A 288,358-nucleotide genomic window follows, 5' to 3' on the forward strand; every position below is an offset into this window, starting at 1 on the left:
TTTAGAGTTATGAACGAGAGAGGATGCAATACTTGATCTCCTATTAGGAAACCAGACAGGTCAGGTGACAGAAATATGAGTAGGCGAACATTTTGGGTCCAGTGACCATAATGTCCTTAGTTTCAGGTTAATTTGGATAAGGATAGGTCTGGTCTTCGAGCTGAGGTTCTAAATTGGAGAAATGCCAATTTTGTGGAAATGAGAAAGGATCTAGGAAGAGATCCCATTGGCAAGGATGTGTTCAGTAAGTGGGAGGCCTTCAAAGGTGAAATTTTGAGAGTGCAGAGTTTGCATGTTCCTGCCAGGATTAAAGGCAAAGTTAACAGGCAGAGGGAACCTTGGTTTTCAAGGGATATAGGCAATCTGGTAAAGAAAAAGGGAGAGGTGTATAGTAGGTACAGGCAAAAAGGAACAAATGAGGTACTTGAAGAGTATGGAAAATGAAAGAAAATACTAAAGAAGGAAATCAGGAAGGCAAAAAAAAGACATGAGGTTGCTTTGGCAGATAATGTGAAGGTAAACCCGAAGGGTTTCTATAAGTATATTAAGAGCAAAAGGATAGTAAGGGACAAAATTGGTCCCCTAGAAGATCAGAGTGGCCGTCTATGTGTGGAGCCTCACGAGATGGAGGAGTTCTTAAACAGTTTTTTTGCATCAGTATTTACTCAGGAAACAGGCATAGCGTATATGGAAAGAAGGGAAACAAGCAGTAGTGTCATGGAACATATAGAGATTAAAGAGGAGGAGGTGCTTGCTGCCTTACAGCGAATAAAGGTAGATACATCCCCCGGACCTGACATGATATTTCCTCTGACCTTAAGAGAGACTATTGTAGAAATTGAAGGGGTCCTGGCAGAAATATTTAAGATGTGCTTAGCCATGGATGCGGTGCCGGAGGATTGGAGGGTAGCTTATGTTGTTCCGTTGTTTAAAAAAGGCTTCAAAAGTAAACTAGGTAATTACAGACAGGTGAGCCTGACATCAGTAGTAGGTAAATTATTGGAAGGTGTTCTGAGAGATCAGATATACAAGTTTCTGGACAGCCAAGGGCTGATTAAGGATAGTCAGCATGGCTTTGTGCGTGGCAGATCATGTTTAATGAATCTTGTAGAGTTTTTCTAGGAGGTTACCAAGAAAGTAGAGGAAGGAAAGTCTGTGGATGTTGTCTACATGGACTTTAGTAAGGCCTTTGACAAGGTCCCACATGGGAGGTTAGTTCAGAAAGTTCAGACACTAGGTATCATGGAAAGATTGTAAACTGCATTTGAAATTGGTTGTGTGGGAGAAGACAGAGTGGTAGTGGATGATTGCTTCTCAGAATGGAGGCCTGTGACTAGTGGTGTGCCTCAGGGATCTGTGCTGGGACCATTGTTGCTTGTTGTCTATATCAATAATCTAGATGATAATGTGGTAAATTGCATCAGCAAGTTTGTGGATGACACTAAGATTGGAGATATTGTTTTCAGTGAGGATGTCTTTCAAAGCTTGCAGAGGGATCTGGACCAACTGGAAAATGGGCCAGAAAATGGCAGATGAAATTTAATGCAGACAAGTGTGAGGTGTTGCATTTTGGAAAGACAAATCAAGGTAGGACATGCATAGTAAATGGTAGGGCACTGAGGAGTGCGGAGGAACAAAGGGATCTCGGAGTTCAGATACATAATTCTCTGAAAGTGGCGTCACAGGTAGACAGGGTTATTAAGAAGGTTTTTGGCATCCTGGCATTCATAAATGAAAGTATTGAGTATAGGAGTTGGGATGTTATGGTGAGGTTGTATAAGACATTAATGAGGCCAAATTTGGAGTATTGTTTACAGTTCTGGTCACCTGATTATAGGAAGGATATCTGTAAGATTGAAAGAGTGCAGAGAAGATTTACTAAGATGTTGCCGGGTCTTCAGGAGTTGAGTTACAGGGAAAGATTGAACTGGTTAGGACTTTATTCCTTGGAGCATAGAAGAATGAGGAGGGATTTGATAGAGGTTTACAAAATTATGAGGGGTATAGACAGAGTAAATGCGAATAGTTTCTTTCCACTTAAATTAGGAAGATAAATACAAGAGGAAATGGCTTTAGGGTGAAAGGGGAAATGTTTAGGGGGAATTTCTTCACTCAGAGTGGTGGGAGTGTGGAATGAGCTGCCATCTGACGTGGTAAGTGCAGGCTCACTCTTAAGTTTTAAGAATAAATTGGATGGATGCATGGATGGGAGAGGTCTGGAGGGTTATGGTCTGTGTGTGGGTCAATGGGACTAGCGGAATAAAGTTTCAGCACAGACTCGAACGGCCAAATGGCCTGTTTTCTGTGCTGTAATGTTCTATGGTTCTATTTGGTCATTGTAAATGGTTCCATGATAAGACTAAGATTAAATCCGGGGATTGTTGGTCAGTGTGGCTCAAAGGTCCTAAAGGGGCCTATTCCATACTGTATCCCATTAAAAGAAAAGTTAATTCCAGCATCATGACAATGCGTACTATTGTACAAATATAATTTCACTTTCAAAAATATCTCAAAACATATAAATGGATCATTTCAAATTAAAGCAATTTATTGTACAACAAGGCTTGTTTTTCACTCCTTGAAGAGCCATGTGGACAAATCCATGAAATTTGTAAAAATCAACTCAGAACAAATGAGCAACCCCAACGGTAGTTTTAGCTAATGGATATGATTATCTGAATGAGATAATTCAGGTTGAATACCGTATATTGTCACGACGCGCAGCTGCCAGGAATCAAGCTTGTCAGCAGTCTCGATGTATTATGTGTATAGAGAGAAAACCTTGCTACCAACTCAGCAAGCGATTGTACTCACACATTGAGTTGCCGAATGGAGGCCGGTTCAATGAGTCAGTGCAATGTTTGAGACCAGCATTTACAGAAATGCAATTATTGAGGAAGCCAGTCAGTAGACTGAATTTGTAATAACAACGAACACATGTGGAGAGAGCTCAGACACTTGCTGAAAAGATGCCACTATATCATACATATATTTATAACCATGTGCTTTGCTGTTGGTCCTAGTATTTTAGTTATTATAGTAATTAAAACTTAATAGCATTGTTCACAGCCCAATTTCAAACAAAGGGGTGGCAATGTATGTACTCATCAGAATCCTACATGACCTGGAGGGGATTTTTGAGGCAGTCATATTTCCTTGTGAATCAATGCCCCGACCTATGGAAGCATTGCTTAGTACGAGGTTGATTACACTCATAAACGCTCGGTGCTGTGGTGTCTCTGGACCTGGGTATCTAGAAACCATCTTCTTTATAGCTGTTTGACAGGTTGTGATGGAAAAAGGACTGGCTTCTGGAAATCTGCAAGGGAAAGAAAAAAAAACTGGAAATTTGCAACGTATCAGTCAGAACTCGCAAAGATGAGTCTTTGAGTGAAAAACTTTATCCAGAGTTCAGATTCTGGGCTTTTTTTTTTATAGAACTAAAAATGAACAAACTTCCCCCAAGAGATTAGTCAACAGAAAATGTAAAAATGTAGCTTAGTGATTCTTTGGAATAAAAACAGAAAAGGCATAAAACTCAATAGATCTGACAAAAGGCCTTTAGCCTGAAACAGAAACTTTGTTTCTCTTTCCACAACCGGACCTTCTGTGTGTATCCAACATTCTTTGTTTTTTATTTCAAATTTTTAGTCATTATCAGATAAAGGGTATTAATGGTTATGCTACAGAATATTCCATCTAAATATTAGAGTAGGTTAAAGGGGCAAAAAATTCTTCACTCAAGAACTGTCTTTCCTCTTTCCAATGACTCAATGTCAACAAGACAAAGGAGCTGATTATTGACTTCAGTTGAACCAGCCCTCTCTACACTGATGGCACACCAGTAGAAACTGGGAGCACTTTCAAACTCCTGGGAGAGCATCTCACACAACCTCCCATGGTCCCAGAACACATCTTACACAATCAGGAAAGCTCACCAGTGCCTCTACTTTCTAAGGAGGCTGAAGAGAGCTGGGCTACGCACGTCTATAGTACATCACAGCATCACTGCACGGTAGGGCAACTGCACTGCGGCGGGGCGGAAGTTATTACAACGGGTAGTCAAAACTGCCCAGCACATCACTGGCACCAGCTTACCTGCCATCATGTACCTGTATACAGAAAGGAGCTTAAAAAGCACCAGAAACATCATGAAGGATCCCACCCACCCTGCCCATGGACTGTTTGTCCCACTCCCACCAAGGGAGGAGGCTACGCAGCATCCACACCAGGATCACTAGACTCAAAAACAGTTACTTTCCCCAAGCAGTAATGCTGATCAAAACCTCTACTCACTATCCCACCCCTCCACGACCGCAACCTCCATTACTTTAACATTTCCTGTCAGGCACCTTATATACCTCGCATCACTTTATGGACATACAATCAATCTATGCATATAAGTTATATATTTACAGTATATTTATATTTTATGTAATTATTCCAGCATATTGTTTCCTTTGTACTGCATTGGAGCCAGAGTGACAATTATTTCATACTTGTGTGCTGGTACTTACTACCTGTTACATCGTTGGCGTTTAGGGCAGTAATGAAGATCCTCCATCTCTGCCGGTGTCCAGGGCTTCCTTCATCATGCCGGTAGCTTCTTGGTTTTCACTACCGTCAGTCAAGCGAGTCCTGGGTGGAGAGTCAGGAATACCGTTGCACTCAGATGTAGAAGGATTCTTCATTGCTGTTTCTGTAACCAGTCAAGCTTGTTAGCCCTGAGCTGAATCGCAGACCTGGAGGGCCAGTGAACCACTGTTGACCTATTTAGCATGAACAACCCTACCAAGAGCCAAAGCATAGAGCCCCGACTCCAGCCAGCATTGCTCTCTGGATCATTGAGTCACCCAAGCCTCCAAACCATGACATGTTGTGATCCTCCTAGAGGACTTGTGTACATTAAACAATTTTGAATCTACTGAAGAGCTGGTTACATACATCTAGAATTTGTGGCTGAGAAGTTTTAACCCTTATAGAAATATGTGCTAAAATCTGTGTGTAACCCATTCCTTGCAGTGTTGCAAAGAAGCAATTTTCTCAAGAGCAGGATGTGTATGGGGGCATGGACTTCACAAAGTCAACAGAGGGATCTTCTGGCATGGGGAGAGTTCTTACAGATGCTCAAACCACCAGGAGTGGATCAGAGAAAAGAGCAGCTGCACTCCAAGCCTGAATGGTGGTGAGAAAGAACGCCTTCCCTGAAAGATTTATAGTCCATCATAGCAGGTTTCATGATTCACACTCCTCAGCTGTGGCTCAGATAATGTATGTCCCTTTAATTTATGATCAGTCAGGCCATCATGTCTTCAGCAAACATACCCGTTCCAATCCATCAGCACTGGGGTCAATATGATAGACAATATTAGTCTGCACCCATCAACTTCCACAGGGAAGCACACCATGTCCAGGAAGTCCAGCGTTCAATTTCACATTGCCCACTTTGACAGATTTTCCGCTTCTAATCAGTCACAGGGCACATAAAAGAAAATACTGGGTGATTGAATTTCTCTTCCAGAACTTTTTATTCCATCCAGTTGGTACAAGGTTATAATTTGACCATGGTTCAAGAGACTTCAGGACAGAAAAAAATAATAAGTCAATTTTGCCACGAATCCTTTGACCAGTATTCATCTTTGTAAAGTAAGTCTGATATAAGACCGCAGCTAAGAAATAGCTGGATTCTGCAGTAATTTTTTTTTGAGGTTGGAATTGCACTGAATCATTTCCTGTGTCACGTGTCTTTTCCACTGTCCCAGCAGTGAGCAGGCCAAACAAATCTATTTTATGGCACTGCTTATTTCCCAGATGTTTTTGGAGCTAGTTATGGCACAGACGAGTTCAAGCAACAGTGGAACATACAGGCAAATCGTGAGGAGCCAAAAGAATTCCAATTTACTACAAGCATCTGATTTTAACAAGGCTAGCAGTGCAGGTGAGTTATGTTTATGTTATTTACTGTTGCAAGCTGTTAGTTGATAGTATGCATCACTAACTTTAAAGTAGAGTTTGTGGTTGGGCGGGTTGGCTGTTGCTGTGGGACAAGCAAGGCAGATTGAAAAAGCAAACAAAAGCTGTTCATAGACATCTCACGATGTTTCCATCTGTCAGGTTAACACAGTTCAGATGTTTAAGTATGAATTTATTAAATACTGTAACCTAAGACCCTTATTTTGAGTCTGTTTATTTTAAAACATAACTCCTAATATATACGTTGAATGATTCATATTTCAGTCACTATTTCAGTTACAGCTTAAGACTAAATGTGTTCAACTCTGAAGTTTTCAACAGTTTACAACCAAAGTCCCAGTTGTGAAAGAACAATGTTTGAAAGTGAAAGTTCTTAAGGGATAAGAATGAAATTAAACAGATACGCAAAAGACTTCATTGTTTGTTGAAAATTGAATTAAGAATTGTAGTTACTGATTCTCACATAATTCCACCCTTGTCAAGCTTCGCTCACCTATATCATCATCCACAACCTCACACCGCTACCTGGTCTCAATGCACTCTCTTTCTGCAGTCTTCCCAGCCACATGGATTTAAAGGATTTTACAGTATTTGACCCTTTGTGCCTGTAAAAACTCTTGAGCCTCTTATCTATGTTCAGTGTCAGTGGCTGTCTTATTACTGAATCCACAGGACTCCAGCCGTCAAAGACAGTTCTCATTCAGACATCACATGCCCCGCATTCTGGGGCAGCCTCCCTTTTTCTTGTCACTTTCTTTTCTGCTTTCATCAGCAACTTAAAAGAAATCTCTTCAAGCTTGGCAGCTTCCGTACCCCTTTTCCCTCATGGCTTTACTATTCATCATCCTGTCTATAACTCTCTGATGTCTCCATGCAGATAATGAGGACCACAGAAAGGTAAGTGTTAAATGCTGAGCTCAAAGACTAATTTTGCTTAAGGACTCCACCTAAAGTGTTAACTTTTCTCTTTAAGTTAGCTGACCTCTGGTTGGAAGTTACAGTGGAAGTAAAAGTGAGACTAATGACACTTGCCATTATTTATGAAAGCTCAGGCAAGTGAGCCTTTGCAGTTTGGTTAAAGGCAACTTTCCAAAATGTGTTGTGTGAGGTGCTTTGCACTGCCATTATGTTTAGGAAAATAACATCTTACTATCTGCACTGATGAGCATTGAACGTGATGAATTTTACTGTGTTTGTGTGATGGGTATTTTAGCCACATTTGATAAACAAGTTATAAATAATAGGGGCTAGTAGTTACTGTATGGATCATTTCTGACAACACAATTACAGGTAACTGTCAATCTTATTTCCATCAAGATTTACTTGTTGGTGTCTTGTTTCATTAAATGGCTTTTTAAAGATATTAGATTTAAAATTTAATTGTTTATAACTTAATGCGTGCACAATAGGCTCACCATAGGGTAATTTCCTGGAACGCTAGTGATTATTTTGCAGGACTTCTGATGCTGACAGCAATGTGGTCCTTGGGTGCTGCCTTTTTTTTCCGTTATTCTTCCCTTTGCATCCCAGGGAGGAGGTGAAATCCCAGGGAGGCCTGGGCCTGGGTCTGGATATGAGTCTAGGCCTGGGCCTGGGACTGGATCTGAGTCTAGGCCTGGGTCTGGGCCTGGATCTGAGTCTAGGCCTGGGTCTGGGCCTGGATCTGAGTCTAGGGCTAGGCCTGGGTCTGGGCCTGGGGCTAGGCCTGGAAGTTTGGGGATGACAGTGGATTCTGCTGGCCAGCTGGATATCTCTGCATCATGGAGTGAAAAAAGTGATTTGGAGAGTTTGGGACATTGGCATTCAGGCTGAGTATGGGAGTCAGGTATTTCACAGCATCGGAGTGAGAGGAACGTTGGGGGCTGAGGTCTGGGCTGATCAGGGTGGTAGAGAGTATGGATTTGCGAGCAGTCCAACTAAGGACTCATATAGAGTGGGGACATAAAGTGCTGATAACAGATGTTGAGCAAGGACTGGAGGTCCGGGATGATTGGGAGTCTGCAGTAGCTGGTCCTCTGGGAATTTGGGCATTAATTTGACGCTACTGAGAACAGTCTGAAAGAAGTGGAGAGAAATGTTGGGACATAACTTTTTTCTGAGTCACGTACATTTGTTTCTTCAGCAAAGGAACTTGGTTGAATTTCTGGAATGATATTACAAAAATCAGAAGGAAATGAAGGATCAATATCAACTAACATGAAATACCAGGTCACAACAAATTCTGACCCTTATAGCATTTTTTTGTTTTATTCTAGATTAGCAGAGTTTTAAAAAATCTTTTGCCTTTTATTACCTAATGGTGAAAACTCTTCCAAGGCCACTAGATGTCATCAAGTTATAGAATTTATCCAGATAGTGAGGTAATAGGCATCATTGCAATACGAAGATCATACACCACATCAATGTGTCTGTTTCAGCAGCAGAATGAAACACCTCACGGGTTTGAATTCAATAGAATATCAAATCACAGATGGGAGTGTGCTTGCATTTTGTATCCACAAGATCTACATCAGTGACAGCTCCCTTTGGGCCACAGTCTCCGACTGAGCTGGATGTGGTGTGTGGTCTTGTATCTGCTCCAAAAAGACCATACCCTTGCTATCTCTCACTGTACTGTTTCAACTTTGTTTTGAACTTTTTGTTTTTGCCTCTACAACTTCTTACTTAAGAACTTCAGCACTCTCCAAACTAACTTACAAACCTCCATCAAACATAAAGCTTTGCTAGGTGTTTCATTCAGCTGTTGCCATGTCCTTCCTGACTTAACCGTTGAGCACTATATTTGCAATTTAAAATCCTAATCCGTTTTTTTCAGAAGCCGTATGGCCTTATTCATCTAACTCTGCAACTATGTCAGTTCTTTATTTCCCATTCTGGCCTTTGTACATGCTTTTCCTTTTGTCACAGGCAGTGAGTTCCTGGACATTAAAATTATCTTTCTACAGAATATCATTTACCTACCTATCTCTCCCTCATTCTTTCAAAACTTACTCAAAACCCACTTTCTTAACTAAGTTTCAAGCAATAGCCCAAAGCCCTTGCTTCCTGAAGCAACAAGCAATCTGCTGAAAAACCACAGTGAGTCAAGCAGCGTTTGTGGCAGGAAAGCAACTGTTGATATTTCGAGTTGAACCTTACATCAGCATACAGGTCTAGACCAAATACATCGACAATCCCTTTCCTCCCACAGAAGCTGCTTGACTCACTGAGTTCTTCCAACAGATTACTTGTTGTTTCAGATTCCACCATCTGCAATCTCTTTGTCTCTCCCTTATTTCCTGACTGAACATCCAAGCTGTCCATTAGATCTTGAGATATTTATTACCTTCAAATGTAATTATTACTGTATTTATCTTCCATGTAATTGTACACTATGCTACTTCTATGTGTAATGTCAAACAAAACTCTGTTTGGCATCTCAGTTGGAAGAGAAATAAACCCTTGTAGTTATTTTGAAGGAGAGCCTCAACATTGGGTTGGGGTGGGGGGGGGGAATCAATTTCCCCCAAAATTGATCATTCAATTAACAACAGTAGAATAAGACCATTGCTGTATTATTCTCTTTGTGGGGCATTACACAAATTTCCTTCCACATTTCCCATGTATTACAAAGAGTGACTGCGGTACTAAACATTGATGTGAGTGAACAGAAAATGTTAGAAACACTCATCACATCAGGCAGCATATGTGAAAAGAGAAACATAGCTTGTATTTCAAGTCTAAGATCCTTCATCAGAGTTGGGAGAGACAGAAAACAAATTAGTTTTAAGTTGCAAGGAGAGTGGGAGAACAATGGATAATACAAATGGAGCGTTGAGTTGCCATGGTAACGCACTGTTGATGAAGTCATCTGATTGATAGATTAATGAGGATAGATAGCGAGAAAACAAAGATACAAGTTGCAAAATGTTGCTCAAAATGTTGAACTAATGGACATCTAGATGAGGTGTAGGAAATGCCTGAAGGTATCAGAGTGAAAAGTTCTAAAGAGAATCATAGACTGGAGCAGTGAAACAGGCTCTGTAACCTATCACATCCATGACCATGGTGTCCATCTATATTAGTTGTATTTACCCCAATTAGCTCCACGGCTTTAAATGCCTTGGCCATTCAAGTGCCTGTGCAGATGTGTGTGAATTGTTGAGCGAGAGTTTGTGAGACTATGCTCGTATTCCTGTCGGGATCCTTGTTTTGGATGGTTGACTGCATGAAGGAAAGATTTGATTACTCCTACATAAATGTTGATGTGCAAGTGACAAGGCATTGCCAATTTATTTTTCTGTCATCGTCCCATCTGCTCAATTTGGGATGTGCAGTGGTTTAAAAACATGTGACACATGTGAGGTTAAAACTTCTACAGTGCTGTGAGCTCAGGTGCCAATATTAGATTCCTTTGTGCGGTCATCCACACCACAAAGCCTCTGCTAGAAGAAGTAATTTAGCAAACTATGCAATTTAGTGCTGAAATGTGCTTCTCCTGCCATATCATTTCAAAACCATTTCCTGCCCGACTATTTTGTATGCATTTCTAAAACAGTTACAGATGTTGAAGTGAATGCCAGATCTTTCAGTCTTGTGATGAGAAATGTATATGCTTGGAAAGAGAAGAGCACTCCCCGGGAAAGTGTTCATAATATTCACTGGCAAATGTTCAAAACATACTCACTGTGAAAATTACTTCTCCGAACATGCCCCTTCCTACCTCTGAAAAACATCAATTTTACAGTCTACCATTTAGACAATAGTACATATGATTAAAGTAATTTCTGTGATCAAAATAACTGCTGTTTATTTAAGGTAAATTATTCTTTGGCCAGGAGCTTAACCTTTAATTGCAACACAATGGATCTTGTCCACCTTACATTTCACATGAATTTCAGTTGCTACATGAACCGAGGGTGGAATCATAGGGGAACAGGGATTTCCTCTGACCACCTTGTGCGACAATATTTTAAATGTGTTCACAAAAGTACTGCTTGTGAAGTAATTGGGAGGAACCAGAGCAGTTATCCCCATAGATCTGTAGATTGTTGAGCTGGATCTAAGGTCTGATTTTTCAACCAAATCTTAGCAGATACTTTGATGGAAAAGTATTTGCAAATTATGCGAACTGACCTATTCTAAACTTCGACGTATGACTGAGTAGAGATTGAATTGACTAGGGCTCACTGCCTACCCAGCACCGCCATCAAAACTTATATTTCCATGGAACCAGTGATGTAAAATATCACAGGAACTTTATCAAGCAAAATTTAGCCTATCATATTTAGGGATAATAGGATAGAGAGCCAAAAGGTTTGTTCCAGCTTTTGACTTTAAGCAGTGGCTTAAAGGAAGGAAAGAATTAGCAAGAGAGTAATTTACTTATGGCTGTGGCTGCTGGAAGCACAGGCGGAAGTAATACTGTGAGGCAAGAGGTTACATTTAGAGAGTTTCAGATATCCTGGAACATTACAGAGCTGTAGATAATAGGGATAGGGAGGAATAAGGTCATAACTATAATAAGCCTGAAGAGGCAGATTTGGCACAGGTTGTCAAACTCGGAATGATGAAGAAGCCAGGACTTGGAATGAGTTATAATTCAAACAACAGGCTTTTGGATGATCTCAAGATTATATGGGATGAAAAGGATAGACCAGCCAAGAGTGCATGGAAATAAAATCTAAAGTTCGTAAGAGCATATAACAATCCAGACACTGATAAATCGAGGCAGAGTGAAGCAAAACATGTTGGCAATTGAGTCCACACACAGGCAGACTCAAACACACCACCAGCTTTGTCAGTTGTCTGATTCAGAATAAGACAATTTCCAAGGAGACAAATTTGTTGGCAAGGAACAGGGGACAAGTGATAATGCAATGGTTAAGTCACTTGACCGGAAATTCAGGTCTTTGGACTAACATGCCTGAACATGGCAGCTGTGGAATTTAATTTTGTTTACTGATATGCAATATTAAAATGATCAGTTAATTGTCGAAACCTCTTCAGTTCAATACTGCTCTCAAGAGAAGAAAATTTGTAGTCCTTATTAAGTCTGGAGTATATGAGCTTCAGACCCACCCACATGCTTGAGGCCAAGTTAGTTGTCACCATAATTTTCACAAAGAGCTGTGAGAGATGGGTAATAACTACGGCTTTATCAATGAATAAATAAATAAGTCAGTGTCTGTGTGTGATGGAGTTCTGATGAAGGGCCTCAGCCCAAAATATCAACTATTCACTCCTTTCCATCCAAGCTGCTTGAAGCAGACAGGGGAGGGTCTGTGGGGACAGAGGGGAGGGGATAGTGCAGAAATTAAGAGGAATATTCAGTTCGAGCTGAGTGATGTCAGTACATACATGGAACTTAACATATATTGAGCTGATTCAGTTTATACAAACCTTGGAAGAAATTCAATTCAATCTGAAACTAGGATATTAAATCTGAGTAAAACAAACTATGAAGGCAACTATGTAAGGTATACTTTGAGGCAAAAAACAAATGCAGAAATGGTCAATCAATGACTATCAAGAAAAGTTACTGTTAGATCAAAGGAAAAGGCTTATGACATAACAAACCAAAGCAGAAAACCCAAGGACTGGGAACATCTCATAATTCAACGAGTGAGGACAAAGGCACGGAGAACAAAAAGGAAAGTAGATTCAAGAGAGGGCAGATGAGAACATAAAAAGCTGATTGCAAAAGCTTCTATAGATATATAAAAAGGAAAAGATTATGTGGGTCCCTTACAAATTGAGAGAGGAGAAATCCTTTTGGTGAATGAAGAAGTGGCAAGGAAGTTAATCTCATGTGTACTGACTTATCAAAGGTGCTCTGGAAGTACTGGCTTTTTACTGACATTAATTCTTTTCAAATCCTCAGTTAGTCTGGATTTGCAGCCTTCCACTATTTTCAGGAGTTTTCTTGTCTGAAGCAACGTGAATTTATGAAAGGGAAATGAGAAATCCAAAGGAATGGATGTGTCTAGACTTTAGAAAGATTAGAGACCTGATATGTTGCTGAATGCCAGATTACTGAACAAATTAGAGCACACAATATTGAGGATAATATATCAACATGGCAAAGAAAACAGAATTTAGAAATAATTAGGTCATTTTCAAGTTGGTAGGCTTGTTCCTTCTGACCTCAGTCTTAATTAGCTAAGTCTTTATTCTTAGACAGTAACCCTTAGTGCTAGACCTACCACCATCAAGAACATCCATTCTGCATCTATCCGCTCAGTCCATTCAGGGTTTTATAAGGTTCAGATTGTTTCCCTGTCATTTGTTAAAGCTACTTTGCAGATCAAAAATAATACCCCTATCTCACTTCACACTACAGTCCTGTCATCCTAGGATACAGAATGGAAGAAAGGATTGTATAATATATGAAACTCCGCATATTGCTAGGTTCCTGGTGGCAGTGTAGGCTGTAAAGGCGAGGGATAGAGGCTTCAGGGAGGTAAAGACAGGCTAGGTGAATCAGCAATCTCCTGGTAGAGAGGATATAATGCAGAAAAATGTAAGGCCATGCGCCTTAGTAAAAAGCAAGCATAAAAGCAGTGTATTTTGGAACAGAAAGAGATTAGAAGAGATACAAGAGAGAAATTCCATGCAATGCGCAAAATGTTGGAAGAACTCAACGGGTCAGGCAACATCAAAGGTGGGAAATGGACAGTGGCTGTTTTGGGGAGAGACTTTTCCTCAGGACTGGAAAGAAAGAATGATATGTTGTATCATCCTCTGCATCCTCCTTGCAACATATTATCCTCTGCAACCTCTGCCATCTCCAATGGGATCTGACCACAAGGATCATCTTCCACTCCCCTTCCCCTCTTCGATTTATGTAAGGATTGCTCTCTCCACGACTCCATTGTCAATCTGTCCTTCCCCACTGATCTCTCTCCATGCACTTTGTCCATCTGTCCTTCCCCACTGATCTCTCTCAGTGACTCCTTTGTCCATCTGTCCTTCCCCACTGATCTCTCTCCGTGACTCCTTTGTCCATCTGTCCTTCCCCACTGATCTCTCTCCGTGCACTTTGTCCATCTGTCCTTCCCCACTGATCTCCCTCCATGTACTTTGTCCATCTGCCCTTCCCCACTGATCTCTCTCTGTGCACTTTGTCCATCTGTCCTTCCCCACTGATCTCTCTCTATTTACTTTGTTCATCTGTCCTTCCCCACTGATCACTCTCCGTGACTCCTTTGTCCATCTGTCCTTCCCCACTGATCTCTCTCCGTGCACTTTGTCCATCTGTCATTCCCCACTGATCTCTCTCCGTGCACTTTGTCCATCTGTCCTTCCCCACTGATCTCCCTCCATGTACTTTGTCCATCTGTCCTTCCCCACTGATCTCTCTCCATGACTCCTTTGTCTATCTGTCCTTTCCCACTGATTTCTCTCCGTGACTCCTTTGTCCATCTGTCCTTCCCCACTGATCTCCCTCCATGTACTTTGACTACCTGTCCTTCCCCACTGATCTCTCTCCGTGCACTTTGTCCTTCTGTCCTTCCCCACTGATCTCCCTCCATGACTCCTTTGTCCATCTGTCCTTCCCCAGTGATCTCTCTCCATGACTCCTTTGTCCATCTGTCCTTCCCCTCTGATCTCTCTCCATGACTCCTTTGTCCATCTGTCCTTCCACACTGATCACTCTCCATGACGCCTTTGTCCATCTCTCCTTCCCCACTGATCTCTCTCCGTGCACTTTGTCCATCTGTCCTTCCCCACTGATCTCTCTCAGTGACTCCATTGTCCATCTGTCCTTCACCACTGATTTCTCTACGTGACTCCTTTGTCCATCTGTCCTTCCCCACTGATCTCTCTCCGTGACGCCATTGTCCATCGGTCCTTCCCCATTGATCTCCCTCCGTGCACTTTGTCCATCTATCCTTCCCCACTGACCTCTCTCCGTGACTCCTTCGTACATCTGTCCTTCCCCACTGATCTCTCTCCGGGACTCCTTTGTCCATCTGTCCTTCCCCACTGATCTCTCTCCATGACTCCTTTGTCCATCTGTCCTTCCTCACTGATCTCTCTCCATGACTCCTTTGTCCATCTGTCCTTCCCCACTGATCTCTCTCCATGACTCCTTTGTCCATCTGTCCTTCCCCACTGATCTCTCTCCGGGACTCCTTTGTCCATCTGTCCTTCCCCACTGATCTCTCTCCATGACTCCTTTGTCCATCTGTCCTTCCCCACTGATCTCTCTCCATGACTCCTTTGTCCATCTGTCCTTCCCCTCTGATCTCTCTCCATGACTCCTTTGTCCATCTGTCCTTCCCCACTGATCTCCCTCCAGGACTCCTTTGTCCATCTGTCCTTCCCCACTGATCTCTCTCCATGACTCCTTTGTACATCTGTCCTTCCCCACTGATCTCTCTCCGGGACTCCTTTGTCCATCTGTCCTTCCCCACTGATCTCTCTCCATGACTCCTTTGTCCATCTGTCCTTCCCCACTGATCTCTCTCCGTGCACTTTGTCCATATGTCCTTCCCCACTGATCTCTCTCAGTGACTCCTTTGTCCATCTGTCTTTCCCCACTGATTTCTCTCCGTGACTCCTTTGTCCATCTGTCCTTCCCCACTGATCTCTCTCCATGACTCCTTTGTCCATCTGTCCTTCCCCTCTGATCTCTCTCCATGACTCCTTTGTCCATCTGTCCTTCCCCACTGATCTCTCTCCATGACTCCTTTGTCCATCTGTCCTTCCCCACTGATCTCTCTCCATGACTCCTTTGTCCATCTGTCCTTCCCCACTGATCTCTCTCCGTGCACTTTGTCCATCTGTCCTTCCCCACTGATCTCTCTCAGTGACCCCTTTGTCCATCTGTCCTTCTCCACTGATTTCTCTCCGTGACTCCTTTGTCCATCTGTCCTTCCCCACCGATCTCTCTCCGTGACGCTTTAGTCCATCTGTCCTTCCCCACTGATCTCCCTCCATGAATCCTTTATCCATCTGTCCTTCCCCACTGATCTCTCTCCGTGACTCCTTTATCCATCTGTCCTTCCCCACTGATCTCTCTCCATGACTCCTTTGTCCATCTGTCCTTCCCCACTGATCTCTCTCCGTGCACTTTGTCCATATGTCCTTCCCCACTGATCTCTCTCAGTGACTCCTTTGTCCATCTGTCTTTCCCCACTGATTTCTCTCCGTGACTCCTTTGTCCATCTGTCCTTCCCCACCGATCTCTCTCCGTGACGCCTTAGTCCATCTGTCCTTCCCCACTGATCTCCCTCCATGAATCCTTTATCCATCTGTCCTTCCCCACTGATCTCTCTCCGTGACTCCTTTATCCATCTGTCCTTCCCCACTGATCTCTCTCCATGACTCCATTGTCCATCTGACCTTCCCCACTGATCTCTCTCAGTGACTCCTTTGTCCTTCTGTCCTTCGCCACTGATCTCCCTCCATGACTCCTTTGTCCATCTGTCCTTCCCCAGTGATCTCTCTCCATGACTCCTTTGTCCATCTGTCCTTCCCCTCTGATCTCTCTCCATGACTCCTTTGTCCATCTGTCCTTCCCCACTGATCTCTCTCCATGACTCCTTTGTCCATCTCTCCTTCCCCACTGATCTCTCTCCGTGCACTTTGTCCATCTGTCCTTCCCCACTGATCTCTCTCAGTGACTCCTTTGTCCATCTGTCTTTCCCCACTGATTTCTCTCCGTGACTCCTTTGTCCATCTGTCCTTCCCCACTGATCTCCCTCCATGTACTTTGACTATCTGTCCTTCCCCACTGATCTCTCTCCGTGCACTTTGTCCTTCTGTCCTTCCCCACTGATCTCCCTCCATGACTCCTTTGTCCATCTGTCCTTCCCCAGTGATCTCTCTCCATGACTCCTTTGTCCATCTGTCTTTCCCCTCTGATCACTCTCCATGACTCCTTTGTCCATCTGTCCTTCCCCACTGATCACTCTCCATGACGCCTTTGTCCATCTCTCCTTCCCCACTGATCTCTCTCCGTGCACTTTGTCCATCTGTCCTTCCCCACTGATCTCTCTCAGTGACTCCATTGTCCATCTGTCCTTCCCCACTGATTTCTCTACGTGACTCCTTTGTCCATCTGTCCTTCCCCACTGATCTCTCTCCGTGACGCCTTTGTCCATCTGTCCTTCCCCATTGATCTCCCTCCGTGCACTTTGTCCATCTATCCTTCCCCACTGATCTCTCTCCGTGACTCCTTCGTACATCTGTCCTTCCCCACTGATCTCTTTCCATGACTCCTTTGTCCATCTGTCCTTCCCCACTAATCTGTCTCCGTGACCTCTTTGTCCATCTGTCCTTCCCCACTGATCTCCCTCCATGAATCCTTTATCCATCTGTCCTTCCCCACTGATCTCTCTCCGTGACTCCTTTATCCATCTGTCCTTCCCCACTGATCTCTCTCCATGACTCCATTGTCAATCTGTCCTTCCCCACTGATCTCTCTCAGTGACTCCTTTGTCCTTCTGTCCTTCCCCACTGATCTCTCTCCGGGACTCCTTTGTCCATCTGTCCTTCCCCACTGATCTCTCTCCATGACTCCTTTGTCCATCTGTCCTTCCCCACTGATCTCTCTCCATGACTCCTTTGTCCATCTGTCCTTCCCCACTGATCTCTCTCCATGACTCCTTTGTCCATCTGTCCTTCCCCACTGATCTCTCTCCGGGACTCCTTTGTCCATCTGTCCTTCCCCACTGATCTCTCTCCATGACTCCTTTGTCCATCTGTCCTTCCCCACTGATCTCCCTCCAGGACTCCTTTGTCCATCTGTCCTTCCCCACTGATCTCTCTCCATGACTCCTTTGTAGATCTGTCCTTCCCCACTGATCTCTCTCCGGGACTCCTTTGTCCATCTGTCCTTCCCCACTGATCTCTCTCCATGACTCCTTTGTCCATCTCTCCTTCCCCACTGATCTCTCTCCGTGCACTTTGTCCATATGTCCTTCCCCACTGATCTCTCTCAGTGACTCCTTTGTCCATCTGTCTTTCCCCACTGATTTCTCTCCGTGACTCCTTTGTCCATCTGTCCTTCCCCACTGATCTCTCTCCATGACTCCTTTGTCCATCTCTCCTTCCCCACTGATCTCTCTCCGTGCACTTTGTCCATCTGTCCTTCCCCACTGATCTCTCTCAGTGACTCCTTTGTCCATCTGTCCTTCCCCACTGATTTCTCTCCGTGACTCCTTTGTCCATCTGTCCTTCCCCACTGATCTCTCTCCGTGACGCCTTTGTCCATCTCTCCTTCCCCACTGATCTCTCTCCGTGCACTTTGTCCATCTGTCCTTCCCCACTGATCTCTCTCAGTGACTCCTTTGTCCATCTGTCTTTCCCCACTGATTTCTCTCCGTGACTCCTTTGTCCATCTGTCCTTCCCCACTGATCTCCCTCCATGTACTTTGACTATCTGTCCTTCCCCACTGATCTCTCTCCGTGCACTTTGTCCTTCTGTCCTTCCCCACTGATCTCCCTCCATGACTCCTTTGTCCATCTGTCCTTCCCCAGTGATCTCTCTCCATGACTCCTTTGTCCATCTGTCTTTCCCCTCTGATCTCTCTCCATGACTCCTTTGTCCATCTGTCCTTCCCCACTGATCACTCTCCATGACGCCTTTGTCCATCTCTCCTTCCCCACTGATCTCTCTCCGTGCACTTTGTCCATCTGTCCTTCCCCACTGATCTCTCTCAGTGACTCCATTGTCCATCTGTCCTTCCCCACTGATTTCTCTACGTGACTCCTTTGTCCATCTGTCCTTCCCCACTGATCTCTCTCCGTGACGCCTTTGTCCATCTGTCCTTCCCCATTGATCTCCCTCCGTGCACTTTGTCCATCTATCCTTCCCCACTGATCTCTCTCCGTGACTCCTTCGTACATCTGTCCTTCCCCACTGATCTCTTTCCATGACTCCCTTGTCCATCTGTCCTTACCCACTAATCTGTCTCCGTGACCTCTTTGTCCATCTGTCCTTCCCCACTGATCTCCCTCCATGAATCCTTTATCCATCTGTCCTTCCCCACTGATCTCTCTCCGTGACTCCTTTATCCATCTGTCCTTCCCCACTGATCTCTCTCCATGACTCCATTGTCAATCTGTCCTTCCCCACTGATCTCTCTCAGTGACTCCTTTGTCCTTCTGTCCTTCCCCACTGATCTCTCTCCGGGACTCCTTTGTCCATCTGTCCTTCCCCACTGATCTCTCTCCATGACTCCTTTGTCCATCTGTCCTTCCCCACTGATCTCTCTCCATGACTCCTTTGTCCATCTGTCCTTCCCCACTGATCTCTCTCCATGACTCCTTTGTCCATCTGTCCTTCCCCACTGATCTCTCTCCGGGACTCCTTTGTCCATCTGTCCTTCCCCACTGATCTCTCTCCATGACTCCTTTGTCCATCTGTCCTTCCCCACTGATCTCCCTCCAGGACTCCTTTGTCCATCTGTCCTTCCCCACTGATCTCTCTCCATGACTCCTTTGTACATCTGTCCTTCCCCACTGATCTCTCTCCGGGACTCCTTTGTCCATCTGTCCTTCCCCACTGATCTCTCTCCATGACTCCTTTGTCCATCTGTCCTTCCCCACTGATCTCTCTCCGTGCACTTTGTCCATATGTCCTTCCCCACTGATCTCTCTCAGTGACTCCTTTGTCCATCTGTCTTTCCCCACTGATTTCTCTCCGTGACTCCTTTGTCCATCTGTCCTTCCCCAGTGATCTCTCTCCATGACTCCTTTGTCCATCTGTCCTTCCCCACTGATCTCTCCCCATGACTCCTTTGTCCATCTGTCCTTCCCCACTGATCTCTCTCCATGACTCCTTTGTCCATCTGTCCTTCCCCACTGATCTCTCTCCGTGCACTTTGTCCATCTGTCCTTCCCCACTGATCTCTCTCAGTGACCCCTTTGTCCATCTGTCCTTCTCCACTGATTTCTCTCCGTGACTCCTTTGTCCATCTGTCCTTCCCCACCGATCTCTCTCCATGACTCCTTTGTCCATCTGTCCTTCCCCACTGATCTCTCTCCGTGCACTTTGTCCATATGTCCTTCCCCACTGATCTCTCTCAGTGACTCCTTTGTCCATCTGTCTTTCCCCACTGATTTCTCTCCGTGACTCCTTTGTCCATCTGTCCTTCCCCAGTGATCTCTCTCCATGACTCCTTTGTCCATCTGTCCTTCCCCACTGATCTCTCCCCATGACTCCTTTGTCCATCTGTCCTTCCCCACTGATCTCTCTCCATGACTCCTTTGTCCATCTGTCCTTCCCCACTGATCTCTCTCCGTGCACTTTGTCCATCTGTCCTTCCCCACTGATCTCTCTCAGTGACCCCTTTGTCCATCTGTCCTTCTCCACTGATTTCTCTCCGTGACTCCTTTGTCCATCTGTCCTTCCCCACCGATCTCTCTCCGTGACGCCTTAGTCCATCTGTCCTTCCCCACTGATCTCCCTCCATGAATCCTTTATCCATCTGTCCTTCCCCACTAATCTGTCTCCGTGACCTCTTTGTCCATCTGTCCTTCCCCACTGATCTCCCTCCATGAATCCTTTATCCATCTGTCCTTCCCCACTGATCTCTCTCCGTGACTCCTTTATCCATCTGTCCTTCCCCACTGATCTCTCTCCATGACTCCATTGTCAATCTGTCCTTCCCCACTGATCTCTCTCAGTGACTCCTTTGTCCTTCTGTCCTTCCCCACTGATCTCTCTCCGGGACTCCTTTGTCCATCTGTCCTTCCCCACTGATCTCTCTCCATGACTCCTTTGTCCATCTGTCCTTCCCCACTGATCTCTCTCCATGACTCCTTTGTCCATCTGTCCTTCCCCACTGATCTCTCTCCATGACTCCTTTGTCCATCTGTCCTTCCCCACTGATCTCTCTCCGGGACTCCTTTGTCCATCTGTCCTTCCCCACTGATCTCTCTCCATGACTCCTTTGTCCATCTGTCCTTCCCCACTGATCTCCCTCCAGGACTCCTTTGTCCATCTGTCCTTCCCCACTGATCTCTCTCCATGACTCCTTTGTAGATCTGTCCTTCCCCACTGATCTCTCTCCGGGACTCCTTTGTCCATCTGTCCTTCCCCACTGATCTCTCTCCATGACTCCTTTGTCCATCTGTCCTTCCCCACTGATCTCTCTCCGTGCACTTTGTCCATATGTCCTTCCCCACTGATCTCTCTCAGTGACTCCTTTGTCCATCTGTCTTTCCCCACTGATTTCTCTCAGTGACTCCTTTGTCCATCTGTCCTTCCCCACTGATCTCTCTCCATGACTCCTTTGTCCATCTCTCCTTCCCCACTGATCTCTCTCCGTGCACTTTGTCCATCTGTCCTTCCCCACTGATCTCTCTCAGTGACTCCTTTGTCCATCTGTCCTTCCCCACTGATTTCTCTCCGTGACTCCTTTGTCCATCTGTCCTTCCCCACTGATCTCTCTCCGTGACGCCTTTGTCCATCTCTCCTTCCCCACTGATCTCTCTCCGTGCACTTTGTCCATCTGTCCTTCCCCACTGATCTCTCTCAGTGACTCCTTTGTCCATCTGTCTTTCCCCACTGATTTCTCTCCGTGACTCCTTTGTCCATCTGTCCTTCCCCACTGATCTCCCTCCATGTACTTTGACTATCTGTCCTTCCCCACTGATCTCTCTCCGTGCACTTTGTCCTTCTGTCCTTCCCCACTGATCTCCCTCCATGACTCCTTTGTCCATCTGTCCTTCCCCAGTGATCTCTCTCCATGACTCCTTTGTCCATCTGTCTTTCCCCTCTGATCTCTCTCCATGACTCCTTTGTCCATCTGCCCTTCCCCACTGATCACTCTCCATGACGCCTTTGTCCATCTCTCCTTCCCCACTGATCTCTCTCCGTGCACTTTGTCCATCTGTCCTTCCCCACTGATCTCTCTCAGTGACTCCATTGTCCATCTGTCCTTCCCCACTGATTTCTCTACGTGACTCCTTTGTCCATCTGTCCTTCCCCACTGATCTCTCTCCGTGACGCCTTTGTCCATCTGTCCTTCCCCATTGATCTCCCTCCGTGCACTTTGTCCATCTATCCTTCCCCACTGATCTCTCTCCGTGACTCCTTCGTACATCTGTCCTTCCCCACTGATCTCTTTCCATGACTCCTTTGTCCATCTGTCCTTACCCACTAATCTGTCTCCGTGACCTCTTTGTCCATCTGTCCTTCCCCACTGATCTCCCTCCATGAATCCTTTATCCATCTGTCCTTCCCCACTGATCTCTCTCCGTGACTCCTTTATCCATCTGTCCTTCCCCACTGATCTCTCTCCATGACTCCATTGTCAATCTGTCCTTCCCCACTGATCTCTCTCAGTGACTCCTTTGTCCTTCTGTCCTTCCCCACTGATCTCTCTCCGGGACTCCTTTGTCCATCTGTCCTTCCCCACTGATCTCTCTCCATGACTCCTTTGTCCATCTGTCCTTCCCCACTGATCTCTCTCCATGACTCCTTTGTCCATCTGTCCTTCCCCACTGATCTCTCTCCATGACTCCTTTGTCCATCTGTCCTTCCCCACTGATCTCTCTCCATGACTCCTTTGTCCATCTGTCCTTCCCCACTGATCTCTCTCCGTGCACTTTGTCCATCTGTCCTTCCCCACTGATCTCTCTCAGTGACCCCTTTGTCCATCTGTCCTTCTCCACTGATTTCTCTCCGTGACTCCTTTGTCCATCTGTCCTTCCCCACCGATCTCTCTCCGTGACGCTTTAGTCCATCTGTCCTTCCCCACTGATCTCCCTCCATGAATCCTTTATCCATCTGTCCTTCCCCACTGATCTCTCTCCGTGACTCCTTTATCCATCTGTCCTTCCCCACTGATCTCTCTCCATGACTCCTTTGTCCATCTGTCCTTCCCCACTGATCTCTCTCCGTGCACTTTGTCCATATGTCCTTCCCACTGATCTCTCTCAGTGACTCCTTTGTCCATCTGTCTTTCCCCACTGATTTCTCTCCGTGACTCTTTGTCCATCTGTCCTTCCCCACCGATCTCTCTCCGTGACGCTTAGTCCATCTGTCCTTCCCCACTGATCTCCCTCCATGAATCCTTTATCCATCTGTCCTTCCCCACTGATCTCTCTCCGTGACTCCTTTATCCATCTGTCCTTCCCCACTGATCTCTCTCCATGACTCCATTGTCCATCTGACCTTCCCCACTGATCTCTCTCAGTGACTCCTTTGTCCTTCTGTCCTTCGCCACTGATCTCCCTCCATGACTCCTTTGTCCATCTGTCCTTCCCCAGTGATCTCTCTCCATGACTCCTTTGTCCATCTGTCCTTCCCCTCTGATCTCTCTCCATGACTCCTTTGTCCATCTGTCCTTCCCCACTGATCTCTCTCCATGACTCCTTTGTCCATCTCTCCTTCCCCACTGATCTCTCTCCGTGCACTTTGTCCATCTGTCCTTCCCCACTGATCTCTCTCAGTGACTCCTTTGTCCATCTGTCCTTCCCCACTGATTTCTCTCCGTGACTCCTTTGTCCATCTGTCCTTCCCCACTGATCTCTCTCCGTGACGCCTTTGTCCATCTGTCCTTCCCCACTGATCTCTCTCCGTGCACTTTGTCCATCTGTTCTTCCCCACTGATCTCTCTCAGTGACTCCTTTGTCCATCTGTCTTTCCCCACTGATTTCTCTCCGTGACTCCTTTGTCCATCTGTCCTTCCCCACTGATCTCCCTCCATGTACTTTGACTATCTGTCCTTCCCCACTGATCTCTCTCCGTGCACTTTGTCCTTCTGTCCTTCCCCACTGATCTCCCTCCATGACTCCTTTGTCCATCTGTCCTTCCCCAGTGATCTCTCTCCATGACTCCTTTGTCCATCTGTCTTTCCCCTCTGATCACTCTCCATGACTCCTTTGTCCATCTGTCCTTCCCCACTGATCACTCTCCATGACGCCTTTGTCCATCTCTCCTTCCCCACTGATCTCTCTCCGTGCACTTTGTCCATCTGTCCTTCCCACTGATCTCTCTCAGTGACTCCATTGTCCATCTGTCCTTCCCCACTGATTTCTCTACGTGACTCCTTTGTCCATCTGTCCTTCCCACTGATCTCTCTCCGTGACGCCTTTGTCCATCTGTCCTTCCCCATTGATCTCCCTCCGTGCACTTTGTCCATCTATCCTTCCCACTGATCTCTCTCCGTGACTCCTTCGTACATCTGTCCTTCCCACTGATCTCTTTCCATGACTCCTTTGTCCATCTGTCATCTGTCCTTCCCCACTAATCTGTCTCCGTGACCTCTTTGTCCATCTGTCCTTCCCCACTGATCTCCCTCCATGAATCCTTTATCCATCTGTCCTTCCCCACTGATCTCTCTCCGTGACTCCTTTATCCATCTGTCCTTCCCCACTGATCTCTCTCCATGACTCCATTGTCAATCTGTCCTTCCCCACTGATCTCTCTCAGTGACTCCTTTGTCCTTCTGTCCTTCCCCACTGATCTCTCTCCGGGACTCCTTTGTCCATCTGTCCTTCCCCACTGATCTCTCTCCATGACTCCTTTGTCCATCTGTCCTTCCCACTGATCTCTCTCCATGACTCCTTTGTCCATCTGTCCTTCCCCACTGATCTCTCTCCATGACTCCTTTGTCCATCTGTCCTTCCCCACTGATCTCTCTCCGGGACTCCTTTGTCCATCTGTCCTTCCCCACTGATCTCTCTCCATGACTCCTTTGTCCATCTGTCCTTCCCCACTGATCTCCCTCCAGGACTCCTTTGTCCATCTGTCCTTCCCCCACTGATCTCTCTCCATGACTCCTTTGTAGATCTGTCCTTCCCCACTGATCTCTCTCCGGGACTCCTTTGTCCATCTGTCCTTCCCCACTGATCTCTCTCCATGACTCCTTTGTCCATCTCTCCTTCCCCACTGATCTCTCTCCGTGCACTTTGTCCATATGTCCTTCCCCACTGATCTCTCTCAGTGACTCCTTTGTCCATCTGTCTTTCCCCACTGATTTCTCTCCGTGACTCCTTTGTCCATCTGTCCTTCCCCACTGATCTCTCTCCATGACTCCTTTGTCCATCTCTCCTTCCCCACTGATCTCTCTCCGTGCACTTTGTCCATCTGTCCTTCCCCACTGATCTCTCTCAGTGACTCCTTTGTCCATCTGTCCTTCCCCACTGATTTCTCTCCGTGACTCCTTTGTCCATCTGTCCTTCCCCACTGATCTCTCTCCGTGACGCCTTTGTCCATCTCTCCTTCCCCACTGATCTCTCTCCGTGCACTTTGTCCATCTGTCCTTCCCCACTGATCTCTCTCAGTGACTCCTTTGTCCATCTGTCTTTCCCCACTGATTTCTCTCCGTGACTCCTTTGTCCATCTGTCCTTCCCCACTGATCTCCCTCCATGTACTTTGACTATCTGTCCTTCCCCACTGATCTCTCTCCGTGCACTTTGTCCTTCTGTCCTTCCCCACTGATCTCCCTCCATGACTCCTTTGTCCATCTGTCCTTCCCCAGTGATCTCTCTCCATGACTCCTTTGTCCATCTGTCTTTCCCCTCTGATCTCTCTCCATGACTCCTTTGTCCATCTGTCCTTCCCCACTGATCACTCTCCATGACGCCTTTGTCCATCTCTCCTTCCCCACTGATCTCTCTCCGTGCACTTTGTCCATCTGTCCTTCCCCACTGATCTCTCTCAGTGACTCCATTGTCCATCTGTCCTTCCCCACTGATTTCTCTACGTGACTCCTTTGTCCATCTGTCCTTCCCCACTGATCTCTCTCCGTGACGCCTTTGTCCATCTGTCCTTCCCCATTGATCTCCCTCCGTGCACTTTGTCCATCTATCCTTCCCCACTGATCTCTCTCCGTGACTCCTTCGTACATCTGTCCTTCCCCACTGATCTCTTTCCATGACTCCCTTGTCCATCTGTCCTTACCCACTAATCTGTCTCCGTGACCTCTTTGTCCATCTGTCCTTCCCCACTGATCTCCCTCCATGAATCCTTTATCCATCTGTCCTTCCCCACTGATCTCTCTCCGTGACTCCTTTATCCATCTGTCCTTCCCCACTGATCTCTCTCCATGACTCCATTGTCAATCTGTCCTTCCCCACTGATCTCTCTCAGTGACTCCTTTGTCCTTCTGTCCTTCCCCACTGATCTCTCTCCGGGACTCCTTTGTCCATCTGTCCTTCCCCACTGATCTCTCTCCATGACTCCTTTGTCCATCTGTCCTTCCCCACTGATCTCTCTCCATGACTCCTTTGTCCATCTGTCCTTCCCCACTGATCTCTCTCCATGACTCCTTTGTCCATCTGTCCTTCCCCACTGATCTCTCTCCGGGACTCCTTTGTCCATCTGTCCTTCCCCACTGATCTCTCTCCATGACTCCTTTGTCCATCTGTCCTTCCCCACTGATCTCCCTCCAGGACTCCTTTGTCCATCTGTCCTTCCCCACTGATCTCTCTCCATGACTCCTTTGTACATCTGTCCTTCCCCACTGATCTCTCTCCGGGACTCCTTTGTCCATCTGTCCTTCCCCACTGATCTCTCTCCATGACTCCTTTGTCCATCTGTCCTTCCCCACTGATCTCTCTCCGTGCACTTTGTCCATATGTCCTTCCCCACTGATCTCTCTCAGTGACTCCTTTGTCCATCTGTCTTTCCCCACTGATTTCTCTCCGTGACTCCTTTGTCCATCTGTCCTTCCCCACTGATCTCTCTCCATGACTCCTTTGTCCATCTGTCCTTCCCCTCTGATCTCTCTCCATGACTCCTTTGTCCATCTGTCCTTCCCCACTGATCTCTCTCCATGACTCCTTTGTCCATCTGTCCTTCCCCACTGATCTCTCTCCATGACTCCTTTGTCCATCTGTCCTTCCCCACTGATCTCTCTCCGTGCACTTTGTCCATCTGTCCTTCCCCACTGATCTCTCTCAGTGACCCCTTTGTCCATCTGTCCTTCTCCACTGATTTCTCTCCGTGACTCCTTTGTCCATCTGTCCTTCCCCACCGATCTCTCTCCGTGACGCCTTAGTCCATCTGTCCTTCCCCACTGATCTCCCTCCATGAATCCTTTATCCATCTGTCCCCCACTAATCTGTCTCCGTGACCTCTTTGTCCATCTGTCCTTCCCCACTGATCTCCCTCCATGAATCCTTTATCCATCTGTCCTTCCCCACTGATCTCTCTCCGTGACTCCTTTATCCATCTGTCCTTCCCCACTGATCTCTCTCCATGACTCCATTGTCAATCTGTCCTTCCCCACTGATCTCTCTCAGTGACTCCTTTGTCCTTCTGTCCTTCCCCACTGATCTCTCTCCGGGACTCCTTTGTCCATCTGTCCTTCCCCACTGATCTCTCTCCATGACTCCTTTGTCCATCTGTCCTTCCCCACTGATCTCTCTCCATGACTCCTTTGTCCATCTGTCCTTCCCCACTGATCTCTCTCCATGACTCCTTTGTCCATCTGTCCTTCCCCACTGATCTCTCTCCGGACTCCTTTGTCCATCTGTCCTTCCCCACTGATCTCTCTCCATGACTCCTTTGTCCATCTGTCCTTCCCCACTGATCTCCCTCCAGGACTCCTTTGTCCATCTGTCCTTCCCCACTGATCTCTCTCCATGACTCCTTTGTAGATCTGTCCTTCCCCACTGATCTCTCTCCGGGACTCCTTTGTCCATCTGTCCTTCCCCACTGATCTCTCTCCATGACTCCTTTGTCCATCTGTCCTTCCCCACTGATCTCTCTCCGTGCACTTTGTCCATATGTCCTTCCCCACTGATCTCTCTCAGTGACTCCTTTGTCCATCTGTCTTTCCCCACTGATTTCTCTCAGTGACTCCTTTGTCCATCTGTCCTTCCCCACTGATCTCTCTCCATGACTCCTTTGTCCATCTCTCCTTCCCCACTGATCTCTCTCCGTGCACTTTGTCCATCTGTCCTTCCCACTGATCTCTCTCAGTGACTCCTTTGTCCATCTGTCCTTCCCCACTGATTTCTCTCCGTGACTCCTTTGTCCATCTGTCCTTCCCCACTGATCTCTCTCCGTGACGCCTTTGTCCATCTCTCCTTCCCCACTGATCTCTCTCCGTGCACTTTGTCCATCTGTCCTTCCCCACTGATCTCTCTCAGTGACTCCTTTGTCCATCTGTCTTTCCCCACTGATTTCTCTCCGTGACTCCTTTGTCCATCTGTCCTTCCCCACTGATCTCCCTCCATGTACTTTGACTATCTGTCCTTCCCCACTGATCTCTCTCCGTGCACTTTGTCCTTCTGTCCTTCCCCACTGATCTCCCTCCATGACTCCTTTGTCCATCTGTCCTTCCCCAGTGATCTCTCTCCATGACTCCTTTGTCCATCTGTCTTTCCCCTCTGATCTCTCTCCATGACTCCTTTGTCCATCTGCCCTTCCCCACTGATCACTCTCCATGACGCCTTTGTCCATCTCTCCTTCCCCACTGATCTCTCTCCGTGCACTTTGTCCATCTGTCCTTCCCCACTGATCTCTCTCAGTGACTCCATTGTCCATCTGTCCTTCCCCACTGATTTCTCTACGTGACTCCTTTGTCCATCTGTCCTTCCCCACTGATCTCTCTCCGTGACGCCTTTGTCCATCTGTCCTTCCCCATTGATCTCCCTCCGTGCACTTTGTCCATCTATCCTTCCCCACTGATCTCTCTCCGTGACTCCTTCGTACATCTGTCCTTCCCCACTGATCTCTTTCCATGACTCCTTTGTCCATCTGTCCTTACCCACTAATCTGTCTCCGTGACCTCTTTGTCCATCTGTCCTTCCCCACTGATCTCCCTCCATGAATCCTTTATCCATCTGTCCTTCCCCACTGATCTCTCTCCGTGACTCCTTTATCCATCTGTCCTTCCCCACTGATCTCTCTCCATGACTCCATTGTCAATCTGTCCTTCCCCACTGATCTCTCTCAGTGACTCCTTTGTCCTTCTGTCCTTCCCCACTGATCTCTCTCCGGGACTCCTTTGTCCATCTGTCCTTCCCCACTGATCTCTCTCCATGACTCCTTTGTCCATCTGTCCTTCCCACTGATCTCTCTCCATGACTCCTTTGTCCATCTGTCCTTCCCCACTGATCTCTCTCCATGACTCCTTTGTCCATCTGTCCTTCCCCACTGATCTCTCTCCGGACTCCTTTGTCCATCTGTCCTTCCCCACTGATCTCTCTCCATGACTCCTTTGTCCATCTGTCCTTCCCCACTGATCTCCCTCCAGGACTCCTTTGTCCATCTGTCCTTCCCCACTGATCTCTCTCCATGACTCCTTTGTACATCTGTCCTTCCCCCACTGATCTCTCTCCGGGACTCCTTTGTCCATCTGTCCTTCCCCACTGATCTCTCTCCATGACTCCTTTGTCCATCTGTCCTTCCCCACTGATCTCTCTCCGTGCACTTTGTCCATATGTCCTTCCCCACTGATCTCTCTCAGTGACTCCTTTGTCCATCTGTCTTTCCCCACTGATTTCTCTCCGTGACTCCTTTGTCCATCTGTCCTTCCGCACTGATCTCTCTCCATGACTCCTTTGTCCATCTGTCCTTCCCCTCTGATCTCTCTCCATGACTCCTTTGTCCATCTGTCCTTCCCCACTGATCTCTCTCCATGACTCCTTTGTCCATCTGTCCTTCCCCACTGATCTCTCTCCATGACTCCTTTGTCCATCTGTCCTTCCCCACTGATCTCTCTCCGTGCACTTTGTCCATCTGTCCTTCCCCACTGATCTCTCTCAGTGACCCCTTTGTCCATCTGTCCTTCTCCACTGATTTCTCTCCGTGACTCCTTTGTCCATCTGTCCTTCCCCACCGATCTCTCTCCGTGACGCCTTAGTCCATCTGTCCTTCCCCACTGATCTCCCTCCATGAATCCTTTATCCATCTGTCCTTCCCCACTGATCTCTCTCCGTGACTCCTTTATCCATCTGTCCTTCCCCACTGATCTCTCTCCATGACTCCATTGTCCATCTGACCTTCCCCACTGATCTCTCTCAGTGACTCCTTTGTCCTTCTGTCCTTCCCCACTGATCTCCCTCCATGACTCCTTTGTCCATCTGTCCTTCCCCAGTGATCTCTCTCCATGACTCCTTTGTCCATCTGTCCTTCCCCTCTGATCTCTCTCCATGACTCCTTTGTCCATCTGTCCTTCCCCACTGATCTCTCTCCATGACACCTTTGTCCATCTCTCCTTCCCCACTGATCTCTCTCCGTGCACTTTGTCCATCTGTCCTTCCCCACTGATCTCTCTCAGTGACTCCTTTGTCCATCTCTCCTTCCCCACTGATCTCTCTCCGTGCACTTTGTCCATCTGTCCTTCCCCACTGATCTCTCTCCATGACTCCTTTGTCCATCTGTCCTTCCCCTCTGATCTCTCTCCATGACTCCTTTGTCCATTTGTCATTCCCCACTGATCTCTCTCCATGACGCCTTTGTCCATTTCTCCTTCCCCACTGATCTCTCTCCGTGCACTTTGTCCATCTGTCCTTCCCCACTGATCTCTCTCAGTGACTCCTTTGTCCATCTGTCCTTCCCCACAGATTTCTCTCCGTGACTCCTTTGTCCATCTGTCCTTCCCCACTGATCTCTCTCCGTGACGCCTTTGTCCATCTGTCCTTCCCTACTGATCTCCCTCCATGACTCCTTTGTCCATCTGTCCTTCCCCACTGATCTCCCTCCGTGCACTTTGTCCATCTGTCCTTCCCCACTGATCTCTCTCCGTGACTCCTTTGTCCATCTGTCCTTCCCCACTGATCTCTCTCCGTGACTCCTTTGTCCATCTGTCCTACCCCACTAATCTGTCTCCTTGACCTCTTTGTCCATCTGTCCTTCCGCACTGATCTCCCTCCATGAATCCTTTATCCATCTGTCCTCCCCCACTGATCTCTCTCCGTGACTCCTTTATCCATCTGTCCTCCCCCACTGATCTCTCTCCGTGACTCCTTTATCCATCTGTCCTTCCCCACTGATCTCTCTCCATGACTCCATTGTCCATCTGACCTTCCCCACTGATCTCTCTCAGTGACTCCTTTGTCCATCTGTCCTTCCCCACTGATCTCTCTCCATGACTCTTTTGTCCATCTGTCCTTCCCCACTGATCTCTCTCCGTGACGCCTTTGTCCATGTGTCCTTCCCTACTGATCTCCCTCCATGACTCCTTTGTCCATCTGTCCTTCCCCACTGATCTCCCTCCGTGCACTTTGTCCATCTGTCCTTCCCCACTGATCTCTCTCCGTGACTCCTTTGTCCATCTGTCCTTCCCCACTGATCTCTCTCCGTGACTCCTTTGTCCATCTGTCCTACCCCACTAATCTGTCTCCGTAACCTCTTTGTCCATCTGTCCTTCCCCACTGATCTCCCTCCATGAATCCTTTATCCATCTGTGCTCCCCCACTGATCTCTCTCCGTGACTCCTTTATCCATCTGTGCTCCCCCACTGATCTCTCTCCGTGACTCCTTTATCCATCTGTCCTTCCCCTCTGATCTCTCTCCATGACTCCATTGTCCATCTGACCTTCCCCACTGATCTCTCTCAGTGACTCCTTTGTCCATCTGTCCTTCCCCACTGATCTCTCTTCATGACTCCTTTGTCCATCTGTCCTTCCCCACTGATCTCTCTCCGTGCACTTTGTCCATCTGTCATTCCCCACTGATCTCTCTAAGTGACTCCTTTGTCCATCTGTCCTTCCCCACTGATCTCTCTCAGTGACTCCTTTGTCCTTCTGTCCTTCCCCACTGATCTCCCTCCATGACTCCTTTGTCCATCTGTCCTTCCCCACTGATCTCTCTCCATGACTCCTTTGTCCATCTGTCCTTCCCCGCTGATCTCCCTCCAGGACTCCTTTGTCCATCTGTCCTTCCCCACTGATCTCACTCCATGACTCCTTTGTCCATCTGTCCTTCCCCACTGATCTCTCTCCGGGACTCCTTTGTCCATCTGTCCTTCCCCACTGATCTCTCTCCATGACTCCTTTGTCCATCTGTCCTTCCCCACTCTCTCTCCGTGCACTTTGTCCATCTGTCCTTCCCCACTGATCTCTCTCAGTGACTCCTTTGTCCATCTGTCCTTCCCCACTGATTTCTCTCCGTGACTCCTTTGTCCATCTGTTTTTCCCCACTGATCTCTCTCCATGACTCCTTTGTCCATCTGTCCTTCCCCTCTGATCTCTCTCCATGACTCCATTGTCCATCTGACCTTCCCCACTGATCTCTCTCAGTGACTCCTTTGTCCATCTGTCCTTCCCCACTGATCTCTCTCCATGACTCCTTTGTCCATCTGTCCTTCCCCACTGATCTCTCTCCGTGCACTTTGTCCATCTGTCCTTCCCCGCTGATCTCTCTAAGTGACTCCTTTGTCCATCGGTCCTTCCCCACTGATTTCTCTCCGTGACTCCTTTGTCCATCTGTCCTTCCCCACTGATCTCTCTCCGTGACGCCTTTGTCCATCTGTCCTTCCCTACTGATCTCCCTCCATGACTCCTTTGTCCATCTGTCCTTCCCCACTGATCTCCCTCCGTGCACTTTGTCCATCTGTCCTTCCCCACTGATCTCTCTCCGTGACTCCTTTGTCCATCTGTCCTTCCCCACTGATCTCTCTCCATGACTCCTTTGTCCATCTGTCCTACCCCACTAATCTGTCTCCGTAACCTCTTTGTCCATCTGTCCTTCCCCACTGATCTCCCTCCATGAATCCTTTATCCATCTGTGCTCCCCCACTGATCTCTCTCCGTGACTCCTTTATCCATCTGTCCTCCCCCACTGATCTCTCTCCGTGACTCCTTTATCCATCTGTCCTTCCCCACTGATCTCTCTCCATGACTCCTTTGTCTATCTGTCCTTCCCCACTGATCTCTCTCCATGACTCCTTTGTCCATCTGTCCTTCCCCACTGATCTCTCTCCGTGCACTTTGTCCATCTGTCCTTCCCCGCAGATCTCTCTAAGTGACTCCTTTGTCCATCTGTCCTTCCCCACTGATCTCTCTCCATGACTCCATTGTCCATCTGTCCTTCCCCACTGATCTCTCTCAGTGACTCCTTTGTCCTTCTGTCCTTCCCCACTGATCTCCCTCCATGACTCCTTTGTCCATCTGTCCTTCCCCACTGATCTCTCTCCATGACTCCTTTGTCCATCTGTCCTTCCCCGCTGATCTCCCTGCAGGACTCCTTTGTCCATCTGTCCTTCCCCACTGATCTCTCTCCATGACTCCTTTGTCCATCTGTCCTTCCCCACTGATCTCTCTCCGGGACTCCTTTGTCCATCTGTCCTTCCCCACTGATCTCTCTCCATGACTCCTTTGTCCATCTGTCTTTCCCCACTGATCTCTCTCCGTGCACTTTGTCCATCTGTCCTTCCCCACTGATCTCTCTCAGTGACTCCTTTGTCCATCTGTCCTTCCCCACTGATTTCTCTCCGTGACTCCTTTGTCCATCTGTTTTTCCCCACTGATCTCTCTCCATGAATCCTTTGTCCATCTGTCCTTCCCCTCTGATCTCTCTCCATGACTCCTTTGTCCATCTGTCATACACCACTGATCTCTCTCCATGACTACTTTGTCCATCTGTCCTTCCCCACTGATCTCACTCCATGACTCCTTTGTCCATCTGTCCTTCCCCACTGATCTCTCTCAGTGACTCCTTTGTTCACCGGTCCTTCCCCACTGATCTCTCTCCGTGACTCCTTTGTCCATCTGTCCTTCCCCACTGATCTCTCTCTGTGCACTTTGTCCATCTGTCTTTCCCCACTGATCTCTCTCCGTGACTCCTTTGTCCATCTGTCCTTCCCCACTGATCTCTCTCCGTGACTCCTTTGTCCATCTGTCCTTCCCCACTGATCTCTCTCCGTGACTCCTTTGTCCATCTGTCCTTTCCCACTGATCTCTCTCCGTGACTCCTTTGTCCATCTGTCCTTGCCCACTGATCTCTCTCCGTGACTCCTTTGTCCATCTGTTCTTCCCCACTGATCTCTCTCCGTGACTCCTTTGTCCATCTGTCCTTCCCCACTGATCTCCATCCGTAACTCCTTTGTCTATCTGTCCTTCCCCACTGATCTATCTCCATGACTCCTTTGTCCATCTATCCTTACCCACTGATCTCCCTCCATGTACTTGGTCCATCTGTCCTTCTCCACTGATCTCTCTCCGTGTACTTTGTTCATCTGTCCTTCCCCACTGATCTCTCTCCGTGCACTTTGTCCATCTGTCCTTCCCCACTGATCTCTATCCATGCACTTTGTCCATCTGTCCTTCCCCACTGATCTCCCTCCATGTACTTTGTCCATCTGTCCTTCCCCACTGATCTCCCTCCATGACTCCTTTGTCCATCTGTCCTTCCCCGCTGATCTCTATAAGTGACTCCTTTGTCCATCTGTCCTTACCCTCTGATTTCTCTCCGTGACTCCTTTGTCCATCTGTCCTTCCCCACTGATCTCTCTCCGTGACGCCTTTGTCCATCTGTCCTTCCCTACTGATCTCCCTCCATGACTCCTTTGTCCATCTGTCCTTCCCCACTGATCTCCCTCCGTGCACTTTGTCCATCTGTCCTTCCCCACTGATCTCTCTCCGTGACTCCTTTGTCCATCTGTCCTTCCCCACTGATCTCTCTCCGTGACTCCTTTGTCCATCTGTCCTTCCCCACTGATCTCTCTCAGTGACTCCTTTGTCCTTCCCCACTGATCTCCCTCCATGACTCCTTTGTCCATCTGTCCTTCCCCACTGATCTCTCTCCATGACTCCTTTGTCCATCTGTCCTTCCCCGCTGATCTCCCTCCAGGACTCCTTTGTCCATCTGTCCTTCCCCACTGATCTCTCTCCATGACTCCTTTGTCCATCTGTCCTTCCCCACTGATCTCTCTCCGGGACTCCTTTGTCCATCTGTCCTTCCCCACTGATCTCTCTCCATGACTCCTTGGTCCATCTGTCCTTCCCCACTGATCTCTCTCCGTGCACTTTGTCCATCTGTCCTTCCCCACGATCTCTCTCCATGACTCCATTGTCCATCTGACCTTCCCCACTGATCTCTCTCAGTGACTCCTTTGTCCATCTGTCCTTCCCCACTGATCTCTCTCCATGACTCCTTTGTCCATCTGTCCTTCCCCACTGATCTCTCTCCGTGCACTTTGTCCATCTGTCCTTCCCCGCTGATCTCTCTAAGTGACTCCTTTGTCCATCTGTCCTTCCCCACTGATTTCTCTCCGTGACTACTTTGTCCATCTGTCCTTCCCCACTGATCTCTCTCCGTGACGCCTTTGTCCATCTGTCCTTTCCTACTGATATCCCTCCATGACTCCTTTGTCCATCTGTCCTTCCCCACTGATCTCCCTCCGTGCACTTTGTCTATCTGTCCTTCCCCACTGATCTCTCTCCATGACTCCTTTGTCCATCTGTCCTTCCCCACTGATCTCTCTCCGTGACTCCTTTGTCCATCTGTCCTACCCCACTAATCTGTCTCCTTGACCTCTTTGTCCATCTGTCCTTCCGCACTGATCTCCCTCCATGAATCCTTTATCCATCTGTCCTCCCCCACTGATCTCTCTCCGTGACTCCTTTATCCATCTGTCCTCCCCCACTGATCTCTCTCCGTGACTCCTTTATCCATCTGTCCTTCCCCACTGATCTCTCTCCATGACTCCATTGTCCATCTGACCTTCCCCACTGATCTCTCTCAGTGACTCCTTTGTCCATCTGTCCTTCCCCACTGATCTCTCTCCATGACTCTTTTGTCCATCTGTCCTTCCCCACTGATCTCTCTCCGTGACGCCTTTGTCCATGTGTCCTTCCCTACTGATCTCCCTCCATGACTCCTTTGTCCATCTGTCCTTCCCCACTGATCTCCCTCCGTGCACTTTGTCCATCTGTCCTTCCCCACTGATCTCTCTCCGTGACTCCTTTGTCCATCTGTCCTTCCCCACTGATCTCTCTCCGTGACTCCTTTGTCCATCTGTCCTACCCCACTAATCTGTCTCCGTAACCTCTTTGTCCATCTGTCCTTCCCCACTGATCTCCCTCCATGAATCCTTTATCCATCTGTGCTCCCCCACTGATCTCTCTCCGTGACTCCTTTATCCATCTGTGCTCCCCCACTGATCTCTCTCCGTGACTCCTTTATCCATCTGTCCTTCCCCTCTGATCTCTCTCCATGACTCCATTGTCCATCTGACCTTCCCCACTGATCTCTCTCAGTGACTCCTTTGTCCATCTGTCCTTCCCCACTGATCTCTCTTCATGACTCCTTTGTCCATCTGTCCTTCCCCACTGATCTCTCTCCGTGCACTTTGTCCATCTGTCATTCCCCACTGATCTCTCTAAGTGACTCCTTTGTCCATCTGTCCTTCCCCACTGATCTCTCTCAGTGACTCCTTTGTCCTTCTGTCCTTCCCCACTGATCTCCCTCCATGACTCCTTTGTCCATCTGTCCTTCCCCACTGATCTCTCTCCATGACTCCTTTGTCCATCTGTCCTTCCCCGCTGATCTCCCTCCAGGACTCCTTTGTCCATCTGTCCTTCCCCACTGATCTCACTCCATGACTCCTTTGTCCATCTGTCCTTCCCCACTGATCTCTCTCCGGGACTCCTTTGTCCATCTGTCCTTCCCCACTGATCTCTCTCCATGACTCCTTTGTCCATCTGTCCTTCCCCACTCTCTCTCCGTGCACTTTGTCCATCTGTCCTTCCCCACTGATCTCTCTCAGTGACTCCTTTGTCCATCTGTCCTTCCCCACTGATTTCTCTCCGTGACTCCTTTGTCCATCTGTTTTTCCCCACTGATCTCTCTCCATGACTCCTTTGTCCATCTGTCCTTCCCCTCTGATCTCTCTCCATGACTCCATTGTCCATCTGACCTTCCCCACTGATCTCTCTCAGTGACTCCTTTGTCCATCTGTCCTTCCCCACTGATCTCTCTCCATGACTCCTTTGTCCATCTGTCCTTCCCCACTGATCTCTCTCCGTGCACTTTGTCCATCTGTCCTTCCCCGCTGATCTCTCTAAGTGACTCCTTTGTCCATCGGTCCTTCCCCACTGATTTCTCTCCGTGACTCCTTTGTCCATCTGTCCTTCCCCACTGATCTCTCTCCGTGACGCCTTTGTCCATCTGTCCTTCCCTACTGATCTCCCTCCATGACTCCTTTGTCCATCTGTCCTTCCCCACTGATCTCCCTCCGTGCACTTTGTCCATCTGTCCTTCCCCACTGATCTCTCTCCGTGACTCCTTTGTCCATCTGTCCTTCCCCACTGATCTCTCTCCATGACTCCTTTGTCCATCTGTCCTACCCCACTAATCTGTCTCCGTAACCTCTTTGTCCATCTGTCCTTCCCCACTGATCTCCCTCCATGAATCCTTTATCCATCTGTGCTCCCCCACTGATCTCTCTCCGTGACTCCTTTATCCATCTGTCCTCCCCCACTGATCTCTCTCCGTGACTCCTTTATCCATCTGTCCTTCCCCACTGATCTCTCTCCATGACTCCTTTGTCTATCTGTCCTTCCCCACTGATCTCTCTCCATGACTCCTTTGTCCATCTGTCCTTCCCCACTGATCTCTCTCCGTGCACTTTGTCCATCTGTCCTTCCCCGCAGATCTCTCTAAGTGACTCCTTTGTCCATCTGTCCTTCCCCACTGATCTCTCTCCATGACTCCATTGTCCATCTGTCCTTCCCCACTGATCTCTCTCAGTGACTCCTTTGTCCTTCTGTCCTTCCCCACTGATCTCCCTCCATGACTCCTTTGTCCATCTGTCCTTCCCCACTGATCTCTCTCCATGACTCCTTTGTCCATCTGTCCTTCCCCGCTGATCTCCCTGCAGGACTCCTTTGTCCATCTGTCCTTCCCCACTGATCTCTCTCCATGACTCCTTTGTCCATCTGTCCTTCCCCACTGATCTCTCTCCGGGACTCCTTTGTCCATCTGTCCTTCCCCACTGATCTCTCTCCATGACTCCTTTGTCCATCTGTCTTTCCCCACTGATCTCTCTCCGTGCACTTTGTCCATCTGTCCTTCCCCACTGATCTCTCTCAGTGACTCCTTTGTCCATCTGTCCTTCCCCACTGATTTCTCTCCGTGACTCCTTTGTCCATCTGTTTTTCCCCACTGATCTCTCTCCATGAATCCTTTGTCCATCTGTCCTTCCCCTCTGATCTCTCTCCATGACTCCTTTGTCCATCTGTCATACACCACTGATCTCTCTCCATGACTACTTTGTCCATCTGTCCTTCCCCACTGATCTCACTCCATGACTCCTTTGTCCATCTGTCCTTCCCCACTGATCTCTCTCAGTGACTCCTTTGTTCACCGGTCCTTCCCCACTGATCTCTCTCCGTGACTCCTTTGTCCATCTGTCCTTCCCCACTGATCTCTCTCTGTGCACTTTGTCCATCTGTCTTTCCCCACTGATCTCTCTCCGTGACTCCTTTGTCCATCTGTCCTTCCCCACTGATCTCTCTCCGTGACTCCTTTGTCCATCTGTCCTTCCCCACTGATCTCTCTCCGTGACTCCTTTGTCCATCTGTCCTTTCCCACTGATCTCTCTCCGTGACTCCTTTGTCCATCTGTCCTTGCCCACTGATCTCTCTCCGTGACTCCTTTGTCCATCTGTTCTTCCCCACTGATCTCTCTCCGTGACTCCTTTGTCCATCTGTCCTTCCCCACTGATCTCCATCCGTAACTCCTTTGTCTATCTGTCCTTCCCCACTGATCTATCTCCATGACTCCTTTGTCCATCTATCCTTACCCACTGATCTCCCTCCATGTACTTGGTCCATCTGTCCTTCTCCACTGATCTCTCTCCGTGTACTTTGTTCATCTGTCCTTCCCCACTGATCTCTCTCCGTGCACTTTGTCCATCTGTCCTTCCCCACTGATCTCTATCCATGCACTTTGTCCATCTGTCCTTCCCCACTGATCTCCCTCCATGTACTTTGTCCATCTGTCCTTCCCCACTGATCTCCCTCCATGACTCCTTTGTCCATCTGTCCTTCCCCGCTGATCTCTATAAGTGACTCCTTTGTCCATCTGTCCTTACCCTCTGATTTCTCTCCGTGACTCCTTTGTCCATCTGTCCTTCCCCACTGATCTCTCTCCGTGACGCCTTTGTCCATCTGTCCTTCCCTACTGATCTCCCTCCATGACTCCTTTGTCCATCTGTCCTTCCCCACTGATCTCCCTCCGTGCACTTTGTCCATCTGTCCTTCCCCACTGATCTCTCTCCGTGACTCCTTTGTCCATCTGTCCTTCCCCACTGATCTCTCTCCGTGACTCCTTTGTCCATCTGTCCTTCCCCACTGATCTCTCTCAGTGACTCCTTTGTCCTTCCCCACTGATCTCCCTCCATGACTCCTTTGTCCATCTGTCCTTCCCCACTGATCTCTCTCCATGACTCCTTTGTCCATCTGTCCTTCCCCGCTGATCTCCCTCCAGGACTCCTTTGTCCATCTGTCCTTCCCCACTGATCTCTCTCCATGACTCCTTTGTCCATCTGTCCTTCCCCACTGATCTCTCTCCGGGACTCCTTTGTCCATCTGTCCTTCCCCACTGATCTCTCTCCATGACTCCTTGGTCCATCTGTCCTTCCCCACTGATCTCTCTCCGTGCACTTTGTCCATCTGTCCTTCCCCACTGATCTCTCTCCATGACTCCTTTGTCCATCTGTCCTTCCCCTCTGATCTCTCTCCATGACTCCATTGTCCATCTGACCTTCCCCACTGATCTCTCTCAGTGACTCCTTTGTCCATCTGTCCTTCCCCACTGATCTCTCTCCATGACTCCTTTGTCCATCTGTCCTTCCCCACTGATCTCTCTCCGTGCACTTTGTCCATCTGTCCTTCCCCGCTGATCTCTCTAAGTGACTCCTTTGTCCATCTGTCCTTCCCCACTGATTTCTCTCCGTGACTACTTTGTCCATCTGTCCTTCCCCACTGATCTCTCTCCGTGACGCCTTTGTCCATCTGTCCTTTCCTACTGATATCCCTCCATGACTCCTTTGTCCATCTGTCCTTCCCCACTGATCTCCCTCCGTGCACTTTGTCTATCTGTCCTTCCCCACTGATCTCTCTCCGTGACTCCTTTGTCCATCTGTCCTACCCCACTAATCTGTCTGCGTAACCTCTTTGTCCATCTGTTCTTCCCCACTGATCTCCCTCCATGTATCCTTTATCCATCTGTGCTCCCCCACTGATCTCTCTCCGTGACTCCTTTATCCATCTGTCCTCCCCCACTGATCTCTCTCCGTGACTCCTTTATCCATCTGTCCTTCCCCACTGATCTCTCTCCATGACTCCATTGTCCATCTGTCCTTCCCCACTGATATCTCTCAGTGACTCCTTTCTACTTCTGTCCTTCCCCACTGATCTCCCTCCAGGACTACTTTGTCCATCTGTCCTTCCCGACTGATCTCTCTCCATGACTCCTTTGTCCATCTGTCCTTCCCCACTGTTCTCTCTCCGTGCACTTTGTACATCTGTCCTTCCCCACTGATCTCTCTCAGTGACTCCTTTGTCCATCTGTCCTTCCCCACTGATTTCTCTCCGTGACTCCGTTGTCCATCTGTCCTTCCCCACTGATCTCTCTCCATGACTCCTTCGTCCATCTGTCCTTCCCCACTGATCTCCCTCCGTGCACTTTGTCCATCTGTCCTCCCCCACTGATCACTCTCCGTGACTCCTTTATCCATCTGTCCTTCCCCACTAATCTCTCTCCATGACTCCATTGTCCATCTGACCTTCCCCACAGATCTCTCTCAGTGACTACTTTGTCCATCTGTTCTTCCACACTGATCTCCCTCCGTGCACTTTGTCCATCTGTCCTTCCCCACTGATCTCCCTCCATGACTCCTTTGTCCATCTGTCCTTCCCCACTGATCTCCCTCCGTGCACTTTGTCCATCTGTCCTTCCCCTCTGATCTCTCTCCGTGACTCCTTTGTCCATCTGTCCTTCCCCACTGATCTCTCTCCGTGCCTCCTTTGTCCATCTGTCCTACCCTGCTAATCTGTCTCCGTGACCTCTTTGTCCATCTGTCCTTCCCCACTGATCTCCCTCCATGAATCCTTTATCCATCTGTCCTCCCCCACTGATCTCTCTCCGTGACTCCTTTATCCATCTGTCCTTCCCCACTGATCTCTCTCCATGACTCCATTGTCCATCTGACCTTCCCCACTGATCTCTCTCAGTGACTCCTTTGTCCTTCTGTCCTTCCCCACTGATCTCCCTCCAGGACTCCTTTGTCCATTTGTCCTTCCCCACTGATCTCTCTCCATGACTCCTTTGTCCATCTGTCCTTCCCCACTGATCTCTCTCCGTGCACTTTGTCCATCTGTCCTTCCCCACTGATCTCTCTCAGTGACCCCTTTGTCCATCTGTCCTTCCCCACTGATTTCTCTCCGTGACTCCTTTGTCCATCTGTCCTTCCCCACTGATCTCTCTCCATGACTCCTTTGTCCATCTGTCCTTCCCCACTGATCTCCCTCCGTGCACTTTGTCCATCTGTCCTTCCCCACTGATCTCTCTCAGTGACTCCTTTGTTCACCTGTCCTTCCCCACTGATCTCTCTCTGTGACTCCTTTGTCCATCTGTCCTTCCCCACTGATCTCTCTCTGTGCACTTTGTCCATCTGTCCTTCCCCACTGATCTCTCTCCGTGACTCCTTTGTCCATCTGTCCTTCCCCACTGATCTCTCTCCGTGACTCCTTTGTCCATCTGTCCTTCCCCACTGATCTCTCTCCATGACTACTTTGTCCATCTGTCCTTCCCCACTGATCTCTCTCCATGACTCCTTTGTCCATCTGTCCTTCCCCACTGATCTCTCTCAGTGACTCCTTTGTCCTTCTGTCCTTCCCCACTGATCTCCCTCCAGGACTCCTTTGTCCATCTGTCCTTCCCCACTGATCTCTCTCCATGACTCCTTTGTCCATCTGTCCTTCCCCACTGATCTCTCTCCATGACTCCTTTGTCCATCTGTCCTTCCCCACTAATCTCTCTCCGGGACACCTTTGTCCATCTGTCCTTCCCCACTGATCTCTCTCCGGGACTCCTTTCTCCATCTGTGCTTCCCCACTGATCTCTCTCCATGACTCCTTTGTCCATCTGTCTTTCCCCACTGATTTCTCTCCGTGACTCCTTTGTCCATCTGTCCTTCCCCACTGATCTCTCTCCATGTCTCCTTTGTCCATCTGTCCTTCCCCTCTGATCTCTCTCCATGACTCCTTTGTCCATCTGTCCTTCCCCACTGATCTCTCTCCATGACGCCTTTGTCCATTTCTCCTTCCCCACTGATCTCTCTCCGTGCACTTTGTCCATCTGTCCTTCCCCACTGATCTCTCTCAGTGACTCCTTTGTCCATCTGTCCTTCCCCACAGATTTCTCTCCGTGACTCCTTTGTCCATCTGTCCTTCCCCACTGATCTCTATGTGACGCCTTTGTCCATCTGTCCTTCCTTACTGATCTCCCTCCATGACTCCTTTGTCCATCTGTCCTTCCCCACTGATCTCCCTCCGTGCACTTTGTCCATCTGTCCTTCCCCACTGATCTCTCTCCGTGACTCCTTTGTCCATCTGTCCTTCCCCACTGATCTCTCTCAGTGACTCCTTTGTCCATCTGTCCTACCCCACTAATCTGTCTCCTTGAACTCTTTGTCCATCTGTCCTTCCCCACTGATCTCCCTCCATGAATCCTTTATCCATCTGTCATCCCCCACTGATCTCTCTCCGTGACTCCTTTATCCATCTGTCCTCCCCCACTGATCTCTCTCCGTGACTCCTTTATCCATCTGTCCTTCCCCACGGATCTCTCTCCATGACTCCATTGTCCATCTGACCTTCCCCACTGATCTCTCTCAGTGACTCCTTTGTCCATCTGTCCTTCCCCACTGATCTCTCTCCATGACTCCTTTGTCCATCTGTCCTTCCCCACTGATCTCTCTCCGTGCACTTTGTCCATCTGTCCTTCCCCGCTGATCTCTCTAAGTGACTCCTTTGTCCATCTGTCCTTCCCCACTGATTTCTCTCCGTGACTCCTTTGTCCATCTGTCCTTCCCCACTGATCTCTCTCCGTGACGCCTTTGTCCATCTGTCCTTCCCTACTGATCTCCCTCCATGACTCCTTTGTCCATCTGTCCTTCCCCACTGATCTCCCTCCGTGCACTTTGTCCATCTGTCCTTCCCCACTGATCTCCCTCCGTGACTCCTTTGTCCATCTGTCCTTCCCCACTGATCTCTCTCCGTGACTCCTTTGTCCATCTGTCCTACCCCACTAATCTGTCTCCGTATCCTCTTTGTCCATCTGTCCTTCCCCACTGATCTCCCTCCATGAATCCTTTATCCATCTGTGCTCCTCCACTGATCTCTCTCTGTGACTCCTTTATCCATCTGTCCTCCCCCACTGATCTCTCTCCGTGACTCCTTTATCCATCTGTCCTTCCCCACTGATCTCTCTCCATGACTCCATTGTCCATCTGACCTTCCCCACTGATCTCTCTCAGTGACTCCTTTGTCCATCTGTCCTTCCCCACTGATCTCTCTCCATGACTCCTTTGTTCACCGGTCCTTCCCCACTGATCTCTCTCCGTGACTCCTTTGTCCATCTGTCCTTCCCCACTGATCTCTCTCTGTGCACTTTGTCCATCTGTCCTTCCCCACTGATCTCTCTCCGTGACTCCTTTGTCCATCTGTCCTTCCCCACTGATCTCTCTCCGTGACTCCTTTGTCCATCTGTCCTTCCCCACTGATCTCTCTCCGTGACTCCTTTGTCCATCTGTCCTTTCCCACTGATCTCTCTCCGTGACTCCTTTGTCCATCTGTCCTTGCCCACTGATCTCTCTCCGTGACTCCTTTGTCCATCTGTTCTTCCCCACTGATCTCTCTCCGTGACTCTTTTGTCCATCTGTCCTTCCGCACAGATCTCCATCCGTGACTCCTTTGTCTATCTGTCCTTCCCCACTGATCTATCTCCATGACTCCTTTGTCCATCTATCCTTACCCACTGATCTCCCTCCATGTACTTTGTCCATCTGTCCTTCTCCACTGATCTCTCTCCGTGTACTTTGTTCATCTGTCCTTCCCTACTGATCTCTCTCCGTGCACTTTGTCCATCTGTCCTTCCCCACTGATCTCTATCCATGCACTTTGTCCATCTGTCCTTCCCCACTGATCTCTCTCAGTGACTCCTTTGTCCATCTGTCCTTCCCCACTGATCTCCCTCCATGACTCCTTTGTCCATCTGTCCTTCCCCACTGATCTCTCTGCATGACTCCTTTGTCCATCTGTCCTTCCCCACTGATCTGTCTCCATGAATACTTTATCCATCTGTCCTTCCCCACTGATCTCTCTCCATTACTCCTTTGTCCATTTATTCTTCCCCACTGATCTGCTTCCATGACCTCTTTGTCCATCTGTCCTTCCCCACTGATCTCCCTCCATGAATCCTTTATCCATCTGTCCTTCCCCACTGATCTCTCTCAGTGACTCCTTTGTACTTCTGTCCTTCCCCACTGATCTCCCTCCAGGACTACTTTGTCCATCTGTACTTCCCGACTGATCTCTCTCCATGACTCCTTTGTCCATCTGTCCTTCCCCACTGATCTCTCTCCATGACTACTTTGTCCATCTGTCCTTCCCCACTGATCTCTCTCCATGACGCCTTTGTCCATTTCTCCTTCCCCACTGATCTCTCTCCGTGCACTTTGTCCATCTGTCCTTCCCCACTGATCTCTCTCAGTGACTCCTTTGTCCATCTGTCCTTCCCCACTGATTTCTCTCCGTGACTCCGTTGTCCATCTGTCCTTCCCCACTGATCTCTCTCCATGACTCCTTTGTCCATCTGTCCTTCCCCACTGATCTCCCTCCGTGCACTTTGTCCATCTGTCCTCCCCCACTGATCTCTCTCCGTGACTCCTTTATCCATCTGTCCTTCCCCACTGATCTCTCTCCATGACTCCATTGTCCATCTGACCTTCCCCACTGATCTCTCTCAGTGACTCCTTTGTCTATCTGTCCTTCCCCACTGATCTCCCTCCGTGCACTTTGTCCATCTGTCCTTCCCCACTGATCTCCTTCCATGACTCCTTTGTCCATCTGTCCTTCCCCACTGATCTCCCTCCGTGCACTTTGTCCATCTGTCCTTCCCCTCTGATCTCTCTCCGTGACTCCTTTGTCCATCTGTCCTTCCCCACTGATCTCTCTCCGTGACTCCTTTGTCCATCTGTCCTACCCTACTAATCTGTCTCCGTGACCTCTTTGTCCATCTGTCCTTCCCCACTGATCTCCCTCCATGAATCCTTTATCCATCTGTCCTCCCCCACTGATCTCTCTCCGTGACTCCTTTATCCATCTGTCCTTCCACACTGATCTCTCTCCATGACTCAATTGTCCACCTGACCTTCCCCACTGATCTCTCTCAGTGACTCCTTTGTCCTTCTGTCCTTCCCCACTGATCTCCCTCCAGGACTCCTGTGTCCATTTGTCCTTCCCCACTGATCTCTCTCCATGACTCCTTTGTCCATCTGTCCTTCCCCACTGATCTCTCTCCGTGCACTTTGTCCATCTGTCCTTCCCCACTGATCTCTCTCAGTGACCCCTTTGTCAATCTGTCCTTCCCCACTGATTTCTCTCCGTGACTCCTTTGTCCATCTGTCCTTCCCCACTGATCTCTCTCCGTGACGCCTTTGTCCATCTGTCCTTCCCCACTGATCTCTCTCCATGACTCCTTTGTCCATCTGTCCTTCCCCACTGATCTCCCTCCGTGCACTTTGTCCATCTGTCCTTCCCCACTGATCTCTCTCAGTGACTCCTTTGTTCACCTGTCCTTCCCCACTGATCTGTCTCTGTGACTCCTTTGTCCATCTGTCCTTCCCCACTGATCTCTCTCTGTGCACTTTGTCCATCTGTCCTTCCCCACTGATCTCTCTCCGTGACTCCTTTGTCCATCTGTCCTTCCCCACTGATCCCTCTCCGTGACTCCTTTGTCCATCTGTCCTTCCCCACTGATCTCCCTGCATGACTCCTTTGTCCATCTGTCCTTCCCCACTGATCTCTCTCCATGACTCCTTTGTCCATCCGTCCTTCCCCACTGATCTCTCTCAGTGACTCCTTTGTCCTTCTGTCCTTCCCCACTGATCTCCCTCCAGGACTCCTTTGTCCATCTGTCCTTCCCCACTGATCTCCCTCCAGGACTCCTTTGTCCATCTGTCCTTCCCTACAGATCTCCCTCCATGACTCCTTTGTCCATCTGTCCTTCCCCACTGATCTCCCTCCGTGCACTTTGTCCATCTGTCCTTCCCCACTGATCTCTCTCCGTGACTCCTTTGTCCATCTGTCCTTCCCCACTGATCTCTCTCCGTGACTCCTTTGTCCATCTGTCCTACCCCACTAATCTGTCTCCTTGACCTCTTTGTCCATCTGTCCTTCCCCACTGATCTCCCTCCATGAATCCTTTATCCATCTGTCCTCCCCCACTGATCTCTCTCCGTGACTCCTTTATCCATCTGTCCTCCCCCACTGATCTCTCTCCTTGACTCCTTTATCCATCTGTCCTTCCCCACTGATCTCTCTCCATGACTCCATTGTCCATCTGACCTTCCCCACTGATCTCTCTCAGTGACTCCTTTGTCCATCTGTCCTTCCCCACTGATCTCTCTCCATGACTCCTTTGTCCATCTGTCCTTCCCCACTGATCTCTCTCCGTGCACTTTGTCCATCTGTCCTTCCCCGCTGATCTCTCTAAGTGACTCCTTTGTCCATCTGTCCTTCCCCACTGATTTCTCTGCGTGACTCCTTTGTCCATCTGTCCTTCCCCACTGATCTCTCTCCGTGACGCCTTTGTCCATCTGTCCTTCCCTACTGATCTCCCTCCATGACTCCTTTGTCCATCTGTCCTTCCCCACTGATCTCCCCCCGTGCACTTTGTCCATCTGTCCTACCCCACTAATCTGTCTCCGTAACCTCTTTGTCCATCTGTCCTTCCCCACTGATCTCCCTCCATGAATCCTTTATCCATCTGTGCTCCCCCACTGATCTCTCTCCGTGACTCGTTTATCCATCTGTCCTCCCCCACTGATCTCTCTCCGTGACTCCTTTATCCATCTGTCCTTCCCCACTGATCTCTCTCCATGACTCCATTGTCCATCTGACCTTCCCCACTGATCTCTCTCAGTGACTCCTTTGTCCATCTGTCCTTCCCCACTGATCTCTCTCCATGACTCCTTTGTTCACCGGTACTTCCCCACTGATCTCTCTCCGTGACTCCTTTGTCCATCTGTCCTTCCCCACTGATCTCTCTCTGTGCACTTTGTCCATCTGTCCTTCCCCACTGATCTCTCTCCGTGACTCCTTTGTCCATCTGTCCTTCCCCACTGATCTCTCTCCGTGACTCCTTTGTCCATCTGTCCTTCCCCACTGATCTCTCTCCGTGACTCCTTTGTCCATCTGTCCTTGCCCACTGATCTCTCTCCGTGACTCCTTTGTCCATCTGTTCTTCCCCACTGATCTCTCTCCGTGACTCCTTTGTCCATCTGTCTTTCCGCACTGATCTCCATCCGTGACTCCTTTGTCTATCTGTCCTTCCCCACTGATCTATCTCCATGACTCCTTTGTCCATCTATCCTTACCCACTGATCTCCCTCCATGTACTTTGTCCATCTGTCCTTCTCCACTGATCTCTCTCCGTGTACTTTGTTCATCTGTCCTTCCCCACTGATCTCTCTCCGTGCACTTTGTCCATCTGTCCTTCCCCACTGATCTCTATCCATGCACTTTGTCCATCTGTCCTTCCCCACTGATCTCTCTCAGTGACTCCTTTGTCCTTCTGTCCTTCCCCACTGATCTCCCTCCATGACTCCTTTGTCCATCTGTCCTTCCGCACTGATCTCTCTGCATGACTCCTTTGTCCATCTGTTCTTCCCCACTGATCTGTTTCCATGACCTCTTTGTCCATCTGTCCTTCCCCACTGATCTCCCTCCATGAATCCTTTATCCATCTGTCCTTCCCCACTGATCTCTCTCTGTGACTCCTTTATCCATCTGTCCTTCCCCACTGATCTCTCTCCATGACTCCATTGTCCATCTGTCCTTCCCCACTGATCTCTCTCAGTGACTCCTTTCTACTTCTGTCCTTCCCCACTGATCTCCCTCCAGGACTACTTTGTCCATCTGTACTTCCCGACTGATCTCTCTCCATGACTCCTTTGTCCATCTGTCCTTCCCCACTGATCTCTCTCCGTGCACTTTGTACATCTGTCCTTCCCCACTGATCTCTCTCAGTGACTCCTTTGTCCATCTGTCCTTCCCCACTGATTTCTCTCCGTGACTCCGTTGTCCATCTGTCCTTCCCCACTGATCTCTCTCCATGACTCCTTTGTCCATCTGTCCTTCCCCACTGATCTCCCTCCGTGCACTTTGTCCATCTGTCCTCCCCCACAGATCTCTCTCCGTGACTCCTTTATCCATCTGTCCTTCCCCACTGATCTCTCTCCATGACTCCATTGTCCATCTGACCTTCCCCACTGATCTCTCTCAGTGACTCCTTTGTCCATCTGTCCTTCCCCACTGATCTCTCTCCATGACTCCATTGTCCATCTGTCCTTCCCCACTGATCACTCTCAGTGACTCCTTTGTCCTTCTGTCCATCCCCACTGATCTCCCTCCATGACTCCTTTGTCCATCTGTCCTTCCCCACTGATCTCTCTCCATGACTCCTTTGTCCATCTGTCCTTCCCCGCTGATCTCACTCCATGACTCCTTTGTCCATCTGTCCTTCCCCACTGATCTCCCTCCGTGCACTTTGTCCATCTGTCCTTCCCCACTGATCTCTCTCAGTGACTCCTTTGTTCACCTGTCCTTCCCCACTGATCTCTCTCCGTGACTCCTTTGTCCATTTGTCCTTCCCCACTGATCTCTCTCTGTGCACTTTGTCCATCTGTCCTTCCCCACTGATCTCTCTCCGTGACTCCTTTGTCCATCTGTCCTTCCCCACTGATCTCTCTCCGTGACTCCTTTGTCTATCTGTACTTCCCCACTGATCTCTCTCCGTGACTCCTTTGTCCATCTGTCCATCCGCACTGATCTCTCTCCGTGACTCCTTTGTCCATCTGTCCTTCCCCACTGATCTCCATCCGTGACTCCTTGGTCCATCTGTCCTTCCTCACTGATCTCGCTCCGTGACTCCTTTGTCCATCTGTCCTTCCCCACTGATCTCTCTCCATGACTCCTTTGTCCATCTATCCTCACCCACTGATTTCCCTCCATGTACTTTGTCCATCTGTCCTTCCCCACTGATCTCCCTCCATGTACTTTATCCATCTGTCCTTCCCCACTGATCTCCCTCCATGTACTTTGTCCATTTTCCTTCCCCACTGATCTCCCTCCATGTACTTTGTCCATTTGTCCTTCCTCACTGATCTCTCTCCGTGCACTTTGTCCATCTGTCCTTCCCCACTGATCTCTCTCCGTGCACTTTGTCCATCTGTCCGTCCCCACTAATCTGTCTCCGTGACCTCTTTGTCCATCTGTCCTTCCCAACTGATCTCCCTCCATGTATCCTTTATCTATCTGTCCTTCCCCACTGATCTCTCTCCGTGACTCCTTTATCCATCTGTCCTTCCCCACTGATCTCTCTCCATGACTCCATTGTCCATATGTCCTTCCCCACTGATCTCTCTCAGTGACTCCTTTGTCCTTCTGTCCTTCCCCACTGATCTCTCTCCGTGACTCCTTTATCCATCTGTCCTTCCCCACTGATCTCTCTCCATGACTCCATTGTCCATCTGTCCTTCCCCACTGATCTCTCTCAGTGACTCCTTTGTCCTTCTGTCCTTCCCCACTGAACTCTCTCCGTGACTCCTTTGTCCATCTGTCCTTCCCCACTGATCTCCCTCCGTGTATCCTTTATCCATCTGTCCTTCCCCACTGATCTCTCTCCATGACTCCTTTGTCCATCTGTCCTTCCCCACAGATCTCCCTCCGTGCACTTTGTCCATCTGTCCTTCCCCACTGATCTCTCTCAGTGACTCCTTTGTTCACCTGTCCTTCCCCACTGATCTCTCTCCGTGACTCCTTTGTCCATCTGTCCTTCCCCACTGATCTCTCTCTGTGCACTTTGTCCATCTGTCCTTCCCCACTGATCTCTCTCAGTGCCTCATTTGTCCATCTGTCCTTCCCCACTGATCTCTCTCCATGACTCCTTTGTCCATCTGTCCTTCCCAACAGATCTCTCTCCATGACTCCTTTGTCCATCTGTCCTTCCCCACTGATCTCTCTCCATGACTCCTTTGTCCATCTGTCCTTCCCCACTGATCTCTCTCCGTGACTCTTTTGTCCATCTGTCCTTCCCCTCTGATCTCTCTCCATGACTCCTTAGTCCATGTGTCCTACCCCACTGATCTCTCTCCATGACTCCTTTGTCCATCTGCCCTTCCCCACTGATCTCTCTCCGTGCACTTTGTCCATCTGTCCTTCCACACTGATCTCTGTCCATGACTCCTTTGTCCATCTGTCCTTCCCCACTGATCTCTCTCTGTGACTCCTTTGTCCATCTATCCTTCCCCACTGATCTCTCTCCGTGACTCCTTTGTCCAGCTGTCCTTCCCCACAGATCTCTCTCCGTGCACTTTGTCCATCTGTCCTTCCCCACTAATCTGTCTCCGTGACCTCGTTGTCCATCTGTCCTTCCCCACTGATCTCCCTCCATGAATCCTTTATCTATCTGTCCTTCCCCACTGATCTCTCTCCATGACTCCTTTGTCCATCTGTCCTTCCCCACTGATCTCTCTCCATGACTCCTTTGTCCATCTGTCCTTCCCCACTGATCTCTCTCCATGACTCCTTTGGACATCTGTCCTTCCCCACTGATCTCTCTCCGTGCACTTTGTCCATCTGTCCTTCCCCACTGATCTCTCTCCGTGCACTTTGTCCATCTGTCCTTCCCCACTGATCTCTCTCAGTGACTCCTTTGTTCACCTGTCCTTCCCCACTGATCTCTCTCCGTGACTCCTTTGTCCATTTGTCCTTCCCCACTGATCTCTCTCTGTGCACTTTGTCCATCTGTCTTTCCCCACTGATCTCTCTCCGTGACTCCTTTGTCCATCTGTCCTTCCCCACTGATCTGTCTCCGTGACTCCTTTGTCTATCTGTACTTCCCCACTGATCTCTCTCCGTGACTCCTTTGTCCATCTGTCCTTCCGCACTGATCTGTCTCCGTGACTCCTTTGTCCATCTGTCCTTCCCCACTGATCTCCATCCGTGACTCCTTGGTCCATCTGTCCTTCCTCACTGATCTCTCTCCGTGACTCCTTTGTCCATCTGTCCTTCCCCACTGATCTCTCTCCATGACTCCTTTGTCCATCTATCCTTACCCACTGATCTCCCTCCATGTACTTTGTCCATCTGTCCTTCCCCACTGATCTCCCTCCATGTACTTTGTCCATCTGTCCTTCCCCACTGATCTCCCTCCATGTACTTTGTCCATCTGTCCTTCCCCACTGATCTCCCTCCATGTACTTTGTCCATCTGTCCTTCCTCACTGATCTCTCTCCGTGACTCCTTTATCCATCTGTCCTTCCCCACTGATCTCTCTCCATGACTCCATTGTCCATCTGACCTTCCCCACTGATCTCTCTCATTGACTCCTTTGTCCATCTGTCCTTCCCCACTGATCTCTCTCCATGACTCCATTGTCCATCTGTCCTTCCCCACTGATCACTCTCAGTGACTCGTTTGTCCTTCTGTCCATCCCCACTGATCTCCCTCCATGACTCCTTTGTCCATCTGTCCTTCCCCACTGATCTCTCTCCATGACTCCTTTGTCCATCTGTCCTTCCCCGCTGATCTCACTCCATGACTCCTTTGTCCATCTGTCCTTCCCCACTGATCTCCCTCCGTGCACTTTGTCCATCTGTCCTTCCCCACTGATCTCTCTCAGTGACTCCTTTGTTCACCTGTCCTTCCCCACTGATCTCTCTCCGTGACTCCTTTGTCCATTTGTCCTTCCCCACTGATCTCTCTCTGTGCACTTTGTCCATCTGTCCTTCCCCACTGATCTCTCTCCGTGACTCCTTTGTCCATCTGTCCTTCCCCACTGATCTCTCTCCGTGACTCCTTTGTCTATCTGTACTTCCCCACTGATCTCTCTCCGTGACTCCTTTGTCCATCTGTCCATCCGCACTGATCTCTCTCCGTGACTCCTTTGTCCATCTGTCCTTCCCCACTGATCTCCATCCGTGACTCCTTGGTCCATCTGTCCTTCCTCACTGATCTCGCTCCGTGACTCCTTTGTCCATCTGTCCTTCCCCACTGATCTCTCTCCATGACTCCTTTGTCCATCTATCCTTACCCACTGATCTCCCTCCATGTACTTTGTCCATCTGTCCTTCCCCACTGATCTCCCTCCATGTACTTTATCCATCTGTCCTTCCCCACTGATCTCCCTCCATGTACTTTGTCCATCTGTCCTTCCCCACTGATCTCCCTCCATGTACTTTGTCCATTTGTCCTTCCTCACTGATCTCTCTCCGTGCACTTTGTCCATCTGTCCTTCCCCACTGATCTCTCTCCGTGCACTTTGTCCATCTGTCCGTCCCCACTAATCTGTCTCCGTGACCTCTTTGTCCATCTGTCCTTCCCAACTGATCTCCCTCCATGTATCCTTTATCTATCTGTCCTTCCCCACTGATCTCTCTCCGTGACTCCTTTATCCATCTGTCCTTCCCCACTGATCTCTCTCCATGACTCCATTGTCCATCTGTCCTTCCCCACTGATCTCTCTCAGTGACTCCTTTGTCCTTCTGTCCTTCCCCACTGATCTCTCTCCGTGACTCCTTTGTCCATCTGTCCTTCCCCACTGATCTCCCTCCGTGTATCCTTTATCCATCTGTCCTTCCCCACTGATCTCTCTCCATGACTCCTTTGTCCATCTGTCCTTCCCCACAGATCTCCCTCCGTGCACTTTGTCCATCTGTCCTTCCCCACTGATCTCTCTCAGTGACTCCTTTGTTCACCTGTCCTTCCCCACTGATCTCTCTCCGTGACTCCTTTGTCCATCTGTCCTTCCCCACTGATCTCTCTCTGTGCACTTTGTCCATCTGTCCTTCCCCACTGATCTCTCTCAGTGACTCCTTTGTCCATCTGTCCTTCCCCACTGATCTCTCTCCATGACTCCTTTGTCCATCTGTCCTTCCCAACAGATCTCTCTCCATGACTCCTTTGTCCATCTGTCCTTCCCCACTGATCTCTCTCCATGACTCCTTTGTCCATCTGTCCTTCCCCACTGATCTCTCTCCGTGACTCTTTTGTCCATCTGTCCTTCCCCTCTGATCTCTCTCCATGACTCCTTAGTCCATGTGTCCTACCCCACTGATCTCTCTCCATGACTCCTTTGTCCATCTGCCCTTCCCCACTGATCTCTCTCCGTGCACTTTGTCCATCTGTCCTTCCACACTGATCTCTGTCCATGACTCCTTTGTCCATCTGTCCTTCCCCACTGATCTCTCTCTGTGACTCCTTTGTCCATCTATCCTTCCCCACTGATCTCTCTCCGTGACTCCTTTGTCCAGCTGTCCTTCCCCACTGATCTCTCTCCGTGCACTTTGTCCATCTATCCTTCCCCACTAATCTGTCTCCGTGACCTCGTTGTCCATCTGTCCTTCCCCACTGATCTTCCTCCATGAATCCTTTATCTATCTGTCCTTCCCCACTGATCTCTCTCCATGACTCCTTTGTCCATCTGTCCTTCCCCACTGAACTCTCTCCATGACTCCTTTGTCCATCTGTCCTTCCCCACTGATCTCTCTCCATGACTCCTTTGGACATCTGTCCTTCCCCACTGATCTCTCTCCGTGCACTTTGTCCATCTGTCCTTCCCCACTGATCTCTCTCCGTGCACTTTGTCCATCTGTCCTTCCCCACTGATCTCTCTCAGTGACTCCTTTGTTCACCTGTCCTTCCCCACTGATCTCTCTCCGTGACTCCTTTGTCCATTTGTCCTTCCCCACTGATCTCTCTCTGTGCACTTTGTCCATCTGTCTTTCCCCACTGATCTCTCTCCGTGACTCCTTTGTCCATCTGTCCTTCCCCACTGATCTCTCTCCGTGACTCCTTTGTCTATCTGTACTTCCCCACTGATCTCTCTCCGTGACTCCTTTGTCCATCTGTCCTTCTGCACTGATCTGTCTCCGTGACTCCTTTGTCCATCTGTCCTTCCCCACTGATCTCCATCCGTGACTCCTTGGTCCATCTGTCCTTCCTCACTGATCTCTCTCCGTGACTCCTTTGTCCATCTGTCCTTCCCCACTGATCTCTCTCCATGACTCCTTTGTCCATCTATCCTTACCCACTGATCTCCCTCCATGTACTTTGTCCATCTGTCCTTCCCCACTGATCTCCCTCCATGTACTTTGTCCATCTGTCCTTCCCCACTGATCTCCCTCCATGTACTTTGTCCATCTGTCCTTCCCCACTGATCTCCCTCCATGTACTTTGTCCATCTCTCCTTCCCAACTGATCTCCCTCCATGTATCCTTTATCCATCTGTCCTTCCCCACTGATCTCTCTCCGTGACTCCTTTATCCATCTGTCCTTCCCCACTGATCTCTCTCAGTGACTCCTTTGTCCATCTTTCCTTCCCCACTGATCTCTCTCCATGACTCCTTTGTCCATCTGTCCTTCCCCACAGATCTCTCTCCATGACTCCTTTGTCCATCTGTCCTTCCACACTGATCTCTCTCCATGTACTCCTTTGTCCATCTGTCCTTCCCCACTGATCTCTCTCCGTGCACTTTGTCCATCTGTCCTTCCCCACTGATCTCTCTCAGTGACCCCTTTGTCCATCTGTCCTTCCCCACTGATTTCTCTCCGTGACTCCTTTGTCCATCTGTCCTTCCCCACTGATCTCTCTCCGTGACGCCTTTGTCCATCTGTCCTTCCCCACTGATCTCTCTCCATGACTCCTTTGTCCATTTGTCCTTCCCCACTGATCTCCCTCCGTGCACTTTGTCCATCTGTCCTTCCCCACTGATCTCTCTCAGTGACTCCTTTGTTCACCTGTCCTTCCCCACTGATCTCTCTCCGTGACTCCTTTGTCCATCTGTCCTTCCCCACTGATCTCTCTCTGTGCACTTTGTCCATCTGTCCTTCCCCACTGATCTCTCTCCGTGCCTCCTTTGTCCATCTGTCCATCCCCACTGATCTCTCTCCGTGACTCCTTTGTCCATCTGTCCTTCCCCACTGATCTCTCTCCGTGACTCCTTTGTCCATCTGTCCTTCCCCACTGATCTCTCTCCGTGACTCCTTTGTCCATCTGTCCTTCCCCACTGATCTCTCTCCGTGACTCCTTTGTCCATCTGTCCTTCCCCACTGATCTCTCTCCGTGACTCCTTTGTCCATCTGTCCTTCCCCACTGATCTCCATCCGTGACTCCTATGTCCATCTATCCTTACCCACTGATCTCCCTCCATGTACTTTGTCCATCTGTCCTTCCCCACTGATCTCTCTCCGTGTACTTTGTCCATCTGTCCTTCCCCACTGATCTCTCTCCGTGCACTTTGTCCATCTGTCCTTCCCCACTGATCTCTCTCCGTGCACTTTGTCCATCTGTCCTTCCCCACTGATCTCTCTCCGTGACTCCTTTGTCCATCTGTCCTTCCCCGCTGATCTCTCTCCGTGACTCCTTTGTCCATCTGTCCTTCCCCACTGATCTCCATCCGTGACTCCTTTGTCTATCTGTCCGTCCCCACTGATCTCTCTCCATGACTCCTTTGTCCATCTATCCTTACCCACTGATCTCCCTCCATGTACTTTGTCCATCTGTCCTTCCCCACTGATCTCTCTCCGTGTACTTTGTTCATCTGTCCTTCCCCACTGATCTCTCTCCTTGCACTTTGTCCATCTGTCCTTCCCCACTGATCTCTCTCCGTGCACTTTGTCCATCTGTCCTTCCGCACTAATCTGTCTCCGTGACCTCTTTTTCCATCTGTCCTTCCCCACTGATCTCCCTCCATGAATCCTTTATCCATCTGTCCTTCCCCACTGATCTCTCTCAGTGACTCCTTTGTCCTTCTGTCCTTCCCCACTGATCTCTCTCAGTGACTCCTTTGTTCACCTGTCCTTCCCCACTGATCTCCATCCGTGACTCCTTTGTCTATCTGTCCTTCCCTACTGATCTCTCTCCATGACTCCTTTGTCCATCTGTCCTTCCCCACTGATCTCTCTCAGTGACTCCTTTGTCCTTCTGTCCTTACCCACAGATCTTCCTCCGTGTACTTTGTTCATCTGTCCTTCCCCACTGATCTCTCTTCGTGCACTTTATCCATCTGTTCTTCCCCACTGATCTCTCTCCGTGCACTTTGTCCATCTGTCCTTCCCCACTAATCTGTCTCCGTGACCTCTTTGTCCATCTGTCCTTCCCCACTGATCTCCCTCCATGAATCCTTTATCCATCTGTCCTTCCCCACTGATCTCTCTCCATGACTCCATTGTCCATCTGTCCTTCCCCACTGATCTCTCTCAGTGACTCCTTTGTCCTTCTGTCCTACCCCACTGATCTCCCTCCATGACTCCTTTGTCCATCTGTCCTTCCCCACTGATCTCTCTCCATGACTCCTTTGTCCATCTGTCCTTCCCCACTGATCTCCCTCCATGAATCCTTTATCCATCTGTCCTTCCCCACTGATCTCTCTCCGTGACTCCTTTATCCATCTGTCCTTCCCCACTGATCTCTCTCCATGACTCCATTGTCCATCTGTCCTTCCCCACTGATCTCTCTCAGTGACTCCTTTGTCCTTCTGTCCATCCCCACTGATCTCCCTCCAGGACTCCTTTGCCCATCTGTCCTTCCCCACTGATCTCTCTCCATGACTCCTTTGTCCATCTGTCCTTCCCCACTGATCTCTCTCCGTGACTCCTTTGTCCATCTGTCCTTCCCCACTGATCTCTCTCCATGACTCCTTTGTCCATCTGTCCTTCCCCACTGATCTCTCTCCGTGCACTTTGTCCATCTGTCCTTCCCCACTGATCTCTCTCAGTGACTCCTTTGTCCATCTGTCCTTCCCCACTGATCTCTCTCAGTGACTCCTTTGTTCACCTGTCCTTCCCCACTGATCACTCTCCGTGACTCCTTTGTCCATCTGTCCTTCCACACTGATCTCTCTCTGTGCACTATGTCCATCTGTCCTTCCCCACTGATCTCTCTCCGTGACTCCTTTGTCCATCTGTGCTTCCCCACTGATCTCTCTCCATGACTCCTTTGTCCATCTGTCCTTCCCCACTGATCTCTCTCCATGACTCCTTTGTCCATCTGTCCTTCCCCACTGATCTCTCTCCGTGACTCCTTTGTCCATCTGTCCTTCCCCTCTGATCTCTCTCCATGACTCCTTTGTCCATGTGTCCTTCCCCACTGATCTCTCTCCATGACTCCTTTGTCCATCTGTCCTTCCCCACTGACCTCTCTCCGTGCACTTTGTCCATCTGTCCTTCCACACTGATCAATCTCCATGACTCCTTCATCCATCTGTCCTTCCCCACTGATCTCCCTCCATGACTCCTTTGTCCATCTGTCCTTCCCCACTGATCTCTCTACGTGACTCCTTTGTCCATCTGTCCTTCCCCACTGATCTCTCTCAGTGACTCCTTTGTCCATCTGTCCTACCCCACTGATCTCTCTCAGTGACTCCTTTGTTCACCTGTCCTTCCCCACTGATCGCTCTCCGTGACTCCTTTGTCCATCTGTCCTTCCCCACTGATCTCTCTCTGTGCACTTTGTCCATCTGTCCTTCCCCACTGATCTCTCTCCGTGACTCCTTTGTCCATCTGTCCTTCCCCACTGATCTCTCTCCGTGACTCCTTTGTCTATCTGTCCTTCCCCACTGATCTCTCTCCGTGACTCCTTTGTCCATCTGTCCTTCCCCACTGATCTCTCTCCGTGACTCCTTTGTCCATCTGTCCTTCCCCACTGATCTCTCTACGTGACTCCTTTGTCCATCTGTCCTTCCCCACTGATCTCCATCCGTGACTCCTTTGTCCATCTGTCCTTCCCCACTGATCTCTCTCCATGACTACTTTGTCCATCTGTCCTTCCCCACTGATCTCTCTCCATGACTCCTTTGTCCATCTATCCTTCCACACTGATCTCTCTCAGTGACTCCTTTGTCCATCTGTCCTTCCACACTGATCTCTCTCCGTGACGCCTTTGTCCATCTGTCCTTCCCCACTGATCTCTCTCCATGACTCCTTTGTCCATCTATCCTTACCCACTGATCTCCCTCCATGTACTTTGTCCATCTGTCCTTCCCCACTGATCTCTCTCCGTGTACTTTGTTCATCTGTCCTTCCCCACTGATCTCTCTCCATGCACTTTGTCCATCTGTCCTTCCCCACTGATCTCTCTCCGTGCACTTTGTCCATCTGTCCTTCCCCACTAATCTGTCTCCGTGACCTCTTTGTCCATCTGTCCTTCCCCACTGATCTCCCTCCATGTATCCTTTATCCATCTGTCCTTCCCCATTGATCTCTCTCCGTGACTCCTTTATCCAGCTGTCTTTCCCCACTGATCTCTCTCCATGACTCCATTGTCCATCTGTCCTTCCCCACTGATCTCTCTCAGTGACTCCTTTGTCCTTGTGTCCTTCCCCACTGATCTCCCTCCATGACTCCTTTGTCCATCTGTCCTTCCCCACTGATCTCTCTACGTGACTCCTTTGTCCATCTGTTCTTCCCCACTGATCTCTCTCCGTGACTCCTTTGTCCATCTGTCCTTCCCCACTGATCTCTCTCTGTGCACTTTGTCCATCTGTCCTTCCCCACTGATCTCTCTCAGTGACTCCATTGTCCATCTATCCTTCCCCACTGATCTCTCCCCTTGACTCCTTTGTCCATCTGTCCTTCCCCACTGATCTCTCTCTGTGCACTTTGTCCATCTGTCCTTCCCCACTGATCTCTCTCCGTGACTCCTTTGTCCATCTGTCCTTCCCCACTGATCTCTCTCCGTGACTCCTTTGTCTATCTGTCCTTCCCCACTGATCTCTCTCCGTGACTCCTTTGTCCATCTGTCCTTCCCCACTGATCTCTCTCCGTGGCTCCTTTGTCCATCTGTCCTTCCCCACTGATCTCTCTACGTGACTCCTTTGTCCATTTGTCCTTCCCCACTGATCACCATCCGTGACTCCTTGGTCCATCTGTCCTTCCCCACTGATCTCTCTCCGTGACTCCTTTGTCCATCTGTCCTTCCCCACTGATCTCTCTCCATGACTCCTTTGTCCATCTATCCTTGCCCACTGATCTCCCTCCATGTATTTTGTCCATGTGTCCTTCCCCACTGATCTCTCTCCGTGTACTTTGTTCATCTGTCCTTCCCCACTGATCTCTCTCCGTGCACTTTGTCCATCTGTCCTTCCCCACTCATCTGTCTCCGTGACCTCTTTGTCCATCTGTCCTTCCCCACTGATCTCCCTCCATGACTCCTTTGTCCATCTGTCCTTCCCCACTGATCTCCCTCCATGAATCCTTTATCCATCTGTCCTTCCCCACTGATCTCTCTCCGTGACTCCTTTATCCATCTGTCCTTCCCCACTGATCTCTCTCCATGACTCCATTGTCCATCTGTCCTTCCCCACTGATCTCTCTCAGTGACTCCTTTGTCCTTCTGTCCATCCCCACTGATCTCCCTCCAGGACTCCTTTGTCCATCTGTCCTTCCCCACTGATCTCTCTCCATGACTCCTTTGTCCATCTGTCCTTCCCCACTGATCTCTCTCCGTGACTCCTTTGTCCATCTGTCCTTCCCCACTGATCTCTCTCCATGACTCCTTTGTCCATCTGTCCTTCCCCACTGATCTCTCTCCGTGCACTTTGTCCATCTGTCCTTCCCCACTGATCTCTCTCAGTGACTCCTTTGTCCATCTGTCCTTCCCCACTGATCTCTCTCAGTGACTCCTTTGTTCACCTGTCCTTCCCCACTGATCTCTCTCCGTGACTCCTTTGTCCATCTGTCCTTCCACACTGATCTCTCTCTGTGCACTTTGTGCATCTGTCCTTCCCCACTGATCTCTCTCCGTGACTCCTTTGTCCATCTGTCCTTCCCCACTGATCTCTCTCCATGACTCCTTTGTCCATCTGTCCTTCCCCACTGATCTCTCTCCGTGACTCCTTTGTCCATCTGTCCTTCCCCTCTGATCTCTCTCCATGACTCCTTTGTCCATGTGTCCTTCCCCACTGATCTCTCTCCATGACTCCTTTGTCCATCTGTCCTTCCCCACTGACCTCTCTCCGTGCACTTTGTCCATCTGTCCTTCCACACTGATCAATCTCCATGACTCCTTCATCCATCTGTCCTTCCCCACTGATCTCCCTCCATGACTCCTTTGTCCATCTGTCCTTCCCCACTGATCTCTCTCAGTGACTCCTTTGTCCATCTGTCCTTCCCCACTGATCTCTCTCAGTGACTCCTTTGTTCACCTGTCCTTCCCCACTGATCGCTCTCCGTGACTCCTTTGTCCATCTGTCCTTCCCCACTGATCTCTCTCTGTGCACTTTGTCCATCTGTCCTTCCCCACTGATCTCTCTCCGTGACTCCTTTGTCCATCTGTCCTTCCCCACTGATCTCTCTCCGTGACTCCTTTGTCTATCTGTCCTTCCCCACTGATCTCTCTCCGTGACTCCTTTGTCCATCTGTCCTTCCCCACTGATCTCTCTCCGTGACTCCTTTGTCCATCTGTCCTTCCCCACTGATCTCTCTACGTGACTCCTTTGTCCATCTGTCCTTCCCCACTGATCTCCATCCGTGACTCCTTTGTCCATCTGTCCTTCCCCACTGATCTCTCTCCATGACTACTTTGTCCATCTGTCCTTCCCCACTGATCTCTCTCCATGACTCCTTTGTCCATCTATCCTTCCACACTGATCTCTCTCAGTGACTCCTTTGTCCATCTGTCCTTCCACACTGATCTCTCTCCGTGACGCCTTTGTCCATCTGTCCGTCCCCACTGATCTCTCTCCATGACTCCTTTGTCCATCTATCCTTACCCACTGATCTCCCTCCATGTACTTTGTCCATCTGTCCCTCCCCACTGATCTCTCTCCGTGTACTTTGTTCATCTGCCCTTCCCCACTGATCTCTCTCCATGCACTTTGTCCATCTGTCCTTCCCCACTGATCTCTCTCCGTGCACTTTGTCCATCTGTCCTTCCCCACTAATCTGTCTCCGTGACCTCTTTGTCCATCTGTCCTTCCCCACTGATCTCCCTCCATGTATCCTTTATCCATCTGTCCTTCCCCATTGATCTCTCTCCGCGACTCCTTTATCCATCTGTCTTTCCCCACTGATCTCTCTCCATGACTCCATTGTCCATCTGTCCTTCCCCACTGATCTCTCTCAGTGACTCCTTTGTCCTTGTGTCCTTCCCCACTGATCTCCCTCCATGACTCCTTTGTACATCTGTCCTTCCCCACTGATCTCTCTACGTGACTCCTTTGTCCATCTGTCCTTCCCCACTGATCTCTCTCCGTGACTCCTTTGTCCATCTGTCCTTCCCCACTGATCTCTCTCTGTGCACTTTGTCCATCTGTCCTTCCCCACTGATCTCTCTCAGTGACTCCATTGTCCATCTGTCCTTCCCCACTGATCTCTCTCCTTGACTCCTTTGTCCATCTGTCCTTCCCCACTGATCTCTCTCTGTGCACTTTGTCCATCTGTCCTTCCCCACTGATCTCTCTCCGTGACTCCTTTGTCCATCTGTCCTTCCCCACTGATCTCTCTCCGTGACTCCTTTGTCTATCTGTCCTTCCCCACTGATCTCTCTCCGTGACTCCTTTGTCCATCTGTCCTTCCCCACTGATCTCACTCCGTGGCTCCTTTGTCCATCTGTCCTTCCCCACTGATCTCTCTACGTGACTCCTTTGTCCATCTGTCCTTCCCCACTGATCTCCATCCGTGACTCCTTGGTCCATCTGTCCTTCCCCACTGATCTCTCTCCGTGACTCCTTTGTCCATCTGTCCTTCCCCACTGATCTCTCTCCATGACTCCTTTGTCCATCTATCCTTGCCCACTGATCTCCCTCCATGTATTTTGTCCATGTGTCCTTCCCCACTGATCTCTCTCCGTGTACTTTGTTCATCTGTCCTTCCCCACTGATCTCTCTCCGTGCACTTTGTCCATCTGTCCTTCCCCACTAATCTGTCTCCGTGACCTCTTTGTCCATCTGTCCTTCCCCACTGATCTCCCTCCGTGACTCCTTTATCCATCTGTCCTTCCCCACTGATCACTCTCAGTGACTCCTTTGTCCTTCTGTCCTTCCCCACTGATCTCCCTCCATGACTCCTTTGTCCATCTGTCCTTCCCCACTGATCTCTCTCCGTGACTCCTTTGTCCATCTGTCCTTCCCCACCGATTTCTCTCCGTGCACTTTGTCCATCTTTCCTTCCCCACTGATCTCTCTCAGTGAATCCTTTGTCCATCTGTCCTTCCCCACTGATTTCTCTCCGTGACTCCTTTGTCCATCTGTCCTTCCCCACTGATCTCTCTCCGTGCACTTTGTCCATCTGTCCTTCCCCACTGATCTCTCTCAGTGACTCCTTTGTCCATCTGTCCTTCCCCACTGATCTCTCTCCATGACTCCTTTGTCCATCTGTCCTTCCCCACTGATCTCTCTCCGTGCACTTTGTCCATCTGTCCTTCCCCACTGATCTCTCTCAGTGACTCCTTTGTCCATCTGTCCTTCCCCACTGATCTCTCTCCGTGACTCCTTTGTCCATCTGTCCTTCCCCACTGATCTCTCTCTGTGCACTTTGTCCATCTGTCCTTCCCCACTGATCTCTCTCCGTGACTCCTTTGTCCTTCTGTCCTTCCCGACTGATCTCTCTCCGTGACTCCTTTGTCCTTCTGTCCTTCCCCACTGATCTCTCTCCGTGACTCCTTTGTCCATCTGTCCTTCCCCTCTGATCTCTCTCCGTGTACTTATCCCTTTAACCATGTTACACTTGTCCTTATGCCTTCTACCTCACCACCATTCAGTGCCCTGGGCTGTTCTTCCGAGTGAGGCAGTCCTTCACTTGTGGAGCCATGAGTGTCCTTTATTGCACCTTGATGCCGACTGTGTTGCCTTTGTGAGACTTGACTCATACTGGGTGATTTCTTTACCAAGCACCTTCTACTGTAATAACCAGGATCTCCTGATGACCAGCCATTTGAATTTCACTTCCCAATGCCACACTTACATGTCTGTCAATGCCCCTTCTACTGCCCAGTTGAGGCCAGCTTCAGATAATGGGAACAGCACATCATTCTGCTTTCCAAGTATCCAACCTGATGACTTGACAACTATTTCTCTAACTTCTGGTAACACTTCCCTCTGATCCCTCTCCCTTTGTTTACCTTGATCCCACTGGCCCTATACCACCTCTTTATCCTCTGTGCTGTGCTGTCCTTTGATCTGCCCATCACTCTCAGTTTCCACCCTCCTCACCTTTGCTTTATTTCATGATCTATTGTCCTGCTTATCATTTTCTTCAGTCCTTTGCCACTTCCACCTCTCACCTACCACATTCTTACATCATCCTCCCTCTTCACCTCCCCCACCATACAGGTCTGTCCTACCCAACTAAGGAAGGGGACAGTTGCAGCCAAATTATTCACCTGGAGGGTGGTGAGTCTTTGAAATTCCAAACCCGGAATAGCTGTGAAGACTCGGTTTATATTTATATTTGTGAGATGGATCTAATCAATATTTAGATATTAAAGGATGCAATAGGAGTGGGTTCAATGCTGGAAAGTGGCAGTCAGGTATCCAAGTAGCATTGATCTTGGACCAGCTCCAAGCTGATTGCTATTCTATGCTTAAATTTCCTGTGTTCTTATATTCATTGTAATGGAAGAGAAAATCATCAGTAGCCTGAGTTTATAAAGGTTAGAGTGGCTTGTTGAGGATTGTATAACTCTGCATTTCAGGCAACAAGGTTGCTATGAAGTATTTTTTAGCATTATCAGAATATTAGAAAATGTTAACTTTAGTTTGGAAGGTTGAGGGCAGTGCTCTGCCATGCACTCTTGGGTCTGCTTGTTTGAATAAAGGGTAACACAAAATCGAACAAGTGGCTCTTTAGCCAAATAACAGGATGCTGGACAGACCCAGTGGGTCAAGCAGCATTTGTGGTGACAGAAGTTTTAGGCTGGTTTTATAGATTGACACTGTGTCATGATCTTGATTGTGAGTCCTGATGCCAAAGTGTTGACATACACCATTTGCCTCCTGAGATGTTGCTTGACCCACTGAGTTCTTCCATTCCATTTGTTTTTATTTTATTTTTTATTCTATATTCTAGAAACTGCAGTCTCTTTTGTCTGTGGTACCTGTCTCAAGCTGTTATCTTTTAATCAATGCTGGCTAACTTGACACTCACAAGTCGAGGGCCCAAGGGGACCTTGGCTCTCGTTGTCAGTAGTCATTGATCATTTGAGTTGAGTATGATGTTCTCCTAGGGGTTGTCTACTGGTGGGTCTTCAGGTGGTTGTGGAGGCTGATCCAAGATGCACATACAGTATTCTGATGCAGTATGGGGCAGAGTAGGTTTCAACGGGTACATTTAATGTCAGAGAAATGTGTACAATATACATCCTGAAATGCTTTTTCTTTGCGTTCATTAATGGTTGTGTCTCCTGGCTGTTCAGCCACCATTTGTTCTCTGAGGCACAGCACAGGTCGTTCTCAGCCCCTCCTGAACAAATTGCCCCCTGGTGTATCCACTGAGTGCAATGTCTTCCCAGTTTTTAGACGTCAGGTTGAATTTCTTCTGACTGATTTTGATGTACGCTTTGAAGCGTTTCCTCGGCCCACCAGGGTCTCGCTGACCTTCGTCCAGCTGGGAGTAAAGGATCTGTTTGAGGAGATGTGAGTTGCCTATCTAGATGACTGACCGATCCATTGGACTGGGTATTGTGTGATCATGGTGGAGATGCTGTTCATTTTGGTCTCCTCTAGTACGCTGTTAGTGCGACTGTCCTTCCAGCTGATCCTCCAAATCTTTGGTGATGTTGTTCCAGGGCTCTCAGGTGCCTACTGTAGGTGGTCCATGGTTCAGCTCCACACAGTGTTGTCCATTACTCTAGATTGAACCTGTAGGTCACGGTCTTTTCCTTGTGTTGTCAGTACTGCATGATTGCCAACAAATTTTATGTGTAGCATGCACTAGATTTGCACTGGCACAGGAGGTTGACGGAGAGTTCGGTGAAGATATAGAATAACTAGCAGAAGGTGGCTGGGACTGTGTTATAACTATCAGAATAGATAATGATGGACCCTACTCTTAGTGTTAACCAGTTTCCCTTGCTAAACATTTCCTTGTGATCTTCCAAGTAATGACAGTTCCTGGACCTAACTGGGGGGCAAAGTCAGTGATGGCAAGTTTTTTTCAGGTCATTTTACAGGTTTTCACTTATTAAGTCCAGAATGGCTTGGATGGAAAGTGAGTAATACGATCATTTGTGCCTCTGAGACATTTCAAATCTGGCCCACACAGAATGAGGTTTTCACTCCCCACTGACTATGACAATGCTACTTAAATGCTACTTTTTCAATTCAGTTCCTATTTTCCTTCAGACCATAGCATAATTCTATGATCTCACTTGGAAAGAAATAAGAAAAAGGTAGGCTTCACCCTGGTGCTGTAGAAATGATTGCATAATAGTTTATGATTAACGCAGATCATGGAGGTCATGATTACAGAGTCCAAGAGTCATAGAATAATACTCTATTGTTCAACAGTACTATTCTTCCCTTTGACAATTTTCATACACTGAAAATATCAAACTAGTAAATGAAACTTCCTTTCCCTTACGATTTTTCCCTTAACAATGCTAAGAGTTATCAGTAATTTTAAAATAAGCAAAAATACCCAAGACATGAGTAATCAAAAAAGCAGGAATTTCTAAAATAAATTAATGTAATTACAGAAATAAAAATGGAAAATGCTAGAAATAGTCAGTGTATGCTGCAGGTAAATTCAACTTTGCATGAGGTAACACTGAAAAAATACAGTGATTCCACAATACTATTTCTGGGTGACTGTTGAAAACTTGTAACTCCGCATCTTTTGGGTGACATCCTGCCTGTGTCACATGAATATAAAAGATCACACCTAATGTCAGTGTTAGAGCTTGCGGTGGCAAAAATGAAGTCAAATCAAATGGGGTGTCTTCTTCCTCCTCAGTCTGTGGGAGTTCTCCTAGCCGGTTTTGATCTGGTTGAAATTTCTCAGAAAGAAGAAAAGCATACGAATGTGCAGAGGGAAGGGTGAATTAAGGGGAGCATGCTTACAATATCTGCATCTTGCAGACTGTGCCATGAACATTTAAAAGAATGTGAGAAAATGGCCCATTGGCTGCTGCTGGATATCTATAATAACTACAAGAGATTTTAAAGGCTTGCTGTAGAGTACTACACTAATGAAAGATTAAGTGAGCTTGGAATCTTCTGTCGTTGCCGATGATTATGTGCTGCCAACACACACAAAATGCTGGTGGAACACAGCAGGCCAGGCAGCATCTATAGGGAGAAGCACTGTCGACGTTTCGGGCCGAGACCCTTCGTCAGGACTAACCGAAAGGAAAGATAGTAAGAGATTTGAAAGTAGTGGGGGGAGGGGGAAATGTGAAATGATAGGAGAAGACCGGAGGGGGTGGGATGAAGCTAAAAGTTGGAAAGGTGATTGGCAAAAGTGATACAGAGCTGGAGAAGGGAAAGGATTATGGGATGGGAGGCCTGGGGAGAATGAAAGGGGGGGGGGGAGCACCAGAGGGAGATGGAGAATAGGCAAACAACTAAATATGTCAGGGATGGGGTAAGAAGGGGAGGAGGGGCATTAACGGAAGTTAGAGAAGTCAATGTTCATGCCATCAGGTTGGAGGCTACCCAGCCAGTATATAAGGTGTTGTTCCTCTAACCTGAGTTTGGATTCATTTTGACAGTAGAGGAGGCCATGGATAGACATATCAGAATGGGAATGGGACATGGAATTAAAATGTGTGGCCATTGGGAGATCCTGCTTTTTCTAGTGGACCGAGTGTAGGTGTTCAGCAAAATGGTCTCCCAGTCTGCGTCGGGTCTCACCAATATATAAAAGGCCACACCGGGAGCACCGGACACAGTATACCACATCAGCCGACTCACAGGTGAAGTGTCGCCTCACCTGGAAGGACTGTCTGGGGCCCTGAATGGTGGTGAGGGAGGAAGTGGAAGGGCAGGTGTAGCACTTGTTCCGTTTACAAGGATAAGTGTCAGGAGGGAGATCGGTGGGAAGGGATGGGGGGGACGAGTGGACAAGGGAGTCGCGTAGGGAGCGATCCCTGCGGAAAGCAGAACGGGGTGGGGGGGCGAAAATGTGTTTGGTAGTGGGATCCCGTTGGAGGTGGCAGAAGTTACGGAGAATTATACGTTGGACCTGGAGGCTGGTGGGGTGGTAGGTAAGAACAAGGGGAACCCTATCCCGAGTGGGGTGGCGGGTGGATGGGGTGAGGGCAGATGTGTGGGAAATGGGAGAGATGCATTTGCTGTTTCCTTTGTTTTTGTGTGTTTGAGAGAGAGAGAGAGAGAGAGCAAGAGAGAGGTGTTAAGGAATATATTGTAATATATTTGGGTGAATTTGTTTGAGAAAAATTAGATGGAACAGCTGATGTTAAATGTGTGAGGAAGGAGAGTGGGGTTATCAGCCCACCATTGCTGAATCTCATCATTTTATTGTTAGATTTGATTCTGGTAATCATAATCAGTCATATTGTTGTAAAAGCCCATGTGGTTGACTAATATCCTTCAAACCTGGAGGAGGGCCAGCTTATATGTGACACCAGTCTGCAGTTATGTGTTTTTCTTTATGTTCCTTGAGGTGGCCTAGCAAGTAATAGCACATAGAACAGTAGAGTACAGTACAGCACAGGAACAGGCCCTTTAGCCCATAACATTGTGCTGGACCAATTAAATTAGTAATCAAATGGCTAAATAAAATAATCTCTTCTGCCTACACAATGTCCATATCCTTTCACTTTCCTCACATTCATGTGCCTATCTAAATATCTGTTAAAAATCTCTAATGTTTCTGCCTCTAACACTCTCTGAGGCAGCACATTCCAGGCATCCACTACTCTTTGTGTAAAAAAAGAACTTGCCCCTCACATCTCTTTTGAAATTACCCCTCTCACCTCGAATGCACGTCCTCTGTTATCAGACATTTCAACCCTTGGAAAAAGATATCGTCTATCCACTCTGTCTCTGCCTCTCATCATCATATAGAATTCCATCAGGTCTCCCCTCAGCTTCCGGTGCCCCAGAGAAAACAACCCAAGTTTGTCCAGCTCTCTGATCCAGGGAACATTATGGTAAACCTCATCTGCACCCACTCCAAAGCAATGGGGTGTCCAGAACTGTGTGCAATACTCTAGATGTGGCCAGACTAGGTTTTATACAGCTGCAACATAACTTCCTGACTTTGGAACTCAATGATAAATGCAAGCATGCCATATGCCTTCTTAAACACCCTGTCAACCTACGTAACCACATTCAGGGAGCTGTGAACAAGATCCCTCTGCTCACCAGCACTATTAAGGATCTTACTTTAACAGCGTACTGTCTCTTTGCATTTGCCCTGCTAAAGTGCAGAGCGACACTACTCATCTGCCATTTCTCTGCCCACATCAACAACCGATCTATATTATAGACAATCGACAATAGGTGCAGAAGTAAATCATTCGGCCCTTTGAGCCTGCACCGCCATTTTGAGATCATGGCTGATCATCTACTATCAATACCCGGTTCCTGCCTTGTCCCCATATCCTTTGATTCCCCTATCCATAAGATACCTATCTAGCTTCTTCTTGAAAGCATCCAGAGAATTGGCCTCCACTACCTTCCAAGGCAGTGCATTCCAGACCCCCACAACTCTCTGGGAGAAGAAGATTTTCCTTAACTCTGTCCTAAATGACCTACCCCTTATTCTCAAACCATGCCCTCTGGTACTGGACTCTCCCAGCATCTGGAACATATTTCCTGCCTCTATCTTGTCCAATCCCTTAATAATCTTATATGTTGCAATCAGATCCCCTCTCAATCTCCTTAATTCCAGTGTGTACAAGCCCAGTCTCTCTAACCTCTCTGCGTAAGGCAGTCCGGACATCCCAGGAATTAACGTTGTGAATCTACGCTGCACTTCCTATACAGCCAGGATGTCCTTCCTTAACCCTGGAGACCAAAACTGTACACAATACTCCAGGTGTGGTCTCACCAGGGCTCTGTACAAATGCAAGAGGATTTCCTTGCTCTTGTACTCAATTCCCTTTGTAATAAAGGCCAACATTCCATTAGCCTTCTTCACTGCCTGCTGCACTTGCTCATTCACCTTCAGTGACTGATGAACAAGGACTCCGAGATCTCTTTGTATTTCTCCCTTACCTAACTCTACACCGTTCAGATAATAATCTGCCTTCCTGTTCTTACTCCCAAAGTGGATACCCTCACACTTATTCACATTAAACGTCATCTTCCAAGTATCTGCCCACTCACCCAGCCTATCCAAGTCACTCTGAATTCTCCTTTCATCCTCAGCACATGTCACACTGCCACCCAGCTTAGTATCATCAGCAAATTTGCTGATGTTATTCTCAATGCCTTCATCTAAATCGTTGACGTAAATTGTAAACAGCTGTGGTCCCAATACTGAGCCCTGTGGCACCCCACTAGTCATCACCTGCCATTCCGAGAAACACCCATTCACCGTTACCCTTTGCTTTCTATCTGCCAGTATTCTTTGTATTCTTTGCCAGTCTTCTGTGCTATCCCACAACACTGCCAATCTTTGCAACATCCGCAAATTTACTAATCCACACATCTACATTTTCATCCAGGTCATTTATATACATCACAAGGAGCAAAGGTCCCAGTGCACATCCCTGCAGAACAGCACCAATGACAAACTTCCTGGATGCACCTAACAAATTCTGTCACATCTAAACCTCTTGTACTCAGGAGATCCCCATTTATATAAAAATGTTGTCCACCATGACAACAACCCTATAGTTTTTACACCTTTCCTTAATCTGCCTGCTGATCTGTTCCTCAATGTTCCGATTGCTTCTCGGGGTCTGAAATACAATGCCATCAGAGTGGTTGCACCCTTTCCATTTGTTGAGTTCTACCAAACTAGCCTCAGAGGATGAGCCCCCATTACGTCCCCTCTAAGTGCAGCTGTGATATTACCCCTGATTAGTAGTGTAACTCCCCTACCTGTTTTACCTCCCTCTCAATTTTTAAGTATCTGGTTAATTTCTCTTTCCTTTCTTATTGGTTCATTCCTCATCTGTTAGGGCAGAGTAGTTTAGCGAGAGTGGCTCCAGGGGCAGTGTTTTGTGTGGGATGTGGGAAGTCTGAGAGACCCCCAGGCACCCAGGTGCACCAGATACACTGAGCTGCAGCTCCTGAGAGAACGTGTTCAGGAACTGGAGCTGTAGCTCGATTGCCTTCGACTCACACGGGAGAATCAGGAGCTGATAGACAGGGGTTACAGGGAGGTAGTCACCCCTAGATTGCAGAAGATGGATAACTGGGTGACTGTCAGGAGAAGGAAGGGAAACAGGAAGCCAATGCAGAGTACACCTGTAGCCGTTTACAGCTTTGGATACTGTGCAGGGGGATGACCTACCGGGGGGGGGGGGGGCGGGGGACAGCCGCAGTGACCGCGTCTCTGGCACGGAATCTGATGCTGTGACTCAGAAGAGCAGAGAGGCCATGAGAATGCAGTGCTGATAGGAGATTCCATAGTCAAAGAAAGGCTTGGTTTGATGTCGCTAAATCTGAGCCACCGCTACAATCTACAACCTGGTCATCTCTGAGGCTGAGGTATGTAGGTGTTTTCAAAGTGGACAGTCGCAAGGCTGCGGGACCGGACGGCATCCCGGGATGGGTACTCAGGATGTACAGCACAACTGGCAGGTGTGTTTACAGACATTTATAATCTCTCCATCTCCCAGTATAGCGTGCCCTCCTGCTTCAAAACATCAACCATTGTTCCTGTACCGAAAAAAAAACCAAGGTTACATGCCTGAATGATTGGCGACCTGTCACACTCACCTCAATAATAAGCAAATGCTTTGAGAGACTGGTCAAGGATTACATCTGCAGCTTGTTACCACCCACACTGGACCCCCTACAAATCACCTACTGACACAACTGATCAACAGATGATGCATCAGCCACAGCTCTACTCACTGTCCTTACACATCTGGAGAAGAAGGATGCTAATGTGAGAATGCTGTTCTTGGACTACAGTTCAGCATTCAAAACCATAATTCCATCCAGGCTCGATAGGAAGCTCAGAGACCTCAGCCTTCACCCTGCCTTGTGTAGCTGGATCCTGGACTTCCTGTCAGATCACCGGCAGGTGGTAAGAGTGGGCTCCCTCACCTCCAACACTCTGACTCTCAATACTGGGGTGCTCAGGGCTGTGTACTTAGTCCCCTCCTTTACTCTCTGAATACCCATGACTATATCGCCACCCACAGCTCTAATCTGCTAATTAAATTTGCCAACAACATTACATTGATTGGCCTTATCTCAAACAATAATGAGGTGACCTACGGGGAAGAAATCATCTCTCTGACACAATGGTATCAAGAAAACAATCTCCCCCTCAATGTCACAAAGACAAAGGAGCTGGTTGTGGACTACAGGAGGAATGGAGATGGGCTAACTCCTTTTTACATCAATGGATCTGGGGTTGACAGGGTGAACAGCTTCAAGTTCCTGGGCATCCACATCACGAGGACCTCATGTGGTCTGTACACATCAGTATGTTGTGAAAAAGACACAACTGTACCTCCCTCAATCGCAGGACTCTGCAGAGAGTGGTATGGACAGCCCAGCGCAACTGTAGTTGTGAACTTCACATGATTCAGGATATTTACAAAGGCAGGTGTGTATAAAGGGTCATTAGGGACCCAAGTTACCCGAACCACAATCTGGGAAATGGTACGGCAGCATAAAAGCCAGGACCAACAGACTCCAGGGCAGCTTCTCCCACCAGGCCATCGGTCTGATTAACTCAAGCTGATTTGAGTGTTACATTGACTGTTCTATTTATTATAAATTACTATGATAGCGCGTTTAGATGGAGACGTAACATAAAGATTTTTACTCCTCATGTATGTGAAATAAAGTTAATTCATTCACTTAGAGACGAGATTCTTTGGATGTGAAGGAGACGCCCGGATGGTGTGTCGCCCGGATGGCATGTCGCCCAGATGGCGTGTTGCCTTCCTGGTGCCAGGATCAGGGATGTCTCGATCAGGTCCGTTGCATTCTCAAGGACGAGGGCGAGTAGCCGGAAGTCTTGGTACATATTGGCAGCAGTGCCGTAGGTAGACAAGGAGAGGAGGTCCTGAAGAGAGATTTTAGGGAGCGAGGTAGAAAGCTGAGAAACAGGACCCCTGGGGCAGTAATCTCTGGATTACTCCCTGTGACACATGTCAGTGAGGGTAAGAATAGGATGATTTGGCAGGTCAACGCATGGCTGAGGAACTTGTACAGGGACAGGGGTTCAGATTAATGGATCATTGAGATCTCCTCTGGGGAAGGTATGATCTGGGAGGCACACACTCAGTGATTCAGGAACAGCTTCTTCCCCTCTGTCATCTAATTTCTAAATGGACATTGAACCCATGGAAACTACCTCACTATGTTTTTATTTCTTTCTTTGCACTACTTATTTTAACTTAATTATTTAATAGACACATATAGATAATGTAACAGTTTTTTCACTATATTTATTTATCATATGTTACATAGTACTGTTGCTGTAAAGTTAACTAATTTCCTGACATATGCCAGTGATACTAAATTTGATTCTGATTCTGAACTTGTAGCACAGTTAGGGATTAGCATGTCTAATGTTGTGGAGTTCACTGAATCATAGCTAAAAGACGATTACAGTCGGGAGCTTAACGTCCAAGGATGCACATTGTGTTGAAAGGACAGGCAAGAAGGCAGAGTGGTCAGCATTGCTCTGTTGGTAAAAAATGAAGTCAAATCATTAAAAAGGGTGACATAGGGTCAGAAGATGTTGAATCATTGTGTAACAGAGCTAAGGAATCACAAGGGTAAAATACCTTGATGGGAATTTTATACAGATCTCCAAATAGTGGTAAGGATGTGGCCTACAAATTACAAATGGGAGATAGAAAACGGATGCCAAAAGAGCAATTTTACAATAGTTATGGGGGACTTCAATATGCAGGCAGATTGGGAAAGTCTGATTGGTGCTGGATCCCCAAAGGGAGAATTTATAAAATGCCAGTGAGATGGCTTTTTAGAGCAGCTCATGGTTGAGCCCATGAGGGGATCAGCTGTTCTGGACTGGGTGTTGTGCAATGAACCAGAATTGATTAGAGAGCTTAAGGTAAAAGAACCCTTAAGGACAAGTGGTCATATTATGATTGAATTCGCCCTGAAATTTGAGAAGAAGCTTAAAGTCAGATGTATCAGAGTTACAATGGAGTAAATGGAATTACAGAGAGGAGTTGGCCAGAATTGATTGGAAAAGAACACTGGCAGGGATGATGGCAGAGCAGCAATGGTTGGAATTTCTGGAGGCAATTCGGAAGGTCCGGGATATGTATATCCCAAAGAGGAAGAAGTATTTTAAAGGCAAGATGATACAACTGTGGCTAACAAAAGAAGTTAAAACCAATATAGAAGCCAAAGAGAGGGCATATAATTGAGCAAAAATTAGTGGGAAGTTAGAGGATTGGAAAGCTTTTTAAAGAAAAAACACCAGGAGGTGACTAAAAAGTCATTAAGAAGGTAAGGATAGAATACAAAAGTAAGCTGGCCAATAATTTTAAAAAGGATACCAAACGTTTCTTCAGTATTTTGCATTAGTCTTCACTATGGAAGACACTAGCAGTATGGTGGAAGTTCCAGGTGTCAGGGGTCATGAAGTGTTTGAAGTTCCCATTACAAGGGAAAAGATTCTTGGGAAACTGAAAGGTCTGATAGTAGATAAATCACCTGGACCAGATGGTGTACACCCCAGGGTTCTGAAAGAGCTGTCGGAAGAGATGGTGGAGGCATTAGTAATGATCTTTCAAGAATCACTAGATTTTGGAATGGTTCCAGAAGACTGGAAAATTGCAAATGTCATTTCACTCTTCAAGAAGGGAGAGAAGCAAAAGAAAGAACATTCTAGGCCAGTTAATCTGACCTTGGTGGTTGGGGAAACAGTGAAGTCTTTTGTTAAGCATGTGGTTTCAGGGTACTTGGAGACATAGGATAAAATAGTTTGTAGTCAGCATGGGTTCCTCAAGAGAAAACCTTGCCTGACAAATCTGTTGGAATTCTTCAAATAAATAACAAACAGGATAGACAACGGAGAGTCAGTGGATGTTGTGTACTTGGATCTTCAAAAGGCCTTTGACAAGGTGTCACATATGAGGCTGCTTAACAAGCTACAGGCCCATGGTATTACAGGGAAGATTCTAGCATGGATATAGCAGTGGCTGATTGGCAGGAGGCAAAGAGTGGGAATAAAGGGAGCCTCTTCTGTTTGGCTGCCAGTGACTGGCAGAGTTCACAGGACTCAGTGTTGAGACCAGTTCCTTTTACATTCCATGCTAATCATTTGGATGACAGAATTGATAGCTTTGTTCCAAAGTTTCAGATGATACAAAGATCGATGGAGGGGCAGGTAGTTTTGAGGAAGTAGAGAGGCTACAGAAGATTTGTGACAGATTAGGAGAATGGGAAAATAAGTGGTAGATGGAATACTGTGTCTGGAAATATATGGTCATGCACTTTGGCAGAAGAAAAGAAAGGGTTGACTATATTCTAAGTGGAGAGATAATACAAAAAAACTAAGGCACAAAAGGACAGGGGAGTCCTTGTGGACTAAAGGTTAATTTGCAGGTTGAGTCTATGGTGAAATATGCAAATAAAATGTTAGCATTCATTTCAAGAGGACTAGAATACACCAGCCAGGATGTAATGTTGAGACTTTCTAAAGCACTGGTGAAGCCTCACTTGGTGTATTGTGAGCAGTTTCGGGCACCTTATCTTAAAATGAGTGTCCTGAAACTGGAGAGGGTTCAAAGGAGGTTCATGGAAACGTTCCAGGATTGTCATATGAAGAGAGTTCGGTGGCTCTGGCTCTGTGTTCACTAGATTTCAGAAGAATGAGTGGTGACTCTACTGAAGCCTATCGAATGGTGAAAAGCCTTGATAGAACAGATGTCAAGAGGATGTTTCCTGTGGTGGGAGAGTCTAGGACGAAAGAACACAGCCTCAGAATAGAGAAACATCCTTTTAGAATGGAGATGAGGAGGACTTTCTTTCACTGGAGAATAGTGAATCTGTAGAATTTGTTGCCACAGGCAGCTGTGGAGGCCAAGTCTTTATGTATATTTAAGGCAGAGGTGGATAGATTCTTGATTGGCCAGAGCATGAAGGGATATGGGGAGAAGGCAGGAGATTGGAGCTGAGAAGAAAATTGGATCAGCCATGATGAAATGGTGGGGCAGACTCGATGGGCCAAATGGCCTAATTCTGTTCCTGCATCTTCTAGTCTTATGGTCTTCTCTAAAACATCAAAACCCCAGGACATTAAGCACCCATTCTTGAACTTCCCTCAACCAAGTTTCTATAATGGCCACAACATCATAGTTCCATGTACTAATCCAAGCTCTATGTTCATTACCTTTATCCATAATACTCCTAACTCATAATAAATATCCATAATATTAAAATAGACACACTCCTAACTATCCATCCTATCATATCTATTACTTTGCTCCTGCCACTAGTGCTACTTCATCTGCATCATTCCACTTTCTGACCTAATGCTTTGGTTTCCATCCTCCTGCCAAACTAGTTTAAACTCACCCAAGTAGCACCAGTGAATCTCTTCGGCAGGATTTTGGTTTCCCTCCAGTTTTGGCGCAACACCTCCCTCCTTACAGATCACCCCTGCTTCAAAAAGGTTTCTAATTATTCAAGAGTCTGAAACCCTGCCCCCTGTAGTAGTTCCTCAGTCACTCATTCATCCTATTCCTGCCCTGACTAACACATAGCACAGGTAGTAATCCAGAGATTACTACCTCCAAGGACCTTCCATTCAGCCTCTTTCCTACCTCCCTAAACTCACCCATCCGGACCTCTACCTCCTTCTATCTACTGTACGCCATTGGTGCCAATGTGCACCATGACCTCTGGCTACTCACCCTCCATCTTGAGGATATCCTGCAGCCTCTCTGAGACATCCTGGACCCTAGTGGGATTGGGAGGCTTTGGCAGGGATTTCATTTAGCTGGAAGTCTTTTGACATTGGATCAAACACAAATGCCTTCTGCTATCACTTCCTGTTGTTGCTAGACTGAATCAGTTTTGTTTGTATTGAACAAGAGTTGAAAGAAGAACTGACAGCAGAAAAGGCACAGAATTGACTTTGACTGAAGACACTTCAATATCCACCACAGTAGTTCAGTAGCACTACCACTGAAACAGCTGTCCTAAAGCTTGTGGCTCCTAGATCTGTATTAGTTTGAGTGTCACCAGCATCCATCTGTCCATCACAGTGTTGGTAGGAGTGATCAAAATACATTCCTCATGTTACTATGTGGCACCACGGTTGTGCTAAATGGCATGGATTTCGCACAAATCTCGAAGCTCAGAAGTGGGATGAACCATCAACAGCAGTAGACAATAGACAATAGATGCAGAAGTAAACCATTCGGCCCTTTGAGCCTGCACCGCCATTCTGAGATCGTGGCTGATCATCTACTATCAATACCCGGTTCCTGCCTTGTCCCCATATCCCTTGATTCCCCAATCCAAAGATACCTATCTAGCTCCTTCTTGAAAGCATCTAGAGAATTGGCCTCCACTGCCTTCCTTCTGCCTTCCATGCCCTCTGGTACTGGACTCTCCCAGCATCTGGAACATATTTCCTGCCTCTATCTTGTCCAATCCCTTAATAATCCTATATGTTGCAATCAGATCCCCTCTCAATCTCCTTAATTCCAGCATGTACAAGCCCAGTCTCTCTAACCTCTCTACGTAAGGCAGTCCGGACATCCCAGGAATTAACGTTGTGAATCTATGCTGCACTTCCTATACAGCCAGGATGTCCTTCCTTAACCCTGGAGACCAAAACTGTACACAATACTCCAGGTGTGGTCTCACCAGGGCTCTGTACAAATGCAAGAGGATTTCCTTGCTCTTGTACTCAATTCCCTTTGTAATAAAGGCTAACATTTCATTAGCCTTCTTCACTGCCTGCTGCACTTGCTCATTCACCTTCAGTGACTGATGAACAAGGACTCCGAGATCTCTTTGTATTTCTCCCTTACCTAACTCTACAGCGTTCAGATAATAATCTGCCTTCCTGTTCTTACTCCCAAAGTGGATTACCTCACACTTATTCACATTAAATGTCATCTGCCAAATATCTGCCCACTCACTCAGCCTATCCAAGTCACTCTGAATTCTCCTAACATCCTCATCACATGTCACACTGCCACCCAGTTTAGTATCATCAGCAAACTTGCTGATGTTATTCTCAATGCCTTCATCTAAATCATTGATGTAAGTCGTAAACAGCTGTGGTCCCAATACCAAGCCCTGTGGCACCCCACTAGTCACCACCTGCCCTTCCGAGAAACACCCATTCACCACTACCCTTTGCTTTCTATCTGTCAACCAGTTTTCTAGCCATGTCAATATCTTCCCCCCAGTGCCATGAGCTCTGATTTTACCCACCAATCTCCTATGTGGGACCTTATCAAATGCCTTCTGAAAATCGAGGTGCACTACATCCACTGGATCTCCCTTGTCTAACTTCTTGGTTACATCCTCGAAAAACTCCAATAGATTAGTCAAGCATGATTTGCCCTGGTAAATCCATGCTGGCTTGGCCCAATCCTATCACTGCTATCTAGATATGACACTATTTCATTTTTAATAATGGACTCTAGCATCTTCCCCACTACTGCTGTTAGTCAGAGACAGAGACAGTTCTCTGTTTTCTCCCTCCCTCCTTTCTTAAAAAGTGGGATAACATTAGCCATTCTCCAATCCTCAGGAACTGATCCTGAATCTAAGGAACATTGGAAAATGATTACCAATGCATCCGCAATTTCCAGAGCCACCTCCTTTAGTACCCTAGGATACAGACCATCTGGACCTGGGGATTTGTTAGCCTTCAGTCCCATCAGTCTACTCATCACCGTTTCCTTCCTAATGTCAATCTGTTTCATTACCTCTGTTATCCTATGTCCTTGGCCCATCCATACATCTGGGAGATTGCTTGTGTCTTCCCTAGTGAAGACAGATCTAAAGTACTTATTAAATTCTTCTGCCATTTCTCTGATTCCCATAACAATTTCACCCAATTCATTCTTCAAGGGCCAAACATTGTTCTTTCTATCTTCTTTCTCTTCACATACCTAAAAAAGCTTTTGCTATCCTCCTTTATATTCCTGGCTAGCTTGCATTCGTACCTCATTTTTTCTCCCCATATTGCCTTTTTAGTTAAGTTCGGTTGTTCCTTAAAAATTTCCCAATCATCTGTCTTCCCACTCACCTTAGCTCTGTCATACTTCTTTTTTTTTAATGCTATGCAATCTCTGACCGCCTTTGTCAACCACTGTGGCCGCTTTCTCCCCTTTGAATCCTTCCTTCTCCGGGGGATGAACTGATTTTGCACCTTGTGCTTTATTCCCAAGAATACCTTCCTTTGCTGTTCCACTGTCTTTTCTGCTAGGATATCCGTCCAGTTAACTTTGGCCAGCTCCTCCCTCATGGCTCCATAGTCTCCTTTGTTCAACTGCAACACTGACACCTCTGAACTGCCCTTATCCTTCTCAAATTGCAGATAAAAACTTATCATATTATGATCACTACCTCCTAATGGCTCCTTTACTTCAAGATCGCTTATCAAATCCTGTTCATTACATAACACTAAATCCAGAATAGTCTTGTCCCTGGTCGACTCTCGTACAAGCTGTTCCAAGAATGCATCCTATAGGCACTCTACAAACTCCCTATCCTAGCAGTAGTATTGTGTTTCACGATGTTTGATGGTAGCATGGTCTGCCACATCAAGTCAGAGCATTAACTGTGGTTCAGTGATGAACGTAGGAGAGCTGGATAAAGAAGTCAGGAGATATACACATGAAGTGCCAAACAACACACAACTTTAAATAGTAAGAAAAGCCAGCAGTAGAAAGAGATAAATCATCCCAGAGTTAATGGATTGGTTCACGTCTGCCATATCCAGTGGTGAATGGTTGTGGACAATTAAGCGCATGAATGGTAAAGGGGAATCCATTAACTTTCCTACTTTTAACATATCGTACCAGTCTTAAAGACTGAAACATTCACAACCCTGTTTACTCGGAAGTGTTGAGTTGATGATCCAGTTTGTCTCAGTGATGAGGACTCAAAACCCAGTTTTCAGCCAATATGATTCACTGAATCTGATGTGAAAACAATCATTAGCCCAGGATACAGCAAAAGCTCTGGGCAAGCAAGATCTTGGCTGCAGTGCTAAAGACACATACCAGAAATAGCTGCACCTCCAGCCAGACATGAAAATATGCAACAGAATGAAAAAGAAACAACATAAAACAGAAATTCAGTAGTTCAGAGTTTCTACACTGACAACTGCTTGGCAATGTTCAAAATGCACATACAGGCAGGCCACTTCATCAGGTACACTTGTACACCTGCTTGATATCTAATCAGCCAATCATGTAGCAGCAACTCAATGCATCAAAGCATGCAAACATGACAAAGAGGTTCAGTTGTTTTTCAGACCAAACAACAGAATGGGGAAGAAATGTGGAATGATTTGATTGTGGAATGATTGTTGGCGCCAGATGGGGTGGTTTGAGTATCTCAGAAACTGCTGATCTCCTGGGATTTTCACACACAAGTCTATACGGTTACAGAGAATCGTGTGAAAAACAAAAAACATCCAGGTTGAGTGGCAATTCTATGGGTGAAAACGCCTTGTTAATGAGAGAGATCAGAGGAGAATGGCCACCTGATTCAAACTGACGGGAAGGTGACAGTAAGCACACCTTATAACAATGGTGTGCTGAAGGGTATCTCTGAATGCATAACGTTAAACATTGAAGTGGACGGGCTACTGCAAAGAAGACCACAAACATATACTCAGAGACCACTTTATTAGGTACAGGAGCTACCAAACTGATCCTGGCTTTAATGCTGAGGTACCGTTTGCCAGACAGAAGCAGCTGAAGCAGTTTGTGGTTGGGGTGTCCCCGATGATCTTCCAGGCCTTCTTTATGCACCTGCTGTTGGAAATGTCCTCAGTGGAATAAAGTGGCCACTGTGTGTATGTCTTATGTACAAAATCCAGCGAATGTCCATTGAACTAAACTGCTATCACTGTGGTCAAATAATGGAAAATGTCATCCAGTGTGCTCTCAAACAGTATTTAAAGCATGAAAGCATTTGATAGATTATTGCCTGAAGGAGCCCTGATATTCCTGGAATGAATGGCCAAAACCAGAATTAATTGTGGCTTTTGAAGGCCAATTATCCCAGCTTGAGACATTATTGCAGGGTTATAACATTCTAGTTCCTATCATTGTCCGCTGCCGATTTGATGACTTTCCTTCCAGTATAAAGTCAGGAGTAAAAATGTTCTCTGAACTCTTTACCCTAGTGCTCTTCCATCAGCCTTTGAGGAACAGGATAGCACTCCCTTTCATGACTTGCCTTTACTGTGACTAATGAATCTATGAAATGACTTCCGCACCACTTGCAGCCACAAAGCACCCTTGCTTTAAGGACGTTACAGCCACAGCAGCACAATTAGAACTGCATGATTGCTCCAGTTATGATGATCATAATGCATATGAACACAAGTTTCCCGTGTGGCCCCCACCAGGTCAGCTGTGCAAGGGCTAATTACAAATGAGAGTCCCATGACCTTTTTCTAATGCCATTGAATTTCTCTCTGATGTTATCTGTTTGATTATTATAAACAGTCAAATATTTCCACTTTTTTAATGCCTGTTAAAGAATTCAGGCTTTTCTCAAATTGCCTTTCAGGATTAAACAAAAAGCTAGCTAACTGGAATGCATTAGACTACGGATCAACTGAAGTTTATGCATCACAGCTAAGATGATCTACAATAGATATTGAGATTATGATCAAATCCCTAGAGGAAGGTGAATTAGTATAGAGAAAAGCAGTCATTTGATTACTGAAATGATCAGGTCAGAAGTGCATTGAGTTCATGGCTCTATAATTGCTTATATATTGCACTGTAACTTTGACATGGCTTTTTCCAAGAAGGACAAATCAAGAGAGGACTTATTTTCTTCAAAAATACGTTCTGAAGTTTTGCTATAAAACTTCTCCTGAGAATGTTTTCACTCTCCCTTTGTAAATTTCATTTTTGTGATTATAGCAACAATGTAAAACAGACTAATTGTCACCATAGTTACTGCATCAGTTTAACATAAGCAAACACAGTCATGGAATGCTAGTATAGTGCCCATTTTATTACCAAGAATGATCTCGGTGCATTTTCCCCCAACTCCCACATCTCTTGTCCTCTTCTCATTTGAAACCACATCGGAAATGACTCCAACTTTACCTGGTACCCTGGACCTCCACAAGTAGCTGCTGTGCTTTGAGAGGTTGGTCATGGCTAGAATCAACTCCTGCCTAAGCAAGGACCCAGACCCACTGCAATTTGCTTATGACCACAAAAGGATACAGTCCCACTGGCTCTTCACTTGGCCTTGAATCACCTGGACAATAGTCAGGCTGCTGGTTACTGACCGTAGCTCAGTGTTCAACACAATCATACCCTCACTTCTAATTAAAAAACTCTAAAACCTGGGCATCTGTACCACCATCTGCAACTGGATCCTTGACTTTTTCACTTGGAAACCACAGTCTGTACGGATGTGAAGTGACATTTCCTCCTCGCTTATGATCAACACTGGTGTACTTCAAGGATGTGTGCTTAGCCAGCTGCTCTACTCCCTCTACACCTGGGACTGCGTGGCTAGGCACAGTTCAAACGTTTTCTGTAAAGTTGTTGATGACACAACTAGTGTTGGTAGAATTTCTGATGGTGATGAGGTACAGGAGCGAGAGAGATCAGCTGGTTGACTGGTGTTGCAACAACGACCTGGCACTCAATGTCAGTAAAACCAAGGAATTGATTCTGAACTTCAGGAATGGTAAGTTGAGGAAACACACACCAGCCCGCATCGAAGGATCAGCGGTGGAAAGGGTGAGCAGTTTCAGGTTCCTGGGTGTCAGCACCTCTGAGGATCTAACCTGGTCTCAACATACTGAAGCAAGTACAAAGAAGGCACGACAGTGCTTATATTTCATTACAATTGATATGTCGCCAAAGTCACCAGCAAATTTTTATAGATGTACCATGGAGAGTATTCGAACTGGTTGCATCACCATCTAGTATGGAGGGGCCACAGCACAGGACTGGAAAAAGCTGCTGAAAGTTGTAAACTTAGCAACTCCATCGTGGGCACTTTCAAAAGGTGATGCCTCAAAAAGACAGCAACAATCATTAAGGACCTTCATCACCCAGGACATGCCTTCTTCTCATTAGTACAATCAAGGAGGAGGTACAGGAGCCTGAAGACAAACTCTCAATATTTTAGGAACAGTTTATCCCTTCTGTTATCAGATCTCTGAATGGACAATGAACCCATGAACATTATTTCAGTAGTTTTATTTCCTTCTCTTTTTGCACTATTTATTGGATTTAATTTTTTATATACATATATTACTAAATTTATAGTTTTTATTACTCTTCATTGCAATGAATTGCTGCTGCATAACAACAAATTTTATGATATATGCCGGTGATATTAAACCTGATTCTGATTTTGCCGTTCATTTCTACACCTGGATAGTGGGAGTTTTATGTTTATTTGAGAATAGTGCCCTATCATTACCAGAGAATGGAATTTTTGTGGGATTTATGATTCCTTCCCACTATACCATCACTGGGAGATTGATGGAATATTGAAAGAAAAAGCAGAGATGATTCTTTACACTTTGATCTGTTAGCATTGTACCACAAACCTGCACTTTCTGGTTATAATCTGTAGGTGGCAATAAAGAGCTGTTAAACTGGACCCATTGATGTGGATCATTTTGATAGGCTGGGTTCCCATTCTTTCTCATTTAGGAATGCTTTAGTAATGAGATAACTTCTGGGTTAACCCCATCTCCTATTAACCCATAATTATTATCCAAAAGTTCATGAATAGCAGCAACCTGAAGTGCCCATTTATTAAAAAAACTGGTGTGCACCAGGAGGCCAGTCAAAGCTGATCTACCTGGATAAGATTACCAGTAAAACTAACCAAATGATGGTGATGGAAAGATAAGTAACAGAATATGTCCTGATTACAAAATAAAATGATTACCCTCAGGTCCAACAGTAAATCCAATTTTCTATTACAACAATGGGTGCACGCTATAATGTAATTAATGCAGTCCCTAAAACCTGGATGTCATCATCCAGGATCAGCCATGATGGAATGGCGGAGCAAACTTGATGGGCTGAATGGCCAAATTTTGCTCCTATGTCTTATGGTCTTATCATTGTTGCATTCCATGTCTTTACTTTTAGGTTTTGGCTGTGGTTCCCTGTTACCACATCAGTCCTTGCTATTCTTTCCCCTACAATGCAAGTTTTGTTTTAAAGCTTTACTTGTCCAGGCATCTAATTCCTTCTTATCATTGGGCAATCTAGAATTACCCTCTTTCACCTATTCCCTATTTCTTCTGCCTCAAGATTCTTAAATTTCCCAGCACTGTTTCTTCCAGTAATGATTATCTGGCCCACTCTTACTCTCCAGTCTACAGCAATGACCAACAATAATGATAACTGAAACTTATTATTCACTTTTACTCTTCGTGTGTAGCCTCACACTGTCTCAGGATAATTCAGAGAAACCCATTTCTGTAATGGGAATGAAAAAGATCAGTTTAGACTAATTGTAAACATAGGTAGAATATATACAAGTTTGAGAACATGTTGCATAAATCTCACAAGCAGGTGGACTAAAATTCAGAGCAAATGCAGAGAGATGTCCTGAATATAATAGAAGTTAAAAAGACTTTAAGTCCATGCTAAATGTTTCTAATGTTTTAAGGTAGTGATGGAGGAGAATTCTGCAATTAATTAAAGACTGATTTAAAGACGAATGGGCAGATTTCTATTCAATATTGATAATTACAACACATTGCTTCATGAGACGACTGCACTCCTAATATTATCAGCTGTATGATCCACTAACCAGGAGTACCGTCCCACTCTGTACATAGTCAGGAGAAGTGCTGAGGGCATCAGAAGAGATGAGGTGCGCTCAAAGTGACAGGGAAATCAAGCTGCTGATAATTATACCAGACTGCGCCTGGTAACTGACAGTGTGGATCAGGGAATGGTTTTGAGTACTTGAGGCTAGAATATTTTACTGAGCTCCGTGCTCAGTAAAGTGGAAGATGATGAGAAGCACATGACCTGCTCTCTGTTCCCGTCAGAATCACTTACCCTATCTCTGATTTGCCCTATCGGAGGAACATCGAGGTGCAGCAGTTTCAGGAACTGCTGTTGCTCTACAACCATCGGGCTCCTGGACGGCTTCATTCGCCTCGCCTCAGTGCGGAACTGACCCCGCAGCCCGCGGACTCACTTTCTGCAGTTCATACTCCCTGTATTATCGTTTTTTTAGCTTTTTTATTATTTGCATGGTTTGTCCCCTTTTGCACATCGGATGTTTGCCAGTCTTTGTTATGTATGGTGTATCGTGGATTCTATCGTATTTATTTTCCCGTGGTGCCTGCAAGAAAATAAATCACAAGGTTGTATATTGTCTACATACAGTACTTGGATTAAAAACTTACTTTGAACTTCGAAGGGGCAGATGTTAACCAAATCAATGGCACATGATGAGATGGAGTTAGAAGCAAAGCCACTGAGCAGCCATGGGAGCGTGCAGGGATAAAGAAAACAGGCTCTGTGTAAGTCAGTAGCCTGTCAGGGCACAGCAGCGGCTCTGAGGCTCCACTGGGAGGGGTAAAGTTAGGCCAAGCAGTCGTGATAGGAGACTCTGTAGTTAGGAGGACAGACAGGGTGGTGTGTTGCCTCTCAGGTGCTGGGGTCCAGGATGTCTCAGAGCAGCTGCTGATTCTCAAGAGGGAGGGTAAGCAGCCAGAGGTTGTGGTCCTGCGATGTGAGTAAAGGGAGTTGGAGAAAAGGCTGAAGAATAGGACCTCCAAGGTAGTAATCTCTGGATTACTCCCGGTGCCATGTGCTAGTCAGGACAGGAATGGGATGGTTGAACAGATGAATGAGTGGCTGAGGATCTGGTGCAGGGGGCAGGGTTTCAGATTTCTGGATCACTGAGAACTCTTCTGGGGAAGGTATGACCTGTACAAAAAGGGCAGGTTACACCTGAACCTGAGGGGGACCGATATCCTTGTAGGCACATTTGTTAGAGCTGTTGGAGAGTGTTTAAATTAAGTTGGCCGGGGATGGAAACTAGAATGGCAGGGCTGAAGACTGGGCAGTTTTTATACAAATCGGTGTAGTGTGTAGTAGGACTTTGAGGATGATAGGGCTGTTTCAGTCTGTGGGATAAGGTGAAGTGTACAATGGGGCAAAATCAGAAATGGTGATAAAGATGGGATTGAATGTGTAATATTTGAATGCACACACTACATGGGATAAGGTAGATGATCTTGTAGTGCATTTGAGATTGACAGGTATGATGTTGTGCGCATCACTGAGACATGGCTGAAAGAATTTCATAGTTGGGACCTTAGCATTCAAGGATATGTATTGTATCAGAAGGACAGGCAGAGGGTGTGGGGTGCTTCGTTGGTAAAAAGTGAAATCAAATCCTTAGAAAGAGGTGACATGGGATCTGAAGGTGTAGAATCCTTGTGGGTAGAGTTAAGAAACTGCAAGGGTAGAAAGCCCCTGACAGGAGATACATTGAGACCTCAGAACAGTAGCCAGGTTGTGGGATATAAATTTCAATGGGAAATAGAAAAGGCATGTAGTAAGGACAATGTTATGATGGTTATGGGATATTTCAATATGCAGGTAGATTGGGAAAATCAGGCTGGTGCTGGGTCCCAAGACAAGGAATTCATAGAATGCCTACAAGATGACTTTTTAGAGCAGCTTGTGTTTGAGTCCATGAGCAAAAAGGCAATTCTGGATTGGGTGTTGTGTAATGAACCAGATTTGATTAAGGAGCTTAAGGTAAAGGATCTGTTGGGATGCTGTGATAATTCAACCTGTGGTTTGAGAGGGAAAAGATAAAGTCAGATGTATCAGTATTACTGTACAATAAAGGGAATTACAGAGACATGAGAGTTGATTGGAAGAGGACACCAGCAGAGATGACAGGAGAATAGTAGTGGCTGGAGTTTCTGGGGACAATTTGGAAGGCAGAGGATAGATACACCCCAATGATGAGGATGTATTATAAAGGGAGGATGAGACAAATGTGTCTGACAAGGGAAGTCATAGACAGCATAAAAGCAAAAGAGAGGGCACATAATATTGCGAAAATTAATGGAAAGTTATAAGATTGGGAAGCTTTTAATAAACAACAGAAGGCAAGTAAAAAGCCACTTGGGGAGAAAAGATGAAATATGAAAGTAAGTAAAATATCAAAGAGGATACCAATTTTTTTCAGATATATGAAGAGTGAAAAGCAAGGTGAGAGTAGATATTGGGCCACTGGGAAATGATACTTAGTAATGCAGCACAAAGAAATGGTGGATGAACTAAATATGTATTTTGCATCAGCCCTCACTGCAGAAGAATTAGCACTATACCAGAAATTAGAGAGTGTCGGGGCAGAAGTGAGTGTAGTTTCTATTACTAGGGAGAAGGTGTTTGGGAAACTGAAAGGTCTGTAAGTAGATAACTCACTTGAATCAGATGGACTACACCCCAGGGTTCTGAAAGAGTAGCTGAAGCGATTGTGGTAATCATTTTTCAAGAATTACTAGATTCTGGAAAGGTTCTGGAGGAGTGAAAAACTATAAACGTAACTCCACATTTGGAAGGGAAGGAGGCAGAAGAAAGGCCAGTTATCCTGACTTCAGTGGTTAGGAAGACATTGGATTCCATCATTAAGGATGAGGTTTTGGGGTACTTGGAGGCATTTGATAAACTAGGACAAAACTAGTCAGCATGGACTGCTTGGAGGAAATCTTGTCTGACAAATCCTTTGGAATTATTTGAAGAAATAACAAGCAGGAAGAACAAAGGAGAATCGATGGACATTATTGTACATGGATTTTCAGAAGTCCTTAGACAAGGTACCACACACGACTCTGCGCAACAAGAGCCCATGGCGTTACATGAAAGATGCTAGATTGGATAGTAGCTTGGCTGTTTGGCAGGAGGCAATGAGTCAAAATAAAGAGAGTCTATTCTGGTTGGCTGCCGGTGACAAGTGGTGTTCTGTAGGGGTCTGTATTGGGACTGCTCACGTGATATGGGTGCTGGAATTGATGGCTTTGTGACCAAGTTTGCAGGTAATACAAATATAGGTGGAGGGGCAGGTACTGCTCAGGAAGCAGGGAGTCTGTTAAAAGATTTTGACAGGTTGGGAGAATGGGCAAAGAAGTGGCAGGTGAAATATAGTGTAGGGAATTGTACAGTCATGCACTTGGGTAGAAGGAATAAAGGAGCAGCCTATTTTGTAAATGGAGAAAATTAAAAAATCAGATTTGGGAGTCCTAGTGTAGGATTCCTTAAAGGTTAACTTGCAGGTTGAGTTGGTGGTATGGGAGGCAAAAACAATGTTAGTGGTCATTTCAAGTGGACTAGAATATAAGAGCAGGGTTATAATGCAGCAGCTTTATAAGGCATTGGTCAGACTACACATGGAGCATTGTGAGCAGTTTTGGGCCCCATATCTAAGAAAAGATGTGCTGACATTGGAGAAGCTCCAGAGGATGGTCTTGAGAATGATTCCGGGAATGGAAGAGTTAATGCATGAGGAGCATTTGCAGTTCTCATTGAAGCCAATCGAACATTGAAAGGCTAGACAAAGTGGATATGGAGAGTATGTTTCCTATAGTGGGTGAGTCTAGGATTAAAGGGCACAGCCTCAGAATTGAAGGACATCCATTTAGAATAGTGATCAGACGGAATTTCTTTAGCCAGAGGGTAGTGAATCTGTGGAATTAATTTGCATGGATGGCTGTGGAGGCCAAGTCATTGAGCATATTTAAAGCAGAGGTTGATAGGTTCTTGGTTAGGGCATCAAAGGTTACAGGGAGAAGGCAGGAAACTAGTGTTGAGAGGGATAATACTTCAGTCATGTTGGAATGGCCAAGCAGATATGGGCAGAATGGCCTAATTCTGCTCCTACGCCTTATGTACCGTAGGAAATGGGTGCATATTTCTGGACCTTTCTAATATTCATCGATGATCTGTGTAGTGTTCTCGCACAGGTGTAAAAGAACTCTGAACTAAACACCAAGCATAAACCAATCAATGAGGCAGTCCCAGTAAGATGAACTGTTTACTGTTCACACTTCCACATTAATGTATGGTGAAAACTGTTGATAAAACAATACAAAATATATACAGTATTTGTTTCTTTCTTGACATCACATTTACATCATAAATACTTGCAAAAGTAAAACTACAACAACTATATTACATTAAAGTGCAACATACAATCAGAATCTACCTACGCCATCGACTGGCTTTAAATACACTTCAACACAAACTATCCGCAACTCTCAAAAAACATAATCTTTATCAACCATCATTACTTTTAACAGAATCAGCGTTAACATTTTTAATTCAACATATTGATTATCTCATGAACTTATGGTATTGCTTCAATAACGTTTCTAGTGCGTAGAAAGAAAACTTTTCTCGTGCTGATCCTGCACACATAAGCCCCCCTCCTTCCCGTTTCTCCAAACCAGTATTTTCCCACAAGACGCGGCGAAACCGGGTGTGACGTCATCGCATACCGCGATATATCACAGACAACGGATTTACTTTAAACAATCTTAATTTTAACTAGAAAATGCTAATAAACAAATTACTAAAGCGAAAATATTATAAACTAAACAAATGCCATAAAGGCAACACACTCCCTGCCTGACCTTCGTAAGGTCACAATGAACATAATACAAAACTTCAGTCTCTAAATCAGTCCTTAGGTAGAAGTAGAATAACTTCTGCAACTGGCCTTTGGTAAAATTTCACATCACCTTGGTCAGAAGTTCTCAACTCAACCTTCCTGACGTGTCCATCCCTACTAGGGAATGTGGCAGAGATTCTGGCCATTGGCCAGCAGTTGCGGGCGATTTGCTTGTCCCTGAGCAGGACTAAATCTCCAACCTGAAGATTCCTTCGGGGTTCTGTCCACTTTTGTCTGTGTTGTGACAAAGGTAGATATTCAAGTCTCAAGTGAGACCAGAACCGATTTGCCAGAGCCTGAACCTGTCTCCATTGCTTTGTGTACAAATCCTTATCACAGAAGTCCCCTGGTGGAGGGGGAGCTCCTGCCTTCTGTGTGCGGAGCATTGATGGCGAGAGTATGAAGAGGTTTTCCGGGTCAGAAAACACAGGTAGGAGTGGTCGTGCATTTATAATGGCTGTGACCTCTGCCATTAGTGTGCACAGTACCTCGTGGGTCAGTCGGGTACGTGGCTGCAGAAACATTGAATCAAGAATTCTTCTGGCGATACCAATCATCCTCTCCCATGCGCCTCCCATGTGAGAGGTGTGTGGTGTGTTGAACTCCCAGTTGCATCCCTGCTCACTGAGGTACTTTTGCACCGCTTTGTCTATCCCCAGCTCCTTTGAAGCTCCAACAAACTTCGTGCTGCAATCAGACCTTAACTGTTTTGCAGGGCCTCTTAGCGCAAAGAAGTGCCTGAGAGCATTAATGCAGCTGGATGTATCCAAAGATTCGATGTCCTCAATGTGCACCGCTCTTGAACTCATGCAGCTGAACATGATGGCCCACCGTTTGCTCTCTGCTTGTCCTCCTCTGGTGCGTCTCGTAGTGATAGTCCAGGAACCAAATACGTTGAGCCCGACATATGTAAAAGGAGGGGAGGCTTCGAGGCATTCTGGTGGGAGGTCCCCCATATGTTGAGCTTCCAGCTTCCCTCACAGTTTCCTGCAGGTTACACATTTATGATGTACTGAATTGATCAGTGTTTTACCTCCCAAGATCCACAGTCCTGCTGCCCTGATTGCTCCTTCCATCAGGTGACGGCCCTGTTGCCTTACCTGTTCATGGTGATGGCGAGTGAGCAGTAAGGTTACATGGCTGCCTTTGGGCAGGATTACTGGACTCTTTTCTGCAGCTGGAAGTTGGGAGTGTATTAACCGGCCTCCAATGCAGATGATATCGTTCTTCAGGATCGGGTTGAATTTCCTCAAAGGGCTGTCCTTTGGTATTGGTTTATTAGCTTGGAGAGCCAAAAACTCCCTTGCAAAAGCTGCTCTTTGAGTTGCTTTAAAGATAACGTCCTTTGCCTGGGCCCATTCGTCCACAGTGCGAGGTAAGTTACATTTGTGCCATAAGAAATGGAGGAAATTGCGATGGTCCTCCTGTACTAAGAAGCAATGGAACATCTGCTGGATGTCCGCTAATTTGCGACCTTCTCCTTCCAGAAGCACAGCAGGACCCCGAGAAGGGTATTGTTGAGGTCAGGGCCTGTAAGGAGCACGTCATTAAGGCACCCTGCCACCCTGGCAGCTTCTGCTTCTCGGTGTAGCGTCAGCACTTCTAACTCTGACTCTACCTTTACCTTTTCCATTTGGTTTTCGGCTTCTCTGGCAGCAGCTTCCTTTTTCAATTTTGCTTCTTGTTCAGTGTACAACGCTCGCACCTTGACGGCTTCTGCCTTAGCTCTTGCATGGGCAGCCTTACTTGATGATGCCCTACTGCCCCTGTCGCTGGATGGCAACAACTTGATGCTGGATCGTGTTGTCATTGCAGCATTTGAAACACCTGGTAATGCCGCCTTTTCACTGTAGTGTTCTCGCACAGGTTTAAAAGAACTCTGAACTAAACATCAAGCATAAACCAATCAATGAGGCGGTGCCAGTAAGATTAACCGTTTACTGTTCACTCTTCCACATTAACGTATGGTGAAAACTGTTGATAAAACAATACAAAATATATACAGTATTTGTTTCTTTTTTGACATCACATTTACATCATAAATACTTGCAAAAGTAAAACTACAACAACTATATTACATTAAAGTGCAACATACAGTCAGAATCTACCTACGCCATCGACCGGCTTTAAATACACTTCAACACAAACTATCCGCAACTCTTTAAATAACAAAAAACATAAACTTTATCAACCGTCATTACTTTTAACAGAATCAGCGTTAACATTTTAAATTCAACATATCGATTATCTCATGAACTTATGGCGTTGCTTCACTAACGTTTCTAGTGTGTAGAAAGAAAACTTTTCTCGTGCTGATCCTGCACACATAAGTCCCCCTCCTTCCCGTTTCTCGAAACCGGTATTTTCCCACTAGACGCGGCGAAACCGGGTGTGACGTCATTGCATGCTGCGATATATCCCAGACAACGAATTTACTTTAAACAATGTTAACTTTAACTAGAAAATGATAACAAACGAATTACTGAAGTGAAAATATAATAAACTAAACAAATGCCTTAAAGGCAACAGAGTCTGGTCAATGGAATAAAGAACAAAGATTTAAAGAAAGCATTGAAGACTTTCTTTTAAAACAAAAGATTTAGAGCCATGGAATGGACATATTCTGTCTATGTTTGTGTGTTTTGTAGCGTTTGGAGAAGTTGCTGTCATTTAATGTTTGTAGCATGCTCAGGAGGGCAGCCAGTTTGACTGAGGCTTCAGCCAAAATCTCAAATGGCATTATCTGCCCACGATGAAGGCCTCAATAAGAGGAGAATTAATGGCGAGAAGTCCAGTTAAGGTCTCCGGGGAAAGCCAGTGATATGCCAGATGGGACCAGGACTGTGAAGTAGTATTGCTTGAGAAAGTTCCTCTTGGAAGCTGAAGACACGAAAGGCAGAAAGTCAGGCCACTGTATGAAGTTTTGTTAGTTTTGCTGGGCTGGATCAAAGCAAATGAAGTCTGGTGTTTCATACACCAAGCTTAAAGCAAAATCTCAATAATTACTGTCGTGTAATACAGCAACCATCTCATGGCATGCAGAATTGTTAATTAGGAGTCTGGATTGATGCTGACCATGGAATTTCTAGCAGAGGACATTTAATTGCAAAAAGGACAGAACAAGACGGAAGAAGAATGCATAGCACTCTGACAGTAATACCGGAAACCAGAACAGCAGATAATTCACCCTCGGGAGATTGGAGGGTCACTGGGAAGTCACAGTAGTAGCTGCATAATGGAGGGTCACCCCAAGTATGGCAGAAACAGGTCTGAGACACTTTGCGTCAGGATGTAACGGTAAATCTAACGAAGATGAGATAAATAAGATCCAGGAATATCCTTAGACAATCATCTCTGAATATCAGGAGGAAAATAAGAATTAAATTAAGACACTGGGCTAAGTGAGAGGCTATGGAAAGCCTCATAATTATGAAGTCTGAAAATTGGATTGAGGTTTTTTGTATTAATTGGATTAAGATTAATATTTTGTATATAATTTCTTGGATGTAATTTGCTTTAAACTTTATGATTGACATGTGTTACAAACCTGTAAAAATAAACAACGTTGTACAGATAATGAAGGCTTTCACATTTCAAACTTATGCAAATGGCTGTGAATTGTAACTTCATGTGAAGCGTTCACCTAACTGAACAGTGCCAGAGGCAATGTTCCCTCTAATTCGTAATGACCAGTGTGCATAAATATCTTGTGCTGTGCAATCTTAAGCCCAGAACGTGCGCGCTGAATTTTATATATCAAGGTATTAATTTTAACCGCAAAAAACACTCTGTCAATGAGAACTTTGATCCCCTCTGGGCTTGATCATTTTCACTCTCGTTCATCTGCACTCTCACAAAACATACGTAGCAGGCCTGCAGCAGGTAATGAAAGATTTCCTCGCTGGACCTTTTGCTCACTGTCCATATGTGATTTGCTTGCTAAATGACACTTCGAAAGAAAAGTTTTTAAGTATTACTCCACTCCTTCCCACTTGCAAATTCTCCAGCAAATTTTGCATTACAACACCACACACGTAGCACCAATTTCTGTATTGTGCATAAATATTTCTCATAGCTGCACATTCCTGACCTCATGAGCTTTCAGTGTAGCAGTTTCTACTGTTTCATTAAGCCATTCCGCTTTAAATGAACTTGCAGTTCTTTTGTGCTGCATGTCCTCTGCTTCTTTGTAATTCAACATAGTGCGTCAATAATTACTTCAATAAAAACTGTATAAATAAGCCAGTTCTAAAATCTGTAGACAAATCATCGCAAACTCTATGTTGTCAACATTGTCCACATCAGAAACCAGAAAAGGAAATGTAGCTGTGTAATATACTTAAGACGTCAGCGAAGTAGAGGGGGATGACCTTTTGTGAGTAGTTTAAATTCCTTTGTGCACTAGTAGCAAAAGATGATTGCGCACACATGCACAAACCTTAGAGGGAACATTGGTCAGAGGAAATCAAAAGGTCTGGCAGCATCAATGGAGAGGAATAAACAGTTGACTTTTCATGCTAATACCCTGCATCAGGACTGGAAAGGAAGCGAGAAAATGCCAGAATAAGACAATGGGGAGAGTGGGGAAGGAGTACAAGTTGGCAGGTGATCGGAGATGCAAGAAGCTGACGGGTGATAGGTGGAAAAGAGCTGATGAAGAAGGAATCTGGTTGGAGAAGTCAGATGAAAGGGAAGAAAGGGAAGGAGGAACGTCATCAGAGGGAGGTGATAGGGAAGTCAGGAGAAGAGAAAAGGGTGAGAGTGGAACTCGAATGGAGAATGGAACAAAGGGGAGGGGAGAAATTACTGGAAGTTAGAAAAATTGATGTTCATGCCATTATGTTGGAGGCTACCCAGATGGAATATGAGATGTTGCTCGCCCAACCTGAGTGTGGCCTCATCTTTGCAGTAGAGGAGGCCATGGGCTGTCATGTCAGAAAGGGAATAGGAAATCAAATTGAAATGGGTGTTCACCATGACATCCCACCTTTGTGGCAGACAGAACGAAGGGTTAGCACTTGGCCCAAAACATTGACTGTTTGCTTCTCTCCATAAATGGTACCTGATGACCTGTTTAATTCCTCCAGCTTTTTGTGTGTGTTGTTCAACATTTCCAGCATCATCAGAATCTCTTGTCTTTACTTTCTTCTTAAGCAAGTTCTTATTTTTTTTTAAAAGGGGAAAGGATGTTGCCTGGTTTGTGCCCTGTGTATATTGTACGTGTATAATGAAAGTATTAACTTAATGTTGCTATTACTTCAAGAAACTGCACCACCTGGTTAACCTAGTAACATTGTCATTATCATACTTCAGTTCATTTTATAGAGTTGATGAATATAATGTTCAAGTGATGCTTAAGTCAAAATCAGTTAATGTTATGTTCAGCATTCATAGAACATAAAAATCTATGGCACAGTACAGGCCCTTCGGCCCACAACATTGTGCTGACCATGTAAACTACTCTGGAAACTGCCTAGAATTACCCTACTGCATACTCTCTATATTTCAAAGCTCCATGTACCTATCTAAGCGGCTTTTAAAAGACCCTATTGTATCTGCCTCTATCACCATTCCACACATCCACCACTCTGTGTGAAAAACTTACCTTTGACATCCTCTTGTACCTACTTCCAAGCACCTTACAACTATGCCCCCTCATGTTAGCCATTTCAGCCCTAAGAAAAAAGCCTCTGGCTACCCACACAATCAATGTCTCTCATCATCTTATTCACCTCTATCAGGTCACCTCTCATCCTACTTTGCTCCAAGTAGAAAAGGCCAAGTTCATTCAAACTATTCTCATAAGGCATGCTCCCCAATCCAGGCAACATCCTTGTAAATCTCCTCTGCACCCTTTCTAGAGTTTCCACATCCTTCCTGTAGTGAGGTGACCAGAACTGAGCACAGTACTCCAGGTGGGGTCTGATCAAGGTAACATTACCTCACCTATAGCTGTAACATTAGTTCACAGCTCTTGAACTGAATCCAACAGTTGATGAAGGCCAACACACCATACACCTTATCAACACTGTCAACCTGTGCAGCAGCTTTGAGTGTCCTATGGACACAAACACCATGATCTCTCTGATCCTCCACACGTTCAAATGTCTGTACCAACCAGTGGACCGCAGCCTGTGAGACAGTTCTCCACTAATTCTCAGAGGTCAGTGACGAGGGCTCTGCCAGGTTGGTCCGGTTGGTTCATGATCTTTGTTTTCACATTCTCTAGTTGCAATCTTCACGGCTTCCAACTGAATGGCTTGCCTGGGGAGTTAGGTTACAACTGGTCTTGATAAGGTAGATAGATAGAATAACATATTTATTTCCCTGAACTACACTACTGAAACAGATGGCATATTGAAGAGATGACAGCTTGTTAATTTAATGATTAAAAAAATGTATTCAAACTCACAGACTCCCAAGATGGAATTTGAACTCATGTCGTTAGATTATTAGCATTGGCCTAACGACAGATGTACAGCTATTTATATCATTTTCTGGTCCCATTTATAATTATGGTTTGTGTTATTATCATGATACAATTGTGACAAAGTCACATACTGGTCGTATTCTAATGAGCCTTTTTGGACCCTAAAACTGCTGGGAACTCACAGGAAAATAAAGAGCTTTTACCCGACTGTAAACTCTTTGTTTTTGTTGATACTGCAATAAGGAGGTTGCATTAGGAAGATGCGACACACACAATTGCTGGGGGAACTCAGTAGGTCAGGCAACATCTATGGAAATGAATAAACTACCAAAGTTTCGGGTCAAGACTCTTCAGGACTTAGTAAGTTGTTGATTTTTAGTAAACAAATAAAATTTAAATGACCTTAGAGCATTCTAGGAGGAATATTTTAGGGTACCTCTTTCTGGAAATGGGGGAATCTCAGTGTACCCCTGGAAGCTGTTCAAACAATGAAATCTGTGCCATCTGATTCAAAGAATAATCCAGATGTAGCTAAAATTCAGTGAAACAAATAGTTAATTCTTGGGCATCTGGCCAATAAAAAAAAATCAAAGAATATTTTTCTTTATGTATGAGAGGTCCAAATTGAAATATAGAGATTTGTGTTTCTTAGGATAAGAAGACAGAATGGTTATTCCCTTTCCAGTCTATTAATCTGACAGCTACAAAGACGGGGGAATTTAGAAAGGCAGATATTCTTGGGGTTCATCTAACAGTGGCAAGTGATGTTAAAAACATAAGGAAAGGAGCTGGAGTAGGAAGTATGACCTCTCGAACATGCTCACTCAATCATAAGCATCAAGGCTGATCATCGTCCCTAATCTCCATATCCTTTGACCTTCAGGATTTAGAATAATAGACTATTCTAGGACTGCATCAATATAGGCAAGAGAAATGAGAAGCTGAGTGCAAGTGATCTGCAAACTATAGGTGACATCCAGAGTTAAACTTTCAAACTTACTTCGGGCAATTTTTGACACAGCAGCCTCATTTTAACTTTGCTGTAATTTGAATAGAATCCTGAAAACTGGTCGGCTGCAGCACCACAAAATAACTTTACAGAGATCTGCTGTAAAGATTAACTCTTGTAGAACTCGGCTATATTTTGCCAAAATAAATAGAGCAAACAGGAAAATATCATTAAACATGCTTCGAAGTTAATGCTCTTAAAACCTACCAAGCGGGCCAAGATTTTCCATTGCACTCAATGTACTCTGCACACAGGATCAGCAGCTGTTTTTCGAAAGGTCTCTGAAAATGCGAGTGCTATGAAACTCCAACAATTATTCAATTACAGGTCAGTGAATTCTACTAACTAATTACGGTTGCTATTGTAGTAGGGTAGCTACTAGATGCGAAACAGGAGAAAGCAAAAACATTATTGAATGATTAAGGAACTATTGAACTATCTCAGAACGGAGCTAAATTGGAGTAAAATTCCTCAAACACATTCCTTAACTTTTCATGGGCCTGTATCAAAATTTCTAAAGGCAAGCCTGTGTGGCTCAGCTCCTGATTACAAAGTTTTATTCATCATGTTCTATGGACAAAGTGTGACTTAGAAAATTTGGGGGGAAATTATACTAAGCAAATGATTTTAACTATTGTTAGGTTCAATATTAAAATGTACTTTGTCAGCTGTAAGATGTTTGGGCTTTGTTGAACCCTAATGGCAACTTTATATAAAAACAAACCCTTTTTAAAAGAGCTTTATTTTGGTGGGACCTTTCTTCTTGCTGGCAATGTTGTCAAGTTAATCACAACGGGAAGAGTAGTTCAAATCAGTCTGATTTTACATTTTTATTGTGAATTCCTCAGTGGTAGATTTAAAAAATGCACTGAAAACAATACAATTAATGTAATAAAACATAGAAAAGCAGATTGGAGTTACATTGTTTTATATTAAAACAGAAGATACTTACCTCGAGTGCCCAACTAGAATCAGTGGAGGACATTGAATCATTGCAATGCTTCATAACCTCAGGAAAACCCTGCAATTAACTCTTTTGAAAATGATGCAAAAATTCTCCATGTTGAACCAATATTTGAAAAGTTGAGGAGAATATAATGTGAATTAATTCATTATGACTGATACATTGAGATTTTGACTATTTGGTGCCATATGTGTTTCTGGACTTTTACATAAAGGAAATCTGGGATAAGTAATTTTGCCCTGCCATACCAAAGTTACAATTCCACAACAGAGAAAAAAATATCAGTAGAAAGGCTTCAGCATTTCTTATTTAAGAAGTGAAGAAAAGAATTGATTTTTATGCAGGAAGAGCAGAATTAGAAAAATCATAATGGGCCTACAAACTATTTCATCTCTTGATCATAGAATAGTTAGTAGACACATTGTCTGCATGCAGTTGATTGGAATTTGTACTCAACAAAATCCCGCAGCACTACGAAGTCAATGTTTCTGATGTCAAGTCAACATTGTAACGAAGGGATCATAGCAGCAAAGGGTGAACAACAAGATCTCACACTTAATAATGTGATTTTGGTTTTGGGAGCATTGTGAAGCTTCAAAGTGCTTTAGATTTTTAATTAGCTCTATCATATCACTTGAAGCTTATACTAAGAAATTCACGAAGTACATCATCACCTGAGCAGTAAGGGTTTCTTCACGATCTAAAGTTATCACTGTACACGGGAGCACCAGGACTAGGACTGCCTGACCAGGTAACACAGCTTTCTCTCTCAGGCTGTAAGACTATTGAAAGGTCTCGTCGCTGAGACGGTGAACTGCTTACTGTTTGCTGTTTACCCACGCTGCACACTACCTGCTTTCAGAATGATATTTTATTAACTTATTTTGTTTTGTGGGACGTGTGTGATGTATGTTCTGTGGGTGCACCATGGTCCGGAGGGACCTTGTTTCATTTGGTTGTATATATGTGTAGTCAGATGACAATAAACTTGAACTAGAACTTGTTTTTCTGGTCAGATATGTATTGGCTTAAACATTCATCGACCCATAAGAGCATACGGTGGACTTGCACAATGGGGGTACCTTCGTTCAAAGCCAGAAACAAGCAGAACGCTAAAAGAGTTGTACATGTTAATATCAGAAATGCCAGGCCTGCAAATATACTCATGCAAAAACATGATAAACCTTATTATCATCCCACGATGGAAAGAGGTTCACTGTGGGTGGAGACCAATGGCTGGGAAAGATCCTGTGGGAGGGGTGGTGAGCGGCTGAAGCTAAGGTTCTGGAAAACCAGGGGGCTCACTGGGAGAGGCTGTCAAAGTGCAGGGGATGGTTCTGGAGTAACAATGGAGGGAACGGTAAGGGTTGGGAGCTTTAAGAGTTAAATGATGCGTGGTAGACTGAGGACAGGTTTCCTAGAAATTCCAGATTGGGAGAAAAATATCATGGAAGAGTCAGGCAGCAAGATGGACATAAGTGTAATGATGGGATGGGCAAGTGTCTTGTTTTACCAAAGGAAATTTCTGATGCTGGTGTGAACTGGTCACCAGCATAGTTCACTAGCAAAGCCTAGAATCATTGCTAGACCCCTTGGCAGTGAGCCAACTAGGTTTGGGTCTTTTAAGAACACAGCAACAGGGCTTACCCCTCTGGTTAAGGCCTGTGCTATTCACATGCAGCAAGTCTGTAAAACACTGTTGCAGAAACAACATGGGTTGCATGTCAATTGCTCATGCCAGCAGCCTCTGTGAGTGTTATATGCATGGAGGACTGAGACAGTATTCCCAAATATTTTTTTATGCACTATCACATTTTATGCCACAGACTTATAGGAGCCAGTGGTTTATATGTCCACTAGGATGTTTAACTACTGAGAAAATTAAAATCTAATGCATTGGACCACATCGTACACAATGTGATTATGTTTGCTTTGAGTGAGGCAATTGGAACTTGCTCATCTATTACCTTTTTGCTGTGTTATCGTAAGCTGTTGCTTATTGCCATGAATGAGGACAAAGAGTGATTAAATGAAACATTTATGACAGCCCAGGGTATAATTGCAGCAGTGGCACAAGTGACTCTTTCACTCATGACCCAGCAGGGGTGAAAATTACAGGGAACACTTAATCACTTCTCCTGAGGGAACATAGATCTGTGTGAACTTTCTTTTTCACACTTCTAAAGTAATCAACCAAAACTTCACAAAGTCAGTTTAACAGTGCAGACTGTATTTTCCAACTCTGACTAGCTACATTCACAGAGAAATTTTACATCACTGTGTTCCTAAGAGTATTTTTAAAATTTATACTGCTTATTATGGTTCTATCCTTAATCAAATATTTTCTCAATTTTCTTCTAAAGGAATTAAATGCACTTAGAGGCAGTACATCCCATATATACACAGATTTTTAAAACTCTCATTTCAGCCAGATTTCCACTCTTTTTTTTTTCAATTCAGCTTCCATGAATCTTTTGAATTCTAGAGCTGCTTTTGAAAGCTCCCCCATCAGCAAATGTTACACCATTATGATCTACAATTTCATGCATTTTCCACTGAGTAACAAAGTACCGTGTCACGGCTAATAGTGCCTCTGTCTCACTGCTCCGGTGACCCAGGCTCATTGTTGACCTCATTGCTGTCTCTGTGGAGTTTACATGTCCTTCCGGCGAGCGGTGGTGTTTTTTTCTGAGTGTTCTGGCTTCCCCTCACATCCCAAAGCCGCACAGGTCAGTGGGTTAACCGGCTGGTGCGGTGTTGAAGTGCCGTCTGAGTCTATAATGACAGAAAGTGGGGCATTGCTGGGATATTTGTTTATTTGCAGAATTCACCAGGAAATATTTCCAATTAAATAATTCTGATTTTAAGCATCATGTTACAATTGTCATGCATATAAAATACTGACATGACCACACTTTTATGCTTGGGGTCTTGTTAAAAATATGTCATGTACAATTTCAAATGTTTTACAAGTGGGACCAAAATACAGATACAAATACAAATACTTTATTGTCACCAAACAATTGATACTGGAGCGTACAATCATCACAGTGATATTTGTTTCTGTGCTTCGCGCTCCCTGAAGTACAAATCAAAGTAGATATAATAAAAATTTAAATTATAAATCATAATTTGAAAATAGAAAAGGGAAAGTACGGTAGTGCAAGTCAGGTCCAGATATTTGTAAGGTACGGCCCAGATCCGGGTCAGGATCTGTTCAGTAGTCTTATCACAGTTGGAAAGAAACTGTTCCCAAATCTGGCCGTACGTATCTTCAAGCTCCTGAACCTTCTCCCGGAGGGAAGAGGGACAAAAAGTTTGTTGGCTGGGTGGGTCTTGTCCTTGATTATCCTGGCAGCACTGCTCCAACAGCGTGCGGTGTAAAGCGAGTCCAAGGATGGAAGATTGGTTTGTGTGATGTGCTGGGCTGTGTTCACGATCTTCTGCAGCTTCTTCCGGTCTTGGACAGGATAACTTCCATACCAGGTTGTGATGCACCCTAGAAGAATGCTTTCTACGGTGCATCTATAAAAATTAGTGAGGGTTTTAGGGGGCAGGCCAAATTTCTTCAGCTTTCTCTAAAGGCGCTGGTAGACCTTCTTGGCAGTGGACTCTGCTTGGTTAGACCAAGTCAGGTCAGTTGTGATATTCACCCGGAGGAACTTAAAGCTTTTGACCTGTTCCACCTGTGCACCACCGATGTAGATGGGATCGTGTGGTCTGCTACTCCTTCTGAAGTCAACGACCAATTCCTTCGTCTTGCTGACGTTGAGGGATAGGTTATTGTCTTCGCACCATGCCACCAGGTTCTTAATTTCCTCTCTGTACTCCGACTCATCATTACCCAAGATACGGCCTACAATTGTGATGTCATCAGCAAACTTATGTATTGAGTTCGATGGAAACTTGGCTACACAATCATGGGTGTACAGTGAGTACAGCAGGGGGCTGAGTACACAGCCTTGTGGGGCACTGGTGCTCAGAGTGATTGTAGAGGAGAGTTTGTCCCCTATTTTTACAGCCTGGGTCCTGTCTGTAAGGAAGTTGAAGATCCAGCTGCAGATCTGAGTTCTAAGACCCAGGTAGCGGAGTTTAGGAATCAGTATATCTGGAATTATGGTATTAAAGGCAGAGCTGTAGTCGATGAAAAGGAGCCTTACATATGCGTCTTTATTCTCCAGGTGTTCGAAGGAGGAATGTAGTGCCAGAGAGTGGCATCTGCTGTTGACCTGTTGCTCCGGTAGGCAAATTGCAAAGCGTCGAGGTTGACCGGTAGGTTATGGTTGTTGTGTGTCATAACCAATTGCTCGAAGCACTTCATAGCAATTGCTGTCAGAGCCATAGGTCGATATTCATTCAGGCATGCCACCTTGCTTTTCTTCGGCACCAGGATTATCGCTGCCTTCTTAAAACACGAGGGGATCTTAGACTGAAGCAGGGAGCAGTTGAAGATGTCAGTAAACACTCCAGCTAGCTCGCTTGCACAGGCCCGGAGAATCCGTCCTGGGACGCCATCTGGGCCCGTCACCTTCCTTGGATTTATCTTCAGGAAGGCTCTTCTAGCGTCTTCCTCGGTGACGATGAATCTTGATGCCACCAGGTCGGGTTCATCCAGAGGGGGCGGGATGCTCCTCTTCTGTTCGAATCTTGCCTAGAATACATTAAGTTCATCAGGAAGAGAAGCGCTAGAGTTATTGATATTCCCAGCCTTTTCTTTGCGCTCATTTAGACCCTGCCATAGTCTACTGGCATCCCTCTGGTCGGCCTGGGCTTCCAACCTGGCTCGATATCGCCTCTTGGCGCCCATAATGGCTTTCCGGAGTTCACCCCTGGATTCCATGTAGTGACTGGTATCCCCGGACCTAAAAGCCGCAGCTCCAGCCTTCAAAAGGGACTGGACCTCATAAAATCAAATTAATTGAACTGCTTTGAATAAATGGCTCGGTGACAGAAAACAAAATTCCACACCACAAAGAAGTATACTGCTTTTTCTGAGAAGTAAATACTAGTTTTAAAATTGATTGTCATTTATTAAAATAATAATTTTTCCTTTTTGTAGAAAAGCAAGGCAATTTGGTGACAGTTTTGTGAGGAGGCAACTAAACAAGACTCCAAGTTATGGGAAAGCTACTGGCATGGACCAAAGATAGGTTGACTGGCAGAACGCAGAGGATAGTGATGGCTGCAAGTGATTAGTTGTCTTCTGTAGATGTCAGATTGAGAATACAACTTCTCAATTTATGTGTTAATGATCTGGATGAAAGAAATGATGGCATTGTGGTCAGGTTTGTAGATGATACAAAGACTGGTGGAGAGACAGAGGCAGGGATTCTGTAGGACTTGGAGCTTAGGAGAGTGGGCAAAGGGGTCACAGAAGGGTTGCAGTTTTGCTTGCACTGTGATATTGTTCCCACACCTATGTATATATCGCAAGACTACTTACTTTTTCCTCCATAAACTTAACCAACAGCTTCCCTGCATCAACCAACTGCTGAAAATCTCACTCATGCCTTGGTTAATTCTAAACATGACTGTTCCTATCTTTCCTTTAACTCATTGAAATCACTGTTGTCTGTTGGTAGCCAGCATCTAAACTTTAAAAAAATGTTCACCCTTATTTACAAATCCTCTGTTGACTCACTTTACCAACGCCCTCCTTACTGGAAGATATTAAGTGACCGTTTTGCTCTAGGTTTATGCATCTGGATTCCCAACAGGGTTTCTGCTTTACAGCAGAATTCTAATATTGTTCACATTAAAGTGATGGAACTGAGCCTGCAGACTAAAGGTGAAGTTGAGAAGAATGCACTTATTCTGCTCACTCTTGTGAAGAAACTAACGTAGTGTTAGCTTGAGTTGTTTCAGATGGTGCACGTACAGAATCTCATGTCCTGATTCATAACTGAAGCCCAGTTTCCAGCTATCAGAACCTAAAACTAGATTTCAAAAAGCATGTCTTTTTCTATAGTTCAGAATTATGCATTCATAACAATATTGATTTAAGAAAGACCCTCACTTCTTCTCTGGAAGGTCAAAATCAAGATTCATTTCAGCATAAGCATTCAACTAAATCCAAGTTAATTTAGCTGAGATTTGGAATTGACTGAGTTCTAATATTCCATATACTCTGCATTTATACCATTTCTATTTGTATCATGATTCCTATCCCACCCAGAAAATACAGTCTGCCTGTATAACAATTGAGAGTGTTTTTTAAAGATGCTTTCATGAAAATAATACTGTACATTGAGATCATTTTCAAGCTCAGAAATTTGACATTTATTTCCCTGCAGAAGAAAATAGTTCAGACATAATTAAATTCAGAGTTGACATTTGACAGGTAAAGTGTTTGGCATTCATTCCTGTTGAAGAAAGTCATACCAACGTGCCATCTTATATTAAAAAATCAGCATTCAGAATGATATTGGAGGCAAGTATCTAATAATCACAAATGTTTGATTTTAACTCTACAGTGGAAGAGTATGTTGTGATTTTGAAAATAAAAATATATTAATATAAGAAAATAGCATAATATTCAATATATTATACATATATATGTTGTTGGACAAAGATTGCATTTATGCATAAATTATGATATGTCCTTTGTTGGGGGCAGAGGTGAGCGTAGTTGTTATTGCTAAGGAGAAGGTGTTGGGAAGCTGAAAGGTCTGAAGGAAGGTAAATCACCTGGACTGGATTGACTGTACCCCAGAGTTTTAAAAGAAGTAGCTGAAGAGATTGTCAGTAATGATCATTAGGTTCTGAAATGGTTCCAGAGGATTGGAAAATTGCAAATGTCACTCCACTCTCTCAGAAGGGAGGGAGGAAAAAGGACAAGTAAATATAGGCCAGTATTCCAGACTTCAATTGTTGGGAAGGTGTTAGATCCGTTACTAAGGATGAGGTCTCAGGGTACTTGGAGACACATGATAAAATAGGCTGAAGTCAACATGGTTTCCTTAAGGGAAAATCTTGCCTGACAAATCTGTTGGAATTCTTTAAGGAAATAACAAGCAGGACAGACAAGCAGGAGAGTCAATGGAGCCTGTTTAGTTGGATTTTCAGAAGGCATTTGACAAGGGCAACACGTGAGGCTGCTAAACAAAATAGAAGCCCATAGTACTGCAGCAAAGAATCTAGCACAGATTGAAGATGGGCTGACAGGCAGGAGGCAAAGAGTGGAAATGAAAAGGGGTGACTAGTGGCGTTCTGTAGGGTATGGTCTTGAGTACACTACTTTTCACGTTAAATGTCAAGGATCTGCATGACAGAATTGATAGCTTTGTACCCAAGTTTGTGGATGACACCAAGATCAGATGGCAAGGCTGGTAGCATTGAGAAAGCAGGAAGTCTGCAGAAGGATTTGGACGAGTAAGGCAAGGGCTATTTTCTAAATGGAGAGTGAATTCAGAAGTCAGAGGTGCAAAGGATATTGGAATCCTAGTGGAGGATTCCCTAATAGTTAACTTGCAGGTTGAGTCAATAGTAAGGAAGGCAAATGCAATGGTAGCATTAATTTCAGGAGAATCAGAATATAAGAGCAAGGATGTAATGCTGAGGATTTATAAGGCATTGGCCAGACTGCATTGTGAGCAGACTTAGTCCTCATTTCAGAGAAAGAATAGGCTGGCATTGGAGTGCATCCAGAGGAAGTTCATGTTAATGATTATGGCAGTGAAAGGGTAAGTCTATGAAGAGTGTCTGGTGGCTCTGGATCTATACTTACTGGAGTGTAAAAGAATAGGGAGGGGGGTCTCATTCAAATCTATTGGATATTGAAGGGCCTAGATAGAGTAGATTTGGAGAGGATGTTTCCAATAGTGGGAGGGCATAGGACCAGAGGGCTCAGCCTTAGAATAGGAGAACATCTCCTTAGAACAAGATGAGGAGGTGTTTCTTTAGCCAGAGGGTGGGAAATCCATGGAATTCATTGCCATCGATGGCTGTGGGGGCCAGTCATTAGGTATATTTGAAGCAGGGGTTGATATATTTTTGATCAGTAAAGGCCTCAAAGGTTATGTGGAGAAGGCTGGAGGATGGGATTAAGAGGGGAAGTAAATCAGCTATAATGAAATGGCAGAGAAGGGTCAAAGGTCAAATGGCCTCATCCCCTTCCTAGTCCTTATGGCCTATGCTCTTATGGAATTGGAATTAATGTTTGCTTTTGTGTTGCCAGTTAGGAGGCACTGTGACATTGTTTATCACCTTGGTTGCTCTGGTAACAGCAAGGGCTCAGGCATTCACTGACACTCTTTTATAATGCTCCTGGAAATTCAGGTGAAGTTCAAGTTCAACTGTCACTCATCCAAGCACAATTATACGGCCAAATGAGGCAGTGGACTTACTAATCAACAGTGCTAAATGCTTTGCATAACAATGTAAGCCCATTATACTGTGTTGCTGTAAACAACTCCACTGTTTTCCACTAACTCCTAGACAACATCATCAATTAAACATCTATTATTGAAAGAAATAAACACCAGTTCTGGGATGATCTTTAAGAAGAGTGAGAGGTGATGTTAATGAAATGTGGAAGTCTGAGGGAAGTTGTTAGGATGGACGCTGGAAAGATGTTTTCCCTGTGGAGGTATTTAAAAGTAGGAGATATAATTTCAGAATCAGGAATTCTTCCATATCTCCATCTTAAATTGATCACCTCTTGTTCAAAAAATTATGCTCCCCCTTCTTACTAGCTCCACCACGGAAAACATTTTCTCAGCATCCATACTGATCATTTCCACCAGAATCTTGCATGGGAATCTTTGAAATTCTCTACCCATAGGGATCTGTGGAGAGTGTCACTGAATTTACTCAAAACAAAGACTGACAAACATTAAATCTAAAGGGAGTGAGGGGGCTGTAGGGAGAGAATAGGAAAGAGGTGTTCAGACCAGGTTCAGTTCAGCTATAAACCTTCTGAAGTGGTGAAGCAGGATCAAGGAGCAAACTAATTTCTGATTATGATTCTTATTTATTATTTAAGCTAATCTGTATGCTAATTAAAACCAATGCAATAACATAGTTAAGCAAATAAAGAATTCTGTGATTACTTAAATTTCTGTGTTCTTCATCCAGTATATCGTAATATATAGTGGCTCCTTTTGGTAATGATATCAGAGCACTAAGTAGTTTACCACCTAATAACACAGAAAATGCTGGCGGAACTCAGGCAGCATCTATGGAAAAGAGTTGGTTTCAAGCCGACACCCTTCAGAAAGAGATGCAGGGCTGGAGAAGGGGGAGTCTGATAGATGAGGACAGAAGGCCATGGAAGAAAGAAAAAGGGGGGAGGAGCACCAGAGGGAGGCGATGGGCGGGCAAGGAGATAAGATGAGGGAGGGAAAAGGCAATGTGGAATGGTGAAAGAGCAGCGTTGGGGGGGTGGGTGGGGGCATTACCAGAAGTTCAAGAAATCGATGTTCATGCCATCTGGTAGGAGGCTACCCAGGTGGAAAATAAGGTGTTATTCCTCCAACCTGAGTGTGGCCTCATCATGACAGTGGAGGAGGCCATGGATAGACATATTGGAATAGGAATGGGAAATGGAATTAAAATGAGTGGCCACAGCGTACCCCCCCCCCCCCACGTCTTCACCATTCCCCATGCCCTTTTCCCTCTCTCTCCTTATCTCCTTGCCCACCCATCACCTTCCTCTGGTGCTCCTCCCTTTTTTCTTTCTTCTATGGTCTTCTGCCCTCTTCTATCAGACTCCCCCTTCTTCAGCTCTGTATCCCTTTCTCAAATCAACTTCCCAGCTCTTTACTTCATCCCTTCCCCTTCAAGTTTCACCTATCACCGTGTGTTTCTCTCACCCTTTTAAATCTACTCCACAGCTTTTTCCTTCCAGTCCCACTGAAGGGTCTCAGCCGGAAACGTCGACTGTACTTTTTTCCATAGATGCTGCCTGGCCTGCTGTCTTTCCACCAGCATTTTGTGTGTGCGCTGCTTGGATTTTCAGATTATCTCTCGTTTGTGATTGGGTTACCACCTAACAATATACTATTCAGATAATAGCTGGTTCTGAGCGGGGCCTCAGAAAGTCAGTGTCCAGTATTACGGACCTCCATCACCCAGGACATGCCCTCTTCTCCTTGTTACCATCAAGAAGGAGGGAGGGCACACACTCAGCGATTCAGGAACAGCTTCTTCCCCCCTGCCATCTGACTTCTAAATGGACATTGAACCCCTGAACACTGCCTCACCTTTTATTTCTGTTTTTGCACTATTTTAAATTTAACTATTTAATATACGTATATATACAGATAATAATTGATTTACTGATTTATTTATTCTTCATTTATTATGTATTGTATTGTACAGCTGCCGCTTAGTTAACAAATTTCACGACATTTGCCGATGATATTAAACTTGATCTATAAGGCTCGTGAGGAATCTAATTAACCACATGGGAATTTTAACCAACTGAGGGATAAGGTTTGTCTTGGCCAATCGTATTTGGAGCTTATCGTGAATTGCTTCCCTGTTTTAATCTCCACATTAAGTTCTTTTCCATGGTTCCCATGGAAATAGCTGCCTGCTGTGTCAGATTACAATCAAAGAAAACCAAAGGAAACTGCAGATACTGGAAATCTGAAATAAAAACAGAAAAAGCCGGGAATAGTCAGTAGGCCAGACAATACTTGTAGAGTTAAATTTTGTTCTGAAGACCCTTCACCAGAACTGGAGAAGTGAGAAGTTGCAGAAGGAGAGAGATCTCTCCTCTGTTTGATCCTTCCCGTCTCACCAATTTTAAGCTAATTAGTTTTCACTTTTCCCATGTGAAAAAACGTTAATTTTATCTTCTCTTTGCAGACCCTGGATATTTCCAGTATCTCTGTTTTTATTGTCTGTTCACGGTCATATGTCTCGGTGCCACCACCCGGGTTGAACTTTGCACTGTTACTGTCATAAAGTAGAACCACAGAAATGGCTCCCACCTTGTTCACATCAACCATATTGGCCATCTATGCTAATCCCACCTGTCTGCATTAGGCCTGCATCCCTCTTTGCCTTTCCTATGCAGGTACCTGTCCAAAGGTCTTTTAGCAGTTGTGATGTTGTAGTTGGATCTGTCTACTTCTCCTCCTTGGGCTGTCTCTAGTATTTGTTTTTAATATTCTTAGCAATATTTACATTGGCAAAGATTGTTGTCCTTCTCCTCAGTGTTTGCTTACCATTAAGATGTGACTTGGGATTCTAATGGTGATAAGAGGCTCTCTGTTTCTGCAAATGAGTGGACGTGCATGTTTTTGCAGTACAAACTTAATTTTAGCAAAAGTGATTAACGAAGATATTAAATTTACTTTGTATTATTCTCTTGCAGTCAGCAGCAAAGCTCCCATGGTCAGCGTGGGCTTATAGGTAAAGTCAGCTCATGCTTTGCAACAATTTCCTCCCCCAGGGCTATCCACTTCTTGGTGGTAAGCTTTGTGCAGCCATCATTTGGGAGTAATAGGTAGGTGGGTTGCTAGGGGTACAAAACAAGCCCTGTTCTGAAAGCACAAACAAGAGAAAATCTGCAGATGCTGGAAATCCAAAGAAACACACACAAAATGCTGGAGTGACTCAGCAGGCCAGGCAGCATCTATGGAGAAAAGTACAGTCGACATTTCGGGCCGAGGCACTTTTTTTCCATAGATGCTGCCTGGCTTGCTGAGTCACTCCAGCATTTTGTGTGTGTTGCCCTGCTCTGAAGGGGTAGGAAAGGAAATTCAGAATGCTTTAAATGAAATCAAATGAGATAGTGTAGATTGGTCCAATGTGCAATGATTATGAGTCTTCAGATCCATCTTTCACAGAGTGTGACAAAAACAGCTCCTAAATCCATAGGGGGAAACATCGCACACCAGTCTGATGGGCAGAGGTGGAACGTAATGGGTGAGCAGTTCATCTGATGTTATTAGTCTCTTTGTTTCTGTGACTGCTCTTTCACATCTTTCCAACCATTCCCTCTTTGCTAATGTTTGGGAGAAACCAGTGGTAGTAGTTTACAAGGCTCAAGTATGACCTGAGTTGTGACACATTTTCCAGTTTGGGTGCCTGTAACACCACTTCAGTCTTCTCTTGTGACTCATGTAAGCCAAACTTGTCAATGACATGTCCGCAATATGAGATTTCATTCTTAAAAAACTCTCATTTCTCTCTTTTTGCATGCAGACCATACTCACTCAGCCTGGTAAGCATTTCACCAAAGTTCTGGAGGTGCTCGTTGTTTATCATCCTTGCCAGTCACAATGATGTCATCAAGGTAACATTGTGTTCCTGGGATATCTTGTACCACTTGTTCCATTGCTCTTTGCCAATTTGGTGGGGCTGATGCGACAACAAAGACGAGATGATTATAGACCCTTGTGAGTGTTGATTGTGAAGAACTTCCTGCTTGACTCCTCCATCTCCATTTGCAGATAGGTTTGTGGCAATTCAGTTTTTGAGAACCTCTCCTCTTCACCCCCCCCCAGCCAAAGATGCAAAAATGTCTTCTATTTGTGGCAGGGATACTGCATAGTACAGCACCGGGTTGATGCTCACCTTGACACCTTGAAATCCCCACATTTGCAGATGGCTCTGACCTTCCCTTTCTTGATTACTAGGACACTGGGCATGACACAATTACCCCACTCAACCCTGGAGAGAATTCTAGATGCCTCCAAGCTCTGAATTTCAGCATCCACTTTAAGATGTAGTGCATAAGGCACTGGATGCACTGCATGGAATCTTAGTGTTGCTGTTTAATCCTGTTCAATTCTGGCCTTCATGCCTTTGAGTTTATCAATACCCTTCTAAGCTAGATGGATTTTTCATGTCATGTCCAAAAAATGCTGGCCATCACTTTTCAACACCTAAAACTCTAACTGCCGTGTTTGACCTCCATAGATCACTTTCACTTCCATTTTGCCTTTGGGAATCACTTTGTTGCCTGTGTAGGTCTTTAGCATCATTGAGGTCTTCTCTAATGGTACCTTAGAAAACAGCCTGTTGTCATCAAACTTTGAAATCATAGACAAATCTGACCCTGTTTCCAGCTCCATTTTTAGTTTTACATCAGACACATATATTGTGATCCAGATGATTTTGTGATTTGCTTCAGTAATACTATGCAGTTGTAGGTATAACAGCTCACTTTAGTCAGACTCTGTGTTGTCTGATTCCATTTCACATTCAGGCACTTTATGCATTTGCTTAGTTTTGTATTTGAAACTTTTCACTGGGTATGTTTTTTGTCTTTGTGTTTTTTGTCGATGTGACTTTGTCTGTGACACTTTCTGCAAAGTTTTTCTTTGAACCAACAGTCAATGGAAGGATTTGCCACATTAATAATGTTTTTGGCTTTTTGCACCATTCAGGAACATTTAGTATGTTTCAATTCTAAACTCTTTTTCTATAGTTTTGCTGTATCATTTGCTGCAGTTTCTAATGATAATGCAATGATTATTGCCTGTTCTAAGGTTAGGTCTCTTTCTGATGGTAGCCTCTTTTGAGTGCTTTGATTATGAATGCCACGTACGAGCCTGTCCCTTAATGCATCAGAAAGTCCATCTCTAAAGTCACAGTACTGAGAAAGTTTGTGCAATTCTGCAGTGTATGCGGAAATGCTTTCATCCTTTGACTTGTTCCTCTCATGAAATCTAAATCTCTCAGCAATTGCCAGTGGTTTAGTGATTTTGTAAAATTGCAACAATTTCATTGAACATCTTGTTTACTGGCTTTTCAGGAGTTACTATGTTGTGCAAGAGTCTGTATGTTTTAGTATCCATTAAGCTAAGTACCGTGGATACTTTCTTTTCCTCATCTACGTCATTTGCCTTACAATACAGTTCAACCCTCTCAATATATGACTCCCAACTTTCTTTAGTACTATCAAGTTCATCAATTTTCCTGACTGAAGCTAGCTCCATGGTATTTTCACTTTAATTTTGCTAGTTGTGCATCTTTCACTGTGTCCTATGGAATTACTCACTCGTCCCCTTGTTAGTGTCTGTGATGGCCTTCTCCGTACTGTTCAATTCTTTCCTCTCACTGTCTCGTCCCGTAATCGTACTGCACTGTCGGTGCAGTTGGTGATATTCCCTAATGTTCAGGTTTGTACTTGTCACCAATTTGTTGTGTCTGTGCAACTCTGTGTCAATTAAAATAAAACCACACATGTGGGAGATGGCTTTAACTGGTGCATTCACATTGCAGCAACAGAGAGGTCAATAAGCACGTGTAGACACCAGATCAATAGAACTTAGAACATAGAATCATAGAAATCAACAGCACATTGCAGGCCCTTCGGCCCACAATGTTGTGCTGACCATGTAACCTATTCTAGAAACTACCTACAATTACCCTACTGCATAGTCTTCTATTTTTCAGAGCTCCTATCTAAGAGTCTCTTAAAAGACCCTATTGTATCTGCCTCCACCACCATCACTGGCAGTGCATTCCATGCACCCACCACCCTCTGTGTGGAAAAACATGTACCCCTGACATCCCCCTCTGTACCTACTTCCAAGCACCTTAAAAGTATGCCCCCTTGTATTAGCCATGTCAGCCCTGGGAAAAAGCCACTGTCTATGCACACGATCAATGCCTCTCATCATCAGGTCACCCCTCATCTTCTGTTGCTCGGAGGAGAAAAGGCCGAGTTCATGCAACCTATTCTCATAAGGCACACTCTTCAATCCAGGCAACTTTCTTGTAAATCTCCTCTGCACTCTCTCTATAGTATCTCTATACTCTCTCTATAGTATCTCTATACTCTCTCTATAGTATCTCTATACTCTCTCTATAGTATCCACATCCTTCCTGTACTGAGGTGACCAGAACGGAACACAGTACTCCAAGTGGGGTCTGAACAAGATCTTACATAGCTGTAACATGACCTCACATCCTCTCTCTATACTCTCTCTATAGTATCCACATCCTTCCTGTATTGAGATGACCAGAACGGAACACAGTACTCTGTGGGGTCTGACCAAAGTTTTATACAGCTGTAACATTACCTCACTGCTGTTGAACTCAGTCCCATGGTTGATGAAGGCCAATACACCATACGCCTTCTTAACAACGTTGTCAACCTGAGCAGCAGCTTTGAGTGTCCTATGGACACAGACCCCAAGATCTCTCTGATCCTCCACACTGCCAAAAGTCTTACTATTAATACAATATTCTGCCATCATATTTGACCTACCAAAATGAACCACTTCACACTTACCTGGGTTGAACTCCATCTGTCGCTTCTCAGCCCAGTTCGGCATCTTATCAGTGTCCCGCTGTAAACTCTGACAGCCCTCCATACTATCCATAACATCTCCAACTTTTGTGTCATTAGCAAATTTACTAACCCACCCTTCTACTCCCTCATCCAGGTCATTTATAAAAATCACCAAGAGGAAGGGTCCCAGAACAGATCCCTGCAGAACACCACTGGTCACCGTTCTCTATGCAGAATGCGAACCATCTACAATCACCCTTTGCTTTCTGCGGGCAAGCCAATTCTGGATCTACAAAGCAAGGTTTCCTTGGATCCCATGCCTCCTTACTTTCTGAATGAGCTTTGCATGGGGAACCTTATCAAATGCCTTATAGAAATCCATATACAGTACATCCACTGCTCTACTTTCATCAATGTGTTTTGCTTCATCCTCAAAGAATTCAATCAGGCTCGTAAGGCTTGACCTGCCCTTGACAAAGCCATGCTGACTATCCCTAATCAGATTATGTCTCTCCAAAAGCTCATAATTCCTGCCTCTCAGGATCTCCTCTGACAACTTGCCCACTACTGAAGTAAGACTCACTGGTCTATAATTTCCCGGGTTATCTCTACTCCCTTTCTTGAACAAGGGAACAACATTTGCAACCTTCCAATCCTCTGGTACTTCTCCTGTCCCTATTGATGATGCAAAGATCGTCACCAGAGGCTCAGCAATCTCCTCCCTCGCTTCCCTCAGTAGGCTGATGTATATGTCATCTGAACCTGGCAACCTATCTAACTTTTCAAAAGCTCCAGCACATCTTCTTTCTTAATGTCTGTTATGATCAAGTGTTTCAGTCCGCTGTAAGTCATACCCACAATCGCCAATGTCCTTTTCCCTGGTGAATACTGAAGCAAAGCATTCATTAAGTACCTCAGCTACCTCATCCATCTCCAAGCACACATTTCCACTCTCGTACCTGATCAGTCCTATTCTCACACGGCTCATCCTGTTGCTCTTCACATACTTGTAGAATGCCTTGGGGTTTTCCTTAATCCTGCTCACCAAGACCTTCTCATGGCCCCTTCTGGCTCTCCTAATTTCCTTCTTAAGCTCCTTCCTGGCACTCTTGTCATTTTCTAGTGCTTTAACAGTACCTAGTTTCTTAAACCTTTCGTAAGAATTGTTTTTCTTCTTAACTAGATTTTCTACATCCATTGTACACATGGTTCTTTTACCCTACCGTCCTTTCCCTGCCTCAATGGAACATAGCTATGCAGAATGCCATGCATATGTTCCCTGAACATTTGCCACATTTGTGCTGTGCATTTCCCTGAGAACATCTGTTCCCAAGTTTCTGCCTAATAGCATCAAATTTCCCCCTACCCCAATTAAATTATTTCCCATGTCTGTTCCAGTTCTATGGTAAAGGAGTTAGCGGTGATCTCCCATATTATCTATGTGCATGGGTAAGTTATCAGTCCATATGTAATGCTAAGGGGAGTCTTTGCTCTAAAAGAAATTGATCCATACATTACTGTATTTACTTTGAATGCCTGAAAAAAGTGAATCTCAGGATGGTATATGGTGAACATTTACTTTGAACATTGAAATTGGGTCCTTATTGGATATACTGTATAGCTTATACAGTAAATCTGCATAATGAAGTAAATAATAGAAGCAAATAGGTTCATGTTCTCCATTTAACAATAATCTGTTTGTAACCTGATTCTGTGATAATACTAAATAGAATTTTATCTGTACGTTCAAATTTTCTGTCATATTTCATTAATGTATGGCTGCCAGAAATATTTAAAAATAAATTAAACTTAATTGTTTAGTTTTGAAACAATTAAATCCCTTCATGTTTAGAAAAGTCACAGACTGTAGCCAATTGGTCAGAAGAGATTTTGAGATATTAGCAGCCCTGCATTGAAGAACTTGCCAAAATAATGGGGAGTTGGAGGGGGTGGGGACATTAAAGGAGTTTTAAAATTTCTGCTCAGATAGTTTTACAAGTAATTTGCTGCTTTTGTAATGGGGATGATTTGATTAAAGTGAGTTCTGATGTTTGGTAGTAATGCAACTTGGCCTCTGTCAGTGATAGAGAAGTTGGGAACAACATCCTTGCATGCATACCGGGAGGAAAGAAAATAGGAAACCTTATGAGCCAGCTGGCTGTGGAGTGTAGTTTGGCTGAATGAGGGAAGATTCATCCCTTTAGGCCGAGACTGAGTGGTGACAAGAAGCTGACTGGGAAATTTAACTGGGACCTTGTGTTGTACACTTTCATTCATCTTATTCTCAAAGGAGCTTATAACATTAATTGATTGAGGTAAAATTTTAATATAGCTGTCATTGTGCTTGTTCGCTTACTAAGGAGCTAGATAGGTATCTTATGGATAGGGGAATCAAGGTTTATGGGGACAAGGCAGGAACCGGGTATTGATGGTAATTGATCAGCCGTGATCTCAAAATGGCGGTGCAGGCTCGAAGGGCCGAATGGTCTACTTCTTCACCTATTGTTTATTGTCTATTATCTAAATATACAATAAAGCAATATAATAATTTGTACCTGGTATTTCCACTGTATTCAGTTCTCAGATAGAAAGAAAATCCTAATGTCTGACGATCAATGTAATGAGAGCTGGTTCAAACAAAGGAATGACATGTCCTTTCACTCTGGAAGTTCAGTTTAATTTCAGCTGATGCTAATTAAGCTGGAATTCTCTGTCCCTTCCCATCTGCTCATGCTCGATACTGATGGGCAGAGGAGGGAAACAGATTGTAATCCTTCATCTCATGTGTCTCATTGCCCTGGGATACACCTCGGGAATGATTAAGCCGTCACTTCTGAAAGAACTTGAAAGCTTGGAATTGTGAATCTGGTTCAGCTAGTTTGCCTCCTCAATTACTCCCCCTCCCAATATACTTAGTTCATAAAATTTTTAAATGTAAAAAATGGGGCATTTGTAGAAAACCAAAGGGACTGGCAATGATGGAATCAGGAACTAAGCACAGAAAACTGAAAGAACTCAGCAAAGCCAAGCTGTCTCTAAGGAGGGAAAAGGTATACATTGAAGTTTACCATTGAAACCCGAAACCTAACGCAGAATATTGACTTGAAATGCTGCCTCACACCTTCTGCCTCCACAGATGCTGCCTGACCTACCGAGTTCCTCTGTTATTCTGTTTTGTTCCAGACTCTTGCAATCTATTTTGCTTTTAATGAATGCCATGTGTTGTTCATTTTCTAATTCTATGCATGAATTGTATTTTTAAGAGAAAAACAATAGAAACATAAGTGGAAACAAACTGGTTGATTCACGCAAACATTCACTTTTCTTCATTCACTGTTCCTAGTCTCTGTTTGCATCTACTTGGAAGATGTACATAATGTCAATGTGGCATCGATATTTCTTTTGCTAGCAATGAATTTAAGAGATCTTTACACATGTCCTAGATGAATTTGAGAGGCCTTTGCACTGGTCACTATGTGTGTAAAACCTCTCAAATTCATTGCCAATGCAATGTTAGGTGGTGGGAGGTCTGTAAATTGTGTCCTTTTCCCAATGACCTCTTACAGAGGTTGTACTGAGCTTCAGCAAAGAATCCTGCACATTGGATTGTGCCGGAATGCAACATCCAGTTCTAGAGTGTTCTTTTTATCTGATGACATGCAAATTTCAGACAACCATCAAGTTGATAATTGTCCAGCAGCAGTTCGTGTTTGTCTCAGTTGTATCCATGGAAACTGCTTGTAGAGCTTGGAGCCCTGTCCCGTCCAGCTGGATGGATTGAACGCTGATAAAGACACGGCATTCTTTCTCAGACCTTCTCAACTAAAGTGCATTCCAGAGGGAGATGGTTGGCAGTTTTATTCCCACAGCGTGTGGTGGTGTTCAGATTCTGGCTGTGTATGAAGGATCTAACAGGGAGGGTCTCTCCTGACAGTTCAAATAAGATCTTGACGTGTGTGATGGGTGATAAGATGCTCCAGAAAATGACTTCAGCTGCTCAGTGTAAGATCTGCCCTTTTCTTTTACCTGAAGACCATAAAGTCATTTCGTCCACAGCACTGCCTAACTGCTTTGTGATTAGCAGTGGATTTCTGTATAAGCTTTTCTGTGAGAGATAGGTGGTACCACACAGTCCAGCTAAATGAACCATTCTGTGGAAATAAAGCCATGCCCATCCTTTACAGCACAACGCTTTATTTATCATTGCGTTGACATCCAACACACCCACAAACGTGCTGGGGGCAGCTGGCAAGTGCTACCACACATTCTGGTGTCAACCTAGCACGTCCTCAGTGTTCAGCAGAACAACACAATTAGCAACAACAACAGCAAAACAAAGCCCCTTTGCCACCCTCCTACCCATTCACAAACAGGCCACCAACCTCGGGCCACCACCTTCAGGTCTCCAGTCTCTCTGACTCACAGACATTGGGCCTCCAACCTCCAAGCCCTGGCCCAGACTCACAGGTCCTCAGACATTAAGCTTTTAACCTCTGATCTTTGGGTCTCTAACTACGGACATAGGTCTGCGTCCTTTGGGCCTCTACCATCGGCATTGCCAAGGCCTGGACTTCAAACTTCAGCTTTGCCCTTAGGGTGATGCCAGCCTCTGGGTGTTGAACCCAGGGTTCTCAGATCATGGGGTTTGACCTTCAGGCCTCGACTCTGGACTCACACAGATCTCTGACCCTAGTGACATTGGGTGGGTGGACACCAGACCCACTGTCCCTACCTGTAAGAAGCTCTGACCTGGGGATTACTGGTCTCAGAGCTTGCTGCCCATCCCCAGCCCATAAAGCACTCCAAATGCCGGCTCCTTCCCCTGACCTTCCCGTACTGCCCCAGACCTCTAACTTTCTCTCATCCCTGTCCCGAAACCCTAACCTGACACCTAACTCACTGTGCTATCCTCAAACCCAAAAAGAAGCAGGTCTGAGCTACGGGGTTAACAGACATCACAGCTCGGTGCCATCTCGTCTGGAAGACCAGCTTGAGCAGCAAGGACACTAAAGAGCTAGCATACCCAGGGTCAATGCAAAGTCTGGTGCAGCTACTCACAAAGGTAGTTAATAGGTTGATTCCTGGCCCCCCATACTTTTGCCCCCTTTCTGTGGAGATTAATACAACACATCCCTGTGGACATGATCCATTTTGAGTCTCCATCAAATGAAAGATGACATAGGTGACTACTGTACCTCAGAAATGGGAAGTGGACCATATCTGTGCCACCTGCAATAACACCAAGACAAGCTCACACTTCAAAGCTAAAGTAAATTCATTGTCAAAGTACATACATGTCACCATATGCTACCCTGAGATTCATTTTCTTGCAGGCATTTACAGGAGGACAAAGAAATACAATAGAATCGATGAAAAACTACACATAAACAAAGACTGACAAGGAACCAATGTGCAAAGACAAACTGTGTAAATAAAAATAAATAATACCGAGAATATGTGGTATAATAGAGTCCTTGAAAGTGAGATTGTAGATTGTGGGGTTTGTTCAGCATTGTGGTGAGTCAAGTTATCCGCTGATGGTGGTAGGGTAATAACTGTTCCTGAACCTGGTGCTGTTCAAGGTTCACAGTAAATTTATTATCAAAGTACATATATGTCACCATATCCTACCCTGAGATTCATTCACAGGAAATAAAAACAATAGAATCTATGAAAAAATGCACAAGATGGCCAAACAACCAATGTGCGAAGGACAACAAACTTTGCAAATACAAAGGGAGAAAAATAATAATAATAATAGAGGGAATTAACAGAAAGAAAAATAGAGGGTTATAGGGTAGTGTGGGTTTAGTACTATTTTTTAAAAGATTATTCGGGTTGGCACACCATGGAGGGCTGAAGGGCCTGTACTGTGCTGTGGTGTTCTATGGTTCTATGTTGTGGGAACAGTTCGGTGTTTGGGTGAGTTAAGCTGTGGTTCAAGAGCCTGATGGTTGAGGGGTAATAACTGTTCCTGAACCTGTTGGTGAGGGACCTGAGGCTCCTGTACCTCCTTCCTGATGGCAGCAGCGAGAAGAGAGCATGTCCTGGATGGTGGGATCCTTGATAATGGATGTTCTTTCCTGTGACAGTGCTCCATGTAGATGTGTTCAATGGTGGAGTGGGCTTTACACGTGATGAACTGAGCTGTAAACACTACTCTTTGTAGGCTTTTCCATTCAAGGGCATTGGTGTTTCTATACTAGGCCGTGATGCAACCAGTTAATGTACTCTCCACCACACATCTATAGAAGTTTGTCGAAGTTTTAGGTGACGTGCCAAATCTTTACCAGCTGTTATTTATCTGTCTATGTATTTATTCATCTATCAATCTATCAATCACTTATTTATGTATGCATTTATTCATTTATCTATCTATCTATCCATCAATCAATTGTTTATATGTGCATTTATTTATCTATCGATCTATCTATCTATCAACCAATTGTTTATGTGTGCATTTATTCATCTATCAATCTATCTATCAATCAATTAATTATGTGTGCATTTATTCATCTATCAATCAATTGTTTATGCGTGCATTTATTCATCTATCAATCTATCTATCAATTAATTATTTATGTATGCATTTATTCATCTATCAATCTATCTATCAACCAATTGTTTATGTGTGCATTTATTCATATATCAATCTATCTATTAATCAATTGTTTATGTATACATTTATTCATCTGTCAATCTATCAATCAATTATTTATGTGTGCATTTATTCATCTATCAATCTATCAATCAATTGTTTATGTATACATTTATTCATCTATCAATCAATCTATCAATCAATTGTTTATGCGTGCATTTATTCATCTATCAATCTATCTATCTATTTAAAGACACAGCCCAGAATAAGCCTTTTTGGCCGTCAAGCACACTGCCCAGCAACACCGAATTAACCCTAACCTAACCTACAATGACCAGTGAAGCTGGACTGTGGGAGGAAACTGGAGGACCTGGGGAAAACCCATGTATTCCACGTGGTGGACATACCTCTAACCTGCAATAGCATTGTACGAACCCCGTCACTACTGTGACACCCCAGCTTCTATGCCGCCGTGCCTTCTCTGTGACAGCCCCTGAATGCTGGTCCCAGATCAGATCCTCTGATATACTAACACCAAGGAATTTGAAGTTACTGACCCTCTGCACCCCAGATCCCCTGATGAGAACTGGCTCGTGGGCCTCCGGTTTCCTTTCCTTGTAGTCAATAATTGGCTTGTTGGTTTGGCTGATCTTCAGAGAACGGTTGTTATTCTGGCAGCAGTCAAGCAGATTTTCAATCTCTCTCATACAGTATATGCCAATTCGTCTTCACTTTTGGCCAATAGCAGTGGTGTTGTGAACTTAAATGTGGCACTGGAGCTGCATAGTGATAGGTATAAAGCGAGTAGAGCAGGGGGTTAAGCACACAGCCTTGTGCTGTGCCTGTGCTGAGGAGGTGTTGTGGCCAATCTTTACTGACTGGGATCTGTTAGGTGAGGAAATCAAGGATCTAGTTCCATAAGGAGGTGCCACGTCCCGGGTCTAGGAGCTTAGTGATGTGCTTTGAGGGGATAACAGTGCTGAATGCCGAGCTGTAGTCAATGAAGAACATCCTGATGTTTGCATCTTCACTGTCCATGGTGTTGCAGAGCTGAGTGAAGGGCCAACGTAATGGCGTCTGCATTTGACACTTGATGACCTGGGTCACGAGGTGGTGCTATCTTTACAGTCAGGCAGCATGGCCCAGGTCCTCTGAGCCACATTCGCAGTGCCTCGAGATCGGTGCTGAAGGAAATAAAGGGTTAATCCGGCATCTTGTTTTCCCTTTAACTTTGTTTGTGCTACTGATGTCAATGTACTCAACTACAAACCCTACTTTGGAGAAGATGTCCATTCTGTTAACTCTCTGTGTTCAGTGGGAGTGGAAATATTAAGGACTTCCAAGCTGCTGCCGAGCCTTTTCTCCCCCAGGATCCCTTCCTCAGGCTTCAACATACGGCCAGTCCGGGCTTTGTTCGCAGGAGCGTAAATCTCTGCCACGGTGGAATGAGTCAATAAACACGTTGGGCGTAGTCACGTACATCTAGGTTTGTATGAGCCAGATGCTTCTTTTCCTTTACTTGCCCATGGCCTTTCCGAGACTTGATAGAGAGAACAAGAATTCCTCTATGGTTTACTCTGATGCTCTGTGAAAACTTGTGTCGTCACCAAGGTGGTTTTCTGAGCATACATTGTGCTTACGCTTCATCTGATCACTGACAGCACTCTTGTTACCGAGCACATTACATATTACACATCATTTGCACAGCAAAATTGTACGCTGCCAAAGGTAACTTTAAAAGTACTCACTATTTTTGTTAGATTGCAAATGCAATGAGAACTTGTTGGAGCAAAGAGACAACATGTCCTTTCACTCTTAAAGCTCAGTTTAATTTCAGCTGAGATTAATAAGTCTCCATTCATTTACCATCTGCAGTTGGGTAGTATCATGGGCAGAAGGGAGAAGCAGGTAACATGGCCCTCCCATGGCCTCCTCGTTGCATATTGTCATTGCTGACACTTTGCATCAATTTTTGGGTTGGTGATTGAGTGAGCACATCACCTGACTTTAGGATTTTGCCAGCTCAATGCTGCAGTTTTGTTAAACGTCATTACCTCTATGACCTGGATTGATCTTTCACCTTGCAACTAGCGGTTGCAGCAGTTTACATTTTACCCCATGGCTCGCGGATATCCTAATGGTAAAGGTGGCCTGGCAGCACCGCGGTTAGCACTCTCACTTTTCCACCAGTGATCATCGACTTGCCCACCGCCTGTCAGGAGTTGCTACGTCCTCCTCATGACCGTGTGGGTTTCCTCCAGGTGCTCCAGTTTCCTCCCACGCTCCAAAGACTTACGAGTTAGGCTTAGCAAGTTTGGGCATGCGGTGAAGGCACAGGAAGCTTGGCAACTCCCTTGTTGCAAGCTGAACTCTCTTTTTGTGTTCTCCCTGCACTCACTGCTAATTTTATTGCCTAGGTGACAGCTACAAGCAGGAAATGTGTTCCCATTTTGGATCATGGGCTATCTCTGTTTAGTATTTCAAACATTTTTAATAACAGCTCTTGCCTCAATGTTTTTACTTCTGACCATCAGGCATTATTATACTTGTCTGATATTGTCGGGGTTCCTCACTTCCACATTCAGGGAAAGCTCAGGTTACAAAAATGGTATCTATTTCTTTCCTAATCATCTCCTGCTATATTTTAGCTTAGAAGTGTGATCAGGGTCCTGATGTTCAAAGTCTATTCTCAACTGTATGTAGAGTGACCATTTTCTGCATCAGTCCAGAATTTCCTGGCATGAGTCCTGCTTGTTTGCAGCACTAGATAGGAATCAAATGAGTAAAGTGATATTCCTGGAAATTGAGCTGCCTTGAATCTAGTGAGCGCATGGTGGAGCATTGCTGGAGAAATTATTACAGTCTGTCTTGGAGGAAATCATTATTGGTCACTCATGAATATACCACTTTACAATATGGCACCAGACAGACTCCCACCAGATTGACCGACATGACTGAGAAGGTCATTAGCATCATGTACGATGACCACCCAGCACAGTTATTATAGGTTCCTGGCCACCTTGTCATCGTAACTGGTGTTGTAAAGAGCTCCTTTCCACTTCTATAGGAATCTCTCTGCTGCACCATCTGCTTTCAGTCAAAACATCGAAACCTTCTCCTGGGCTTCTCAAGTAACCAGACAAGGCCAGGGTTCGAAGTTTTGACTGAAAGTAGGTTCACTACTGTTGTAGAGTTTCCCCCCTGTTTTTAACAAACCAAGGTACCCTGAAATCTTTTGGCCCCCTCTCACCCTCAACCAGGGACTCTATTTTTATGAAGCAGAGTTCTCATTTCTAGCTAACAATTATCCTCTAACCAACACTATTAAGACACATTTCTTCATCTTATCAGGCAGGTGGGCCTTTCCTATTTCCTGTACTACAACAATGGCTGAACTGGAGTGGCACCACAGTGTTTAGGGGAGCACAGAGATCATATGAGCTGTTCTGTTAATCCATATATTTCAGCATCTCCTACATTATCCCATTTGCTTAGTCTTTTTCAATAATCATAAATGTTTGTCTACAATTTTGAAGTTCTAAAACTTAGTATCAATCAACTCATGACAAATACATAATTAACTTTTTTTAAAGTAGTCAATAAAATACTTAAATTTCTAAGTTCAAAGGAAATGTTTATCAAAGTACAGATATGTCGCCAAATGCAGCTCTGAGATTCACTTTCATGCGTGAAGTAGGCCTTTCTGGCCCTTTAAGTTGTGGCACCCAGCAACCTGATTTAATCCCAGCCTAATCACGGGACAATTTACAATAACCAATTAACCCTCCAACTGGTTCACCTTTGGACTGTGGATGGAAACCAGAGCACCGTGAAGAAACACACGCGGTCACAGGGAGAAGTCCTTACCGACAGTGGTGGGGACTGTACCACCCCAAATCCAATAACCACCATAGAGTCAACGGTAGACTAAACAACAGGGCAGACAACCAGTGCTGCAAAAGACAACAAACTGTTCAAATGCAACAAGGAAGAGAAAAAAAATAATAAGCAATAAATATTGAGATTGTGAGATGAAGAGTCCTTGAAAGTAAGTCCATAGGTTGTGGGAACAGTTCAGTGATGGGCCAGTGAAGTTGAGTGAAGTTATCCCCTTTGCTTCAAACCCTGATGGTTGTGTGTTAATAACTGTCACTGAACCTGGTGGTGTGAGTCCTGAGGCTCCTGTACCTACTTCCTGATGGTTGAGGGGGTGATAACTGTCACTGAACCTGGTGGTGTGAGTCCTGAGGCTCCTGTATCTACTTCCTGATGATCGAGGGGTAATAACTGTCACTGAACCTGGTGGTGTGAGTCCTGAGGCTCCTGTACCTACTTCCTGATGGCAACAGCGAGAAGAGAGCTTGACCTGGGTAGCGGGGTGTGGTCCCTGATGATGGATGCTGCTTTCCTGCAACAACGTCCATGTAGATGTGCTCAATGGTGGGGAGGGCTTTACCTGTGATGGACTGGGCCGTATCCAATGCCTTTCGTAGGATTTTCCATTACTATTTTCATACCAGACTGTGGTGCAGCCACTCAATATACTCTCCACTGCCGATCTGTAGAAGTTTGTTGAAGTTTTGGATGTCATGCCGAATCTTTGTAAACCCTTAAGGAAATAGAGTCACTGCCATGCTTTCTTCATAATTATACTTACCTGCTGGGCCCAGAAGTGATCCTCCGAAATGATAACACTGAGGAATTTAAAGTTGCCATTGCTCACCAACTCTGATTCTCTGATGATCACTGGCTCATAGATCTCTGGTTTCCTCCTCCTGAAGTCAACAATCAGCTTCTTCGTTTTACTAACAGTGAGTACAGGGTAGATTTTCAATGTCCATTCTACAGATATGCTGACTTATTACCATCTTTGATTTGGCCTATGGCAGTGGTATCATCAGCAAAAGATATGGCATTGGATCTGTGTCTAGCCGCACATAATCATAAACGTAAAGGGGGCTGAGCACGTGACCATCTGCGTCACCTGTGCTGATGGAAATTGTGGAGGAGATGTTGGTGCCAATTCGATCTGGCTTGGGTCTGAAAATTGAGGATCCAATTGCAAAAGCATCTATCGAGGCCAAGGATTGGGATATCATTGATCTGTTTCGAGGGGATGATAGCATTAAATGCTGAGCTACAGTGGATGAAGAGCATCCAGATGTACACACCTTTGCTGTCCAGATGTTCCATGGTTTTGTGTCGAGCCAGTGAAATGGCATCTGCAGTGGACCTGTTGTGCTGGTAGTCAAGTGCTTCTCAGGCAAGGGTTGATATGTTTCATCACCAACCTGTCAAAGCACTTAGTCACTGTGGATGTAAGTGCTACCGGATGATAGTCATTGAGGAAGTTTTCATGTTCTTCTTTGGCACCGATATAGCTGAAGCTTGCTTGAAACGGGTGGGTACCTCAGACTGATGAAGGGAGAGGGTAAGGATCGCAGTGGATCAGCACAGTACTCGGCAGGTACCCCATCATGTTTTATGTGGGTTCACCACCCTGAAGGATGCTTGCACCGAGGACTCAGAGACTGAAATCACAGGATCACCAAAGGCTGCGGGGCTTGGAGAAATACCGGGGAGATGTCCTTCTAACTTCATCCCATATACTTAATTACTATTTGGAACCTAATCCTCTGATTGCTCTTTTCAGCACCTTGGGAGAGGTCGACACGCATCTGAGTCCGACTAAACATTGTGCATTGTCTCTTGCCTCTCCTTTGGCCAGATGTGCAGTCCTTCTTAGAGATGTTGCTCCACCCACTCATGCTCAGTGGCTCAGAGATATTATGTCCTGTTTAGACCTCGAAAAGATTCATTATTCACTCCTTAATTCGGACATAAAGTTCCAAAGGGAGTGGGGACCTTTCTTTGAATATTTTCTTAATTCCCGCTTAGGTTAAATGTCCATCCCTTTTTTTTTGTGTATATAAATCCCTTATTCCCAGCTTCTTTCAGTTAAGATTTACGGTTTTTGATGTGTGAACATATTATAGTCCAGGTAGTAGGCAATATACCTTCTTTTTATAAACTCAGCTCAAAATTTCTGTTTAACTTTTCTATATATTGTAAGGTTGCTCTTGGAGTTGGGCAATGGGAGGGAGGGGTAGTAACTAACTATATACGATTCTACCATGGAGGCTCTTTTTTAACTGTTATGAACTGTATATTCCACACCTTTGTTTTACACTGTACAAACCTCCTCTTTAGTGTTTTTATATTGAAAAATTAATTTTAAAAAACGGCCATGGGAGTTCGTGATAGTTCCTCCATGCTTTGATGGTCAAATTGAACACAGAAAGCTTTGAGCTCAGCTGGAATTGAAGCCCTGTTGTCACCCATTTCACTTGATAAGAGGTGATAGGATTCACTCCCTGCCACATTGATTCAAGTTACTCCTTATGTTAACAATTTAGCTCCTGTACATTAAACATCAAAATAAGCAATTACCAAAATACTTCAGGAGTGTTTTACCAACGTAGCAGTTAAGCAACTTTGTCATAAGATTACACATATCTTGCACAGCAAAACATAATCTTTCAATTTAATGTTACGGCAGATTAATTAAATTATCAGGCTATTTTGAAATGCCTCCTGGATATAAAGACCATGTAGATAAATGTATTACAGCTGATGTTAATCAGTGCAATAGCACAACAGATCAAACCATTAGTTCTGCTGTAAGTGCTAATGTGTAGCATTATGGCAGTTAGCAGCAACTGGACTGGGAACCGCAATGGGCAAACCAGTGGAATCAATCTCTGTCATTTTATAGGAGCATTGTTTTAGGTAAGTAAGATTTTAATTTAGTATTGAATCAGAATTCAAGGCTAAAATTAATTGCAAACCACAATAATTTTATTATTTATCTTCTACATGAAAGCTAAATGTAAATCACTGCATGCAATTCATTACATTCCCAGTCATTTAGGGTGGAGCTGGGTGTGATTGGAGGTTAGAAGGTTTCCTTTAAAAATGGATGGGCTGGAGGAAGGGACTATTGCATATTCCGAGGTTAAAGTGGGTAATTTTTAAAGTAGAAGATGACTTAGGGGTTTAAAACAAAGAAAGACTTCTATTTAATGGGTGTGAGACCCCATGAGACTAGTTTTGAATCACTTTGGAGCCAAAGCTAGCACCACTTCCCTCACTGTTATTAATTTTTATGGTTTTTCATAATTTTAGACATTTTTTACATACCCACAAAATAATAGTCCTTAAAATTTATTTTTCCCCAAGTAATGGTGCATTTGTACTATGTACCAACAACCACTGAGCATGTGCTCATTAGATTTGCCTCAGGGAAAAAATAGGGAGAGAGAAGGCTTCTATTGAATCAACAATGATAAACATAGGAACGTGGACTGCAGTAACTTTGCACGAGTGTTGGGCCTCTTCAAAGTGTTGCTCCATGACCATTATTATTTACTTTATATCTGTGGCTTTGTTCATACAACAAAAATACTGAGGGAAATTATGTGTTTTCTGAATAGTTCTCTCCAGTCCAGTCACCCCGTTACATGATAGTGGTGCTTAAGGAGCTTTTAGACAGGGAAGTGCATACGCAGGGAATGGATCATGTTCAGACAGAAGGGGTTTAGTGTAGTTTGGCATCATGGGCTGAGGGCCTGTTCCTGTACTGTATGCTCTATGTTCTATGTTTAATGCACGAATTCATTAGTGAATATACATGTAGTATTGGACACCACTCACTAATATCCATGTGCAAATCATTGAGAAGGAATAGCATTGGAATCCTGGTAATATTCCTCTCTCTGACCCAGATACAAACACTAATTATTAATTTCAGACAACATAACGTAGAGTGGGGATCGTCCTGATCTGCGTGGAAACTGTCCCCGACATTCAGAGATAGGGTTCAATTCACTATCTTTCTTTGCCAGCATAGGGCACTTTGGGAACTCGGCATGCCAGGAACACAGAGCAGCGTCTTGTAATTGTAATTGCAGCAGATCGGTACAACAGCCAGCCGGTAGATTCTATAACCTCCTGCCAATCTCGTCAGCTTTCTTCTATATAAGAAGTTCAAAGAAACAAAGTTCAAAAGGCTAGAGAAAGTGGTGGATGCAGCCCAGTCCATTACAGGCAAAGCCCTCCTCAGCACTGAGTACATTTACAAGGAATACTGCCTTGCGAAAACAGTGTCCGCTATCCAGGCCATGCTCTCTTCACCCTGTACAGGATCCTGAACCAGGCCTTCAAACATCAGGCTCTTCAATTAGCATGGATAGCTGCACTCGGCTCTGATTTCAAAACCTACAGAATCCCTGAGGATACTATACAACTCACATTCTCTGTATTATTTATTTTTTTAATTTTCACAGTTTGCCTTATTCTGTTTTGTTTTTTTTTGTTGGATTTGTTTATGTATAGTTTTTCATAAATTCTGTTGTATTTCTTTATTTTGCTGTAAATGCTTGCAAGAAAATGAATCTCAGGGTAGTATATGGTGACATATATGTACTTGGATAGTAATGTACTTTGGCTTTGATTTTCTGAGACATGAGTTACAAACAGCCAGATGTCACCAATGCTGTCTTACCAAAGCCTTCCTCATCTATTGGAGGGATAAGTAAAGCAATGTCAGTGCCTGACACCTTCTGCATCGAGTTCCTAATTCTGCTCGGTGGGCTGTGTTGGGAAGGCCATGCTGTTCATACACCCAACACAAGGCCTGCAAAACACATTCTCTATTCTATCACGGCAAGGTAATACCAGGTGGTTGAGAGGAAACAATTTAAGGCTTTTAAAGATGCCTTAAAAAAAGGTAACATTCCCATTGGTTTTTGGGGATCCCTTTCTCAATGAAGGAACAGCTGGAGGAACACCTGGGTTACCTTTGAGAACACAGTGTAAACAGCAGGAGATAGACTCATTATCTCTGATATTACCCACCCACTCTTGCTAACACCATCTCCTGCAGGAGGCAGAGAAGGCAAACTGCTAATTAAATTTGCTGACCACACTACACTGATTGGCTTATTCTCAAATAATAATGAGGCAGCCTACAGAGAGGAGGTCATCACCCTGAAACAGTGGTGTCAAAAAAACAACCTCTCCCTCCACTTCGCAAAAACAAAGGAGCTGGTGGTGGATTACAGGAGGAATGGAGACGGGCAAACCCCTATTGACATCCATGGTTCTGGGGTTGAGAGAGTGAACAGCTTTAAGTTCCTCAGCATAAACATCACCGAGAATCTCACGTGATCTGTACACACCAGCTGTGTAGTGAAAAAGGCACAACAGCACCTCTTTCACATCAGACGGTTGAGGAAGTTTGGTATGGGCCCTCATATTCTAAGAACTTTTTATAGGGGCAAGATTGGGAGCTTCCTGACTTGCTGCATCACTGCCTGGTATGGGAACTGTATCCCCCTTACTCACAGGACTCTGCAGAGAGTGGTGCGGACGGCCCAGCGCATCTGTAGACGTGAACTTCCCACTATTCAGGACGTTTACAAAGACAGGTGTGTTAACAGGGCCCGAAGGATCATTGGGGACCCGAGTCACCCCCAACCACAAACTGTTCCAGCTGATACCATTAGGGAAATGGTACCGCAGCATAAAAGCCCGAACCAACAGGCTCCGGGACAGCTTCTTCCACCAGGCCATCAGACTGATTAATTCATGCTGACACAACAGTATTTCTATGTTATATTGACTGTCCTGTTGTACGTAATACTTATTATAAATTACTATAATTGCATATTTGAATGGAGACGTAATGTAAAGATTTTTACTCCTCATGTATGTGAAGGATGTAAGAATTAAAGTCAATTCAATTCAATTCACACATTAGCCATGTTGGAATACAGATCTTCCCACTCTGAGAAACTGCCCAATCAAGGGTGAAAAACTCAGCCAACAACCGAAGGACCAGCTAGAAACCCCAGAGTGGTCAGCAGTAAGTTATCTGGAGAATCATCCTTTTTCTGACTTCTGTTAATCAGTGCTTTGGTGAAGGATAGAAGCAGGTTGTTTTGATATACATTTGAGCAAATGATAGGCTCCTAGTATGTACTTTTTGTGGTGATAAATGCCTGTTCTCCACTCAAGCCCCTTGCCCTCGTGTATGGCAACTAAACGATAAAGTTCTGCTTTCTAACTGCCTTTGATATAGTGCCGGAAGTGAGGGCCTTGCCCAGCACATTGTGGTGCTCAGGGGGCATGGCCACTTGCTAGCCTCAGCATTCCTAGTGGCCAGCGCTATCAATTGTTCTTGTTTTAAAACGTGTTTGTGGGATTATGGTGAGATGTTAAAGTTCATTTATTGTTACATTTTAGCTCGGGTTATATAGTTGTTCACCTGTGTGTTTGTGGGTCACCAGGCCTGTAACCGGGGCACGTAATAATAACCAGTCCTGTCTGTATGTGACTGCGTTGGTTCTCACTGAGCTACCACGCTCTGACTGTCACAATAAAAATGTCAGCTTCCCGCAACTTCCTGTCGTCTATCACACAGGTCTCAGACGACAGCAAGCGGGAGAGTCTGGAGCAGCCACTGACCCTGGGTGAGCTGACTGGCTCCGTCCGTTCCTTTGGATCAAGTAGGACTCCCGGAGGTGATGGCTTACCGTCGAGTTGTATTCGGCTCTGTGGAACCGGGTGGGCCCCGACCTGCTGGAAGTGTACAACGCTACGCTGCTGGCCAGCAGCGTGTCAGAATCCATGAGGAAGGGCATCATCACCCTCATCCACAAGCAGAAGGGGGAGAGGGAGGACATTAGAAATTGGAGGCCCATCTCTCTCCTGAATATAGACTATAATGTGCTGTACCGGGCAGGAAGATCTCAGACAGCCTGGCGCTGCTGAGGGACACCATCGCCTACGTGCAGGACAGGGGGTGGACGCCTGCCTGGTCAGCTTGGACCAGGAGAAAGCCTTCAACAGGATATCACACATATGGCGGATGTACTCTCCAAAATGGGATTTGGGGAGGGAATCTGGAATTGGATCAAACTGCTCTACACGGACATCTGTAGCGCAGTCCAGGTCAACGGGTGGGAAACAGACAGCTTCCCCATCAGGTCTGGAGTCAGGCAGGGCTGCCCTCTCTCCCCTGTCTTGTTCGGGTGCCGCATAGAACCCTTTGCCAAAGCCATCAGGAAGGATGAGGGCATAAGAGGGGTGACGCTGCCAGGCAGTGGAGGGACCCAAGTCAAAACCTCCCTGTACATGGACGATGTCACCATCTTCTGCTCTGATCCGAGGTCGGTTCGCAGATTTACTGACATCTGCGAACAGTTCGAGCAGGCGTCGGGGGCCAGGGTCAACTGCACGAAGAGCGAAGCCATGCTCTTTGGCAACTGGCCCGACCGATCCAGCGTCCATGACCATCAGGTCTGATCACGTGAAGGTGTTGGGGATCTGGTTCAGAGGGACCGAGGCATGCAGGAAGAATTGGCGGGAGTGGACTACCAAGGCGAAACAGAAACTGGGGCTGTGGGGAGGGCGCTCCCTATTGATAGCGGGCAAGAACCGGGTCATCAGATGTGAGGTGCTCTCAGGTCTGTTGTACTTGGCGCAGGTGTGGCCAGTCCCCCACTCCTGCAGCTTGGAAATCACCAGAGCCATCTTCAGATTTGTCTGGGGATCGAGAATGGGCCGTCATGACAATGGAGGCAAGAACGTCCCTAATGTCACCCTCACCCTGATGATCAGCTTCGTGTGTGGCTGCATCAGGTTGTGTGTGGATCCCAGGTACGTGGGCACCAAGTACCACTACGTGCCCAGGTTCTACCTGTCACCCTGGCTATGAAGGATGGGTCTGGCCCCTTTCCCACGCAACACCCCTGTCAGCTGGTCATTGCCGCCATACCTGTCCTTCATAGAGAAGTTCTTTCAGGTCAACGCCTTTGACCACAGGGCCATCAGGCAGTGGTCAGCACGTAAGGTCCTGCAGGCACTGCAGGGGAAGGATGTGATGGACAGAGTGGGGTGGTTCCCTGAGCAGACCGTCCAGTTCATCTGGCAAAATGCCTCATCGCCAGACCTCACCAACAGGCACCAGACCTCGCCTGGCTGGTGGTGAGAGGGGCCCTCCCAGTCCGATACCTCCTGTACGCCTGGAATGTCGTCCCCACATCCCGCTGTCCACGGGAGGACTGCAGTGAGGAGTCGGTGATCCACCTCTTTGCACACTGTGGGTTTGCAGAGAAGGTGTGGAGGAGGATGGAAGGAATGGAGTCGAGATTCATGCCCAGCAGCTGCGTAACTGAGAACTCCCTGATTTACAGGCTGTTCCCGGGGATAAACATGGAGACAAACATCCGGTGCTGCTGGCAGATCATCATCTCGGTGAAAGACGCTCTTTGGTCAGCCCGAAACTTGATGGTCTACCAGCACACGGAGATGTCAGTGGGGGAATGCTGCCGACTGGCACATTCTCACCCGCAGGAATTCACGCTGAGGGGTGCACTCAGGCTTGGTGCAGCCACCACGAAGGCCCGATGGGGAAGGACCACAGTTTGAGGTTCATCGCCCGTGGGAGTGGGAGGGGTCGGGTGGGGAGGAGAATACCCCTCATCAGCGGTGTGGATAGATGAGTCAACATGGTGCCCCGGGAGTGGCAACCGTAAAGGAACTTCGGTAAAGGAATGAGAGTCAACGCCTGGATGTTTATCGTTAATAGTTTTATTTTATTGTAAATAAGTCTTTATTCCTTGTCTAAAGTTTAGGAGTCAATGAATGTTTTATTGTAAACATCTTTAATTTGAATAGGAACAGAGTCAACATATAATTTATTGTAAATAACTTTATTTATTGTATAAGGACTCAGATTTAATGAATGGATTTTTTTCTATGTAAATCACTTTATTTTGTAATATTTCAGAATAAAGTCTTTTTAGAAAGAAAAAGATAAAAATGCCAGCTCTTACCTGTCTTCATGGACCGACACGCTCGCCACATTGGTGTCAGGAGCGGGATTAGAGATTGAAGAGCTACGAAGTCTGATGAAGCGCCTGAAGACCCGGGGAACAAGGTGAGGAATCCGAGCGGTATGCCTCCAACGCAGCTCCAGGCCGGGCCCCCAAAGACCGGACGCTGACTCCACAGCAAGAACCTGGGGACCAAGCACTGTGTCTTCCCAGGAAACCGCAATGGGGCAAGTGACGGCGATTCAGCTGGCTTTGAACCCTGGCAACCGTGCGGCGATGAGAGGGAAGAGGTGGCTGTGTATTGCGGTGGGGGACAAGGTGTGGCCAGCCTGCTGTCCCGCTGGGGGCCCATGTGGATGTGCTGGGGGCGACGCTCTGCCTCGGTGCTGAAGCCGTGGCTCTCCAGCAGGGCAGCCCCAGAAAGCAGACAAGGTGGGCGCAGCGACAACCACTGCCGCTTCCCCAGCAGCCCGCAACGGGGCTCACACCCTGCAATGGCCCCAATACAGGGGCAGGCGGCGATGGCAATGTTTCAGGTGGCAGCTTCCCACTGGCCCAGGTGAGCGGGGGACGACGGCTGGAGTGGGTAGAGGTCTCCGCCCTGTATCCAGAGCCCAAGGCCCTACACTCTCGGTGGGGCACACTGGAGGTGCGAGTCGGGTTGCTGTTCTGGCGGTGGTAGATTTCCGACAGCGACAGACATCTCCTCCGGCTGGTGGTCCCCTCCGCTCTCTTCTCATCTGTCATCTTGGACCAAATGCCCACCACAGTATGCCTGTTACCCTTCCATTCTACCCTGTGATCCTGTACCTGCCTGAGGTCTGTGGAACATAAGCCAAGTAGTAAACCAACCCTGGATGTGGTTGCTTTAGTCGATCAGTGAAGGTGACTAGTTCAGTTTACCGGTATATACTGTAGGAGTCTGCCTGCCCCAAGTTACTTTGGTGGAACTCAGCAGGCCAGGCAGCATCTATAAGGAGAAGCGCTGTCGACGTTTCAGGCCAAGACCCTTCGTCAGGATGAACCGAAAGGAAAGATAGTAAGAGATTTGAAAGTAGTGGGGGGAGGGGGAAATGCGAAATGATAGGAGAAGACCGGAGGGGGTGGGATGAAGCTGAGAGCTGGAAAGGTGATTGGCAAAAGGGATACAGAGTTAGGGAAGGGAAAGGATCATGGGACGGGAGGCCTCGGGAGAAAGAAAAGTGGGGGGGGGGGGGAAGCACAGAGGGAGATGGAGAACAGGCAGAGTGATGGGCAGAGAGAGAGAGAAAAAAAACAACTAAATATGTCAGGGATGGGGTAAGAAGGGGAGGAGGGGCATTAACGGAATTTAGAGAAGTCAATGTTCATGCCATCAGGTTGGAGGCTACCCAGCCGGTATATAAGGTGTTGTTCCTCCAACCTGAGTTTGGATTCATTTTGACAGTAGGGGAGGCCATGGATAGACATATCAGAATGGGAATGGGACATAGAATTAAAATGTGTGGCCACTGGGAGATCCTGCTTACTCTGGTGGACAGAGCGTAGGTGTTCAGCGAAACGGTCTCCCAGTCTGTGCTGGGTCTCACCAATATATAAAAGTCCACACCGGGAGCACCGGACGCAGTATACCACACCAGCCGACTCACAGGTGAAGTGTCGCCTCACCTGGAAGGACTGTCTGGGGCCCTGAATGGTGGTGAGGGAGGAGGTGTAAGGGCAGGTGTAGCACTTGTTCCATTTACAAGGATAAGTACCAGGAGGGAGATCGGTGGGAAGGGATGGGGGGGACAAATGGACAAGGGAGTTGCGTAGGGAGTGATCCCTGCAAAAAGCAGAAAGGGGGGGAGGGAAAGAATTGCTTGGTAGTGGGATCCCGTTGGAGGTGGAGGAAGTTACGGAGAATTATATGTTGGACCTGGAGGATGTTGGGGTGGTAGGTGAGGACAAGGGGAACCCTATCCCGAGTGGGGTGGCAGGTGGATGGGGTGAGGGCAGATGCTGCATCTCGAGATAGGGTTCCACCAGCATTTTGTGTGTGTTGTTTGAGTTTCTAGCATCTGCAGATTTCCTCGTGTTTTCCCAGTTACATTGGATAGTTCTTGCCCGTAGTTTCTGAATCTGCATTCTGTAATTATTTATAGCTATGCTGTGTTATAGAATCAAAGAGTCATCAAATAGTTCAGCACGGAAACAGGCCTTTCTGCCCATCTAGTGGGTGCTGAACCATTTAAACTGCCTATTCGCATGGATCTGCACTGGGACCATAGCCCTCCATACCCCTACCATCCATGAACCTATGCAAACGTCTCTTGAATGTTAAAATAAAGCTTACATGCACCACTTCCGCACTCTCACTACTCACTGAGTTTAGAGGTTTCCCATCATGTTCCCCTTAAACTTTTCACCTTTCTTTCTTAGCCCATGACCTTATGTTATAGTCACATTGAAAAAGCCTGCTTGCATTTAGCTTAATTTTGTAACTCCTCATAATTTAGTATACCTCTGTCAAAAGACCTTAAATCTTTTACATTCCCAGGAATAAAGTCCTAATCTATTCAATCTTTCTTTATAACTTTGTTCTTCTAGTCCAGTCAACATTCTTGTAAATTTTCTCTGTACTCTTACAAATATTATTTACATCTTTCCAGTAGGTAGGTGACCAAAACTGCACCCACAATTCCAAATCAGTACTTTGATTAGAAGGCCAATGTGCCAAAAGCTTTCTTAATGACCCTATCTACCTGTGACTCCACTTTAAAGAATTACGGACCTGTATTCCCAGATCTCTTTTGTTCTGCTCGGGGCCGTACCATTCACTCTGTAATACCTACCTTGGTTGGTCCTTCTGAAGTGCAACTCATCACACTTGTCCTCATTAAATTCTATCTGCCATTTTTTCAGCCCATTTTCCAGCTGGTCCAGATCTAGCTGTGAACGCTGATAGTCTTCATCACTGTCCACTGCACCCCTGATCTTGATGTCATCCACTAATTTGCTGATCCAGTTAACGACATATCATACAGATGACAAACAACAATTGACCTAGCACTGATTCCTGAGACATGTCGTTAGTTACAGGACTGCAGTCAGAGAGGCAACCATCAATTTCCCAATTTACCCAATTTCCCTCTGGATCAATAAAGTATGTCTGTCTGTCTGTCAACTACCACTCTCTGGCTTCTCCCACAAAACCAATGTTTAATCCAATTTGTTACCTCATCTTGAATCCCGAGTGACTACAACTTCTTGACCAAACTCCCATGAGGGACCCTGTGAAATGCTTTACTAAAGTCCATGTAGACAACATCCACTGCCTTGCCTTCATCAACTTTCCTGGTTACTTTCTCAAAAAACTCTGTAAGATTGGTTCGACATGACCTACCACGCACGAAGCCATGCTGGCTCTCCCTAATCAGTCCATGTCTATCCAAACACTCATATATCCTATCGCTTGGAATATCTTCCAATAACTTTCCCACTATTGATGCCAGACTCATCGGCCCATAATTTCCTGGTTTATTTTAAAAACTGGAGCAGCATTAGCTATCCTCCAAACCTGACGCAAAGGATAATTTAAATATCTCACCAGGGCCTTTGCTATTTCTACAGCAGCCTCCCACAGGGACTGAGGGAACACTTTGTCAGGCTCAGGGGGTTTATCCACCCCATCTTGCCTCAAGACAGCAAACACCCCCTCCTCTGTAATCTGTATCGTGTCCGTGACCTCACTGTTGCTTTGCCTCACTTTTACAGGTGCTCTGTCCATCTTCCAAGTAAATACAGATGCAAAAAATCCATTTAAGATCTCCCCCGTCTCTTCTGACTACACACATGGATTACCATTCTGATCTTCCAGAGCCAATTTTGTCCCTTGCAATCCTTTTACTCTGAACATACCTGTAGAATCCATTAGGATTCTCCTTCACCTTGCCTGATAGAGCAATCTTTTGGTCCTCCTGATTTAAAGACCCTCCTGGCAAGCATTTAAAGATCGCATGGATGAACTCCAACAATTGTTCATCCCAGTTTGGCAAAAGAATAAACCAGGGAAGGCAGTGCAGCCGTGGCTGACAAGGGAAATTAGGGATAGTATCAAGTCCAAAGAAGAAACATACAAATTAGCAAAAAAAAAAGCGGCACATCTGAGGACTGGGAGAAATTCAGAGACCAGCAGAGGAGGACAAAGGGCTTAATTAGGAAAGTGAAAAAAGATTATGAGAGAAAGCTGGCAGGGAACATAAAAACTGACTGTAAAAGCTTTTATAGATACGTGAAAAGAAAAAGATTGGTCAAGACAAATGTAGGTCCTTTACAGTCAGAAACAGGTGAATTGATCATAGGGAACAAAGACATGGCAGACCAATTGAATAACTACTTTGGTTCTGTCTTCACTAAGGAGGACATAAATAATCTTCCGGAAATAGTAAGGGACTGAGGGTCTAGTGAGATGAAGGAACTGAGGGAAATACATGTTAGTAGGGAAGTGGTGTTAGGTAAATTGAAGGGATTAAAGGCAGATAAATCCCCAGGGCCAGATGGTCTGCATCCCAGAGTGCTTAAGGAAGTAGCCCAAGAAATAGTGGATGCATTAGTGATAACTTTTCAAAACTCCTTAGATTCTGGATTAGTTCCTGAGGATTGGAGGGTGGCTAATGTAACCCCACTTTTTAAAAAAGGAGGGAGAGAAAAACCGCGGAATTATAGTCCGGTGAGTCTGACATTGGTGGTGGGGAAAATGCTGGAGTCGGTTATCAAAGATGTGATAACAGCACATTTGGAAAGAGGTGAAATCATTGGACAAAGTCAGCATGGATTTGTGAAAGGAAAATCATGTCTGACGAATCTTATAGAATTTTTTGAAGATATAACTAGTAGAGTGGATAGGGGAGAGCCAGTGGATGTGGTATATTCAGATTTTCAAAAGGCTTTTGACAAGGTCCCACACAGGAGATTAGTGTGCAAACTTAAAGCACATGGTATTGGGGGTGTGGTATTGATGTGGATAGAGAATTGGTTGGCAGACAGGAAGCAAAGAGTGGGAGTAAACGGGACCTTTTCAGAATGGCAGGCAGTGACTAGTGGGGTACCGCAAGGCTCAGTGCTGGGACCCCAGTTGTTTATAATACATATTAATGATTTAGACGAGGGAATTCAATGCAGCATCTCCAAGTTTGCGGATGACACGAAGCTGGGTGGTGGTGTTAGCTGTGAGGAGGATGCTAAGAGGATGCAGGGTGACTTGGATAGGTTAGGTAAGTGGGCAAATTCATGGCAGATGCAATTTAATGTGGATAAATGTGAGGTTATCCACTTTGGTTGCAAGAACAGGAAAACAGATTATTATCTGAATGGTGGCTGATTAGGAAAAGGGGAGATGCAATGAGACCTGGGTGTCATTGTACACCAGTCATTGAAGGTGGGCATGCAGGTACAGCAGGCGGTGAAAAATACAAATGGTATGTTGGCATTCATAGCAAAAGGATTTGAGTACAGGAGCAGGGAGGTTCTACTGCAGTTGTACAAGGCCTTGGTGAGACCGCACCTAGAGTATTGTGTGCAGTTTTGGTCCCCTAATATGAGGAAAGACATTCTTGCCATAGAGGGAGTACAAAGAAGGTTCACCAGGTTGATTCCTGGGATGGCAGGACTTTCATATGAAGAAAGACTGGATCGACTAGGCTTATACTCACTAGAATTTAGAAGATTGAGGGGGAATCTTATTGAAACATATAAAATTCTAAAGGGTTTGGACAGGCTAGATGCAGGAAGATTGTTTCTGATGTTGGGGAAGTCCAGAACGAGAGGTCAAAGTTTAAGGATAAAGGGGAAGCCTTTTAGGACCGAGATGAGGAAAAACTTCTTCACACAGAGAGTGGTGAATCTGTGGAATTTTCTGCCACAGGAAACAGTTGAGGCCGGTTCATTGGCTATATTTAAGAGGAAGTTAGATATGGCCCTTGTGGCTAAAGGGATCCGGGGATATGAAGAGAAAGCAGGTACAGGGTTCTGAGTTGGATGATCAGCCATGATCATACTGAATGGCGGTGCAGGCTTGAAGGGCTGAATGGCCTACTCCTGCACCTATTTTCTATGTTTCTATGTTTCTATTTCTTTCTTAAGTGTTCTCCTGCATTTCCTATACTCCTCAAGTACCTCATTTATTCCTACCTGCTTAAACCTGCTATGTACCTCCATCTCTTTCTTAGACAGGGCCTCCTTTTTCTCTCAGCCTCTCCGCTATCTGTTCTGACTTTCTCGTTCCCTTCCCCCTGCAACTCAGGCTTAAACCTCCCTCTTGCAGCTCTAGCAAATCTTCCCAATAGGATGTTAGTCCCACTCCAGTGCAGGTGCAAGCTGTCTCTTCTGTACAGGACCTACCTTACCCAGAAGAGAGCCCATTGATCCAATGATCTGGTACCAACTTCTTAACCATGTGTTAAACTGAATAATCTTCTGATTTCTGGCCTTACTAGCACATGGCACAGGTAGCATTCCTGAGATCACAATCCTGGAGGTCCTGTCCTTTAACTTACCACCTAATTCCTGAACTCAATTTGCAGGACCTATGTCATTGGCACCGACATGGACCACGACCCCTGGCTGCTCACTCTCCCACCTCAGATTGCTGAGGTCCTGATCCAAGGTGTCCCAGACCCTGGGCTCCAGAAGGCAACACACCATCTGGGAACTTTGCTCTCGTCCACAGAGCCTCCTTTCTGTTCCCCTAACTATTGAATTCCCTATCACCACAGCGTGCCTATTCTCCCCTCCTCCCCTCTGTCACAGAGCTAGACTCAGTGTTAGAGACTTGGTCACTATGACCTTCCTCTGCTAGATCATCATCCCCAGCAGAATCCAAAGTGATGTACCTGTTATTGAGGGAGATGGCCACAGGGGCATTCAGCAATGCTGTTTAACCCCTTTCCCCTTCCTGACTGTCACCCACTTTCCTGTGTCCTGCACCTTGGGTGTAACTACCTCTCTACATGTCCTATCCATCACTCCTTCAGCCTCCTGAATGATCAAGTTCACCCTTAACGTGGGGTGTTAGAAGCTGCAGCTGGATGCATTTTGCAGGTGTAGTCGACAGGGACACTGGAAGACTCCCTCCCTTCCTACATCCCAGAAGAGGAGCATTCAACCATCCTGCCAGGCATTTCTACACTTCTAACTGTGCGATTATACAGAGGAAACAATAAATAAACTGGAAAAAATTCACCTGAAACGTTTTCGCCTTCTGTCACACAAGCCTCTCTAATGTTGTCCACTCCAACAAAGGCCAGTTTGCTTGTCCCTGCCTTATTTTTATTTGTTCTTGCCAATCAATCCTAATCACTGATTGGCTACTGTGCAAAACCGAAACTGCTGCAAACCGATGCCTTATGTACTCATTCGGGCGAATCTGAGTGAGCTATGTCTTCTCGTGCTTCCGATTGCAGATTGGCATCTGTTCAAATGTATTCCAGAGAGTCATTCTGGAATCATACTTTGAGATGCTAATGGCTTGGTCAGTGATATCTACGGTGATGATACAGATTGTTTCTTGGGCTTCAGTAAGTGTTTTTCTTGAGTGTCACCAGCCAAGTTTGAGGAGGGCATTTTCCTAGTGTACTCGCAGGCAAGAGTGAACTGCCAGAGATTGAAAGCATGACATTGGCTCACTGAGAATCTGAAATGCTTCTGCATAAGTATTACATTGTGTTGGGGTCTGCAGATGCAATACGTGCAGTTATCATCTGTGTAGGGGTTTAAGAGCATCTATTCAAATGTGTAGAGTTAAGTTTAACAGTGCCACGTTGAAACCTGATGCAAATGTATGCAGAGGAGTTTTAACCCTCCTCCCTATCCCAAAATCAAGATTCGAATTCACTTGCTCGTCTTTATTAGAATAATCCACAGTGGCTCATTCCCCTGGCAGAGAAGATCATTTGGGGGAATAACAAAATGTGAAAGTACTCCTGCAGTCTTCAATGTTTGATAGGCATTTCCATAATTAAGTATCCGTTGGGCAAAAAGTACATTACTTGTTAAAATGTATTTTAACTGCTTAAAAAAGAGCTGCTCTTGGGTAAATGAAAGTGGAAATCCACTTCCAAATGCCAGGATACCACATTTAAACATCTATGACCTGCTCAGAAAAGACCCAACAGCTCAGATCAATCGAAATACCGAGCATGAGGGTGAAATGATACATCTACATCACCAGTCTAATTGTTAACATTTCTGATTTGTTTTTGAGTTTGGAGAAAGAGGCAGTCTTAGTTTTGTTGAATGAAATAATTTGGACCAGCCTACTAGTTAATGATCAAACAGATCCACTTTTGACCCTGTTTCCCAATAGATCAATGGCTTCTTTCTTCTTGTTAGATTGCTGGAAGGAATATTATAAAAACAATTGTAAATAGATCATTAGAGTCTGCATAACTGGTCAGGAGGAGTGAGCTCAGCTATACATTAGAGGAGACTTGAGAGCCAGACTACAGGTCACACTCTGTGCAGACGCTGTAAATCACTGTTCAGTTGAGTTCTGACTCAATAGCTTCAAGGGATGGGAATATATTAGTTTTTGTCTTTGAGCAGGGAAATAACCTACAAACAGGGGTATAGATGTGAAATAATTGATAGAAAGATTAGGGGGGTGACAAAGGAAATCTTTTTCACCTAGAGAGGGTTAAGAGACTGAAATTCACTACCTGACTGAATAATGGGGATAGAAAACCCAGTTATATTTGAACAGTGGTGGGATGTGTTCTGGATCAATAACTTGCAAGTATGGTATAAATTTAATATATGCATTCAGAGTGGAGAGCTCTGACTTAATGCTGGAAAGTGAGGATAGTTTGGGTGGCACTATTTCTATTGACAAGGATATGATGGGGCAAATGGTCCTTTGCCACCTATCAACTATCCTCAAATACAATGCGGAGATTTGCAGATTAAAGTGGCTCATAAAATCTGTGAACTACACAGCAAAGAGACCATTCAATCATCATGCCACCGAGTTACCAATGAATTCTACTTCCAGCTTATTCCACTTGGATGTTTTGTTCAATGTCAAGTGCTATTATAGTCTGCAGGAGATGACAGAAAACATTGTTGAACGTAACTTAGCAGTGGCTGGGTCGTCATTGCCACTACTCTGAATTTTTATGCCATGTTTAAGATATTCTTGTAAGTTATTGATCCAGAACATTGTAGAAGAGTGTTTATCTAGATATTTAGGTGTGTTTGTTTTTGTTTGATTCATGAAATGTTAAGATGAATGCAACCATGGGGCCCTTTTGTGTGTTATGTTGGAGAAAACTTTACAAAGGGAAAGTTTAAATGATGTTTTGAGTAACAGAAAATTATACTTCTTCCGCATGTGCAGAGAATGGCTTCATTTTCTATATGGCTTAAATGTTCCCCATGTTTTTTCCTGACCCTTTTTATGGATCCATATGGAAATGGTTTAAACTGTCTCCTCCCTTCCAGCTGAAGGTCTATAATTACATTTCTTAAATAACTTTAAATGCCAGGTTGGCTGACCGGTGTAGTTAATCCATTCAGTTTTCTGTGGTGAATAAAATGCGTGCCTTGACTAACTGCTGGTGCAGGATTCAAAGGGACGAGATAGCCACCACAATCACAAGCAGAATCTTTTGAAGCTGTGTTCCAGTGCAGTTTCCATCCAAAAAACAGCTGCAGCTACACGGTGCCAGAGAGCAGGACTCAGCCCTGATCTCAGGTTCTTATGTGTGTGTGGAGTTCGCACGTTCTACTGGTGACCATCCGTGTGTTCTAATTTCTGGCCAGATTTCAAAGACATGCAGGGTGGTAGGCTTCTGTAGGTTACCCCATGTGCGTCGGTGAATGGTGAAATTCTGGGGAAGCTGATGAGAATGTGGGGAGGGAGGATAATGTATGATATTAATGAAGGATTAGTGTAAATGGTGTGAACGATGAGCCTATACCCTTATGTCCATAGCAAGCACATGAGTGACAGTCAGGGATTGAGAAGCCTAAGATCAAGGCAGCTCAGCAAGCATTAGAACCTTTGTGATGGGAAAAAGATGATGGGGAAGGGAATGGATTCTTTTTAGATCTATAGATAAACGCTGTAGCTGAGAGCAGTTAACCTTATACATAATGGAAATCAAGTGATCCGTTAACTGCATTACAACAGCTAGTGGCCGGCGATCACAGATCCAAGTTCAATTTCTTTCGTTGTCCGGTAAGAGTTTGTACATTCTTCTCGTGACCGCGTGTGATCCTCTGAATGCTTCGGTTTCCTTACACTTTCCAAAGATGAGTTGTTAGGGTCACTAAGTTGCAGGCATGCTATGGTGTCCGGAGCGTGGTGATAGTTGCCCAGCACGATCCTCACTGATTTGATCTATCTGATGCTAAACGGTGTATTTTACTGTACGTTTTGATATACGTGTGACAAATAAAACTAATCTTTATCTTTATCAAGTCATGGTGTGGCAGGGTTTCAATTTCATGGGATTGGGGGGAATGGCTGAGCTAACATGCACTTATCTGTCAATAAATAAAGCTGTTTGTATTGAAAATGAACCAACAGTGGTTCTCAACCCTAAATGCAACTGGAGAAGTTTAGAGACAGTGGAGGAAGTTAACACTAATTTCTATACATCGTCAAAGAATGCATGTCTAGAAGTTGAATATTGTATGCTTAGAGTGGTTAAAACGTCAGTATGTGGTGACCTAATAACTGTTCTAATCAATAGCTCCCAATGGAAAGCCTAGTGGTTTCACTAGACGACAGGCCTTACATGAAGGAAGGCCTTTTCTTTCAGCGCTCATGAGGGAAATCAAGTCAAGGAAGGGAAGTATGTGAGGTTCCAATGGAAGGTGGTGCGTTTTCTGAGTGTGGAGAAGGGAAGCTTTTGCTGGGTTTGGTAGGAGGATAAAACCAGGACATATATTTAGGTGTGGACTGTGAGATTAATATAGACGATGGATTTGGAAGGCCAAAATGAGAACCTGATGCAAGGATTGGCGAGGAGCGGGTTGGATAAGTTTCAGTGGAAGCATTGAGGAGATGGGCTGCTTGGTGAATGTTTAGGATTCAGATATCAATGCCGTGGAATGGAGGTAGGACATGGTTCAGGGATTGTGAGAAACAGCTAGGCATGTCCACCAAGAGGACCCACTTGAAGAAGGTTCACAGCATTGGATTCAAGGGGCTGGGAACCAACTGAGGCAAGACTACTTCAGTAACATTGGTGACCATTGAAAAGGGTTGTCTCAGCAGGAGAGGCCAATGAATGACATGGCTATCCAAACATAAATTAAAATCCTAAATGTGGGGCCCAGGCATGTACTCCATATCATAGAGTTCCAGTACACAAATTTACACACGAACGTGGAAGCTTCAGGGAGAGAGTGCAGAGGAGATTTACCAGAATGCTCCCTGAATGAGAGAGCATATCTTACGAGCAAATGTTCACGTGAGCTAAGGCTTTGTTTTTGGAGCAAAAGAGGATGAGAGGTGGCCTGATAGAGGTGTCCAAGATGATAAGAGGCATAGGTAGAGTAGACAGCCAGTACCATTTCCCAGGATGGCAATGTCTCATAAGAGAGGACATATAGTAATTTTAAGGAAGAGCATATGGGGAGATGGGGGTAATGTCAGAGGTAGGTCTTTTACACAGCGAATGGTAAATGTGCGCAATGCACTGCTAGAGGTGCTGGTAGAGACAGAAACATTGGGGACTCTTAAGAACCCCTTAGATAGGCACATGGATGAAATAAAATTAAAGAATTCTGTGGGAGGGAATGGTTAGATTGATCCTGAAGTAGATTACAAGGCCACTAATTCACTGTGGGCCAAAGTGCCTGTACTGTGCCATAGTATTCTATGTACGATGTTCATGTTGTTCCGGGAACCTGAAGAAAAGCCATGCAATGTGGAATTGTAGCATGGGCACCATCTTTCCCTCAATGGAATTGATGGCCTTGTGACAAAGTTTGCGGATGATACAAAGATAAGTGGAAATGCAGGTAGAACTGATGCAATTGCAGCAGGACTTAGACAGACTGGAAGAATGGTCAAAAAAGTGGCAGTGTTGGGAAATGTGTGGTAATGCATCTTGGTAAAAGGAACAATAGTGCAGACTATTAAAAGGGGAGAAAGTTCAAAGTTAGAGGTGCAGAGGGACTTAGGAATCCTCATGCATGACTCCCAAAAGGTTAATTTACAGATTGTGTCTGTGAGAAAGAAGGCAAATGCCATGTTGGCATTTATTTCAAGGGGAATAGAATTTAAAAGCAAGGAGGTAATGCTGGGGCTTTATAAGACAGTAGGCAGGCTGCACTTGGAGTGTTGTCAACAGGTTTGGGCCCCAAATCTCAGAAAGCATGTGTTGTCATTGGAGAGAGTCCAGAGAAAGTTCACGAGGATAATTCCAGAAATGAAGGGGTTAACATTTGAGGAGTGTTTGTCAGTTTTGGGCCTGTACTCACTGGAATTCAGAAGAATGTGGGGGGATTGCATTGAAACCTACCGAATGTTGAAAGGTCTACATAGGGTGGATGTGGAGAGGATGTTTCCTGTGGTGGGGTATCCAGAACCAGAGGGCACAGCCTCAGAATTGAGGGGCAACCTTTCAGAACAGGGGTAAGGAGGAATTTCGTTTAGCCAGAGAGTAGTGAATCTGTGGAATGCTCTGCCATTCCTGCCATTTCTGCCATTTCTGCCACACCTCCACTGTGGTGGAGGCCAGGTCCATGGGTATATTTAAAGCAGAAGTTGAATGTTTCCTGATTGGTCAGGGCATCAAAGGATTTGGCGAGAAGACGGGTGTGTGGGGTTGAGAGGGATTCGGGATCAGACATGATAGAAAGATGGAGCTGACTGGCCTAATTCTGCTACTATGTTTTATAGTTTTATGGTCTAATTTTCATTTTCGTTAAAACTGAGTGGACAGGAAAGTGATGTTTGTCAATCCAGTTTCTAAGCAGCAATATTCTTGGGTAGTTTGCAATTCATTATTGTGAAAATTTCAGTGATCCTCATATTGGATCGGATTGAAATTGTCTGTCCCATTTTGTTGAAATATATGACAATCCGTTTCTCAGGGTTGGGGTATCAAGAACTAGATGACACGGGTTTAGTGTGGGAAGGGAGTGATTTATTAGGAGCCTGAGGGACAATCTTTTCACCCAGACAGTGGTCAGTGTATGGAATGAGCATCCGGAGGAACTACATTATTAACATTTAAAAGGTACTTGGACAGATACGTGGATAGGAAAGGGTTAGAGTGATATGAGCCAGATAGGACTAATAGGCAGATAGGACCAGCTTGAATGGGAATTTTAGTCAACACACTCTATGACTCTGTGTTCCAAAAATACTTGCTAAGAATTTCTTAAATCTGGTTAAAATGCCTTCATATTTGACTAAGATGTGAAAAGTTCTGGATATTATTGAATCTTGAAGATGGTTGCTGTAAATCTTTTAGTGGTTGAGGGTGGATCAGAATTAGTTTTTCAATTGTCAGAGGCATGCAGCTCAGAGAAGCACAATAAAGCAACATTAGTGCACAGTGTGGAAGAACCATTTCGGTCAGCAAGCCCTTTACCCTCACAGTGACATCCGCAGACAGTTCTATATTGCTAAACATCATCACCAGAACAACAATCACATGAAGTACCTTACCATCCCCTGAATATCTGTGCTTTAATTCTTTATTTCTTGACAGAGAGATCCAGTAGGATCTGAAGGATATGAAGAGCAGAAAAAAATATAGTATATTTGGGTGGGGATTTTTAGTATAAAATTCATCTGCCTTTTCTCTAATAGAAGTATTTATTGAGGTTGTGATCATAGTTCCAGCAGGTTTTTTTTTACATTTACTTCAGATTTCCATCACGTCAAATGTGTTCTTTGTCACTCAGGTAGGTTGATAAGTTTCTCGGATTCTTTTCATATTTGTCAAATCAACAATGGATCTTTGCCAGTATTTGTTTTTTGTCAGAAGTGGGAAGTGGTTGTGCCAAGTGATTATTTAAAATGGGGGTGGGCAAAGCTTTGGAGGATAATGGTGCTGCTAAATCTAAGGTGTCAAATCTAAGGTTGGAAACAGCGAACCTGTGATATATTTATCTTTAATGGCAGACTATCAAAATCCCTTCTGCCTTCACAGGGTCCATCTCCCTTCATTCTCTGTACATTAGTGTGCATGGGAGTCTCTTAAAAGCCTCTATTTAACATGATGAGAGACCTACGACCCAAGTGTTGGGAGTATCCGAGACTAGATGATACGAGACTGAAACAAAGACAGGGTGCTAAACTAGACACTAGACAAGAATCTAAAGTAGAGCTGATGACTGAACACCGAATTTCAGCTCAAGTGCTCTTTAAATATTAAAATCCTGGTGTCAAAACATGGCTGCCAATTAGCAGGGCAGGCCTGTATCGTCAAAGGGGTCACGTCAGCTATCTATATTCTGTAGAGTTAGAGCGTCTAAACCCCAGAAACTGGTGTGGTCGGGTGTGTGTAGTAACCAGACAACCTCCCCTTCCGCTGATTCCTGACGGCCCTGGTTGCTCGGAGAGATGATGATGGAAGTCATCAAATGGAAGATCAGATTATTATTTAAATGGTAAAAGATTGCTGCATGCTGCTGAGCAGAGGGACTTGGGAGTGCTTGTGTATGAATCACACAAGGTTGGTTTACAGGTGCAGCAGGCTATCAAGAAGGCAAATGGAATGTTGGCCTTCATTGCTAGAGGGATTGAATTTAGGAGCAGGGAGGTTGTGCTGCAACTATACAGGGTACTGGTGAGACCGCACCTGGAGTACTGTGTGCAGTTCTGATCACCTTACTTATGGAAGGATATACTGGCTTTGGAGGCAGTGCAGAGGAGGTTCACCAGGTTGATTCCAGAGATAAGAACGTAAGAAATAAAGACGTACAAAAAAGCTGGATGAACTCAGCAGGTCGGGCAGTATCCGTTGAAAGAAGCAGTCAACGTTTCAGGTTGAAACCCTTCATCAGGACTAAAGAAGGAGGGGGGAGAGGCCCTATAAAGAAGGTGGGGGGAGGATGGAAAACCAATCAGAGGAAAGATCAAGGGGTGGGGGAGGGGAAGTGGGGGGAAAGGCAGGAGAGGTGAAGAAGGAATCTAAGGGGAAAGCACTATTGGTTGTAGAAGAAGGCAGAATCATGAGAGGGGATAGGCAGCTAGAAGAGGAGACAGAGTGAAGGTGGGATGGGGAAGGGAGAGGGAGGGAATTACCGGAAGTTGGAGAATTCGATGTTCATACCAAGGGGCTGGAGACTACCCGGACGGTATATGAGGTGTTGTTCCTTCAACCTGAGTTTGGCCTCATCCTGGCAGTAGAGGAGGCCATATATGGACATATCCGAATGGGAATGAGAGGGATAGTTGAAGTGAGTGGCAACTGGGAGATCCTGTCTGTTGTTGCAGACGGAGCGGAGGTGCTCGATGAAGCGGTCCCCCAATCTGCATTGGGTCTCGCCGATGTAGAGGAGGTGGCACCGGGAGCACCGGATGCAGTAGATTACCCCAACAGACTCAAAAGAAATAGGAGCAGGAGTAGGCCATCCAGCCCATCGAGCCTGACCCACCATTCAATAAGATCACTGCTGATCTGTCCGTAAACTCCGCTCCATCTACCTGCCTTTTCCCCATAACCCTTAATTCCCTTACTATGTAAAAACCTATCTAACTGTATCTTAAATATATTTAGTAACTGTATCTTAAATATATTTAGTGAAGAAGCCTCAACTGCTTCCCTGGGCAAATTCCAGGGAGTATATGTTTCCAGGGAGTATATCTCTCTTCATAGTCCTACTCCCCTGATCACCAGGTTGATTCCAGGGATGAAGGGGTTAACCTATGAGGAGAGATTGAGTCACCTGGGACTGTACTCGCTGGAATTCAGAAGAATGAGAGGAGATCCTATAGAAACATATAAAATTATGAAAGGGATAGATAAGATAGAGGCAAGAAAGTTGTTTCCACTGGTAGGTGAGACTAGAACTAGGGGACATAGCCTCAAGATTATGGAGATGAGGAGGACCTGCCGATCCTGGAGAATAGTGAGTCTGTGGAGTTCTCTGCCCAATGAAGCAGTGGAGGCTCCCTCAGTAAATATATTTAAGTCAAGGTTGGATAGATTTTTGCATAGCAGGGGAATTAAGGGTAATGGGGAAAAGGCAGGTTGGTAGAGATGAGTCCATGGCCGGATCAGCCATGATCTTATTGAATGGCAGAGTAGGCTGGGCGGGCCAGATGGACTACTCCTGCTCCTGTTTCTTATGTAGTCATGGATGATCACCTGATCTAAGGTGTCCATTTCAGGAACCCAGCACTGTTCCTCAGGTCGGAATCCTTCCCAGTTCACGAGGAACTGCTGAACACCCATCAGTTCTTGAATCCAGAATTCTTTTATGGTGAAGAACTGCTCCCCATGGACAAAACTGGGTGGCAGTGAGACAGATGGTGGTGGGCCGAGAGGACTGGTGTTTACAGGTTTTAATTTTGAAATGGCGAAATTGGGATTGAGCTCGAGGATCTTGGGGAGCTGCAAAGTTTACTTTCTTGAGCACCTTGAAGGGTCCAATGAACTTGGGTGTCAACTTTCTAGACTCCACCTGGAGAGGCAATCTCTGAGTAGACAGCCAGACCTGTTTCTCAGGCTGCTTAGTTGTTCCCTGTCTTCTCTTGCAGTTGGACTTTATTTCAGCATTCAGGGCAGAGGCTAACAAAATCTCCCATGGCCTAGTTCACTTCTCCTTGCAGCATTGGGTGAGACCTTCAGCTGCAGGAACCCCAGCCTCAGCCTCCTACTTAGAGAAGAGTGGTGGAGAAACCCCAAATCAATCTATAATCAATGTATGGCCGCAGGCTCTGTTTGAAGAAGCCAGCACTGGTTGGAGAGGTGGAGGGCTGAATGAGTCTCATGGCAAGAGCCTTCCTCATGTCCTCCTCCGTGGTGTTTCTCTCCAGGCCTGAGAGTGTGTATAATCGACCTGCGGAAGACAAGAACCGGGCAGCAGGTCTACAGCACAGTCGTAGGGTTGGAGTGGTACAAGAGTCAAAGCCTTTTTCTTGCTGAAGACCTCATCCAAATCCTTGTAGACAGGAGGTATTTCACCCAGCTTGGGTTTTGCAATTACCCCTGAACCTCCCTCCACGGATGCCTGCCAAGGCTCTCTAGGTAGTGGGAGTGATTCAGCAGACCTTAGAGTCTCCTCTGTAGTTCACGAGGGTCCAAATCCTCATCTGTATCCTCAGACAACGGTCTCCAAGGGTCTACATTTGGAAGCCTCTGCCTAATTCAGGACTCCACAACCTGATCCTTTAGGCTTGGCTGCTGGAGCTCCAGACTGCTTGGACACCTCCTTGCCTTGCCCCTGACTCTTTCTCACTAGTTCCACTAGACAGGGTCGGTGGGGACTCACATGATCATGTTGGCTTGCGCTTGCTTTTCTTCCCTTGCAGTTAGGACTCGATCTCCCAAAAACTCCAGGTTACCCTCTTTGTCTGCCTCCTTGTCAGCCGCTAGTCTTGGAAGAGTCTGGAGGCTGGAACTCCAAGCCGGAAACATACCCTCTTTTGTTCCAGTTCACCGATCCATTATGCCTGGACACCCAAGGGTCCCCGAGGATCAGAGGTAGGTGAGGAAAATTCATACAGAAACAAATGTCCTCCCCATGTTTCTCTATTGTCATCCTGTTGCCTGGAACCAACAGGATGACTGTCTGGAGCTGCTGCAGGCATCGGCTGGCTCAGCTCCTGCAGAGGTATGTTTAGCCATTGGTAGTCCCCAAGACCAAGAAATTACTAACTGCCCCAGAGACAATAAAGGTATCGGCCTCTCGTTTGTTCTTACCCCAGGAGGTCTCTGCATTCAGCGTGACACCAGAATAGCTGCTGCTTTGGACACTTAGCCCACAGGTGGCCTGCTTCCCCGCAGTACTAGCAGCAACCTTGTCTTTGACGCTGCGATCTCTCACTGGCGGGGTGGCTGCTGACTGACTACCCCGACGCACCTGAATCAGACGGTCTGAGGCTCTGTTCTGATGGGATGATGGAATACCTGCTTCATGGCATTCACGAATTGCTGCAAATCCGAGCAAATCTCCACCCTCCGCTCCCATTGAGCGGTGGCCCAGGCCAGGGCTCTCGCGGTCAGGAGCAAGACCGTGTTGGCCAACTTTCCGTGCTCCGTAGGCAACCGGAACAACTGGAGTTTATCACCACTGAGCACTGAGCCTGGGTCACTACCGAATCTCTCCTGGGTCAGAAGACGGATTAGCTTTGTGGGCCAACTGACAGCCTTACCTGAGTAACTCTAGCTTCCTCCTTGTGGTAGTTGCTGCATGGTGACCAGGGTCACTGATGGGAGGCTCTGACACCCCACAGGGTGTCAATCGTTCTGTGATACGAGACCGAGGAGAAGATGATAGGAGACAAGTGATGGAGTATCAGAGTCTAGAATCAAGACATGTTATAAAGACAGGGATCTAAATCAGATGCTAGACAAGAATCCAAAGTAGAGCTGATGATTGAACACAGAATCTCTGTTCAGGTGCTCTTTAAATATTAAAATCCTGGAGGCAAAACATGGCCACCAAAATTCAGGGGTAGGCCTGCATCTTTAAAGGGGCCACACCAGCTATTCATATTCTGGAGAGTTAGAGCATCTAAATCATGAAGGCTGGTACGGTTGTACATGTCATAACAATTGTATCTCTGCCTGCACCACCATTCCTGATAGTACATTCCTGGCACCCACTATTCTATAAATAAATAACGTCCAATACATCTCCTTGGAACATCCCACCTCTCAACTTAAATGCATCCTCTTATTTTGAGCCTAGTAAAAGGTACGAGCTATTAATTCTATCTCTGCCTCTAGTAGTTTTATAAAATTCTATTAGGTCTCCCCTAAGCCTCTGTAACTCCAGAGAAAGGAACCCTAATTTGTCCAATCTCTCCTCATAGCACCCGCCCTCTCATCAAGGCAGGATCCTGGTAAAACTCCTTTGCACCTTCTCCAGAGCCTCCACATCCTTCTCACAATGGGCAACCAAAACTGAAAGTAAATCAGCACATAACTGGCAAGGCCCAGTGCATAGCTACACTAAGGAAATATAATGACTAAGACATGCAAACTTGTGCTAATCTCAGCAACTGGGAGAATAGTGACTCATCAGGAAAAGGTCATTCAACTAATGGATCCTGTTTTTCCGATCATTGACAATTCCCTGACATGTCTCAGTCCAATCATTGACGATTCCCTGATGTACCTCAGTCCAATCGGTGACAATTCCCTGACATGTCTCAGTCCAATCATTGACAATTCACCGATGTACCTCAGTCCAATCATTGACAATTCACCGATGTACCTCAGTTGAATCATTGACAATTCCCTGATGTACCTCAGTCCAATCATTGACAATTCCTTGACATGTCTCAGCCCAATCATTGACAATTCCCTGACATGTCTGTCCAATCATTGACGATTCACTGATGTACCTCAGTCCAATCATTGACAATTCACCAATGTACCTCAGTCCAATCATTGACAATTCACTGATGTACCTCAGTCCAATCATTGACAATTCACTGATGTATTTCAGCCCAATCATTCACAATTCCCTGACATGTGTGTCCAATCATTGATAATTCACTGATGTACCTCAGTCCAATCATTCACAATTCCCTGATGTACCTCAGTCCAATCATTGACAATTCCCTGATGTATTTCAGACCAATCATTGACAATTCAGTGATGTACCTCAGTCCAATCATTGACAATTCCCTGATGTATTTCAGACCAATCATTCACAATTCCCTGATGTACCTCAGTCCAATCATTGACAACTCACCGATGTAGCTCAGTCCAATCATTGACAATTCCCTGATGTATTTCAGACCAATCATTGACAATTCAGTGATGTACCTCAGTCCAATCATTGACAACTCACCGATGTAGCTCAGTCCAATCATTGACAATACCCTGTTGTATTTCAGACCAATCATTGACAATTCCCCGGTGTACCTCAGTCCAATCATTGACAATTCCCTGATGTATTTCAGCCCAATCATTAACAATTCCCTGACATGTCTCAGTCCAATCATTGACAATTCACTGATGTATTTCAGCCCAACAATTAAACTGGCCTTACTGCTCCTCATAGAAGGGAATCCTCAACTTCCTCTGGAGTATGTGTGAAGAAAGATTTCTTTCTTTTCTTTTCCAATATTTTTATTAAATTTCATATACACAGATACAGAATTCATAAGGATACTTATTATAAATCAAAATAAGATAGAACAAAATACACTATATATATATATCACACTGATACAATCACAGTATCCCATATTCATAATCAATCAAATAAAATAAATTGAATTATTAAATACAATAATATGGTTAATTATATTATTAAAAAAAATCTACACCCACTACAAAGATAAAGCTGGTTGGTAAAAAAAAATGAGAAAAAAAGAGTATTTTACCATATAGTGTATTATAATAATAGCCCAGGTCTATATTTTAATAACAATAACAATTCAAAGATTTTTAAAATAGTTCAGAAATCTAACAATGAATCTTCTCTAGATTTAAACATGACATGACATCACATAACCATTGGCCATGTGTAGAGGGGGCAACCTCCTTCCATTTAAGCAAGATCACCCTCCTAGCCATAAGAGAAATAAAAGCCAGTACCCGCGAATGAGAAGGCTCTAAAATTATAACATTTTCATCAACAATACCAAATAAGGCACTCAAAGGATTGGGCTTAAAACTAACCTTAAAAAGTACAGAAAACATTTGGAATACATCTTTCCAACAGTTTTCAAGGCTCGAACATGACCAAAACATATGAATTAATGAAGCGTCTCCATTATTACATCTGTCACAATAAGGAGATATATCTGCAAAAAATGAGAGAGCTTGTCTTTAGACATATGAGCCCAATGTAAGAAAGATTTCTTTACAACATCTCAGAGCTGCCTTGCTCCATTTTTAAGGTTATAATCCTTGTTCAGTGCAAATAGTTTCTATAAATATCTTCAATTATCTTAACCACTTGACTTTTCATTCTTTGTACCTGATTCCTCAAACTTGAGGACGCTTTTCAGGTTGGAGAAGAAAAGCATGCTCCAAAATTGTTCCCAGCTATTCTGTGTGTGTGTCTTGTCCCCATACATGGAGACTGCTGGATCTAGGGAATGACATGATACAGCATGCCATACATGCATATTGTCACTTGGGTAAATTTCTGTCGTGTACCTGAGCCCAGAGTAAAGAGTGGTTAATATTAATGATAGACGCTGCCTTTTTGAGGCATTGCACCTTGAAAGAGTTGTGGATACTACAGAGGCTAGCACCCACGATGGAGCTGACTAAGTTGGCAAATCTCTGCAGTTTATTTCGATCCTGTGCCCCTCCGCCATACCAGCCAGTTAGAATGTTCTCCGTGGAATATCTGTAGAAACTTGTGAGACTGTCTGACTCCTGCCAACACTTGTTTGTCCAGCCTTATTGCTTCTATGTCCACCATTTATCTGACTACCTGAACTTGATCCATCAAATTATCCCACACTATCATCTGCCTCTCCCCACCCACTCCATTGCACCCAGCTCCTCATGAGCTCTGCTCTATTCCCCTCGTCTAGTGCCTGAAGCTATCAGCTACCTGTGCCACTCCTCTTGTCTGCCTGCATATGACTCCTGCCGCCATGATCTCCTCAGTGGTTTAAGACTGAGGAGGGTGAGTTTGTTTGTTATGCAGAGATTTGGGGCTTGTGCATATGGAGTGCTTGACTCATTTCAGTAAGCCAGTCCAGGTCTTTTGGACATTCCTGATCTGCACAGCTCTGAGCCATTGAGAATAACAACAAGGGGAAAAAAAGGAGTTTTTGAATTGGAAGAGAATAATATTAGGACTTATATTTGCTGTCCCTGAAGGATTATCATATTTTAAAGGTTAATCTCCAAGGTGCTACTAAAGAAACCAGGCAACAGATAGATGTGATTTTTAATTAAGTATTTTGTTTCATCTGTTTCAAACTATTTTTATTAATTAAAACAAAAATATTGGACTTGCTAGGGAAAGACTGATTAATTGGTTAATAAGGTTGTTTGGTGGGAGGTCTTCTGGTCAAGTGTAATCCCAACTACAAACACATTTAAGAGAATGAAAGCTCCCGATGTTGCTATTCAGTAATTTGTGCTGGGAAGACTGTGTAAGTGGGTGTTAGCTGAGCATATGGCATTCATCTCAGTATCCCAACCAGCAGCTCATCCCTCCTCCTCCTCTCTCAGCAGTAAATACCCTCATTGTCAACATTCTCACATGAACAATGATCATTGGGGTGGTCACATTAATATTTGAGTAACTGTATCTAGTGAGGACTAACAACTTCAGGAAAGAAAGAATGTTTGTATGAAATGTTGCCCTTACTTATTTTTTTATGTTTTCTAATACTGACCTGCCTTAGTACAACTCAGTGAACTGAAATGCTGAATTTCAGATTAGAGAATCAGTGGCTGATAATCGAAGGAGAGTAGAGCTAGTGTGATGAAATCCAGCTCAGGGGGAGGAAAAAAGCTCATAAAGGATTACTTAGATAAAGCAGTAGAGGATTTGAGAATTGTCCTCAGGGAGTCTGCACCATCCAGAAGAGAGAGGTTGGTTCCAAAGTCAAGTAAGTACCTTGAAGCATTTCTTACAGGAGGTGAGTGAGCTGGAAGGAGATGGAAAAAAGAATTAATAGTTACCAAAGAATGACCAAGAGGACATAATGTGACTTTAAAAAAACTTGATTGTTAGTTCCTTCACATATTTTTAGAGCAGAATTACTCATACAGGTGAAATGCTTGGAATTGCTTGCATCATCCACCAGGGAGTGCTCTCTTCAGTTACCTGATGAGGTAACCATAGCCTTTGGCCAGGAGCAGATGCCATCAGGTGGAGCCCAAACTTCATAGTGTGTTTCAACCCTTAATCACTAGACTCTCCAGCTGGCAGGTCAGCAGTGGTGGCCAAGTCACTGCCCATCTGGTCTTGACTTTCAGCTGAACTCCTCTCGTCTGCACCATATCCAGCAAGAGGCTCTTTCTGCCTCCTCCCCCATTCTGCGAACTGCTTGGTTCTTGCTCTTTTCATCGAGGCCCAGCGCAGACAGCAACCTCCATGCCGACCTGCCGGGAACCCTCTGCAGCCGATCTCTTCGGGGAATAGCCACATTAGCCAAGCTTTGTCCCTGCTACTTTAGGGCCTTCCTCTTGTGAGCATCCTCACATCTCCCTCCCCGGCACTGTGAGCTCCAGGATGCTTTTCTTGTCTTTGGTGGACCACGGTATGATGTCTGCTCGAAGCGTGGTTTGTGCCACCTTTGGGACCGACAGCTTCTTCTCCACATCGACCCTTATCTCCCATCATTTGTCAGTTTGCACAAGATTGGATTTGATATGACTGACGTGGCCCTCTTCTTGATGAAAATGACAGGATTGGATTTGATATGACTGACGTGGCCCTCTTCTTGATGAAAATGACAGGATTGGATTTGATATGACTGACGTGGCCCTCTTCTTGATGAAAATGACAAGATTGGATTTGATATGACTGACGTGGCCCTCTTCTTGATGAAAATGACAGGATTGGATTTGATATGACTGACGTGGCCCTCTTCTTGATGAAAATGACAGGATTGGATTTGATATGACTGACGTGGCCCTCTTCTTGATGAAAATGACAGGATTGGATTTGATATGACTGACGTGGCCCTCTTCTTGATGAAAATGACTACCCTGTTTGCCTCTCTGCTAGCTGGTTTCTTCTTCAGTGTGTCAGCAAGGGACAGCAGGACCTTGTCGTGGAGCCACCTATACAGATCTAGTGTTAAAGCTGTTTTGCATCCTGACGGTACGTGTGCCAGTGAACCCCGCCGACCAGAACGCTTGCAGTCAGGGTCCTCTCTCAGCCTCTGTGTGTACAGCTGTGATGGTATAGGGTGAGCGTCATACGTGGACCACAGGAGAAAAGAAATGTGAAATGTGAAAGTCTCCAAACCTCTGTTCAAGTGATCTTCTGCGTGAGAACATCCCATTTTGTCCAGGAACCCTGTAACCCTAACTCCACTGCCTTCAATAACCCCCTTTCATCATCATGGTTCTGTACCTCTGCCTGGACAATGTCACGCCTATTCCTTGTACTTACACTCCCCCAACACTGGAAGTGTGCAGAGCCAAGGCCTTGTCGTCCCAGGCATGGGTTGTCGATTATGTCTCTCAGTTGCAGGGAGCTCACTGCCTGGTCTATGGCCGAGTTGGCAGCCCACTTTTGTCCTGATCTTATTGTGACTTCTGCTTGTTTTATTAGCTTGTCATCGGATCCCCTTGGTGTTAACACAACTCTACACTTTGCCACCTTGAACTCCTTCACTACGGCAGCTATAGCTGGAGAAAATGCATTAAATAAGTCTCCTTTGGGGACTATATAGAAACTAACCGCAGAGAGGAAACAAAGCAATTCCTTCTCTCCAGGGATGAAAGCATGACATACTTTAATCAACTGCGTTAGTCCCTACCTCCTTCTATTAAGAAAAAAAAAACGCATCGTAAACGCTGTTTTCTCTATTATTCCTGTTAATGAAAGATTTTAGCTCACAGCAACTTCCACCCTTATCTCTTTATCTCCTGCTCTGCATATTTCTCTCAGCAGAATTCCTTGTGTTAGACTTGGCTGCTTTATGCAGCAGCACTGAGGAAAAAATCTGTCCGCTTGTCACCCTCGACATTGCCCATGTTGTGTTCTTTTACAAAATGACGGATGGTTTAGCCATGTGCATGCAGTTAGTACTGTGTTTGCTTTTAAAGTGATTGCAACAATTAGACTCCGAGACTAGAGGCGTACACAGTCCGCACAAGGTGAGTTCAGCATGCAATTTAACTGAAATATCTGTAATGGTCTAATTTTCTTAAGCTATTCGGGTTTAATTTGAGAAATATATAATATTGAATGTATGAGTGGCACTGAATAGGTTAAAGGTCTTGCTCCCAAATAGGAACATCTGGTATTAACTATTCTCTTTACCTTAATAATTCTATTAATCAAAGATTGTGGCTGTACAGGGAACAGTTTTGATGTTGATTCTGTTACAGTGACTGATCTGTTCTAAACCCTTCCTCCAGCACACACTGTGGTTTTGCTCCGCAGTCAGTCGTACCTCACACAGCAGCGTTCAGATTCTGGAAGTGTGGCTCCAAAAATTTTTGGAGGATAATTACAGACACTTTGGTCCATCTTATCTGTTTAAAATGAAACAAGGGTCCAGAATAACCTGTGTCTGAGAAGGTTTATAGTGAACGTCCCAAGGACCACCCTTTTCAACATCTTTGGGCTTCTATGAGTGACAAATAGGGTGTGAAGATAGAGGTTAGTTTCTCAAGTTATTGCCTGTTCTACTCCAGTGATGTTTGGTATTCTTGCTCTGCTGAGGGATGAGCATTTACAACTGGAAATCACGGAGCTGCCTGTTGCATGATAACAAATGACACACTGCAAATAATTAGTTAAGGATAGTTCCTGATTCCTCTCCTTTTGGCTGATTAACTTAGACATCTGTTCTGGAACAGATGGACCCTGGCAGGATTTTAGTAAGATTAAAATAGTTCATCAACAAATGATTGCAAAACAGTCAAAGTTAGAACTGTGTATCAGTGAGTGAGGTTGAGGACAAATTGCATTGTCAGAAAACAAAAGATTAACTGTAACTGAATGTAACTGTAACTGTAACTGAATTAACTGAATTCATTGACATTGTTTGAGAACATAAACAGGTGTGTAGATGGGGCAGGTAGACATTATGTCTGCTCTGCCATTCACAAACATTTTGGCTGATCCTCCATCTCTATACAGTCTCACATCATTGGCATTTCTCTTCATTTCCCTTAATGACCAAACGTTTGTGATGCACCATCAATAGCTCACTCTGAGACGTAAGGCAAGATATCGGCTTTTATTGACTAGAAGAAGGAACAAGCAGTGAGTGACCGCCATACTACATCCTGGAGACTGAGAGGCCGGGCTCAGGCCTTGATTGCCTTTATACAGGGGTCTGTGGGAGGAGCCACAGGAGCAGTCAGCAGAGGGCGTGTCCAGACAGGCACACGTAGTTCACCACAGTCTGTCAACCTCAGCCTCAAAGATGCTCAAGAACTGAATATTTACTTCAGTCCTAAATTGCTGACTCCTGATCCTGGGGTATTTAGCCATGTGAAACAGCTTCCCAGCATCATCCTTCCCATCCACTCCAGAATATTAGGTCTCATTAATAAAACATCTATCCTTACCAAATTTATTGTGCAAGACAAACCTAATTTCTTTTAAGAGACTCCTGGCTAGGTACATGGAGCTTAGAAAAATAGAGGTCAATGGGTAACCCTTGGTAATTTCTAAGGTAAGGACATGTTCAGCACAGCTTTGTGGGCCAAAGGGCCTGGATTGTGCTGGAGGTTATCTATTTTTCCACGTTAACCAGCCTAATTAATATATCCTGCATTGACTCAAAGGCAAATATTTCCTTTCCTAGATTTTTCTTCCTCAGCTGTGCTCTCACTAGAGCTTCACATGATTGTAGCCTCCACCTCAGGCACCGCCATCTTGAATCTAAGCTTCCAGTCACCCGAACAGAAAAGGCATTTAGGAGTTTAAGTTCTGGTAGGGTTGCCCATGGTGGTAAATTCTAGGGAGAGGCTTCAGACCAAATAATATTGAAAAAAGTCCTCCCACCCCAACAGAGGAAGTCTCTGCCTCTGGTTGCGAAGTTAGAAGTTTTTAATGGAAGGCGAGGTCAAGGCATCATGGCCCATATGGTTGTTGATTTAATGTATCCAGCAGCCAGTAAGATTATGTGAACCTGGCGGTGTACTGCAATCCCCGTATTAAATGTGAAATCAATAGGCTTCTATTCCTAGCACAACGGGAGTGATGGTGCAGGTGATGTGATACTGGGGCACTCCCCACATGGACAGCAGGTGTCGGGGAAATGCAGGGGAGTTCACATGCTGGAATCTGGAGCAACACACCGAAAGCTGGAGGAATTGGACAGTCACACTTCCAGGATGAGACCGTTTCTCTGGCTTTACCTGTGTAACAGGAGTGTCCTTTGGCAGCTGTGCACACAAATGAGCAGCCATCTTCAGGATACTGTACCCTCAAACACGTGTATCCAGAAATGGGTTCTTAAATCATCTCCAGACCCACCAGACATAATGGATGTCACCCGCGTTTCTCAGGGACCCACCAATAATATATTCAATGATGGCCCTTTGGAATCAGTCGAGAGGTGGCACAGTGCTGGAACTGGTAAAGCTCTGGTGACCTGGGTTCAGTTCTGACCTCCAGTGCTTTCTGCGTGGAGTTCGCATGGTCTGTGTGTGACTGTGGGCTTCCTCTGGGTTCTGCAGCTCCTGCTTCCTTGCCAAGTATGTACAGGTTGAGTCAGGATCAGCGCCAGGCTCATCATCCCTGACCCACTGTAGGTCGTGGCATTCATTGTGAGACATGGAAAATGCCACAGGTTACAATGAATAAATAGTGGTGAAGAGGAACGGCTCCTGGACCATTCAGAAGTGTGATCACAGAGGGAAAGAAGCTGTCGCTAACAGTCAGGGTGCGTCTTTAGACTCCTGTCCCTCCTCCCTGATGGTAGTGATGAGAAGAGGGCATGTCCCAGATGGCGAGGGCCATTGATAACGGGTGGTATTTCTTGAGGCACTACCTTGTGAAGATGGCCTTGATGGTGGGAAGGGTTGTGCCCATGATGGAGATAGCAGAGACTATGACCCTCTTTTGACCCTGTGTATTGGAGATCCTGTGCGATGCAACCCCATATGGCAGAGTCGGAACGCTCTCTACCGTACGTCGATAGAAATTTGCCAGAAGCGTTGGTGACATACCAAATTTCCTCAAACTCCTAACGCAGTGTAGTGACTGGCATGTAGGTCAATAAGTGAACTGATCATTGTTAATTCCCTGTAGTATGTTCATGAGTGGTAGAATATGGGGAGAGGTGATAAAGATGTAGCAAGAATAGGATTAATGTAGGATTAGCGTCATTGAATGGTGGATGACCAGCACAGACTCAGTAGTTCAAAAGGCCTGCCTCAGTAGCTCTAATCTTCGGATGAATAGATCCAGATACGAGGTATCAATTGTTCATCTTTCTGCAGATGCTGTCTGACTAGCTTTAGGACTTTATTCTCCGGCTGAGATAAAGTCTGTTGTACCGTTTGACTTCCTGCTTGCTTACTTTCTGCATCACTCAAAGTGTTCAGCTCTCCTGCTTTTGCTTTTAGTTTTCACTGTTTAAATTGAAAGGCCTAGACAGAGTGGGTGTGGGAAGGGTGTTTCCAATAGTGGAGGAACCCAGGACCTGAGGCCACAGCTTCAGAACTAAAGGATGTCCCACTAGAACAGAGATGAGGAATTTCTTTAGACAGTGGGTGGTGAATCTGTGGAATTTATTGCCCCAGACAGCTGTGGAGGCGAGGTAATTGGGTGCACTTAAAGTGGAAGTTGATATGTTCTTTTCAAGGGCACCGTATGTTGTGGGGAGAAGGCAGGAGAATGGGGTTGAGAGGAATGGCTCAATTCCCACCGCTGCCTGTATGGAGTTTGTATGTTCTCCCCGTGACCGCGTGGGTTTCCTCCGGGTGCTCCGGTTTCCGCCCACAGTCCAAAGACGTAGCAGTTGGTAGCTTAATAGGTCATAGTCTAGGGTTAAAATGGGATTGCTGGTGGTACAGCTCAAAGGGCCAGACAGGCCCGTTACGCACTGTAACGTAATAAACGAAATTAGCCATGATTTAATGGCAGAGCCCACTCAATGGGCTGAATGACTTTTGTTCTTAGAAGTTAATCTGGTTCTCTATTCCTCCTATCTAAATGAAAAATGTCATATTTTCTAACATTATACTCCACAAGCCTCCTAGGATATAACCCACCTTTGCAGATTAAAATCTCAATTTACCACATTACAGACTTGTACTGGTTTCCAGATATTGTGCAAAGAACAGTGCGGCTGGAAAAACATTATTGGATTTAATTGAATGGTGGAGCCTTTATCATAACCATGTGGGGAGCCTTTCTAAAGCATTCAGCTGAAAACACACTGCAGCCGATAAACTGTCCAAGTTTCTGTCCAATTGAGCAAAGAAAAGAAGAACAGAAGCAGATTATTCACATTGTAAATGTGAGGCAGTTCAATAAAGAATTCATATAACACAGACATGCGATGTTAACTGGCCACCCTCTCTGCTGAAATGACTATTCCCTTTGTGTATGGCAATGAGTTGGGAAAACATTTATTGACTTTCTCGACTTAACTCTGACTGAATGGATGGATGGGATATAAACTTAAATCATTGTTGGCTTAAACAGGAGAGGATGTTTCCTATTGTGGACCAGATGGCACAGCCTCAGAATACAAGAACATTCCTTTAGAAGAGAGATGAGGAGGAGTTTCTTTAGCCAGAGGCTGGTGAGTCTGTGGAACTTAATGCCACAGATGACTGTGGAGGCCAATCACTGCATATATTTAAAGCAGGGGTTAATTGGTGTCAAAGGTTACGGGGAAAAGGCAGGAGAATGGGGATGAGAAGGATAATAAATCAGCCATGCTGGAGCAGACTCGATGGGCTGAATGGCCTGTGTCTTATGGTTTGATGGTCTGCACTGGGGTCAGTGCTGAGGTCTGGTGCTTTCTGTGTGAGGTGTGCACATCCTCCTGTGAGTAGATGACACCCCTCTGTGAGCTCAGTTCACTCAGAGACAGAGAGATTGATAGGTTAACTGGTATATCAAAGGATAGTAGAATTTGGGGGGAGTTGTGGGGAAAAGAAAATTGTGTAATGAGTGTAGGTTTGTTGTAAATGGGTGCCTCATCTTCACTGTGGGCTCGTTAGGCTGATGAGACTGCTTTCCTGTCCTGTGGCTTCAGAACTCACGAGGAATTGTTCCCTTGTGTCTCTTGCAGATGCCTAAATACCGTGGGGAATGAAGAACATTAATTTTATTCCTTGGAGGGTAATGTGGGAAAGCAGTGGGTGAGTCAGTCATTAAGGTGGTGTGCGCTTAAAGCAGCTTGTTAAAGGATGCCATCAGGTAGCGGTCTGCTATGCTGTGGGGATGGCAAAGATATAACCCCACAGGGCGTGGGTGAACAGCTCGGAGTCCTGGTACATATTGGCACCAGTTGGTAGGAAAATGGAGGAGAGACTGGAGAAGGAATATAGGGAGCTAGGCAGAAAGCTGAAAAGCAGGACCTCCAGGTTGGTGATCTCTGAACAGCAGCCTGTGCTGTGTGCCAGTGAGGGTACGAAAAGGATGATTTGGCAGATTCCTCCACGTGGTGGAGGAATTGGAGCAGGGGCAGGGTTTCAGATTTGTGGATCGTTAGAATGACCTGTACAAAAGGGAACATTTACACCTGAACCCGAGGTGGACCAATATCCTTGTGGGCAGGTGTGCTCAAACTAAACTAATGTGGCTGGGGGATGAGAACTGGAGTGAGGGCTGAGGATGGGGCAGTTGGTATACAACTAAATACAGTGTTACTGAGACTGTAGAGAAGGACAGGAAGTCGATAGGGCAAAATTGCAGACAGTGGGACGAGCTAAAGTGTAACAAGGGTCCAAAATCCAAAAGGGTGATGAATACAGGACTGAAGGTGTTATATTTGAATGTACACGGTTTACAGAATAAGGTAGATGATCTTGTTGCACAGTTAGAGATTAGCAGGTATGATGTTGTGGGTGTCACTGAGTGGTGGATGAAAGAAGATTATAGTTGGGAGTTTAATATCCGATGATACACATTGTATTGTATGGGCAGGCAGATAGGCAGAGGGTTCTGTTGGTAAAAAATGAAATCCAATCCTTAGAAAGAGGTGATGTAGGATCAGAAGATGTAAGATCCTTGTGTGTAAAGTTAAGAAACTGCAAGGATAAAAAGACCCTGACGGGAGTTATATATAGGCCTCCAAACAGTAGCCCGGGATGTGGGCTACAAATTACAACGGGAGATAGAGAAGGCCTGTAAAAAGGGCAAAGTTGCAATGATCATGGGGGAATACGTATGCATATAGATTGGGAAAATCAGGTTGCTGCTGGATCCAAGAGATGGAATTTGCAGAATGTCCACAAAATTGTTTGTTAGAGCAGCTTGAGGTTGAGCCCACTAGTGGAATGGCAATTCCGGATTGGGTTTTATATAATCTAGTTTTGTTTAGGGATCCAAAGATAATGGAAACTTTAGGAGGCTAGTTATCATATTATGATAACTAATATGATAACTTCCAAAGTTGATTGAAAGGGGACACTAGCAGGGATGATGGCAGAACAGTAATGGCTGTTGATTTTAGGGGAAATTCAGAAGTCACAGGAAATGTGCATCCCAAAGATGAAGAAGTATTCTAAAGGAAGGATGAGGCAACTGTGGCTGAGCAGGGAAGACAAAAAAGTAAAAGTAAAAGAGGGCATGCAATATAGCAAAAATCAGTAGGAACTCAGAGGACTGGGAAGCTTTTGAAAATCAACAGAAGGTGACTAAAAAAATCATAAAGGGAGAAAAGATGAAATATGGTAATCTAGCCAATAATATAAAAGAGGATACAAAAAGTTTTCTCAGATATATAAAGGCTGAAAGAGATGACAGTGGATATGGGACCACCGGTAGCAATGGGGATCAAAGAAATTAAGAAGTTTTTTGCATCAGTCTTCACTGTGGAAGACGCTAGCGGTATGCCAAAAATGAGGGCAGAAGTGGGTGTCATTGCTATTATTAAGAAGTGGGTGCTTTGGAAGCTGAAATATCTGAAGATACATAGGTCACCTGGACAAATGGACTGCACTCGGGTTTCTGAAAAGGTTGTGGAAAGATTAAGGATGAGGTTTTCAGGTGAAGTCTCCAGCAGTACATTTTACAGCATCCAGAGGGAATGTTCTTGTGGAGAGGCTGTGCAGTTGGGAAGGGTCTGGGAGGAAGAGCTGGGAGTAGAAATTACAGCTGAACCATGGGAAGAGATCTGTGATAATGCAAAGAAAATTTCAGTTTGTAATAGAACTAAAGCATTGCAACTCAAAATTCTGCATAGAGCCCATTTGACTCCAGATCATCTCTTGAAATTTAAGATGGCGGTTTCTCCAATGTGTTCTAAATGTAAAGGAAATATTGGAACTCTCACCCACTGTTTTTGGACTTGTCCCAAACTTCAGGCATACTATACTAATATTTTGGGTGAAATGGAAAAGGTTCTGAAGACAGAGCTTGAACTGGACTCAGTGTCTTTTCTCTTAGGCTTCCCCAGCAGTCCTATTATTAATGCACATCAGAAAAAAACTTCTTAACATCCTGACTTTCTGTGCGAGGAAGAACATTTTACTTTGTTGGATATCCGATAAGGCCCCTGGACTTTCTGATTGGTGTAAATTAATAATGGAATACATTCCTTTGGACTTTTTGACATGTATGGTACACGCAAAAACAAATAGTTTTCATAAAACATGGCAACCTTTTCTGCAGTATGTAGATGTAAATCTGTCTGTTATACTAATAAGGGCTTTTGTATAGGATGTTGTGGTGATGTCTATATTCTGATGGAAGGGTTCTGATAGCTGGTATCTGTGAGGGGAAGAAATGTAAATGTGTCTGGAAATAGAAAGTTTTGTTATGCTGAGCAAAACAAAGGATGAAGTTTTCAGTGTACTTGGGGGCTTGATAAAATAAGCCAAGATCAGCCTGGTTTTCAAAAGGGGAAATCTTACCTGATAAATCTGTTGGAATTCTTTGAGGAAATAACAAGCAGACTAGACAAAGGGGAGTCCGTGGATGTTGCTTATCTGGCTTTTCAGATAAGATGCACTCCTGAGGCTACTAAATAAGATAAGAGCCTGTATTATTACAGGAAAGGTACTAGTATGGATAGAAAATAGGCTATCAGGCAGGAGGCAAAGAGTGGGAATAAAGGGAACCATTTTTGGCTGGCTGTTGGTGAATAGTGGTGTACTGCAGGGATCGGTGTTGGGACCATTTCTTTTCATGTTATATGTCAATGGTTTGGATGATGGAATTGATGGCTTTGTGGCCAAGTTTGCAGATGATACAAAGATAGGTGGAGGGGCAGGGAGGGTTGAGGAAGTTGAGTGTCTGCATAAGGACTTCGACATTTTGGGTGAAGTGGCAGATGGAGGACAGTGTATGGTCATGCACCTTGGCAGAAGGAGTAAAGGAGTGGACTGTTTTCTAAATGCGGGGAAAGTTCAAAAGTCCAAAGAGCAAAGGGACTTGGGAGTCCCTGTGCAGGATCCCCTGAATGCTAACTTGCAGGCTGAGTCAGATGCAACGTTTGCCTTCATATTGAATGCAAAAGTAACAGTGTAATGCTGAGGCATAAGTTAGAGTGCACTTGGAGAGTTGTGAGCAGTTTTGAGCTCTGTCTAAGAAGGGATGTGCTGGCATCAGAAAGGGTCCAGAGAATGACCCTGGGAATGAAAGGGTTAACATATGAGGAATGTTTGATGGCTTTGAGCCCGTATTCTTTGGAATTCAGAGGAGTGGGGTGGGGAGGGTTTCTCATTGCAATCTATTGAATATTGCAAGGACTAGGTAGAGTGGATATGGAGAGGATGTTTCGTATAGAGAGGTGGCTAGGACTGGAGGGCACAGCCTCATAATTGAGGGACATCCACTTAGAACAGAAGTGAGGAAATATTTCTTTAGCCAGAGGGTGGTGAATCTGTAGAATTCATTGTCACACATGGCTGTGCAGGCAGTTATTGGGTATATTTAAGCTGGAGGTTGATAGGAGATTAATCAGGGCTTCAAACATTATGGGAAGAAGGCCAGACAGTGGGGTTGAGAGGGGTAATAAATCAGCCATGATGGAATGGCGGAGCAAACTCGATGGGCTGAATGGTCTAATTCTGCTCCTATGTCTTATGGTCTTAAAAAGTAGTTGTTATCAATAAAACAGTGATGTGCTGAAAGGGCACATGGGTAAATAATGTGCAAAAGTGAACTGCAGCAACCTGAAAGATTCATAGTTGGCTTGGCCTGGCTAGCCACAAGTTTGCCATTATATGTCGACCCGCGTGCTCCAGAACTGTCCAAAGCCCAGCTCCCGATGGGTTTCGATGAATTGCTTTCTGTGTGCATGAGGCAAGCAAAAGATCAAACTCAGTTGTGATATTTTCATAGTTGAATACCTTGCTTAGATAATTGCAAGAAGAATGCTGCCTTGAGCAAGAGAGAGGAGTCTACCAAGCACTGGGAAGCTGTACTTAAAATAATATGAGAGGAAGAAAACTAAAAGGGACGAATGATAATGACTTCAGTTATATTTAAATAATTCTCTGCACATATTTTTTTCCATCCCAGTTGTTAGTGGGAAAATAAGTGTGAGACTGAAGCAAATTAGCCCTATTAAGTCTAATATGATCCCATAATTTTAGTGAAATAAGCAAAATACCCAGACTGACTCTTCATGCCTGGGGGGCTTGTGTTGTGGGATGCAGTCTTCCGGTCTCCTCTATCTGTTGTTAGTTTGGAATCTCCTGTTTATGATATTTTCCACAAAGGTTACTATGTTTTCTACATTATAACAGTGACATGTACATCACAAACATCTTCAGTGAAGTGGGCTATTACAGTGTGGCCTGCAAAAACTTGTAAAATGCAGCAGGTTTTCGACAGTACACAGGAAATTGCTGAGGACAGGCCACTGTGTTCACTTGCGTGTCTGAGGTACATTCTACCATACCTGAAACCACATGGGTAGAAAATTCAGTGGGTGCTGAAAGTGCAACATCCCCTCTGACTCCTGGAAACACTTTGTCCTGCTCGAAGTCGAGAAGGAAAATTCTAACTGCTGTTGAGGACCACAGAGCCATGATTTGGAAGTCCTGCCTAAATGGCAGAAGGAAGCATCGTCTCGACAACTGTCCACCCCAAATTTTACTTCCTGCTTTACCTGCAGAAGCATCAGTGGCACTCACACTGGCCTCTTGAGAACCCAGAAAAGCAGAGCAGAAGTAATCCAAAGCATCTAGTCGAGATGAAACAGAATATCGTAACCCCGGGATCCAGTGACAAATCGGCAAATGTCCTGAATATAGAATCACCAACAATGTTTCCTCAATTAATCTCTCCACGTAGATTTTTTTTCTTAAATGGCTTCCAAATAATCAACCTATAATGTGTGAACAAAAAATATTTTTGAAATTTAAAATGCCAAACTTTATCTGTTGTTTGACAAAATAAGAATTAACACCACAGTGAACTAAATTGCTGAGAGAGTTTTGAAAGCCGCTCTTGGTATTTCTCGTTCTGCCTGCTCAAGAATGGAAATACTTAAAGAGAATCATTCTCGGTATCTTGATCTAAGAATCCATATCACTGAAGAGTTAGGTTGCTGAATCTCTGCCAAAATACTAAGGCTTTGATTATTTCAAGTGTTTGAAATATAATATATCCAGGCTTAAAAGTAGAGTAGAAGTGGGATGCAATAAGCTCCCCAGCCACTATAGCCAGCCCAATAAATGGCCACAACTGTCATGCATGCCAGGATCACAAAAATTTTAACCAAAACAGTTACCCCATGCTTTTTCACAGGCAGCATTAAATGCAGGCAGCTGCTTCTGGCTGTAGAGTTTTAGAGAAAATGATTGCCTAAGAAAGGATAATTAATAAAACTAAAAGCTGTGTGGGTGGATTCCTTTTAACTGCAGGGTAAATGAAAATATATTAAATAAAATGTGTACCAGCAGGTATTTGTTCAACACAGGTACAGGTAAAATTATATGAGAGAAGGGGAATAGCTAAATTTTATGTACTTGGGATGGTACTGGAGAGAAAGAATTCCAGATAAAATATTCTGTATTTCAGATAAATGGATAGAATAGTGGTTATCATTGATTGAGAAAGGACTGGAGAGAATTCACAATCAGAATCAGTTTTATTGGCACTGTCTTAAGATGTGAAATTTGTTGTGGGTACAAGTAAGGTGCTAGTAGGTATCAGAGGCATATCAGACAACAGGCTGTACCTGGGGAGATAATAGAGAAGAGTGGGTACAGTACCTGAAAATGTGGAACTCAAAGACAGGTGGCTCTTCATTGGAGATTATACAGGAAGTCAGTCAAGATTCTGTGGCATTGCTTGCAAATGAGAATGAAACAGATTTGTGTGATTTTCTGCATATTTCCTTTTCAAACTTATAATCGTTCCTGTGCCTAGCTTTTCACATTCAGTCTCCCAGTCGTCCCTTTCATGTTCTCTCTCCGTAGCTCTAAGGTTTCTTTGTATTCCTGATATATAACAGTTTCTATATACAGTCGAGCTCTTTATTTAGCTCAAACAAATTTTTAGCCTCCTTTTCCAAACCCTGTCTCACCTTATGCCCTGAAGCGTATTCTGTTGTAGTGTGCTGTCATCTTCCACAGGTGGCTTTGTCACCTGTATCTGTTCATGGAGGCATCATGCAGTTAAATAGGTGGGAACACTCAGCAAATCTGAGAGTTTAGCAGGGTCTAGCCTAGCAGAGCAGCTTGTCCATATGACAGGAACCAGTTTTCTAAGCTTGCCCATTATTCCATTCATCCTTACATTTACATGTAAGGAGGGACGCTAATGACTAGTTGGGGTATAATAGGACACCAAGACGGGCTTGAAGGCCCACCTGAAGGAGCAATGTTCAGCTTTCCTTTGTAGATCGTTGCAGTGAAAATAAATTTCTATTTCCTGTAAGAAAATATATCACTGGTCGGAGGCAAAAAGCAACAATGGCCAGAACTGACCAAAAGGAACAATGATGGATGAATACTCCATAATTTGATGGAGAGATAGAGTAGGGGACACCATATGTTTGATTGGTGGTGAAAAATGCGCAGTAGCAATGCTTCTAGTTTAAGATAGTGGTACCAAAGGTCTGTGACAGCTTACTGGTAAATCATAAGGCAAGAGATTTGACCAAAAACATTATTTATAACATGTTTTCTGAAGGAAATTGTGGTGAACTATTGCCACAGACAGTGAGGAGGCAGGTGGAGGGCAGGCTGGTTCAGGAGATGAGCTATGCTGGGGCATCGTGAGGCTCAATGCGTTCGAACTGAGGTCGGAGATGGGATTAGCATTGGTGCCGGAGATAGAATGAGTCATTTGGAGAAGAGGCGGTGCAGAAGGGTTTCGATTCCTGCTCACCTGACCCAGGTGCGAGGTTGAATCATTCCAAGTGCTGAGCCAATTTGGTGAGATCAAAAATGTTCTTGGGCTGGGCAGTCCGAGTGTATCGTAGCTCTGGGGTCTGTGTTCTAGAATGAGGTGCTACCCAGTGCTTGGACAATTTAAATGCTGGCACACATACACCTGAAGCATGAGTGTCACGAATGGAGGCGAGGGTCAGACTGATCTCACTCACTCTCTTGTGAATGTTTATTCTTCCTCCACGGTGCTGAGGCTGTGAAATGAGTTGGCTGCTCAGCATTTCTGCCCCACTGGTGTGATGAACTGTGACTGAGGCATGGGCCTACTCCGGGTGCTCTGGCAGCAGACTTGTGGCCTCAGTCAGGTTTGAAACTCCGGTGGCTTGCTCCTATTGTTTGCATGATCTGCATTTATTTCTCTCTCCTCCTCTGCACAGTGGCTTGCAGGTCTTTTTTAAACTGGGCAGTTTGGATTTCTTGCTTTGTGGATGCCTGTGAGCAGACAAATCTCAAGCTGTATAATTTATACATTCTTTGAGAATAAATGTGCTTTGAATCTTGATCAATGAAAGCTTTGACTGACTGCAATGGGGTGAATATTTGATAGGTTTGATAATTAAGAGAGGAAGAATGATTGAAGGCTTGAAATAGTGATAATGAATGTTGGTAATTGCTGAACGGATCCTGACCCGGAACTAGGCCTTACCTTCCAAATATCCGGACCTGTCTCTCGGTTTTTTTTTGCACTACCTTACTTTCTCTTTTCTATTTTTTTATTTATGATTTATAATTTAACTTTTTATTATATTTACTATTGATTTGTACTCCAGGGCAGCATGAAGTGCAGAATCAAATATCACTGTGATGATTGTACACTCTAGTATCAATTGTTTGGTGACAATAAAATAATAAAGTGATTCTATGATTCTAATTGAGGATATTGATACTGATGGTAGGGAAGGGATGGTCAATGATTTTGTTGGAAGGTGGTAATGGGGAAGGGATGGTTGAGTATGACTGATGGTAGCAATAGGGAGAAGTGATTGATGAGCCTGAATGACTTTCCTTTCTGTGACGTTTTACTAGAGGTAATATTACATCAAACTATGTTTACCCCCTTTGCTCAACACAATGTTCAATGGTTTCCCACTAGTGTAAACAACCAGTTCTGGCCCCACTTGCTTAAACAAGATGCAGACCACTGTGGGCTGAAATGCTTGTTGCAATGGACATCAGAATTTCATTTTGCAACTTTGTTTTCTTTGGCAAACCTTCAATCCTTTGGATTCAAAGATGAATTCTTTTCCTTTCCACTTTTGTTAGTGAGGCTGATTTGGCAACTGCAGACTCTTCCCCAGATGGGGCTGGTTGTAGATCGTGAGGTGGTGAGTGCCTTCCCTCGTTGACGCAGGACCTCTATGTGCTTCCTCATTCATGAACCATTCTGAATGTTCTCCTCCTGTTATGAATGGTCACAGGCCAGATGCTCCTGGGAATCACTGGGGTGTTGCATTTTTTTGAGGAATTACTGGTATTGGGCATGGGAATGATGAAGCCTGGCCTACGTAGGGGATCAATGACAGCGATGTTGGCCTCAGGGAGTATGTTGCCTAGATTCACCTACTCTTTGTTTATTCATTTGTTTACTGAGATACAGTGAGGAATCAGCCCTTTGAGCCATGCCACCCAGCAGTCTCCCAACTTAATCCTAGACTAATCACTGGGACCAATTAACCCACCAACCGGTATTCTTTGGACTGTGGGAGCAAACCGGTGCACCCGGAGGAAGCCCATGCTGTCATAGGGGAGAACATACTAACTCCTTACAGGCAGCAGCGGGAATTGAACCCGGGTCGCCAGTACTGTAAAGCTAATCACTATGCTACCGTGCCGCTCCAATTTACAGGATAGTGACAATGTTGTTGGTATTTTTCCAGGGGCTTGAGTTGCCAGTTGTAGCTAGTCCCAGTCTTGGAAGCACATAGGGGGTCAGGAATCACTGCTAAAATGACCTAAAATGGAACTGGTTTTACCTTCAAACAGCCAGTGCGGAATAGTGAAGCAATGTTGATTCTCAACAATATTATACAGATTGTAAATGACAAAGATGTTTAATACCAATGAGTTGCTCACTGGTTCTATGTAATCCCCATAGAGATGTTGGAAAAAGTGATCAGATGATGTTACAAATGAAGTTTGATTACTTCCTAAACAGTATTACTTTATTTAGACAAGTGATTTATAAGTATATAGTAAGGTTTTTACAGTTTTGAAGTTAATCTTGTGGAATTTCTGGAACCTTTCAGAGGGGTTTGCAGCCAACTTTGCAGCTGCATATGGGAGAGGTACAGGAGGGGGTGATTAAACAAATTCTCATTCCACCTTTAAAAGAAAACACATGGAAGACAATTGTTCGAAACAATGCAGAAGACAGAAAACGTCGTAAAGATCATTCAAGGAGTTCTCCTAGTCCCTCGCCTTGTGAGAGTTTACACAGTCAAAACACTTCGGATTTCACTGCTGAAGTTTATTGCTCAATGCATTTACAGTAAGGAAGTGGAATCAGCTCCAGTTCCTGTCTTCACCTCCGCCTCCCTAACTGAATTCAGCAAGGTTGTGTAGTGATGAGAGCTGTCACCTACACTTCTCAGTCCCACGGAGTCCAGATATTTTGTGACTCTCTTCACAATTACTCTTTTGTCTTTTGGTAGCCATTTTCTTGTAGTCACCGTAAGTGCTGCATAGAAAATGCTTTCCTTCCACTGCTTGCATTTTTTGCCTGCAACATGTCCTATCTACAGTTCAGCCACAAGGAAGAGCTGGGTTTCCATCAGAACCAAAGCTCATTAGAGCCTCACATGAGAAGGGAGTTGCAGTGCACTCCATTTATGCAATGTAGCAAAGGTCTTGTCAGTACATCTCCTAATCCCCTAAGGAAACCATTGTGGAATTCAGGCAGGCCAAGTCAGACAAAAACACACCAGTCCTCACTGAAAGATCTGTGTTGAAAGGGTGAGCAGCTTCAGGGTTCTAGGTGTTAGTATTTCAGAGGGGCCTATCCTGGGGTCTAGCACATAGATGCAACCGTGAAGAAGGTACTCCAGTACCTCTACTTTCCTAGAAGGTTAAGGAGATTTGGCATGTCAACAATGACTCTGATAGACTTCTGCATATGCACAGTGGAGACCTTTCTAACTGGTTGCCTCATCACCTGCAATTGGAATTCCAATGTGGACCCTGCCAGTTCCATCACGGGTGCAGCCAGCCCCTCCATCAAGGTCATCTACAAGAGGCAACACCTCGGCAATCATCAGGGGCTGCTACCATCCAAGCCATGTCTTCTTGATGCTGGTACAGGAGGTACAGGAGCCTGAAGATCCACACTTCACAGATCAACAACAGCTGCTGTCAGGTTCTTCAACCAACCAGAAAAACCTAAGGCTACCTCAGAATAGACGTTTCTGTCTTTCAACATACACAGCAAAATAAACATAACGGTATTAGTGCAACTTATGTATTATTTATGTTAAGTTTATGTTAACCCCTGTTTATTATGCTTGTTATATACTCTGCCGTTGCAAAAAAAACCTAATTTTCCTGGTATTTATACCCTGTCTATGTATGCTTATGATAATAAACTTGAGCTTGAGAAGTCCTGTAAGATGATCCACTGCCAGCTAGGCAAACCAAAACCATTTGTCAATGAATAACTTAAACTAGAACATCATTTGAAGTACAATTGGAATCTAAATGTAAAATTAACTTTAAAGTTTACATTTTAATATCATTTTTGCATGATACGGAAAAGTGGTTTGAATGTTTCACTAGCACAAATTTTATGAATTCAATACAAGTCTAATCAGAAGCTTTAACAATAGTCAAATGACCTTCCATTTAATTTATTATGTTTCTTATAGACAATAGACAGTAGGTGCAGGAGTAGGCCATTTGGCCCTTCTAGCCAGAACCGCCATTCACTGTGATCATGGCTGATCATACACAATCAGTACCCCGTTCCTGCCTTCTCCCCATGTCCCTTGACCCCACAATCTATAAGAGCTATCTATAAAATAAAAGATTTATTTTATTTTTGTTTATTAATAAGATTCCTGGGTATGTGCAATATCTTTCATCAGAGTACTTTTCCAAAATCTTCAAAATTTATTTATAAAATTCAAATTTCATCTTTCTAGAAGACAGTTTTTGCTCTGGTTTTAACTATAAGAAGGGTAAACATATATAATTAGAATTAGCTTCTCTTATGACTTGTCATGAAATTTTCAGTTGGGATTTGAATAAACTAAATAAGATTGACAACACCAACAGTAACACCTCTTAAGAATTACTTAAGTAGGCTTGCCTCTTTTATAGATCAATCAAGTGTTTTATTGTTAGTGGAGAAAATAAACCTTTTAGCGAAAGTTGAGTAATGCTTCAAATCAACAGGGAAGATCATGTTTTACTTTCCAGCCGATGGCCTTCTATATAGTTGACACTAGTGTAGATGTGAGTGGTTGTGAATTTATTTCCAATTATTATTATTAATTCACACATAAAACAAAATCCTACCAAAATGGATCCAACCCGTCACTTTCAAAATGCTAGTAATGTCCATGCTGTCTATGGAGAACTGACCTTATCACACAACAGATTTTATACCTGATCTTTCTGTGTGCTCAGGAAATTCATCTTTTATGAGAAGAACCGCAGTTGAAAGATATGCAGCTGGTAGACAACTGTGCATACTATCAGGAGGGAAGACATGGTAAATGCAACCATTGTCTTCTCAATATACTACAGTCCACCAGCTGTATAATGTTGGACTGCAGTTAATCTAATAAAACATGAATTTGTTCTGTAGACAGGAAATCAGCCATAAAATTTCCTTTGTGGAGGGACCAGCTCTCCACAGACAAGCTAGACGAGTACTGTAGCATGGGAGCGATAGGTTGGATCAATTAGATTTTGAGTGTAAATTAACACTAAGAGTTGGAAATGTTCACAGCTGTACAAGTTATTCAGTGAAGACAATGTGAAGCTGCTATTCTGCTTTCATTGACTACTTCATTAGGGAGGGAGGCAGTCACATTTTTATGACTGGGCTTCACGCTGTTGTCAGGCTGTTCATGTTTATTTGACGACAGGAAATTGGCTTAAAAAAGAACAATAAAACCAACCAGTCTGGGAAAATTGGAGAGGAATGAGGGAGAGGCTATCCAGGGGTAGAATTTGTGGGTTGCTGTTTGTGCGTCCAAGCAAAACCGTACAGTTGATCTTTTCTGTATCCTTGCCTTTTGATTAATACCTTCTTTGCCCAGTTCTGGCTGAGATAAGTTTGCTAATGATGGTTCATAAGCTAGAATCAATTGGTGACTAAAAATCTTACTCCAACAACATTATGAAAGGGTCTGAATATTGTTGACACTGTGCCATTTGATTTGCATGTTAAGTATTCCCCATAACCATCCTGATAACAAATAGATCATCTGTTCAGTTTGTTTGATTCTGGTCATTTTGTGTTATTTGTTCAATAGGTGGATTGCTCTGTTCCAATGATTACATCTTTATCGGGTTCCAATCAGAACCACAGTAAATTCAGAAATCAATATAACAACATTTAATCCATTATATTTCAGGATGAGAAAGCAGGTTGGAGGGTCCCATCTTCTAGCTTCAGGTTGTTTTAGGAAATACTTTAGAACAGAAGGAAATACAAAGCATTAATAACAGGCTTTAAATTAACTGATTATTCCTCTGGGATATTTTATTTGCTACCAGATCAAACTAGAGCAACAATTCTCAGCCCCATTTCAAATTGTGCTCCTGATTGCAGTGAAATTCATGGATTAATGTACTGACTTTTCCTGAACTGTTTAACCATTTTACCGTTCTGCAAATCTGCCCACAAGAAGGCTTCTTGTAATCCAAACTAAATTGTAATAAAATGGTTGTAAACTGTGATGCCCTGTTGCTTGCTTTTGCAGATCAAACACTATTTAAAACCAACAAAACTGCTGGAGTCCAAATGGAAAAATCTCGGACCTGTCTCAAGTACCTCATGTTTCTGTCCAATAGTTTAATTTTTGTAAGTATCTGACTTGAGACATTGAGAATCGTTATCTGCTCAGAGAGGGGACTTTGGTAGAAAACTCAGAATATTCATGAGATTGGTAAATACAAGATATCACGCTAAGCCCTGTGTCCATGGAAACAGCCAATGTTACTCAAAAAATTTAATCAAATCCATACTGAGTAATTTTAATAAAGTCTAGATTACAACTTAATTGTTTTTCAAGATAAAAATACTTTACCTTTGAAACATTTATGAAATTACATCCAGAGGTTGTGGAGATAATTGGAGGATTCTCAGTGAATTTTAATGCAGGAGCCTAGAGCTCATGTAATAACTTTGTTCTTTCTGGTCTGTTACAGGTAGGAGGTATTTGTCTGCTGGGAGTTGGCATCTGGGTTACAACCAACCCCAATGGCTTCAAGAATATTGTGGCTACAAACCCATTAATATATACTGGAGCTTACATCATCCTGTCAGTCGGAGTAATTCTCTTCTTTCTAGGGTTCTTAGGTTGCTGGGGAGCCATCCGAGAGAGCAAGCAACTGCTTATGACTGTACGTATGCTGATTTTAAGCCCTTTACATTATTTTTGATTGTTCAGAGGTATATAATGCAAATATTACAACTTGTATTTCGCTCAAGTAACATCCCAATACCCTACTTAATAATCAAAGGAGCCTGTGTACAAACGTAAAAGCAGATACACCTTATAAATCCCCACTACACTTTAAAAAAAATTGAATTGGTATAGAATGGGCCGAGCCAGGCTCTATTGCCCATTCCTGAATGGCTTGTAAGAAGGCATAAGAAACTGGGTGCTACAGAATAGGTTAAACATAAGAACATAAGAAATAGGAGCAGGAGTAGGCCATCCAGCCCATCGAGCCTGCCCCATCATTCAATAAGATCATTGCTTATCTGTCCGTAAGCTCAGCTTCTTTTACCTGCCTTTTCCCCATAACCCTTAATTCCCTTACTATGTAAAAACCTATCTAACTGTTTCTTAAATATATTTAGTGAGGAAGCCTCAACTGCTTCCCTGGGCAGAGAATTCCACAGATTCACCACTCTCTGGGAAAAACAGTTTCTCCTCATCTCTGTCCTAAATCTTCTCCCTTGAACCTTGAGGCAATGTCCTCTAGTTCTAGTCTCACCTACCAATGGAAACAACTTTCCTACTTCTATCTTATCTATCCCTTTCAAAATTTTGTACATTTCTGTAAGACCACCTCCCAGTCTTCTGAACTCTAGGGAGTATAGTCCCAGGTGACTCAATCTCTCCTCATATGTTGTTTTGCCATTTCAGAATGAAATTAAGATTCAACCTCAATATTTTGATCTTGCAGTCACTTATAAACCACATCAATTTATCTTTTTCAGAAGAAATTAGTAAACTAGATTAATTTTATGATAAGCCAATGATTTCATGGCTACCATTAGTGTGCTAGAGTTTTGGGCAACACAGTGTTGCAGATTGTCCTTTGGCAGGGGCCTGGGTTCAATCCTAACCGTGGGTGCTGTCAATGTAGAGTTTGCACGTTCTCCCTGAGACCATATGGATTTCTTCCAGGTGCTCCAGTGCCCTAAAGATGTGCAGGTTGATAGGTTGATTGGCCGCTATAATTTCCATTAGTCTGTAGATTAGGGTTATGGTCAGGGTAAGATAGGTCTGTAGGGTGATGTAATTGGTGGAAATGTACATAATTCACAACAACCAACATTGAGTTGGGGCAAACACGAGGAAATCTGCAGATGCTGGAAATTCAAATAACACACACAAAATGCTGGTGGAACACAGCAGGCCAGGCAGCATCTATAGGGAGAAGCACTGTCGACGTTTCGGGCTGAGACCCTTCGTCAGGACTAACCAGAAGGAAAGATAGTAAGAGATTTGAAAGTAGTGGGGGGAGGGGGAAAATGCGAAATGATAGAAGACCGGAGGGGGTGGGATGAAGCTAAGAGCTGGAAAGGTGATTGGCGAAGATGATACAGAGCTGGAGAAGGGAAAGGATCATGGGACGGGAGGCCTCAGGAGAAAGAAAGTGGGAGGGGGGAAGCACCAGAGGGAGATGGAGAACAGGCAGAGTGATGGGCAGAAAGAGATAGAGAAAAAACAAACAACTAAATACATCAGGGATGGGGTAAGAAGAGGAGGAGGGGCATTAATGGAAGTTAGAGAAGTCAATGTTCATGCCATCAGGTTGGAGGTTACCCACTCGTTGGGGAAACCCCAGAGTTGGGGTTTCACTTTCAGAGACTGCTCTGACGTGATGATGTTATTACGTAAAGGGTTTTGATGCCCTTTGGAATTCAATAAAATGTGTTATGGGTTTCATTAAACATAAAATGCTTCACTTTGTTTTATTTGTGAAAACTTAACAAGTGTAAAAATGGGTGACTGATGGGCTAGGTGGACCAAGTGACATTATCAAATTAACTTTAGCTTGTTAACTTCCTAGCTCTTCAGTTATGATTGAAATGTCTTTGGGCAGTGTAGCCAATCCAATTGTGACAAACCTATAAAGGTATTTATAAGCACTGAGTGACCTACTTCCGGTGAGTCCTGTAAAATATTGGCACAGACCCATGAAATTCTAAATATTGGCTCATCCTTTATTATTCTTGACACATTTCCAGAGAATCAGATTCAGCATACTTGGACGTGTTTGCCCGGAGGTTATGAAAATTGTAAACTCTGATAGCACTCTGGAATTATCAGCAGATAAAATCAATTGTTCAGGATGGAATTGAAGGGAGCAGTGCATTGTTAATAATGTGTTCTTTTCAGATAAGATATCAACTTTTTGGTAGAAGATTCCATGATGTTCTTTAAAAAACAGTGGCGTCCTGTCCAATGTGTCCTAGTTAACATTAATGCATGAACTAATTTGTCAATTATCTTGTTAGTTGTGTGGAAACTTCCAGTATCGATAATACTGTGTTTCCTCTTACCTATAATGCAACATGTAAAACACTTTATTAACAGTCAATTGACTATAACGTGCATTGAGCCTCCTGAGATTCTGATTGGTGCCTCATAAAGGCAGAACTGTTTATTTTGTTTTCTGTAAATAATAACAAAATTTTCTGAACATTTCTATAACCTTTAGATTACTTTTACCAAATTCTTTTTTTTTGCAAATTTCCTAGGCTAAAAGACCTTTAAGCATTTTGTGACATAGCTCCATGTACGGTGGAAAGTTCTGACTTTTATTTATCCATATTCTTGATCAAAATAATTCTTTCTCTGACATAACCTCTAAAAATTGTGATATTACAATTCCATGTTCTTTTCTACATCATTATTATTTGAAAGTAAGTCATCTGAAATTTATCCTTCTTTTAATTCTGTCCTACCATCAGAAAATGTGGAATTATTTCTCTTCCATCTTCCCAATCAGGAGATTTTGAAATGAAATTTCAGCGTTGGTGATCACTATTTCTACTTCTTAAACTGTGTGATTTATGTTAAATAGAAAGATAAGGCAGCAGGAACATGACAGAAGAACCATCTGTAGCGGTTCCTACAAGTCATACACTATCCTAGCTTGGAAATGCATTGGTGTTCCCTCATTATTGCTAGATCTAAACTTTTGAACTCGTGTGTGTGTGTGTGTGTGTGTGTGTGTGTGTGTGTGTGTGTGTGTGTGTGTGTGTGTGGGAGGGAGGGAGGGGGTATTCACTATTTGGAGTGCAGTGGTTAAAGAAGGTGGATTAGCAATAACTACAGGCTTTGCTAGTGACTACTATAGCTGTAAAAGGGAATGTAAAGATGTACTTTATTCAATTTTATTCGCCATGCACATGTATGGGAATTTGTTGTGGTGCACTTATGCGGCATGCAACAAGAAACAAAAACATATTTACAATTTAAATGCCATTTTAAAAGTGGTTTAAAGTGTTTACAGTGCAACGTACTAATTGGGGTGAAAGGGGGCGGGGCTAATTAGAATGATTGATTAGATTAACTGTCTGGGGCAGGAAACTTTTAAGATGGCATGAAGGTTTGTTTTAACAGCCCCATAATGCTTTCCAGAAGGGGGCTTTTGGAAAATGTAGTTTGCGCATTGGGTACATTCTTTGTCTTTCACTTTTTAAAAAAATTTGTTGTCCTTTATACTGGACCTCACTTCTTCATCCAAATCTACAATTATTAAAATATGAACTATAAAAGATCAAATCTGAGTCCTTCAGAAAATCAAGAGTTAATGGAGAAAGCGGAAACTTGGAGTGTAATTTTCAGAGCATATGCTCTAGGTTGTGAGCAGTCCCTGCCGGTGATTCCAGATCTCTATTTCATCTTTCATATCTTATGCAGAATTATGTGCTATGTACCATGTGGATTATTTTAAATGAGAATATCTTAATTTCTCTAAACCATCTTTTAAAAACAAAAAGTAATATGTATGTTACATCAAAAATGTCTATTTTCGGTTTAAACCTGCAAAAACTGGTATCTTTGCAATTGAAACTGTGGCCAGTTTCAGAATTACCTACACAGGCTGGCACCTGCACATATTGAAAGCTTGAGGAACACCATGAAACAAGTTTGAAATGGCTTGATATGTTCTATTTTACATTTCTTAAATATGGATTGTTCTTTTTCTGTATACGTGAAAAAGATAGGATAAAATATGGAATAAAATGTACATAAGATCATAAAGATCAGCATGTATTTGCAACAAAGCAGCATTATGTCTTTGCTCCTCCTCACACCACGATTACAGGTGTAATTAGTTCTCTTCTGTCATTTGCAGTTCTTGCTGCTTATTTTGATCATTTTCATCCTGGAGCTGATAGCTGCCGTCCTTGCATTAGTCTTCCGAAAGCAGGTAAGTACAATCACCAGAAATAATTCCTATTTTTCAGCTATTTGCTTGTAATTGCGGTACCCTAAATTCCATACTGCTGTTTACTTTCAGATACGAAAGGATTACTTTTTAAAGGAATTGCAGATGAAATATAAAGGTGACAATTCTACCGATGTCTTTTCGAAGACTTGGAATGTAATCATGGTGGACGTAAGTTTATTTTAAGGAAAGAATTATTTCTCTCCCAGACCGAAGTAAGTCTGGGAGCAGACACAACTTGTTGCTCAACTAAGTGAGTCTCAACAGCCTGTTTGAGCATGTAATGCACTGTGATTGTGGGTACTGACCATGTTGTTGATGTCCCTTTTCGTGCCGTGGGTTGCATTTTTGCCGTTTCCGTAGAGTTGGCTGTTTTTTTTGTGGCCAAGTTGCTCAATGCTCAACCCAGCACGGATAGAAGCATGCAAGGAGCTTGTCAGATTCGAACCTGGAACCACTTGCTTTGAAGTTTGGAGCTGATGCCACTACACCACCGGCCGCCTTTTTGACCATGTAATGCATCACACATGAGTTGATACCATCTTCACCTGACAACAACAATGAAACTTTTGGTGGGAGGGGGTGGTTTCCAGACCAGGAGACATCTATTCTACCCTTCTGATGCAACATTCAGTGGAGCAGTGTGGTCCGTTGTGATACACGGGTACATTTCTGATAGTCATGGGCTTCACACACTATAGAGAGTTGGTATTTTATGATGTTTATGCAACAAAACCTTTTCCATTATATTTGTTATTATTATTAATTTACTGTAGCTTGTGCTCCCCATACATGCACTTCCCACCCACTGTGCTGAATTGCATGCCGTATGAGTAACTGTTTGCAAATCTGCTGTGATACGCTCTGAGCCTATTAAATGTGTTCACTATTCATTCAATCTAATCTGACTTTCTCGTTGGACCTTCATGTCCTTTCATTTTCTGTTTTATTAAGGTGAATTCCCATAAAAGACATAACATTTACGACCTGTCATTTCAGTTTTCCTGCTGTGGTGTAAATGGACCTCGTGACTTTGAACAGAACTCCACTTTTTCCCAGCTTTTCCCAAATAGACTGCTGCCTGAAGCATGCTGTAAAAGGAATAACACTTTTCCGGTAGAGCACATCCTAGAAAGGGCCAAATGTGTACAGGGAGATGCTGGCTACATAAACAACAAGGTAACTACCTGTTATCTACCTGAAGCAGTTTTTGTATAGAGAAACTGGTTTATGTTTTTGCCATAAGTCACCCTTTTATTAATGAACTTTCAATATTTTTATGATGTACATACTTTCTTTTGATGTCAACGTGATGCAATACAATGAGTTAAATGTCAATCTACAGCATTACGAAGCAAAGACACATAAGTAGATGAGATAACGATCAGCTATGATCTAATTGAAGTTTGGAAGATCTCAAAAGACCCTTCATTGAGACTCAGGTTTCAGCCAAAACGTCGACTTTACTCTTTTCCATAGATGCTGCCTGGCCTGCTGAGCTCCTCCAGCATTGTGTGTGTAGTTAGTCCTGACGAAGGGTCTCGGCCCGAAACATCGACAGTGCTTCTCCCTATAGATGCTGCCTGGCCTGCTGAGTTCCTCCAGCATGTGTTGTTTGGATTTTCAGCCTCTGCAGATTTTCTTGTGTTTGTGATTACCAGTCCTCCAACACGACCAAAGCTGGAATGAAGGAAAGAGCTGAGATCTTGTTCTCAGTGCATCTGGAAGGGCAGGGGAGAAAGATTTTGGCTAAGAAGTTCTATACATTTGCTGGGAGCATCATTTGTATCTTGACTTGCCTAAGGAGGAATGCATTTTTTGGCTAAGATTTTTTAAGAGCCATGGTGACAGGTTCTACAAGCAGGTATTCCAGTGTTTCAGACCTTGACCTCTCTGCCTGCCGGGACCAAGGTCACTGATACCCTGAGGTTCTCTCTACAGGGACTGGTGTGGGGACCACTTCTTTTTATGTTGTATGTCAATGATTTGGATGATGGCTTTGTGGCCAAGTTTGCAGACAATACGAAGATGAGTGGAGGGGCTGGTTGTGTTGAGGAAACAGGGAGGATGCAGAAGGACTTAAAACACATGAGGAGAATGGACAAAGAAGTGTAAGGTAGAATGCCATGCCAGGAGTTGGTGGCTCTGGGTCTGTACTTGTTGGAATTTAGAAGAATGAGGAGATTGCATGTTGAAACCTATTGAATCTTAGATAGAGTGGATGTGGGGAGGATGTCTCCAGTGGTGGGGAGTCTAAGACCAGAGGGCACAGTCTCAGAATAGAGGGATGTCCATTTAGAATGATGAGGAGGAATTTCTATAGCCAGAGGGTGGTGGAATTCATTGCCACTGGTAGCTGTGGGGCCCAGGTTATTGGGTGTTTTTAAGGCAAAGGTTGATAGGTTCGTGATTAGTCAGGGCATGAAAGATTATGGGGGATAAGTCAAGAAAATAAGCTTGAGAGGGGGATGGGTCAGCCATGATGAAATGGCAGAGCAGACTCACTGGGCTGAATGGCCTAATTCTGTTTCTATGTCTCACTCCAGATAGTGGTCCACATATCTGCTAAATTTGCAGGTTGAAGTTCATTGTTGTGGACAGGTCACAGAGACTGGTAGCAGGGACAGCCCCACAAGTACATAGGTTCTCCCACATTGCACTCTATCCTGAATGTTCCGGAACATTCCAGAGACTCTCAGCCCAGAGCTCTTTGACAAATAGGAAAGCTGTTTCTCCCTGAGAGTGCAGGGGTTAGCCCAGTGCTCTGCTTCCACGAATCCCAAGGGATTCTTCATCCTAAGCCGGTCTTGCCGTGCTTTCCATGGTCTAGTGGTTGGCGCTTGGTGGGTAAAAGTCCTTCCCCCATCCTGGATTCCTGTGAGCACTGGAGAGTGGAATTGTAGTGGCAGTCGGGGAGCCATGAGAACATTCTGGAAAATACCAGCAGGTTCCTCAAGGTCTGCAGAGCAGCCCACTCTGCCCTTTAATGAGAACATGGCTCATGTTTCACCTCAGCACCATTTTCCTTGCACATCCTCACTGATTTCTCGAAAAACGATGGTGCGAAGGCTTGCGCCTGTGATGAAGCTGACGGAGTCTGCATTCCACTGCACCCTCTTTTGATCTCCCAGGCTCTGATTCAGCCAAGCTCTCTGTACATCTGTAGAGGGCTGCAAGAGTCTTTGGTGACGAACCAAACCTCCTCACACCCCGAGCTGTTGGTATGCCTTCTTCAGGATTGCATCAATGTGTTGGGCCAGGGTGGATTCTTTGAAATGTTGATCCTGCTCACCCTTTCCAAGGCTGGCTCTTAAAGAGGATTGCTGGGAGCTCTGACAGAGGGTCTCGGCCCAAAACGTCGACAGCGCTTCTCTCTATAGATGCTGCCTGGCCTGCTGTGTTCCACCAGCATTTTGTGAGTGTTGTTGTTTGAATTTCCAGCATCTGCAGATTTCCTCGTGTTTGCTGGGAACTCTTCCTGAATTCCACAATCAGTCCCTTGATCTTTCTGACGCAAGGCTACTGTCGCAACAACACTCAGCCAGCCAGTCTCTCTTCCTCTCATATGCGTCCTGGTTGCCACCTGACAGTGACATCATCAGCAAATTTATAGATGGGGTTTGAGCTGCACTCAGCCACGCAGTCATAAGTCGAGAGAGAGAAAAGCAGTAGGCCAAGCATTATCCTTGAGGTGCGCCTATGCTCACTGTCAGTAAGGAGGAAATAGTATTACTGATCCACACTGATTATGGTCTCCCATTGAGGAATTCAGGGATCTAGTTGCAGAGGGAGGTACGGGACCCAGATTTTGAAGCTTTTGAATTAGTACTGAGGGGATGATGGAGTTGTATGTTGAAATATTGCAGGTGAACAGCAGCCTGGTGTATGTATTGCTGTTGTCTAGGTGCTCTAAAGCTGAATGGAGAGCCAGTGAGACTGTGTCTGCTGTGGCCTGTTGGCTAATTGTAGTGGTTCCAGGTATTCTAATGTTTCTGGGAGAATGCTTCGGGAAAGTTGGGCATTTTTCACCTTACCAGACACATTATTACTTCAGGTTAATGTCGGTGATTCAATTATACTGTTTTAATTTGCAGAGGTTCTGGGGTGAAAGTGTATGTGAGCAAAAAAAAAATGGCTGCCAAGAAAGAGAACAAAACCAGGATTGGAAACTTTTCAGTGCAGAGAGCCATAAAACATAGATTTTATGATGTTCATGGTAAAGTGAGTCAAAGTTTTTCAGGTCAATAAGTTAAAGTTAAGTATTTGATTCAATTACTTTTGGGTCAGTTGAAAATCAGAAAACAAGTCTTTCTGTATTTTTGTGTCTATCTGGGACTTGCAGCTGAAATGAACACTAACATTTTTCCACAGCATCAGAATAAAGCTCCAGCTCATGATTAAAAATAGCTGTTGGCAGATGGAAAAGGAGTGGGAAATCACCTCAGTAGAATTTGGTATAGAAATGTTTCAGTTTGGCTGGAAAGATGCAATTTGACTGGTGAGGCCAGATGTAAGTTGTTCCTGAAGCCAAACATTCAGATTGTTAAGTTAGATAGGAAGGTTGTTAAGTGAATGAAGATCAAAACAGAAGGCCAGTTCATAAGTTCCTGGATGGTCACAGATAATTCTTTTACCATCAAAAAACCTTCTGATTGCTGACAGTAGTGACTTCAACATTTTACCTGTTTCACCTGCCAGATCAGTTTCCGCCATCAATCCATTCCATAAATGTTTGTGTCTTTCTTTATGATATGACGTTGACTGGGAAGATGTTGACATCTACCAGCTGTCCTCACCCAGGCTTTGCCAGTGGATTGTTACAGTGATGCTGGAGGAACTGAGCTGTTCATTCACAACACTCCGCTTGCCCTTCATGGATGGTGGAAATACACCAACCTGGCATTTCCCAATCCAAACCCAAAGACCAGGTTCTGCCCCAGCAGGCTGTGCCCATTGTCTGCCTGCAAATGGCTTTATTCCCACTGCTGCCTCTTAAACCTCAAACTCTCATATCACACTAAAGACAGTCAAAGGTCTGTAACTGAGAAATTAGAAGTTTTGTCTGCTGCCAAGGACAAACACATAAAGCCTGCTGCCATGTCATTCCAGCATGCAGAGATTGGCACTTCTTAGCCCTGACACGTGGTGCCAATGACTGAAGCCGTTTTTTAAAGTCCTAAACTTGAGGCACAGCACAACATCCCAAGTGCTATTCATAAACAGTCTTTCACAAAATCTCCATCTGTGAAAATATGACATGTATTTGATATTAATTAAGCTGTATCCCCTTCTGACTCTTTTATGGCCGCGATCTTCTTGTCTGAACTTGCAAAGTTTTTTGAAACAAGAACAAAACGTTGGGAAATCCCAGCATCTGTGGACAGATTAATAGTCAACATTTTGGATCTGTGACACTGCTGCTGTTGTTGCTTGCCCTGCTGACTCTCACTGTGCCACCTGATCTTACTCAGAGATTTCCAGCGTTTGCAGTTGTTATGGTGTCCACTTTTCACCGATTGTCCTACAGGCACTCTTGTAACTCATTTTCAAGCTGATTCATTTGACTCTGCAACTTTCCCCTTGCCAGTTAATATTTGGTCTTCTGTCTTCAACAAAATTGTAGCCCAGATCTTGTCTGGACCCTCACATAATCACCCAAATAAATGGGTAAAGCTTATATTTCCAGGTTTAGTCTAAAGTCAAACGCTTTGCTTCAGATAAGTGCTGGCTCCCAGGTATTCACTCTGTGCTGGTGAATTCCTAATGGAAACCAGCAGGGAGGTCGAAACCTCTTCAGTTTTGTCAGACCGTCCATTTGTTGAACCTGATCTGATACAAGTACAGCAGTTCAATGGGAAGGGATGACCCTGGACTAGTTGGAGAGTAGAAGGTAGCTTACCCTTTATGAGATTTAAGTTAAATTAAATTATTATTTTGAGTTTGATTAAATACCTTTTAATACTCTAATTTTTGAAAAACTATGGTTTTATATAATTTTGATATTTAATGCAGGATGATTTTGAATTTCTGTTGAAGACATTTGTGATATTTCAGTCTCTTTGACAGCTTTGATTCTGCAATGGGGCTGTCAAATTGAATGTGAATTTAAACATTTTCACTTTCTATTACAAAACTCTTGTTGTTCATTGATATTAAAAAGTGCTGGAGTTACATTTCACATTTCAGCACCCCTGTATCCCTAAAATTGAGGGATTTTACTTTCAGGGCAAGGTGTTTGGAGAAAAAGAAAAGCCTTCAAACTGCGACCTTGTCCCAGTATATTTTATTTGCTAATTGTATATTGTCTTTAGAAAAGTGGAAATAGCAAATTAGAATGGAAACGGATTTAATAAAAACTCTGAAGTACTCATGCTTCCCTCCATGTGTATTGTGTGGCTCAGTGGAATCTGGATGGAAAGCAGCCCTCATCCACTGTCGGGACAAAACTTAGCGTCATGAAAATTAATTGAAACCTAACTGCCTGTTGATAGAATTGGAAGATTGAACTGAAAGGTTGAATTGTGCTCCAGTATAGAATTCTTGCCGTTGCTTATACTGTAAAGGTTAACTTTTGTGATAACTTGCCTTATTTCCCCCTCTATACAGTTTTTTCAGGAAATTGCAAATTCCCAGAGATTTCAAGTGATTTACATTAACGTGTCTTGGGACATGGTGTTCTGAGTTCAGACTACCACTTATAATTGGAGCCTCTGTGCTGTGGCTGACTGGAAATCTCTGTGTTCTGGGAAGAATCTGTGTGCGGAGCCCAAGTTCCTGCCTGTACACTTCCATCCAAGTCTCCTGAATCCATTACATAGTCACGGTTCTTTTCTTTTTGTTTCTTTATCTCTGTCTTTGCCCTTTCTCTGAATGTTAGTTATTTGATTCTCACAGCCTCTGAGCTTCTCAGGGACTCTGCCGGTCCTTTGATGACTATTCTGTTCTCACTTTCTTCTTGTCCCTCAGTGTTCCCTCGCTCCAGGTAGAAGAGTGTTCCTCCGCTCTTTACAAACTCTTCTTGGCCATCAATTCCTGTAGTACCCAGTTATCCCTCACTACTCATTACCACCATCTCTGTTCTGTCTGTCTTAAAGTCCTTTGGGCTTTTTTTTTCAAATATCCCTCATTCTGATCGGCTGAGAAAGGGTTAGTATCTGAATTTTTGATTGGTTGTAAGGAATTAAAAGACTCCCTGAACCAGGCTAAAACATTGTGGTACTGGATTGGATTGGCCCACTTGGCTGACAGCCCTACACAGACGTGGTTTTAAGCAATGTGCACCATGAACAGAATCAATCAGATATTATATCACCGGTGTATGTTGTGAAATTTGTTGTTTTGTGGCAGCAGTTCATTGCAACACATTGTAATAAAAACTATAAATTATAAGAAGTACAGTATATATAAAAATAAATACGTTGTACAAAAAGAGAGGGAAATTACTGAGGAAGTAGTCATAGGTTTCATTGTCTAGTGGGAGAGGGGAAGAAGATGTTCCTAAAAATGGGGGGGGGGGGAGGATGTGTGTGTGTGTGTGTTTGGGCTTCCGTACCTCCTCCTCGATGGTAGCAATGAGAGGAGGGCATGTCCAGGGTGATGGGAGCCCTTAATGATGGATACCTCCTGTTTGAGGCATTGCTTTTTGAAGGTGTCCTGGATGCTGGGGAGGTTGGTGCCCATGATGGAGCTGGCTGAGTTTACAACTTTCTTCAGCGGTTTCCAATCCTGTGCAGTGGCCCCTCCACACCAGATGGTGTTGGAATCCTCTCCATGGTATATCTGTAGAAATGTGCGAGTGTCCTTGGTGACATACCAAATCTCCTCAAACTCCGAATGAAATTTAGCCACTGCCGTGTGTTTTTTGTAATTGCTTCAATATATCGAGCCCAGGATAGATCCTCAGAGACGTTGATACCCAGGAACTTGAAGCTCCTCAACCTTTCCACTTTTGATCCCTCAATGAGGACTGGTGCGTTTTCCCTCGACTTCCCCTTCCTGAAGTCCACAAGGGATTTTTTGGTCGTACTGATGTTTAGTGCTGTGACGCCACCCAACCAGCTGATCTCTCTCACTCCTGTACGCCTCCTCATCACCACCTGGAATTCTGCCAACAAGATGGTGTTTTGGCTGTGCCTAGTTGAGGGTGTCGAGAGAGTAGAGCAGAGGGCTAAACACACACCCCTGAGGTGCGCCAGTGTTGATTGTCAGCACGGATGGGATGTCATTTCTGATCCACACAGACTGTGGTCTCCTGGTGAGGAAGTTTGCAGAGGGAGGTACAGAGGAGTGTGTTGATTAGAACTGAGGATATGATTGTGTTGAATGCTAAACTGTAATCAATAAACAGCAGCCTGGTAAGTATCACTGTTATCCAAGTAGTCTAAGGCTGAGTGGTGGGCCAGTGAGACCACGTCTGCTGTTAATCTTATTGTAGCAAAAGGTAAATTGCAGCAGGTTTCACATCCTTGCTCAGGACTTGATTCTAGCCATGGCTAACCTCGCAAAGCACAACATCACCGTAGCCCTTGCCCAGTGGTCATTTCATCAGAACCATCTGAGCCCTCAGCAACAGAACTTGTGTGACCCTCTGTCTCTGGAGGGGCTACATTTCCCCCCACCTTTCTTAATCCATACGTGTGTGACAATTAACCACGTACAGATTTCCCCTGTAACCCATCACATGCTCGCTGTGGTGTGCCAGGCCCTGAGCTGCTGTATCTGTGCCTCAGTCCTGGTCCTCATGACCAGTGAACTCGAGCCCCGAGGTTGTGGTATTTCCTGGCTAACGGAAATGAAATGGCAAATGATACTATCTGAAGAAAGGCAGATGTGGAGCAGTTGAACCTTACAAGGCCAGAGTGGGGTAGAAGTGATATGTGAGAAGTATGACGGAGTATGAAGACGTACATCTTCATAGTTCTTGGCTGGCCACTGCCTCTGTGGCAGCCGTGGTGATGTCTGAGAATGGCTGTGCCCCTGGAGAGTTCCCGGCACAAGGTATTCATTCAGAAATCAATTCTTTGTGTGTGACACATTTATTAACGTTTTTCTTTTTTTTTCAGGGATGCTTCTCAAAGATTGCAGAGAATTTTCGGAACTACGTCCACTTAGTTGGTGCTTTCAGTATAATAGTGCTCTTAATTGAGGTAAGGTCAAAGGTGTAAAGGTGTTGAAAAGGTAAAGAGATTCTTGAAACTGTGTGCATGATAGATTCATTAAGATTTGTAAAGAGCTTGGGCATTGCCTTCCAGTTGTTGCCCTCATTTTACAAAATGAGCTTCCCTCTTGCTCTCTAAGTATGTGCTGTACATTTATTCACAACGAGAGAATAAATAGACGCGCACAGGCAGGTGAAGAGTAACAAGTTAAATAAAGTACTGTCTAACTGTAAGATAACAAATAACTTTTGAACTAAAAGACCACCTCTGGTTATTTTATCAAGCAATGTAAGGAAAATGGAATCTTGAAAGGAGCAAGAAAGATCAGGAATGCAATTTCTGTCTAAATAATTTACTACTCTTTGGTTTGAACATGGTCCTGTCGAATATTGTGCTTTGCTTTGATGCTGTAGATTTACCAGAGGGTGCAAATTTGAAAAATGTTTGTGACTTCAGGAGAGGATGGGGGAAGAATTAATTTACCAAGCTGGCAGCTGAAAGCAGTGACTGGAAAGGTGGCCATGAATAATTGTGCCATCACTTGGTTTTGAGTAGTTGCTAAGTCCGGGTGGTCGACCATGCAATAACTTCCACTGTCTTAAGGGAATTACAGCGAAACTTATTTGTCCTATATTGAAAATTCCCTTTTGGTAGTAAACCTTTTAAGGAGAAGAATGACAAAAATATGGAGATAAGTAATGGAAGCATAAAAAGGTTGAAAATGTATAAGTTAGTTAGCATTAGGCAGAGAGAAATAGAGTTATGTGAAGCCAGCATTGAAGAGAAGCTGAGGCCAGCAGAGATCAGCCATAATGAGGCAGATTTGATGGGCTGAATGGCATAGACTTGGTGTGTTTTTATGTGTTTTTTGAGTTAAAGTTTCATGCTGTGACCTTTCATCAGAAATTGAAAACCAAGGAAACAAGTGAGTTTAGGCTGCAGGTAATATTTTTATAGCTTCTTTGCCCTGATGATAAGGTAGAGAGAACAGAGGGAATTTCTTTGGTTGGCTGGAAATCAAGGGAATCCAGGTGAAACAAATGGTGTTGTTATCACCCTAGAGAAGGCGGTGAATACTTGTAATTATAGGTGATGGGATGTGAATAAGAGTGTAGGAAAAACAACCAAACAACATGGACCTTGCAAAGCAGGAAGCGGAGGTTTTTGGAAACCTGAAGTAGAAGGCAGTGCTGTGCTAAACAGATGAGCTATGATTTTGGTAAAATGATAAGAAAATGATAAGATTAAGGTGAGAAATATCTCAAATGATGTAATTTCCAACTGAGGAAGTCCACTTCAGTTGAGTTGCTGTGCTAGCAACACTCTGTCCCACATTCTTCCACTTTACCTTCTCATGTAACACAGTCAGTATCCTCATGTTCTCTGGGAAAAGTTCTATATTTCAAACAATAGTTTTAGTTAATGGGGAAAAAATCAAGATATCAGAAGGTGAAAATAAGATTCTTGAATGAGCTGTTGCCTCCTAGCTGACAGGGCCAGGGATATCTTTGATTGTGTCCACAGCATTTTTAAATAGCAGGGTGAGCAAACAGAGGTTGCAGTCCACGTTGGTACCAATGACATGGGTAGGATGGGTGACTGCAAAGTGAGTTCAGGGAAGTTAGGTGCTAAGTTAAAGGAAGGAACCTCCAGGGTTCTGATCTCAAGATTGCTATCCATGCCATGTGGTAGTGAGGCCAGGAATATGATGATCATACCATTTAACACATAGCTAAGGAGTTGGTGCAGGAAGGAGGGCTTCAAATATGGATCATTGGGTTCTCTACCAGGGATGGAGAGACCTGAACAGAAGGTTGGTTTGCACCTGAATTGGAGCAGATTAATGTCCTAGTGGGAAGGTTTGCTGGTGTTGGACAGGCAGGGGGGTTAAACTAGAGTTACAGGGCAATGGGAACCATGGCGGCAGAACAGATAGTGGAGTGGTTGTGGAGAAAGATGCTATGTACAAAGTTAGGAATCAACAGGTTGAGCATGGTGGGACTAATATTCTGCTGTACATACATCTCAATGCAAGGAGTATTGTAGGAATGGTGGATGGACATAGGGCATGGATAATTGTGGGATTCTGACAATGTAGCCATCAGTGAGACATGCTTGCAGAAGGGGCAAGACTGGCAGCCCAGTGTTCTGGGGTTCTATTGTTTTAGACATGACAGAATGGGAGCGGTTAAAGGGGCAGGGGTGGCATTACCAGTCAGGGAGAATGTAACGGCAGTGCTCAGACTGGACAGACTGGAAAGCTTGTCTAGTGAGGCTTTACGGGTGGAATTGAAGAATACGAAAGTTATGATGACATTGATGGGATTATATAATAGACCACCCAACAGTCCATGGGATTTAGGGGAGCAAATTTGTGGAGAGATTGTAAACTCTTTCAAGAAACATAAGGTTGTGGTTGTAAGTGATTTAAACTTTCCATATATTGACTGTGACTCCCATACTGTAAAAGGACCAGATTGGAAAGAGTTTGTCAAATGTGTTCAGGAGACTTTCCTTAATCAGTACAGAGAAGTCCCAACTCGAGAGAATGTGATACTAGATCTCCTATTAAGGAACGAGACTGGACAGGTGACAAGTTTTTGAAGGGAACACTTTGCATCTACTGATCATAATGCCAATAATTTCAAAGTAATTTTGGAAAAGGATAGGTCTGTTCCTTGGGTTGAGATTCTAAATTGGAGAAAAGCCAATATTGATGCTATTAGAAATGATCTGGTAAATGTGGATTGGGATAGTTTGTTTTCTGTCTAAGTTATACTTGGTAAATGAGAGGCCTTCAAAAGTAAAATTTTGAGAGTACAGAGTTCATTCTTTCCTGTTACAATAAAAGGCAAGGATAACAAGTTTAGGTAACCTTGGTTTTTGAGAGACTTTGAGGCCATGTTTAAGAAAAGTAGGTGTTGCAGAGCAAGTATAGGCAAGCAGGAACAAATGAGGTGCTTGAGGAGCATTCTTGATGAGGCATTGAGTTCAAAAGTCAGGAAGTTACATTGCAACTTTATTAAACTCTGGTTAGGCCACATCTGGAGGACTGTATACAATGCTGGTTGCCCCATTACAGGAAGGATGTTGAGCTTTTGGAGAGTGCGTAGAAGAGGTTGCCTGATTTAGACCACATCTGCTATCATGAGAGGCTTGTCAAACTTAGGTTTGTTTCTTTGAAGTGGTGGAGACTGAGGGGAGATCTGATGGAGGTTTATAAGATTATGAGAGGCATAGATAGAGTAGACAAGGAGTATCTTTCTTCCCAGGTTAGAGATGTCTAATACCAGAGGGCATGCAGTGAAGATGAGAGGCGATAGGTTCAAAGGGGGTATGAGGGACAAGTTTTTTACTCAGAGAGTGGTGGATGCTTGGAATGTGCTGCCTGGTACGTGGTAGAGGCAAATACATTAGAGGCTTTTAAGAGATGGTTAGATAGACACATGAATATGGGGAAGATGGAGGAATATAAACATTGTACAGTTAAGATGGATTAGTTATTGTGGGTTTTTGATTTACTTTTTAGCTGGTTTGGCACAATATTGTGGGCCAAAGGCCTGTTCCTGTGCTGTACTGTTCTATGTTCTTTGCATAAGAAATGCAAGAGAAAACTTAAGAAGGAAATCAGGAGAGCTAAAAGAAGACACGAGGTTGCTCTGGCAGATGAGGTGAAGGAAAATCCTATGGGCTTCTACAAATACTTTGGGAGTAAAAGGATGGTAAGGGACAAAATTGGCCCTCTAGAAGGTCAGAGTGGTTGTCTATGTGTGTAGTTGAAGGAGGTAGGCAAGATCTTAAATGGAGTTTTTACATCTGTATTTACTTGGGAGACAGACGCAGTCTATAGATATGAGGTAATTCAGCAGCCAGGTCGTTGTCCCTATACAGATCACAGAGGAGGCTTGAGGCAAATTAAGGTAGAAACATCCCCAGGACCTTTCCTTGGACCCTGTGGGAGGCTAGAACAGAAACTACAGGGGCCCTAGTAGAGATATTTTGGGGCCCTAGTAGAGATATTTTGAACGTCTTTAGCGAAAGGTGAAGTGCCAGAGGATTTGAGAATAGCGAATATTGTTCAGCTGTTTAAGAATTAGTCAGCAAATTATAGGCTGGTGCTCCCGACATCAATATAGGGCAAGTTATTGAAAGGAATTCTGAGAAACTGGACATATAGGTATTTGGATAAACAGGGACTTACTAAGGATTGTCAACATGGCTTTGTGCGTGGTAAATCATGTCTAACCAATCTTATATAGAATTTTGAGAAGGTTACCAGGAAAGTGGAAGAAGACCAGGCAGTGGATGTTGTCTATATGAACTTTGATACAGTTCTGCATGAGGGGGTGGATGAAGAAAGCTCAGTGGCTCGATGTTCGGGATGAGGTAGTAAATTGGATTGGATGTCGGCTTTGCAGAAGAAGCCAGAGATGGTTGCCTCTCTGACTGGAGGACTGTGACTAGTGGAGTGCCGCAGGGATCAGAGCTGGGTCCGTTGTCGTTTGTCATCGATACCAGCGATCTGAATGGGCGCCACAGCAGTGTAGCGGCGAGTGTGACGCCATTACAGCATTGGGTGTTGGAGGTCAGAGTTCAATCCTGACATCATCAGTCAGGAGTCTCTGTGATGTGCGCAGTGTTCCTCCAGAGCCCAAAGACATGCCTACCCATTGATACGTTCATCGGTCATTATAAATTGTCTCGTGATTAGGCTCCGGTTGGATGGGGGGTTGCCGGGGCAGTGCAGCTGGAAGAGCCCACCCCAGACGGTAGCTCCAAATGAAAAACAACACATTTAAAAACATGTAAACTGGATGAGCAAATTTGCAGATGACTTCAGGGCTGGGGGTGTAGTGAACAGTGAGGAAAGACTATCATACCCTGCAGAGGGGTCTGGACCAGCTGGGAAAATGGCAGATGGGATTTAATGGAGTCAAGTGTGGGCCTACCAGGATAGGTCTTGCATGATGAGTGGGATGGCACCGAGGAGTGCAGTTTAACAGAGGGATCTGGGAATACAGATCTATCAAGTGGATCACAAGTAGATAGGATCATAAAGAAAGCTTTTGGCATATTGGTCTTCATAAATAAGTGTATTGAGTACAGGAGATGGGATGTTATTTTGAAGTTGTACAAGATGTTGGTGGGCCTAATTTTGAATATTATGTGCAGTTTTGGTCACCTAGCTATAGGAAAAATGTCAATAAGATGGAAAGAGAGGAGAGAAAATTTACAAGGATGTTGCCAAGACTTGAGGACCTGAATTATAGGGAAAGGTTGAATAGGTTAGGACTTTATTTCCTAGAATATAGACGATTGAAGGGAGACTTGATAGAGGAATAGAAAATTACGAGGGGTGAGGAAGGGATAAATTCAAGCAGGCTTTTTCCACTGATGTTGAGTGATACTACAACGAGAGATCATGGGCTTAGGGTGAAAAGTGAAATGTTTGAGGGGAACATGAGGGGGAAATTCTTCACTCGGTGGGTTGTGGGCATGTGGAACAAGCTGTCTGCTCAAGCGGTGGATGCAGGGTCAATTACAACATTTAAAAGAAATTTGGAAAGGTAACTGAATGAGAGGGTGTTTGAAAGGTAATGGTGCGATTGCAGGTTGATGGGATGAGGTGTATTATGGTTCAGCACAGACTAGATGGGGCAAAGTGTCTGTTTCTGCTCTGTAGTGTTCTATGACTCTACATTCTTTTCTTGAGAATCAGGGGAAGTTAATATTTTTCCCATTTCACATGTTTGATGTACAGGAAAGGGAGGTGAAAGTGTTTGTAGTACTTTCTAGTTTGATAAGGTAAAGCACATGAAAACAGAGATGAGTCTGCAAGCATTTGGAGCAAATGCAAAATGAGTGATCCTTTCACATCCTTTCAAATTATCTTCCTTCTTGTCTGAATATTTTTATGTGTTTATGATCTTAGAAAAATCATTGAGTCACGACATCGAATAAAATTCGCTTCCATCTTCTTTACAGCTTTGTGCAATGGCTTTTGCAATCTTCATATACCAGACCTATAACTAATGTTGGCTGCCATCATATGAAAGGGATAGAGTTCCAGTCACTTTTAAACAGAGAACCAGGCAGCAGGTGAAATCCCAGACTTTCTGATCAATGACTGAAAGGATGTGCGGAGCCGGGAATAGTCCACCAAGCCAGGACCAAAACATGGCTGACATCAGCTCTGAGGAGCAAGGAAACAGAAAAAAAGATAATTTTTATATTTCTGTCCGTGATAAGTATTTTTTGACTTGTTGACAATACTCTACACAGATTTACATCAGAATCATGCCCTATATTAAATAGTTATGTGGTCAAGTATCAAAGTAATGTGAAACTATTATTTTACAGTAATGTAGATAATATTATGAAACTATTTCTGTATTGGTTTTGTAAATATATCTGTGTAATATTGGCTGTACTTTTGACTCTAAACCTGAAAAACATGTGAAAATTACTCTTCTATTATCCTATCGAGCTGACACTTTGAGGCTTCTCAATCCACAGACAGATCAGCAGCCCCCAATTCAGTGTTTTTCTGGTATTTGTGAGGAGGATTAGTGTGATACCCTGTTCACTTAGATCTTCTGCCCCACACAATCTCTTCACCACATCTGTTTGGGAATTCATCCTGATGGCCTCTCCACATGTACTTGCCTGTTGAGATCTCACCCAGCAATCTGCTGTGCAGTGTATGTACGTGACAGGAACATGTCGTGTGACCACCTCAGTTTATGTTTCCTGCTGCCACCCCAAGAACTGTAGTGTTTTTCTCAGAGAGAGTTACTCAAGGGAGATATTCTATTACTTAGTCATGCACTGGTTATATTACCTTGGTTTACACACATGCACGTACGCACGCACACACACACACTTACTCACTCACTTACACACACACACACTCACTCACTTACACACACACACACACTGCGGAGTATGTAGAAGCAGCAACAGAGACCATCACATATTTTAATGCATTTTAAAATTAATTTATTATTCTATGCCATTGGGCCATTGTTCTCAATGCTGGACAACCCTCTGTGTATTGAAAACCTTTATAATCGATGTGAAATGATTTGTACCCACCGCTAATGAGGTAATCATTCCACAGGGCAATGCCTTCAAGAATTATTCGGCATCAGTTTATTAAAGTTATTATTTCCAAAGCAATCATAAATGTAGTTTTAACTCCCCACCCTAGTAATTTCTTATACTGTGCAACAAAAAAGCTGGGATCTGAAACTACAATTGTCACCTGGACTTCTTAAAAGCTTTCAGAATATTCTGGATAATTGCAATGTGCAGCTTCTCCTGGTATGCTGCCTAAAACTAAGGCTAAGCTCCAGGGTCTGAGGCTGTTTTTACTCAGTCAGGGCATCACAAACCTCTCTCTTGTTAAACGGCTTTAATAGTCCAGGCTTTAATAGTTTAATGTATGACACAAAGGCGTGTAGAATAGAACCCCCATTTACCCAGTGAATTGGTGTTTCTCGGACTGGCTGGAGGTGACTAGTGGGGTACCACAGGGCTCTGTATTGGGACCACAGGTCTTTACGATTTATGTCAACGATTTAGATGAGGGCATTGAAAACTATATCAGCAAGTTTGCTGACGCTACTAAACTGGGTGGCAGTGCGACATGCGAAAAGGACGTTAGGAGAATACAGGGAGACTTGGATAGGCTGGGTGAGTGGGCAGATACTTGTTAGGTGTCATTCAATGAGAATAAATGTGAAGTTATCCACTTTGGAAGCAGGAACAAGAGGGCAGAGTATTGTCTGAACGGTGTAGAGTTAGGTAAGAGAGAAATGCAAAGAGACCTAGGAGTCCTAGTTCACCAGTCAATGAAGGTGAATGAGCAAGTGCAACAGGCAGTGAAGAGGGCAAATGGAATGTTAGCCTTTATTACAAGGGGAATTGAGTACAAGAGCAAGGATGTCCTTTTGCATTTGTACAGGGCCCTGGTAAGACCACACCTTGAATATTGTGTACAGTTTTGGTCTCCACGTTTAAGGAAGGACATTCTGGCAATTGAGGAAGTGCAGCGTAGATTCACTAGGTTGATTCCTGGGATGGCAGGGCTGTCTTACGCAGAGAGATTGGAGAGATTGGGGTTGTACACACTGGAATTGAGGAGATTGAGAGGGGATCTGATTGAAACGTTTAAGATAATTAAAGGATTTGATAGGATTGAGGCAGGAAATATGTTCCAGATGTTGGGAGAGTCCAGTACCAGAGGGCATGGATTGAGAATAAGAGGCCAGTTATTTAAAACAGAGTTGAGGAAGAGCTTCTTCTCCCAGAGAGTTGTGGAGGTGTGGAATGCACTGCCTCGGAAGACGGTGGAGGCCAATTCTCTGGATGCTTTCAAGAAGGAGCTAGATAGATATCTGATGGATAGGGGAATCAAGGGATTTGGGGACAAGGCAGGGACTGGGTATTGATAGTGAATGATCAGCCATGATCTCAGAATGGCGGTGCAGACTCGAGGGGCCAAATGGTCTACTTCTGCACCTATTGTAGTATTATCGAGTATGCTAGGGTGAATAGTGTTGACACTAGTTGCTTGGTTTGATTTATAAATCCTTACATCTATTAGTATTAACCCTGTGTATCAGCTCTGACTTAGCACCCCACACTTATTGAGTCTTACAAATGGAAAACAACCAGATCTGGAGATCCGGGTCAAAACTGTCTTGCAAAATCCTACAGTCACTCTGCAGGTTTTTGCAAATAAAACAACGTGTGATGTTTAAAATTTAAGCAAACTGTAACAACACATATATTAAACTCCAAAAACCTGAACACAAAAGTGCACTAGAACCCTTTACATAATTACATCATCACATCAGACCAGCCTCTTAAAGTGAAACCCCAACTCAATGTTGGTGGTTGTGAATCATGTTCATTTCCACCAAATTATGTTACCCTACACAAGAATTCACCAAAACCAGCAGTGTGAGCCGTTCAGCTCAGGTCCTGTGTTCCATGGGCGGAGGAACAGCTGGTGCCTCTGGCTCATCCAGAGGTGTGTTGACACACTCATGGTCATATTGTCACGGCAGAGGTATGGTGGCGGAATCCTTCAAATCTTGATGAGCCGGTTTAAGGAGATTGACCAAGAAACATTCAGGTTTACCCCTCTTATCTATGATAAAAGTTTTTCTCCCTGTTCCAAAATTTACATCAAACCATCGTAAGGGGGCCCAAGGGGATGTTGACATGCATCATGGGAGATGAAAACAAGCAAGGCGGAACATAGGTCAACAAGAGTTCATGAATGCTGTTCGCCATGATGGGAGGAAGGAATAGGTGCAAAGAAACTGAATTTACTGAGGAGGGTGGAACGTTGTTGAGAGCCTGACCAGACGGTCACGGTGTCAGGAATGAATTCACATAACGGCTGTCCATATAGCAAATCAGCTGAGGATGACTGCAGGTCCTGTTTTGGAGCAGTTCTAAGCCCCAGAAGGACCCAGGGTAGATGATCATGCCAACACTCATTGGTCAGGGAAGCCCTCAGAGCAGTCTTTAAGGAGCAATGAAACTAATCGGATAGGCCATTGGACTACGGGTGATATGCTGTGTTGTGATGTAGCCTAATGCCGAACTTTTGGGCCATCACAGCCCAGAGATCTGTTATGAATTGGGGACCTTGGTCATATGGGGTGCCAAACCAAGTTACTGAGATGCTGATGAACACCTGAACCATAACTGCGGCCGTTGATGATAGAGGGATGACCTCTGGCCACCAGCTGGTATGGTCCACCATGGTAAGGAGGTGCGTGAAACCGTGCCAAAGGGGAAGAGAACCAACATGGCCGCTCAAGAACTTCACAAGGCGGCTGAACATGATGGTTAATGTTTGCCCACTGGCACTCCACACAAGCTGCAGTCCAATCTCGCATATCCTTTCAAAGGCTGTGCTACACAAACTATAGTACAACCATTTTCTGTGGGGCATTCTGGCCTGGATTCGAGAGGCCACGTATGGAGTCAAAAACAGTCCAGCTCCAGTTTGCGAAGTGAGGGTGACTGGCTGAGACATCACACTGGAGAAAAAACCCGTTTCCCCAGGCTTAATGTCAGCAAACCACAGGCCCATGTCTGCTGTTCAGTAAGCCCGGACCTCTGGGTCAGTGGCTTGCTCGGCTGCCATACTGGCAAAGTCAACACCTATTGATGCACCATCAATAATGAGATGTGAAAGCGAGATATCGGCTTTTATTGACTGGAAGAAAGAACAAGCAATAGTTGACCACCATACTACATTCTGGAGAATGAGGGCCGGGCTCAGGCCTCAATCGCCTTTATACCGGGGTCTGTGGGAGGAGCCACAGGAGCAGTCAGCAGGGGGCGTGTCCAGACATGTGTATGTAGTTCACCACACCTATGTGCACGGCCTCAGAGGCTGGCCATGATAGGCAATCAGCCATGGCATTATTTTTACCCCTGGAATGTTGTAAACCCTTGGTAAGCTTGGATATGCAGACCACCATCTGATATTTTGGCCATCGCATGCACAAGGGGTTTGCAGTCAATGAATGCCTTTCTCCAGGAGAGAGCAACAATGGCGGGCAGGCAGATAGAGTCTGAGAAGCTCATGGTCAAACGTGCTGTACTTCCTTTCGGGGTTCAGAGCCGCTGTCTGAAGAAAGTGAGCAGCTGCCACATGCCTCTGACCAACTGTCCGTGCACAGAACCCACAGCATAGTCTAAGTGATGGCTATGGGTGCACTGGGGAGCGGGTCGGGTTGGAAAGAGCTCGTTTGTATCATCAAGTGCCCTGGTCATGTCCGCTGACCAGTCTAGCACATGATTAAGGGTGTTGCCTTTAAGGACATTATGTAGGGGGGTGTAAGTTCGACAGCTCACCGACTGAAGCGGTGATAGAAATTCACCAGGCCTAAAAGCTTCTTTTTAGATGTGTAGGGCAGTGGGAAATCCATAATAATGGCTGCTTTTGATGGGAGGGGTTTCCACCTTCTTCAGAGATGCGATGGGCGAGGAAGTCAATGGTTGACAAACCAAACTGGCATTTAGCAGGGTTTATAATCAATCCACAGTGGCTTAAGTGCTTGAAAAGTGTGTGGAGATGAGATACATGTTCAGATTTGGACACACTGGAGACAAGTAAACAAAAAGAAAATCTAAATCTTTAAATACAGAGTCTATTAGCCATCTGTTGGAAAGTCTGTGCAGCAATTTCAGCCCAAATGGCATTCACAGAAACTCTAAGAGGCCAAACGGAGTTATCACAGCCATTTTGGGAATGTCCTCCGAGCACATATCACCTGATGATCGAGTTTGGGGAAAAAAGATTAACTTTCTGGTTAATCATGCCGAAAAGTTATGAATGCATGAGACCAGGTGGGGGTGGTTTCATTAAGGCATTGTTAATCGCCATGTGGGCAGTAACCACCATCAGACTTGGGTACCATATGGAGGGGCTATTTGATCCGAGTACAATGCCAAATTGTGAAGGCTGAGTTGGCAAACTCGGTTGCTAGCTTTTCCCGGTCCAGTCTATGCGTGCGGGCATGGGCTGCCAGGCCAGTTGTGGGGGTGTGGTGCTCATCCCCATGTTTTGTGACTGTGGTGGAGAACATGGAGGTTGTGGAATTTGCCCAGTAGTTGAGTAAACTCACATGTCGTGGTGCATGTGCTTAGCAGAGTCGTTGTGAGGAACTTACTGGGGGAGCAGGGTAATGAGATCCACAAGCCAGCAGGTTTTAAGGTCAACTAACAGTCCTTGGGGACACAGGGAGTCTGAACTGAGCAGAGGTTCAACCACTTTAGCCAGGACACAGTCCCATGTGTAACTTCACCCACTGAACCAGAGCTTCACCCGTCGTGTCCCGTAAGTCTGGATTCTGCTGTCGTTGGTAGCCTCCTGCGAGGTTTCATTGCTCTTTGCCTTTTGATTGATAGGTGATGCTGGCAGCACACTCACTTGAGCACCCATGTCACACAGGAAGTGTCACCCTGTCCATAAGGAACAGTAGACGAGCCTGACAGCTGGAACCCACGGTGTTCGAAGACCTCTGATGTCCTGATGCACTGGCACTGTCAAAGCTGCAAAGCGGTCAGCACTTCCTAGTGTTCGTAGAAAGCAAGTATGGTAAAAACACAGGGATGGCATCATCTATTTCACAGCCGTGGGTGTCCTTACATTGGGGGTCTTACTGACTGGGCTCATTGAGGTAGAGAAAGGAGGTGTAATGATGCACCACTGCGTGGCTGAGTGTAGACGATCAGACATTTTAGCAAGACATTATAGTCCATCACGGGTGCATTAGTGGGGGTATGCAAACTGGATCAGGCATTTGCTGCATGAAGATTTCTTTATAAATAAAACAAGATGGTGATTTCCCAGGAGAGACAGCATGGGGTCCAATAGCTCTGACAGCCTAGTATCACTGAGACTGGGCAAGGAGAGAACTGTTTGGTGTGCTCAGACTCTAACAGCCCGAAGGTGAGCTTTCAGCCATTGGTATTTATTGTGTTTAGACAGGTGGTGGTGTAGACTCACCTCTCTCGCAGCCGTGGAGTTTCAGAGCTTGGTGTCCTCAGCAGAGATTTCCCATGGCATGAATTGGACCTCAGCTTGTAGAAATCAAGCAATGGCATTTTGCTCCCAAAACATCAGCAGTTTCAAAGTGACTGTGTTGGCTGACATGTTCCATAACTCTGGAATTGTCCTAGAGAATCAGGGTCACCAATGTAGGTTTTCACAAATAAAACAAAGTGAGGTGTTTTTAGTCTAAAAAAACAGTGGCAACATATTAATTGAACTCCAAAAACCAGAACACAAAAGTGCGCTAGAACTCTTCACGTAATTACATCATCATGCAAAGCTTGCAGAGCGATTTAGGCCAGTTAGAAGAGTGGGCTGAACAATGGCAGATGGAGTTTAATGCTGATAAGTGTGAGGTGCTACATTTTGGAAGGAATAATCCAAATAGGACATACATGGTAAATGGTAGGGCATTGAAGAATGCAGTAGAACAGAGTGATCTAGGAATAATGGTGCATAGTTCCTTGAAGGTGGAATCTCATGTGGATAAGGTGGTGAAGAAAGCTTTTTGTATGTTGGCCTTTATAAATCAGAGCATTGAGTATAGAAGTTGGGATATAATGTTAAAATTGTGCAAGGCATTGGTAAGGCCGAATTTGGAGTATTGTGTACAGTTCTGGTCACCGAATTACAGGAAAGATGTCAACAAAATAGAGAGAGTACAGAGGAGATTTACTAGAGTGTTACCTGGGTTTCAGCACCTAAGTTACAGAGAAAGGTTGAACAAGTTAGGTCTTTATTCTTTGGAGCATAGAAGGTTGAGGGTGGACTTGATAGAGGTATTTAAAATTATGAGGGGGGATAGATAGAGTTGATGTGGATAGGCTTTTTCCATTGAGAGTAGGGGAGATTCAAACAAGAGGACATGAGTTGAGAGTTAGGGGGCAAAAGTTTAAGGGGAACATGAGGGGGAATTTCTTTACTCAGAGAATGGTAGCTGTGTGGAATGAGCTTCCAGTTGAAGTGGTAGAGGCAGGTTTGGTATTGTCATTTAAAGTATAATTGGATAGGTATATGGACAGGAAAGGAATGGAGGGTTATGGGCTGAGTGCGGGTCAGTGGGACTAGGTGAGAGTAAGCGTTTGGCATGGACTAGAAGGGCTGAGATGGCCTGTTTCCGTGCTGTAATTGTTATATGGTTATATCATGTCAGACCAGCCTCTTAAAGTGAACCTCCAATTTAATGTCAGCGGTTGTGAATTAGGTACTTTTCCATCAGTTATGTTACTCTACAACTCAAGGACTCTGAATTCAAAGCTCAAACTTGAAGTATGCATTATAGCAAGGAATGCCTCCCCATCTGAAATTTGGCCCCATTCACTTCTCTGGCAGGGATATTGAAAGAGAATATACCATATGTCTAATACTATAGCAAGTGCTAAGTGTCAGAGATCAAAGATGAATTTCTACCCGACTGACCTTAAAATATATGAAAAAGGGGCTTTGCTATCAACACCAACCTTACAGTCAATTTACTTTCTCTTTGGTCGTTTAACCTGCCTGATAGCAGTTTTCAATTTGGCTTTAACTGAATTACAACTTTGTTAATTTGTGAGTTGTTTAAATTGCATCTGATAAAATATTATTTAGCTTGGAAATCAATGTTTAAACATTTTGTTTATCTTTCCATTTATATTCAATCTGCATAACAACTACATTTAGAGTTCTTTACTAAAGATCAGCATCAGATTGTTCCTTAGAAATGCATTGTGAAAAGGACAAAGTTGGAATAAATAAGAATATTTCACACAATGAGTAATTAATGTATATGGGGTAAAGAGTGACACAAATGAATATTTTATTGCTGATATTTCTTCCTCCTTAGGAAGCCCTTCAAGACTGACTATGACCTGCTTTGACTCTGATTTTCTGGGTTCTGATGTGGGAATATTAATATGGGTACCATATCTTTCAGAGATGAGGTGGCAGGTGGCAGGTGGGGTGAGTGGATGGTAGTTTGACAGGTGGTGCATTTCTTCTGCCACTTATGCAGGGTTTCTGTAAACTTCTGATGCATAGAATAGAGATTCATTGAGTTAGTGAGTGCCATGGTCTGTACTGTGGAGTATTATTAACACGTTAATGTAAGACTAAGTTCTTCCAGAAGCTTGTCCTTGCTGCACAACACTGTTCTTTGAAGGTTCATAATGAGATCCTGGAAAATGAGCGATACCTCCTTCCCTTGAGAGCCACCTGTCTTTGAAGGTTGATGTCATCAGCGAAATTCACAATGGCCTTCAATGCATCAACATGGCTTGAAGTAAGTCAGGGGAAAGAGTGTTTGAAGATCCAGAACTCAGACTTGTCCCAAAGCTGATTGCTGCTCTCCCATATGCAGCTGAGATTTGTGTTCCCTACAGCAAGCACCTCAAAGCACTGACAAAATGCCACCAATGTGTCTCTGCAAGTACTTCCAAACTCAGCGAAAGGATAAGTGAACCCACATTAATGCATTCTACTGGGCCAATACCCCCAATGCTGTTGACTCTTACCATTTCTTTGGCTTTCTTGGTGGAGCCCCAGTTAAATTTGTCATATTATTTACAAAACGTTTGTTTGCTACCTAACATTTAGTCAAGGCAGAAGCCAAGTCATTCAAGTATAAATACTTCAATTTTTTTTTCAAATCAAATGTATTTCTATCCTTAGATTTTTTAAATGTGGTTCATTAATAGTTAATTCAATATTGCAATTTAAAGGGTTATTTCAGTTGGTTTCAAATAAGCACTTCTGCCTAGAACTTTCAAGGAGAGTTTATCAGGCCAGACAGTATCCATAGATGGTGAGAAAATGAAATAAACTACTATGTAAGTAAGTTACTGTTGTTATAATTTCACACAATATTTACTAATCTTTAATCTACCAAGCAAGTCTTAACTATGTATAATGGTTATAAAAATATATATTTATATTTATATATGTATGTGTATATGTATGTTGTATCACTGCTACCATTGACTTGTTATTATTATTGTTCAATAAATCCAGCATTAAGGTAAAATTTAAATCAATTTATGATGTAGTATTTATCTTGAGTCTTTGGAAGATGTTGATAGTACAGAATGAATAAGGAGCAACTGTGATCTGCAAACACAACATCAATTTACAGCATGGGAAATGGTTACTTGCCCCTCAAAATCTTATGTGCTTCAATATCATCACCTGCTATTCTTATACACCCCCATGAATAAAGGCTCAATCTCCTCAAGCCTTCCTCATTGGAGACCCCTTCATCCTAGCAATTAGTGAACCCTCTCTGAACTGTCTCCAAAGCAAGTAACCCTCCTTAACGAAGAAAACCAAAAATGTACAGGTATGGTGCCACAAACACATTGTTAGTTGTTGCAGACTGCTCTCTTTTCTACAACATCTTTCTTGTGCTTTCTGCAAACAAATACTTCTTTCTGTTTTTAGCCATTGTTTTCACACCTGCAGTCCACCAATCCAATCCGATCCAATCTGGAATGCTCTTGTCTGAGAGATGTACTCTTTAATATATGCACCCAAATGGCATTTAAACTGTTATGTTACCCGTTTGTGTATTGTTGGCTAAATCTTACAGACAGTTTAAGAAGTTCTCAGGCCCGGTAATACAGAGGAAGTATGATGGGGTAATGATCAAAGCTCACACTGGGTAAGATCAAGTCCAACTGTTTGTAGTCAACTCAAATGTGACATTGAAATTGCCTTAAAAATAACGATCCATCAGTTTTTTTGTAGCTCACCTTTTGGCAAATCTTGCTCAATCCTAAATGCTTCTGAGATCTGGATTATCTGAGGCAGGTGTCACTTGAAAGGCCCACCAACAATATTCTCGCAAAATCCTCCAAATTCACCAGAAGGGTATGTGAGCAAAGTCAGTGTTGTCTCCGAGCTTCAGTAAATATTGCAACTATAAGCACAGTAGCTTTATTTGGCATTGGGGTATCTTTGTGTGTCATCAGAAAACAGAAATAACCAAGGCAAAGATCCTGGAACACAAAAAATACTAGATATAAAGAGCAGGTCAGGCAAAGTTAAGGAGAGGGAATTAAGTCATCAACCTATCATCAGAATTTTCCCTGCTCTGAGGGCATTTATATCCAATCTCTCTATTTAACTGATGTCTGTCTGTGAAAAATCACTATGTTGTTCTACTGAAAAAATTGATGATCTTGATTTAGTTTTCACTTATAAAGTAGCTGAATTCTTCCTCTGGTAACATTACTAATGCTGGGAAAGGATGCTAGATTTCTTGGCTTTTTGAGCCTATTAGCTAATATATTGGTTAGTTTTCACTCCTCCTGCTATGTTTCCAGTGCTACTGGTCATGAACCCCAGTGGGGTAAGACATGACTATCTTCACTTGATATTCCAAGTTGCAAGTTGGAACTAATCTGACTCGCTAGGCTGGAACACGCATCAAGGGGAGGAGTTAGGGGCTAGAGCACTCATGTACAAAACCCACTACGTTGAGGTCTGAGTGTAGGTGTGCGTGTAGGTTGGAGAAAGTGGAGGGATGGTGGCAGGTGATGGGAATAGATGCCAGCAAGAGTGAACAAAACATATGGTGTAATTTATTTCATATTCCAATATAGTAACTCATCTGACAGTGCAATAATCTATCTTGAGGTACTTGAGCACTTGAAGAGCCTTACACTCTATGTATGTGGATGTAATTAAAATGAAATTTCACTTAGTGGTGACTCAAGTCTTAGGGTTTTGTTCAGGAGCAGTGGTCTGGACAGGCGAGCTGCTGGTGATTGTAATTCTCTACTGTGAGCAGTTAGATATACGTTTATGTGACTTTAGAATACCACCTCAGTTTTAATAGCAAGGACCTTCAACTCTGGTCTATGGCGTTAGCTTGCCCTGCAGTTTCCAGACTGTCCTACATCCTAAGTAAGCTTTGGCTTCCAGACTCCAGTGAGGTTAAACATATGTGAGTTTGGCTGATTTTCTGCAGGTTGGATGTTTTAGTAAAAGAATGAGATCAACTAGTACTTTACTTCTCAACTGCCTATGTTTCTCCAAGTGAATTCTTGAGAATTCTAGGTGATAAATTTGTGATTAGTAATGTCGATTGTTTGAATGTAACAGGTTACATTCAAAATGATGGCTTATGCACATGCTTCCCTTCTGTGACAAACCATTCCTGTTCTGTCTCAGTAAAGGACAAAGCTAACAATACCCTTTAAGCAAACCTGAAGCAGACTTTTACAAGAAGCTGTCCTAACATTAGCCGATCTTGTCTATTAATATTGTTTGCACTGAGCTAGCGATGGCCAGTTCTGAAGAGGTATTCGTCAATATGTTTTGTGGAAGTAAAGAAAATAATTACTTACTACTACATCTCCAGGATCACATCTGATTCCAATCTTTAGACGTGATTTAACCAATCAGTTCTCTAAACTAGTGGCCCTAACTTGTATGGACCCTGCCCACAGCACCCACAAAGCCTTTGGCTGGAAATCTAGAGCAACACACACAAAATGCTGCCTGACTTGCTAAGATCCTCTAGCATTTAGTGTGTTTGGCCCTTTGGGAGCCTTCCCTTCTGTGTGGTTTGTCTGCACAGGAAACTACGGTAAGCAAACATTCACACTCCTGAGTTTCTGGCCCTCCCCATCTGTGCTATGAAGAGGGAGAGCTGTGTGGAATTTCCATATGTTCCAAGTTTGGAATAATCCTTCATTTATTGTAAGGGTGGTTTTAGAAAGTGTTTTTTTTTCTGGAGAAACTCCAGCAGAGGGCAGGCTGAGCTCAGCTTGTGATCATAAATCTGCCCACGCCAGCTTATTTATTGTCAGCAGACTGTAAGCAAATTCTTGGTCCCTTGTTAGCAAAAGACATTATATTTTCTCTGTTTAGCAACTAAATATGTTGGTGACTTGATTTAGAATTGTTGTGAAATAGCCTTTAATCCTTCCCACTAGCAAATTTAAATATTCAAGGATACTGTTGAAAGTATTAAAGGGATACTTGGTGGAGTGTTATGCTATTATTCAAATAAGTTTGTTGTGAGAAACTGAATGTTCTTGAAAGATAAAAACATTTATTTCTTTTCATACCATAAAAACACATCAATGTCAGATGAAAGTTATCAAATGACACTTACTTTTCAACTTAATGAACTCTTTAACAACACCAGCATTATTTCTCCTGCACAATTGATGTAAGGGGGGTAAAGTGACGCTGGTCTCGAAGGGCAATTTTAACTTGGTGTTTCTGTGGAGCAGGGATCTATAGGGAAGATTTATGGAAGTAAAATTAAGGAGACTTAGGGAACTGGAGATGCAGCTCGATGACCTTCGTCTCATTATGGAGATTGAGGAGGTGATAGAGAGGAGCTATAGGCAGGTAGTCACACTGGGGCCTCAGGAGACAGATAAACGGGTAACAGTCAGGAGAGGGAAAGGCAAGACTCAGATGCTAGAGTACCTCTGTGGCTATCCCCATTAACAATAAGTACTCCTGTTTGAGTACTGTTGGGGGGAACAGCCTACCTGGGGGAAGCAACAGTGGCCATGCCTCTGGCACTGAGTCCAGCCCTGTGGCTCAGAAGGGCAGGAAAACAAAAGGATGGCAGCAGTGATAGAGGACTCTATAGTGAGGGGGTTAGTCAGGCGATTCTGTAGACACAGGAAAGAAATGCGGATCAGCAAACACGAGGAAATCTGCAAATGCTGGAAATCCAAAGCAACACACACAAAATGCTGGTGGAACGCAGCAGGCCAGGCAGCATCTATGGGGAGAAGCGCTATCGACGTTTCGGGCCCCTGATGAACGGTCTTGGTTCAAAACGTTGACAGTGCTTCTCCCTATAGATGCTGCCTGGCCTGCTGTGTTCCACCGGTATTTTGTGTGTTGAAAGAAATGCAGATGATAGTTTGCCTCCCAGATGCTAAGGTCTGGGATGTTTCTGATCGCGTCCACGATATCTCGAAGTGGGAAGGAGAACAGCCAGAGGTCGTGATACATATTGGTACCAACAACATAGACAGGAAAAGGGAGGAGGTTCTGAAAGCAGACTACTGGGAGTTAGGAAGGAAGTTGAGAAACAGGACCACAAAGATAGTAATCTCGGGATTACTGCCTGTGTCACGTGACAGTGAGTAGAGGAATAGAGGGAGGTGGTGGATAAGTATGTGGCTGAGGGACTGAAGCAGGGGGCAGGGATTCAGATTTCTGGATCATTGGGACCTCTTGGGGTAGGAGTGACCTGTACAAAAAGGACGGGTTGCACATGAATCCCAGTGGGACCAATATCCTGGTGGGGAGGTTTGCTAAGGCTAGTGGGGAGAGTTTAAAGTAGAATTGCTGGGGGGGGGCGGTGGGAACCAAACTGAAGAGACAGAGGAAGAGGGGGTTGATTCACAAACAGAGAAAGCTTGGAGGTAGTGTGAGAGGGAGGATAGGAAGGTGATAGGGAAGGGACGCACTCAGACCGATGGCTTGAGAATCAGAATCAGATTCAGGTTTATTATCACTGGCATGTGACGTGAAATTTGTTAACTTGGCAGCAGCAGTTCAATGCAATACATAATCTAGGAGGGGGAGAGGGTGAGGGAGAGGGAGAGAGAGAGAGAGAGAGAGAGGGAGAGAGAGAGAGAAATAAAATAAAACAATAAATAAACAAGTAAATCAATCATGTATATTGAATAGTTTATTTTTAAAAATGTGCAAAAAACACATGCTGTATATTAAAAAAGTGAGGTAGCATCCAAAGCTTCAATGTCCATTTAGGAATCAGATGGCAGAGGGGAAGAAGCTGTTCCTGAATCGCTGAGTGTGTGCCTTCAGGCTTCTGTACCTCCTACTTGATGGTAACAGTGAGAAAAGGACATGCCATGGGAGCTGGAGGTTCTTAATAATGGACACTGCCTTTCGGAGACACCGCTCCCTAAGGATGTTCTGGATACTTTGTAGGCTAGTACCCAAGCTGACTAGATTTACAACCCTCTGCAGCTTCTTTCAGTCCTGTGCAGTAGCCCCTCCATGCCAGACAGTGAGGCAGCCTGTCAGAATGCTCTCCGTGGTGCAACTATAGAAAGTTTTGAGCATATTTGTTAACATGCCAAATCTCTTCAAACTCCTAATAAAGTATAGCAGATGTGTCTATGTTAATGCAAAGAGTATTATGAACAAATCGGATGAGCTTAGAGCGTGGATCAGTACCTGGAGCTATGATGTTGTGCCCATTACAGAGACTTGGATGGCTCAGGGACAGGAATGGTTACTTCAAGTGCCAGGCTTTCGATGTTTCAGAAAGGACAGGGAGGAAGGATAGAGAGGTGGGGGCGTGGCGCTGTTGATCAGAGATAGTGTCACAGCTACAGAAAATGAGGAAGGCATGGAGGGGTTGTCTACGGAGTCTCTGTGGGTGGAAGTTAGGAACAGGAATGGTTCAATACCCCTTCTGGGTGTTCTCTTAAAGACCACCAGGGACATCGAGAAGCAGATAGGGAGAAAAACTTTGGAAAGGTGTAATAATAATAGGGTTGTCATGGTGGGAGATTTTAATTTCCCAAATATCGATTGGCATCTCCTTAGAGCAAGGGGTTTAGATGGGGTGGAGTTTGTTAGGTGTGTTCAGGAAGGTTTCCTGACACAATATGTAGATAAGCCTACAAGATCTGTACTTGATCTGGTATTGGGAAATGAACCTGGTCAGGTATCAGATCTCTCAGTGGGAGAGCATTTTGGAGACAGTGATCACAATTCTGTCTCTGTCACCATTGCATTGGAGAGGGATAGGAACAGACAAGTTAGGAAAGCATTTAATTAGAGTAAGGGAAAATATGAGGCTATTAGGCAGGAACTCAGAAGCATAAATTGGGAACAGATGTTCTCAGGGAAATGTATGGAAGAAATATGGCAAATGTTCAGGGGATATTTGCATGGAGTTGCATAGGTACATTCCAATGAGAAAGGATAGTAGGGTGCAGGAACCGTGGTGTACAAAGGCTGTTGTAAATCTAGTCTAGAAGAAAAGAAAAGCTTACAAAAGGTTCAAAAAACTAGGTAATGATAGAAATCTAGAAGAATACAAGGCTAGCAGGAAGGAGCTTAAGAATGAAATTAGGAGAGACAGAAGGCACCGTGAGAAGGCCTTGGCAGACAGGATTAAAGAAATCCCCAAGGCATTCTACAAATATGTGAAGAGCAAGAGGATGTGACCTGACAGAATAGGACCAATCAAGTGTGACAGTGGAAAAGTGTGTATAGAACTGGAGGAGATAGCAGAGGTACTTAATAAATACTTTGCTTCAGTATTCAGGATATTGGTGATTGTAGGGATGATTTGCAGTGGACTGAAAAGCTTGTGCATGTAGATTTTACAAAAGAGGATGTGTTGGAGCTTTTGGAAAGCATAAAGTTGGATAAATCACCCCAACCGGACAAGATGTACCCCAGGCTATTGTAGGAGGTGAGGGAGGAGATTGCTGAGCCTCTGGCGATGATCTTTGCATCATCAATGGGGATGGAAGAGGTTCTGGAGGATTGGAGGATTGTGGATGTTGTTTCCTTATTCAAGAAAGGGAGTAGAGATAGCCCAGGAAATTATAGACCAGTGAGTCATGTTTCAGTGGCTGGTAAGTTGATGGAGAAGATCCTGAGAGGCAGGATTTATGAATATTTGGAGAGGCGGAATATGATTAAGAATAGTCAGCATGGTTTTGTCAAAGTCAGGTTGTGTCTTATGAGCCTGACTGAATTTTTTGAGGATGTGACTAAACACATTGATGAATGTAGAGCAGTAGATGTAATGTTTCAGCAAGGCATTTGATAAGTGTCACGAATCCTGTGACAAGTTGAAAAGGACCAGTAGAAATGGAATACACCTGGAGTCTGGTTTACTATAAATTAAGACTATATTCATTACTACTACGAATCAATATAATTAAAACCGGATAATATGATACAGGTTATAAACTATTTTATATATATCCAGCAGACCCCCACAGGCAAGCTCTTACCCACACTGGTAATCATGGGTTGAAATTAATCGGTCTGTGGCCTCCACCCTCGTGGTGGTCTTAAACTCCACCAGTGGTTTCTCGGGTAGCTTCTGCAATTCTCACATGTCGTGTCTCCTCTGCTGTTATCAGACCAAAAGCCTCAACTTTTTATAATCCATCCGAAATTCCAGCTGTCCATTAGCTCAACCGCTCTGAGCTGTTACCATGGTGACTTCCCAGCTCGTGTCTCAGCTGGCACCGTACTCTCTCTCTCAAGGTCACAATTAAAAGTGTTATCAAAACCAAGTTAGAGTCCTCTCTCTCTTTTAATTGCCTCCTTGTTCATAGACCGCTGAATTTTCTAGCAGTTTCTCACCTGCGTGACACCTTCCCCCTTTTGGGAAAATTTTGATCTTTGAGCAAAATGTTGCTCACTCACAGATTCTACACACCAAGCACTACATTCTACTTCACAAAGTGTACATTTAGCATTTACACAGTTCATCAGCATTTATTTTAACAGCGGGATAGGCAATCCGCAATGACATTGTCCGTACCCCTTAAGTGTCACTAGCTCCTGCCTTGTTTCCTGTGTTACTTAGTGGATTATCCCGGAAAACTCTTCTGATAACCCTTGCTCAGGAAAAACTTAATCTTGTGAGTCAGGGCAAACTCATCCGCTAAACTAGCAGCCTTGGAAAGAGTCTCAACCTCTTTCTCTTCTAAGTATGTCCGTATCTCACTAGGGACACACTCTTTAGATTCCTTGATCATCATCAGCTGTCTCACTTTGTGGTAATCCTTGTCTACCTCTTTCGAGGCACACCACCGATCAAAGTACCTCTCCTTTCATGGGAAAACTCTATATATGTCTGGTTCCCAGACTTCCTCAAACCACAAAACTTCTGTCGGTAGGCTTCTGGCATCATTTCATAGACCTTAAGCACAGCCTCCTTCACAGCATCATAATTAGTCGACTCAGTCACAGACAAGGCAGAATATGCTTGCTGTGCCTTGCCTTTTAACACACTTTGCAGCAATACTGCCCAGTCCTCGCTCTGCCACTTCCTGTTCTGAGCCACTTTCTCAAAATGTAGGAAGTACCTATCAATGTCTCCTTCAGCAAACTTAATTTCCTGACTGACATTAATTGATACACCCCTCTCGCCACCACGGCCTGACACCTGACCCTCTTGATGCCGAATCTCCCTCTCAAACTCCCTCTGTTTCTCTGCCTCTGCAACTTCGAACTTAAGTCTCTCCATTCTTAATTGTTCTAATCATAACAGGGTCTCCCCATCACCTATCAGAAACTCCTATAGTGACTTCTCCTCAAATAACTCTTCCCCAACACAATATTCAGCTATTTTCCTCTGAATGCCTGCCTTTGTCATACTCCTCTGTATTCTGGGAAGTTTCCATTTTTTAGCAATGTCACATAGCATCTCCTTTTTGGCTCTCCTCAAAAACAGAGGAGTAGGGTTCTCTATAAATTCAATAGCCTCCATTTCTGCTGTTTTCCACACACAGGTTAATTACAAGGGATTTCCCAAATTAAGAGAAGCCCCCACAATTTTGAAAATTGGCTCCAACCAAATTTGTTCAGATCCCGGATGCAGGTCCCAATTTTGTCACGAATTCCATGACAATTTGAAAAGGACCAGCAGAAATGGAACACACCTAGAGTTTGGTTTACTATAAATTAAGACTATATTCATTACTACTAAGAATTAATATAATTAAAACTGGATAATACAATACAGGTTATAAACTATTTTTTATATATATCTCCATAAACGTGAGTGTGTAGATACAAAGATAATAGTCCCAGAGGTAGATATCAGTCTTACTGTGTCAGGTAAGTTTAAGCAGTTCAGTTCACTTTGTGTTGTGTCAAGTTGAATTGATGGAGAGAGAGAGAGAGAGAGAGAGAGTTAATTGAGTTGATGTTCATATTGGCAGCTTTAGTTGCTCTTGCTTCTGAAGTCTTTAGAGTCACTTCGTGTGAACCCCACACAGACACAGACAGACAGAGCCCCTTCTAGGGAACGGTCTACTAACCCACGGCACGGGTTCACCACCAGCAGACCCCCACAGGCAAGCTCTTACCCACACTGGTAATCACGGGTCGAAATTAAACAATCCGTGGCCTCCACCCTCGTGGTGGTCTTAAACTCCACCAGTGGTTTCTCGGGTAGCTTCCGCAATTCTCCCATGTCATGTCTCCTCTGCTGTTATCAGACCAAAAGCCTCAACTTTTTATAATCCATTTGAAATTCCAGCCGTCCGTTAGCCCAACCGATCTGAGCTGTTACCATGGTGACTTCCCAGCTGGTGCCGTACTCTCTCTCTCAAGGTCACAATTAAAAGTGTTATCAAAACCAAGTCAGAGTCCTCTCTCTCTTTTAATTGCCTCCTTGTTCACAGACTGCTGAATTTTCTAGCAGTTTCTCACCTGCATGACATAAGGTTCCCCATGCAAGGCCTATTGAGAAAGTAAGGAGGCATGGGATCCAAGGGGACATTACTTTGTGGATCCAAAGAAGGCTTGCCCACAGAAGGAAAAGAGTGGTTGTAGATGGGTCATATTCTGCATGGAGGTTGATGACCAGTTGTGTGCATCAGGGATCTGTTCTGGGACCTTTACTCTTTGTGATGAATGAATGAATGATTTTTATTGTCGTTACACATACATAGGTACAATGATACTCTGTTTGACTCTCTCTCAGGCAATCAAACAGAGCGGTAGATAAAAACAAGACAGTAAACAACAATAAAAAAGGTTGATTTTTAAAATTTTTGTAAATGACCTGGATGAGGAAGTGGAAGGATGGGTTAGCAAGTTTGCTGATGACACAAAGGTTGGAGGTGTTGTGGATAGTGTGGAGGTCTGTCAGAAGTTACAGCGGGGTTTGAGTCCATAGGACGCTCAAAGCAGCTGCACAGGTTGACTCTGTGGTTAAGAAGGCATATGGTGTATTGGCCTTCATCAACCGTGGAATTGAATTCAGGAGCCGAGAGGTAATATTGCAGTTGTATAGGACCCTGGTCAGACCCCACTTGGAGTACTGTGCTCAGTTTTGGTCGCCTCACTACAGGAAGGATGTGGAAGCCATAGAAAGGGTGCAGAGGAGATTTACAAGGATGTTGCCTGGATTGGGGAGCATGCCTTATGAAAACAGGTTGAGTGAACATGGCCTTTTCTCTTTGGAGTGACGGACAATGAGAGGTGACCTGATAGAGGTTTATAAGATGATGAGAGGCATTGATTATGTGGATAGTCAGAGGCTTTTTCCCAGGGCTGAAATGGCTATCATGAGAGAGCACAGTTTTAAGGTGCTTGGAAGTGGGCACAGAGGCATGTCAGGGGTAAGTTTTTTACACAGAGAGTGGTGAGGGCGTAGAACGAGCTGCCAGCAACAGTGGTGGAGGCGGATACAATAGGGCCTTTTAAGAGACTCCTGGAGTCTTAGAAAACTCATGGAGCTTAGAAAAATACAGGGCTATGTGTAAACCGTAGGTAATTTCTAAGGTAAGGACATGTTCGGCACAGCTTTGTGAGCTGAAGGGCCTTTATTTTGCTATATGTTTTCTATGATTCTGTGTTTCTAATAAACCCTCTGGAATCTTGGAACCCAGGAGATTTAAACTTCTGAGCATTGTTATTTGTCCTAAAGCCTGAAGCTAATGGTAATGACAGGACTGTTGGGTGTAATGTCAACTGGTTGTTAATTTTAGAGACAAACCTCTGCTTGGTGTACATTGAGTGTGCAGAAGAAAGACAGAAAAAAACTTACGTGTGCTGGTGGAGGGCTGATGACTTCTGACAAGGCTTTGAAGGGAACTGCTGCACGCCTTCGCTCACAAAGAATTGCCAACATTTTTCAAGGAAGGACTATCTGGATCTTTCCTTTTGCCATCATTCACTTTTGGATAACAAACCTGCATCCAGATAAGTTGTACTGGGGCAGAACTTTTCCATGAATAGCTTTGCCTGGGATAACTCTGCAGATGACCATAGACAGCGCCAACATAAAGTGAACCCGTTCTCACTATTCTGATAATGTTAATCTTAGTAAAGTGGTGCCAATTCTGTCCTGACAATTCTTGTACCTTGCACATTCTGTAACTTAGAACACATCTGAAACCTTAATGCATCACCCTAATTAGCATCAAGACCAATTTACTCAGTGCTACTGTATTAACCAATGGAAAAAAATAAAGAGTTGAGGGCCAATCACAGTTGTTGCAGTCTGCGTTGCTGCGACACGTGAAAGAGTTTTTTGGGGAGGTGCATGTGACCCTACAGCGTACTGTAAGGCATAGGGTACGCAGTACCTATGGCATAGATGCGATGCACAGGTATAAATCAGCCTTAACCCAACAGCAACATTAAGGACAGTACTCTGCAGACCAAAAGATCAAACCAACAATTGGGCGAGACCAATGTGGTCTATAAAATCAAAAGCAGGAACTGCAGCAAATTGTAACCCAGGTTAATTAAACCCAAAGTTGTAATGTTAGGAAGTTCTACTGGCAGAGGGATGAAAACAAGGTTTACTGATTTAAAAACAAAAAGGAGAATTTGTAAAAAACACTATGCGAGGGTGTGGGGTGGCTGAAGTAGCCATGGGAAGGAGAGAAATGAAGCAACAATTAGAAGTTGAAGGTATGAACGTTTAAGAGTGGAATGAGGAGAGTATCTTTACCCTACTAACTGGAAAACCTCACGCTGAAACCCCTGGAGGAGAGGCAATAGCGATAATGGATTTATTGAAGCTATGGCTTTAAAACACAGCAGCTATAACGAGACAATATCGGCAGAGACGAATGTCCAAAATATAACCATATAACAATTACAGCATGGAAACAGGCCATCTCGGCCCTGCTAGTCCGTGCCTTACACTTACTCTCATCTAGTTCCCCTGGCCCGCACTCAGCCCATAACCCTACATTCCTTTCCTGTCCATATACCTATCCAATTTTACTTTAAATGACAATACTGAACCTGCCTCTACCACTTCTACTGGAAGCTTGTTCCACACAGCATTCACTCTCTGAGTAAAGAAGTTCCCCCTCATGTTACCCCTAAACTTTTGTCCCTTAACTCTGAACTCATGTCCTCTTGTTTGAATCTCCCCTACTCTCAATGGAAAAGCCTATCCATGTCAACTCTATCTATCTCCCTCATATTTTAAATACCTCTATCAAGTCCCCCCTAACCTTATATGCTCCAAAGAATAAAGACCTAACTTGTTCAACCTTTCCCTGTAACTTAGGTGCTGAAACCCAGGTAACATTCTAGTAAATCTCCTCTGTACTCTCTCTATTTTGTTGACATCTTTGCTATAATTCGGTGACCAGAACTGTACACAATACTCCAAATTTGGCCTTACCAATGCCTTATACAATCTTAACATTACATCCCAACTCCTATACTCAATGCTCTGATTTATAAAGGCCAAAAGCTTTCTTCACCACCCTATCCACATGAGATTCTACCTTCAGGGAACTATGCACCATTATTCCTAGATCACTCTGTTCTACTGCATTCCTCAATGCCCTACCATTTACCATGTATGTCCTATTTTGATAAGTCCTACCAAAATGTAGCACCTCACATTTATCAGCATTAAACTCCATCTGCCATCTTTTAGCCCACTCTTCTAACTGGCTTAAATCTCTCAGCAAGCTTTGAAACCCTTCATTATCCACAATGCCACCTATCTTAGTGTCATCTCCATACTTACTAATCCAACTTAACACCCCATCATCCAAATCATTAATGTATATGACAAACAACATTGGACCCAGTACAGATCCCTGAGGCACACCACTAGTCACCAGCCTCCAAACTGACAACAGTTATCCACCACTACTCTCTGGCATCTCCCATCTAAACACTGTTGAATCCATTTTACTACTTCAATATTAATACCTAACGATTGAACCTTCCTAACTAACCTTCTGTGCAGAACCTTGTCAAAGGCCTTGCTGAAGTCCATATAGACAACATCCACTGCTTTACCCTTGTCAACTTTCCTAGTAACCTCTTCAAAAAATTCAGTAAGATTTGTCAAACATGAACTTCCACGCACAAATCAATGCTGACTGTTCTTAATCAAACCCTGTCTATCCAGATAAATATATATTCCATCTCTAAGAATACTTTCCATTAATTTACCCACCACTGACGTCAAACTTACAGGCCTATAATTGCTAGGTTTACTCTTAGAACCCTTTTTAAACAATGGAACCACATGAGCAAAATGCTAATCCTCCAGCATCATCCCCATTTCTAATGACATTTAAAATATTTCTGTCAGAGCCCCTGTTATTTCTGCACTAACTTCCCATCAAGGTCCTAGTGAATATCCTGTCAGGACCCAGAGATTTATCCACTTTTATATTCCTTAAAAGCACTAGTACTTCCTCCTCTTTAATCATCATAGTTTCCATAACTTCCCTACTTGTTTCCCACACCTTACACAATTCAATATCCTTCTCCATCGTTAATACCGAAGAGAAGAAATTGTTCAAGATCTCCCCCATCTCTTTTGGCTCCACACATAACTGTCCACTCTGATTCTCTAAGGGACCAATTTTATCCCTCACTATCCTTTTGCTATTAATATAACTGTAGAAACCCTTTGGATTTACTTTCACCTTACTTGCCAAAGAAACCTCATATCTTCTTTTAGCTTTTCTAATTTCTTTCTTAAGATTCTTTTTACATTCTTTATATTCCTCGAGCACCTCATTTACTCCATGCTGCCTATATTTATTGTAGATCTCTCTCTTTTTCCAAACCAAGTTTCCAATATCCCTTGAAAACCATGGCTCTCTCAAACTTTTAACCTTTCCTTTCAATCTAAAAGGAACATAAAGATTTTGTACCCTCAAAATTTCATCTTTAAATGACCCCCATTTCTCTATTACATCCTTCCCATAAAACAAATTGTCTTAATCCACTCCTTCTAAATCCTTTTGCATCTCCTCAAAGTTAGCCTTTCTCCAATCAAAAATCTCAACCCTGGGTCCAGTCCTATCCTTCTCCATAATTTTATTGAAACTAATGGCATTGTGATCACTGGACCCGAAGTGCTCCCCAACACATACCTCCGTCACCTGACCTATCTCATTCCCTAACAAGAGATCCAACACTGCCTCTTCTGTAGTTGGTACCTCTGTGTATTGCTGCAAAAAACTATCCTGCACACATTTTACAAACTCCAAACTATCCAGTCCTTTTACAGTATGGGCTTCCCAGTCTATGTATGGAAAAGTAAAATCTCCCACAATCACAACCTTGTGCTTACTACAAATATCTGCTATCTCCTTAAAAATTTTCTCCTCCAATTCTCGCTCCCCATTAGGTGGTCTATAATACACCCCTATAAGTGTTACTATACCTTTCCCATTCCTCAATTCCACCCAAATAGGCTCCCTATATGAGCCCTCTAATCTATCCTGCCAGAGCACCGCTGTAATATTTTCTCTGACAAGCAATGCAACACCTCCCCCTCTTGTCCCTCCAATTTTATCACACCTGAAGCAATGAAATCCAGGAATAATTAGTTGCCAATCACACCCCTCCTGCAACCATGTTTCACTAATAGCTACAACATCATATTTCCAGGTATCAATCCATGCTCTAAGCTCATCCACCTTTCTTACAATGCTCCTAGCATTAAAATAGATTCATTTAAGAATTTATCCACCTCTTACTCTCTGTTTCTACCTCATGGTGCAAACAACTTTACTATCTTCTTTTTCTTCCTTCTCCCCTACATCTTCGGTCTGAGTGCTCTCCTTCTCTATCACCTGCCTATCCTCCCTCACACACTGTGTACAAGCTTTCTCTATTTGTGAACTAACCTCCTTTCTCCAAGTCTCTTCAATTTGATTCCCACCCTCCAACCATTCTAGTTTAAAGTCCCCCCAGTAGCCTTAGCAAATCTCCCCGCCAGGATATTGGTCCCCCTAGGATTCAAGTGCAACTTGTCCTTTTTGTACAGGTCACACCTGCCCCAAAAGAGGTCCCAATAATCCAGAAACTTGAATCCCTGCCCCCTGCTCCAATCCCTCAGCCACACATTTATCCTCCACCTCATTCCATTCCTACTTTCACTGTCGCACGGCACAGGCAGAAATCCCGAGATTACTACCTTTGTGGTCCTTCTTCTCAACTCCCTTCCTAACTCCCTATATTCTCCTTTCAGGACCTCTTCCCTTTTCCTACCTATGTCATTGGTACCTATATGTACCACGACCTCTGGCTCCTCACCCTCCCACTTCAGGATATCTTGGACGTGATCAGAAACATCTTGAACCCTGGCACCAGGGAGGCAAACTACCATTCGGATCTCCTGATCGCATCCACAGAATCGCTTATCTGACCCCCTAACTATCGAGTCCCCTATTACTACTGCCTTCCTCTTCCTTTCCCTACCCTTCTGAGCTACAGGGCAGGATCTGTGCCAGAGGCACAGCCACTGTCGCTTCCCCCATGTAGGTTGTCCCCCCCTAACAGTACTCAAACATGAGTACTTATTGTCAAGGGGTACAGCCACAGGGGTACTCTAGTACCTGACTCTTCCCCTTCCCTCTCCTAACTATGACCCACTTGTCTGTCTCCCGTGGCCCTGGTGTGACCACCGGCCTGTAACTCCTCTCTATCAACTCCCCACTCTCCCTGACCAGAAGAAGGTCATCGAGCTGCAGCTCCAGTTCCCTAACATGGTCCCTTAGGAGCTGCAGCTTGGTGCACCTGGAGCAGATATGGACATCCAGGAGGCTAGGAGACTCCAGGACCTCCCACATCTGACACTGAGAACACCAAGCTGCCCTCACACTCATAATTCCTCCTTTCCTCAAATAACAGGAAAAATTGAAAACTAAACCTACCTTGCCTCGCCTGTTTCCGCCTAAGCCCTTTGAGCCAAAGCCCTTCAGCCTTCTCTCTGTTTCCGGCTCACTCTGCTGCCCGCTGTATAAGGCTGTGTTCCTTTTAAATCTTCTGCGTTTCACTGCCCGATGTCACACGCCTGCGCAATTCCGCCTCTCCTAACCCCGATGAGAAGAAAAAGAAAATGGCTCCCGCAACGCTCCCATTCCAATTCTCAGACTTCCTTCTCTAAATCCCTACCGTGTAGTCGGGAATTTGTTCTGTAAAATCATACCAAGGCTTTTCGTTAAGTTTTGAACAAGTTTGTGAATTGACTTTCCATGGATGATAAACTATTTCATTTCACATGTTGGCGCAAAGACTTACAAAATATCTGAAACAAAACCATTTCATTGACACATCAATCCTAAAGGCTGGCATAGCAGGCTTCTCGGGATGCCTTGAACATACCAGTGTTATATGGCATCAAATCCAGACAGCTAAGAAAGAAGAAAAGGATCTGCATGTCTTGTTCCTCGACCTGGCCAATGCCTATGGATCAGCTCCTCATTCCCTGCTGTGGACTGCTTTTGAATTCTTTCAGGTGCCTGCAACAATAACAAATCCGGTAAAACAGTACTTCCAGGATCTGCAAGTTTGTCTCACAACATCAGACTTCACCACAGCTTGGCAACCACTGGAAGTAGGCATCATGGCGGGGTGCACCATCTCCCCATTGGCCTTCACTATGGCAATGGAGCTCATTATCAGCCTCAAAATGGGTTGTGGGAGGAAAACGACTACAGTTTGGTCAACAGTTACCACTGATATGAGCCTATATGGATGATATAACAATACTGACGACAACTGTCCCCTGCATCAAGAGTCTTCTGCAAAAGCTTCATCAAAACATCACATGGGCCAGGATGAAAATCAAGCCCAGCAAGTGCAGAAGCATCTCCATTGTCAAAGGTCAAGTCACGGATCAAAGATTTCATATTGATGGAACACCTGTCCCAACTGTGTCAGAAATGCCAGTGAAGAGCTTGGGCTGATGGTATGATGCCAAGCTCAAGGACACCGAGCAGTTTAAACAACTCAAAAAGGAAACCATCACATACATAGCTCGCATCAACAAGACCTGGCTGCCAGGAAAACTCAAGCTTCCAGTTCAGTATACTCCCAAGACTCATGTGGTCTTTAACAGTGTATGAAATCCCCATCAACAAGGTGGAAAAGCTCGAAAGAGTGATCAGCACACATGTGAAGCAGTGGCTTGGACTTCCACAATGCTTAAGTCCTGTTGGACTGTACGGGAACGGCAAATTGGAATTACCAAATACAAGTCTTGTGGAAGAATACAAATGTACCAAAGCAAGGTTGGTCATTACCCTCACTGAATGTGACGATACTGTTATTCGAACAGCGCCCCCCCCCCCGTGGCAACTGGAGGAAGTGGACCCCATCTGAAGCCGTTCAGTGTTAGGTCTGCTCTTCACTTCAGGGATGTGGTTGGCCAAGTCCAACATGGGAGAGCTGGGCTCGGGCTCGTCCCAAAGGCTCCTCTATGGCACAAGGCAACATCAGCGCAGAAGAGACGGCTCGTGGTGGAGGAGGTGAGGGGACAGGAGGAGGCAGAGCGACACGCCAGAGTCATTTCAATGGCCAAGCAGGGCCAATGGACTAATTGGGAGAGTCTGTAAAAGAGGAAACTCAGTTGGCGTGACATCTGGGAGACGGAGGGATCTCGGCTAAGTTTTGTCATCAGAGCCACTTATGACCTCCTACCAACACCTCAAAACCTGAACCAGTGGTGGGGAAAAGACCCCACTTGCTCTCTTTGTCAAGCACCTGGATCACTAAGGCACATTTTAACAGGATGCACCATGAGCCTCAGCCAGGGCTGGTACACTTGGCGACATAACCAAGTTCTCAGACAGCTGGCATCAATCTTGGAACAGAGGCAAACCACCGTAAATGCTCTCCCACAAATATTGGCAGGAAATATCCACATTACATAATTTGTACCAGCAGGCCAACCTCCAGATCACCAGGTAACATCAGAGGACATAAGCATTCTGCATGTTGCTTGGGATTGGAAAATGGACGTGGACTTGGAGAAAAAGCTTGTGTTTCCCCCAAATATTGTGGCTACAACAGTCCGGCCAGACATTGTCCTGTGGTCCAGAACAGCCAAGCTGGCATATGTTGTGGAATTGACAGTACCATGGGTAGATGGCGTTGAAGAAGCTTATGAGAGGAAAAAGACCAGGTACTCTGAACTGGCAACTGAAGCTGCTCAGAACGGTTGGATGACCAAGATTTTCCCTGTAGAAGTGGGATGCAGGGGATTTGTTGCTACATCTACAACCAGTCTATTGAAGAAGGTGGGGGTGAGGTGTGTCTCCCTCCAACAAGCAATCAAATCCTTGTCAAATGCAGCAGAGGAAAGCAGCAATTGGATTTGGATTAAAAGGAAAGACAACAACTGGGCTGCAAGATGAAGACAGGAGGGGACAGAAATGAGGGGGTTGTATCTGGGACGCCAGGTAGCACCGTTGAGCCCTCTGGAGACATTGTGGGCTTATCAATGAAACACCAAAGAAGGAGGGTGCCCACCTGATGACCCCAATGGCGTAGCTACCCTCCTCGTCACCACTCCAAACCACTGCCAACATCGAGAGTGCTGACTTTATCATTAGGATTGAAACATCAAGTCCTAGTAGCTCTACTAAATAAGAGACAAGATGGTGAGCCACCCAAGATGAAGGACCAGTGTGGGAATGAAATGTGTAATAACGCAATGGATTTAATACGGTTGGATGTATAAGTTTATTTTCATTCAAAGAATCTGAATTTAATTTTCTGCAAGAACTGATTATTTCTACAAAGACTTTGATAAATTACTGAAATAGATTTACTTTGTTTAAAAGTTGTGATGTTGGAGAATTGTCATGAAAGGAGTAAAACTGTACATATAATTTTTGAACTTGAATTTAAACTTGTAGATATACTGCCTCGAACTGAAACTGAAGTTAACTATAATACTTGAAAGTAGGGATTATATTTGTTTTTCTAACTAACTAGGGATAAGTAAAAAGGAAAGTTTAGTCTGTAAACTTTTAAATAGGGAATAACACTAGATCTAATTAGTTAGAGAGATTAGGGTATTAAAGCAATTTCATTGATTCTAATTAAAAAGGAATTTGTTGTGGTTTGTTATCTAAGATTTAGAACCTGAACAGAATGTTTGAATTTTGAATTGTTCTTGCTTATTTAAGTATTTTGTACATATTGTTCTTCTCTTATAAACAAAACCTTTTCTCCAGAAGTGTGTGCTCCTATTCACTGCCTTCTTCTGATACCTGGATTCCTCTGATGGCTTGCTGGCACCGTGTGTAACTTGATTTTCTCAAAGAGTGCACCAAATGGTCACACACGACAAGTCTGGTGCTACACGGGCATTACAAAATATTATGTCAGCCAAACTGGGAGAAAACTATCCACAAGGATCCATGAACATCAACTGACTGTAAGGAGCATGACCAACTCTCCTGGTCTCTATCCAGGAAGAGCAAGAAGGTCACAAATTCGACTGGGCATCAGTGAAAGTCATGGCATAATCACACACATGGCATGCAAGAAAATTCTTAGAAGCACGGTTTTCCACAAACAATTCTGTAAACATACATGTAGACCTCAATAAAAACACAAAATGCTGGCAGAACTCAGCAGGCCAGACAGCATCTATGGGAGGAGGTAGTGACGACGTTTCAGGCCAAAACCCTTCATCAGGAGTGAAGTAACATGGGATGGTCGAGGGGGGATAAGAAGTGGGGGGAGGAATAAAGAAGAGAGCTGGGAAGTGATAGGCTGAAGGGAAATGGGTTGGGGGAAGGTGGAGAATTATGGGTAATAAAAGAGAAAGAAAGATAGGGCTGGGGGGAGATTATAGTGAGGGGGGGAAAGAGAGCGAAAGAGAACCAGACTAAAATTATAGATAGGGATGGGGTAAGGGGGGCAGGGGTATCAACGGAGGTCTGTGAGTTGGATGTTCATGCCAGCAGGTAGGAGGCTACCTAGGCGGGAGATAAGGTATTGCTCCATCGACCTGCGCGTGGCCTCATCTTGACGGTAGAGGAGGCCATGGACAGACAGTGGTCTGTGGAATTGAAGTGTGTGGCCTCAGGGAATCCTGCCACTGTCCTATTTATAAGCCAATGTGAGCAAAATTCTAGATCACAATGCACAATTTGCCTTGCAACCAATCAGCGATGAGACTCTCCCTACATCGTAATTTGGTTTCCATTATGACACCATCAGTTGATTGATATATATATATATAAAGGCCCAGCATTCAGAGGACACACCACAAAAGAACAGTGCACCGATGATGTCTCCTTGTTTGGTGACGAAACATTTCCAAATGGATTGCCAAGGTCAGAGATCAACTCAACCCAACCATCAAACACCCAAACTACACATTTTCTGAGTTATTTCCATCCCAGATCAGCAGTTTCTGAGATACCTAAACCACCCTGTCTGGCACCAACAATTATTCCATGGTCAAAGTCACTCAGATCACATTTCCTCCTCATTCTGATGTTTGCTCTGAACAACAACTGAACGTCTTGATCACGTCTGCATGCTTTTATGCATTGAGTTGCTGCCACATGATTGGCTGATTAGATATTTGGATTAGTGAGCAAGGGTACAAATGGAAAATGTATGCTATAAATTTCTGCAAGGCCGTAGAGAAGATGCAGAATATGAAATATTTGATGACTGACAGCAATAACCAAATGAGAGAGAAAAAGCAAGAACTTGTCTTATGACATATAAAAAAATGTCTTGCTGAGCTACTGCATATATTTACCCGAAGAATGCTGTCAATATGGCATTAGTGGACATGGGCAATGAATGTGAGGGAGGCATGAAAAGAGCACTTTCAAATCAAGTCCACGATCCAGAGTTAAAAGGTAGAGCTTCGCAGCGGTTTCACTGAGTTGGGCAATCAATGTGAGGGAGTGTGTAAGGTAGATCTACCTTTCAATAAGGGATGCCATCAGCTCCAAAAAGGCAGAGCCTTGTGGCAATTTCTCTGAGTTAGGCAGCGACCAATCAGCAAGAGGGATTCATTAGAAAGGGCCAATAAGAATAATTCAAGTGCAAGCAGAGTGGCCATTCCTGTGAGGGTGCCAGTGTTCAGAGTGGCTTTGGCTCAATGTGCTCGGGTGAGGTGAAGTATCTGGTATGTTTCTCTCTTTCCGTTCTTACTTGTTCATTCCTCATCTGTTAAGGCAGAGTAGTGTCGATGGAGTGGCTCCAGGGGCAGTGTTTTGCACTCTGTGTGGGATGTGGAAAGTCTGGGAGACTTCCAGTCTCATGGGTAAACACATATGAATGAGATGCAGCGAGCTGCATCTTCGGAGATAATGTATTAAGGAACTGAAGTTGCTCCTCGAAGATATTCGTCCCATATAGGTGACTGAAGAAGGGAAAGAAAGGAACCCAGATTGCAGGAAACAAGCAACTAGGTGACTGTCAGGAGAAGATAGCGAAATAAACAGTCAGTGCAGAGTATTCCTGTGGCCAATCCCCTCAGTAATAAGTGTACAGCATTAGACACCAATGAGGGGAACAAGCTATAGGCAGGAGCCACAGTGACCGGGTCTCTGGCAATGTCTGCTGCTCTGGCTCAGAGGAACAGAGAGGTGAAGAGGACGGCAGTGTTGATATGAGATTCCATAGTCAGAGGAACGGAGAGGGAAAGAGGACGGCAGTGTTGATCGGAGATTCCATAGTCAGAGGAACAGAGAGGTGAAGAGGACGGCAGTGTTGATCGGAGATTCCATAGTCAGAGGAACAGAGAGGCGAAGAGGACGGCAGTGTTGATAGGAGATTCCGTAGTTAGAGGAACAGAGAGGTGAAGAGGACGGCAGTGTTGATAGGAGATTCCATAGTCAGAGGAGCAGAGAGGTGAAGAGGACGGCAGTGTTGATAGGAGATTCCATAGTCAGAGGAACAGAGAGGTGAAGAGGACGGCAGTGTTGATAGGAGATTCCATAGTCAGAGGAACAGAGAGGTGAAGAGGACGGCAGTGTTGATAGGAGATTCCATAGTCAGAGGAGCAGAGAGGTGAAGAGGACGGCAGTGTTGATAGGAGATTCCATAGTCAGAGGAGCAGAGAGGTGAAGAGAACGGCAGTGTTGATAGGAGATTCCATAGTCAGAGGAACAGGAGGTGAAGAGGACGGCAGTGTTGATCGGAGATTCCATAGTCAGAGGAACAGAGAGGTGAAGAGGACGGCAGTGTTGATAGGAGATTCCATAGTCAGAGGAGCAGAGAGGTGAAGAGGACGGCAGTGTTGATAGGAGATTCCATAGTCAGAGGAGCAGAGAGGTGAAGAGGACGGCAGTGTTGATAGGAGATTCCATAGTCAGAGGAGCAGAGAGGTGAAGAGGACTGCAGTGTTGATCGGAGATTCCATAGTCAGAGGAGCAGAGAGGTGAAGAGGACGGCAGTGTTGATGGGAGATTCCATAGTCAGAGGAACAGAGAGGTGAAGAGGACGGCAGTGTTGATAGGAGATTCCATAGTCAGAGGAGCAGAGAGGTGAAGAGGACGGCAGTGTTGATAGGAGATTCCATAGTCAGAGGAACAGAGAGGTGAAGAGGACGGCAGTGTTGATAGGAGATTCCATAGTCAGAGGAACAGAGAGGTGAAGAGGACGGCAGTGTTGATAGGAGATTCCATAGTCAGAGGAGCAGAGAGGTGAAGAGGACGGCAGTGTTGATAGGAGATTCCATAGTCAGAGGAGCAGAGAGGTGAAGAGAACGGCAGTGTTGATAGGAGATTCCATAGTCAGAGGAACAGGAGGTGAAGAGGACGGCAGTGTTGATCGGAGATTCCATAGTCAGAGGAGCAGAGAGGTGAAGAGGACGGCAGTGTTGATAGGAGATTCCATAGTCAGAGGAACAGAGAGGTGAAGAGGACGGCAGTGTTGATAGGAGATTCCATAGTCAGAGGAGCAGAGAGGTGAAGAGGACGGCAGTGTTGATAGGAGATTCCATAGTCAGAGGAGCAGAGAGGTGAAGAGGACGGCAGTGTTGATAGGAGATTCCATAGTCAGAGGAGCAGAGAGGTGAAGAGGACTGCAGTGTTGATCGGAGATTCCATAGTCAGAGGAGCAGAGAGGTGAAGAGGACGGCAGTGTTGATGGGAGATTCCATAGTCAGAGGAACAGAGAGGTGAAGAGGACGGCAGTGTTGATAGGAGATTCCATAGTCAGAGGAGCAGAGAGGGGAAGAGGACGGCAGTGTTGATAGGAGATTCCATAGTCAGAGGAGCAGAGAGGTGAAGAGGACGGCAGTGTTGATAGGAGATTCCATAGTCAGAGGAGCAGAGAGGTGAAGAGGTTGGCCATGTTGATAGGACATTCCATAGTCAGCGGAACAGAGAGGTGAAGAGGACGGCAGTGTTGATAGGAGATTCCATAGTCAGAGGAACAGAGAGGTGAAGAGGACGGCAGTGTTGATCGGAGATTTCCTAGTCAGAGGATTAGAGATGTGAAGAGCACTGCAGTGTTGATAGGAGATTCCATAGTCAGAGGAACAGGAGGTGAAGAGGACTGCAGTGTTGATAGGAGATTCCATAGTCAGAGGAACAGGAGGTGAAGAGGACTGCAGTGTTGATAGGAGATTCCATAGTCAGAGGAACAGAGAGGTGAAGAGGACGGCAGTGTTGATAGGAGATTCCATAGTCAGAGGAACAGAGAGGTGAAGAGAACGGCAGTGTTGATAGGAGATTCCATAGTCAGAGGAATAGAGAGGTGAAGAGGACGGCAGTGTTGATAGGAGATTCCATAGTCAGAGGAACAGAGAGGTGAAGAGGACGGCAGTGTTGATCGGAGATTCCATAGTCAGAGGAACAGAGAGGTGAAGAGGACGGCAGTGTTGATAGGAGATTCCATAGTCAGAGGAACAGAGAGGTGAAGAGGACGGCAGTGTTGATAGGAGATTCCATAGTCAGAGGAACAGAGAGGTGAAGAGGACTGCAGTGTTGATAGGAGATTCCATAGTCAGAGGAACAGAGAGGTGAAGAGGACGGCAGTGTTGATAGGAGATTCCATAGTCAGAGGAACAGAGAGGTGAAGAGGACGGCAGTGTTGATAGGAGATTCCATAGTCAGAGGAACAGAGAGGTGAAGAGAACGGCAGTGTTGATAGGAGATTCCATAGTCAGAGGAACAGAGAGGTGAAGAGGACGGCAGTGTTGATAGGAGATTCCATAGTCAGTGGAACAGAGAGGTGAAGAGGACGGCAGTGTTGATCGGAGATTCCATAGACAGAGGAACAGAGAGGTGAAGAGGACGGCAGTGTTGATAGGAGATTCCATAGTCAGAGGAACAGAGAGGTGAAGAGGACGGCAGTGTTGATAGGAGATTCCATAGTCAGAGGAGCAGAGAGGTGAAGAGGACGGCAGTGTTGATAGGAGATTCCATAGTCAGAGGAACAGAGAGGTGAAGAGGACGGCAGTGTTGATCGGAGATTCCATAGTCAGAGGAGCAGAGAGGTGAAGAGGACGGCAGTGTTGATAGGAGATTCCATGGTCAGAGGAGCAGAGAGGGGAAGAGGACGGCAGTGTTGATAGGAGATTCCATAGTCAGAGGAGCAGAGAGGGGAAGAGGACCGCAGTGTTGATAGGAGATTCCATAGTCAGAGGAACAGAGAGGTAAAGAGGACGGCAGTGTTAATAGGAGATTCCATAGTCAGAGGAACAGAGAGGTGAAGAGGACGGCAGTGTTGATAGGAGATTCCATAGTCAGAGGAGATGAGAGGTGAAGAGGACTGCAGTGTTGATAGGAGATTCCATAGTCAGAGGAACAGAGAGGTGAAGAGGACGGCAGTGATGATAGGAGATTCCATAGTCAGAGGAACAGGAGGTGAAGAGGACGGCAGTGTTGATAGGAGATTCCATAGTCAGAGGAGCAGAGAGGTGAAGAGGACGGCAGTGTTGATCGTAGATTCCATAGTCAGAGGAACAGAGAGGTGAAGAGGATGGCAGTGATGATAGGAGATTCCATAGTCAGAGGAACAGGAGGTGAAGAGGACGGCAGTGTTGATAGGAGATTCCATAGTCAGAGGAACAGAGAGGTGAAGAGGACGGCAGTGATGATAGGAGATTCCATAGTCAGAGGAACAGGAGGTGAAGAGGACGGCAGTGTTGATAGGAGATTCCATAGTCAGAGGAGCAGAGAGGTGAAGAGGACGGCAGTGTTGATAGGAGATTCCATAGTCAGAGGAGCAGAGAGGTGAAAAGGACGGCAGTGTTGATAGGAGATTCCATAGTCAGAGGAACAGGAGGTGAAGAGGACGGCAGTGTTGATAGGAGATTCCATAGTCAGAGGAACAGGAGGTGAAGAGGACGGCAGTGTTGATAGGAGATTCCATAGTCAGAGGAGCAGAGAGGTGAAGAGGACGGCAGTGTTGATAGGAGATTCCATAGTCAGAGGAGCAGAGAGGTGAAGAGGACGGCAGTGTTGATAGGAGATTCCATAGTCAGAGGAGCAGAGAGGTTAAGAGGACGGCAGTGTTGATAGGAGATTCCATGGTCAGAGGAGCAGAGAGGTGAAGAGGACAGCAGTGTTGATAGGAGATTCCATAGTCAGAGGAGCAGAGAGGTGAAGAGGACGGCAGTGTTGATAGGAGATTCCATAGTCAGAGGAACAGAGAGGTGAAGACGACTGCTGTGTTGATCGGAGATTCCATAGTCAGAGGAACAGAGAGGTGAAGAGGACGGCTGTGTTGATAGGAGATTCCATAGTCAGAGGAGCAGAGAGGTGAAGAGGACGGCAGTGTTGATAGGAGATTCCATAGTCAGAGGAGCAGAGAGGTGAAGAGGACGGCAGTGTTGATCGGAGATTCCATAGTCAGAGGAACAGAGAGGTGAAGAGGACGGCAGTGTTGATAGGAGATTCCATAGTCAGAGGAACAGAGAGGTGAAGAGGACGGCAGTGTTGATAGGAGATTCCATAGTCAGAGGAACAGAGAGGTGAAGAGGACTGCAGTGTTGATAGGAGATTCCATAGTCAGAGGAACAGAGAGGTGAAGAGGACGGCAGTGTTGATAGGAGATTCCATAGTCAGAGAGGTGAAGAGGACGGCAGTGTTGATAGGAGATTCCATAGTCAGAGGAACAGAGAGGTGAAGAGAACGGCAGTGTTGATAGGAGATTCCATAGTCAGAGGAACAGAGAGGTGAAGAGGACGCCAGTGTTGATAGGAGATTCCATAGTCAGAGGAACAGAGAGGTGAAGAGGACGGCAGTGTTGATAGGAGATTCCATAGTCAGTGGAACAGAGAGGTGAAGAGGACGGCAGTGTTGATCGGAGATTCCATAGTCAGAGGAACAGAGAGGTGAAGAGGACGGCAGTGTTGATAGGAGATTCCATAGTCAGAGGAACAGAGAGGTGAAGAGGACGGCAGGGTTGATCGGAGATTCCATAGTCAGAGGAGCAGAGAGGTGAAGAGGACGGCAGTGTTGATAGGAGATTCCATAGTCAGAGGAACAGAGAGGTGAAGAGGATGGCAGTGTTGATAGGAGATTCCATAGTCAGAGGAGCAGAGAGGGGAAGAGGACGGCAGTGTTGATAGGAGATTCCATAGTCAGAGGAACAGAGAGGTGAAGAGGACGGCAGTGTTGATAGGAGATTCCATAGTCAGAGGAGCAGAGAGGTGAAGAGGACGCCAGTGTTGATAGGAGATTCCATAGTCAGAGGAGATGAGAGGTGAAGAGGACTGCAGTGTTGATAGGAGATTCCATAGTCAGAGGAACAGAGAGGTGAAGAGGACGGCAGTGTTAATAGGAGATTCCATAGTCAGAGGAGCAGAGAGGTGAAGAGGACGGCAGTGTTGATAGGAGATTCCATAGTCAGAGGAGATGAGAGGTGAAGAGGACTGCAGTGTTGATAGGAGATTCCATAGTCAGAGGAGCAGAGAGGTGAAGAGGACGGCAGTGTTGATAGGAGATTCCATAGTCAGAGGAACAGAGAGGTGAAGAGGACGGCAGTGTTGATAGGAGATTCCAGAGTCAGAGGAGCAGAGAGGTGAAGAGGACGGAAGTGTTGATATAAGATTCCATAGTCAGAGGAGCAGAGAGGTGAAGAGGACGGCAGTGTTGATAGGAGATTCCATAGTCAGAGGAACAGAGAGGTGAAGAGGACTGCAGTGTTGATAGGAGATTCCATAGTCAGAGGAACAGAGAGGTGAAGAGGACGGCAGTGTTAATAGGAGATTCCATAGTCAGAGGAGCAGAGAGGTGAAGAGGACGGCAGTGTTGATAGGAGATTCCATAGTCAGAGGAACAGAGAGGTGAAGAGGACGCCAGTGTTAATAGGAGATTCCATAGTCAGAGGAGCAGAGAGGTGAAGAGGACGGCAGTGTTGATAGGAGATTCCATAGTCAGAGGAACGGAGGTGCGGTTCTGTGGGTGTAATGGAGACAGCCGGATGGTATTTCGCCTCCCTGGTGCCAGATAGGATCGAATGCATTCTCAAGGGCAAGGGTGAGGAGTCAGAAGTCTTGGTACATATCGGCATGGATGACATAGATAGACAAGGTGAGGAGGTCCTGCAGGAGGCTTTTCGGGAGCTACATGGAAAGATGAGAAATAGGATCACCAGGGTAACCATCTCTGTTTGCTGTCTGTGCCACATGCTAGTGAGGGCAAAAATAGGATGATTTGGCAGGTAAATGTGTGACTGAGGGACTCGTGCAGGGGGCAGCAGGGTTTCTGGATCATCGGGATCTCTTCTGGGGAAGGTATGACCTTTGAGTTTGAATTTGAGTTCTTTAGTATTTCTCTCAGCTTTTGATCTAAATGGCAAGAAATGGCTAATCAAGGACAGTTGCCAACTATTTAAGCAGCCACTGAAGTTCCCAGATAATATGCCTGTAAAATTCTTCTGAGCTAAAACCAGAAGAAAGAAATTTAAGACAAAAAAAGGCACCAACATGATCCAAGTAAAGGAACTGTGTATAAATGGCAACTTTTCTAACTGGGCATTGGATCAAATATTCACATAAAAGACATATTTTCTGGATGATAAAACCTTGGTGAGTAATTCACATTTGCTATCTAAATGCTTCTGCAACATCTGATGCAGAACTAAAAGTATTGATAATTCTGCAACACTCAGTTACTCCCTTTTCCATAGTTGGAGTTTTTGTGTGCAACATATATGCTTTGCAACATTTAGTGCTTTGTAGCTATGGTAAATGAAATGATGCTTTCAGGAAAATCACAACGTACTTCAATGGAATGAAACATTTTATCTCTTTTCCCATTTAATAAGTGTAAACTGTGACTAGGCAAATGGTGCAATTTGCATGATAAGTTGCAAGCCATGACTATGTTATAATCAACAACTCTCCGGAGTTGATATCTGTTATTTGTCGAGCGGGGTACCATGCACAATCCTAATCTGATGAAGAACGGACGTGGGAGCACGGAGGAGCATCTGAAAATCTCCAGGAAGGCCTTCTTCATTGCCGCTGTAGTGGTGAGGTCCAGGTCTCTGCTGGGAAGAAGAGGCCCCCAGTCCTTGGGGTCGCGTTGCTGGTGGCTGGTGGCGGGGGCGTCGTAGTGCGCTTGGCAAAGAATGGTGCTCAGAGAGGCTGTGCCGGAGGGAATGGTCGGAGACTTGGAGGTTCGACGGACTTGGAGTCCGCTGCGGTCGGGGTACTTTCACTGTGTGTTGCATCTGCGAGGCTAAGTCCGGCGGTGCCATGGAAGCCCATAGCGGGGGTATTCCCTTCTGCCGCCGGCGTGGGATGACAGTCTATCGGGACGCTGAGGACTTGTAGAAACTGTGTGCTGGTTTCTTTCCAACTTATAGTCTTTTAACATCTTTGGACTATTTTTACTTTGCTCATGGTCTGTTTTTTTTAATCAATTATGGTCTTGTTTTGCACTGTTGTAACTATATGTTATAACTATGTGGTTTTGTGTGAGTCTTGTAGCTTTAGTTTTTGGTCTGTTGGGTGGTAGAGTTGGTCTCCTGACTTGGTTGTGAGTCTGGGTAGTCTTGTTTTGTCTGATGGATTTGGAGCTCCTTTCCGGGGAACGCGCTAAGACGGTAGCGCGATATTAATACGCAGCAGCCTCTCCAGACTCTGGATTGGGGATTGCCAAATGTTATGTGGATTTTCTGGTGTAGTCTGTTTTGTCGTGTGCTTTTGCGATATCATTCTGGAGGAACTTTGTTTCATTTTTTAACTGCATTGCAGTTGTATTTTCTAAATGACAATAAGCTGAAATTCAATTCAATTCAATTCTTTAGCATTCTTAGAAGACTCTTTATCTCACTACTGGCCCAAAGGCAATAAGATGTTATCTTGGTATGTGTGGAACCTATGGTAGGGAGATTTCAAATGACTTGAATTTCCTTTTCATTGAATGAAGGGCCATTTTCATTATCTGCAGCACAAACAGAACATTACAACACTGTGCAGGCCCTTCTGCCCACAATGTTGAATGAAACATTGAGGTGTTAACTTCCGTGGAGAGAGAAATGCCAATTCCTACAACAAAGAATCTATCAATGATTATTAGATAGAGATCTTCAATGTCAACACTAATGTTAACCTATGATCCTTTGGGTAACTTTGATATTTAAAATGATTCTGTGAAGTTTGACTTTCAGGTTGCTAGACATGCCAGAAATTTGTCAATTTGTGTTCAACCAGAAAATCCATTACTCCTCCCTTAACAATTGTTTGCTTTTATGGTTTCTTGATGGCCTTCTTTAGCGGTGTCCATAATGTGTTCCGTTAGTGACAATATGATTATTTCTCAGTAGAAGATCAGAAGTAGGTGCAATCACTGACATTGTGTTAAACTTGCAATATAGTGCAGCATGACTAGAAGCTGCATCGTTTATGACCTGTTTCCATTTCTGTGGCAATTGCTATTAAACCAGAGGATAGAACTTCAACTTGCTTTGATGCAAATTCACTTTCATTTAACATCTTTGCTTTAGGCATTGCATGTGTGTTCTCTACAATGTGGAGAGCTAATCAACATTTGGAAAGGGTAATATAGTCACCTGAGATTACACATGATATTGTGAGAACACACTTAGATTTGAATATTGTGTGAGATGAAAATGATCCAAGAACTAGCAAAGATGTAATACAGTCCTGTGGAAGTACCTTGGAATGTGTTGTGTTAAAGTAAGATTACTGAAGTCTGTCCGTTCATCACAATGGCACATCTCCAGCACCTGTATCAACTGACATTGATTTAATTTTCATTGCAAGTGTTCATTTATACTCACAACCAAGTCCACTGATAATAAATAACAGTGAATTACAAACGAGTATTTGAAATCATCACGATATGCACCGAACTCAATACTTGCTACTTGTTTTGATGATCCCTAACATACCCAGTTTGCTGAACAAAAATCTGTAATGAATGTTCGAGGGCAGCTTCTGTTCTGCTGTTGTACACTAAAAGGTGAGCTGCTGATCTCCCAGTCTCTCTTGGCATGGCTCTTTATTTGTCCACCTGCATTGCATGTTCTTTGTAACTCCAACACAGTGCTGTGCACTCTCGTTTCCTTCTTACTGCCGTAATGTACTCGCAGTGTGTGTGCTTTGATCTGTCGGAATGGCACGTGAGCAAAACCTCCTCACGGTATTCTGCTGCCTGTGGTAATAACGAATCCATAGCAGCACTAATTTCTACATGACTTCTATCTTCCCCTTTAGCAAAATGTTCCGTCACTCCCTCTGCTCCTTCCAATTATCCTCTGCTGCTCCTCCTTTCCCTGAGTTATTCCGTGCTTTTTCCCATTTCAGAAAATGGGAAACAGTGAGGTGGTATCTCAACTAGCTGGACTATTGTAGCACTGTTATGAAGTGAAGTCATGGAATCTTTGTTGGCATTGCCACATTGTACAAGGATTCCTACTCTGGCATAGTACTCGTCTGGCCAACCCTCCTTATGGTGACCACAGGATCACTTACACAGTACTCTGGAATTTCCTCTCTTGTCCCAGTCCCCAATCTCAATGATGAGCATTGTCTGCCTTGAGGAAGGTGCCAATAAAGGGTGACACCTCTCGGTGTTTGATGCAGTGCAAAGTGCCAAGGGCAGAAGAGGTGCGATCCTGTCAGGAACTGCACGGGGATGGTGTCAGAGCAGGTTTCTATGTGTAAAGCACATCCCTTTAACCATGTAGGGCAAAGGACTGTATTATTCACTTTGGTTCACGAGAAAGGACAGTTCTAATTCCAGGCATTTATGACTATAAAACATTTCATGTCAATCCACATGCAAGGGAATTACAATAAATTACAGTTACGACGCCTGTACTGCTTTGGGATTGCTGGAATTCAATATGAGGCTCTTCTTATGACTGGTATCCACTTAGCTGGGTGAATGCACATCACTGGGAGTACACCATCAGATCTTTCCTCCAGTCTGCTCTCTGCTGCATTTTCTTGCCTCGTGTAATCCAGGTCTTCTCACTCATATTGGGCCAGCCCCGTTTCTGAATAGCCTTGACTGTCAGTGAGTCCACTGTGCAAATTGCAGATTATATCAGTTTACTATCCCAGTCTTAGAAATGGAGCCTTTTTCTTTCCCAGTACTAACAATAGACAAAGTATTCCAACATCTCTTGGCTTCATCCTACCTACAATTTACCTCTCGATAGTTTGGACGTAGCTGGACCATGATGCAATCCAGTGTGCTGCATTAAGTCTGTACTCTGGAGACCTGACAACCAGGTGGCAAGCAGAACAAGTGCTACACCTTCTCCCTCACTACCAGTCAGGGCCCAGACAGTCCTTCATCTCTGATGGGGTCATTTACCGTGTCTGGCGCTCCTGGTGTGGCCTCCTGCAAATCAACGGGACTCAACTCAGACTGGGAGACCAAGCATTTACTCTCCATCCACCAGAACAAGTGGGTCTCCCAGTGGCCACCCATTTTAATTTCACTTCCCATTCTCGTTCTGTTGTGTCTAACTATGGCCTCCTCTACTATCGTGATGAGGCCACACTCAGAGTGGAGGAAAAACACCTTGTATTTCATCACGGTAGCCTCCAAACTGATGGCATGAACATTGATTTCTTGAACCTCTGGTAATGCCCCCCTTCATCATTCCCCATTCCCATTTCCCTCTCTCACCTCATCCCCTTGCCACGCATCACCTCCCTCTGGTGCTCCTCACTTTTTTCTTTCTTCCATGACCTCTGTCCTCTCCTATTCGATTCCCCCTTCTCCAGCCCTTTATCTCTTTCACCAATCAACTTCCCAGCTCTTTACCTTATCCCTCCCCCTCCTGGTTTCACCTGTCTCCTTGTGTTTCTCCCTTCTCTTCCCCCACTTTTTAACTCTACTCCTCACTGTTTTCTCCAGCCCTGCTGAAGGGTTTTGGACTGAAATGTCAACTGTACTCTTTTCCATAGATGCTGCACGGCCTGCTGAATTCCTCCAGCATTTTGTGTGTGCTGCTTGGATTTCCAGCATCTGCAGATTTTCTCTTGTTTGAGCCAGGCTTAATTGTTCAGTCTCAATATGTTCTTCTGTCATGAAAGGCTGGTGCTGTTTCTTTTGCAACTACTTGAGGTCACAACGAGGAACAAATTGGTCATCTCCAAGCAGCCTCTCCTTTGGTAGCAAGGGTCCAGGGAAGAAAAATGTAAAGGTCTTGATAATTCTAATGTCGTCATTTGAACTTGCTTGCAAAAATCTTTCTGAAGCAAATCGCTGGTTGTTTGCATTGTAATCTTAAATTCCTAGGAGCTGAGCATAAGTAGTTACCTGGGAACTATGTCTGGTCTGGTGTACCCAGTGAATATCAGGATAAGTTCAGCTTTATTGTATTCATCTAGAACGTTTGGGAAATCCTTGCACTGAGCTCAAGGATACTGGGTTTAAGCATATATCATTCTAGTCTGATAATCAACGCAGATATACCTTGCAAGATTCAACCTTCTAGCTCCACTGACTCAGGCCTGGATCAGTGGCAGCACAAGACATCTACTGTCAAAGATCTGTAAGAAGACTGAGCTCTGGAGAAAGTTCATTGTCACCGTGAAGGCCTTGAAAGATCTATTGGAGTCCAGTCAGATGATAGGCAAATAAACATTTAAACCCACATTCTTCTCTTCCATCAGTAGAAGCTGTAAATGCTGGTAATTTATTGCTAATTTGAACAATGTAGGTTGGAACAGCTGAGTTCTGAGGAGAGTCTGTAGCAGATAAGTCTGTTCTCCCCAGAGCAGAGGGGGGTAAGAGAAGGGGGGGTAAGAGACATGGTTGAGACATATAAAATTAAGAAGGATGTATATAGTGGGGACTGTAGGAAACTTGTAGGACCAGAAACTGACTGAAGGATCATTCCTGAATCTAAGCAAAGGATTAGTTATTTTTCAATGCCTTATGTTTGTTCCAAATTTTTATGCAGGAAACATAGAATGTAGACAAGTAGAAGTAATATTAACAGAAAATGCTGGAAATGCTCAGCTTGTCAAGCAGCTTCTGTAGAAAGAGAAACAGCGATAAGATTTTAGGTTGAAACCTGTAAGAGCGTATGACTAAAAGACATAGGAGGAGAATTAGGCCATTCAGCCCATTGAGTCTGCGCCACCATTTAATCAGGACTGATCCATAGCTCTCTCAACCCCATTCTCCTGCCTTCTTCCCATAACCTTTCACACTTTGACTTACCAACTTCCACCTTATATTAACCCAAAGACCTGACCTCCACAGCCACATGGAGTACAAATTCTACAGGTTCACCAACCTCTGGCTGAAGAGATTCCTCCTCATCTCCATTCTAAATGGACACCCCTCTATTTTCGGTCTGTGTCCTCTCCACATCCATTTCAACATTCAGTAGGTTTCAATGAGACTCCAACTCCCCCCCACCCTTCCCCATATTCTTCTAAATTCCAGTCAGTACTGACCCGGAGCAATCAAACGCTTCACATATGATAAGCCTTGCATTCCTGGAATTGTTTTCACGGACTTCCTCTGAACCCTCTCCAATGTCAGCACATCCTTTTTTTTCGATAAGGAATTTAAAACCGCTCATAATACTCCAAGTGTGGTCTGACCAAAGCCTTATAGAGCCTTAGCATTACACCCTTATATTTCTATTCTAGCCCTCTCAAACATTGCATTTCCCTTCATCACACAGTCTCAACCTGCAAATTAATCTTTTGGGGAATTCTGCATGAGGACTTCCAATTCCCTTTGCACCACAGATTTTTGAATTTTCTCTCCATTTAGAAAATAGTCTACCCTTTCATTCCTTTTACCACCCACTTCCCAACACTGTATTTTATCTGCCGCTTCTTTGCCCATTATTCCAAACGGTCTAAGTCATTCTGCAGTCTCCCTGCTTCCTCAAAACTACCTGTCCCTCCACCTAGCTTTATACTGTCTGCAAACTGGCCACAAAGCCATCAACTTCTGCACTCAAATCATTGACATATAACGTAAGAAAGAAGCAGTTCAAACACAGACCCCTATGGCACACCACTAGTCACCAGCAGGCAATCAGAAAAGGCTCCTTTTATTCCCACTCTTTGACTCCTGCCAATCCATACTTCTAAGCAGACTCATGTGTGGCACCTTGTCAAAGGCCTTCCAAAATTCCAAGTGAACAACATCCACTGACTGCCTATCTTGCTTGTTATTTCTTCAAAGACTTTCAGCAGATTTGCCAGCCTGGCAAGACTTCGCCTTAAGGGCTTAAGGCGTGCCTCCAAGAACTCTGAAACCTCTTCCTTAACAATTGACTCCAGCATGAGTCATATTCTGCATGGAGATCGGTGACCAGTGGGGTGCCTCAGGGATCTGTTCTGGGACCCTTACTCTTTGGGATTTTTATAAATGACCTGGATGAGGAGGTGGAGGGATGGGTTAGTAAGTTTGATGATGACACAGAGGTTGCAGGTGTTACGGATAGTGTGGAGGGCTGTCGGAGGTTACAGTGGGACATTGATAGGATGCAAAACTAGGTTGAGAAGTGGCAGATGGAGTTCAACCCAGATAAGTGTGAAGTGGTTCATTTTGGTAGGTCAAATATGATGGCAGAATATAGTATTAATGGCAGTGTGGAGGATCAGAGGGATCTTGGGGTCTGAGCCCAGAGGACGCTCAAAGCAGCTGCGCAGGTTGACTCTGTGGTTAAGAAGACATACGGTGTATTGGCTTTCAGTAATCGTGGAATTAAATTTGAGGGCCGAGAGGTAATGTTGCAGCTATATAGGACCATGGTCAGATCTCACTTGGAGAACTGTGCTCAGTTCTGGTCACCTCTCTACAGGAAGGATGTGGAAACCATAGAAAGGGTGCAGAGGAGATTTACAAGGATGTTGCCTGGATTGGGGAGCATGCCTTATGAAAACAGGTTGAGTGAATGTGGTCTTTTCTCCTTGGAGCGACGGAGGATGAGAGGTGACCTGATAGAGGTGTATAAGATGATGAGAGGCATTGATCGTGTGGATAGTCAGAGGCTTTTTCCCAGGACTGAAATGGTTGCCACAAGAGGACACAGGTTTAAGGTGCTGGGGAGTAGGTACAGAGGAGATGTCAGGAGTAAGTTTTTTATGCAGAGAGTGGTGAGTGCGTGGAATGGGCTGCCAGCAAAGGTAGTGGAGGCGGATATGTAAGGGTCTTTTAAGAGGCTTTTGGAGCTTAGTAAAATAGAGGGTTATGGGTAACCCTAGTAATTTCTAAGGTAGGGATGTGTTCAGCACAACTTTGTGGGCCGAAGGACCTATATTGTGCTGTAGGTTTTCTATGTTTCTAACATATTATCAGTCATGGAGGTAAGGCTAACTGGCCTGTAATTTCCTTTCTTCTGCCTGCTCCCTTCTTGAAGAGAGGAGTGACATTTGAAATTTTCCAGTGCTTTGGAACCATACCAGAATTTATTGATTCTTTAAAGATCATTGCTAATGCCTCCACAATCTCTTCATCTACCTTTTCAGAGCCCTGGGGTGTAATCCATCTGGTCCAGATGACTTATCTACCTTCAGACCTTTTATCTTAATCCTCGTAATACCAACTGCTCCCTGAAACTCTCGAACATCTGGCATTTTCCGAGTGTCTTCCACAGTGAAGACTGATGCAAAATATTGATTCATCTTTCCTGCCATTTTGTCCCCTATTACTACCTCTCCAGCATCATTTTCCAGTGGTCCGATATCTACTCTCGCCTCTCTTTTACTCTTTATATATCTGAAAAAGGTTATGGAATCCTCTATTATATTACCTGCATATTTCATCTTTTCATTTTAGTTGCTTTCTGTTGCTTTTTAAAAGCTTTGCAATGTTCTTTAAGGGTATTTTTACCCATGTAATTCCTTAACTGTATGCACAATGATCCTGCACCTTCCAATCCTATGTCACTGCTTTCTAAGGATTTGATTTAATTTTTTAACAACGGAGCCACACTGCCCCATCTGCCCACTGCCTGTCCTTGGATGTTAAGTTCTCTACTATGATTTTCTTTCAGCTACGACTCAGTGATGCCCACAAGGTCACACTGTGCTTCTAGATCAGGGGTGGGCAAACTTTTTGACTTGTGGGCCACAAAGGGTTCTAAAATTTGACAGGGGGGCCGGACCAGGAGCAGATGGACGGAGTGTTTTGGTAATACACCTCATGAGAGAAAATAAAATATCATGGGATATGTAGAAAACATGTGCTTTAATTTCAATTGAAAATGAACAAATGCATTACAACAAAATATCTGTCTTTGAAGTCCCATGGTATTTAGCTATTTATTGAAATGACTTTTAAAACACTGAAAATTAAATGAATAAAATACAGCTTTTTTAATAGTAACAGTTATTATTTTAAAGCACTGAAAATTCTGTTATCCTTCAAGATATTATCATCATCACTCTCCTCCTGACTGTTTTTATTTCAAAAACGGTAGGAGATGCAGGTCTATTTGTCCTGCTCCTTCTTATTCAATTGTCCCCTGTGCCAAAACTCAACAACGACCAGCACAAGGACAGAACAGTGACAGCGTGCCAGTATGCAGAGCGCGTTATTTGATCTGGAGCGCATTTTTTATTTTGAGAACGTATGTGCACTTGCGCACTACTCATGTCCATCACTTAACAGAAATGACATGTAACATGTAAGGCTTATTGAAAAAAATATTTTCAAATGCATTTTTTACATAACACAACGAAGAAACTTATTTTTAATTTCAGTGGGAACAGTGTTGTTGGTCTCCCTTTTTAGCCAGCGCATCAAAGTCTGGATTTAGTTTTGTTGTGGTGATTCTCAGGAGGGATCTGAGGTGTTGGTCAGTTAACTTGGATCTGTGGCTGGCTTTGTTGATGTTCATGACGCTGAACGCCTGTTCACACAAATAGGTCGAGCCGAACAAAGAGTAAAGCGCAAATGTGGAATAATACGCTGCACCTCAACAAAGGTCAATGTATATAGAGTGCGTCATCTATTGGGAAAACACCAGAATTGCGGGGAAAAAACGTTAACAAGGTTTATTAATATTTCATCAAGTTCTGCGGGCTGGATTAAAAAGCATATGGCCCCCGGGCCGTAGTTTGCCCATGCCTGTTCTAGATCATCTAATCCTTATACTGCTTGCATTCAAACAGAACACATTCAGTCCTGTATTCACCTTGCTTTTTCAATTTTGCCCCTTGTTACACTTCAACTCATCCTGCTGACTGCAATTTTGCCCTACCATCTGCTTGACATTCCTGACAGTCTCACTACACAGTGCCTCTACTTGTATACCAACTGCTCCATCTTCAGCTCTATCACTCCCATTTCCACCCTCCTGCCAAATTAGTTTAAATCTTTTCGAACAGTTCTAGCAAAACTGCCTGCAAGGATACTGCTCCCCCTCTGGTTCAGGGTACTTGTCCATTTTGTACAGACCATACCTTCCCTAGAAGGTATGATCCCAAAATCTGAAACCTTGCCCCCTGCACCAGTTTCTCAGCCACACATTCATCTGCCAAATTATCTTATTCTTACTCTCCCTGGTGCGTGGAACAGTCAGCCATCCAGAGATTATTACCCTGGAGATCCTGCTTTTCAGCTTTCTACTCAGCTCCCTAAATTCTCTCTCCAGGATTTCCTCCCTTTTCCTACCTATGTCATTGGTGCCAATGTGTACCAAGTCTACTAGCTGCTCACCCTCCCCATTTAGAATGTCAATCTGAGACGTCTCTGACCCTGGCACCTGGGAGACAACAAACCATCTGGGTGTCTCTATGGTGTCATCAATATCTCATGTCTGCTCCTCTAAATATGGAATCCCCCATCACTTCTGCACCCCTTCTAAACCACAGCACCAGCCTCAGTACAGCTCCAGTCATTCTCTACAACAGTATCCAAAGCAGCATATTGATAACTGTAGGAGTATTCTGTACCGGCTGCCCATTTCCTTTCCCTCTCCTGACAGTCACCCAAATGCCTGCTTCCCACAACTTAGGCTGGCAACCTCCCTGTAGCTCCTATCTGTCACTGCCTCAGTCTTCCGTATGAGCTGAAGGTCCAGTTCCTTAACACGGTCTCCGAGGAGCTACACCTTGTGCATTTAGTGCAGATGTGGTTATCCCGGAGGTTGTAGGTCTCCCAGAAGTCCCACATCTCACACAAAGAACAGAACATAGCCCCTGGAGCCCTTCTCACTGCATTCACTGTGTACTGACAAATGAAGAATGAAGAAGATATGTTCCTCACCCAAGCCTGTCCTCACTGAAGCCTGATGAACCAAAGCCTCCCCATGCTAAGACTCTTTGTCTGAACTGGGAAAGAGAGAAAATAAGTTAGTTTGGAAGTTACAGAGTTGGTAAGGGATAGAGAGCAGAGAAGGAAAATCTTTGAAAGGATAAAGGCAACGTGGGGATTGTCTGTAGATGAAGTCAAATGGTTCAAAGATGAAGTCAAAGAGAGGGCATACAACAATACAAAAATTAGTGGGAAGATGGAGTATTGGGAAGGTTTTAAAAACCTACAGAAAGCAACTAAAAGAATCATTAGAAGAGAAATATGAAAACAAGTTAGCAAACAATATCAAAGTGGAAAAAGTATATAAAAAAATAAAAGAGAGATGAGTGTGGATTTCGGACTGCTAGAAATGAGGCCGGAGAAATAATAATGGGGGGCAATGAAATGGCAGGTGAACTAAATGAGTATTTTGCATCAGTCTTCACGTGGAAGACAGTAGCAGTGTGTCAGATGTTGTAGTGTGTGAAGGAAGAGAAGTGACTGCAGCTACCATTCCAAGGGACAATGTACTCATAAGCTGAGAGACCTAAGGGTACATAAGTCATCTGGGCCGAATGAACTGCACCTTAGGGTTCTGAAAAAGGTAGTGGTAGAGGTTGTGGAGGCATTAGTAATGATCTTTCAAAAATCATGGTACCAGAGAACTGGAAAATTTCAAATGTCACCCAACTCTTTAAGAAAGGAGGAACGTAGCAGAAAGGAAATCATAAACCATTTAGCCTGACCTCAGTGGTTGGGAAGATGTTAGAGTCAATTGTTAAGGATGAGATTATGGAGTACTTGGTGACACAGGAGAAGATAGGTCAAAGTCAGCATGGTTTCCTTAAGGGAAAATCTGACCTGACAAATCTGTTGGAATTCTTTGAGGAGATTACAAGTAGGATAGATAAAGGGGATGCAGTGGAAGTTGTATATTTGAGCTATCTTTGGGGAGGGTCCAGAGGAGGTTCACAAGGATGATTCCAGGAATGAAAGTGCTGTCATATGAGGAACGTTTGATGGCTCTGGACCTGTAATTGCTGGAATTTAGAAGGATGAGGGGGATCTCATTGAAATCTTTCAAATGTTGAAAGGCTTAGATAGAGTAGATGTGGAAAGGATGGTTTCCCATGGTGGGGGAGTCTAGGACAAGAAGGCACAACCTCAGGATAGAGTGACATCCATTTAAAACAGAGATATGAGAGATTTCTTTACCCAGAGGGTGGTGAATTTGTGGAATTTGATACCACAGGCAGCTGTGGAGGTCAGGTTGCTGAGTATGTTTAAGGCAGAGAATGATAGGTTCTTGATTGGCCATTGCATTGAAGGTTGTGAGGCTGAAGAAGGATCAGCAACGATTGAATAGGAGGGCAGACTCAATGGGGCAAATGGGCTAATTCTATTGCTATGCCTTATGGTCTTATGGTTGGGAGGTCATTGCGGGAAGTAAGAAAAGGAGAGAGAACATCAACACTGGAACATTAAACCTTTCAAATGTAGAAGTGAAGGAAATGTGTACAAAGAGAGAGAAATGGAACCAATAATATCAGCAATTTTTTAGAACTTTCAGACAGAGGGCATCATTGCCTTTCAAAAGATGCTACCATTATTTAGTTCTAACAAAAGATTCATCATGCCTGTCTCCATCGATATTCTCTGTATTCCATGCTTTCTCCAGGTATATTTTCTTACACGGGATCTGGAGGGAGGAGAAGCATGAGACAATAGCCTGCAGTCATGATCACAAAGGATGCTTTAATGTTTTCGCGTCTTTGAATTGCACCTAGGTTGAAAGAAATCAGCATTTATAGCTTAGACTCAATTGCATTCAGTTTCAGCCTCAGCATTCACCAGGATATAAGGATAGGCTGACCATCAGCACAATGGTCATTTCCCACAATGTAGTTTAGGTCACTTCAGAAAAGGGCAAAAGATGGATGTGAGGAAAGCCATGTTTAAAATCATGAGTTTCCTTAACTGAATTCTAATCGTCTTCTAATTATCAGATTCGCATATTGCTAAAATATGATGAGGAGTTTGGTGCTTGCTGAATTTAGATTTCATTAACCTACCATTCCATTCACATACATGAATTAACAATGAGTTTCAAAAACAGCACATTTGAACTTCTGATCTTTATCACTTTCTGGATTGAGGCATTGGAAGATGGTTGGGGAATTTGAGTAATTTCACTTTGAAAATTGGAAACCTTGCATTCACATTTTTGGCTTGAACTTCTTTGAGTTAGTGACTGATACATTTAATCACTCATCTAGACAAATCAGTTTAGTAATTTTGCTGTATTGTGAGAAGAGCTCTGCATGTCTGATGACTTTCATTTCTACAGATACCCACAGAGCTAACTTGTAGAGCACTTTTGGAGTTATAGTACAAATATTCACAGGTGAGGTCCTCGTGAACCTCTAGAAAAGGCGGTTGCTGAGTGTGGCAGGAACCTGACACAGTCCCCACGCTGCTGTTATGTCAGGACCTGGTGTGAAAACCTGCTGGTGCTGCTGCAGCAAGGAATCATCATTTTTCCGGAATGGAAGGGCGGGCAGAGGAGATTGGCACTGGGCAGACTGGGACAGGATGGCAGTCTACCCATATCCCATGGTTTCTCTCATTCCAGAAGCTGTATCACCACACACCCCTTGTTTGAGTTGCTCCCCACGGCTGCTGGCTATTGAGCTTTGTGACCACGTATAATTCTTGTGAAGAATGTGAAGATATTTTGTGTATGCAAAAAGTGCACCCTGTTAGAATTGGGGCTCAGGGTTATTGAGATTCTTAGCAAACAGGAACAGGTCATAAAATTCCCCCGACCTCCTGCTCACCTGCAGCTGCATAGAGTTCGGGGGTTTGTATGAGACTGGCATCCAGTTGGGTTTCACTATGTGGAGGATCGTGGAGGTGTCGTTTGGAATTGGAAGGGGAATTGCTTTTAACCATCATGTACCGAGATAAGGTGAAAGGCATCTCCTGCACACTGTTTATACAGATTGAATCATTACACAGTGTAATAAAGGACATTGGCCAAAGTTGATTGGAAGGGGGCACTAGCAGGGATGACAACAATGGCAGATGGTTCTAGGAGCAATTTGGAAGGCACAGGACTGATTCATCCTGAAGAAGACGATGCATTCTAAAGGGAGAATGAGGTAACTGTTGCTGACAAGGGAAGTCAAAGACAGCATAAAAGCTACAAGAGAGGGCATACATTATATTAAAAGTTAGTGAGGAAGCTTTTAAAAACCAACAGAAGCAACTAAAAAGCCATAAGCAGAGAAAAGATGAAATATGAAAGGTAAGATAGCCAATATTATAAATGAGGATACCAAAAGATATGTCAGATATATAAAGATTACAAAGAGGTAAAATTGGATATCAGATGGCTAGAAAATGACCTTGGAGAGATAGTAATGGGGGATGAAGATATGGTGGACAAAATCAGTAAGTATTTTGTGTTAGTCTTCACTGTGGAAGCCACCAGCAGGATGCTAAAAATTTGAGAGTCAGGGGTCAGAAGTGGGTGCAGTTACTATTATTAGGGAGAAGGCGCTTGGGAAGCTGAAGGTAGATGAGACACCTAGATGCCAAATGAACTCTACTCCAGCATTTTAAAAGAGGTGGATAGAGAGATTGTGGAGGCAACAGTGGTGATCTTTCAAGATGGTTCCATAGGATTGGAAAACTGTAAATGTCACTCCACTCTTTAAAAATGGAGGGAGGCTAATGACAGGAAATTATTAGCCAGTTAGCCTAACTTCAATAGCTGTTAAGATGTTGGAGTCCATAAAGATGAGATTTCAGGGTACTTAGAGGCACATAATAAAATAGACAGAAGTCGACATGGTTTCCTTGAGGAGAAGCCTTGCCTGGCTGGCAAAACTGCTGGAATTCTTTGAAGAAATAATAAGCAGGAAAGGCAAAGGAGAGTCAATGGATATTGTTTACTTGGAAGGCCTTTGACAAAGTGCCACACATGAAGCAACTAAACAAAATAAGAGAGCATGTTATTATAGAAAAAATTCTAGCATGGATAGAAGATTGGTTCACTGGCAGGAGACAAAGAGTGGGAACAAAGGGGGCCTTTTTATTGGCTACTGATGACTAGCGGTGTTCAGCGTTGGGACCTCTTCTTTTCATGTTATATGTCAATGGTTTGGATGATGGAATTGATGGCTTTGTGGCCAGGTTTGTGGATGATAGAAAGATAGGTGGAATGGCAGGCAGTGTTGAGAAAGCAGGGAGAATGCAGAAGGATTTGGAGAGATTAGGAGAATTGGCAGAGAGGTACAGATGGAATACACTGTTGGGAAGTTTATGTTCATGTACTTGAGTAGAAGGAAGAAAGGCAAAGACTATTTTCTAAACTGGGAGCAAATTCAGGGACTTGGGAGGCCTAATGTTTAATTGGCAGGATGAGTCAGTATTAAGGAAGGCAAGTACAATGTTAGTATTCATTTTAAGAGAAGTAGAATATGAAAGGAAGGATGTAATGCTGAGGCTTTATAAGGTGTTGGTCAGACTACATTTGGAGTATTGTGAGCAGTGTTGAGTCCCCTATCGAAGAAAGCATGCATTGGCATTGGAGAGAGTCCAGAGGAGGTTTATGGGAATGATCCAGGAAATGAAAGGGTTAATGTAGTTGCCGGCTCTGAGCCTGTACCCACTGGAGTTTAGAAGAATGAGGGATGATCTCATTGAAACCTATCGAATGTGGAAGGGCCTAGTCAGAGTGGATGTGGAAAGGATGTTTCCTTTATTTATTTAGGGATAGAGCACAGCGTGGGCTCCTCTAGTCTTAGAGGCAGGTTGTCCCAACAACCCCCGACTAACCCAATTAACTCTAACCTAGTCACAATGACACACTAATCTATCCCCCGCGTCTTTGGCCTGTGGGAGGAACTGGAGGACCCAGAGGAAAGTCTATGCTTTCTGTGGGGAGGATGTACAGAAACTCCTTACAGAATGATGCCAGAATTGAACTCCCAACACCAGAATGCCCCGAGCTGTAACAGCATCGTGATGCTATACTGCTCCGGCGCCCAAATACTTATAGTGTGGGGAGTCTAGGACCAGAAGGCACAGCCACAGCATAGAAGGACAGAGATGAGGAGGTACTTCTTTAGCCAAAGGGTGGTGAATCTATTGAATTCATTGCTATGGACGTCTATGAAGGCCAATTTATTGGGTATATTGAAGGGTTTGGTTAGTGGGGGGGGGTCAAACATTGCAGGAAGAAGGCAGGAGAGTGGGGTTGCGAGCGATAAGCTATCAGCCATAATGGAATGATGGGGCAGACTCAATGGGCTGAATGGCCTAATTCTGCTCCAGTGATTTATGCATTTATGGACTTTCAGATTCAGCATATACTGACTGCTCAGCAAACTATAGACAGGCTGCACAACAGAGTGAGAAACACAGTGGCTATGAAGATTAAGTCAGACCTTGAAGAGGAAAGAAATGTCAGGAAAAGTGAAGACGGCATCAAAAGCTGAAAGGCCCCCTCGTCTCATTTTGCAAATCTAAGATTAAATGAGAAAATAGGACATTACAGCATAGTACAGCCGCTTCTGCCCACGATGCATTCCCAATCTTTTAAACTACTCTGAGATTAAACTAACCCTTTCCTCCTAAATATCTCACTCCCATTTTTCTAGCATCCATGTGCATATCCTTTAATGTCCCTAATGTATCTGCCTCTATCACCACCCCTGGAGCACATTCCACAAAGATCTGCAAAGCATTTCTCAATTAGCTGCAAATTGCAAGGGACTTTCTTTCTAAGTGCTTCCAATTTGACGGGATTTTAATTAATTACAAAAATCTGGTATCATTAATGGTAGTCAGAGCTTTGGAATGCTTTAGCACAGGGTAATGATTGGCAAATGGTAATTAATTCATATAAATTCAAAGTAATGCTCGATATAAAATACATTAATTGTGAGTACAGAATTAATGATTACTCTTTAATGGATTTATTACAGTAGCGAGTTAGCAAGGTGGGTTTAAGATGTCAAAGTAGATTTTGTATTCATACAGGGAATAAAAGCGGACGATGAGCAGGCTGTAGTTCATTGATTGCAGTTCAGTGTTCAACTCATTCAGGCCCTCAGTTTTATTTAACAAGCTCCAAAACATGGGCCTTTGCACCTCCCTCTATAGCTGCATCCTTAACTTCCTCACTGGGAGACTACGTGCAGTGCAGATCGGAAATAACACCTCCTCCTGACTCATAATGGACACTGGTGCACCTCAAGGAGGTGTGCTCAGCCCACTGCTCCACACTCTCTACACCTGCAACTACGTGGCTAGGCATAGTTCAAATGCTACTTGTAAATTTGCCAAAGGCACAAACATCTTTGGCAGGTGGTGACATGGAGGCGTACAGGAATGAGACAGATCAGCTGATTGAGTGGAGTCGCAACAACAACCTAGGGAATTGATTGTGCACTTTATGAAGGGGAAGTCAGGGGAACACACATCAAAGGATCAGCAGTGGAAATGGATGAGCAGCTTCAAGCTCCTAGGAGTCAACATCCCTGAAGATCTGACCTGGTCCCAACATATTGATGCAATTACAAAGAAGGTATGACTGTGGCTAACTTCCATCAGGAGCGTGAGAAGACTTGGAATATCGCCAAAGACTCTCTCAAAATTCTACTGAAGTGCCAAGCTACGGAGGGGGCACAGCACAGGGTCTGCAGGAAGTGGTGAACTCAGCATCACGGGCGCTAGCCTCCCAGCATCGAAGATGCTTTCGGAAGGCCATGCCTCAAAAGAGCAGCATCCCTCATCACACTTCATCTTATTTTTCACATCTGCTTCTTACTGCAATTTATAGTTCCTTTTTATGATGATGTATTACAATGTAATGCAGCCACATCATAAATCTCACGAACATTCCAGTAATATTAAACTTGATTCTGATTCGGACTGTAAGGTCATTTGATGTGGATCTTGGACTATACTGCTACTGCTGGTAAATCGCTATAGTATCTACAGATCATCAGGAGCATTTTGAGGATGTACTTCATTCTGACCTATCAGTAAGATCGGCAATCATTGCTTCATGCATTATTTATATCTTCTGGTCAAGATGGTGCTCCTTCAGTTGACAAATTCTGGATAGATTGCGAAACCATATATTTCACAACTTTCATGTCCTTTACATTTGTTTTTCATACTGGAACTGTTGGAGCCAATGATTTGTAGTTTGGAGATTGTTTGGGTGTTACAGCCTCTGCAGTCTCCGAGGGGATTCCAGGAGGCAGAGGCAGCGTGCAGGAACCTCGTGGAGAGAAGGTCGCAAACCGATGAGACTCCATTTTGCCAAATAAATCTTACGTTGTTCGTCAAATTAAAATGACGAGGGATATTAAAACACAGCTGCCTGCCTTTTTATCGTTGGTGAGATCGCTCTGCACGGAGACTGGAGACTGCATTTTTATCGTTGGTGAGATCGCTCTGTACGGGGACTGGAGACTGCCTTTTTATCGTTGGTGAGATCGCTCTGTACGGGGACTGGAGACTGCATTTTTATCGTTGGTGAGATTGTGGCGACCCATTTCCTAGCGTATCCGAACCGACTCACAATTAGATAGCCTACGGGGGTTTGCGAGCACAGAGCTTTGGAGCCTCTGCGCCACGGGGGGCAGGTTGAGGGAGGCTTAAAAGTGAGGCTGAAGTTTTCGATTGAAGTTTTTTCCTTCGACTGCAGTTACCGACTCCGTGTCGTAATTTTAGCGCTGCGTGTAGCACACCGCTACAATTGGTGACCCCGACAGTCCAAACGATTTTTGGACCAGAAATGACCGACGCCGCCTCTGTTCATGCGGTTTCGTTGAAACTGCCAGGTTTCTGGACACAGTGCCCGGACCTATGGTTCCAGCAAGCCGAAGCCCAATTCCACATTCGGCAGATCACCTCAGAAGACACCCGCTACTACTACGTGGTGAGCTCCCTCGACCAGGACACAGCGGCCCAGGTCGCGGAGTTCGTACAGTCGCCCCCGGCAGACGGCAAGTACACGGAATTCAAAGCCCTGCTCCTCAGGACTTTCGGACTCTCACGGCGCGAGCGGGCTGCCCGTTTACTGCACCTGGATGGCTTGGGCGACAGACCTCCATCGGCTTTAATGAATGAGATGTTGTCTCTCGCCGACGGACACACACCCTGCCTCATGTTTGAGCAGGCATTCCTGGAGCAGCTGCCCGAGGACATACGCCTGCTGCTGTCCGACGCGGATTTCAGTGACCCCCGGAAGGTGGCAGCCCGGGCGGACTTGCTGTGGAACGCCAAAAAGGTGAGCGGGGCATCCATCGCACAGATCTCCCAGCCACGCTCATAGCAGCAAACCAGTCCAGGCCCGGCCGCAGAGCCTGCCAACCCCCGGCCCAATGAACACTGGTGCTTCTACCACCAGCGGTGGGGTGCAGAAGCCCGCCGTTGTCGCCCGCCCTGCAAGTTCCCGGGAAACGCCAGGGCCAGCCGCCACTGATGGCTATGGCGGCTGGCCATCGGGATAGCCTCCTGTGTGTGTGGGATAGAAGGTCGGGACGCCGGTTTTTGGTCGATACTGGGGCTGAGATCAGTGTTTTACCTCCGACGAGTTACGACACCCGCAGCAGAGCACCGGGTCCCCCCCTGAGGGCCGTGAATGGCAGCACAGTAAGGACCTATGGCACCCGTCAGGTGCAGCTACAGTTCGGCTCCAGCCAGTTCACGTGGGACTTCACACTGGCCGCCGTAGCCCAACCGCTTCTGGGTGTGGATTTTTTGCGGGCTCACAGCCTGCTGGTCGACCTGCCCAGGAAGAGACTGGTACATGCCGAGACCTTTCAGACGTTCTCCCTGGGTGCAGCCCAGTTGCCGGCCCCTCACCTCGGCTCCATCACGCTGTCCGACAACGACTTCACCAGGGTCCTGGCAGAGTTCCCATCAGTTCTGGCACCGCAGTTCACAGCAGCCATGCCCAGGCACGGCGTACAGCACCACATCCCGACCCAGGGACCACCCCTCCATGCCCGCGCTCGGCGGCTTCCCCCGGACAAGCTCCGACTGGCGAAGGAGGAGTTCCAGAGGATGGAGGAATTGGGGATCATCCGGCGGTCCGACAGCCCATGGGCTTCCCCCCTGCACATGGTGCCCAAAGCGACGGGGGGCTGGAGACCGTGCGGCGACTACCGCAGGCTGAACGAGGCTACCACACCGGACCGCTACCCTGTGCCGCACATTCAGGACTTTGCAGCAAACCTGCACGGCGCACGGATCTTCTCCAAGGTAGATCTCGTCCGGGGATACCATCAAATCCCGATGCATCCTGACGACGTCCCCAAAACGGCTCTCATCACCCCATTCGGCCTTTTCGAGTTCCTCCGCATGCCGTTCGGCCTGAAGAATGCCGCACAGACGTTCCAGCGGTTAATGGACGCGGTGGGATGGAACATGGACTTCGCGTTCATCTATTTGGATGACATCCTCATAGCCAGCGGCAGTCGTCAGGAGCATCTGTCCCACCTCCGTCAACTCTGCGCCCGACTGAGTGAGTACGGTCTTACAATCAACCCTGCCAAATGCCAGTTCGGACTCGATACCATTGACTTCCTGGGCCACAGAATTACTAAAGACGGGGCAACCCCTCTGCCCGCTAAGGTAGATGCGGTCCGCCACTTCCCCCGACCCACCACGATCGAAGGCCTTCAGGAATTCGTAGGTACGGTCAATTTCTACCGCCGCTTCCTCCCTTCAGCTGCCCGAATCATGCGCCCCCTGTTCGCCCTGATGTCGGGTCCGAGCAAGGACATTACCTGGGACGAGGAGTCCGCCGCCGCTTTCGTTCAAACGAAGGAAGCTTTGGCGGACGCTGCAATGCTAGTACATCCCAGAATGGACGCCCCTACCACCCTCACAGTGGACACATCTAACACGGCAGTCGGTGGGGTGCTGGAGCAGCTCATCGCAGGTCGCTGGCAACCCCTGGCGTTTTTCAGCAAACACCTGCGGTCACCCGAGCTCAAGTACAGTGCTTTCGACCGGGAACTGTTGGCGCTCTACCTGGCAATCCGGCATTTCAGGTACTTCCTAGAAGGTCGGCCCTTCACCGCGTTCACGGACCACAAACCGCTTACCTTTGCGTTTACAAAAGCATCCGACCCCTGGTCATCCCCCCAGCAACGCCACCTGTCCTACATCTCTGAATACACGACGGATGTCCGGCACGTCTCGGGTAAGGACAATGTCGTGGCGGATGCGCTCTCTCGCCCTACCGTTCATGCCCTTTCCCAAGGGGTAGACTTTGAGGCGCTGGCAGAGGCACAGCAGGCGGATGAGGAGATTCCGAGTTACAGAACCACAGTCTCCGGTTTGCAGCTCCAGGACCTCCCCGTGGGCCCGGGTGAGAGGACCCTACTCTGTGACGTCGCCACCGGCCAGCCCCGTCCAGTCGTCCCGACAGCATGGCGGCGCCGCGTTTTCGACTCCATTCATAACTTGGCGCATCCCTCCATCCGGACAACTGTCCGGATGGTTTCCAGCAGGTTCGTTTGGCACGGACTCCGCAAACAGGTCAGTGAATGGGCCAGAACGTGCATGCACTGCCAGACGGCCAAGGTGCAGCGGCACACCAAAGCCCCACCGCAGCAGTTCCATCCCGCCCACCGGTGTTTCGACCACATTCATGTGGATATCGTGGGCCCCCTGCCAGTGTCGCGCGAAGCGCGGCACCTCCTGACTATCGTGGACCGGTTCACAAGATGGCCAGAGGCGATCCCTCTCACCGACACCACCTCCGAATCTTGCGCCCGAGCCCTGATCGCCACCTGGATATCTCGCTTTGGTGTACCAGCCCACATTACCTCCGACAGAGGCGCCCAGTTCACCTCCAGCCTGTGGTCAGCTATGGCCAGCCTTTTGGGGACTCAGCTGCACCACACAACTGCCTACCACCCACAGTCGAACGGGCTAGTGGAGCGTTTCCACCGTCACCTGAAGTCGGCCCTCATGGCCCGCCTGCGAGGAGCCAACTGGGCGGACGAGCTTCCCTGGGTCCTACTCGGCATCCGCACAGCGCCCAAGGACGACCTGCACGCCTCGTCGGCCGAGTTGGTATACGGCGCGCCCCTGGTCATCCCCGGGGAGTTCCTACCAGCCCCAAGGGGGCAAGTGGAAGATCCAGCAGCAGTCCTGGGCAGACTACACGAGAAGCTGGGTGACCTGGCCCCCATACCCACTTCACAGCATGGGCGGCATCCGACCTGCGTACCCAAAGACCTACAGAACTGTAAGTTTGTGTTTGTACAAAGGGGCGGGCATCGGCCACCGCTGCAGCGGCCATACGAGGGGCCGTTTATGGTGCTCCGGAACAACGGGTCCACGTTCGTGCTGGACGTTGGGGGGAAAGAGGAGGTTTTCACGGTGGACCGCCTCAAACCGGCCCATGTGGACCTGGCGCAACCGGCCGAGTTTCCGGCGCCTCGGCGCAGAGGCTGACCTCCCAAGCAGGTTCTGGCCCAGACTGTGGACATTGGGGGGTGTATCGCCGGTTCTGGGGGGGGGGGGTTATGTGGCGACCCATTTCCTAGCGTATCCGAACCGACTCACAATTAGATAGCCTACGGGGGTTTGCGAGCACAGAGCTTTGGAGCCTCTGCGCCACGGGGGGCAGGTTGAGGGAGGCTTAAAAGTGAGGCTGAAGTTTTCGATTGAAGTTTTTTCCTTCGACTGCAGTTACCGACTCCGTGTCGTAATTTTAGCGCTGTGTGTAGCATACCGCTACAATTGGTGACCCCGACGGTCCAAACGATTTTTGGACCAGAAATGACCGACGCCGCCTCTGTTCATGCGGTTTCGTTGAAACTGCCGGGTTTCTGGACACAGTGACCGAACCTATGGTTCCAGCAAGCCGAAGCCCAATTCCACGTTCGCCAGATCACCTCAGAAGACACCAGCTACTACTACGTGGTGAGCTCCCTCGACCAGGACACAGCGGCCCAGGTCGCGGAGTTCGTACAGTCGCCCCCGGCAGACGGCAAGTACACGGAATTCAAAGCGCTGCTCTTCAGGACTTTCGGACTCTCACGGCGCGAGCGGGCTGCCCGTTTACTGCACCTGGATGGCTTGGGCGACAGACCTCCATCGGCTTTAATGAATGAGATGTTGTCTCTCGCCGACGGACACACACCCTGCCTCATGTTTGAGCAGGCATTCCTGGAGCAGCTGCCCGAGGACATACGCCTGCTGCTGTCCGACGCGGATTTCAGTGACCCCCGGAAGGTGGCAGCCCGGGCGGACTTGCTGTGGAACGCCAAAAAGGTGAGCGGGGCATCCATCGCACAGATCTCCCAGCCACGCTCCCGGCAGCAAACCAGTCCAGGCCCGGCCGCAGAGCCCGCCAACCCCCGGCCCAATGAACACTGGTGCTTCTACCACCAGCGGTGGGGCGCAGAAGCCTGCCGTTGTCGCCCGCCCTGCAAGTTCCCGGGAAGCGCCAGGGCCAGCCGCCACTGATGGCTATGGCGGCTGGCCATCGGGATAGCCTCCTGTGTGTGTGGGATAGAAGGTCGGGACGCCGGTTTTTGGTCGATACTGGGGCTGAGATCAGCGTTTTACCTCCGACGAGTTACGACACCCGCAGCAGAGCACCGGGTCCCCCCCGAGGGCCGTGAATGGCAGCACAGTAAGGACCTATGGCACCCGTCAGGTGCAGCTACAGTTCGGCTCCAGCCAGTTCACGTGGGACTTCACACTGGCCGCCGTAGCCCAACCGCTTCTGGGTGCGGATTTTTTGCGGGCTCACAGCCTGCTGGTCGACCTGCCCAGGAAGAGACTGGTACATGCCGAGACCTTTCAGACGTTCTCCCTGGGTGCAGCCCAGTTGCCGGCCCCTCACCTCGGCTCCATCACGCTGTCCGACAACGACTTCACCAGGGTCCTGGCAGAGTTCCCATCAGTTCTGGCACCGCAGTTCACAGCAGCCATGCCCAGGCACGGCGTACAGCACCACATCCCGACCCAGGGACCACCCCTCCATGCCCGCGCTCGGCGGCTTCCCCCGGACAAGCTCCGACTGGCGAAGGAGGAGTTCCAGAGGATGGAGGAATTGGGGATCATCCGGCGGTCCGACAGCCCATGGGCTTCCCCCCTGCACATGGTGCCCAAAGCGACGGGGGGCTGGAGACCGTGCGGCGACTACCGCAGGCTGAACGAGGCTACCACACCGGACCGCTACCCTGTGCCGCACATTCAGGACTTTGCAGCAAACCTGCACGGCGCACGGATCTTCTCCAAGGTAGATCTCGTCCGGGGATACCATCAAATCCCGATGCATCCTGACGACGTCCCCAAAACGGCTCTCATCACCCCATTCGGCCTTTTCGAGTTCCTCCGCATGCCGTTCGGCCTGAAGAATGCCGCACAGACGTTCCAGCGGTTAATGGACGCGGTGGGATGGAACATGGACTTCGCGTTCATCTATTTGGATGACATCCTCATAGCCAGCGGCAGTCGTCAGGAGCATCTGTCCCACCTCCGTCAACTCTGCGCCCGACTGAGTGAGTACGGTCTTACAATCAACCCTGCCAAATGCCAGTTTGGACTCGATACCATTGACTTCCTGGGCCACAGAATTACTAAAGACGGGGCAACCCCTCTGCCCGCTAAGGTAGATGCGGTCCGCCACTTCCCCCGACCCACCACAATCGAAGGCCTTCAGGATTTCGTAGGTACGGTCAATTTCTACCGCCGCTTCCTCCCTTCAGCTGCCCGAATCATGCGCCCCCTGTTCGCCCTGATGTCGGGTCCGAGCAAGGACATTACCTGGGACGAGGAGTCCGCCGCCGCTTTCGTTCAAACGAAGGAAGCTTTGGCGGACGCTGCAATGCTAGTACATCCCAGAATGGACGCCCCTACCACCCTCACAGTGGACGCATCTAACACGGCAGTCGGTGGGGTGCTGGAGCAGCTCATCGCAGGTCGCTGGCAACCCCTGGCGTTTTTCAGCAAACACCTGCGGTCACCCGAGCTCAAGTACAGTGCTTTCGACCGGGAACTGTTGGCGCTCTACCTGGCAATCCGGCATTTCAGGTACTTCCTAGAAGGTCGGCCCTTCACCGCGTTCACGGACCACAAACCGCTTACCTTTGCGTTTACAAAAGCATCCGACCCCTGGTCATCCCCCCAGCAACGCCACCTGTCCTACATCTCTGAATACACGACGGATGTCCGGCACGTCTCGGGTAAGGACAATGTCGTGGCGGATGCGCTCTCTCGCCCTACCGTTCATGCCCTTTCCCAAGGGGTAGACTTTGAGGCGCTGGCAGAGGCACAGCAGGCGGATGAGGAGATTCCGAGTTACAGAACCACAGTCTCCGGTTTGCAGCTCCAGGACCTCCCCGTGGGCCCGGGTGAGAGGACCCTACTCTGTGACGTCGCCACCGGCCAGCCCCGTCCAGTCGTCCCGACAGCATGGCGGCGCCGCGTTTTCGACTCCATTCATAACTTGGCGCATCCCTCCATCCGGACAACTGTCCGGATGGTTTCCAGCAGGTTCGTTTGGCACGGACTCCGCAAACAGGTCAGTGAATGGGCCAGAACGTGCATGCACTGCCAGACGGCCAAGGTGCAGCGGCACACCAAAGCCCCACCGCAGCAGTTCCATCCCGCCCACCGGTGTTTCGACCACATTCATGTGGATATCGTGGGCCCCCTGCCAGTGTCGCGCGAAGCGCGGCACCTCCTGACTATCGTGGACCGGTTCACAAGATGGCCAGAGGCGATCCCTCTCACCGACACCACCTCCGAATCTTGCGCCCGAGCCCTGATCGCCACCTGGATATCTCGCTTTGGTGTACCAGCCCACATTACCTCCGACAGAGGCGCCCAGTTCACCTCCAGCCTGTGGTCAGCTATGGCCAGCCTTTTGGGGACTCAGCTGCACCACACAACTGCCTACCACCCACAGTCGAACGGGCTAGTGGAGCGTTTCCACCGTCACCTGAAGTCGGCCCTCATGGCCCGCCTGCGAGGAGCCAACTGGGCGGACGAGCTTCCCTGGGTCCTACTCGGCATCCGCACAGCGCCCAAGGACGACCTGCACGCCTCGTCGGCCGAGTTGGTATACGGCGCGCCCCTGGTCATCCCCGGGGAGTTCCTACCAGCCCCAAGGGGGCAAGTGGAAGATCCAGCAGCAGTCCTGGGCAGACTACACGAGAAGCTGGGTGACCTGGCCCCCATACCCACTTCACAGCATGGGCGGCATCCGACCTGCGTACCCAAAGACCTACAGAACTGTAAGTTTGTGTTTGTACAAAGGGGCGGGCATCGGCCACCGCTGCAGCGGCCATACGAGGGGCCGTTTATGGTGCTCCGGAACAACGGGTCCACGTTCGTGCTGGACGTTGGGGGGAAAGAGGAGGTTTTCACGGTGGACCGCCTCAAACCGGCCCATGTGGACCTGGCGCAACCGGCCGAGTTTCCGGCGCCTCGGCGCAGAGGCTGACCTCCCAAGCAGGTTCTGGCCCAGACTGTGGACATTGGGGGGTGTATCGCCGGTTCTGGGGGGGGGGGGTTATGTGGCGACCCATTTCCTAGCGTATCCGAACCGACTCACAATTAGATAGCCTACGGGGGTTTGCGAGCACAGAGCTTTGGAGCCTCTGCGCCACGGGGGGCAGGTTGAGGGAGGCTTAAAAGTGAGGCTGAAGTTTTCGATTGAAGTTTTTTCCTTCGACTGCAGTTACCGACTCCGTGTCGTAATTTTAGCGCTGTGTGTAGCATACCGCTACAATTGGTGACCCCGACGGTCCAAACGATTTTTGGACCAGAAATGACCGACGCCGCCTCTGTTCATGCGGTTTCGTTGAAACTGCCGGGTTTCTGGACACAGTGACCGAACCTATGGTTCCAGCAAGCCGAAGCCCAATTCCACGTTCGCCAGATCACCTCAGAAGACACCAGCTACTACTACGTGGTGAGCTCCCTCGACCAGGACACAGCGGCCCAGGTCGCGGAGTTCGTACAGTCGCCCCCGGCAGACGGCAAGTACACGGAATTCAAAGCGCTGCTCTTCAGGACTTTCGGACTCTCACGGCGCGAGCGGGCTGCCCGTTTACTGCACCTGGATGGCTTGGGCGACAGACCTCCATCGGCTTTAATGAATGAGATGTTGTCTCTCGCCGACGGACACACACCCTGCCTCATGTTTGAGCAGGCATTCCTGGAGCAGCTGCCCGAGGACATACGCCTGCTGCTGTCCGACGCGGATTTCAGTGACCCCCGGAAGGTGGCAGCCCGGGCGGACTTGCTGTGGAACGCCAAAAAGGTGAGCGGGGCATCCATCGCACAGATCTCCCAGCCACGCTCCCGGCAGCAAACCAGTCCAGGCCCGGCCGCAGAGCCCGCCAACCCCCGGCCCAATGAACACTGGTGCTTCTACCACCAGCGGTGGGGCGCAGAAGCCTGCCGTTGTCGCCCGCCCTGCAAGTTCCCGGGAAGCGCCAGGGCCAGCCGCCACTGATGGCTATGGCGGCTGGCCATCGGGATAGCCTCCTGTGTGTGTGGGATAGAAGGTCGGGACGCCGGTTTTTGGTCGATACTGGGGCTGAGATCAGCGTTTTACCTCCGACGAGTTACGACACCCGCAGCAGAGCACCGGGTCCCCCCCGAGGGCCGTGAATGGCAGCACAGTAAGGACCTATGGCACCCGTCAGGTGCAGCTACAGTTCGGCTCCAGCCAGTTCACGTGGGACTTCACACTGGCCGCCGTAGCCCAACCGCTTCTGGGTGCGGATTTTTTGCGGGCTCACAGCCTGCTGGTCGACCTGCCCAGGAAGAGACTGGTACATGCCGAGACCTTTCAGACGTTCTCCCTGGGTGCAGCCCAGTTGCCGGCCCCTCACCTCGGCTCCATCACGCTGTCCGACAACGACTTCACCAGGGTCCTGGCAGAGTTCCCATCAGTTCTGGCACCGCAGTTCACAGCAGCCATGCCCAGGCACGGCGTACAGCACCACATCCCGACCCAGGGACCACCCCTCCATGCCCGCGCTCAGCGGCTTCCCCCGGACAAGCTCCGACTGGCGAAGGAGGAGTTCCAGAGGATGGAGGAATTGGGGATCATCCGGCGGTCCGACAGCCCATGGGCTTCCCCCCTGCACATGGTGCCCAAAGCGACGGGGGGCTGGAGACCGTGCGGCGACTACCGCAGGCTGAACGAGGCTACCACACCGGACCGCTACCCTGTGCCGCACATTCAGGACTTTGCAGCAAACCTGCACGGCGCACGGATCTTCTCCAAGGTAGATCTCGTCCGGGGATACCATCAAATCCCGATGCATCCTGACGACGTCCCCAAAACGGCTCTCATCACCCCATTCGGCCTTTTCGAGTTCCTCCGCATGCCGTTCGGCCTGAAGAATGCCGCACAGACGTTCCAGCGGTTAATGGACGCGGTGGGATGGAACATGGACTTCGCGTTCATCTATTTGGATGACATCCTCATAGCCAGCGGCAGTCGTCAGGAGCATCTGTCCCACCTCCGTCAACTCTGCGCCCGACTGAGTGAGTACGGTCTTACAATCAACCCTGCCAAATGCCAGTTCGGACTCGATACCATTGACTTCCTGGGCCACAGAATTACTAAAGACGGGGCAACCCCTCTGCCCGCTAAGGTAGATGCGGTCCGCCACTTCCCCCGACCCACCACGATCGAAGGCCTTCAGGAATTCGTAGGTACGGTCAATTTCTACCGCCGCTTCCTCCCTTCAGCTGCCCGAATCATGCGCCCCCTGTTCGCCCTGATGTCGGGTCCGAGCAAGGACATTACCTGGGACGAGGAGTCCGCCGCCGCTTTCGTTCAAACGAAGGAAGCTTTGGCGGACGCTGCAATGCTAGTACATCCCAGAATGGACGCCCCTACCACCCTCACAGTGGACGCATCTAACACGGCAGTCGGTGGGGTGCTGGAGCAGCTCATCGCAGGTCGCTGGCAACCCCTGGCGTTTTTCAGCAAACACCTGCGGTCACCCGAGCTCAAGTACAGTGCTTTCGACCGGGAACTGTTGGCGCTCTACCTGGCAATCCGGCATTTCAGGTACTTCCTAGAAGGTCGGCCCTTCACCGCGTTCACGGACCACAAACCGCTTACCTTTGCGTTTACAAAAGCATCCGACCCCTGGTCATCCCCCCAGCAACGCCACCTGTCCTACATCTCTGAATACACGACGGATGTCCGGCACGTCTCGGGTAAGGACAATGTCGTGGCGGATGCGCTCTCTCGCCCTACCGTTCATGCCCTTTCCCAAGGGGTAGACTTTGAGGCACTGGCAGAGGCACAGCAGGCGGATGAGGAGATTCCGAGTTACAGAACCGCAGTCTCCGGTTTGCAGGTCCAGGACCTCCCCGTGGACCCGGGTGAGAGGACCCTACTCTGTGACGTCGCCACCGGCCAGCCCTGTTCCGTCGTCCCGACAGCCTGGCGGCGCCGCGTTTTCGACTCCATTCATAACTTGGCGCATCCCTCCATCCGGACAACTGTCCGGATGGTTTCCAGCAGGTTCGTTTGGCACGGACTCCGCAAACAGGTCAGTGAATGGGCCAGAACGTGCATGCACTGCCAGACGGCCAAGGTGCAGCGGCACACCAAAGCCCCACCGCAGCAGTTCCATCCCGCCCACCGGTGTTTCGACCACATTCATGTGGATATCGTGGGCCCCCTGCCAGTGTCGCGCGGAGCACGGCACCTCCTGACTATCGTGGACCGGTTCACAAGATGGCCAGAGGCGATCCCTCTCACCGACACCACCTCCGAATCTTGCGCCCGAGCCCTGATCGCCACCTGGATATCTCGCTTTGGTGTACCAGCCCACATTACCTCCGACAGAGGCGCCCAGTTCACCTCCAGCCTGTGGTCAGCTATGGCCAGCCTTTTGGGGACTCAGCTGCACCACACAACTGCCTACCACCCACAGTCGAACGGGCTAGTGGAGCGTTTCCACCATCACCTGAAGTCGGCCCTCATGGCCCGCCTGCGAGGAGCCAACTGGGCGGACGAGCTTCCCTGGGTCCTACTCGGCATCCGCACAGCGCCCAAGGACGACCTGCACGCCTCGTCGGCCGAGTTGGTATACGGCGCGCCCCTGGTTGTCCCCGGGGAGTTCCTACCAGCCCCAAGGGGGCAAGAGGAAGATCCAGCAGCAGTCCTGGGCAGACTACACGAGAAGCTGGGTGACCTGGCCCCCATACCCACTTCACAGCATGTGCGGAACCCGACCTGCGTACCCAAAGACCTGCAGAACTGTAAGTTTGTGTTTGTACGAAGGGGCGGGCATCGGCCACCGCTGCAGCGGCCATACGAGGGGCCGTTTATGGTGCTCCGGAACAACGGGTCCACGTTCGTGCTGGACGTTGGGGGGAAAGAGGAGGTTTTCACGGTGGACCGCCTCAAACCGGCCCATGTGGACCTGGCGCAACCGGCCGAGTTTCCGGCGCCTCGGCGCAGAGGCTGACCTCCCAAGCAGGTTCTGGCCCAGACTGTGGACATTGGGGGGTGTATCGCCGGTTCTGGGGGGGGGGGGGTTATGTGGCGACCCATTTCCTAGCGTATCCGAACCGACTCACAATTAGATAGCCTACGGGGGTTTGCGAGCACAGAGCTTTGGAGCCTCTGCGCCATGGGGGGCCGGTTGACAGAGGCTTAAAAGTGAGGCTGAAGTTTTCGAATAAAGTTTTTTCCTTCGACTGCAGTTACCGACTCCGTGTCGTAATTTTAGCGCTGTGTGTAGCATACCGCTACAAGATCGCTCTGCACGGAGAGTGGAGACTGCATTTTTATCGTTGGTGAGATCGCTCTGCACGGAGACTGGAGACTGCATTTTTATCGTTGGTGAGATCGCTCTGCACAGAGAGTGGAGACTGCATTTTTATCGTTGGTGAGATCGCTCTGCACGGAGACTGGAGACTGCATTTTTATCGTTGGTGAGATCGCTCTGCACAGAGACTGGAGACTGCATTTTTATCGTTGGTGAGTTCGCTCTGCACGGAGAGTGGAGACTGCATTTTTATCGTTGGTGAGATCGCTCTGCACGGAGACTGGAGACTGCATTTTTATCGTTGGTGAGATCGCTCTGCACAGAGACTGGAGACTGCATTTTTATCGTTGGTGAGATCGCTCTGCTGCCGAGAGAAAGAATGTTGCCCAGGTTTTCTGCGTTTTGGATGTGGTCTTCTTTTTTCAGTCTTATGGTTCATTTGTATTCTGTGGTTCTCGCTCGATCTTTCGCTCTTTTTGGCGTGTCGGGGGACGGGGATTTGCGGGTCAATGTGCCTGTTCCATTTTTGCTTGTATTTTTTTGTGTGGAGAGGAGGGATTTGGGGTTGGTGATTGTGCTGCTGTTCTTGTGTTGATCTCCTGGCTTCCTGGAGAAGAAGAATTTTAGACTTGCAGACCTTGATAATAAATGAACCTTTGACAATACAATTATGTTTAATATCCATATAATTTATTGATATAACATGTAAATATATCACATGGTATTCCATCTTGGAAAATAAGTTTATGAACACCTCTCACATGTAAAAATCATTACTGCTTTTCAATGTGTACAGCTGCTTCAGCACATGCCTTGAATCTGAGAACTTTTATCTCATTAACTTTATGGCTGATCTTTTTGTGGATATCAGGTTTACACATAGAATCAAAGAGTACTACAGCACAGAAACAGGCCCTTTGGCCCATCTAGTCTGTGCCAAGCTATTATTCTGGCTAGTCACATTGACCTGCACCAGCACCACAGTTCTCCACACCCCTCCCGTCTATGTACGGTACTTATCCAAATTTCTCTCAAATGTTTATATTGAACCAGCATCCAACATTTCTGCAGGCAGCTCGTTCCCCACTCTCACCATGCTCTGAGTGAAGAAGCTCTCCCCAGGTTCCCCTTAAATATTTCACCTTTCACCCTATGAGCTCGAGCTCTGCATAACATATCTAGACTTACCCAACCTCAGTGGGAAAAGCCTGCTTGTATTCAATGTATCATTTCACATCAGTATCTTCAAGTATTTCTCTTGCTTTGATCAACCACGGACAATTTTAACTGTTTCTAATGTTAATTGGACTGTGAATTTGGACTATTTGACAGACAACCCATTGCTGAGTCTCATAGATGCTTGTTGGCCTGCACCTCCTTACTTTGCCAGAATTGATTTCCTTTACTTTGAAACATTGTCCTCAGTATAAATCTCTCCACAGTAGCTCCACCACATGTGAAAACATTCGCAGCTTTGTTGGCATGAAACCTGCAGAGGAGCTAGGCTTCATATGTTATTAAAAAAGAAGCTAGCCAATCACTGTGATGTAGTGACGCCAAAGGTTTCTTTAACCGTATAAATCTCAGTGCTGCCCGAACCATATAACAATTACAGCACGGAAACAGGCCATCTCGGCCCTCCTAGTCCGTGCCGAACTCTTAATCTCACCTAGTCCCACCTACCCGCACTCAGCCCATAACCCTCCACTCCTTTCCTGTCCATATACCTATCCAATTTTACCTTAAATGACACAACTGAACTGGCCTCTACTATTTCTACAGGAAGCTCATTCCACACAGCTATCACTCTCTGAGTAAAGAAATACCCCCTCGTGTTTCCCTTAAACTTCTGCCCCCTAACTCTCAAATCATGTCCTCTCGTTTGAATCTCCCCTACTCTCAATGGAAACAGCCTATTCACGTCAACTCTATCTATCCCTCTCAAAATTTTAAATACCTCGAGCAAATCCCCCCTCAACCTTCTACGCTCCAATGAATAGAGACCTAACTTGTTCAACCTTTCTCTGTAACTGAAGTGCTGAAACCCAGGTAACATCCTAGTAAATCGTTTCTGCACTCTCTCTAATTTATTGATATCTTTCCTATAATTCGGTGACCAGAACTACACACAATATTCTAAATTTGGCCTTACCAATGCCTTGTACAATTTTAACATTGCATCCCAACTTCTGTACTCAATGCTCTGATTTATAAAGGCCAGCATTCCAAAAGCCTTCTTCACCACCCTATCTACATGAGACTCCACCTTCAGGGAACTATGCACTGTTATTCCTAGATCTCTCTGTTCCTCAGCATTCCTCAATGCCCTACCATTTACCCTGTATGTTCTATTTGGATTATTCCTGCCAAAATGTAGAACCTCACACTTCTCAGCATTAAACTCCATCTGCCAACGTTCAGCCCATTCTTCTAACCGGCATAAATCTCCCTGCAAGCTTTGAAAACCCACCTCATTATCCACAACACCTCCTACCTTAGTATCATCGGCATACTTACTAATCCAATTTACCACCCCATCATCCAGATCATTTATGTATATTACAAACAACATTGGGCCCAAAACAGATCCCTGAGGCACCCTGCTAGTCACCGGCCTCCATCTCGATAAACAATTATCCACCACTACTCTCTGGCATCTCCCATCTAGCCACTGTTGAATCCACTTTATTACTCCAGCATTAATACCTAACGACTGAACCTTCTTAACTAACCTTCTATGTGGAACTTTGTCAAAGGCTTTGCTGAAGTCCATATAGACTACATCCACTGCCTTACCCTCGTCAACATTCCTCGTAACTTCTTCAAAAAATTCAATAAGGTTTGTCAAACATGACCTTCCACACACAAATCCATGCTGGCTACTCCTAATCAGATCCTGTCTATCCAGATAATTATTAATACTATCTCTAAGAATACTTTCCATTAATTTACCCACCACTGATGTCAAACTGACAGGTCTGTAATTGCTAGGCTTACTTCTAGAACCCTTTTTAAACAATGGAACCACATGAGCAATACGCCAATCCTCCGGCACAATCCCCTTTTCTAATGACATCTTAAAGATCTCCGTCAGAGCTCCTGCTATTTCTACACAAACTTCCCTCAAGGTCCGGGGGATATCCTGTCAGGACCCGGAGATTTATCCACTTTTAAATTTCTTAAAAGCACCAGTACTTCCACCTCTTTAATCGTCATAGGTTCCATAACTTCCTTACTTGTTTCCCACACCTTACACAATTCAATATCCTTCTCCTTAGTGAATACCGAAGAGAAGAAATCATTCAAAATCTCTCCCATCTCCCTCGGCTCTACACATAGCTGACCACTCTGATTCTCTAAGGGGCCAATTTTATCCCTTACTATCCTCGTGCTTTTAATATAACTGTAGAAACCTTTTGGATTTACTTTCACCTTATTTGCCAAACCTACCTCGTATCTTCTTTTAGCTTTTCTAATCTCTTTCTTAAGATTCCTTTTACATTCTTTATATTCCTCGAGCAATTCATTTGCTCCATGCTGCCTATATCTATTGTAGACATCCCTCTTTTTCCAAACCAAATTTCTAATATCCCTTGAAAACCATGGTGCTTTCAAACCTTTAACCTTTCCTTTCAACCTAACAGGAACATAAAGATTCTGTACCCTCGTAATTTCACCCTTAAATGACCTCCATTTCTCTATTACATCCTTCCCATAAAACAACTTGACCCAATCCACTCTCTCTAAATCCCTTCGCATCTCCTCAAAGTTAGCCTTTCTCCAATCAAAAATCTCAACTCTAGGTCCTGTCCTGTCCTTCTCCATAATTATATTGAAGCTAATGCTATTGTGATCACTGGACCCGAAGTGCTCCCCAACACATACATCTGTCAGCTGACCTATCGCATTCCCTAACAGGAGATCCAACACTGCCCCATCTCTAGTCGGTACTTCTATGTATTGTTGCAAAAAACTATCCTGCACACATTTCACAAACTCTAAACCATCCAGTCCTTTTACAGAATGAGCTTCCCAGTCTACGTGTGGAAAATTAAAATTTCCCACAATCACCACCTTGTGTTTACTACAAATATCTGCTATCTCCTTACACATTTGCTCTTCCAACTCACGCTCCCCATTAGGTGGCCTATAATACACTCCTATCAGTGTTACTACACCCTTCCCATTCCTCAATTCCACCCAAATAGCCTCCCTAGAGGAGCTCTCTAATCTATCCTTCCAAAGCACCGCCATAAGATTTTCTCGGACAAGCAATGCAACACCTCCTCCTCTGGCCCCTCCTACTCTATCACACCTGAAGCAACTAAATCCAGGAATATTTAGTTGCCAATCACACCCTTCCTGCAACCATGTTTCACTAATAGCTACAACATCATAATTCCAGGTATCAATCCATGCTTTAAGCTCATCCACCTTTCTTACAATGCTCCTAGCATTAAAATAGATACATTTAAGATACTCTCCACTCCCTCCTCTCTTTTCATCCCTAACAATGCATTCAAATTTATTATCCTTTTCTTTCTTCTCCCCTACATCTTCGGGCTGAGCGCATCCCTTCTCCATCACCTGCCTTTCCTCCCTCACACAGTCTATTTACTTGCTCTACTGGTGAACTAACCTCCTCTCCCATGGTTCCCTCAAATTGATTCCCGCCCCCCCATCTTACTAGTTTAAAGTCTGCCCTGTTGCCCTAGCAAACCTCCCCACTAGGATATTGGTCCCCCCCAGGATTCAAGTGTAACCCGTCCTTCTTGAACAGGTCACGCCTGCCCCAGAAGAGGTCCCAATGATCCAGAAACTTGAATCCCTGGCTCCTGCTCCAATCCCTCAGCCACGCATTCATCCTCCATCTAACTCCATTCCTACTCTCACTGTCGTGTGGCACAGGCAGTAATCCCGAGATTACTACCTTTGCGGTCCTTCTTCTTAACTGCCTTCCTAACTCCCTATACTCTCATTTCAGGACCTCTTCCCCTTTCCTACCTATGCTATTGGTACCTATATATATTGTTTCAATGTAGTTGTTGAATAACAATTAGACTGCATAGTAAACAATCCACTTTGGCTCTTTGGTAGTTCATTGTGCTGTCCGTGTTTCTATATATTTGTCTTTGGTCATTGGGAGGGTGCATCGATCCAGTTTGGTCAGTTTTCCTGGACTTACTGCAATTGTAAAGTCAGCCACCTCCATGACTGTAGTGGTGCCAACTGTGTCCATGGACAAGACTTTCCAATTTTTATCCCTATTTTCCTATATGCATATTTCCAAACTTCCCAATAATACTTGGAATAACCAGTACACCTTGCATAAAGCTAGCAGAGCCTCACAAGTAGCAGAAAGTCTGCAGATGCTGGAAATCCAAAGGAACACACACAAAAATGCTGAGAAACTCACTCAGCAGGCCAGGCAGCACCTATGGAAAAGAGTAAACAGTCGACGTTTCAGGCCGAGACACGTCATCAGAGCTACAGTCTCACAGGTCTCAGAGATTCTCACCCTGAGTGTTTGCTGAGAGGAATGTGCACATTCTCCCTGTGACCAAGTGCGTTTCCTTTGGATGCTCTCATTTTTATCTACAGTCCAAATATATGCATGCTAGTGGATGTTTTGGCTGTAATGAATTACATTCCCCCTACCCCTAGTGTGGGTGGAAGAATCTTGGGTAATTGAAGAGCACGTGGTGGGAGAAAAGTGGGGGAAGCAATCGTGGCTGTGTCTCTGGCTCAGAGTCTGGCCCCGTGGCTCAGAAGGGTAGGGAAAGGAAGAGGATGGCAGCGGAGACAGGGGACTCTATAGTTATAATCCAGTATAGTTAACAGGTCAGACAGGCGATTTTGTGGACACAGGAAAGAAGCACGGATGATAGTTTGCCTCCCAGGTGCCAGGGTCTGGGATGTTTCTGATCGCATCCAAGATTTCCTGAAGTAGGAAGGAGAACAGCCAGAGGTCATGGTACATATTCATACCAACGACATAGGCAGGAAAAGTGAAGTCCTGCAAGCAGACTACAGGGAGTTAGGAAGGAAGTTGAGAAGCAGGACCTCAAAGGTAGGCATCACAGGATTACCTTCTGTGTCACGAGACAGTGAGTCTAGGAATAGAGTGAGGTGGAGGATAAATGTGTGGCTGAGGGATTGGAGCAGGGGGCAGGGATTCAGATTTCTGGATCATTGAGACCTCTTTTGGGGCAGGTGTGACCTGCACAAAGAGGACGGGTTGTACTTGAATCCTAGGGGGACGAATATCCTGCCGGGCAGGTTTGCTAAGGCTAATGGGGAGAGTTTAAACTAGGATTTCTAGGGAGGTGGGAAACAAGCTGAAGAGATGGCGGAAGAGGCAGGTGGCTCATAAGTAGAGAAAGCTTGGAGAAAGTGCGAGAGGCAGGATAGGCAGGTGATCGAGAAGGGACGCGTTCCAAACTATGGTTTGAGATGTGTCTATTTGAATGCAAGGATTATTAGGAACAAAGCAGATGAGCTTAGAGCATGGATCATACTTGGATCTATGATGTTGTGGCCATTATGGAGACTTTGATGTCTCAGGGGCAGGAATGGTTACTTCAAGTGCCAGGCTTTAGATGTTGCAGAAAGGACAGGGAAGGAGGCAAAAGAGGTGGGGGCATGACACTTGATCAGAGATAGTGTCACAGCTACAGAAAAGGAGGAAGTCATGGAGAGGTTATCTACGGAGTCTCTATGGGTGGAGGTTTGGAACAGGAAGGGGCCAATAACTCTACTGAGTGTTTTTTTATAGATCACCCAGTAGTAACAGGGACATTGAGGAACAAATAGGGAGATGGATTCTGTAATAATAACAAGGTTGTTGTTGTGGTGGGAGATTTTAATTTCCCAAGTATCAATTGGTATGTCCTTAGAGTGAGGGGTTTAGATGAGGTGGAGTTTGGTAGGTGTGTTCAGGAAGGTTTCTTGACTCCATATGTAGATAAGCCTACAAGAGGAGGGGCTGTACTTGATCTGGTATTGGGAAATGAACCTGGTCAGGTGTCCGATATCTCAGTGGGAGAGCATTTTGGAGGGAGTGATCACAATCCTTTACCTTAGCATTGGAAAGGGACAGGATCAGACAAATTAGGAAAATGTTTAATTGGAGTAAGTGGAAATATGAGGCTATCAGGCAAGACTTGGAAGCATAAATTGGGAACAGATGTTTTCAGGGAAATGTATGGAAGAAATGTGGCAAATGTTCAGGGGATATTTGCGAGGAGTTCTGCATCGGTATGTTTCAATGAGACAGGGAAAGGATGGTAGGGTACAGGAACTGTGGTGTACAAAGGGTGTTGTAAATCCAGTCAAGAAGAAAAGAAGAGCTTACAAAAGGTTCAGAAAGCTAGGTAATAATAGAGAGCTAGTAGATTGTAAGGCTAGCAAGAAGGAGCTTAAGGAGGAAATTAGGAGAGCCAGAAGGGGCCATGAGAAGGCCTTGGTGGACAGGATGAAGGAAAACCCCAAGGCATTCTACAAGTATGTTAACAGCAAGAGGATAAGATGTGAGAGAATAGTACCAATCAAGTGTGACAGTGGAAAAGTGTGTATGGAACCGGAGGAGACAGCAGAAGTACTTAATGAGTACTTAGCTTCAGTATTCACTATCGAAAAGGATCTTGGTGATTGTAGGGATGACTTGCAGCGGACTGAAAAGCTTAAGCATGTAGATATTAAGAAAGAGGATGTGCTGGAGCTTTTGGAAAGCATCAAGTTGGATGTCACTGGGACCAGACGAGATGTAGCAGAGGTTACTGTGAGAGGCGAGGGAGGAGATTGCTAAGCCTCTGGTGATGATCTCTGCATCATCAATGAGGATGGGAGAAGTTCTGGAGGATTGGAGGGCTGCGGTTGTTGTTCCCTTGTTCAAGAAAGAGAGTAGAGATATCCCAGGAAATTATAGACCAGTGAGTCTTACTTCAGTGGTTGGTAAGTTGATGGAGAAGATCCTGAGAGGTAGAATTTATGAACATTTGGAGAGGAATAATATGATTAGGAATAGTCAGCATGGCTTTGTAAAGGCAGGTCGTGCCTTACGAGCCTGATTGAATTTTTTGAGAATATGACTAAACACATTGATGAAGGTAGAACAGTGATGCACCATCAATAACTCTCTCTAAGACGTGAAGGCGAGATATTGGCTTTTATTGACTGGAAGAAAGAACAAGCAGTGGTTGACCACCATACTACATCCTGGAGACTGAGGGCCAGGCTCAGGCCTCAATCGCCTTTATACCGGGGTCTGTGGGAGGAGCCACAGTCAGTGGGAGGGGCCACAGGAGCAGACAGCAGGGGGAGTGTCCAGACAGGTATATGTAGTTCACCACATTCACCACCCCCCCCCTTTGTTTTAAAAGAGAGTCCCCATGGGGCGAAGTTTCTTACAAGTATATTTACAGGTTAAGTCTATCAGGTGGTTGAATCTGTCACTGCGATCTACGTAGCACCGGCTGTGATTGCACAGGTGCCGGTGGAGGTGATTGCACAGGAGACGGAGGTTGTGCAGGTTCCAGCCTAACTGGAGGTGTCAGCCCACTAGGCGTCAGTGATCCCTCATGCGTGTGCGAGGCGCCTGGTATATGCGCGTACGAGATGCCCGGTATAGGAGTGTCATGAGGAGTTTGTGTAGGGCTCGGTGTGCACGGTGTCACCTCAGGTACAGGGTTCATAGTTACCGAGGAGTGTTCGGGGTAGTGGTCTGCTGTTCCTGCAGGCGCCAGGTCGCGGACGGAGACCGTGTCCTCCCGCCCATCAGGTAGGACCACGTAGGCATACTGGGGGTTCGCATGTAGAAGGTGAACCCTCTCGACCAGCGGAGAGTATTTATTACTCCTCACATGTTTCCGGAGCAGCACTGGCCCTGGGGACGTCAGCCAAACTGGTAGGGTGGTCCCAGTGACAGACTTCCTGGGAAAAGAAAAGAGGCGCTCATGAGGGGTGGCATTGGTGGACGTACATAACAGGGAGCGGATGGAGTGGAGTGCCTCAGGGAGGACCTCCTGCCATCGAGAGACCGGCAACCCTTTTGACTTAAGGGCTAAAAGTGTGGCCTTCCACACTGTAGCATTCTCCCTCTCCACCTGTCCATTTCCCCGGGGATTATAGCTCGTGGTCCGACTAGTAGCAATGCCCCTAGCCAGCAGGTACTGGTGCAGCTCGTCACTCATAAAGGAGGACCCTCTATCACTGTGGATATAGCAGGGAATAGCAGGGATATCCGAACAGAGTGAAGAGCTGGTGCAGGGCTTTTATGACGGACATGGTAGTGGTGTCGGGGCAGGGGATGGCAAAGGGAAACCGCGAGTACTCGTCGATAATGTTGAGAAAGTAGACATTGCGGTCGGTGGAGGGAAGGGGGCCCTTAAAGTCAACAGTCAGTTGCTCAAAGGGGCGGGTGGCCTTGATAAGTTGTGCCTTTTCAGGACGGTAGAAGTGCGGTTTGCACTCAGCGCAGATTCGGCAGTCCCTGGTCATCGTCCTGATGTCCTCAAGGCAGTACGGTAGGTTCCGGGCTTTCACGAAGTGGTAAAATCGGGTGACCCCCGGATGGCAAAGATGTGCATGAAGGGCGTATAGCTGGTCAAGCTGTGCGCTGGCACACGCTCCCGGGGATAGGGCATCAGGGGGCTCATTGAGCCTTCCAGGCCGGTACAGGATATCATAGTTGTAGGTGGAGAGTTCTATTCTCCACCGCAAAATTTTATCATTTTTGATTTTGCCCCGCTGTTGGTTGCTGAACATGAACGCAACTGAGCACTGGTTGGTCAGCAAGGTGAACCTTTTGCCGGCGAGATAGAGCCTCCAATGCCTAATAGCTTCCACTATGGCCTGGGCTTCTTTCTCCACCGCGGAGTGCCGAATTTCAGAGCCTTGAAGGGTACGAGAAAAGAATGCTGCTGGCCTGCCTTCCTGATTGAGGGTAGCAGCCAGAGCGAAATCGGAGGTGTCACTCTCTACTTGGAAGGGAACGGTCTCGCCCACCGCATGCTTTGGCAATGTCCCCTTTAATGCAGCTGAAGGCTGCAGAGGCCTCGGCAGAAAGGGGAGAAGTGGTAGACTTGACCAGGGGGCGGGCCTTGTCTGCGTAATGGGGGACCCATTGGGCATAATAGGAAAAGAAGCCCAGGCACCGTCTGAGGGCTTTGAGAGTGGTGGGAAGAGGGAGTTCTAACAGGGGGCACATACTGTCGGTATCAGGGCCAATGAAATCGTTTTCCACGACATACCCAAGGATAGCGAGTCGGGTGGTTCTGAACACACACTTGTCCCTATTATAAGTAAGGTTCAGGGCTTTGGCACTTGGAAAAATCATTGGAGGTTGACATTGTGATCCGGCCAGTCGTGACCGCAGATGGTGATGTTATCCAGATAGGGAAATGTGGCCTTCAGTTGGCACTGGTCCACTATCCGGTCCATTTCCCTCTGGAAGACCGAGACACCATTTGTGACACCGAAGGGGACGCGCAGGAAGTGATAGAGCCTGCCACCCACCTCGAAGGCGGTGTAGGGGCGGTCCTCTGGGTGGATGGGGAGCTGGTGATAAGCGGATTTCAGGTCTTTTGTCGAGTACACCTTGTACTGAGCTATCTGATTGACCATATCCGCGATGCGGGGTAGGGGGTACGCGTCAAGCTGCGTAAACCTATTGATGGTCTGGCTATAGTCCACCACCATCCTATTTTTATGCCCAGTCTGAACAACAACCACCTGGGCCCTCCAAGGGCTTGAGCTTGGCTCAATGATCCCCTCTCTGAGCAGCCGCTGCACCTCTGACTGAATGAAGTCCCTGTCCCCCGCGCTGTACCTCCTGCTTTTAGTTGCCACAGGTTTACAGTTGGGGGTCAGGTTGGCGAACAGCTGTGGGGGAGGGATCTTGAGGGTGCAGAGGCTGCAAGTGGTGTCAGTAGCGCAGCTGTCAGCATGGTGCTGGGTGGGATGTGCGGGTCGGTGTTTGTGTGTGGTCAGTAGCGGGGTATATGGCGAAGTCCCACAAAACTGAGGATTCCTGACAGTGAGTGGTGGGAGGGGCCCATCATATGCCATAGTCACACTTTCGAGGTGGCTCTGGAAGTCCAGCCCCAATAGCACAGGCGCGCACAGTTTAGGCATGACCAGTAGCGCAAAGTTCCGATATTCTGTGCCCTGCACCACCAATGTCATTACACAACCCGCCCGGATGTCTGCGGAATGCGACCCAGAAGCCAAGGTGACCCTCTGGCTTACCGGCCGTGTCACGAGTCCACAGCGTTGCACTGTGTCCAGGTCAATAAAACTCTCAGTGCTGCCCGTGTCAAACAGGCAGCTAGTCCTGTGCCCCTCCACCAGGATGTCCATCATTGACCGTGCAAGCTGGTGTGGGGCACTTTGGTCGAGGGTTACAGTGGCCAGAGTTGAGCCGTCTTGGTGCCCGGTAAGCACCGGAGGGTCGGGGGCGGGGCATGCTGACGCCGACAAAGATGGCCACCCCCATCCGGGAATGCAAGATGGCGGCCCCCATGCCTCACACGCAGCGCTGCCTGACCCCACTCGCGGTTCAGACTTACAGACCCTGGCGAAATGGCAGGGTCTTCCTGCAGCTGGAGCAGATCGCTTCTCGGGCCGGGCAGCGTTTCCGGGGGTGCTTTTCGAGTCTGCAGAAGTAACACTGCGTGGGCTTACGACTGGCAGCAGCTGTGGTCGGGTTCGGGGAGTTCGTGGAATCGCGACTGGGAGCGGCGTTGGCAGGGTCTGCGGTGTCCATGGAACTTCCAGGGGATCGCGCGGCTGGACAGCATCAGCGTTGTGCAGAGCAGCCTCCAGCATGTCGGTCGTCTCAATCGCCGAGCGTAAGATCAGCATTTTCCAGCAGCCGCTGGCGCACGTACAGTGACCTGATTCCTGTAACAAAGGCATCTCGTACAAGGAGCTCCGCATGCTGTTCTGCCATGAGAGTTTTGCAGTTGCAAGTTCGCACGAGTGTCTGTAGTGCTTGGAGAAACTTGGCGCTCGATTCTCCAGGCCGCTGTCACTGGGTAGCTAAGCAATGTCTTGCATATACGGTGTTCACCGGCCGCAGGTACTGTCTTTTGAGGGCGTCCAGTGCCCCTTCGTAGGTCAACAGGTCCCTGATAAGTGAGTAAACTTTCGGGGTGACCCTCGAGAGGAGAATTCTGTGCATAACAGCGGGTTCAGTTGCACGAACCTCCTCCAAGTATGATTGGAAGCATGCAAGCCAGAGTTCAAAGGCAAGAGCTGCTTCAGGGTCTTGGGGGTCCAAATCCAATTTTTCCAAATGTAAAATGCTTTCCATGTTTTAAAACTTCCAGTCAATAAAATTGATGCATCATCAATAACTCTCTCTGAGATGTGAAGGCGAGATATCGGCTTTTATTGACTGGAAGAAAGAACAAGCAGTAGTTGACCACCATACTACATCCTGGAGACTGAGAGGCCAGGCTCAGGCCTCAATCGCCTTTATACAGGAGTCTGTGGGAGGGGCCCCAGGAGCAGTCAGCAGGGGGCATGTCCAGACAGGTATATGTAGTTCACCACGAGAAGTAGATGTAGTGTATATGGATTTCAGCAAGGCATTTGATAAGGTACCCCATGTAAGGCTTATTGAGAAAGTAAGGAGGCATGGGATCCAAGGGGTAATTGCTTTGTGGATCCAGAACTGGCTTGCCCACAGAAGGCAAAGAGTGGTTGTAGACGGGTCATGGAGGTTGGTCACCAGTGGTGGCTAGCAAGAGAGGACAGAGTTTTAAGGTGCTTGGAAGTTGGTAAAGAGGAGATATCAGGGGGTAAGTTTTTTTTTTACACAGAGTGTGGTGAGTGCATGGAATGGGCTGCCAGTGACGGTAGTGGAGCCGGGTACAATAGGGTCTTTTAAGAGACTCCTGGACAGGTATATGGAACTCAGAACAACAGAAGGCTATGGGTAACCCTAAGTAATTTCTTCGGTAAGGACATGTTCAGCACAACTTTGTGGGTCGAAGGGCCAGTTTCATTCTGCAGCTTTTCTATGTTTCTATCTAAACGTGTGGTTAATGTTGGTATGGACTCGATGCACTGAGGTGCCTGTTTCCATGTTAAGTCAATCTATAAACTCTGTAATTATTTGACATTTGCACTTCAAGCTACATTGGTCTACTGACAGTTCAAACTTTGATTATAGGACAGCCACAGATCATAACTAGTTCATGCTGATTCATGGTTTTGCCTCAAATAATCATCTGTAGTTACAGCATGAAACCTTTTACCATCTACATCCAGCAATTCATATAGCAACCAGAGAGAATGACAGCAATTATGCTTCTTGAGTCATTAAACAACTGTGTATTCATACCGTTGCAGCAAAACCACTGATCTTTTCAATCTAGGAATTGTCATTTTTGGAATTGCTACCTTGGGACTTAGGAGTACTGGTGATTGTTTGAGATCTGTAATACAGCAGAGGGCTTACCCAACAAGAATAGTTGGAATTTCTTCACATTGAATATAATTGCTAATGCTCACTGTACTTCAAGTGGCATGTAGTTACATTACATGGCTGACAAAAATTTAACAGATTGTGGTAAACTATCATCGCAAATAATGAAGGTGAGTGAAGGTGAGGTGAATTAGAGGAATGAGCTGTATTGCTACCTTGCAACATCGATGGAGTTGGAGTGAGTGATTCAGAGAGGAGTCATTGAGGCAGAGGAGTTTCAATGCCCGTCCGAGTAATACGGGTGTGAGATTGGACCGCGCTAAGTGCCAAGCCGATTTGGGCTGGGTGGCGTGGTCTGGGGCCAGAGCATTTTGCTGTGGCACAATCCATTGTTTGGACAATGTAAATTGCTGGCCTGGACAGATGGTAAAGGCAGGATGTCAGGATCAGAGATGACAGTCTCTTGAGTTTGCTCATTCTCCCGTGATGTTCACTCCACTCTCTGTGACGCTGAGGCTGTGAGATTGCCCTGGCTGCTGTGCTTCATGTCTCCAAGCTTCACGGTGATTTGCCCTGCTCAAATGATGAACTGTGACCGAAGCTTTGGGCTGTTACGATACGGCAACAATTAATATAGAATTGAGACAGGTTTTTTATAAACAAATTAAACATTTATTTAAACTCAGCTCAACAACAAATGAAAAGAAAACAAATGACTAACTTAACTGGAAGTTAACAGCTATATGGCAACTTGGAACAGTTCTTAAAGCGATAAATGTGATTTGTCCAAATGTGAAATGTGTCCAAGTGATTTAGACAGTCAATTAGGAGATACTTTCCTGAAGTGACGAATTTCTCGACGACGTGACATTACTGCTGATCCCAGCTGAAATATGTCCTGCCCGAAAGACTTGTGTCAAAAGAAATAAAAACAGTTTGAAGGAACTGACCTTTTCCTTGGTGAAAAACGCTGCCCCCAACCTTTTCTGCTCTTATAGCAGGAATTATCTCAGATGCAGGTTACTAATTCCTTGAACGAAGGTTCTATAAGTTTGATCCTGTAGTAAACCGCCGACGACTCCAGCTTTACTCGATCCTTTGGGTTTTCCGTACTTTGGTAAATTCTTCACTCTCCAATACTTAGACTTTAAAATTAAGTCAAAGATACAACAAACATAACTGGCAGTGATTTTGAAAACTGCCGGCACAGCTTACAATAGAAAGTAAAACTCCAATTTAAAACAAAACTGTGACACGAGACGAATACGCAACATAACAGAGTAACTAACGAATTGAGCAACAAACTAACCCATGTCACAGCAAGGCTTTCCTGTTTTATACCTGTTGGAACAGTCCATCACATGACCTCTCACTGGCGGGAAAATTACATCATGTGACCTCACTCTGGCGGGAAATTGCATCACCCCATTATCGCAAGATCATTACATCACGCTCACCAGATATTGAATTACATCATGGTCATAAGACAGTCACAAGATACCCACGGGGTATGTAACAGGGTCTACTCTGGGGATTTGGATCTAAGGACTCGTTTTGGTTCTTTGATAATAACTGTACCTGAATCTTAATGATGTCTCCACTCTAACCAGAAATATTGCATGTTAGTTTAGGGTTTGCAATGCATTATAGCCAATCATTGGGTTTTATTTGGTACTGATTTATTTATTGGGTCAGTTGCTTTCTGTAGCAGCTCAGTCTAATTCCCTGAATCAGCACTATCGCTAGGCCAGTCCAGAACCACTCACTGTGCAGAGTGTAGTTCTGAAACATTCGTTGGATTCTAGAGTTTCATGAAACTATCAGCTTTACCTTTACCAGCTGTCAATTCATGACCATTTTCATTTGGGCTGAATACACCACTCCTATTATTGAAGGCTGGGCACAGGCAGGTACGTTAGGAACATTTAAGAGACTCTTAATGAATGATAGAAAAATGAAGGGCTATGGTCAGAGTGATTCTGAGTGGGTTGAAAGGTGGTCACAATATCACAGACCTGTAGTGCTCTGCGTAAACTCAGTGGGTCGGGCAGTACCTACAGAGGAAAATGGACAATCGGCATTGAGATGAACATCACATGGACATTGAAATCTCCAATTTCTGGTAGACTGCTGTCCTTCTGCACCTTTTCACTCTCACCCTGATCTACTCCGTACTTTCCACACCCACTCCAGCCTCCATCGCCCTGCTTCTTTCCTTCTCTTCTCCCATGCCAACTGTCCATCACCCATACCCTTCTCCTGCTGGCTCCTCTCCCCCACTGCTCTCATCTGCATTCCTCACCTCCTTCACATGATTCTATGCTCCTCCCTCATCAGATCCTATTATCTCCAGCCCTTTGTCACCTTCCAGCTTCTGTCACTATTTCCACTCTCCCTTCTCCCTTCGTTCCATTACCGTTCATCGCCTACATTGCTTGTGAAATCTTGCTCCACCCCTTCTCTTCACTTCTTTATGCTGGCCGTCTCCCTTCTATCATTCAGTCCAGACGAACGGATTTGACCCAAAATATCCATCGTCCATTGATGATGTCTGACCCACCGAGCTCCTCCAACATAGTGTGTGCTGCTGCAGAGGAAAATAGTTAGTCAAATTAGCAAAAACAAGTGTCAGGTGGTACATCAGGGACTGTGCATCCTTATTGCAGGAAATTTTATTTTGAAATACAATTTCCACACTTTACATTCATCTGTTATCACTGGCAGTGGGAGCACATTCTGTATACAGAGTACCACTGCCAAACTATAGTGTCGGAGAAGCTTTTACACAGGCCTTAACATCTCAAAGTCTCATGCCAGGAGACTTAACTGCAGCCCTTCCCCACAAAGCCTGCACCAAACTTCCAGTCCATCCTTCAGCTTGTGCTCCAGTAGCTTGCAATGTGCCAGTCTCCTCCACAGGCATCGCATGGAACTGGAAGATCAACACATTTAGCACATCTTTCACTAACTTGATGATCTAGCAGCTGCACTTAATCTCAGTACTTCCCATGGGAACAACTAAGGAGGCAATGCTTTTTTAACCCTAAAAGTGAATGTGATTCAAACAGTGCAAGACATTCATGGTCAATACAGTCAGCAGTATTAACATATTTTTAAACCACTGCCACTTGTGTTCCCTGGGGTGATATACTCCTTCACTGTTCAGGGGGCTTCCTCACCTGACTCAACCTCACTGTGTGCAGGAGGAAGGAGACTAGGCTGTTGTACACCCACTTTATTCAGGGATTTTCAGTCAGTTTCTTTTTGACTCAGGCATCAACCCAACCTATTCCAGTGCCTATTATGTATTTGTACTTGGCTTTGAGACCACTGTTACATTTGATGCATATTTTGCATTATTTCTCTTTTAATGAAAAACAAAAATGAAAGCTGAACAACCAAATAAAGCCCAGTCTTAAAAGTTTTGCATGTTGTATTTTCTTGACTGGGTAGATCGTCATTCCCAGTCTGGTTTTAATTGGTTGTACTCATCCTGGGGCCCGTTGCTGCTCTGCAAGCTCATCCTTCCTTACCGCTCCTGTCAAGCAGTTCTCTTCAGTGATGGCCCTGGAATGGCCCCATTTGCCCAGCTGTGAGGTGTCCTCCTCTGAACGAACTAACATAACCTGAGATGTGATATGTACCAAATCACCACTTACTTCCATCCCATCTTGTGATATTCTGATGTGGGCTTCATCCTCACTGTGCATCCAACTCTCATATCCATTAACAATCCTTATTTCAAAGCACTTCCCATCCTTGATGCAAGTTTGTCTCTCAGGGGCCATTAGTCTTTAGAGCTGTCGATGCAGTCTATTCTTCAAGGGTCTCAGCATGAAATTTCAAATGTTTATTCCCCCCATAGATGCTGCTGCCTTGCTGAGTTTCTCTAGCAAATTACGGAGAAACGGATTGAGATACAGACTTAATTTAAAACCTACCCAATTGATGGATATAGAGGACATTGTATCTTGAAGTCCCAAATGTTGAAAGTATCCCAGACAAAATTAGAAAGACGTAATTCTATAAATGTTAGGAAACCCTTGGTAAAAACAGGAACTGTGCCCAACACCCAGCAAGGCAGGTATCATAGGATGGGAGTATGTTTAAGTTTTGGATGTTAGATTCTTCCTCAGCACCAACCACACTCATCTCTTATCAGAAAAGAAACCACTGCAAATCCTTCTAAGTTATAGCAGGGTCATGTTCTTGTGAAATATTCACAATCCCAAACTGTTCATAAGTGGGAAAGGTGGGCATGAATCAAGTTTACACACAGTAGAAGATGCCTGCATTCACGTAACAGCAGGCAAACCCATCACACCGTTTTCCCAAATGCTCTTCTATATGTACATAATTCAGGCATTCATAATTTGGAAGGACTTGTAAAAGAAACTAAGTCAGAGAATGAGAGTATGGACATAAAGATGGATCAAAGTACAATAGGCTGCCAGTTCTACACCATCCTATAAAAATATTTTGTTTGGCAAGCAAAAATTACAGATATTTTTCCTCCTTTTTTGAAGCCCTGTCTTAGTGAAGGACATTTATGATAAAACCTATGACTCAGCTCACGTATTCAACCGTACAATTGTTATCAACAGCAGAAAGAATCCAATATGATAACATCTCAAACTGAGACTGAAGACAACTATTCAAGAATATGTTTAACTTGTTTAACAGTTTAGGAAAGGATTACATAAACAATACTAAGCAAATAAATTTATTCAAATACATTACTGACAATAAAAATTTGCAGTCTTCTACATAAAAAAATTTCTTTACAAGATAACTGAAATGAAAGCACTAGTCTTAAAGTGCATTTGCAAAAATCTAATCAGAATCATGACGACAATAAAGCAAAAGTAACACATGAACAAAAACTGATGAACAATCTTAGAGGACTTGAACAAGTACATTTACTAATTGTGCTCATCCATGGAAGAACATAGCAACAGTGGCAGAATACATCTCCCAAAAACAGTGCGTAATAACCTCAATAGAATCATTTCCCAATATTTTACAATAAAGGGCTTCGGAATGAATCCAGTGAAACAATACACTCTGTGCTTCAGTTTATATCCTGTTTACAAAAGCCTAATTTGTATCATTCCATTCTTATTTTACAGTGCAAACTGTGATGGCCACTTGTGTGTTAATGAAGAGCTGGAGTTGTATTAGGAATGACATATTGAACCATAGTTTAAAGGACATCTCCGCTGTTGAAAATATACAGTGAATCTGCCAGGATGGTAAAATTTAAAACTTGGCAAACTAAGGAGGATCTTGAAAAAAGAAATCTGAAAATAATCTTTTTCCTGCTGATCCTGATAGATATTCTGGCTCTTTGTTTTCAAATTCAAAACCAGGTTTGCTGAATTAAACCCAACGTACATTACCGGGAGAAGAAAATGTTCTTTAAGTAAGTGAAATGATAATAATTTACATCAATTATGATTGTCACTTCTGCATTTTAAAACAGAATTGAACACACATAGGAAGTCACTGTCATATTTTGTGTGACTTCCAGGAAGGTATCAACTGATTCACTGAACAAGGCAGTCCAGAGCTACATGGGACTTAGCTCCATGCAGGTCCATTCAAGTAGATTTATTATCATGATTTAGACTGTAATGTAGCAGTCACTGCTGCTTGTTTACAGAAAGAAATGCTAATAAGTCAACAGTTCATTTTGATATGAATGATATGATTCTATGGCGCAGATTTGCCAGATTTAACCTGACCATAACTGCTCAATCATGTTTGAAGAAATATTAACACAATACTACTACAGAATGCCCATCAAGATTGATTTCTCAAAGCAAATTAATTTTAAATTCACTGCGCTCTTCACCATTAAACTTGAGAGAAGTGTGACCAAACCAAAAAAAACAAATCAGTTCTCCTCTGGAGCTTACATTTATTTTGAGAACATGCAGAGCAAACTACAAGAAACAACTTTCATGCTTAAATTCTCCACTGAGTGTGGAAAATGACAAAGCTTCCAAGCCCTACACACCTGCCAACGTTACCCAGTTCTTCGACTGAATTCCTACAAAATAACTCTAACCCTGTGGTTCCCAAACTTGTGATGACATGGAGTTTTACCATTAACCGAAGGGCCTAAGGACCCCCCTAGGGAGCCCCTACTTATAATTCAATTTTGCATTTATTCTGACCACTCTGATTCTAACCATCTCCTACCTGCCTGAAGTGGGTCTTGGCTTCAGCATACTGTAATCTGTTTTGCAGGTATTGTCATAGTAAGAGTTCACTTTGCTTTCCATAAAATGTGAAATAGTTGTTGATGGCAGCACTGAGTCTACTGCTGCTGGGTTGTAGCAGTGATTAAGGCCATTGTGGTCCTTGGATTAAGGCTAGGCTTCATGAGACATCTGTAGTGAACTGTACAGGATATGACACAAACAATGGAATCGAATGCAATTGCCACTCTGAGTCATCTCCAAACATTAAAGGCTTAAGGCATTAGTTTAACAAAAGCCATTTGTACGCTTACTTGATCTGTCAATATTTATCTTTTATACTGCTGGAAAGTGTCAAAAGCTGTCATGGAAAAAGTAAATGGAACAATGTTCCAAATGACCAGACTCATTATTAGCGGAAATGGAGAGTGGTAATTTTCCTGGGACCTTCAACACTCTAAGGCAGAAACATGATGGAAGGGCAGAACACTGATTGGAGATGAACGATTAACCACAGGTGATGACTGGTCTGTTGGATGAAATACTGCAAACATACCATACGTATCGTGTGATGCGTGTATACAGTTAGGGTGCCTAAAACTTTTGCACAGCACTGTGGTGATTTTATGTATTGTTGCCAGAGGAAAATAATCTTAGCATATGTGAGTGATGACACATCTGATTCTGATATGGTTCTTTATTGTGGACTGAGAGTGGGAAGGATGCAGGGAGAGGCAAGTCATGGTTGGGAAAAGCAGGAAGGCGAGGGAAGCATCAGACAAACATTCTGTAATGAAATAAACCAATTGCTTAGAATCAAAAAGACCTTGCCTGGTGCCTCAGGGCTGGGTGTGTCCTCCCCTGGCAATCCTTCTCTGCCACCTCTCTTACACCCCTCCAGCAGCGCTCCACCCTCACCATTCCCAACATCCTTTGCTCCCGCCAGATTTACAAACTTGCTCACCTCTCCACATTGACAAATACAATACTGTACAACAGTCTTAGGCACCCCAGCTCTATTATATATGCTCACTGGAGAATGGAAAGAATCTGAGGCAGACTATAACAGTAGTTACGACATTTAACACTACCAGTATTACTGAGGAAGGATGGATTTCTAGGTCAATCAATCCAATCTATAAATTTTATAAAGCATTTATGTTCTTCTCATACTTCACCCACCTTTGAATATCAAAGCAGTATTTTGCTGTCAATTTTCTTTACGTAACTACCTGCAAATTACAGACCTTTAACAATGTGCATGTCATTTGGGAATCAAGAAAATGGGTTTATAAAGCAAATGAAGTGCAAACTTCAGGAGAACAAAAATAACTAAGGGCCAAGGCCAAGGATTTACATGGAACTACCATCAGAATCAATGGCAAAATAAGATTGTCAAAATGGATGTAAAGATCCCAAAATTTAAAATATAAACTTGCACTTAGTTGTGTAAATCAATGCACCTTTTCAAGACATTTAAAAACACTAGTTGCTTTCTATTGTCTAAGGTCAGTTAAGACCTCAATAATTCACAATCTATTGGAGCACCAAATAAAGCAAAATTCACCCTGCATGAACCCTAGGCATTGGATTTCTTCACAAAATGGGTTTGAAGCCTGGAGTGTAAACACTATCAATCCTCTGAGCATTAATTGCTTTGTAAATCACCTGAGATTTTCACTAGCTCCCCATATGTGGCTCCCTGGCAGTCTATTCTAGAGCAGATAGACATCACTGTTGGCATGGATGAGATGGGCTGAAGGGGGCCCCATTCCTGTGCTGGGTGATCCTTTAAAAGTAACTTTGAAGATATTTGAAATCTGATATCACCACAGAACAGCTAAACAAACTTCAATCTAATTTGCCTTCAGTCACTTAAGCCATTGAAAAGTATGGTGATCATGAAGGGTCAGCTGATCATAGCAATGAGTTAGGTCATTTAGACTGCAACAGATCTGTGAATGTGATATGTGGAAATCCCATTCCCTGCAGTGCAGAGCTTAGAAAAGTGAGATAAAAATGATCTAATTTAGTTTGGTGACATAGATCAATTGTTAAATAATCATCAGCATGGTTATAAGTCCACTGCTGGATAATTAGATCTGAGAAACTGAACATCTGATAATGCTTGCATGAGCAGATGTAATCAAGTTTTGAAAGGAATTAAGTAACCATCACTTTGGTTACCACAATAATGAGCTGATCTTGGAACCTTCTTGTAGGGGTACAAACAGGCCTCAACACACACACACACACACAAAATGCTGGAGGAACTCAGCAGGCCAGGCAGCATTTTGTGTGTGTTGCTCAGGTTTCCAGCATCTGCACACTTTCTTTTGTGATTTGATCGTCAATTCCTAGTCACTTCCACTTACAGGATACTTCACATGTCTGAAGCATCTTTTGTATTTCTGACCAGCAGCAAAAATGAAAGCAATATCTACTGTATATCTACTGATTGACAGATACAATGGTCTGAATCCATCTCCATGGAATAGTAAAAAATTAAACTAAGATTCATCTTGAAAAAGTTAACCATCATACAATGCAGCAATATCTAACATTAATAAACCATAGCTGCATTTAATATCCAAATATTTGAACCACACTTCTAATTAAAAAAGCACAAGTAAACAATTCCTTATTTACAGGATATCATGAATAAAGATCTTAATATGCAAACTTATCTTGAAAACAGCAATGATCGCATTATTTATGGAATATAACATCAAGGCATTCTTTGCATCATGGCGCAAATACTTATACAAAGTATATATAATTTTTTCAGATATTTACACCTATTATAAAGGCCATTTTCCCTCTTCCTAAGGTAAGGCAAAGCACACCCAGAACCATTTGATGAGGAATTGTAAGATCATTCATAAAGAACAAAATAGTTTCAATCTCCCTCAAATAGCCCCTAGAAATAATTTATTTATAACTTAAGACTCAGATACTGAGTTGGGGACATTTCTAGCCATGGCTAGTCATATTAGGATAAGTGACACACTCAAACAGCCACTTTATTGTCCTTCCTTATGTTGTGAGCCTGTAGGAATGTCAATCTCGTGGCTATGCCACTCAGAGACTTGTGCTAATTTTGTTTTGTGACTCTCTGTGCTGTGGGTGACTATATGTACTGTGTTTACCTCATACCTTGGCCCCACGAAGAACAATACTTAATTTAGCTATATAAATATGTGAGGTTGAATAACAATAAACCTGAACTTGTATCAGAATGTCCCCCTTTTGTGGATAATTAGAGAGTTTAACTCTTGATGGCTTATAGCTGAAAAGATAGGCACAGTGATCTAACATTCATTTGATCAGAACATGGCAGTCACTGTTTTTGTTCAAAAATGATGTTTTGAATTTATTTATACATCAGATTATCATTGTGCTTATTAATATTTGATTCAGAAGTGATTAGATGCTCACAGTATTTTGGGGAGAGCTTTTTAAAATTTTCACATGAGCTTTGAAGTTGAATTGACATACTTCCTGGCATTTTCTATCTGACCCAGTCACATCCTTTCATAACCCATCACATTATTCAGAGAAAAAGATGGAGAGCTGGAGAAACCCGCCCAATGAATACCATGACATTCTGATGTCCTGATTAACCTGATTTCATAATTCTGGGCTGATATATTAGCACAGAACACAAAATTTCACTCTTTCTCAAACTAGCAATTGTGCTGCATAATAAACTGGGAAATGAGCAAACAGCTTGTTATAATGGCGAACTTGCAGGTAGCCTGCCACTTGCAAGTGATTTTTGATGGTACATTGAAAGATCATATACATCTGGAAAGTGCTTAATTACTTATTATTTAGCTCTTTTCAGAACTACAGAACTGATATTCCCTGGACAAGATGAGAGGAAAGTCTTCATGGGTTTTCCCCTAACCACTGAACAATGCTGACAACTGGGGTCGGTTTAAGATATCACTGAGGATGTCTGTTGGACTACCCAGCTGGACAAGCTCTGCAAGATCACCGATGAGATACTCACACAGAAAGCCAACTCAATACAGGTCACCAAGGAGGGAATGACCAGAGTGGTACAGTTAGAGTAAGGTGGCTTGCTTTGCCCAGACACCAATGCTGCGAATAATTAGCCAGTCTTTTTGGCTGTCTGTAATGTATATTCGCACACATTCCACACTAAAGTTCACAATGGCTCCTATATCTTTTTGATCAAACAGTCCATTTTGAAATTCTTTTAATTTAACATATTCTGAACAATCCTTCCCCTTTTGTGTCAATTTTGGATGCTTCCCAACTTCAACAATCCCAGAATGAAGAATATCGCCATGTCTGTCTTCTGAGCCAGTGGCTACATGGATTCTACTAATGTTCATCGGCTTTACAAACACAATAGTGAAGAAATCTCCTGTAGTGGGTGATTTTCCCCAGAAGTACTCTTCGCTATTACTGTAGGCTTTGCTGGGGTCATAGTTTTCAAAAACTTTGAGGCTTGTGTGGATTGCCGCTGGTGGGTTGTCAGGGACATCAAAGAAATCTTCTTCAAAGTCATCATCTTTTAATCTATTCTCGGTCCCCCTGAAAGAAGAATAATAGCCAACGTGTTGAAACAGGGAAGGCTTAAAACGAATGACATCTTTTTGTGTGAGAAGGCCTCGGAAATGAGTTAATAACCAGTCGCATGGCATCTCTTGGTAGAACATCAGTAGAAATTGGGCCAGTCTTGGAAGGTCATATGAGTGGTAAAGTTTTCCAATGTAGCCCAGCTTAGAAAATTCCAGTGTGACCCAGTAGGAGCCCACTTTTGAAGCGAGAACCTTCTTAATTGCAGTTAAGAAAGAGTGGGAACATTGAACATCATCTTCTAGCATTATGTAATAATCTGATAAATTTGCACAAAAGTTGAGCAAGAAAGCATAGTCTACATTTTGTTTTGACCTGAAAGTCACGCGATCAGCTGGATCATTATAATTCCTTTTCAAGCCTTTGAGGGGTGGGTAGTATAATTCTGGGGCATGAATAATGATCAAGTGGCCTGAGATGATATGGTGGGCAAATTTTGTGGCTATGTCCTGAGCCACCTGCGTATTCCACACCATGTCAAAGTCTGCCAAATGGACGACCACCACCATTTCAGTCAGCTCGTCATTAGTCGATTGTTTGAATATGGACTTCAATGTCTCAAGAAGGTAATTTCCTCTCTTTCGC

At 45.2% G+C, this 288,358-nt stretch overlaps 2 protein-coding genes across 20 annotated transcripts in view; one reads left to right on the forward strand and one right to left on the reverse strand.

Annotated features, from left to right (window-relative positions):
* Positions 1-5,766: 5,766 nt before the first annotated feature.
* LOC132381232 (tetraspanin-18-like) lies at positions 5,767-205,087 on the forward strand. Of its 17 annotated transcripts, XM_059950598.1 has the most exons (12): positions 96,542-96,860; positions 101,679-101,769; positions 109,654-109,744; positions 129,775-129,874; positions 132,145-132,294; positions 175,422-175,522; positions 175,870-176,064; positions 180,268-180,342; positions 180,433-180,531; positions 181,360-181,539; positions 189,423-189,506; positions 195,504-205,087. In XM_059950598.1, exons 6-12 carry the CDS (start codon positions 175,463-175,465, stop codon positions 195,549-195,551), a joined length of 741 nt encoding a protein of 246 aa, XP_059806581.1. In that variant the 5' UTR covers positions 96,542-96,860; positions 101,679-101,769; positions 109,654-109,744; positions 129,775-129,874; positions 132,145-132,294; positions 175,422-175,462; the 3' UTR covers positions 195,552-205,087. The 17 variants fall into 17 exon arrangements, with proteins under 17 accessions (XP_059806577.1, XP_059806589.1, XP_059806588.1 ...); XM_059950596.1 differs by lacking the exon at positions 129,775-129,874; XM_059950600.1 differs by lacking the exon at positions 109,654-109,744.
* A 76,582-nt stretch (positions 205,088-281,669) lies between these two features.
* Positions 281,670-288,358, reverse strand: part of LOC132381236 (alpha-1,3-mannosyl-glycoprotein 4-beta-N-acetylglucosaminyltransferase C-like) — an 82,252-nt gene continuing 75,563 nt past the window's right edge. For all 3 annotated transcript variants that reach the window (XM_059950611.1, XM_059950612.1, XM_059950613.1), the window contains exon 4: positions 281,670-288,358. This exon is cut by the window's right edge and continues 31 nt beyond it. In XM_059950611.1, coding sequence (XP_059806594.1) covers positions 287,233-288,358 — 1,126 coding nt within the window. In that variant the 3' untranslated portion in view covers positions 281,670-287,232.

Source organism: Hypanus sabinus, chromosome 25 (assembly GCF_030144855.1).
Source record: "Hypanus sabinus isolate sHypSab1 chromosome 25, sHypSab1.hap1, whole genome shotgun sequence".
Taxonomy (NCBI): Eukaryota; Metazoa; Chordata; class Chondrichthyes; order Myliobatiformes; family Dasyatidae; genus Hypanus; species Hypanus sabinus.

Excerpts from the sequence above, each read along its gene's own strand:
- LOC132381232 (XM_059950594.1), top strand. The coding sequence starts at position 5,791 with ATGGCACTGCTTATTTCCCAGATGTTTTTGGAGCTAGTTATGGCACAG. Across the intron at positions 175,523-175,869 it reads TGTCCAATAGTTTAATTTTT|GTAGGAGGTATTTGTCTGCT; the intron begins GTAAGTATCTGA and ends GGTCTGTTACAG. Across the intron at positions 180,532-181,359 it reads GGAATGTAATCATGGTGGAC|TTTTCCTGCTGTGGTGTAAA; the intron begins GTAAGTTTATTT and ends CTGTCATTTCAG.